Source organism: Phoxinus phoxinus (genome assembly GCF_949152265.1).
Source record: "Phoxinus phoxinus genome assembly, chromosome: 4".
Lineage (NCBI taxonomy): Eukaryota > Metazoa > Chordata > Actinopteri > Cypriniformes > Leuciscidae > Phoxinus > Phoxinus phoxinus.
The window spans coordinates 1,556,604-1,844,961 of record NC_136879.1 but is presented as its reverse complement, the minus strand read 5'-3'; the positions used below and the strand labels follow the sequence as shown (position 1 = coordinate 1,844,961).

At 41.2% G+C, this 288,358-nt stretch overlaps 10 protein-coding genes and 4 long non-coding RNA genes across 16 annotated transcripts; 7 read left to right on the top strand and 7 right to left on the bottom strand.

Moving 5' to 3' along the window:
- Positions 1–13,444: 13,444 nt before the first annotated feature.
- LOC306997650 (uncharacterized protein) lies at positions 13,445–17,503 on the bottom strand. Of its 2 annotated transcripts, XM_079611011.1 has the most exons (7): positions 16,542–17,503; positions 16,145–16,343; positions 15,127–15,299; positions 14,733–15,028; positions 14,450–14,622; positions 14,146–14,347; positions 13,445–14,040 (listed from the first exon to the last, which is right to left on the bottom strand). In XM_079611011.1, exons 3-6 carry the CDS (start codon positions 15,219–15,221, stop codon positions 14,189–14,191), a joined length of 723 nt encoding a protein of 240 aa, XP_079467137.1. In that variant the 5' UTR covers positions 15,222–15,299; positions 16,145–16,343; positions 16,542–17,503; the 3' UTR covers positions 13,445–14,040; positions 14,146–14,188. The 2 variants fall into 2 exon arrangements, with proteins under 2 accessions (XP_079467137.1, XP_079467136.1); XM_079611010.1 differs by having other exon boundaries at positions 16,145–17,503.
- A 4,981-nt stretch (positions 17,504–22,484) lies between these two features.
- Positions 22,485–23,275, bottom strand: LOC306996630. The gene is made up of 3 exons (XR_013797134.1): positions 23,106–23,275; positions 22,698–22,952; positions 22,485–22,599 (listed from the first exon to the last, which is right to left on the bottom strand). It is a non-coding gene; the product is annotated as an uncharacterized lncRNA (long non-coding RNA).
- Positions 23,276–30,809: 7,534 nt separating this feature from the next.
- On the top strand, positions 30,810–38,885 carry LOC306996629 (uncharacterized protein). 2 transcript variants are annotated; one of them, XR_013797133.1, is made up of 9 exons: positions 30,810–30,945; positions 31,335–31,450; positions 34,644–34,702; positions 35,101–35,779; positions 35,936–36,043; positions 36,119–36,539; positions 36,626–36,831; positions 36,938–37,156; positions 37,317–38,885. XR_013797133.1 is itself a non-coding variant. In XM_079609351.1 (4 exons), the coding sequence occupies exons 3-4, from the start codon at positions 34,653–34,655 to the stop codon at positions 35,441–35,443; spliced, it is 393 nt and encodes a 130-aa protein (XP_079465477.1). In that variant the 5' UTR covers positions 30,810–30,945; positions 31,335–31,450; positions 34,644–34,652; the 3' UTR covers positions 35,444–35,859. The 2 variants fall into 2 exon arrangements, 1 of the variants encoding a protein (XP_079465477.1); XM_079609351.1 differs by lacking the exons at positions 35,936–36,043; positions 36,119–36,539; positions 36,626–36,831; positions 36,938–37,156; positions 37,317–38,885 and having other exon boundaries at positions 35,101–35,859.
- A 55,188-nt stretch (positions 38,886–94,073) lies between these two features.
- On the bottom strand, positions 94,074–100,417 carry LOC306996540. The gene is made up of 3 exons (XR_013797114.1): positions 100,215–100,417; positions 98,842–98,885; positions 94,074–94,662 (listed from the first exon to the last, which is right to left on the bottom strand). It is a non-coding gene; the product is annotated as an uncharacterized lncRNA (long non-coding RNA).
- Positions 100,418–102,755: 2,338 nt separating this feature from the next.
- On the bottom strand, positions 102,756–105,448 carry LOC306996539 (uncharacterized protein). Its single transcript, XM_079609132.1, has 4 exons — positions 105,377–105,448; positions 104,304–104,498; positions 104,071–104,147; positions 102,756–103,975 (listed from the first exon to the last, which is right to left on the bottom strand). Exons 1-4 carry the CDS (start codon positions 105,407–105,409, stop codon positions 102,982–102,984), a joined length of 1,299 nt encoding a protein of 432 aa, XP_079465258.1. The 5' UTR covers positions 105,410–105,448; the 3' UTR covers positions 102,756–102,981.
- Positions 105,449–118,792: 13,344 nt separating this feature from the next.
- LOC306996787 (uncharacterized protein) lies at positions 118,793–253,937 on the bottom strand. Its single transcript, XM_079609682.1, has 2 exons — positions 253,882–253,937; positions 118,793–119,671 (listed from the first exon to the last, which is right to left on the bottom strand). The coding sequence occupies exons 1-2, from the start codon at positions 253,886–253,888 to the stop codon at positions 118,797–118,799; spliced, it is 882 nt and encodes a 293-aa protein (XP_079465808.1). The 5' UTR covers positions 253,889–253,937; the 3' UTR covers positions 118,793–118,796.
- On the bottom strand, positions 141,617–146,012 carry LOC306997652 (uncharacterized protein). Its single transcript, XM_079611013.1, has 11 exons — positions 145,959–146,012; positions 145,709–145,802; positions 145,077–145,202; positions 144,821–144,934; positions 144,419–144,481; positions 144,035–144,089; positions 143,682–143,773; positions 143,102–143,203; positions 142,838–143,007; positions 142,160–142,336; positions 141,617–141,953 (listed from the first exon to the last, which is right to left on the bottom strand). Exons 4-9 carry the CDS (start codon positions 144,846–144,848, stop codon positions 142,877–142,879), a joined length of 471 nt encoding a protein of 156 aa, XP_079467139.1. The 5' UTR covers positions 144,849–144,934; positions 145,077–145,202; positions 145,709–145,802; positions 145,959–146,012; the 3' UTR covers positions 141,617–141,953; positions 142,160–142,336; positions 142,838–142,876.
- LOC306996815 (uncharacterized protein) lies at positions 154,943–161,062 on the top strand (the record flags this gene model as incomplete). The annotated part of the gene is made up of 4 exons (XM_079609717.1): positions 154,943–155,734; positions 160,665–160,833; positions 160,921–160,998; positions 161,034–161,062. The coding sequence occupies 4 exons, from the start codon at positions 154,943–154,945 to the stop codon at positions 161,060–161,062; spliced, it is 1,068 nt and encodes a 355-aa protein (XP_079465843.1).
- LOC306997653 lies at positions 156,893–159,799 on the top strand. Its single transcript, XR_013797420.1, has 4 exons — positions 156,893–156,997; positions 157,575–157,752; positions 158,194–158,354; positions 159,665–159,799. It is a non-coding gene; the product is annotated as an uncharacterized lncRNA (long non-coding RNA).
- On the top strand, positions 161,085–161,869 carry LOC306997273. The gene is made up of 3 exons (XR_013797340.1): positions 161,085–161,149; positions 161,241–161,485; positions 161,579–161,869. It is a non-coding gene; the product is annotated as an uncharacterized lncRNA (long non-coding RNA).
- LOC306996814 (uncharacterized protein) lies at positions 166,783–168,698 on the top strand (the record flags this gene model as incomplete). Its single annotated transcript, XM_079609716.1, has 4 exons — positions 166,783–167,064; positions 167,264–167,465; positions 168,107–168,281; positions 168,380–168,698. 4 exons carry the CDS (start codon positions 166,783–166,785, stop codon positions 168,696–168,698), a joined length of 978 nt encoding a protein of 325 aa, XP_079465842.1.
- LOC306997290 (uncharacterized protein) lies at positions 168,837–170,102 on the top strand. Its single transcript, XM_079610526.1, has 4 exons — positions 168,837–168,958; positions 169,060–169,314; positions 169,423–169,719; positions 169,813–170,102. Exons 1-4 carry the CDS (start codon positions 168,842–168,844, stop codon positions 170,077–170,079), a joined length of 936 nt encoding a protein of 311 aa, XP_079466652.1. The 5' UTR covers positions 168,837–168,841; the 3' UTR covers positions 170,080–170,102.
- LOC306996813 (uncharacterized protein) lies at positions 171,298–173,483 on the bottom strand (the record flags this gene model as incomplete). The annotated part of the gene is made up of 8 exons (XM_079609715.1): positions 171,298–171,707; positions 171,844–172,062; positions 172,171–172,382; positions 172,503–172,676; positions 172,776–172,909; positions 172,991–173,098; positions 173,188–173,351; positions 173,438–173,483. The coding sequence occupies 8 exons, from the start codon at positions 173,481–173,483 to the stop codon at positions 171,298–171,300; spliced, it is 1,467 nt and encodes a 488-aa protein (XP_079465841.1).
- On the top strand, positions 212,948–262,464 carry LOC306996786 (uncharacterized protein). The gene is made up of 2 exons (XM_079609681.1): positions 212,948–214,220; positions 262,081–262,464. The coding sequence occupies exon 1, from the start codon at positions 213,303–213,305 to the stop codon at positions 214,215–214,217; it is 915 nt and encodes a 304-aa protein (XP_079465807.1). The 5' UTR covers positions 212,948–213,302; the 3' UTR covers positions 214,218–214,220; positions 262,081–262,464.
- Positions 262,465–288,358: the final 25,894 nt, after the last annotated feature.

Here is a 288,358-nt window from a genome sequence, read left to right as displayed (position 1 = left end):
CTGCCTTGCCTGTCCTATTGCAGCGCCTCTGGCTATAGGTGCAATCCTGCAGGCATTAAAATAATGTGGCAGCAGCTGAAAATGAAATATAAAAACATAATTCAATCAGGTAAGGCTTGAGCATATCATGGGTGTAGGCTACCTGACTTTACAAACATTTGACATGTTATTTTTTATATAGGGTATTTTTGATATTTTCATTTATTTTACTTTGGGTTGGGTTTTTCGTCTGTCCCAACAGATTCTGATAATAATATCGAATATTTGTCTTTTGGAGCCTCCAACAGAACCCCAGGCAGTTGTAAGTAGCCTACTCAACACACCAGAAATTATGACAAATAGTAGGCCTATTATAAAGTGTTCTCAACCAAATGCTCATCTTCACATGATGATGGGGATGAAGAAACAGTTTCTGCTGCCACAGAAAGGCCAGAGGTAATGTTAAATATTAATACAATTGTATTAATATATTGTTTATTAATATAACATTATTAATAATACCATTATTAATAATAACATTATTAATATAATATATTTATAATATATAATATATACCCCCCAGGGTCCATCAACTTATGGTGCACAGATGAACACACTGCAGTGATTTTCAGTAAATTCCACAGTTTAATTCTGTAGAATTTGTTTAAAACTACATGATGTGACTCTAATCTACTGTATTTTCAGTTGCCAGGTAAGGAGTTATATTCATCTTATAAAAAATTTGTGAAAAAACAACAGTAAAAACAGCAATGAATAAATGTACAGAAAGAATGAATGAGGTGTTTAAACACCGCTTCCTCTTTAAAAAAGGGGAGGAGACCGCAAGAAACTCTGGGTTTACCGAAGAAAACCTGCTCCCGACCAGGTTAGGTTCACAGAGTTGCCATGGTAACTGACTCTGAGTATAAGTTACCTCTCTTTCAGAAACGGGCTTGACTTACTCTGCTTTCTCGGGTTTGATATACCTCCCATTCTGAAACGGAAAACCCAGAGTTTCCCTCATTTCAGGGTTAACATACTCAGAGTTTTCACTTAACCTACTTTCTGAAACAGGCCCCTGATCTCTTATTTGTTCTATTAATGTGATACAATTCATATCCATCAATATTTTTGCATCCATGTTTCTGTTAAAGCTATCACCATATATCATCCCTTGAGAGTATGCAAATAATCATTTATCTTATCAAAGTTTTTATAGAGGCTCCTGCAGTGAATTGTTCCAAATCCTCCACTCTTCTTTCTAATTCATTGATTCTATTGTCTTTTGCTTTAATCATTTCTTCCAGAGTGTTATTTTTCGCCTTGATTTCCTCCTTCAACTCGTTGATCTCGCTGGTCAGGTTCATTAGTGTTTCTTTCAGCGTAGCCTTGATTTCCTCCAACTCTCTTTTTACTTTCTCCAAATTTTCTAGTTACCGCTTTTTCTCTCTCTCCTTTAAGTCAAGTCAAGAATATTTATATAGCGCTTTTCACAATACAGATTGTATCAAAGCAGCTTCACAGTATTAAATTAAAATAATAATAAAACGTCCATGTTTGGTAATGCTAATCAATAGTATTATTCATTGATTAATTTAATTGAATATCCCTTTACTTAAAAAATAAACAAATAACATTTCCTATAAATTCTGTTGATTTATCACCAGACATTTTTTGGAGCTCTTCCACAAGGTTGGCTGTTACTCCCATAGACATGTATAGAAAGGCTAGATGGCTTACCGGCGCTGAGAGCCAATGGGACCCGACGACGTCACACGGCGGCCATCTTAGGACAGGACCGCTCGTCCAGTTATAACATTAAAGTCTATTGTGCATGTAGTGCTGAAATAACTATATTTTGCTCAATTTTCAACCGATTTTCAAACGGCTTGGTGTGTCATAAACGTCAGGGATGCGGCTATTTAACTGCATACTTGTGAAAAATTATAGCCACGGAGTTTATTAAACATCGGCATCAGCACAAATCATATCCACGTTAATAAGGTTTGTAATAAACCAAACCGTTTGTAAATCCGTCAAGAATTCAGCAAGTTACGAGCATTTTAGTTGGCGTATGTCACTCACCTTCCGTCCACAGCAGCAGGGAGCAGCAGCGCAGTCTCCTGACCTAAGATGGCCGCCAAGTGACGACACAGCTGACTCCGCCTTGAGCCATCTAGCCTTTCTATACATGTCTATGGTTACTCCTGCCGACCGCCATCTTTAGGGTCCATGAAGAAGAACCATAACCATGTGACATTCCAGGACGTCACTGACATAAACAAAGCTTTCAGAGATCGCTGTAACATGCAGATAAAGATGTGTTGAAGACAACAAACATGATTGCAATGATATTTGATTTACCTGTGTTCTTCGAGCCATGTCAGGTATTTTCATAATAATAGATTATATTTATAATGTAATGCTAATCGATATAGACTTTATCATCGTCCAGAATACTATAAAATAAAATTTTCTGTCTGATTTTTTTATCTGAAGCCAAATCAGATCACAGAAGATTATTTAAAACACTCGACTTGCGCTATAAAGTAAGTTTGGAGCGCAAACATGGTTTTAATCTCATAAATTGTCATGTATTGATGGTGTGTTAAGCTAACATCCTAGCTAGCTCTCTATGTACACCTGCTACCTAGCTGTTATTTTTTTTATGAATTTTTCTAAATGGGAATGCTTACTGAAATGTTTCTTTATTTAAGAAAGGCATTTGATACAGTTTCAAATGTGAAGTGAGAACTTTGATGAAAGAAATTAGGGGTTGAAACAGCGTGAATAGCCAGTCGTTAGTAATTATAATGCAGACAAAAGAAAAGCATATTTAGAGCCATAACCAGGCTGGAGAGGTGTGCATGTGTGCAGGGGAGACTGACACTGAATGGGACTCGTTTGCAGCACAAAACAATAGAGACAAAAGACTGAATAGATGATTAGAAGATCACAATAAACACATTTCCATTTTAGAGTCTAATCCAAATAAAGTCATATGACATGATCTTGAAAAACATTTAACTAAATACACTGTTCTCACTGTTTTGGAGCGCCATATGTGGCTGACGCTCACAGAGATGAAGGACGCGGATAGAGCTTCCTTCCTGGACTCGCCCATCTCACCATCTGGTTTGTTCGGCCAGTCCGTCAAGGGCTTGGCGGAGCGATTCACCGAAGCTCAGAAAGCGTCACAGGCCTTGCGACACTTTCTGCCACGACGCTTGAGTGCTGCATCAGGCTGCTCGAAGAAACAGCCGCCTGCTCAGACTTCAAGGGCGCCGCCGCCACCGCTGCCAGCTTTCCAACGCCGCCAGTCCGCCGATGCTCACCAGCGCTCGCGCTCGTAGAGCCGTCGAAGACCGCCTCCCCCTAGGGGGCCGAGACCAAGGATTGCGGTGAACCCCGAGCCTCCAAAAGCCCTCCTGACCACGGGGGGAAAACGGCGACGGTTAAGTCTCGCTGCGGCCGGACCACCGTCGAAAAGCTTGCTCACTTTTTCCCCAGTTCCCGCTTCAAAGGTGACTGTTCATATCGCAGCAAACGAGCCCGTTGCACAACATGCTCGCCTGCACACAAACAGCGTTTTCACGGCGACCCAAATAAATCTGAAAAAGAGCTAAATGTCTGTTTTTTATCCGGTTTATGCGAGATGTGTTCTAAATGTAGGAATTGTGCCCACTATTCAGTACTCACCCCTACTCATAAACACTGCCCGTTCAGTGTCCCACACACACTTAGAGCTCCCTCCAATAAAACATTTTCCTGCTCTCATGGCATGTGTATCATATGTAGAGCAGATGCCCATAACTCTATGCGCGCCGCCTCATATAAGCGCTGTAAATACAGTGTCACAAGCACAAACAGTTCAGGTCGCCGGATCCCTTTCACACAGCCATCCGAGCCTAGACATCATTCTACCCCTAGCCATACGTGCAAAAGCATGGGAAATCATCCCGGGTGTATCAGAATGGGTGCTACAGATAATAAAGCGAGGTTACTCGCTGCACCCCCGCGCTTTCGAGCCGTTGTCGAAACGACGGTGAAAAACAAAGTAGCACATCTGCTTCGCGCCGAAATAGCGAAACTGCTGAGAAAAGGGGCTATAGAAACCATCCCTCTGACACAGAGCGAGGCGGGTTTTTACAGTCGTTATTTTCTCGTCCCGAAAAAAGACGGCGGTCTCCGTCCCATCCTAGATCTCAGACATTTGAAAAAGGCGCTCATGAGGCGATCGTTCAAAATGCTGACGACCAAACAGATCCTCGCGCAAATTCACCCGAGGGACTGGTTTATGTCAGTGGATCTAAAGGATGCGTATTTTCAAATACAAATAGCACCCCGTCACAGGCCATTCTTGAGATTCGCCTTCGAGGGTCGAGCTTATCAGTACACTGTCCTACCATTCGGCCTGTCTTTAGCACCACGTACGTTCACGAAGTGCATGGACGCGGCTCTCGCTCCCCTGAGACAACAGGCCGTGCAAGTTCTGAACTATTTAGACGACTGGCTAATTCTAGCTCAGTCGGAGGCAGAACTGATATCTCACAAAGTTTTGTTACTCAGTCATTTGGAAAATATGGGTCTCAAAATCAATTGGAACAAGAGTTTGTTGTCGCCCAGTCAGAAAATCTCTTTTCTGGGGATAGAAATAGACTCTGTCTCGATGAAAGCGTGGCTTATGTCACAGCGCGCGCTCTCTATCCAGCGCCTGGCAGCATCATTCAGAGCCGGCAACGTCACTCCTCTCAAAAAAATTCAGAGGATTATGGGCCGTATGGCCTCGGCATCAGCAGTGCTCCAGCTGGGGCTGTTACACATGCGTCCCCTCCAGCTATGGTTGAAATCCCGAGTCCCGCCTCGCGCTTGGACGACGGGTCGCCTTCGTCTCAGGGTTACCCAGTGCTGTGTCGAAGCACTGGAACCTTGGAAGGCAGCCGACTGGTACCAGTCAGGCGTCAACATGGGAACTGTTTTGAAGCTAAAAGTAGTCTCGACAGATGCATCCAACCTCGGTTGGGGGGAACTGCACGAGGGCAGGCCGATCTCCGGTCTATGGTCAGACCTAGACACATAAACTGTCTAGAGATGAAAGCAGTCGAGCTTTTCTCCCACGATTGAGGATTGAGGGGTCACCACATCTTAGTCCGGTCGGACAACATGTCTGTGGTATCCTATATAAACCGCCAGGGCGGCATCAGATCCCGGAGCCTGTTTACCATGGCCAAACGCCTTCTCGTATGGGCTCAGCACAACCTGCACTCGCTGAGAGCGGCGCATGTGCCAGGCATCCTGAACTTGGGGCAGGATATGTTATCCAGAGGCAACGTTCCCCCAGGGGAATGGTCTCTTCACCCCCAGGTGGTTCAGTTATTATGGAGCATCTTCGGCAGGGCAGAGGTCAACCTCTTCGCCTCAGAAGACAACGCTCATTGCTCAGCATACTTTACAAAGAACAGGGACGCGTTGGCCCACGACTGGCCCAACCGCCCGCTCTATGCTTTCCCAGCGATTGCGCTGTTGCCACAGGTCATCGCACGGATCAGGGAGAAAGGTGCGCGGTGCTCCTAGTCGCCCCGCTCTGGAGGAACCGAACATCGTTCCCGGAGCTGATGCAGCTAAGAGGGACAGCCCCTTGGCCGGTCCCAGTGAGGAAAGATCTCCTCTCTCAGGCCAAAGGGACGCTCTGGCATCCCCACCCCGAACTGTGGGTCTTGCATGCATGGGCTCTCAACGGGTACCCGTTAACCTCCCGGAGGGAGTGTTAAACACCATCACAGAGGCTAAAGCACCGTCTACTAGGCGTCTTTATGATTTAAAATGGTCAGTGTTCTCGAGCTGGTGCTCAGCACGAAACATGGATCCGAAAAACTGTGGAGTAACGGAGTTACTCCCCTTCCTCCAAGAGCTGTTGGACGCGGGCAGGTCCCCCTCCACGCTCAAAGTATAGGTGTCTGCCATTGCGGCTTTCCTAATGGCAGCGTCTGGTCAGTCACTGGGGAAAATGACCTAGTCGTCCGTTTTCTTAAAGGAGCCAGGAGGCTAAACCCTCCTCGACCTCTCAGTGAGCGCTACCTGTCTTGAATTTGGGCCCAATGACTGCAAAGTCATTCTCAAACCGAGACACGGGTACGTTCCTAAAGTACTTGCCACTCCATTCAGGGCGCAAGTCATTTCACTGTCGGCTCTCCCTGCATCCGACTGTGAGAGGGATGTGAATTTTCTCTGCCCTGTCAGGGCTCTGATCATTTATGTGGAGCGCTCTGCTGTGTTCAGACAAATGGAGCAGCTCTTTGTCTCCTTTGGTGGCCACACTAAAGGGTTGGCTACCACTAAACAGAGCCTTTCACGTTGGATAGTCGATGCTATTTCATTGGCTTATGGTTCCAAAGGCCTCTGCTGCCCTCTGGGCGTTAGAGCTCACTCTACTAGAGGCATGGCCTCATCGTGGGCTTGGTCCAGTGGGATTTCACTACAGAATATCTGTACGGCGGCAGGCTGGGCCTCTCCGTCTACATTTATCAGGTTTTATAACCTAGAAGTTCCCGCGCTACAAGCTAGACTGTTATCAGTTTAGCCGCGCTATAGCAGTTATGCTGCCCGACTTAGGTTCGGCATACTGTGATATAATAAGTGTCAAGCATTCTTTATTCATGTAGCACTTAGGGTCCATTCACATTCGGCCCCATCCCTACATATTCCCGGTTCAGCCCCCCGTTGGCCTGAACTTAAGTTATTCGTCTATGAGCCCCGGGCACTTGCCCTGGGACGGGGATGAAGGGAATTTTTTGTGAGCACACACAGCGTTTTACATGGGGTTCCCGTAGCGTAAGCAAGCTTACACAACACGAGAGTACTCTCGAAAGGGAGTAACCTTGCGTAACATTGCCGTGTGGTGCTCCGTCTGTATCGCTTCAGTCGATGAAAAAAAGGCATCTATGGGCGACGTGGCATTTTATAGTATGAAGCCACGCGCATTTCGGCGGGCTCATAGCCCTATTGGCTCTCATGTCAGTCGCGTCTCTCCATAGGTTGCAGCAATTGCTGCAGAGCAGCCAATAAGCGCGCGAGCCGTCTCGCTTGGGTCTGCTTGCTGCAGCAAGTGCGTTTTAAATTAAAGCTAATTATAAGGATCATTTTAGGCTTCATATCTTCTCGAGAAAGGGGCTTTCCCGTAGCGTAAGCAAGCTTACGCAACACTCGTTCCCCCATCTCAGGGAACCGAGGTTACGTTAGTAACCGAGACGTTATCTCTGTAAAGCAGCTTTGAAACAATCAACATTGTTAAAAGCGCTATATAAATGAAGATGAATTGAATTGAATTAATAAAAACATATCAAGTATACAAGTCATTGTACCATGTAAACATTGTGTTGTCACTAAACTTAATAAAATTCTGTTTAGTCACCAAATGTTTTGACAATCACAATACACGTATAATTGTGATGCAAGTTTTTTATTATTATGCATGATAAATATAAGCATCGGCACAATGGTTCATATGATCATTGTCTCCAAATTATGACCAGAAATGGATAAATATTAAGTCTGCTGTTTAAAACAAATAAAGAACCAATGTAGGAGAATGGTTATTATGCGCAGACAGCAGGGGCCTGTTTCAATAAGGAGGTTCAACCAACTCTGAGTTAAAACTTGAACTCTGAGTTGACTTACCCTGAGATGGGAAACTCTGAGTTTTCAGTTACAGATCAGCTGAAATTAGTTAGTTCAATCAACTCTAAGTTGACTGACTCAAGTTAAGCGCGTGCACCACAACTATAGAAAGCCATTATCAATGGAGCGCAGATACTATGAGTCACCATGGCAACAGCACCAGACACAAAGAGGAATTACTGTTATACAGTGTTGGGTGTAATTAATTACCAAGTAATCTAAATATTGTAATTTAATTAAAGGGATTACTCTTAATTCTACTGCCATTTAAAATAAAATCTGATGTAATTACATTAAATAGGCTACTGCATAGACTATAGAACAATTCTGTATAAAACAATAGTGGATTTAACATACATTTTTAAAAGGTATATTTTGAATGTAACCTTCTCCCTCTACACACTTTGGTCAATTCAAGAATAATTCATGCAATTGAATTGTGTTAATTTGAAAGCATTACAAGTGCAATTTCTTGTCTCTCCTTGTGTTTTTCAAGTGGTTGAGGTTGATATGGGATTTAGTAATTAATAATAAGTAGATCAATACTTTCTAAAGATAGAAATTATTACATGAATCTAATTACACTGTTGAAGATGTCTTTTGCAGCTAGTAATTAATTACTATTTTAGAGTAACTGTTATAATATCTGAGGTGAAACTGGAAGAACAGTTATTCAACCTAATTTAAATTTTCATATAGACTATGTGCAATCCTGCAGGCATTAAAAGAATGTGGCAGCAGTTGAAAATAAAAAATATAAAAACATAATTCAATCAGTTAAGGCTTGAGCATATCATGGGTGTAGGCTATCTGACTTTACAAACATTTGACATATTAAATAACTAAATAGCATCCAGTGTCTAGCAGTGTTGCAGCATTTTTGGCTGAGGGAATTCCTTCATCAGAGTCAGTCACTCCCGGAGATCCAAGGGCCTTCATAAAATGTAAGAGGTCTACATATGTGTTATTTTTTATATAGGGCATTTTAAATATTTCCATTTATTTGACTTTGGGTTGGGTTTTTCGCTGGTCCCAAAAGATTCTGATGGTAATATCTGTCTTTTGGAGCCTCCTGTCCCAACACAACCCCAGGCAGTTGTAAGTAGCCGACTCAATACACCAGAAATTATGACAAATAGTAGGCCTATTATAAAGTGTACTCGACCAAATGCTCATCTTCACCGGACGATGGGGATGAAACCGTTTCTGCTGCCGTAGAGAGGCCTACAGAGGTAATGTTAATATTATGTGTCTACAGATCAGACAATCTACACATTCACATTTGTATGTGGAGTATAGAATCTAAGTTTATATCGAAGTATAAACAGACATTCTTATATTTCCCCCAAGTGTGTGGAAGAACAGCAGGAGGACGGTCCATCAACTTCTGGTGCACAGATGAACACACTTCAGTGATTTTCAGTAAATGCCACGGTTTAATTCTGTAGAATTTGTTTAGAACTACATGATGTGACTAATCGGCTGTATTTTCAGTTGCCAGTTATATAGACTTCATCTTATTAATAAATAAATAAAAACAGCGGTAAAAACAGCAATAAATAAATGTACAGAAAGAATGAATTAAGTGTTTAAACACCGCTTCCTCTTTAAAAAAGGGGAGGAGGCCGCAAGAAACTCTGGGTTTACCGAAGAAAACCTGCTCCCGACCAGGTTAGGTTCACAGAGTAAGTTACCATGGTAACTGACTCTGAGTATAAGTTACCTCTCTTTCAGAAACGGGCTTGACTTACTCTGCTTTCTCGGGTTTAATTTACCTCCCATTCTGAAACGGAAAACCCAGAGTTTCCCTCATTTCAGGGTTAACATACTCAGAGTTTTCACTTAACCTCCTTTCTGAAACAGGCCCCAGTAAACTCTGTATATTTGTGCAGTGAGCGTATGTCAAACATATATTCCGATTTGAAGCTTGTGACGCGCATAAACCCGATCACTTGTTAGCATTTTTGTAAACACTACATTCAGATCCATCATGAATGAATTCAGTCCGATTGAAACAAGTTGTGCATGTTAACATAGTCAGTACAATGACAAGCCCGAGTCCAGCAAGTGAGAACAGTCGTGCTACAAACTGCTCATCTTTAGTTCCTGAGCACAACCACAATCAAATACCTAACAGACACAGGCTACGTTTACACGTGGCCGGTTATTTTCATAAACGGACATTTCACCCTCTCCGTTTTCAGAAAAGTGTTCGTTTACACGAACCCGTGTATATGCCGTCAAGAGCATGCCAAACCTATAGGTGGCAGTGTAACGAGAAGCTCAACCAATTGAGAAGTTAGCCAATCAAAATCCCGAAAATATAGGTCACAGTTTTGACGCAGTGCAAGTTCTGTCGCATACTGTGACGTCGACTGCCTAAAACTCCAAAATCTCCACTCTTGCCGGAGTTATAAGAAAAAATCGGTTTCAGAGGAGAATTCTCCGTTTGCGTGTAAACGAGGGGCACAACCGAAGGGAAATGTCTCCGTTTTTCAAAATAACCATGTACGTGTAAACGGGGCCACAAACACACATGAATGAGGGCTCAGAACATGAAAAATCCACGCGACATGAATAGTGATCAATAAGAGGTAGACGCAGCTGGGAATGGGTAAGGGATACGAGCAACAGGTGGAGGAGATCAGCTCGTGATTGTGCACAGTGCTACAAGGCTAATTGCTCAAATCACGGGCTGCAGAAAATGACAGGACCATAACAACAGAGGCTGCTTTTACACTTGGCATTAACATACGATCACCATGATCTGTTCAAGCATATCGGATCATTAGTTAATCAGGACACGGTGCGTTTACATTTGTTTATATTAAGTAGCCTCTGTATCTGGATAATCGATCAGATTTCTGTTTCCTGCATAATATTTAAATTAGATGATACTAATTAAGCAATGTCCCAATTGCTTTCACTCACTCACTTTACTTTCCTGTGCAATCTCCAGTCTTTGATCAAATTAAGGTTTTTGAATTAATTGAATATTTCCAGAGTTGATCAAACAAAAATAACTGGGTTGATCATGTTAAACAAGTCACATCATCGATCATCGGGGTGTAAGGTTATAGCGTGGAATGACTATATTAACAGAAATGGGAGATTAATTAACATGCGTAAACAATAAAACATTTAAAAACATTAAAAAATGAAAAGTTTATTCCTATTATTCCTCTGGCAAAGCAGCGCACGCTCTTCATTAAGATCTCATTACTCACAGCTGAGATTGTACAGCCGATCGCCTTGTTCAGATAATGTTGCACAATTAAATTGAAAAATGACACACACAGTATCATGTAAGTCTAAATAAACTGTTTTAAATATTGACGTTTATTGTAAGGTTCAAATAAGTTTAATTTCTTGTCTAAACTGCATCTAACCATTATTTTCTGAATGCACGTGGGGACTGGGGGATTTATATAGCCTGGGAAAACCCAGACCACTTCCGGCAAATTTAGATTTGCTCTGCATGTGGGTCTGGCAAAGAGCCCATTGAAACCCATTTCCAATCCGTCGAAATCGCGGCACCAATCAGAAACTTTGGGGCGGGCTTTACACGATGACGACAGAGCAGAGACGGTGACTGACGCAGATTTTGCACATTACAAAGATGGATGCCGCCGTGGAACATCACAACATCACTCGTTCGAATCAGCTATCGCGTCTGTTTCAAGCGATTTAAAATTGTCATTTTCGTTAACACAAACAGAGAATTGCTGAGAGTCTCGAGATGTTTCTCCGTCGCTCTGCATACGTCATGTCATTCATCGCTCTGATTGGTTTTAGATCTATCCGACGTCCGTTGGTGACGCCCCTGTGGAAATGAATTGTCTATGGAGCTTTGCCAGACCCTTACTCAGTTACAACTGAGAGTGGTCTGGGTTTTCCCAGGCTAGGATTTATATGATGTCCACCTGTGAATGCAGACACACACACACACACACGATGGCTGATTGCGTTTACATTACACTGAGATCCGATCACAATGCGTCCTCGACTACCTCCGAAACTGGACACGGGTAACATTCCCATCAGAAGCGCGTTTACACTCGTCTTTTCAATGTGTATGTGGACAACATCCGGATACAGGTCGCATGTTAATGCCAAGTGTAAACGCAGCCAAAGAAGAACCGATGACACACCCTAAACCGTGACACATACAAGCTCTAGTATATAAGAATGAGCCTATGATTGAATCTGGAAATAAAGCTAAATAACTGAGAAAAATGAGAAATAGTCCTCAGATATCACGCTGTAATTTATTTGAAAACATTTAGCATTAATTTTATCTCAAACTTCTTTCATTAAAATAAGTTACTGCACCACCTCCATGACATCATTTATTAATTTAGCAACATCATTAACCAACGAGGTTGAACGACCACTTTGTGACAATATGGTTTCGGGAAACGGTAGCAACTAGCAAGTTAATTCTTCAACGATGCATGTACTATGGTAGTTAAACAGCGAGGTACATAATTGCTAACCAGGGCCGTTTGAAGGAATTTGGGGGACCCAAGCAAAATGGACATCGATATACTATATATTCACTATATTTACATTTTTAATAACTTTGTCATATATTTTTTCTTGCACATTTTGCATTCACTACATTTTGTTCACTATATTTGCACCGTTTACAAATTTAAGGTCTAAACCACAACACAGTCCCCACTGACCACTACCCCACAGAATGAGTGGTAGTGGTCAGCCTATGGGATCACCCTGATTTGAGTACATCAAAAGGTCATATTTCATAATTACAGTGGGTACCCAAGGGTAAAGGACAGCAAAGTTTGGAGCCCACCTGTAACTTATTTGACAGAGCCCCTATAGGCTTCCCCCGGACAGTACATTAATGGGTCATATTTCATAATTAGTTATTTTATGAGGCAAAACCTACTGTACACCACTCAGGGGACACGGCCCCACACATTGATGTACATTACAGCCATAAATTATGCATAATTTGCATAAAATTCAACCGTCCACAGACAGCCTATAGGGGACCTGTCAAATAGGTTACAGGTGGGATGCTGTTTTTGACTTAGAAATTTTCAGCGGGTGAATCCCTGTAAAGAATTGGGGATTTCATCACATGTGGTGAAGTCCAGTGAGTAGCTTATTAAGTTACAGGTGGGATGCCAATACATCAAAAGGTCATATTTCATAACTACAGTGGTTTTATGTGGTGAAACCTACTGTACACCACATAGGGGACACAGCTCCACACAATGATGTACATTACAGCCATTAATTATGCATAATTTGCATAAAATTCAACCGTCCAGGGGGAAGCCTATAGGGGCCCTTTAAAATAAGTTGCTGGTTGGATGCTGTTTTTCTGACTTAGAAATTTATTAGAAAGCTTGTTTAGTGTGTTTTAAGAGAGTGAATTTTACATAAGTTAACATGCAAAAAGTGCTCCAAGTTGGAGAATCACCCATTAATGTATATTATTGATTTATGAATGGTTGTTTAACTGTTTAGTAATGCCTAACTAATGATGAATAATGTAAAGTTATTATAAAGTGTTACTAAAATAGTGTAAGTGTAAAACTTACAGTACATCATACAGTTTTGTCAGAAAAGCTTACCTGGGTTACCTCACCACATAAGTTACCTGGGATTTATGTCAAAGACCTAGATAAGTGACTATGATGCATTTAACCAACAATAATTAAAGGAAAAAAATGACAGACAAAATTTTCACACAGCAAACAAGTTTTATTATGAAGCCAAATATATAAATAAAATAAAAAAGATAAAAAAATGGGGAAAAAAATTAAACACTGGTCCATCAGGGTCAGGGAAAGGAAAGGGGGAGCAAAAATCCTTTATTTTTTCGCCCGTCTCTTTTTTAATGCTCTCTTCACCGTCTCTGTGGCTTTCTTCTGCTTGGCCATTTTTTTTAATCTGTTCGGTCTTTATTGGGGAAATGCGACGTGGTCTTAATTTCCGTCTTACTGACGGTAAAGGTGTGATCAAAACAATGGGCATTTTCTTTGGAGAGGGGACTGGTCTTCCTCCGCTGAGCCTTCTCTACTCTCTCCTGCTTCACCCTTCCAAAGAAAATACATGGTGAAGGATTGATCATCATTGAGCCAATATGGCTGATGTGTCCCCCGAGGCTTCTTCTGATGCCTTCTTCACCCTCTTCCTGGGTTTGTCCGTTACACCACGGCGTGCTCTCTTCACCCCCACAGCACTGTTGTCCTCGCCTTCCAAAGCTGCCTCAAACAGTCTTCTGTGTTCAACTGCCTGCTTGGCGGACAGGTTTGTTACATAAAACCTGTCCGCCGTTTGAACATCATGGCACATAAACGTTGAGTTTTAAATCTTGAGTCTGTCTGACTCAGAATGAGTGAATTTGGCCTAGAAATAGAGAGAAAGGAGAAAACAAAAACAGTTTGAGGATAAAACAACTAACTGGATGTCTCTGAAATGTGCCCCCCCCCCCTCACGAGAGAAAAAACTTACATGACTGGCGATTGATGTTCGCAGGTCTGTAAAGTTTGGGCTGTCAGGTAGGCCCATCGCCTTCCATGAGCTGCGGAAATACACTGCTGCCACCTGGAAGCCTTCTCCTTATTTTTAAAAACCGCTGCATCCATCCATACTCCTCAGACGTTACAGCAATCTGTGCAGGTCCGAACATCTGGTTTGTTTTGTGAAACAGTATCTGTTGACACCAAAAAAAAATAAAAAAAATAACAGAGCAAATCAGAACAGAGATCAAACAAATTAAGGTCACCGATGCATAAAAAGGAAGTAATACACTCACGTTGATGCAGAAGACATTGTCCGATGGGGATTCCTCGGCCTCTTCGACCTCCTTGATCGTCATATTCTGAAGTACACCGCATCGGTGACCGTAGAGGGCCGCCAGGTACGCCGACATGTGGCCGTAAAATTCCCACTGAAGGGCTGTGGTGGCCACATCACTTTCCAGGAGGGCTATAAACAACACAGCACAATCTCAGTTAAGATGTCAGTTCATGTCACACATATCTTCTGCATTTTAAAATATGTCAGTACAATGAGTTAAATTGGGGGGAAAAACTTACTCAGGATATTGGGTATGGCCTGCTTGGCCTGGCTCAGGCACTTCCGGATAGTGTCTTTGCTCAATACCCTATTTTGCTTTTCGGTCTTCACCGATGTCCTGTGCATTGCCACTCTCCTCTTCATAGACTTCTTGACCGTCTGCATCTCCCGCTGAAGCCCAATCAGGACAGTTTTGGATAGCCGACAGGAAGGTGGAGGAGTTTGTGAGATGAATGTACTAAAATGGGTAACATTCTGAACATAATAATCCACGGTTGTTTCCTTCATGTGTGCATGACGCAAGGATTTGACCCACCTGCACACAAACAAACAAATTATAAAAAACAAACAAACTAAATTATTATTTTTTTAAACATTATTACAAGAGGCACATATAATAAGAGAATTACTTACGCATGAATCTTGCTTGTTTCGTTTAAAAACAGCAGGGTGCTCAGCTTAGTTTTTCCCTTAGCCATGTAGCTGAGAAACTTTCTGATCCTGAACATTTTCGCATTTACGTTGTCTGTGTTTTGAAGATGGGTCAGGACCTAGCTGGTTCATTTTGTACTCCTCCATGATGTTTTCTGTGCACAAAGAATAATGAGGAGTCAATTGTCAGTCAACACACTATACACAGTCACTGTGCATGCATTACATAGTGACTTAGTATAAATTCACATCTCAGTATATTTTGAAGTCTGTTATTACATGTAAAATTACTATTTAATAATAAATAATATTGGTAACACTTTGTAATAACTGCACGCTATTAATCATTAGTCAAGCATCAGTAAACAGTTAATTCGTCATTCAAGAATAAAGCATTAATAGCTGTATTTATAAACTGCTTATTAATGTCTATTAATGCTTTATAAATGATGAATTAACGGTTTAGCTATGCTTAACTAATGATTAATAGCATGCAGTTATTATAAAGTGTTACCATAATATTTATTAATAATAAATTAATAATAAATTATAATGTACCATTATTATTAAAATTACTTCAAAATGTACTAGCAGAGGTGTGCTGATAATTTAAAGTAAGTTAATGCAACTACATGTGTATTACTTCAAAATTTACTAGTGAAGGTCTGCAGGTACAATTTCAAGTAATGCATGCACAATGAGTGTGTACAGAGTTTTGACTGACAATTGGCTCTCACTTGCAAATTTTTGAAGTAATATATATGTAGTTGCATTGATTTTAAATTATCAGCACACCTCTGCTAGTAATTTTTTAAAGTAATTTTACATGCAATAACAGTGCTTTATAAATGATGAATTAACTGTTTAGTGATGCTTAGCATTACATAGTGACTTTAAATTATACATTTGCGTATCTAGTATATTTTAAAGTCACTGCTTAATGCACACCGACAATGACATTTCAGAAAACATCAAGTTAAAACAGTGCAAGTGTACTCACTCAATGTCGACCCATGATCACTTTCATCAGGCTCCTCAAAGCTGGGTGGCTGCTGGCTTGTGGAGGGCTCCAAATCACTGGACGGCTGCACGGTGGAAGTATCTGCAGAGGGGTCACCTCCAGCTCCAGACCCGAGTGAAGATATCAGTCTCCTGGTTGATTTGCTCAAACGGCCCGCACCCCTGGATTCTGAGCTCCTCTGTAAACGGCAGTACTTTTGGGTCACGTTGTGCAGGGCATTGGTCAGCGTGTCATTGCTTCTATTAAGATTGCTGATTTCCATCTTCAGCTTTTCAATGACAATTTTACAGCCAGGGTTGCTGCATTCTTCCTCCCTCTCCTCTTCAAAAACAAAATCAGCTTCCTCCAATTCCGGTTCTAAATCCAGAGTACTCACCAGTGGAGGCTCAGGGTTAGTTGCCCTAAGTGCTGCAATCTGCCCAATCACAGTCTTCCTCTTGCACGTCCAGAGTGCGGTCTCTTTTACAGTACTGGACAGCTCCGTATGCAACTTCAAGTGCCGATCTATCCGAGTTGTTGCCTTCCCACATCCAACAACTGGGCAAACGCAACTCTGGATTTTAACCCTACCAGACTCCAGTGACAGAAGGAGCTTTCTCTCCTCCTTGTTCTGTACTTTGTGGAAAACCACCAGATGCTGGCTCATCCGAGCATACATTCTAGTACACAGTGGGCAAGATGACACAGGCATTTTTTAAAACGGAACAAAATATTGAAGAGACTTGAAGAAATCTTCTGATTACAGCAAAATCACAGGAACGTCTGCTTCAACCGATGCTGAACTCAGTAGTGAGTGCATGAAGGAGGTGCTTGCAGAAGTTGTCAATTGGAATGTAACTTGAAACCACTATACAGTTACTTCAAAATTACATTCACGCCCCTAGTATATGTTGAAGTAAGACGCTGTTTAATGCAGTGATTTTCCAAGTGACTTACTTCAAAATTACATTCAGGTCTCTGGTATAATTTGAAGTATGCATTACATAGCGACTTACTTCAAAATTACATTCATGCACTCTAGTATATTTTGAAGTAAGACGCTGTTTAATCATTACATTATATGCTTTTATTGGGTAAGACCTAATCCAAACCACACAGTAATTGCAATATAAACACACTATAGACTAAACAAACTAAACACAGTATGCGGATTACTTGAAATGGTACCTTCACAACCCTAGTCAATTTTGAAGTAAGGTGCATGTAGTTGCATGCAAAATTACTTAAAGTTTACACACACTGATGTACATTACAGACATTAATTATGCATAATTTGCATAAAATTCAACCGTCCAGGGGGAAGCCTATAGGGGTCCTGTCAAATAAGTTACAGGTGGGATGCTGTTTTTGACCGGGTGTATCTCCGAAACCAAGCCGACTTTGGGCTCCATACTCTGGGACCATGGGGGGCCCATGTGTGCCTACCCAATCCCGGAGTATGGACCTCCAAGTCGGCTTGGTTTCCGAGATACACCCGGTCAAAGCTGGACAGGAAGTGGCTGTATCTCAGAACCGGAAGGACCCAGGAGCTGGAGACGTTGGGACCAGAAGGGGCCCTAAGGGCCCTGCTCATGCCCGGAGTTTGGAGCTCCAACTCGGCTTAACTACCAAGATACACCCGGTTATACATAGGGGACTTTTGGACAAAATGGTCGATATCTCGGAAAGTACAAGTCCCAGCAGGTCGTCCTTCTGCGTGGTGAGGGTCCCCCAGGGGCCCTCTAAGACCCCAGAGTCCTGAGCCTCTGGGACCCTTCCTTCTTAATTGCACCCTTTCCTGTTGGCCCCCGCGCTAGAAGCACGGGCCTGGGCCCATTGGAGAGGGCCCCTCGGGACCTTACTTTGACCCGAGTTTGGTGTCCCTAGGTGGCCGGGCCCCCGAGTTATAGCCGTTCATCTGCCTTTTCTGTCAAAGATATTAGAAAAAGCAGTATCCTCACAATTGTGTTCCTTTCTTTAAAAAAATAAATATCTGCGAGGATTTTCAGTCCGGATTTAGACCGTACCATAGTACCGAGACAGCTCTCGTTAAAGTCACAAATGATTTGCTCTTATCATCCGATCGTGGTTGTATCTCTCTATTAGTGTTACTTGATCTTAGTGCTGCATTTGACACCATTGACCACAACATCCTTTTAAATAGACTCAAACATTGTTGCCATTAGTGGAATTGCACTAGCATGGTTTAAATCATACTTATCTGACTGTTGTCAGTTTGTAGCAGTAAATGAAGAGATGTCTTATCAATCACAAGTTCAGTATGGCGTACCACAAGGCTCAGTACTAGGACCGCTGCTGTTCACTCTGTACATGCTACCATTAGGAGATATCATTAGGAAACATGGAATTAGCTTTCACTGTTATGCCGACGATACTCAGCTGTATATTTCTTCAAAACCTAACGAAACCTACCAATTCACAAAATTAACGGAATGCATAGCTGATATAAAAAATTGGATGACTAGTAATTTCCTCCTACTAAATCTGAAAAAACAGAGATTTTAATTATTGGACAAAAAACTTCCACACGTAATAACCTAGAGTACTGTCTAACACTTGATGGCTGCTCTGTTAAGTCTTCGTCGTCGGTTAGGAACCTGGGTGTGCTCTTTGATACCAATCTTTCATTTGAAAGTCACGTGTCTAGTATCTGTAAAACCGCTTTCTTCCATCTTAAAAATATATCTAAATTACGCCATATGCTCTCATTTAAAAAATGCGTAACAATTAGTTCATGCGTTCATGACCTCAAGGCTAGATTATTGTAATGCTCTACTGGGTGGTTGCCCTGCACGCTTAACAAACAAACTACAGCTAGTTCAAAACGCAGCAGCTCGAGTTCTTACCAGAACCAGGAAGTATGACCATATTAGCCCCGTTCTGTCAACACTGCATTGGCTCCCTATTAAACATCGTATAAATTTTTAAATATTGCTGATTACTTACAAAGCACTAAATGGTTTTTAAAAATTTAGCTCCGCAGTACTTGAGCGAGCTCTTAACGCATTATAGTCCTTCACGTCTACTGCGATCTCAAAACTCCGGCCAGTTAATAATACCTAGAATGTCAAAATCGACTGCTGGCGGTAGATCCTTTTTCCTATTTAGCACCAAAACTCTGGAACAGTCTTCCTACCATTGTCCGGGAAGCAGACACACTCTGTCAGTTCAAAGCTAGATTAAAGACGCATCTCTTTGACCTAGCATTCACATAACACATTATAGACTTCTATAACTCAATGTTAGGCTGCATAGATTAGGTCAGCCGGGACCGGGAACACTTCCCTTAAATCCTGATGTACTCGTTACATCATAAGAAGAATGGCATCTACGCTAATTTTAGTGTCTTTGTTTATCCCGAGGTTTCGCCTGGACCCGATGACAACGCAGTGCTGAAGTGTCCACTAGCCTCTCCCTATGGAGGATCCCTTTATCATTCTACAGATAAAGCATTGTTGAAAATTTGCGTATCTACCCCGTAGTGATAAAATAAAATTCTGTATCAAATTTATAGGCAGGACAAGTAGTTTAAGGCTTGGTTTGTAGAGAATTACAAACATGCGCACATATATTCAAACACACATAACTATAGAATTAATTCTTGATGCGCACGTGAGCGACATCAGCGTTTCTCACTAGTGGTGTCAACAATAATCGATTCGGCGATGCATCGCAATGCGGGATATGCACGATTTAGCATCGATGCGGCAAAGTGCCATAATTCTTCACGTGAGCGCCATCAGTGTTTCTCACAGGTTGGCGTGTAAAGTCTGTGTAGAGAGAACGGTGTCGCCTTAGCGGCCCCTAATTTAATAACAAATTATCCTTTCGACGGAAGTGAATCAATCAAAACTTTAACTTTAGCTGGAAAGTAACATTATTCAAGAACCGCTATAAAGCCAAAACCATCTGGGTAACACTTTATTTTACGGTGCCCGTGATACAGAGTAATTACATAATTAAGTACTTAGTAGTATATGTTGTAATAACATGTAACTACATGTACTTAACATGTAATTAAGTTATGGAACAGCCTGTACTTACACATTGTAATTACACACATGTAATAGGCAGCTACAAGCCGGGTCAGTTACATATGTGTTACCGACTTGGTACAATGTAATTATATAAGAAAGTACTTAGTACTACACAATGTAACAAAAAGTATTTAAATATGTTACTAAGGTGTGAAAAAGCCTGCAGGGGGTAACATTGGCTGTTACGCCTATGTAATGGTCAAAGTCTGTTACACAGCTGTTAGTGTAACCGAGAGATCCAGATCTGTACTTTAGTTCGAATTAACTCACTAGTTCACAGCATAAATACATGTAGTAGCTTCCTAATTACATTGCAATTACATAATATTACACACTTTTGTGGCGGAAGGCCTCCGCAGACTGAAGTAACCTGAAAGACAGAATGACAAGACTTTACTCATGCAAGTCATTTGTCACAGTGAATCAATGTCGAATTAATGGGTGCCAATGCTGTATTGATAGATTTGGAGACTTACCGACAAGATAGTCTGTCCTTTTAGCATATTGGGAAACCCACCACTTATCGTATAGCGCTCTGTCTCCAGGAAAGCCAGAGTCACTGCGCTGCCTCTTATATGGAGGCTGGCCCTGCAGTGAGACAGGGAACACCTCCAAAAACTGGCAGAAAGACCGCCGCGATCTGGTTTCAGCAACTGCTGCTGTCCCCTCGTCCGAACAAGTCCTGTATAAGTGAGGAATACAATATTTATATTAATATAATGCACAAATAGTTTGTGTTATGTCCTTGATAAATTAAGAGACATACCCAGCCATAGAGGATAGGAGCTCGGCTGCCTCCACCAAGTCCTCATCCAGAACCGCACCGGCGCTACGGCCCAAATATAAATTGATTGCCTCCTGTCTATGGATGGGAACCGAGAACCGATTCTTCTTCAGAACCGGTGCCCAGTGAATCAATTCCTTGGAACCGTTAGCATGCCTGCGTATCGGTTCCGCTCGTTGCAAATGTGTCATGACGTCACACACGCGCTGCGTTGTTTTGATTCAGAACGCGGCAAACATGGCAGAGGCAGAAGTTCGACGCAGAAGTATAATGAGGCCTTTAACGGGCCGCCACGTTGCTTTCCGACCAGCCATCGCGTGCTGTCTCACACACATTCACTCGCACACATACATACGCACTCACTCACTCTCATGCGCGCGCGCGCGCGCACACACACACACACACACACACACTCACACACACACACACACACACACACACACACACACTTGCGCACACACACTCTCTCGCACTCACTCACACAAACGCACACATGCTCACTCACACACACACTCACTCACTAGCGCTCACTCACTAGCGCACACACACACTCTCTCGCGCTCACTCACTCACACACACAAACGCACATGCTCACTCACACACACACGCGCGCGCACATACACACACACTCACTCACTAGCGCTCACGCACACACTCTCGCTCACTCACTAGCGCACACACACACTCTCTCGCGCTCACTCACTCGCACACATGCTCACACACACACACTCACTTTGAGAAGTAGCTCACCTATACTTTTAGGTTTGTTCTGAGGTTGCTACACATAATTTGTGTATATGTGCTCTGTGCTGTGTCTTCTGATCAGATATTAAAGCGAGTTAATACAAACAAACAAACAAATTTGTACTTATTCCCTCAACCAATGAGAATCGATAAGAGAATCGATAAGGAATCGGATCAATAAGCAATATCGATAATGGAATCGGAATCGTTAAATCCTTATCAATTCCCATCCCTAGCAGTGACTCTGGCTTTTCTGGAGACAGAGCGCTATACGATAAGTGGCGGGCTTCCCAATATGCTCCAAGGGCAGACTATCTTGTCAGTAAGTCTCCAAATCTATCAATACAGCAATGTCACCCATTAATTCGACATTGATTCACTGTGACAAATGACTCGCATGAGTAAAGTCTTGTCTTTCTGTCTTTCAGGTTACTTCAGTCTGCGGAGGCCTTCGGCCGCAAAAGTGGCAAGGCTAATTGGTCAGGAGGGGTGGACGACCAATTGCCCAAAAGCAGAGGAGGTCGTGAGCATGTGGAAGCCGGCCTCCAAGCAGAAGGTCGAAACCGACCCATATGTGCATCACTGTGTAGCTGAACAGGCTGGACAGGTCTTGCCATCAAAGATTTTGGTCCTCCCAAAGGTTTCAGTTATTTTCAAGACAAGCAAATACAAAAATGTAAATTGTACCTTTTAACAGCCATTAACTGCACCAAGAACTATAATTAAATCCTGAAACATTGGTCTACATGCAAAGTATATTCAGTAATTCAAAATGTAATGTTAGAATAGAACTTGTCAGCCGTGCGCACGTCATGGCACATGAACTTGGCCAACTTTTCTCGGTCTTCAGACGCGTGCGTGAACTTGGCCTACAAACACAGAGGAAAAGAAGGGAAAACAAAGGAAAATTGATAAGATAAAGATGAGTGATAACCAAAAATATGTGCTCATGTGAGAAGACACTTACGTGGCTGGCGATTTGCGTTCTTATGTCAGTGAAGGTCGGGCATCCAGGGAGGGCCATCTCCTTCCACGCCTCTTGGAAATACCCATTCAAATTTTTACACGGGTTGGGCTGGGACGTAAAAAAAAATAATTTGGCTTCCTCCCCGCCCGGTAGTCTGTCCTTCATGGCCAGAAACCGATTTGCCCAGGCATATTCATGGTCGTGAAGTGCAATCTGTGCTGGCCCAAATGCTCGATTTGTCTTGTGGCTGCATACCTGATCACACACACACACACACACACACACACACACACACACACACACACACACACACACACACACACACACACACACAAAAAGACAGTTAAGAACAGAACAGATAAATACAAGTCCCCAAAACATTTCTGCATATAAATGACAAACACTCACGTTTATGACATGCGCCTTGTCGTTGTGGGAATACCGTGCCCCCTGCACCTCCTGGATAGTCATGTTTGTCAGGACACCTCCCCTGTGGCCGTAGAGGGACGCCAGGAAGGCCGAAAAGTGCCCATAGAAGCGCCACAGGTTTTTGTAAGAGGGGTCCCTCTCCAAACTCTCTAAAAACAACAACAACAACAACAACGAGTAAAATCTCAGCAATTAAATGACAAATAAATGTTTACAGTTAACTCCTTGAGAGTACAAGTTGAAATGTTTGAATAAAAAAAACTTACCCAGAAGTTCAGGGATGGCTTTTGATGCCAGCTCCTGGCACTTCAGGAGGGTCGCCTTGGACAAAACTCTGTCCCCCTTCCAAACCTTCACCGCCACCTGATGGATGGCCACGCCCCTGCCCATTCTCTTCAGGACCCAGCGCATCTCCCGGCGCAGCCCGATGAGGACAGTCCTACACAGGCGGCAGGAGGTTGGAGGCGTTTCAGCAATGTAGTCCATAAACTGGGCCACATTCTGGGCATAGTGCTTCAGTTGTCTCCTTCATGTGCGACTGCCTAAGAGAAGAGATCCATCTGCACACAGACCAAAAAAAACAACAACAACAACATCAGAAATCAGGAAACACTCAATTCAAAGTACCATCACATACGCAAACTGTCTTGAAGTGCACAGATCGGCTGATCATGTACAGAATTAGGTTTGCAGCAAAAACACAAAATTCAAAAAAGAATCCCATAAGAAATATATTTGACAGCATCACATCACAGCTGTTAACCCTTTGAGGTACGCACCATGAAAAAAGCCAAGGAAAAATGATTTCTTTGCATTTTTTATTCAATTATGATAACAATAACAACAATCAAAAATAATTTTTTTATTGGACCCTACAGTATTTTAGATACAGTCCTCTACCAAACGGTTGAGACGTCTGTTCATAATAAAAGAACAACATTCAGAACAAGTAATTTTAAGTGCAATTTCTTGACCAATAAAAAATCTGATGGCTGCTATTGATGGCTCCAAACACATCAAGTGTGTGTGTGTGTGTGTGTGTGTGTGTGTGTGTGTTTTGATTAGAATTTTTTCGGGAGAAAAAGAAAACCTCCACTTAGCTTTACAGACCTGTTGTGCAACTGCACTAATGATTTTGGTCAGGGGTGCAACAGCAGCGGTGCAACAGCAGCTGTGCAACAGCAGCGGTGCAACAGCACTTATTTTGCCTTTGACCATTCATTTCTGATGGTATGCTGCAAAGCATTCCTGTTTTGCATTCATACACAGGAATACATGACATTTCTGGCATTTCCATCTCGACACTCCCTTTGGACAGAGGTTGCATCGCCCACGCTTGTTAGAGTGTAGTGGCAAATGTCCGCAGTTGTCATATTGTACATCTGGTTGTGGGTGGGAGGGTCTTGGGGTATTGGACTTTTTGTTTGACGACATCTGTGGTGGAGAGGATGATGAAGGTCGGCCAACTTTGGATGCTGGCTTGTTCACTTGAGCCAAAGTGTGTGCGACTGCCAGACGGACCTTTTTGAGAGGTAGCATTGCTTCTTTCAGGAGTCTGCAGTCCCGCTTGTAGACAAGCCAGGCATTTGAGATGCAGAGGTCTAGGATATATCCAAACAGGGGAAGGTACCATCGCCTGGATTTTTGCCGGGGTCTTATACATGTGTACCAGCATGTCAGACAGATCAATGCCTCCCATATGCTGATTGTAGGCAGGGATGAGTGATGGGCACGGGACAGCGACCTTTGCTTTGGCCTCTTTGCTCCACCGTTTGACAGAGGAAAGAGGTGTGATCCCACAGGCACTGCTAAGAAGGCTCACACATTTATTATCGAACTATTTTACTGCGAGCAGCCCTTCAGCAGACATGAAGTCAAAAGCTCCACGTCCTTCCTTCATCAGCTCTTTGTCCGTCTTTAAGGTTGCTCCACCCATGCGGTTTGGTCGGACAGTGCCAATGCACCTGATGCCCAGGTTCTCTTTCAGGTTCTGGACCAAGTCGAAACTGGTGAAGAAGTTGTCACAGAAGACGACTGAAAGTCTTGGCAGTGTGATGGTTTTGCAGAGTGTTGTCACAAGTTTGGCCCCTAGAAGCAGTGCCTCCTCCTGCTCAGTTAGGGCAACGTTGAAGAATGTGGACGCCCCCTGATAGAGCAGAAAGTCATGAATGATGCCAGATGAGCTGGCCCGGCAGAACAATTTAAAGCCCCACTTGTCTGGCTTGTTGGCAATATACTGGCGGAGAGAGCCAGCCCTTGTGCCTTTATACGCCACCATGACCTCATCCACACTGTGCTGGTAAGTGGATGAGATAAGAAGACACTGCTGACGAAGCATGTCAAAAAGGGGCCGGATTTTGTAGAACCTGTCTGGACTGCCATTGCACTGCTGATGATCATTAAAATGAAGGTACCGGCGTAACAGCTTGAATCTTCTCCTTGGCATAATATCGGCTATCACACTGAATCGTGACTCAATGCACCAGTAGTCATCGATGGCTGGGAAACTGAAAACACCCATGAAGAGAAGCATTGCCAGGAATTTTTCAATCTCTTCAGAACTGGTGCTGATTGGATCTCCCAGCTCCTGGGCAGTGTAGAGATTGGTTTGCTCAGAGATATGTGTAATCATCTCATCTGTGAACAGCATTTTAAAATACTGAAAGGGTGTCTTTACAGCATCAGGGAGGTTAAAACTTGAATCTGGAACCTGGAATGTCTCAATGTCTTCATGCCTCCACAATCTTCTTCTGGCTTCTTTTCCATCTGGGGGTGATGGTTCAGGTGTGTCCTGTAGCTCTGCCAAAGAAACAGTTTTCAGGGAGTTTTTCCCCATTCTCCTCTTCTTTTTGGACGGTGGTTTAGAGGATGAACTTGTTGAGGCAACCTCCTCCTCATCCATTGAATCAAAAGAAGTGTCCCCACTCTCTTCTGCTGGTGTGGGCAGATAATCTGGATCATCTACGGGGTCATCATCACTAAGATCCGCATCTGAGTCCTCAGGATTTTCTGGCACAAGGGCCAGAAAAGTGCGTGGTCTTGAACCGTAAAATGATTTGGCGTCCATCTATCACGTCTAAAACAATTTGTATTACAAACCATGTACTCTTACAATGCTAGTCATATAGTAATACACACACATAGTCAATTTTAAATTATGAATTTAATAGTAACACCATAATTGGTATTAATTCTTCAAATTTATTCTTGATATTTACCATATACAGTAGGGCTGCACGATATTGGGAAAAAATTTAATTAGAGTAAATTATTTTTGTTTGTAACTTTAGGCTATGGTTTGAATTGTTAACATTAGTTAATGTATCTAATAACTAACATGAACTTACCATGAGCAATACTTTTGTTACTGTATTTATTAATCTTTGTTTATCTTAGTTTATAAAAATACAGCTGTTCATTGTTTGGTAATGTTACTTCACAGTGCATTAACTATGTTAACAAATACTGTACAACTTTTGATTTCAATAGGCAATAACCTAAATGTTGGAATTAACAATGTTGTAGAAGTGCAGTTTACTAATAGTAAATGTTAACTAATGTAGTTAAATAATTGAATAAATAGAACAGTATTGTAAAGTGTTACAAATTTTTTGTATACACCAATTCAGACGTCTCGTGAGTTCAGTGTTGGACAGATCAGTTGTTTAAACCATTCATTCAATTGAATCGGTTCAAATGAATCATTAGTTCGCGAATCGGACGTGTAGTCTGGTCTACGGCACGCGTTATAATTATCTCAGCAGTTTAGGATATCGCACAAGATTTGTCAACACAGAAAACATTTCATCACTGGATAGTTTTTTGAAATGGTGAAAAAATGATATTGATCAAATATTTTTCATCAAATATGCAATTTAATAATATTAAATTAATAATTTTAACAACACTAACCCTTTTTTTCATTGTAAATAGCTAATTGTACCAACATTAGCTAATTTTACCAACATTAGCTAATTTTACCAACATTAGCTAGCTTATCTACCATAAAATGACAACTCAACCGTTTGGTAGAGCATATTTTGAAAAAATTATTTGACCCTTATAAGACTTAATTTTGTTTAATTAAGTTACATAATTCTGTTTAACAACTCCTCTGAAACTATAATATGTCAACAAAATAGTATTACCTTTAAAAGTCCCGCCGATATGCGTCATCAAAGGATGAGTAAATTAGCGCTGTGTCATGTGCTGTTTGAAGGAACACTGAAAAGGCACGCTGCTCACAGACACAGTGCCATCTAGTGGATTTTTTTAGCATTGCACAACTACACCAAATGATAGAGATGGCTCATTCAGGTTGAGTTAAGCTTGATGCATTTTTCATTTAAATATAGTGACTTAAAGTGTGGTCTACCAAATGGTTGAGTAGTACCTTAAAGGGTTAAAAGCGCAACATTATCCTTACAGCTTCAGGACCACGGACAGCGCAGTTCAGAGTCCAAAGCAAAAACACCAAATTCAAAACATAATTTGACTATAACTTAAAGGAAGTTACAGTGCAATTACTTCAAAATTTACTAGGGTTGAGAAGGTACAATTTCAAGTAATCCACTGTTATTACATGCAAAATTACTTTAAATTATCAGCACGCACCTGCTAGTATAACTTTAAGTAAATCAATGCAACTACATGCACCTTACTTCAAAATTTATTAGGGTTGTGAAGGTACAATTTTAAGTAATCCACTGTTATTACATGCAAAATGACTCAAAGTTATACTAGCGGGTGCGTGCTGATAATTTAAAGTAAATCAATGCAACTACATGCACCTTACTTCAAAATTGACTAGGGTTGTGAAGGTACAATTTCAAGTAATCCACAACAATTACATATTCTCTTACTCTAAATGATATGTTCACGCCCGAACTGAAAATCCACTGTTATTACATGCAAAATTTCAAAACACCAAAAACACCAAATTCAAAACTGCATCACATCACAGCTGTTAAAAGCGCAACATTAGCCTTACACCTTCGGGACCACAGACAGCTCTATTTTACTATTTGAACAAGCTTCAGAACACAAGAAGAACAAGACTTACTTATGTATCCTTGACGTCTCGTTCAAAAAGCACAGGCTGGCGAGGTTTTTCTTCCCTTCTGACATATAGCCAAGAAATTTCTTGATTCTATACATCTTCCCGCTCACATTTTCCCTCATCTTGTAAGAAGGATCCGGGCCTTCTTGGTGGCTCCTATATTCTTCCAGCAGCGAATCTGTACACAAAGAATGAGGAAAATAAAGAGACTGTCAGCACAGTCACAGCCTTTCATAAAACATTTAACACACACACACATATTTAATCGAGATTAATCGCATCCAAAATAAAAGTTTGTGTTTACATAATATATGTGTGTGTACTGTGTATAATTATTTTGTATATATAAATACACACACATGCATGTATATATTTAAGATTTATACATCATTTATATTATTAATATTATTATTTTTTTTTTGCTTTTCCTTTTTTACAAAACATTTATTAAAACAAATTTTTACAACCGTGCAAATGTTATACTCACTCAGGACCACCACGTGATCGGGGTAGTGAGGTGGACTTGAGGTTTGAGGCATCTCGCTGCTGGATGTCTGGGGGACGGAGGATGGCCGGGTGTCAGAGGGCGGCTGGGTGTCGGAGGGCGGCTGGGTGTCGGAGGGCGGCTGGGTGTCAGAGGGCGGCTGGGTGTCGGAGGGCGGCCGGGTGTCGGAGGGCTCCTCGCGGCTGGAGGGTGCAGTGGGCTCGTCAGGGTCCCCACTCTCTTCATCTGGCCCAAGGGAGGAGAAGAGTTTTTTTGTCACCTGCTGGACTCTGGCTGAACCCCTTGCTGAAGACCTCCTTTTTAGCACCCGGTACCGCCGGGTAACAGTTTTGAGGGCACCTGACAGGGTGTCGATTTGCTGATTTAAATCGCTGATCTGTGCCCTCATCTTTGCTACTCGGCGGTTACAAGAAGCATTATCGCAGTCCTTGTCCTCCTCATCCTCCTCAAACTGGCACAACGTCTTCCTCCATCAAGGGGTATTCAGCAGATAGCAGGTCGAGGGTGGAGACCATTGGCACCTCTGGCTGAGACGCCCTCAGCGCACTCAAGATCTCCAGCACTCTTACCCGCTTGCTGGACTTCACGTATTCGTCCTTGGCTGCCTCGGATATTTCACAGTGCAGCTTCATGTGACGGTCCAGGCGAGAAGTGTCCTTTCCACAGCCAGGAACCGGACAGCGTCCTTGGCGGATGTTGACCCTTCCGGACTCCAAAGAGAGGAGCAATTTCCTCTCTTCTACATTTCTTACATTATGGAACATTTTTAAGTGTTGGCCTAGTCGTCCAAACAAACGGCAACACAACGGACACAATTCTACAGGCATGGCTGATAAAATCAGAATAAGAAGATTGCTGGATTCAGGATACCCGTACTGCTGATGCTGAAGGTTCAGGGATCTATAGAGTTGTGTCATGTAAAAACTCTGAACAGAGGACTTGTCTCATGAGTTCCCTCCCACTGAAGGCATAATTTGAATATAACTTAAAGGAAGTTACAGTGCAATTACTTCAAAATTGACTAGGGTTGGGAAGGTAAAATTTCAAGTAATCCACTGTTATTACATGCAAAATTACTTAAAGTTATACTAGCAGGTGCGTGCTGATAATTTAAAGTAAATCAATGCAACTACATGCACCTTACTCCAAAACTGACTAGGGTTGTGCTTTGGAGCTTAGGCTATGTTGCCCTAGTCAACAACATAGGAGACAAATTTTATAATCAAAGCCATTTATTAAAATTGAAAGAAACATTTGGTGCAAAAGTTTACAAAAATAGAATTAAAAAATTAAATGCAAAGTGCTAATAAACAAAAAAAACACACACACACATTTAAATATATAAATATATAAGAAAAATATATAAAACTTATAAGACATATGTTTAAAATAGTTATAATTATTATATTTATAATAGTATATATATATGTATATATAATAATTATTATATATATTAGCCATTTATTATAATTCTAGTAAACTCTCAAAGTCCAAAGTGGCCAAATCTTCAGGATATGAGTCTACCGGATCTGTGTCTGTAAAAACAAACCATCATCTGTTAACATTCCATTCAGATAATACAATAGAGACTAAATACTAATGTTATGACAAATGAACACCTACCCTGCAGCAGAAAAGACCCATCCTGCAAGTTGGCTGGACAGCCATCTCCTTCTGGGACAAAGTTGTCAGGCAGGGCTGGCAATTCACCTGTTAAATTATTATTTTTTAAAGTCTCATTCTGTACAATAAAGTCATTTTCAAATAAGATTGCAGATTGGTCACTTACTTAGCAATTGAAAAAAATTTGCTGAGCTGACGTCACCGGCGCCTCTGCTCGCGGCCGCCATTATGGAATGCGCACGTTGGTTTTCTGCTGATTTCTCTGCCAAAACTCAGCCAAAAATTCTGAAACTTATATCGTTATTTTCCAACAAGCCCTGTGGCATTCGAATTCGTTGAGGTTTTTTGTCGAGATAGGTTTTTCACTCTTCAAAGATAGCCCAGGCTATAGCTAGATATAGCCTAGGTCTATATTATTTTTCCAAAAACAAATAATAGTTTTCAAAAGGGTCCCGCACACATGAAAACTCCCCCAGATTACTGCCACAAAGAAGACATGATAGTTACCTTGACTGGTCCCAGGCATTCTGATAGTGAGCGCTCGTGGATGAAGAGCTCCACCCCCTCTATCGTGACTGACGGAAGCGACGTTCTGCAAGAGCCGCACAGCATCTGAACTACGTTTTACAAGGGTAAGCAAATATACTTGTGTTTGAATAAGTACTAAAAACTATGTCTATAAAGGATCATATTTTATTTATTCGATGTCTGACTGAGATATGTGGGGCGCACATTTGCTGAGATAGAGACGTCACCGGCGCCTCTGCTCGCGGCCGCCATTATGGAACGCGCAAGTTGGTTTTCTGCTGATTTCTCTGCCAAAACTCAGCCAAAAATTCTGAAACTTATATCGTTATTTTCACCTGTTAAATTATTATTTTTTAAAGTCTCATGCTGTACAATAAAGTCATTTTCAAATAAGATTGCAGATTGGTCACTTACTTAGCAATCGAAAAAAATCATCATCCAGCTGGGAAGATGGCACTTCTGCTGCAGCATTTAACCCTCCCATGATGTCTAGGGTGCTGGCCATGGGGATTTCGGGGTCGGTTTCCCTCAGCCTGTTCAGCTGCTCCAGAGTCACCTTCCACTTCAGCTCTTTTATAATTTCAGCAGCCATAGGAGCCTAAAAAAACAGTTAAGTGTAAAAAAACAACAACCACGCTGTAACAACACAGTGAAGAAATGTTTAAAGAGGTTTACATTACACAACTTTTTGAATATCTTTCTTAAAACAATAAACAAGCTTATTTGGATAGAGGAACAGTTGAGAGGCTAATTACCGTTAGATGTTGGTGTCCCTTGCTTATATGCAGTTGAATGAATGCATAGTTTTTTGAGCAAACAGGACAGCTCAAATTTCTTAATTTGACCCGTCCTCTGGCCTATCGTATTAAAATCTGACGCTCCTCCAGATTAATAATCTTGTGTGCAGACCTCAAATGATGCCTTAAATGAGCAACATTTGAGGGGCACAGGGGGCATTCCATCACCATCTATGAATGTGTAAATTTAAGTTATTTCATTTAAAAAGAATCATGATGGCAGCTGTACTCAATTTTACAGTATTGTCATTCAGACAAACTCACAGACACTCAACAACTCATATGGCTCTTCAACATCATCCCACCACAATGATGGAGGCCGTCTATACCAACTCTACGCCTGTATGGGCTACGAGAAAATTTGCCAAAGCTATTCAACATCACCCAGAGACAAAATGATGTCAGCTGTACTCATTTTTACAGTATTGTGTCAATGAGGCAAACTCTCGTGACGCGTTTCGAACTTTCCCAAGGTTCAAATAAAGATTATTCAACTTATCACTGACTGGTTTTTTTTTATGTTATTTTTTTTTATAAATTAACATTTCTAACAATTATTTTATATATCATTTTGGTCTTTTTAATTTTTTAAAATATATATTTCTAACACAACCAGTAGATTTATCATCACTGTTCATTATAGCATATCTGCGAAAACATGTCTGAGCCATAGGCTGCCTGGGGAACATGAACAGATTTATATTGTCAAATTTATTTTTCTAGGTTTTAGGAGCGATTTAAAGCTAGAGTAGGTAATGTTGGAGAGCTAGCCAGATTTGAAAGTGGCACCTCTTCTAAGCTCCGCCCCCTCCTGTCAGTGCTCCGTCCAAAGCTACGCCCCCCCCCACAAACATGAACGCGCATCCACATTTGGAGTCAGCTGCATGTACCTACCAGTGATGCGCGAGTTGATCCAAAATGAGCGGGTGCCTGCGGTTACCCGCGATTACGAGTCCAAAAATATTTTTAATGATATTCGGGTCGCGGTCGGTCGGGTCGTTTACCTTTGTAATTTATAAAGTACTAGACACAATGTTCTATGAAATACATAGGTCTACACTTTATTGGCTGAATGCGCGAGGATGACGCACGAGCAGTCTGCAGATGAAAGTGGGAAATCCTTATTTACCTTTTGAATGTTGAGCGCGTTATTAATTTTTGAATAAAAGCTGACGCGGGACAAAATGCCCGATTTCCTAACGCGTTGAACTGAGCAATGCCATTGTGCCATTTTAATAGGCTACTTCTAAACGCATATAGCTCAGTAATGTCAGTTTTATGTAGCCTATTTGCTGAGAGGGGGCGGGGTTTTTGTTGGGAAAGTCCGGGGAGAGACGCACACGTCGATTAGACTGGATAAACACATGCAGCATCTTAATTGTTAAGAAAATTAAACGAAATAAATGAATAAATCAAGCCTTTATTACAAAACACTAGGCTATATCATACAGCATTCAGAAAAATGCGCACCCCTAGTTCCTCCGTCTAAGCGGGCGGGTTAGTTAAAACGTCGGTCGGGTGCGGGTTGTTTATACATTGACCCGCGCATCACTGCTGTGCACGCAGTGGTGCTCGGGCACGAGACATGAAGGCATCTGATTGGTTCTTTACATTCGCACCGAATGGCAGTGATTGGTCAGAGTTTTTACTGTCCTACAGCTGCTACAGAGGTCAGATTTGTTTCATTCCTTTTTCTGAACACATAATGTATTGACTACTATCAGAATGGAAGGACCATTTCACCCAGTATAAAAAAAAATGTTTCTGAACAGGATTACCAACCCTACCTTTAATTCTGAGACAGTAACGTCACCGGCGCCTCTGCTCGCGGCCGCCTTTACCCAGATAGCAGACCGATGTCGATTCAACGTTGATTTTTAGTTGTAAAGGTTAGTATCAATCATCAATCAAATTTCAACGTTGAATCAACAGTTACGTTCAATCAGAACGTTATTACACCGAAAATAAAACATCGATTCAACATTGAAATGCGGTTGAATGGTGTGTCTGACGTTGATTCAACGTTAATTCGATGAGCAAAACGATGTTGTTTCAATGTCACGAGAAACGTTGTTTCCACATTGATTCGATGTCAGTTTGCTATCTGGGTATGGAACGCGCAAGTTGTTTTTCTGCTGATTTCTCTGCCAAAACTCAGCCAAAAATTCTGAAACTTATATAGTTATTTTCAGTTGGAATAGACGCTTCCAACAAGCCCTGTGGCATTAGAATCCGTTGAGTTTTCGTTGATATAGGTTTTTCACAAATTTGCTGAGATGACGTCACCGGCGCCTCTGCTCGCGGCCGCCATTATGGAACGCGCACGTTGGTTTTCTGCTGATTTCTCTGCCAAAACTTCTGAAACTTATATAGTTATTTTCAGTTGGAATAGACGCTTCCAACAAGCCCTGTGGCATTAGAATCCGTTGAGTTTTCGTCGAGATAGGTTTTTCACAAATTTGCTGAGCTGACGTCACCGGCGCCTCTGCTCGCGGCCGCCATTATGGAACGCGCAGTTTTCGTTGAGATGCGTTTTTCACTCTTCAAATCTTAAGGCTATTTTCATTTGTTTGTTCAAAACCAAATAGCCTAATAGTTTTTTCTTAGACAAATTCGTCTAATTTCAGGGTATCCAAATAAAAAGAACTGAGGATGAAGATGACTGAATATCTTTTTTTCCATAAATGAACATTTATAATAAATATTTGATATATCATTGTGGCCTTTTTCAAATAACTTATTTCCAACACGTAAAACAAGTGGATGTTTTACTTGTTTGTTTAGCCCATTAGGACTAAAGCAGCACCGAAACCCTGCTGTATATATATATATATATTATTATTATGGTTGTTATTAATAGTGAATTAATCTAAAGCTTTTGAGACTAGGCTACTATTTTGTGTTTTGAATTTTTCATGAAGATGTGAACATTTCTTCCTTTGATGTTGGCTTACTTAATAATCTTATAATATATGTATTTTAATGGTGGTGGTTCCCTTTTTCAGTTTCAACACATGCCCCTCAAAAGGTCTGTGACCGTGCAGAAAAGTGCTATAATGGACAGGTAAGTGTTTATATTTTTTCATTTTGGATTTGTAAAGTGTATTCTGTCTACTATAATATCGTGCAAAGTTTTTTTCTTTCAGTAAATCAATTTAAAAGATTTAACTTCTATATTACATAACGTCATTACATGCGAGATATTTCAATGCTTTATTTGTTTTGATTATTATAGCTCATTGATTATGAAAAATGCAAATATGTTGTTCACATAATAATATATTAATATGTTTGAATTTACTGAAATAAATTAACTTTTGCACGATATTGTTTATATATATCCATCTATCTATCTATCTATTTAATTTAATCTATTTAATTTGTGTATCGTTCTTTCAGATGATTGTTTAATTTTTTTTATATATTATATCATGTGTTTTTGTTTTCCATTTCTTTTGAAAGCATCAAAATCCATTGCCTGCAGTGCCACGAGCCGCAGGAGGACACCGCCTTACATCTGGCCACTGTATGCCTCCGTGACAGCACAGATGCTGAAAGGGCAGCCGAGGTCCAGAGAGCAGAGGCTTCTGCCAGAGACTGGATCCGCAATGCAAGGGTTTGGGACTTCCGGGATGTCTGCACGCTGTTGCCTGACAGAGGTAGTCAGATGGCGATGGTGAAGGAGCTTATTCGTCTGGGTTTTTTGGTCAGTAACCAGCCTCACATGGACCCCGGCAGAGAAGCTCCTTCTTCATCGCCCACATCCTCCTCTGCTGACATCATCCCATCTCATGGCAAAAAGTAAGTGCATTATAGTTTGCAGGCATTGTTTTCAGTGCGACTTTGTCATCTCAGAATAAAGGTTTTAATAACACTGTTATTATTCACATAATCTTAATGGTGGTGTCTTAAGTATCTTGTCTGTTTTGTCCCGTTTAATCCAAACAGACGGTCTATTGGGTCTGCTTCTAAACATCAGACAGTCATGTTTAAAGCAAAGGCAGACGTGGAACGGATACAACGGGACATCCAGGTGGGCCGTAAAATCACCAATGCTGACATGACCTTATACAGGTACTATTGTGAGGCGGTCCTTGTCTACAGGCACATGCAGCTACCCGGAGCTGTGGAATACTTTACTGTAAGTTCATCAAATGTAATGAGTTTATACTTGTGACATCTAATATTTTCTCACGTATGCATTAGTACATTCACTCACTCGCACTCACTCACACATACTCACTCACTCACGCACTCACTCACTCATTTATAATCACAGCTTTTCAATGTTTTGAAGGATGCGGAGTGGGTCGGCCGTGTCATCCATGGCAGTAGGGTGATACTGCGGACAACGAGGAAAACCTTGGTTGGTATGAGGGTTGCCCTGAGCCAGGCTGAGGAAGCTGTAAGTTTCATTGCGACACAAAGAGTAGTTTGCTCACCACTAATGTTTTAAATGTAATTACTTTTTTTTCCATAGATATTACACCAGTACTACCAGACCATCAGGCCTCACATTTTCAATCAAGAGAAAGGCTGCAACCGTTTCTTTCTGACCTGTTCTGGTGATGCGGTCCACAGTGTCTCCAAGGACATGAACATCCTCCACTCAATGTACACACCTACACAGATACATGTGCACATGTCTGAATGTATGCACTCAGTTACATCTTGTCAGTCACAGTCATTTCACGATTAACATTTCCTTTACATTTTTATTTCAACAGGTATAAACTGGCCACATCAAAAAGCCAGGACGTGCGGAGGGCGGTTGTGGTGGACGCCAAACTGTTGTCGGCATACCAACAGGAGGAAATCCATTTATATTTGGGCCATAGCACCCGTGCGGTCCTTGATGAGGACTTGGTGGAGGCAGCCGAGCTCATATCCTCTATGGCTGGGTATGTCTCTTAATTTATCAAGGATATAACACAAACACTATTTGTACATTATATTACTCTAAATATTGTATTCCCCACTTATGCAGGACTTGTTCGGACGAGGGGACAGCAGCAGTTGCTGAAACCAGCACGCGCCGTTCCTTTAACTAGTTTTTGGAGGTGTTCCCTGTCTCACTGCAGGGCCAGCCTCCATCTAAGAGGAAGCGCAGTGACTCTGGCTTTTCTGGAGACAGGGCCTTTTATGATAAGTGGCGGGCTTCCCAATATGCTCTAAGGGCAGACTATCTTGTCAGTAAGTCTCCAAATCTATCAATACAGCAATGTCACCCATTAATTTGACATTGATTCACTGTGACAAATGACTCGCATGAGTAAAGTCTTGTCATTCTGTCTTTCAGGTTACTTCAGTCTGCGGAGGCCTTCGGCCACAAAAGTGGCAAGGCTAATTGGTCAGGAGGGGTGGACGACCAATTGCCCAAAAGCAGAGGAGGTCGTGAGCATGTGGAAGCCGGCCTCCAAGCAGAAAGTCGAAACCGACCCATATGTGCATCACTGTGTAGCTGAACAGGCTTGGACAGGTCTTGCCATCAAAGATTTTGGTCCTCCCAAAGGTTTCGGTAAGAAAACCTTTCAGTTATTTTCAAGACAAGCAAATACAAAAATGTAAATTGTACCTTTTAACAGCCATTAACTGCACCAAGAACTAGAATTATGAAACGTTGGTCTACATGCAAAGTATATTCAGTAATTCAAAATGTAATGTTTTCCTAATTACAGGAGTGGTTGCCACCAGAAACTTTGCCAGTGGTGACATTGTCTGTGATTACCACGGCAATGTCATCACAGCATCTGAGGGGAGATCGATGATGGAGGATCTAAATGGAGAGGCAGGGTACCTTTTTTTTTTTTTTATCTGGGGAGAAAGGCTTGTGTGTGGATGCCCAGACCTTTCCCTGCAGCTGTCACCAGGGCCGGATTAACCATTAGGGCAACTGGGCAATTGCCCAGGGGCCCAGGACATCTAAGGGGCCCTGGGCACCGTCAAATATTATGTCAAATATTATGATTAAAATGTCTCCACGATCTGCTTTTGAAGAAATATCGTAGGATCGCGCATTCTATCAGTTTGCAGTTCTGGCGCCTCCGTCTCAACATACTGTACATCGCGACGTATATTCACCTGAAATGCAGAGGAACGGGACACTGTAGTTCATAAAAATGAATTATTTGCATGTGCTTTAAAGCCTTGCCGGTTAAACATGTCATTCGCTGCTGATGTGCTGTTCTAACGGGCGCTTTTCTGAGCGCAATAACGTTACACCCGCCGGCGCGCACATGCACTAAAAGCCTGTCTAACAGCGCCCGTTACTGAACTAAGTTATCTTTCGATTCTTATTGCTCTAATACTGTCAAATACACACAAGGCTTATGTAGCAGGCATAGCTGCCTAGTTAGTGCTGAATGGCAATCACCTAATTAGATCCAGGTGCGCTATAGGTGCGTGTTTGTATAAGGGATCTTCATGCGTTTGTTAGAGCGTGTTGACTACTGCAAACTTGGACGCTGACTCTCTGAGCTCGTCCCGCGTTGGGACCTTTGAGCTGAGCCGTACAGCAGCGGGGTATGTTACTATGGACAAATAAATATTTAATTTGGGGTGAGCTGTTGGCTATACGCGCTCTGTTTGTTATTTAGTATGCATCCCAGGCTGTGTTTATCCGCCGTGGTGTGATGTTGGAAGGGCTGATTTGCCGATGATCAGCTGAAAAGACCAAGAGCTGGTAATATGTCTGCGTGATACGGACAGCTGACTGGGACCGTGACCTGGCTTCCCCTTCCTTTTTGGTTTTTCCTTTTCGGAATAGGCCTACTCTCCGTGTTGCTCATTGCCGCAACGTCCCGTCTCGCCTCATTTGCGCCAGCGGACAAATCCCCACGTTCAGTGAACTTGACGTCGGGAGATTGTGAGACCCGAGTATTCGTCCGTGTGGCCGTTTCGCCACTCCCGCACTGTTTCAACTGGAAGACCGTGCGTTCGTATGGTACCTTGATTGTTGTGTGAATGAACTCATAAGTTGATGCGAGTTAGTTGAGTGTTTGTTTATCGTTGGAAGTGACTGTGTGTGTGTTAGTTGTGTATTGAGTATGTTTATCGGTGGAAGTGACTGTGTTTGTGTGTGTGCGCGTGAGAAAGAAGAGTTAGTGTTTGTGTGATGTTAATGGATCATGAGCTTAGATGTTGGTGAATGTGTAATGTGATTGCATCTGTTATTTTGTTTCTTTTGCAGTTTTTTGGAGATCAACTTTATATTTTTCTCTTTTGATTTGTATTTTTGTTTATTGATTTGAGACGATTTGATGACTTATAGAAGAAGAATACTTTAAGTAACTTACTTAGAAGAAAAGGTTCTATAGGCGCTTCGTATTTGGAACCCCTAAAAGGTTCTACACTCTTAGAAAAAAAGGGTTCATTGGGGTTCTATATATAACCATAGGGTTCTTTACTCAACTCCAAAGAACCTTTTATGCTAAAAAGGTTCTATAATGACAAGAAATAACCATTTCTTGGGTTCTGTATAGAACCTTTTAGGGGTTCCAAATACGAAGCGCCTATAGAACCTTAAAATAACCTTTTCTTCTAAGAGTATGTTAACTTGGACTGGCTATGAGGGAGCGCTGACCACTCTAAGTCCAAGTTAATGGTTACCCCTGTTCACTGAGTGATTTGATTCTACATTTTCTGTCACCTGAATGCACGTGTGTGTGGTGAAGTGAGTACATTAGTGTACGTTTGAAGTGTGTAGTGAAGTGGAATTGAGTAGGTTTTGTTATCTCTCCCTGCCATCTGACCTGTTATCTTGATTGTCTTAACCAATTGTCTTATTGGTTTGTTTATTAGGGCCAAAGCCTTGAAAAGGCGAAGGCCCTATTGTTTTCCTCCGGATTATTCTTCTCTATTATTATTATATTACTACCTTTTGGGCACTTTTGGGGGCCTTAACGTGCTCAAAAACTCTTGAAACTTTGCACAAATGTCAGAACCCGCGGCCATTAGAGCCGGACTGAAGCTGGTACCCGGGCGTGGCAGGGGGGCTCGACAGCGCCCCCTGGAACGCGGTCCGAAAACTTGGTCCATAAATCAAACACGCTTGCGTGGAATAATATGAAACTTGGTACACTTATAGATCTCATCGGTTCATATATCCTTCGTGCTCTGACTTTTTACCCCAGCCCAACAGGAAGTCGGCTATTTGGCGTAGTTTAAAAAACACATGCAATGGAATTTAAAATACTCCTCCTAGAGAATTCAACCAATCACCACGAAACTCGGTCAGCATGAAGTCAAGACATGGAGGATGATAAATTGCGAGGGGATTTTTGATATCTCGAACGGTTTGGCCGTGGCGAGGAAACGAATTTATGGCGAATATTGGAAACAGGAAGTGTGTTATAACATCCTCATACATTAACTGATCTTGATGAAACTTCAGCAGTGTGTTCACTGTAAGAGGCCGATCACATGGATGTGACTATTGTGAGTCAAAGTTATAGCGCCACCAACTGGCAGCAGGAAGTGTGTCACTTTCAAAATGCTTTGAATTCACCCTCTTATTTTTACCCAATTTGCTTCAAACTTCATCTGTATAATGTAAACACACGGCAGATGTAGACCTGTGAAAGGATTATTGATATCTTAAATACTGTTGCCATGGCAACGCATCAAACTTTAATATTCTTTTTTAAAGTTTTTGAGACTCTTAGCATACTTGAAATTGCATGAAACTCGACAGACACTTTACATTTATTGCCTAGTACACTTGTGCAAAGTTTCAGAAACGGGCGTGGTAAGGGGCTCAGTAGCGCCACCTTTAGTCAAAAATGGGGTATTAGTTTTACCTACAGTAACAAAAATCGGTATCTATATTTATCTCCCCGAGCCGGACAACTTTCTAATTGACAGTCATTAGCTCCGACCAACAGGAAGTCAGATATTTTGGTTTGAATGTGATTTGATGGGAATTTTGCCAGTCTCTCTCAGTGTCTGTGTGTGTGTGTGAGGAGGGGGGCTTTATTTTAACCCTTTCTCTGCTGTGTGGGACTTCTCTGGCACTTTTGAGGGCCTTAACATGCTCGAAAACTCTTGAAATTTTGCACACAGGTCAGAACCCGCGGCCATCAGGGCCAGACTGAAGCTGGTACCCGGGCGTGGCATGGGGGCTCGACAGCGCCCCCTGGAATGGGATTCGAACACTTGTCCATATATCAAACACGCTTGCATGAATAAGTATGAAACTCGGTACACATTTAGATATCATCGGGCCGAAAAACTTTCGTGCTCTAAGTTTTACGCCAGTCCAACAGGAAGTCGGCTATTATGGGCTGTATGAAAATGCATGCCCCTGGAATTTGATATACTCCTCCAAGAAAAATTATCCTATCGCCACCAAACTCAGTCAGCATGAAGTAAAGACATTGAGGACGCTAAATTGCGGACGGATTTTTGATATCTTGAACGGTTTGGCCGTGGCGAGGAAACGAAGTTATGGCGAGAAAAGAAAAACACAATGTTTTATAACGTCTTCATACATTTATTGAGCTTGATGAAACTTCAGCAGTGTGTTTGTTGTAAGAGGGCGATCACATGGATGTGACTATTGTGAGTCAAAGTTATAGCGCCACCAACTGGCAGCAGGAAGTGTGTTACTTTCAAGATACTTTTGACTAAAGTGGGGGGGGGGGGGGGGTATTTTTACCTACAGTCACAAAACTCGATCTGTATATTGTGCTTATCGATCCGGACAACTTTCTCATTTACAGTCATTAGCTCCGACCAACAGGAAGTCAGATATTTTGGTTTGAATGTGGTTTTGTCTCTCTCTGTGTGTGTCTCTGTGTTTGTCTCTCTCTGTGTGTGGGGAGGGAGGGAGGGCACACACACAGACAGCCCCCCCTTTTCTGTGTGTGTTTGGAGGGGAGCAGAAAGACTCACACTGATACAAGCTCTAAAGCAGACTTCTTCTCGACAGTCAAAGCAGGGTTACGTTATTGCCCGTCGTGCACAGGAACCCGAAAGGCAACGGGATGGCGGCTTTTTATATATATATATATATATATATATATATATATATATATATATATATTTAGGGCCCAAGCCTTGAAAAGGCGAAGGCCCTATTGTTTTCCATGGGATTATTAGGGCCCAAGCCTTGAAAAGGCGAAGGCCCTATTGTTTTCCTTCGGATTATTATTATTATTATTATTATTATTATTATTATTATTATTATTATTTTTCTTACGACTATTCGGGCACTTTTGGGTCTCTTAACGTGCTCAAAAACTCTTGAAACTTTGCACACTGGTCAGAACCCGCGGCCATTAGAGCCGGACTGAAGCTGGTACCCGGGCGTGGCAGGGGGGCTCGACAGCGCCCCCTGGAACGCGGTCCGAAAACTTGGTCCATAAATCAAACACGCTTGCGTGTAATAATATGAAACTCGGTACACTTACAGATCTCATCGGGTCATATATCCTTCATGCTCTGACTTTTTACCCCAGCCCAACAGGAAGTCGGCTATTTGGCGTAGTTTAAAAAACACATGCAATGGAATTTAAAATACTCCTCCTAGACGATTCAAACAATCACCACGAAACTTGGTGTGCATGAAGTCAAGACATGGAGGATGAAAAATTGCCAGGGGATTTTTGATATCTCGAACGGTTTGGCCGTGGCGAGGAAACGAATTTATGGCGAATATTGGAAACAGGAAGTGTGTTATAACATCCTCATACATTAATTGATCTGGATGAAACTTCAGCAGTGTGTTCGCTGTAAGAGGCCGATCACATGGATGTGACTATTGTGAGTCAAAGTTATAGCGCCACCAACTGGCAGCAGGAAGTGTGTCACTTTCAAAATGCTTTAAAATCACCCTCTTATTTTTACCCGATTTGCTTCAAACTTTATGTGTATAATGTAAACACACGGCAGATGTAGACCTGTGAAAGGATTATTGATATCTTAAATACTGTTGCCATGGCAACGCTTTAAACTTTAATATTCTTTTTTAAAGTTTTTGAGACTCTTAGCATGCTTGAAATTGCATGAAACTCGACAGACACTTTACATTTATTGCCAGTACACTTGTGCAAAGTTTCAGAAACGGGCGTGGTAAGGGGCTCAGTAGCGCCACCTTTAGTCAAAAATGGGGTATTAGTTTTACCTACAGTAACAAAAATCGGTATTTATATTTATCTCCCCGAGCCGGACAACTTTCTAATTTACAGTCATTAGCTCCGACCAACAGGAAGTCAGATATTTTGGTTTGAATGTGATTTGATGGGAATTTTGCCAGTCTCTCTCAGTGTCTGTGTGTGTGAGAGAGGAGGGGGGGCTTTATTTTAACCCTTTCTCTGCTGTGTGGGACTTCTCGGGCACTTTTGGGGCCCTTAACGTGCTCGAAAACTCTTGAAACTTTGCACACAGGTCAGAACCTGCGGCCATCAGGGCCGGGCTGAAGCTGGTACCCGGGCGTGGCAGGGGGGCTCAACAGCGCCCCCTTTAACGGGGTCCGAAAACTTGGTCCATATATCAAACTGAATATTGCATGAATTAGTATGAAACTCGGTACACATATAGATCTCATCGGGCCGAACAACTTTCGTGCTCTAAGTTTTACGCCAGCCCAACAGGAAGTCGGCTATTATGGGTTGTATGAAAACGCACGCCCCTGGAATTTTATATACTCCTCCAAGAAATTTAATTTGATCTTCACCAAACTCGGTCAGCATGAAGTCAAGACATTGAGGACGCTAAATTGCGGACGGATTTTTGATATCTCGAATGGTTTGGCCGTGGCGAGGAAACGAAGTTATGGCGAGAAAAGAAAAACACAATGTGTTATAACGTCTTCATACATTTATTGATCTTGATGAAACTTCAGTAGCGTGTTTGTTGTAAGAGGGCGATCACATGGATGTGACTATTGTGAGTCAAAGTTATAGCGCCACCAACTGGCAGCAGGAAGTGTGTTACTTTCAAGATACTTTTGACTAAAGTGGTGGGGTTATTTTTACCTACAGTCACAAAACTCGGTCTGTATATTGTGCTTATCGATCCGGACAACTTTCTCATTTACAGTCATTAGCTCCGACCAACAGGAAGTCAGATATTTTGGTTTGAATGTGGTTTTGTCTCTCTCTGACAGAGTTCCCCCTGCCATTCTCTCTGTGTGTGTGTGTGTGTGTGTGTGTGTGTGTGTGTATGTGGGGAGGGAGGGCACACACACAGACAGCCCCCCCTTTTCTGTGTGTGTTTGGAGGGGAGCAGAAAGACTCACACTGATACAAGCTCTAAAGCAGACTTCTTCTCGACAGTCAAAGCGGGGTTACGTTATTGCCCGTCGTGCACAGGAACCCGAAAGGCAACGGGGTGGCGGCTTTTTATATATATATATATATATATATAAATAAATATAGCTGCAAGCAGCGATGGAGGGCCCAAGCCGGTGGTAGCACCAGCCCGGTGCCTTTAGTGTAACTAAAGGCACCGGGGTGGCGGTGCCACCGGCTTGGGCCCGTAATCGCTGCTTGCAGCTATATTTATTTATTATTATTATTATTATTATTATTATTTTACTACCTTTTGGGCACTTTTGGGGGCCTTAACGTGCTCAAAAACTCTTGAAACTTTGCACAAATGTCAGAACCTGCGGCCATCAGGGCCCGACTGAAGCTGGGACCCGGGCGTGGCAGGGGGGCTCGCCAGCGCCCCCTGGAATGGGATTCAAAAACATGTCCATATCTCAAACACGCTTGCATGTAATAATATGAAACTCGGTACACATATAGATCTCATCGGGCCGAACAACTTTCGTGCTCTAAGTTTTACGCCAGTCCAACAGGAAGTCGGTTATTATGGGCTGGATGGAAACGCATGTTCTGTTATTTGAAACACTTGTCCTAGAGAATTCATCGGATGACCACGAAACTCGGTGTGCATGAAGTCAAGACATGGAGGATGCTAAATTGCGAGGGGATTTTTGATATCTCGAACAGTTTGGCCGTGGCGAGGAAACGAATTTATGGCGAATATTGGAAACAGGAAGTGTGTTATAACATCCTCATACATTAACTGATCTTGATGAAACTTCAGCAGTGTGTTTGTTGTAAGAGGCCGATCACATGGATGTGACTATTGTGAGTCAAAGTTATAGCGCCACCAACTGGCAGCAGGAAGTGTGTCACTTTCAAAATGCTTTGAAATCACCCTCTTATTTTTACCCGATTTGCTTCAAACTTCATCTGTATAATGTAAACACACGGCAGATGTAGACCTGTGAAAGGATTATTGATATCTTAAATACTGTTGCCATGGCAACGCATCAAACTTTAATATTCTTTTTGGGTGCATTTGAGGCTCTTAACATGCTTCAAATTGCATGAAACTCAACATGCATATCAGATTTATTAGGTACTAGGCATGTGTGAAGTTTCAGAAACGGGCGCAGTGGAGGGGCTCAGTAGCGCCACCTTTAGTCAAAAATGGGGTATTAGTTTTACCTACAGTAACAAAAATCGGTATTTATATTTATCTCCCCGAGCCGGACAACTTTCTAATTTACAGTCATTAGCTCCGACCAACAGGAAGTCAGATATTTTGGTTTGAATGTGATTTGATGGGAATTTTGCCAGTCTCTCTCAGTGTCTGTGTACGTGTGAGAGAGGAGGGGGGCTTTATTTTTAACCCTTTCTCTGCTGTGTGGGACTTCTCGGGCACTTTTGGGGCCCTTAACGTGCTCGAAAACTCTTGAAACTTTGCACACAGGTCAGAACCTGCGGCCATTAGAGCCGGACTGAAGCTGGTACCCGGGCGTGGCAGGGGAGCTCAACAGCGCCCCCTTGAACGTGGTCCGAAAAACTTGGTCCATATATCAAACACGTTTGCATGTAATAATATGAAACTCGGTACACATTTAGATATCATCGGGCCGAACAACTTTCGTGCTCTAAGTTTTACGCCAGTCCAACAGGAAGTCGGCTATTATGGGTTGTATGAAAACTCTTGCCCCTGGAATTTGATATACTTCTCCACGAAAAATTATCCTATCGCCACCAAACTCAGTCAGCATGAAGTAAAGACATTGAGGACGCTAAATTGCGGACGGATTTTTGATATCTCGAACGGTTTGGCCGTGGCGAGGAAACAAAGTTATGGTGAGAAAAGAAAAACACAATGTGTTATAACGTCTTCATACATTTATTGATCTTGATGAAACTTCAGCAGTGTGTTTGTTGTAAGAGGGCGATCACATGGATGTGGCTATTGTGAGTCAAAGTTATAGCGCCACCAACTGGCAGCAGGAAGTGTGTTACTTTCAAGATACTTTTGACTAAAGTGGGGGGGTTATTTTTACCTACAGTCACAAAACTCGGTCTGTATATTGTGCTTATCGATCCGGACATCTTTCTCATTTACAGTCATTAGCTCCGACCAACAGGAAGTCAGATATTTTGGTTTGAATGTGGTTTTGTCTCTCTCTGACAGAGTTCCCCCTGCCATTCTCTCTCTGTGTGTGTGTGTGTGTGTGTTAGTCCAGTGATATACTGGAGGAGGAGGGGGGGGGGGGAGGAGGGAGGGCACACACACAGACAGCCCCCCCCCCCCTTTTCTGTGTGTGTTTGTAGGGGAGCAGAAAGACTCACACTGATACAAGCTCTAAAGCAGACTTCTTCTCGACAGTCAAAGCGGGGTTACGTTATTGCCCGTCGTGCACAGGAACCCGAAAGGCAACGGGGTGGCGGCTTTTTATATATATATATATATATATATATATATATATATATATATATATATAAATAAATATAGCTGCAAGCAGCGATGGAGGGCCCAAGCCGGTGGCAGCGCCAGCCCGGTGCCTTTAGTGTAACTAAAGGCACCAGGGTGGCGGTGCCACCGGCTTGGGCCCGTAATCGCTGCTTGCAGCTATATTTATTTATATATATATATATATTTATTTATTCTTCTTCTTTATTATTGTTATATTACTACCTTTTGGGCACTTTTGGGGGCCTTAACGTGCTCAAAAACTCTTGAAACTTTGCACAAATGTCAGAACCTGCGGCCATTAGGGCCCGACTGAAGCTGGGACCCGGGCGTGGCAGGGGGGCTCGCCAGCGCCCCCTGGAATGGGATTCAAAAACATGTCCATATCTCAAACACGCTTGCATGTAATAATATGAAACTCGGTACACGTATAGATCTCATCGGGCCGAACAACTTTCGTGCTCTAAGTTTTACGCCAGTCCAACAGGAAGTCGGTTATTATGGGCTGTATGGAAACGCATGTTCTGGCATTTGAAACACTTGTCCTAGAGAATTCATCGGATGACCACGAAACTCGGTGTGCATGAAGTCAAGACATGGAGGATGATAAATTGCGAGGGGATTTTTGATATCTCGAACGGTTTGGCCGTGGCGAGGAAACGAATTTATGGCGAATATTGGAAACAGGAAGTGTGTTATAACATCCTCATACATTAATTGATCTTGATGAAACTTCAGCAGTGTGTTCGTTGTAAGAGGCCGATCACATGGATGTGACTATTGTGAGTCAAAGTTATAGCGCCACCAACTGGCAGCAGGAAGTGTGTCACTTTCAAAATGCTTTGAAATCACCCTCTTATTTTTACCCGATTTGCTTCAAACTTCATCTGTATAATGTAAACACACGGCAGATGTAGACCTGTGAAAGAATTATTGATATCTTAAATACTGTTGCCATGGCAACGCTTTAAACTTTTATATTCTTTTTGGGTGCATTTGAGGCTCTTAACATGCTTCAAATTGCATGAAACTCAACATGCATATCAGATTTATTAGGTACTAGGCATGTGTGAAGTTTCAGAAACGGGCGCGGTGGAGGGGCTCAGTAGCGCCACCTTTAGTCAAAAATGGGGTATTAGTTTTACCTACAGTAACAAAAATCGGTATTTATATTTATCTCCCCGAGCCGGACAACTTTCTAATTTACAGTCATTAGCTCCGACCAACAGGAAGTCAGATATTTTGGTTTGAATGTGATTTGATGGGAATTTTGCCAGTCTCTCTCAGTGTCTGTGTGTGTGAGAGAGGAGGGGGGCTTTATTTTAACCCTTTCTCTGCTGTGTGGGACTTCTCGGGCACTTTTGGGGCCCTTAACGTGCTTGAAAACTCTTGAAACTTTGCACACAGGTCAGAACCTGCGGCCATCAGGGCCGGCCTGAAGCTGGTACCCGGGCGTGGCAGGGGAGCTCAACAGCGCCCCCTTGAACGTGGTCCGAAAAACTTGGTCCATATATCAAACACGTTTGCATGTAATAATATGAAACTCGGTACACATATAGATTTAATCGGGCCGAACAACTTTCGTGCTCTAAGTTTTACGCCAGTCCAACAGGAAGTCGGCTATTATGGGCTGTATGAAAATGCATGCCCCTGGAATTTGATATACTCCTCCAAGAAAAATTATCCTATCGCCACCAAACTCGGTCAGCATGAAGTCAAGACATTGAGGACGCTAAATTGCGGACAGATTTTTGATATCTCGAACGGTTTGGCCGTGGCGAGGAAACGAAGTTATGGCGAGAAAAGAAAAACACAATGTGTTATAACGTCTTCATACATTTATTGATCTTGATGAAACTTCAGCAGTGTGTTTGTTGTAAGAGGGCGATCACATGGATGTGACTATTGTGAGTCAAAGTTATAGCGCCACCAACTGGCAGCAGGAAGTGTGTTACTTTCAAGATACTTTTGACTAAAGTGGGTGGGTTATACACACACACAGACAGCCCCCCCCCTTTTCTGTGTGTGTTTGGAGGGAAGCAGAAAGACTCACACTGATGCAAGCTCTAAAGCAGACTTCTTCTCGACAGTCAAAGCGGTGTTACGTTATTGCCCGTCGTGCACAGGAACCCGAAAGGCAACGGGGTGGCGGCTTTATATATATATATATATATATATATATATATATATATATATATATAAATATAAATAAATATAGCTGCAAGCAGCGATGGAGGGCCCAAGCCGGTGGCAGCGCCAGCCCGGTGCCTTTAGTGTAACTAAAGGCACCAGGGTGGCGGTGCCACCGGCTTGGGCCCGTAATCGCTGCTTGCAGCTATATTTATTTATATTTATATATATATATATTTTTCCTTGATTTTTGTCTTGATTTTTGAGCCATATCCATTTGTCCATTGAACTGTGTGTGGAACACTTGTTATGCTATTTATAAATAAAGTATCATTGTTATATTATTTTTCTATATTCACGTCTCTGCCGTATCTTTGTGGGAACGAACTTGTGTCCTTATTGGACCATTATTTCCCTGGGTGAAATTCCCAGGGTGGCGTAGTCGGTGTTAATTGTCCAAAATAACGAAAACCACCCCTTGGTTGTAAAAATAAGAAAAAAATCTGCTTGTCAAATGTGTGTATATTAGACTCGTCGCGGGCAGATCTTAAAGTGACAGTAGCCCTAATAGTAAACATGCTGCCGCTTGTCCTTAAAAGGATAGTTACCCAAAAATAAAAATGTCATTATTTACTCACTCACTCTAATGTTGTTCCATAGATGTATTAATTTCTTTATTGTGCTGAACACAAAAGAAGATATTTTGAGGAGTGTGGCTAACCGGGCGGTTGCTGGTCCTCATTGACTGCCATAGGAAAAAAAACTATTATGGAAGTCACTGGGGTACATCAACTGTTTGGTTACCCACATTCTTCCAAATAACTTATTTTCAACAGAAGAGGGAGACTGACTTATTTGGGTTTGAAACGGCTTGAGAGAGTATGATGACAATTAAAAATTTCCCTGTTAATAAAACAACAAAATACAAAGAGCAAATCCCTCACTCTTGACTGAGAACTTTAATAGTAGCTTTAATAAGAATCAATGTACAATTTATACAGTGAAGTCTATGTTGTTTTATTTTCATATTTCATATCATTTAATGACTTTCTTCAATGCTGTTAAATATACTGAAAAAAATAAATGTTTATTTCATTTGTATATTAAGTTAAGAAGGGGGGGTCCTACAAGTCATTGTGCCCAGGGGCCTCTGAACTCTTAATCCGGCCCTGGCTGTCACCCACTAATAGACACTTTTGGCCGCCGCATCAACCATTCATCCAAGTCGGCCAATGTAAAGCCATTCAGCTGCAAAATGACTTTTAACGGAGAAGAAAAGGACATTGTTTTATTCAAGGCCCTGAAGAACATCACTGTGGACGAGGAGCTAAAATTTGACTATGGGGTCAGCTGAAAATCCTTCCGAGGGGAGGGGTTAGACCTTGAGTGGTTGGATGATTAAGCCCCAGTCCATTTTTTTTGTAGTAAACACATATTTTATATATATATATATAAATATTTATTTATATATATATATATTGTATGTGTATTTATGTTTGATTTTTCATAAATATTTAACTTTTAAAGTTACATTTTTATTTATCTATATTTAATTTACTAACAAACTTTTAGTTTTTATATGTTAGTGACATAAAAAAAATAAAAAAATAAAAAAACTTTAACCCAGCCTCTGACATTACACAAAGTAGTGCAGTGTCAGTGCCGGTCCCAAGCCCGGATAAATGGTGAGGGTTTTTACTCACTTATTATGTACTTTGTCACAGTCACCAGATAGTCACCAACTCCTCACTACATTTCCCATAATCCTCAATACATGCACTTACCTGACTCCTTACCTGCACGATACCTACCTGAACAACTTGTCTTTAGTCATCTGCTTACTTCATCTTCAATCATTGCCTTGATCTGCATATTAGAACAGACATCTATCCTGAACAATGTATAAATATGTTGCTCATCTGCTTCCATGTTGCGATCACATACTTCTGCAAATAAGCCTATAACTTTTTTGACAGAGTCCCTGTAGGCTGTCTGTTGACACTACATTAATGGCTCATTTTTCATAATTAAAGTTTTTTTTTTAGGTAAATGCTAATGTACACCACACAGGGGACACAATACAACACATGACAACACAAGTCCCACATGTAACTTATTTGAGGGTCCGTATCTGCTTTACTTTTCGAAATGGAGGGAGAACCTGAATTTGTAAAGTTAGGACGGTTGTTTTATTCTCAACGATATGAAGTGTTGCCACTCCCATTTATTGCACATTTTCCACGAAATCATATTGCGCGATCCGTAAATATGCAGGCAAACGCGGTTGCCAACTATATCAGTTGAGCCAATAGCGCGGCAAGATACTGACATGTGATTATTATTAACCAATCAGATGTAGCTTATTCAGAACAGCTGTTACATGGCTGATTTAGCTATCAGACACGAGGAGCAGCAGCAGCGCATTGATTATCGTCAAGGACATTCTTTGTGTGATTTTAAGTATTAATTTGATTAGAATATGATATCTATATAAAATGTTTGTTTTGTACACTGTGTTGTTCAAACGTGTGTAAGCGTCTCGTTAGTGTCGTTTTAAGCAGGGTAACGTTAGTTTCAGCTGGCGAACTAGCAGTAGCCAGAGCCGTTGTATGTTGGTGGATAATTAACGTACCTCAGACCGTTTTGCAAACGTTAGCCAAAAACTCAAGGCAAACATGAACATGAACCTGTTGATGTTTAAGACATATATTTAATTATCAATTACATCTGACATAACGTTTAAGGGTCAGCATTCTAATATTCTAACCAATATTCAAACCGGAGAGCTAAGAGCTCTAACGTTAGTTAGAATTGTATGTAATATAAATAAGATTATAACTATCAAAGAACATAAACTGCATGTAAAAGAAACAAGATTATAAGTATAACTATTATTATACTATTATACTGAATATTGTAAAACCCCTAACTTATATTTGTAATGCGTCATTCCTGACTGGGTGCTTTCCAAGTAAAATGAAAATCGCTAAAGTAATTCCATTCTTCAAAAAAGATAACAAACATGCTTTTACTAATTACAGACCAATCTCTCTTTTGCCTCAGTTCTCAAAAATTTTAGAGAAACTCTTCAATTCTCGACTTGAAAAGTTTCTCGAGAGACATCATGTAATTAATGATGGTCAGTATGGGTTTAGGTCCAAAAGAACAACCTTAATGGCAATAACTGAAGCTATTGAAGAAATTACTAATGCACTGGAGCAAAAAAAGTATGCAGTTGGTATCTTTATTGATTTAAAAAAAGCCTTTGATACTATTAATCATTCAATCCTATTAAATAAGCTGGAAAGATATGGAATTAGGGGGCTGGCTGGAGATTGGTTAAAAAGTTATTTAACAGGGAGGTTACAGTTTGTAAAAATCGGTCATTATTTATCAGATACTCTTGGCATTGTTTGTGGTGTCCCACAGGGGTCAGTATTGGGGCCAAAACTGTTTAATGTGTATATAAATGATATTTTTAATACATCCAAAGTACTAAAACTCATACTATATGCAGATGACACTTAATATATTCTACAGTAGTGACGATTACAATGAGCTCGTAAATACGGTAAAAAGGGAACTAAAAATAATAAAAAAGTGGATGGACACAAATAAACTATCCTTGAATATAGATAAAACTAAGATAATGATGTTTGGTAATCGCAACAAAATGTATGAACAGAGAATAAGTATCGATGGTACCCAAATTGAAATTGTGAGTGAGAATGCATTTTTGGGAGTAATAATTGATAGTAAATTGTTATGGAAACCCCATGTCAGACACATAAAAACAAAAATCTCCAAAGCCTCTCAATTATAAATAAAGTAAAACTATACCTTGATAAAAATTCACTCCGTTCTTATCAATTCCCATCCCTACTCCTGTTGGTGTGCTGAGAACAGTTTGGCGTCCACCACAACCGCCCTACGCACGTCCTGGCTGGTTGACATGGCCAGTTTATACCTGTTGAAATAAAAATTTAAGGAAATGTTAATCGTGAAATGACTGTGACTGACAAGATGTAACTGAGTGCATACATTGAGACATGTGCACATGTATCTGTGTAGGTGTGTACATTGAGTGGAGGATGTTCATGTCCTTGGACACACTGTGGACCGCATCACCAGAACAGGTCAGAAAGAAACGGTTGCAGCCTTTCTCTTCCTTAAAAATTATGGGCCTGATTGTCAGGTAGTACTGGTGCAATATCTATGAAAAAAAGTCCAACAAGTTATTACATAAACATTGGTGGTAAGCAAACTACTCTGTGTCGCAATGAAACTTACATCTTCCTCAGCCTGGCTCAGGGCAACCCTCATACCAACCGATGTTTTTCTCCTTGTCCGCAGTATCACCCTACTGCCATGGATGACACGGCCGACCCACTCCGCATCCTTCAAAACATTGAAAAGCTGTGATTATAAATGAGTGAGTGAGTGTGTGTAAGTGAGTGAGTGAGTGAATTTACTAATGCATACGTGAGAAAATATTAGATGTCACAAGTGTAAACTCATTACATTTGATAAACTTACAGTAAAGTATTCCACAGCTCCGGGTAGCTGCATATGCCTGTAAATAAGGACCGCCTCACAATAGTATCGGTATAGGGTCATGTCAGCATTGGTGATTTTATCAGAAACATTTATCACAAACGTCTGATGTTTAGAAGCAGACCCAATAGACCGTCTGTTTGGATTAAATGGGACAAAACAGACAAGATACTTAAGGACACCACCCTTAAGATTATGTGAATAATAACTGTGTTATTAAAACCTTTATTCTGAGATGACAAAGTCGCACTGAAAACAATGCCTGCAAACTATAATGCACTTACTTTTTGCCATGAGATGGGATGATGTCAGCAGAGGAGGATGTGGGCGATGAAGAAGGAGCTTCTCTGCCGGGGTCCATGTCAGGCTGGTTACTGACCAAAAAACCCCGACGAATAAGCTCCTTCACCATCGCCATCTGACTACCTCTGTCAGGCAACAGCGTGCAGACATCCCGGAAGTCCCAAACCCTTGCATTGCGGATCCAGTCTCTGGCAGAAGCCTCTGCTCTCTGGACCTCGGCTGCCCTTTCAGCATCTGTGCTGTCACGGAGGCATACACTGGCCAGATGTAAGGCGGTGTCCTCCTGCGGCTCGTAGCACTGCAGGCAATGGATTTTGATGCTTTCAAAAGAAATGGAAAACAAAAACACATGATACAATATATTTAAAAAAATTAAACAATCATCTGAAAGATCGATACACAAATTAAATAGATTAAATTAAATAGATAGATAGATAGATAGATGGATAGATGTATATATACTTAAAAAAATTACCTTTGCACGATATTATAATTTTTTTAATTGCACATGTAGATGGATAGATCGATAGATAGAGAGACAGACTACACTTTACAAATCCAAAATGAAAAAAAATAGTACTTGCATGTCCATTATAACTCTTTTCAGCGGGGAACTCTTTTCTATACGTGCACAGACCTTTTGAGGGGCATGTGTTGAAACTGAAAAAGGGCACCCCCCACCATTTAAAAATAAATATATTAAGATTATTAAGTAAGGCTAAATCAAAGGAAGGTCACATCTTAATGAAAAATTCAAAACACAAAATAATAGTCTCAAAAGGTTTGATTTATTCACTATTAATAACAACCATAATAATAATATAGATGTATACAGCAGGGTTTCAGGGCTTCTTTAGCCCTAAAGGGATAAATCCCTAAAAAAAACATGTTTTACGTTTTGGAAATATATATTTGAACAAATAAGAAGGCCAAAATAATATATAAAATATTTATTATAAATGTTCATTTATGAAAAAAAGCTAATCAGTCATCTTCCTCCTAAGTTATTTTTATTTGTATACCCTTACATTAGACTAATTCGTTTACGAAAAAAACTATTATTTGGTTTTGAACAAAACAAATGAAAATATCTTTGAAGAGTGAAAAACGCATCTCGGCGAAAACTCAACGGATTTGGCTACAATTGGGCTTGTTGGAATCGCCTAGTTGAACTGAAAATAACGATATAAGTTTCTGTAAATTTTCAATAAACTTTTGGTGATGTTTTCGCGGAGATATAAGACGAAAACCAACGTGCACGTTTCATAATGGCGGCCGCGAGCAGAGGCGCAGGTGATGTCATGGCCTAATAAGTACATCGCTCCGAAAAACCAAGAACAATAAATTTGACAATAAAGGTAAAAAAATTTGTTACTGCATTTGAGTTTGACTTTTACTTTTGTAAAATGTTAACAATGTATTGATAAGTAGGCCTAATACAACAACATATGTTTTTACCATCTGAAAATGCTAGCTCTCTCTCTCAGGTCCCACATATCTCAGTCAGACATCAAATAATTTAAATATGATCCTTTATAGACAGTGTACTTATTCACATAGTGTACTTATTCAAACAACAATATATTTGCTTACCCTTGTAAAACGTTGTTCAGCTGATTTCTGCTTTGCGGCTCTTGCAGAACTTCACTTCAGTCAGTCACGATAGAGGGGGCGGAGTTCGGGCGTGAACATATCATTTAGAGTAAGAGACTATGTAATTGTTGTGGATTACTTGAAATTGTATCTTCACAACCCTAGTCAATTTTGGAGTAAGGTGCATGTAGTTGCATTGATTTACTTTAAATTATCAGCACACACCTGCTGCTAGTATAACTTTAATTAATTTGGCTTGTAATAACAGTGGATTACTTGAAATTGTACCTTCCCAACCCTAGTCAAATTTTAAAGTAATTGCACTGTAACTTCCTTTAAGTTATATTCAAATTATGCCTTCAGTGGGAGGGAACTCATGAGACAAGTCCTCTGTTCAGAGTTTTTACATGACACAACTCTCTAGATCCCTGAACCTTCAGCATCAGCAGTATGTGTATCCTGAATCCAGCAATCTTCTTATTCTGATTTGATCAGCCATGCCTGTCGAATCGTGTCCGTTGTGTTGCCGTTTGTTTGGATGACTAGGCCAACACTTAAAAATGTTCCATAATGTTAAAAATGTAGAAGAGAGGAAATTGCTCCTCTCTTTGGAGTCCGGAAGGGTCAACATCCGCCAAGGACGCTGTCCGGTGCCTGGCTGTGGAAAGGACACTTCTCGCCTGGACCGTCGCATGAAGCTGCACTGTGAAATATCCGAGGCAGCCAAGGACGAATACGTGAAGTCCAGCAAGCGGGTAAGAGTGCTGGAGAGCTTGAGTGCGCTGAGGGGCGTCTCAGCCAGAGGTGCCAATGGTCTCCACCTGCTATCTGTTGAATACCCCTTGGTGGAGGAAGACGTTGTGCCAGTTTTTGAGGAGGATGAGGAGGACAAGGACTGCGGTAATTCTTCTTGTAACCGCCGAGTAGCAAAGATGAGGGCACAGATCAGCGATTTAAATCAGCAAATCGACACCCTGTCAGGTGCCCTCAAAACTGTTACCCGGCGGTACTAAAAAGGAGGACTTCAGCAAAGGGTTCAGCCAGAGTCCAGCAGGTGACAAGAAAACTCCTCTCATCCCTTGGGCCAGATGAAGAGAGTGGGGTCCCTGACGAGCCCACTCCACCCTTCACCCACGAGGAGCCCTCCGACACCCAGCCGCCCTCCGACACCCAGCCGCCCTCCGACACCCAGACATCCAGCAGCGAGGTGCCTCAAACCTCAAGTCCACCTCACTACCCCGATCACGTGGTGGTCCTGAGTGAGTATAACATTTGCACGGTTTTAAACATTTGTTTTGATAAATGTTTTGTAAAAAAAGAAAAGCAAAAAAAAAAAAATAATATAATAATAATAATTATAATTATATATATATATGTCTGGGCAACGATTAATCTTTGAAATAATCCACTGTTAAAAGCGCTATATAAATGAAGATGACTTGACTTGATTAATCGCATCCAAAATAAGTTTGTGTTTACATAATATATGTTTGTGTACTGTGTATAATTATTTTGTATATATAAATACACACACATGCATGTATATATTTAAGATTTTTTTTATTAATATTTAAAATATGTATATTTATATATAATATAAATGATGTATAAATATTAAATATATACATGCATGTGTGTGTATTTATATATACAAAATAATTATACACAGTACACAAACATATATTATGTAAACACAAACTTTCATTTTGGATGCGATTAATCTCGATTAAATATGTGTGTGTGTGTGTTAAATGTTTTATGAAAGGCTGTGACTGTGCTGACAGTCTCTTTATTTTCCTCATTCTTTGTGTACAGATTCGCTGCTGGAAGAATATAGGAGCCACCAAGAAGGCCCGGATCCTTCTTACAAGATGAGGGAAAATGTGAGCGGGAAGATTTATAGAATAAAGAAATTTCTTGGCTATATGTCAGAAGGCAAGACAAACCTCGCCAGCCTGTGCTTTTTAAATGAGACATCAAGGATACATAAGTAAGTCTTGTTCTTCTTGTGTTCTGAAGTTTAAATAGTAAAATAGAGCTGTCTGTGGTCCTGAAGTTGTAAGGCTAATGATGTTGCGCTTTTAACAGCTGTGATGTGATGCTGTCAAATATATTTCTTATGGGATTCTTTTTTGAATTTTGTGTTTTTGCTACAAACCTAATTCTGTACATGATCAGCCGATCTGTGCACTTCAAGACAGTTTGCGTATGTGATGGTACTTTGAATTGAGTGTTTCCTGATTTCTGATGTTGTTGTTTTTTTTTGGTCTGTGTGCAGATGGATCTCTTCTCTTAGGCAGTCGCACATGAAGGAGACAACTGTGAAGCACTATGCCCAGAATGTGGCCCAGTTCATTGACTACATTTCTGAAAAGCCTCCAACCTCCTGCCGCCTAAGTAGGACTGTCCTCATCGGGCTGCGCCGGGTCCTGAAGAGCATGGGCAGGGGCGTGGCCATCCATCAGGTGGCGGTGAAGGTTTGGAAGGAGGACAGAGTTTTGTCAAAGGCGACCCTCCTGAAGTGCCAGGAGCTGGCATCAAAAGCCATCCCTGAACTTCTGGGTAAGTTTTTTTTATTCAAACATTTCAACTTGTACTCTCAAGGAGTTAACTGTAAACATTTATTTGCCATTTAATTGCTGAGATTTTGCTCCTCGTTGTTGTTGTTTTTAGAGAGTTTGGAGAGGGACCCCTCTTTCAAAAACCTGTGGCGCTTCTATGGTTCACTTTTCAGCCTTCCTGGCGTCCCTCTACGGCCACAGGGGAGGTGTCCTGACAAACATGACAATCCAGGAGGTGCAGGAGGCACGGTATTCCCACAACGACAAGGCGCATGTCATAAACGTGAGTGTTTGTCATTTATATACAGAAATGTTTTGGGGACTTGTATTTATCTGTTCTGTTCTTAACTGTCTTTTTGTGTGTGTGTGTGATCAGGTATGCAGCCACAAGACCAATAGAGCGTTTGGGCCAGCACAGATTGCCCTTCTCGACCATGAATACGCCTGGGCGAATCGGTTTCTGGCCTTAAAGGACAAACTACCGGGCGGGGAGGATGCCAAATTCTTTTTTTTTACCTCGCAGCCCAACCCATGTAAAAATTTTAATCACTATTTCCAGGAGGCGTGGAAGGAGATGGCCCTCCCTGGATGCCCGACCTTCACTGACGTAAGAACGTCAATTGCCAGCCACGTAAGTGTCTTCTCACATGAGCACATATTTTTGGTTATCACTGCGTAATGTTTTATCTTACCAATTTTCCTTTGTTTTCCCTTCTTTTCCTCTGTGTTTGTAGGCCAAGTTCACGCACGCGTCTGAAGACGGAGAAAAGCTGGCCAAGTTCATGTGCCATGAAGTGCGCACGGCTGACAAGTTTTATGTGACAAACTTGTCGGTGAAGCAGGCCGTCGAGCACCGGTTGCTTTTCCAGACGGCGCTCCAGGGACAGGAGCGTTCACCGCCCGAGACAGCCCCATCACCGCAGAAGAGAGAGCGGCCCCGGAAAAGTGCACCTCAGCCCCGCAAGCGGTCAAAGATGGATTCTGACGTGACGTCGAGCAGCACCAGCCCAGATGATGCTGTACCAGAGCCAGTGGTGTCCACTCCAGGGTCCAATAAGGTAAACTGATATCATGTACTGAGACTACATCCATAGATGTTGTCTTGATTTGCAGACTAATGATAAATTGTTCTCCATGCATTTGACAGGATGAGAGTTCACAACAAGGCTCTGGAGAAATGGCGGCTGAGGTGGAGCTCAAGAAGCTGAGGGTGGTCCTGACTCCTCTGGGCCTCATGGCGAGCTTAAGACTACAGCGTCCAGTTGAAAATTAAGAAAATCGTTTCTCTGTCAAAGTCAAAAGAGGCGGCGAAGAAGGTCAAGAAATCCCTTGAAAAGCGCCACAGAAAAAGATGACTTGATCTTTTTCTTCTCTTTTTAATTCAGTGTGGTTTTTAGTGTGTTCTTTATTGTTGAAATATTATTAATCTATTGTTTTTCTATATTATTATTCTGTTATTATATTGTTATTATATCTTTGTGTGCTTTTTTTTCTAATAAATATATTTACACTTTTTGTCTGTCATCATTTTTTCCTAAATGGTTATTGTATTTACTGTGGTAAAGTTTAATATAATCCAGCAAAAAAAAATTTTTTAAAGATCCAGCTGCTCAAAATTTCTAATATTTAAATTTCAAGGCTAATTATTCATAAGTAATAGCTATAATGTACATCAGTTATATCAGAACACATATTGTTTATAAACCTCTGATTATTCACAATGAACTATGTAAATAGAAAATCTTAAAAATGTACAAGTCATTAATGTGTAGTCTGTGGACAATACATTAATGACTTGTTAAATTTGTGTGTGTGTGTGTTTAATAGCACAAATGTTTACATTCTAAGATTATTTATTTACATAGGGTAAGTTTTACTTAGCTTTTTTCTGCTTAATTTATTAAAAGGCATTAAATACATTCTCTCAATGTAACGCCACGCCAACAGAGGGAGCCCTCTCCTGAATTCTGACTGGGTGCAACTCACTGTTCTCACTCTATGGTTACTTCCTGTTTGGCGGCCATTAAAGCATGGCATGACCAAACAAGCCTTGCGAAGTATTGCCAGTCCTACTGCCTTACCAAGCATTCTCTATTCATTGTCTGATTACTTTGTGTATGACCTTTGCCTGCCTTCACTGATATCTGTCTCTAGGATTACCCCTTTGGATTGTTGACTGCCTGTTGGATTGTTTCTGGAGTCTGACCCTCTCGCCTGCCTTCTCATCTTCTACCTTTGGATCCCTCTTGGTTCTGTTGCCCTTGGACCTTTACCTGTGTTTTTGCACATTGCTTATTCCCACTAAGTCTGCTGCCTACACTTAATAAACTTCAGCACATGGATTCTAATACTGCCTATGGCTCCTCCTTACACTCAATCATTTAAGATGTTATGTGTGTTTACAACATAGATGAAGTCTATAAGCAAACTATTGGATAGGGACTGATATGCTGTACATTAAAGGTCCCATGACATGGGGTTATTATATTATTTTATAATGTTTCCTGGGTTGCCCTTATAATGTTAGTATGTTTTTTAGATAAAAAATAGTCATAATTTAGAAACAAAAGGCATTTTTCCTAGCCCAGTTTTAGCCTCTGATTTGAACGCTCTGTTTGAAGGGGCGTGTCTGTGTGAGACTTCAGTGTAACCGGCCAATGATGTGATTGGCTGACATGCTTGCATATGAAATAGCTACTTATTACATGTGAAACTCTCTCGAATACTTTTACTACAGTTATTATACGTTTTTACTATTACAGCTATCGAGATTAACAAATCGTCAGAAGTTTTTTAAGTATTTAGATATATTCCCATCACATAAAATGTTGCCGTGATGAGCATTGCGCAAGCAGATGAGTCTGTTGTTGATCGCGAGAATGAAGATCTTATCATTGCAACGCAGTTTCTGCACTCTCTCTGCTTTCACCAATGCAAACACGATGATGTAAATACAGTAAGAGCTTCATGTGCAGTGTAACGTGCGTCATTGATTTCATAACGAGTTTGGCAAGTGTCCAGATAAACTCGATCACGCTGTGTCCATGAGAAAATGAGCTAGGAAGTAGGAACGCGCGCGCGATTCCTACAAAGATTGTTCTTTGATCGCTTTCTGTATATAATTCATTCACAATTTAAATACGATTATTTTCATCCTACTAAAAGAAACGATGTGAAGTTGATATTTTAGTCACTTCTTGACTTACTGAGGCATAAACAGCAGTATTGAACGATTTGAGAGAAAGATTACCTGTCTGAACTTGAACAATTACACATCAGAAAGTGTTGCTTGGTAGCTCGATCGATTTATTTTCAGACGTTCGTCGAGGCCAGCTCTGTATTGACCCAAGCTGAGGAAACAGTCGTCGGTGAAATGTTTGCCGCAGACATGCAAAACTTTGAGGAGTTGTGTCGGCGCATTTCCAGAGGAAATTAAATGAATCCACTGGTTCTTCTGGGGCTTGGATGAAGGAACTAAAAAAAGGCTTCGGTGTTCATTTGTACATCCAATTATTGAGCAATTATTATGCTTCGCTTGCTCAAAAGCCATGATACCTCCCGTGGACAAACTAAAATCGCGCGCACGCGTTCCTACTTCCTAGCTCATTTTCTCATGGACTGGAACTATTCTCTGGGCGGGCAAAGCAGAGAAAGGGGAGGTAACATTTCCTCCGTATGACGTCATACGGAGGAGATTCAAGATCAGCCCGATTGAGCTTCCACTTTCTCAAAGGCAGAGAAAGATAGCAAAAGCTCGATTTACACTGATTGACATTTCTAGAAACTTGGGGACCATATACAGGCTAGGGGAACTCATATTAATGTTAAAAAACCTCAAAAAGTGAAAATTTCATGTCATGGGACCTTTAAATATGACCTATAAATATAGGATATATAGATAGATAAGATAGACGAAAGCCATTAAGTTAAATAATATGTGCAGCCTATCTGTCCAGGTCAAAACAGTTTTCAGATGTTAATTGATTGATTATAAATACTGGTGTAGAACATTTAATAGAAACTGTGTCTATTCCTCGCTTAGTGAGATCAAATAATACATCTACTGCAGGATCTAGGAAAAATCTAATTGTTATTAAAAGAGAAAATCTCGCTATTAGTGAACAAAAACCATTTCTAAAGCTAGGTCTTCTGAACATTAGATCACTCACACCTAAAGCAGCTATTGTAAATGAAATAGTCACAGATAATAGCATCGATGTACTCTGCCTTACTGAAACCTGGCTTAAATCGAATGACTATTTCGGTCTTAATGAGTCTACTCCACCAGGATACTGTTATAAGCATGAGCCCCGTCTGATTGGTCGTGGCGGCGGTGTTGCAACAATCTACAGAGATATTCTTAATGTTACTCAGGTGACAAATTTAATTCGTTTGAAGTACTTGTATTAAATGTTACGCTCTTAGATGTAAGAAAAAAATCCCTATTATCTCTAGCCCTGGCTACCGTATATAGCCCGCCAGGGCCCTACGCTGATTTCCTAAAAGAGTTTGCAGATTTTCTCTCAGATCTATTGGTCAACGTCGATAAAGCATTAATTGTTGGAGATTTTAACATACTATATGATAATTCAAATGATGCGTTAGGGGCTGCGTTTACAGATTTATTAAACTCCTTTGGGGTCAAGCAAAACGTCACCGGACCAACTCATCGTCTTAATCATACACTCGATTTAATTATATCATATGGAACCGATCCAACCGATATAGATATCATTCCACAAAGTGATGGTGTCAGTGACCACTTCCTGGTAACTTGTATATTACGGACTACAGTACTATGTCACGCTGCGCCGCGTTACCGACCAGGCAGAACAATCCTTCCATCCACCATAGATAATTTCTCAAATTGCTTATCTGATTTGTCTCAGTTACTGCCTGAACCCAAACAAACAGACGAATTAGAGGAAGTAACTAGCACTATAAGCACCATTCTCTCTAGAACATTGGATATTGTTGCACCCATTAGATTAAAAAAGGTCAGAGAGAAAACTAAAGCACCATGGTACAACAATACTACGCATGTTCTAAAGAGAAAACCCCGTAAATTAGAGCGTAAATGGAAACAAACTAATTTAGAGGTCTTTAGAATCGCGTGCAAAGACAGTATGTCACGTTATAAAAAGGCCCTAAAAGCAGCCAGGGCTGAGCATCTCCGCAAACTAATAGAAAATAACCAAAATAATCCAAGGTTTTTATTTAACACCCCGTGGCTAGACTAATAAATAAACAGACGTCACCTGAACAAAATATCCCATTACAGTTTAACAGTAATGATTTCATGAACTTCTTCACTGAGAAAATAGAAAGCATCAGAACCACAATTGTAAACGTTCAATCTTCAATCACGCCTTATAAATCAGCCTAAATTATCACCCCGCAAGAACAACTACAGTGCTTTACAACTATAGGACAAAAAGAGTTAAATACACTTATCACTTCATCTAAAACAAGAACGTGCTTATTAGATCCTATACCAACTAAACTACTGAAAGAAGTGTTACCTATAGTGGAAGAGCCTCTCCTCAATATCATTAACTCGTCTTTATCTTTAGGTCATGTTCCAAAAACATTTAAACTGGCAGTTATAAAACCTCTTAAGAAACCACAATTAGATAAGCAGGCTAGCTGCGGTCAATCCAAAACTCGTAGCATTTCACTGTATAATTCATAAATCGGTGTTATGCGCCAAATTGTCTGGAAAAATGAAAGAGAAAATGGATACTGTGATGAGGATGGTAAACTTTATTCGCGCAAGTTCTGGTCTGCAACATCGCCTTTTCCGAGCCTTGCTGGAGGAAATGTCTGCAGAACGGCACGATCTCTTGCTGCACAATGATGTCCGATGGCTGAGCAAGGGCCGTGTGTCCTGGAAAGAGTGTGTGAACTTCAAAATGAAATTTGTTCATTTTAAGCAGCCTTCAAAGCCAAAAGGCAGAGACATTTCTGAGGTTTTTGACCGACAACACAGAGATGGCATTTCTGAATTTTTTGTGCGATATCATGTCTCACCTAAATCAGCTTAATTTGCAATTGCAAGGCAAAAACCACACTATTGCTGACATGCACGAAGCAGTTTAAGCTTTTCGTTTAAAGCTGACCCTTTTTGAGCGGGATCTTCAAGGGAGAACGCTGCACTTTCAGTATTTACAACAGCATTGCGAGAAACACCAGGTGCAAGAGGACCCGTTAATGCGCGACTTCGTGATGAGACTGGCAGAGAATTTCAAAGAGCGATTTCAGAGCTTTAACCTGTCAAGTGAACTCCTTCTCTTCCTAAGACAGCCATTTTCAGTCCCAGAAGATGGACAATGGACTGCTGAGGCCAAACGCCTGGGTTCATCCTTAGATGAAGCATCTTTGCTGCTGGAGATTTTGGAAATGTCAAAGTCTGATTTGATCAGAGAGCAACACAAGGAGGCTAGTGTGAGTGACTTTTGGACAAAAGTGGTTTCTCAAGCTAAATTCAAGAACAGCAGAATTATTGCAATGTTTCTTCTTTCAATGTTCCCATCCACTTACATATGTGAGTCCTCGTTTTCTATAATGAACAACATCAAGAACCAGGATAGAAACAGACTGTCCAGTGTGCATCTTGATCAGTGTCTCAGAATTGCTACAACAGAATATAGCCCTAACATCAGAGCTATTGCTTCAGCCACATTTGTGAGTATTGTCCACAGATAGACAATGCTTTAAATACATTGTCTCTATCTATGTTGTAAGCACACAGAACATCTTGAATGATTAAGTACATCATCCATAAGCAATCCAAAACCTAAGTCCAAAACGTTGCGGTGTTTGCATAACGTGGTCCCGGCTGGGTTAGAACTCATACCCTCACGAGCTAAGGGCCCAAACCAAAAATAAATTCAATTCAATTCAATTCAAGTTTATTTGTATAGCGCTTTTCACAATACATATTGTTTCAAAGCAGCTTTACAGAAAATGCATTTCAAAAATATACATACAAAAATACAGTTAGTTAATCATAAAATTTAGGGCATAACATATCGCCGGCGTTGGGTCGTCTCTTCAAAGGCGTCGAGTCGTCTCATCACAGGCGTTGGGGCATCAGAAGTCTCCATGAGAGGCTGGATACATAACTGGAGCTGACGAACTCTATTTGAGTTATAGGGACAGGCGTCCCGAGATAACAACAAAAAAGGCAGATGGGAAATAATTAGCGTAGCTGCTGTTCATAATATGAATGCATTTGATCTGATTTAACTGTAGTATAAAAGGTATGAGATGCATCATGTGAATGCTTGGCTAAAGAGATGCGTCTTTAATCTAGTTTTAAACTGGGAGAGCGAGTCTGAGCCTCAGACAATATCAGGAAGGCTATTCCAGAGTTTAGGAGCTAGATGTGAAAACGCCCTCCCTCCTTTAGTGGACTTAGTTATCCTAGGTACGGTAATCTAGTCTCGAGGTCATGAATGCATGAACTAACTTTTCTGCATCAGAAACTGATAGCAGATTACGTAGCTTAGCAGTGTTTCTAAGGTGGAAAAAGGCTGTTCTTGTGACATTTGAAATATGATTTTCAAAAGACAAGTTGCGGTCTAGTATAACACCCAGATCTTTTACTGTAGAGGATAAAGTAACAGGACATCCATCTAGATTAGGGTTGTATTGTAAGAGGTTTTGTGGTCAGTTTTTTGGACCAATCAGTAATACCTCCGTTTTGTCTGAATTTAATAGAAGAAAATTTTACACGTCATCCAATATTTTATATCTTTAACACACTCTGTCATTTTAGATAATTTAGTGTTATCATCTGGTCTTGATTAAATATATAATTGAGTGTCATCAGCATAACAGTGGAAACTTATTCCATGTTTTCTTATAATATTACCAAGTGGCAGCATATAAATTGAGAATAGCAGAGGGCCTAATACAGATCCTTGCGGCACTCCATAATTTACTGACGTTATCTTTGATTTTTCCCCATTTAAATGGACAAAATGGTAACGGTCTGATAGGTACGATCTAAACCAGCTTAATGCCTGTCCCTGAACACCAGTGTAATTTTGAAGTCGATCTAAGAGTATTGTGTGATCTATAGTGTCGAACGCAGCACTAAGATCGAGTAAAACTAGTATTGAGATACAGCCTTGGTCAGAAGCTAAAAGTAAATCATTTGTAATTTTAACGAGTGCAGTTTCTGTGCTATGATGTGGCCTGAATCCAGACTGAAACTTTTCATAGATATCGTTTTCTTGCAAGAAAGAGCACAGTTGAGCGGACACAACTTTTTCTAGTATTTTAGACATAAATGGAAGATTTGAAATGGGTCTGTAATTTGCTAGGTTATTTGGATCTAATTGTGGTTTCTTAATGAGTGGTTTTATAACTGCCAGCTTGAATGTTTTTGGAACATGTCCTAAAGATAGAGACGAGTTAATAATATTGAGGAGAGGCTCTTCCACTACAGGTAACACTTCTTTCAGTAGTTTACTGGGTATTGGATCTAATAAACATTGTAACAGTATAAAACGTTACCTGTGTTTTTTATTGTTTTCCTCTGGCTGTTGAATAAAAATGAGTAGCTGGGTTTAACGTAATACAACTACAAGCCGCTAGAGGGCACTAGTGAAAAAGGGCTACCAGATATAAACCTGGAAAACCCATGAACAAGTCAGTTCAGTTTGGTAGAAGGAAACCTCATGGTTGACTTTGATGCTACCTGCTAGCTGTTGGAAGTCCATTGCTGAGAACTCATAGAGTTTATGCTCAGATGTGAGTATTGTTTAAACTGTATATTGTTTTGATATGAATAATGTCTGATGTTATATTTTGTTTTTTGGTAGAAAGGACTTTTTCATTACCGGTTATTATCATTGTTGGACCAACACAACTCTTGTGGTGATCTATTGCACTATGTTTGGAGGATCCGCAATACATCTCTGGGAAAAGAGAGTTAGGGATCTGGAGGTTACCATATTGTAGCCATTGGCTAACTTCACCTCACTTTCATTTTGGATTATTGGAGTATATCATTGCGTCGTTCTCAAATAACCTTGTGGATTTAAACACAACTCATCTCATCATCATCTCTGCTCATCTAAAGACTGGTCATTGACGTTAAGTTTCATTTATTATTTTGGCACAGCAACTCAAAGATACTGTTTGTTTCATTTTATTTGTTTATGGTTGGAGGAATTATCTAGTATTCAATTATGGAATAAAAGAAAAAGAAAAAGGAATATTTGTTGAGTGAAGTGGTTTTATTTTTCAGTACTAGTCGAATTTCTGTTGAACCTCCTCAGTGTAACACCTGAAAAGAAAAGGGGTTGTTACAACATGTTGTTGGTTTAGATGCAGTGATAAGTTTATTTAGCTCTTCCTGTCCTATAGTTGTAAAGCGCTGTAGTTGTTCTTGAGGGGCGATAATTGAGGCTGAATCATAAGACGCTGTCAAAGATTGTACATTTACAATTGTGTTTCTGATGCTTTCTATTTTCTCAGTGAAGAAATTCATGAAATCATTACTATTAAAATGTAACGGAATATTTTGTTCAGGTGATGTCTGTTTATTTGTTAATCTAGCCACAGTGTTAAATAAAAACCTTGGATTGTTTTGGTTATTTTCTATTAGTTTGCGGAGATGCTCAGCCCTGGCTGCTTTTAGAGCCTTTTTATAACGTGACATACTGTCTTTCCACGCGATTCTAAAGACCTCTAAATTAGTTTGTTTCCATTTGCGCTCTAAGTTACGAGTTTCTCTCTTGATAACATGCGTAGCACTGTTGTACCATGGTGCTTTAGTTTTCTCTCTAACCTTTTTTAATCTAATTGGTGCAACAGTTTCTAATGTACTAGAGAGAATGGTGCTCATACTGCTAGTCATTTCCTCTAGTTCATCTGTTTGTTTGGGTTCACTGAGAAGCTGAGATAGATCAGGTAAGCTATTCAAGAATCTATCTACAGTGGTTGGAAGGATTGTTCTACCTGGTCGATAACGCGGCGCAACATGACACATTTCAGCCGTACGTAGTATGCAAGTTACCATGTAATGATCAGTGACATCATCACTTTGCGGTATAATATCTATATCGGTTGGATCGGTTCCATATGATATAATTAAATCTAAAGTATGATTAAGACGGAGTGGGACCACTAACGTTTTGCTTGACCCCAAAGGAGTTTAATAAATCTGTGAACGCAGCCCCTAACGCATCATTTGTGTTATCAACGTGTATGTTGAAATCTCCAACAATTATATTGCCTTATCGACATTGACCAATAGATCTGAGAGAAAATCTGCAAACTCTTTTAGGAAATCAGCGTAAGGGCCTGGCGGTCTATATACAGTAGCCAAGGCTAGAGATAATAGGGATTTCTTTCTTACATCTAGGAGCGTAACATTTAGCACAAGTACTTCAAACGAATTAAACCTGTGACCTGTTTTCTGAGTAACATTAAGAATATCTCTGTAGATTGTTGCAACACCGCCGCCACGACCAATCAGACGGGGCTCATGCTTATAACCGTATCCTGGTGGAGTGGACTCATTAAGACCGAAATAGTCATTCGATTTAAGCCAGGTTTCAGTAAGGCAGAGTACATCGAAGCTATTATCAGTGACCATTTCATTTACGATAACCGCCTTAGGTGTAAGCGATCTAATGTTTAGAAGACCTAGCTTCAGAAATTGTTTTTGTTCACTAATAGCGAGATTTTCTGGTTTAATCACAATTAGATTTTTCTTAGATCCTACAGTAGATTTATTGTTTGGCCTCACTAAACGAGGAATAGACACAGTTTCTATAAAGTGTTCTACACTGGTACTTATATCAATTAATTTGGGACAGCAAAGAATGTGATTTGGACTTTGACTTACTAGTCATATGGTGTGTAACGTCTTGGAGATGTTGTCCGACAGAACAGCCGCTCCGATTCTGCTGGGGTGCAGGCCATCAGCACGGTAGAGCCTAGGTCGCTCCCAAAACAGATTCCAATTATTTACAAAGAGCAGTCTCTGTTCATTACACCATGACATCAACCACTCATTTAGTGCAAACAATCTACTGAACCTTTCTTGTCCTTGTCGGTACGTGGGAAGCGGTCCAGACACGACGATCTTTGCTTCAGGCGATGTTCTGCGTACCGTCTCGATCAGGCTCCTGTAGTCCCTCTTCAGAACCTCCGTCACGAGCACCAGGAAAGCAGTGAGTGCGCACCATACCTTTACCTGAGGTAGCGCGGACATGCCGGACCATGGAACTGCCGATGATCACAGCGTCGTCGCGTTCCGTCTCGCGAAGAGGGGAGAAGCGGTTCCGGGTGGAGATCTCGAAGACCGGGAGGGGTGGAGAGGTCCTTGCTCTGGTCCTGGCTCGTGTCTTCCGCTGTGGCATCATCCAGGGTCCATGGTGCTGTGTCGGTGTCGGGGTAAACGAGACCAGGGGTGCTCGGGTCCTGTGCAGAGAAATACATGGAGTAGAGGAGGCCGGAGTCGAAAAGTTACTAACCACTGACTTGTGGTGATCGGCGCGTGATGCTTCAAGCGCTGATCGTCGGTCTCGCAGCTCGGCCTGCCTCCCCAGCAGATCACGGATCTGCTTCTCCACGGACTCCAGCTCCAACCGCACCGAATGCAGCTCAAACGTGTCCTCACCTGCACTCAGAGGTAGACACACATCCGATGTATTCGCCATTATGACAGATGAACAATAAATTAGCAGTGATGCTACCAATATCACTACTAATTTAGGACTGGAATCATGGATAGAACCCGTATCCTTCCAGTGATTCGAGTGTAAATAAGACGGTCGTTAGGCGAGATCACGCGTGCAAATGCTAGCGGGCTAACGTTAGAGATAGTAACGGAAGTTCGGAAAGTTGGATATAACCAGCGATATCAAAGCAATCCGATTGTTTTTTTTTGTTTGTTTTTTTATAGAGAGTAGTATCGGAGATATGTTCACACGCTGGAAAAAATAGAAAATGCTCGTTTATAAATGAGTGTAACGAAGAAAAAAAATCAAGGATTTATGAATCAATTCGACGGAGCTCCAAACACAAACAAAGCGATTCGAAACACAAAAAATAAATAAATAAATAAATAAATAAAGTCCACACTGACCACTATCCCACAGAACATGCGAGTTCTGGTTACACACAGAGTCGGCTTGGCTTTGGAGATACATCCGGTCAAAAACAGCATCCCACCTGTAACCTATTTGACAGGTCCCCTATAGGCTAGAGAGAGATTAGAGGATGACATTCTATCAAAATAGTGACAGTTTTATTGCCCTTAAGCCACGCCCCTTTTCCCCACGCATGCCCCTCCCACCGTGGGAATATTCCCACACTCGGCCCTCCCCTTATGGGCATGAACTGAAGCGTGGGAGAGAATCCCAGCTAAGAAGTGAGCATCTGAGAAGTTTTCTGTACGGTATGGATCCTTGGGTTTTTGAGGTGTAAATGTTGGAAAAGGACGAAAAAACATTCCAAAACGACATATATATTGACACTTATAATGTATAATAAAAGAAGAGGTCAGAGATGGAGGGTTGTGTTTTATTTTTATTAAAGAAATGTACTTTCATACATACATACGTTTATTTAAACAGCGTTTTATAAAATCAAAACATTAAACAAAAACAAAAAAAGTCTTATGTTTTAAGCATAGACTGTAAAATGGTCGTAGTGTCCGTGACGTCACCCGTAGGTTTCTGAAGAGCATTTTCTAAGCCTAAAGTGGGCGGAGCCGGCCGTCGCCATCTTGGCCTCGCGTCACCGCTCGTCACTCCCGGATAACAGAATATGGGCAAAGAGGCGGAGCTGAGGAGCCGGGCTATCTGAAACCACGCCCACCTAGCGCGACGTTATGGAGTTAGCTCCATGGTTAGCGCAGGCTTGGGAGCTAATGCTATGTGGTACTCACAGTACCAAGTCTGCGACTGCACAGCGGCTCGCGCTAAAGTGACACTGACAGTTGATGATTAAAATCAGAATGCCAATTAAAAAGGTCCTGTTTTTCCCCTTCGAAATATTATAATAATTAAAAGACATAGCTACAACAAGTGAGACTGTGTATCGTAATTCTGTACAGCTATTCTGCTACTTGACAATGTATTATGCAGTAACTTTACAATATTACTCCGAGAGTGTGTGTGTGTGACCGTGATTATGTGCATACATGTCAGTCACTCTTTTATTACAGTCTAAGTTATGGTCCGTCAGCGCGGCATCGCTCGTCAAGTTCGTAGAGCTTTATTATTCAGTCCATTTTAAATTCTGATTTTGGCCGCATCTCAATTCTCAAATGGGTCAAAACAGATATATATTACCTATGAAATGCGCTAGAAATCCACGCTCATTCAATGATGTGCATTTATTGCATGGACGGAGAAACACAGACACCTGCAGGATTTCATCTGACGGTACATAAGCATGTTATAATCTGTCCAGAGCAACGGCACCGCAGAACGAGTGTAGCCTTTATATCTATAGACGATTTTAAATCTGAAAACTCCTAAAAGCAACGAAATTGTCAGACATCCATCAGTGCATGTTCACAGATGAAAACAACTGGAATACGCTGGCTGTTCTCTCGAACGATACTCGACGACAACGGCGGAATCCAAAGCCGTGGGCGAAGTAATGGGTGTATTAAATTATATGAAATAATCCCGAAAAAAGCACAAACACGGCAGAGATGGCAAGTTCAGCGGCTGGAATTTGCTGAGGTGAAGTGACGGCTAACCGGCTTTGCATTTACATCAGCGGGAATCCACCTGTCACTCAAAAGTGGACACACCCTTAATTTTGCAGAACTTTAAATATTAACTAAACGGGTGAGTTATAAAAAAAAAATCACCCCCCTCACAGTTGTTATGAAGGGCAAAATTAGCTGTATAGACCAAAGCCACAGAGAGAACCAGGCTGTAAACATGTGTTTTTCTGCTGTAAAGTTGGGCATTTTAACATGCGGGAGATACAGTTTTGACTCCCTTCTGCAGCCAGCCTCAAGCGGCCAGTCGATGAATTACCGTTTAATTCACTTCCGTGTTGGTTTTAAGAGAGAGACGGGGAGGTTGCCGCTTGGTTTTAAGTCTTAAAAGTTTATCACAAAACACATGGTGTTAGTCTTAAATTCATACCTTATTTGTAAATGTTACAACATAAAACATTTCAACTATGATGTTAAAAACACACAAGTAATTTTTTTAAATACCTTATGCTTTTACAAACCATTTGTTGAAAGAAGTACAAAACACGTCTGGTCGTATCAAAGATTTTGACCATAATGACGGACTGAAAGGTGTGCGGAGATCCAGACACCGACTCCTCCCATGTCCCTAGACCCATGGGAAAACAAACACACACGATCTCCAACCAGCACCATCCCACACACGCACACACGCTCACGCGCACACACACGGCACCCGAATGTCTGTTACGGGGTTTGAATTCATGCTGTTTTTGTCCTGCAGGTGTCGCTTCATATGGAGGCGAGAATTATTTTATTGTGAAGATTTGTTTGCTCTGTCGGTCGCAAAATCAGATATCAAACATCAAAAGGTTTCTTTGAAAAGAATACGTGGGTGGGGGAAAACGCGCTTGAAGATGCTCAGAATTGTGCTTATAACTTCGTCGTCTCTTGGTTGCGAAACATCTCGAGACGGAACAACCGATCACATTTCTCTGCAAAACATGGCTTATAATCATAACGGTAAGAGTCTATTTCTTTCTTTCTTTCTTTAAAAAAAAGAAGATATTATACTGAGATTGTTAAAAATACAGTATTTATTTTTATCGATATGAAACAGATGAGGCTATACGGGACTTGGAACTCGATCCTGAAATCGTTAAAATGTTGGATGATTATTGCGAGTATTTTCAACAAACTTTTTTCTTATTATTTTAAATGTAATGACGTGTTTTTTGATACTAACAATAATAGTAGTAGTAGTAGTAGTAGCCTTTATTGTCGCTAGTCACAAGTACCAGTGAAATTAGCCATCAACCTGTCCATACACAAACATACATACAATATGACAATGGGGTAGACAAGACAGGAAGACAGAGCATTGAGGAAAATAATACAGCGTAACATAAGGATAGGTGAGGGAAAAAAAAAGGCAACTCCCAGACTATGCTCCTGTGAGGAGTACAGTCTGGGAACAGGAAAAAAACACCTCAGCAACATTAGCACATAATCAGTACATGAACCCACAAGACTTGCAACAGGGGAAGGGAGTGGGGGATGGAGGTGACCCAGCACAGGCAAGCAGCCATCCGGTCCTGCAGCCTTTCGGCGCTGGTCACAGACCCGCCTGCCAGGCCGGGGGGTATAAAGCGGTGAAGGCGAGGGATTCGGGGTGGGGGGGGTGATTGCATATCTGTATATATATGTAAGAGTTTGTGTATGTGTAGGCCTGGAGATTCGCTCCGCCTGGCATCCAAATCTCGGTGCCTCAGTCCGCAGGGTGTCATAGCGTTAGCACAGCAAGTTGCCATGGAGACAACCTTGATTAGGTCCCAAACAGAGCCAACAATCAGCAGGTGTCTGTGAGAAATGGGGGAAGGAACGCAAGAGCGGCTCCCTGCAGTGCTCTTCCGGGGGAGTTGTTGTTCCAACAGCGGCCTTGGCCGAGGCCAGTGCTGGTTGAGGGGGGCCGAAAGCAGATAAGATTGGGATTATTTGGTCTTGGGGCGAGTAGCCGCATTCCTTTGCACGACTACTCTCTTAGTCCATTCTGGTCCATCAGCTTTTGCAAAGCCGTGAGCTTCTCCATGATGTTATCCAGATTTCGGGTCACCTCCCTGTTGTTATCCATAATGCGGTTAATAGTCCCCGCCTGAGTGCTGACCGCTCTGCCCACTGCTTCAATCATGCCGGGCAGCATTGTGGGGCTTTGGACAGCTGTCACCGTCTTCTTAATTTCTTGATAAGCCAGGGCAATGCCTAATCCAGTCAGCAAAAGACCTGTTATCATGGTTCCGAATAGGTAGATATCTTCAATGTCCTCCACGGAAAGAGCCGCCAGACACACGACCCGCCACCTCTCCCACGCGTCCATCGTGTAGCCAGCTGCGAACGTTCCGGCAGGGCAGTCAGGTTCCCCCGAACCCAAGCTTCTCGTCGAGAAGATGGTTTCAATTGCGTTGAGAGACCAGTTGATCAAATCCATGATTTTTAGTTTGGAGAACAGTGCGGAGAGAGTCTCTCAAAGTTAAGACATGAGACTAGACGAGAGGAGCGAAGCAGGGAAGGTCAGGGGGAGGAGAGGGAGAGAAAATGCGACCGCCTTCGTTGAGAGCCAGAAGAAGAAGTCTGTTTGGTTCCCCCTAGATGATCACACATTTCCAAACGGCGAATTACCAGGCAAGGCAAGGCAAGGCAAGTTTATTTATATAGCACATTTTATACACAGTGGTAATTCAAAGTGCTTTACATAGAAGAAATTAAAATAATAAAATAAATAAGAATAATTAAAACAGTTTAGAAAATAAAGAACAGTGGCACAGTGCTCATTCAGTAAATGCAGAGCTAAGCAGTGGTAATTCAAAGTGCGTTACATAGAAGAAATTAAAATAATCAAAAGAAATAAGAATAATTAAAACCCTATCTGAGATGGAAGTGATTGAGCAGGTTTGCGGTGCCACTGGACCTACAATCCAGGGACGTCCTCTGCTGGGGTCGTGTCCCCCACAGAGCACGTTTCACTTTTGCTGTTTTAAACAAACAGCGAACCTCTATACTCTCCGTAGTATAGCTAATCTTCACTCGCCTCGTCGGAGTGAAGCTCTCCCGTTCCCCTTCAAAATCTCTTCCAATCAGACAGCCCTAAAAATGAATAAAATCTTCCTGAATCACAGTTTGGAAAATAAAATAATAAAAAATACAGTGCAAACAGTCGGACGAACAGTGGCACAGTGCTCATTCAGTAAATGCAAAGCTAAACAGATGTGTTTTGGGTCTGGATTTGAATGTGGCTACTGTAGGAGCACACCTGATCTCTTCTGGAAGCTGGTTCTGGCTCCAGCATAATAGCTAAAAGCGGACTCTCCTTGCTTTGAGTGAACCCTTGGTATTTCTAGTTGATGTGATCCTAATGATCTGAGTGATCTGTTGGGTTTATATTCAGTGAGCATATCTGCAATGTATTGAGGTCCTAGGCCATTACATGATTTATATACCAGTAATAATACTTTAAAATCAATCCTAAATGTGACTGGGAGCCAGTGTAAAGACCTGAGGACTGGTGTGATGTGTTCATGTGTTCTGGTTCTGCTCAGCGTTCTGTACGAGCTGCAACTGTCTTATGGTCTTTTTGGGAAGGCCAGTATGGAGTCCATTACAATAATCCACCCTGCTGGTGATGAAAGCATGCACAAGTCCTGACTGGAAACAAAGCATCTAATTCTTGCACTATTTTTCAGATGATAGTATGCTGATTTAGTTATTGCTTTGACATGACTACTGAAGCTAAGGTCTGACTCTAGAGACACACCAATATTCCTGACTTGATTTTTAGTTGTTTAACCTCTAGAGTGAAGGTATGCGTTCACCTTGAGAACTTCATCTTTGTTTCCAAACGCAATGATTTCAGTTTTGTCTTTGTTTAACTGAAGAAAGTTTTGGCACATCCAACTGTTTACAAAGCATCATTGGTATAAAGTAGCTGCACTCCAAACAAGGTCAAAAGGACCTGTGTAAAAATTTAGTTGAACTTTATAAAAACAGTAAAAGATTTATAAATAAAATCAGACTTGAAAATGGCAACCAGTACTGTTTAGGGGTTTTGTTTGCACTTTATAAACTTCAACTCCTCATAGAAAAATATTCATGACTACAGTATTTATTCACAAACACTAATTACAATTACAAAAGTGTGAAACCTTACCTTTAATAGCTATTCAAATCTGTATGTGTAATCTTGAGCATTTAATGAGCCCAAACATTCAAGGTTTTTAAACGGGGCCATTTGAGTGTTATCAGTTATAGTGATTTTAAAATGAGCCAAACAACTGTGATAATTCCTCCATGTGGCCTCTATCCATAAATAAAAGGTCTGATTTCCAGATAAATGCCAATATTTAACCATTTATGCTGGTGCATCCAAAACTGTACAAAAAACACACAATTACATAAACAGTGCAGGTTGGGGACAAAATAAAAGTGTTTGAACAAAATGAATGGAGTTGTTGAGAGGTTTAAGATAAATGAAAAAGGTTAGGATTGGAAAAGAATGAGGTGGGAGCTTGTGAATAGATTAATGTGTTAACTAAAGACAAGATTAGGAAAAGGTTTAGTTTAGAGATAGGGGGGGGGGGGGGTTATAGGTTAGGAAAAAATGGTTTTGTGGGAGTTGTTTTATAATAGAACAAGTTGATTGGAGGGTGTTATTTTTAGAATGGAAGGTACCGGTAAAAGGTTGATAAATGTATGTTCTAGGTGTTATGTTGGTAAATTAAGACGCACCCCCACACTTTATTGTAGCTGATACATTGATTGGTTACACAGGTAGTTAATTAGTACTTCCCTCTCTTGATAATATTTTCTCTTGTAGTGACAGTTCTCAGGAATGGTGCCCTGGCAAACGTTACTGAGGCTGAGGTCGAAGCAGCCATTCAAAACTGGCTCAGGCTGAGCCAAGATAGACTTGGGCTGCATTCCAAACCGCATACTTCCCTACTATTTAGTATGGGAAAAAGAGTAGGTGAGCGAAAAAGTATGTATGAATCCAAAAGAGTAGGTGAGAATTACCTGGGTGACGTACTAATTATCGCGAGATTCGGACTTAAGTGAGTTTGAATATGCCTACTTTCCTACTATATAGTAGGCGAAAACAGTACGTGAAGGAAGCAGTACGTTCGAAATATCAGTATTCATAAAAGAGTAGGCGAGAAGTTCCCGGATGGCTTACTGCTTCCGGACAGATTTTTGAGTGCAGTCCGATGGATACTCTTCTATCCCAGGAGGCCACGCGAGAGGATACGTCATTATCAAACATCACGGAGATCAGCGACGCAGGGGGTTTCAAATGTGAGTAAACACGGTTACTTGTGTTAAAATTTGCATGTGTTAAACTACTATAGAGTAAACGTTTTAACTGTTAAAGGTGTAAAGGAGTTAGACAGTATAGTATAGTTGTGATTTTGCTGTAAAAACACGTTTTATTATGTATAACGTTAGCTCTAGCTGACGGGAGCTCCAGTAAGGACACGTAAGTTACGTCTCTAACGTGGATTTACATAAACCATAAACATCTTAAAGACGCTCATTTTAAACGTCTATTTACATCTGACAAGAACATATTTTATAAGTATTGCAGAAGAGCACATCACAACATGAAATATACATCTGAGTGGTATGTGTGCTATTATGTTGTCATCAAAGGCGTTGAGTGAGTATACTACAGAAATTAATAATAATTTAAATATTAAGTTGTAGTTTATTTTAATTATTGTAATGTCAAACAGAGCTATTACAGCACCTTTCTGATTCTTGATTTCTGTGCATTTGCTGCACAGCTGTTGTGGTGGAGCAGGACCTGCAAGGAAAGATGATGGCGGCATTTGTGGAAAAAAGCGTTCTTGTCTGCTAAATAATACAGAAATCAAATGACATTGTGCTGTTAAAATGACTGCTTTTGTGTTATGTTTGAGGATGCACTGAGTAAACTGGGTCCACTGAGGATGAGGAGCACAGAGCTGAATCCTGGAGATGGTGCCATGTACGAGACCCTCCATCACTCCACCGGCCCTTATTGCCTCAGATTGTGAAGCACAACACATCACGCAAAAACCTCCGGCACGGCTCACCTCTGGCGGTCCGCTGGTTCATCAGAATAAAGCCGCAGAATGGGAACCGCTGTGTTGAGATGGCAGTAGATGTGGTTCAGCGCCTGTAGTCTACATACATGATTGTAGTTTGAATAAAGTTTTGTTTCATGTGTTGACTTGTACCGGTATATGCATTTGTTTATTGTGTGACGGTGACTTTCTTTCATTCATTTATTAATATTTATCATTGTTGTCAGTAAATAAAATATAATTATTTAATTAATGCTTTAATTAATTGTTTGAATGAAAATGTAGATATGTTCACAATATACACATCTAGAGTGTATTCATGTATAGCTATGTCATATGACATACATTACATTTTGTTTGTTTTATTGAGTTTTTTCAGTAAAAAGTAATATAATTAAGTATTGGTCAGTATTTCTCGTTGTTATTATTGTATGGTTTGGGGTGGGATAGCAATGCAATTCATTCTGGGGTAATATATGATTTTTAATATTAATGATACGTATAAAATCAACAGTTTTCTCCAAAGGCTAATCTTCACACAGCTGCCCAACGTCTCCTTTGCAACCCGTTACAGACGCTGAGGAAAACGTACTCGGTTACTAACGTAACCTCGGTTCTCTCTAGAGAGAGGAACTAGTACTGCGTTGTCGTAGCAACGCATTGGGGAAAATCCTTTTCCACGAGAATACTGAAGCAAAAAATTATCCTTAATTTTGTATCAATGTAAAACGCATTGCCACAGCATACAGACCTAGGCGAGGCGGCTCGCGCGCCTATTGGCTGCTATGCGGCAAATGCTTAAGCCAATGGAGCGAGCCCATGAGTGACGTCACACCCAATGAGGGCACTTTGCGCCCTCCTGCGTCACGTCCCGCCGAAACGGGCGTGGCTTAGGGCTATATATTTCGCTCACAGGCTTATGAACTCTGATTTTTAAAGCGAAAGCAACCAGAGCGCATACACGGCAAGAAACGCAGTACTCGTTCCTCTCCTCTGACTGCGCTTAGCAGATCAGTACAGAAAAAACTGCGCTCAGCAGCTTCAGCATAATTATGCCATAATATACGACTGAAAAGTCAGTCTAACAAATACGGCTATTTAAACCGAAAATATCTTGGCCTGTAAGGCGGGTACCTCAAGGTTATAAAACCTGATAAATGTAGACGGTGAGGCCCAGCCTGCCGCCATACAAATATCCTGTAAGGCAATCCCACTCGACCAAGCTCACGAAGAAGCCATACTTCTCGTGGAGTGCGCCCTAACACCCAAAGGGCACTGAATGCCTTTGGATGCGTACGCTAGAGCTATAGCGTCCACTATCCATCTGGATAAGCTCTGTTTCGAAGTGGCCAGTCCCTTGAGACGCCCACTGAATGAAACGAAGAGCTGCTCTGTCTGTCTGAAAGCAGACGAGTGTGACACATAAGCTCTCAACGCCCTAACCGGGCAGATGAGATTTTCGTCCATACTATCCCCGGTGACCGGAAGGGCAGACAGGGAAATAACCTGCGCCCTAAACGGTGTGTTTAGGGATTTCGGAACGTAACCATGCTTAGGTTTGAGCACGACTCTGGAGTCATTAAGCCCAAATTCCATGCACGACGCGCTCACCGAGAGCGCGTGTAAGTCCCCAACGCGCTTCACTGAAGCGAGAGCCAGGAGAAACACCGTCTTGAGCGACAGGTGTTTCAAATCAATCTCCTGAAGAGGCTCGAAAGGAGGACCCTTCATGGCGTCCAGCACCGTGGAAAGGTCCCAAATGGGAACTGTGGGAGGTCTGGGTGGATTAAGTCTCCTAGCTCCTTTAAGGAACCGAATGACTAAATCGTTCCTTCCTATGGACTGGCCGTGCGCGGTTTCAGAGAAAGCCGCTATAGCCGCCACGTATACTTTTGAGTGTGGAAGGGGATCTCCCGCTATCCAACATCTCTTGTAAGAAGGATAAAACCTCTGTCACTCCGCAGTCTGGGGGTGACACGCCGCGAGACGTGCACCAGCCAGAGAAAACTGACCATTTCGACGCATAGAGCCGTCGCGTAGACGGAGCTCTAGCTTGTGTGATCGTGTTTAACACTCCCTGAGGGAGGTCAGCGGATACCCGTTGATGGCCCACACATGAAGGGACCATAGCTCCGGGTGAGGATGCCAAATCGAGCCGTTTGCTTGAGAGAGGAGATCCCTCCTCAGAGGCACTGGCCACGGGGCGGTGCTGGCTAACTGCATCACAGCTGGGAACCAGGGTTGATTCAACCAGAGCGGCGCTACTAGCAGCACTGAGCATCCTTCTTCTCTGATCCTCTCCACCACCTGAGTCAGGAGGGAGACAGGGGGAAAAGCATACAGGGGACGGCGCGGCCACTGATGAGCCAGCGCGTCCTTGCTTTTTGAGAAAAATTCTAGACAGTGAGCGTTCTCTGGGGACGCAAAGAGGTCCACTTCCGCTCTGCCGAATTTCCTCCACAACAGTTGTACTGTGTGTGGGTGTAATGACCATTCTCCTGCCGGAACGCGGTTCCTGGACAGTACATCTGGTCCAACATTCAGGTGCCCTGGCACGTGCGCAGCTCTTAGTGAAAGGAGGTCGCAGCGCGCCCATATCAGAAGGCGTCTGGTCAGCCTGTATAACGACAGGGACCTGAGGCCGACCCTGGCGATTTATGTATGACACCACAGACATGCTGTCTGAACGTATCAGTACATGGCAGCCCATAATCAGGGGACGAAAGCGAGTGAGCGCTTTGCACACTGCTAACATCTCGAGGCAGTTTATATGGAAGAGCTTCTCCCGCTCTGACCAAAGGCCAAACAGCGGTCTGCCCTCGAGCAGCGCTCCCCATCTTGCGTTGGATGCGTCCGTAGACACCACCCTCAGACTCGAGGAAGTCCCTAGGCTTACACCTGACAGGTACCAGTCTTTTGGCTTCCATGGTTTCAAAGCTGCAACGCTTGATTGACCTTGAGGCGAAGCCGACCGGTGGCCCATGCTTTGCATGGCACCCTCCCCTTGAGCCATATCTGCAGCGGGCGCATGCGTAGCAGGCCCAGCTGCAGTACTGCAGATGCTGAGGCCATCAGACCTAGCATTATCTGAAAGCCCTTTAGAGGGAGAACAGCGCCGCAGCGAAATGAGCTGACTGTGCGCTGAATGCGCAGCGCGCGCTGTTGTGACAGCCGCGCTGTCATCGACAGCGAGTTCAGTTCTAGTCCCAGGAAAGAAATATTCTGACTGGGAGATAGCGAACTCTTTTCCCAGTTTACTGTGAGACCGAGATTCTCGAGGTGACTCAGCAGCAGTGCTCTGTGCGCCACTATCTCTGAATGAGATTGGGCTAGAATGAGCCAGTCGTCCAAATAGTTCAGCACTCGAACGCCCTGCAGTTTGAGGGGAGCGAGTGCTGCGTCCATGCACTTCGTAAATGTACGGGGTGCTAGAGACAAGCCGAACGGCAGGACTTTGTACTGGTATGCCTGGCCCTCGAAGGCGAATCTCAAAAATCGCCTGTGACGTGACGCAATTTGTATTTGAAAATACGCGTCTTTTAGATCTACTGACACGAACCAGTCTCCTTGGCGAACATGCGCGAGGATTTTTCTGGTCGTTAGCATTCTGAACTGGCGTTTCACAAGCGCTTTGTTCAGCTGCCTCAGATCTAGTATGGGTCTGAGACCCCCGTCTTTCTTGGGTACCAGGAAGTATCTGCTGTAAAGCCCCCCTTCGCTCTGAGCCTGAGATAAAGGTTCGATAGCCCTTTTTCTCAGAAGTTTCTGAATTTCGGCTCGAAGTAGATGTGCTACATTCGAATCTACCGAAGTCTCGACGCGCGCCGCGTGGCGGCGAGGGCGTCTGCGAAACTGTAGCGAATAGCCTTCTTTTATGATGTTTATCACCCATTTTGAAACCCCGGGAAGCTTTTCCCATGCATCTGCACGTGTAGCTAGGGGTTGAGTGAAAAGCGCGCTCTGATCGACTCGCGATACAGCGGCTTTCGCGAGCTGCGACATAAGTGTCTTGCTCGTAACATCTGAGGCCGGGGCCGCGCTTATGAGAGCGGGCAGAATGTCCGCGCTCGACCCCTCGACAGCCTTTAGGCGGGAGAGGGAGGGCTGGACGGGTTCCATGGGAACCGTAGTGCTTGTGTGGGAACGCGGGCACTGGGGACCGGGCACGTTTACCACCTTTATAGCATCGCTCGCCGGAGCGGAGCGCCTGCACGCAGGTTTCGTTTTTACAGAAACCGTGCGATGAGCAGGAGGTAGCATTAGTGGGCACTGGGTAGTGGGCACGTGTGCTACTTTTAACGCGCAATCGAACTGTGTCGATTTTATGTGCGCGGGCCCTGCATGTGGAGCCGTGTTTGTGTGTAGGGATGTGCACATTACAGCGGGCAGATTTACTACACAAGAAACACCATCGGCCGTGGCCGGGACACCAGAAAATGCACTCTTTAATGGATTTATCTGGGTAGCCGTGAAAACGGCTGTTGTGTGCAGGCAAGCGGCCATTGAGACGCGCCTGTTGACTGCAATAATCGCAGGTACAATCACTTCTCTTGGGACTGCACGAGCGGTGAGCTTCGGTGAGGGTCCGGCCGCAGCGGGACTTGAACACCGGCGCTTCCCTAGCAATGCTAGGATGTCTTCGGGGGCTCTGGCTTCAACGCTACCTTCTGTCGCGGGCCACGCGGCGCGGGGCGGCGACCGGAAGAGCGAGAGCGCGGTCTCGAGCTCTGGGTCTGGCGGCGCTGAGATGAGGAGCTGGGCGGCGGTCTCGGCTGTGAGCTCTTAGCGGGCGGTTTCGCACGGCCTGCTGCAGAGCTGGAGCGCTTCAGCAGGAAGTGCTTCATAGCCTGGGTCGCCTTCTGCACCTCCGCAAGTCCCAAAGAGGCCATCAGGGGAGAGCGGGGCGTCGAGGAACGCGGTCCGTTCTGCTTCTGGCATGTCTGAGAGCGTTAACCAGAGGTGCCTCTCAGACACGGTGATCGCCGCCATGCTGCGTCCGATGGCTTGGGCCGCAGACTTCGAAGCGCGAAGAGCCAGGTCTGTAGCGCTTCTCAGATCCGCCACGCAGATCGCATCGGGTCCGTTCTCGTCCAGCTTGCGGAGGAGATCGGCCTGGAATATCTGCAGCGTCGCCATGGAGTGCAGCGCTGACGCGGCCTGTCCGTTGGCGGCATAAGCGCGACGGAGCAGGGATGACGTCGTGCGGCAAGCCTTTGAAGGCAGCGCCATCTTAGCCCGCCGTCCAGCGGAGGGTGGGCATAAGTGGGCCGCGATAGGCTCTTCGACTGGCGGGAGGGAAAGGTAGCCTCTGTTTTTAGCGTCGTCGACCTCGGAGAACGCTAGGGAAACAGATGACCTCGTCCTCGTAGAAAACGGGGAAGTCCAAGCTCTCGCGACCTCCTCGTGAAGCTCAGGAAGGAAGGGGGCGGGCTTTGAGACAGGTGTCGACTTCTCCCCGGGCAGAAAATAGCCATCCAGTCGGTTTTTAGCGGGCTGCTCGGGCGAAACCCACTCAAGGCCAAGGCTCGCCGTGGCTTGAGTGAGAACGCGCATGAGCTCCGCCTCGATGCTCGCTCTTTTTCCTTTCGGCGTGGGGGCAGGGGGCGCGAGGTCCGCAGAGCTCGCCCAATCCTCGCTGCCGGAAGCCAAAACCGAGCACGAGTCCTCGTCCCTCAGCAGGTCGTCGATAGCGATGTCATCGATGTCGTCGACGGAAGCGGCGGCAATCTGCGGTCGCTGTCCGTCGGGTATTGACGCTGAGGAAGCCGGAGACACAGTTCGCGGGCGCGCCGGCGAACTTTGACGGCTTGACGGAGGTTCAGGGTTCCGCTGTGCACGGCGCTTTTTACGGCGCGGCACAACAGCGGAGAACACGGGCTCCTGGAACGACGCCAGGCGAGTCCGCAGAGTCGCCAGAGGCAGTAGTTCGCAGTGATGGCAGCCGCCATCCGCGAGGGCGATAGCCGCGTGTTCCTCGCCCAGGGCCGTGGGAAGAGGTTTTAAGTTGGGGGTGCTGTAGTGGGAGGTGCATTTTTTCCGCGTCAGGTGGACACCTCTTAATAATGTCTAATGTCTAAGTGTTAATAATTAACAAAGTAAACACACACTAATAAGAATGAACCATATTTATACCAATCTTGTAACCAGACTCCGTTGAACACAGCAGACACGTACAAATAGCCAAGATAGTTAAACAGCTCCAAAAGGTTGTCGCGCACAGCGGACAAGAACATCCACAAAAGCAAATATTTTTAACAGCACATATAAGCCTACGTTATTTAAACTTATGGCTCTGTCAGGGCGCAGACAAACACTCACAGAACACAGCTAATAAGAACATAAAAATAGCCTACGAATAATTAAAACGGTCCACAGGCTGACAGCGCAAACGAACATATCCAAATATAGGCACATTTTCGCCGTTTCAAAAGCCCAATTTGCACAGCACACAATAATATAACCAAATACATTTCTGCAGCAAATTTATCAGTGTGAAATTAATGCGTATGTTATGTTAAACTGCTCAACTGCAGCTCATAATAAACCAAACGTTTTACCTGGAGCAGGGTGCTCCTGTTAAATTACTCCAAATGTGGCTTGGCGCTCAGGAGCTGAGTAGATAAAGTCTCTCATGAGGGAATGGATGTCCAAAGCATTCAAAATGTCTGTGTGGACATTCATCAGGGACAAGTGTGTGAGTCTCTTCTGTGTCATGGTGGACCGTAACCATGTTTTTAATCGGCGCAAGTTGGAGAATGAACGCTCGGATGAGGCCACTGATATAGGTAAACACAGACACAATTGTATGAGTTTTTCAGCCTCAGTAAACAGAGCTCTCGTTTGAGGATGGAGCTTAGATAGGCATGATGCTACATCTCTCACTGTGCTACATTGAGATTCTCTGGTGACATCGCAAAGCATTTTGAGCTGGAGATTAAGGCGGTCTATGTCCAGCTCCTTGGGAAGCTGAAGGGGCTCCAAATCAACAGTTCCTCCTCCTGCTGCCACTTTTACTGCCCTCTCTCGGCTCGCTGCTATAGTCATACTCTCTTGGTCAAACCGTCTCTTCAGCTCCGCTGACACCAAGTCAACAGCCTGGTAAAACTGATGTCGCCAAATCACTGTTGCTGCGTTGTGCGCCACTGCCTCTGGTTCCGTGGTTTGGCGAAAGCGGCCCGGGGTTCTGCTCACTCTTGCGGTGGTGTCTGGCATTTTCAGGTCCATCGTTGAGGCACATGCTTCAACCTTGAGGACCATCTCCTCCACAATGTCATCATCACGAAGTGCCGCTATGCGATCTTTGAGCACATTTGCGCATTCAAGTGCACCAAGGGCACTTGCTTTGGAGCTCTGCAGGCCCCGGGCCACTGCCTCGCAGGGTTCGAACAGTGCTTGGCAACAGAGAAGACCGAAAAATGTTCTCCCTTTTCGGGCTTGGTTCCACAGTCCCCCAATCTTTGATCTGCTGTCCCCTCTGAGCAGCTTCTTGTCCTCTTTCAGCAAATTGAGTGTAGCCAGAAGAGTACTGTAAGAGAAACAGACGCGTTTGATGGCTGTGGCGCGGACGCACCATCTCGTCGGGCAAAGGCCTAGGATGTTAACCGCAACCTCATCGCAACCGAAAAGCGACTCAAAAAGCTGTTTGCGCTTTGACGATTCTCCAATTACAGTAGCAACACCCCGTACAAAATTCAAAGTGTCGGCCACAAGGCTCACTTCACAAGCAACTTCTTGGAGCACCAAGTCCAGCGCGTGGTTGTTACAGTGTACATACATTGACTGAGGGCACAATTCTTTGAGGCGAGCCTGCACTCCTGAAAAGCACCCGGACATATTACTGGCTCCATCAAAGCAGTATGCTACAAGGCGTTCGATTGGAATGTTCAGTCTCAAAAACACATCCTTGATGCAGGAGAAAAGAGTTTTTCCAGTGCTGTCCTGTGCATTATAAAATCCCAAAAATAAACAGTGAGACTCCAGGCTGCCGTCAACAAATTGCAAATTACACGAGAACTGCTCTGTTGTGCTCACGTCAGTAGTCCCATCAGCTGTTAATCCATAAAATCTGGATTCCGATGAACGGGCGACAATATCCCTCTGAATAGCATGGGCAAACTGTTGGATAATTTCACTTTGTATGGTGTTGGACATCCAGTTGTCTCTTCTCATCACCCATTCTCGTTCTTTAGGGAGATCATAGGTGCGTTCCAACATCAGTTCGTAAAGGATTCCATCACGTGTGGTGTCACCCCTGAACGGCATCCCCTTGCTGCCCAGGAATCTGATGGATCTAAACAGTAGTTCCAAAACATGTCGAGCGGTCCCCTGCTGTTCGGCAAGAGCATTAGACAGGAGGGCATTGATAGGCACATTACCCAAAGCAGCGTGTCTTTGAACTGAATCCATGTGTAACTTTGATCGTTCATGTTCCTTGAATTTTGCAGTGGCTTTACGCCAGTTTCCAAAGCCGCCTGACACGAATGGGTTGTCTACCCTAAAACTGTCTGCATTGATAAGTTTTTTTTCTATTGCTTTCAGACAAGCAAAACACAAAACTCGATTGGTCTCAGTCACGTAATTCAGCCACTTCCATTTGTTAAACCAAGCTGGTGTGAATGCACGATTGAAAGTTTCTGTTCCAAAATGTCTACTAGGAAAAACAAAGTTAGATGGCTGGAAAGGCTCCTCAAATGCAGCTAGCGTGCTAAATCCACCACCAGTGCTAGCAGCATTGCATGGAGGAGCGGCAGGCTCGTGAGGGTTGTTACCGCAGGTCTTGGCGGTCTCTGAGGCAAAACTAGCAGGCCTACTAGGCTCTGGCGAAGAGCTGGTCGGTGTCGGGATGCTTTCCTGTATTCTCTGGACTTCCGTCGTGCTCTTTTTAGAAGCTGGTGTACCAAAAAAATCCAAAATTCTTTTCTGTGCCATTTTGATATCTAGATACCTTCATGTTTTTTTAATTATTATTTTTATACCTTCACTGTTGCAACGTCTTCGCCTTGACGTTCAACGTGAGGTCAGTTGACAATGATGCATTCTGGCTGACCCCCCAGGGCGAGTTTTTCAAGGAAACCGTTATTTAGAATGTGTCACTTTATGGTTTCCATGGTGACGCGTCATTGCTTGTCACGTGACACCGCAACAACAACCGAGCTGAATGAATGATGATATGCTTTTATGTCATTTTTCCTTTTTATTCAAAATATTCACAAATTTGTTAGATATGGCATTAAATATCTGATATTCCGATTGTCAAATATATGCAAGTGGAAGTGTTTTGTTGTTTAAACACCTTTATAACGATCGCGTTAGTTGAGCTGTATGCGCGATGGGCGACGGCATCTTAGTTTGTGCCGCAGACGCAGTTCAGAGAATCGGATCTGTTGGATTTACCACATGTGAATTCATCCACTTCTCCCGAAATACATAAAACTAAGTGGCTGGTGAACTGGGAGAAGAATAGAGTAAACTTTAAAGTTACTTTCACAATGTGTATCTGATATGAATAAAACAACGTGTCTAATTATAATGGAAAGGATTATTATTGCCTCTTCCTTTGACATCAGTGTGTATTTTACAAACTCTAAATGTATTGTGTTTTTTTTTAGTACTTATATGTCTGAAACCTAAAATAAACATTATGTGGTTGAAAACACTGAAAAGTTGTGATATATGACAGCTCTGAACGCGCCTGTCTCTGGCTCAGCGCCAGCCAACAAGCGAAAGCACATTTGAATTTAGCAGTTGATCACGTCATGCACTGGGACCAGCCTAGACTGATAACACCGGTGTGATCGTACGTACGTGCGAAAGGGTCAATAATTATTTAGTTGTACTCAAAACCTCCTCGTGCATAAACTTCTTAGGTTAATAACAAACAGGAAAAAAAAAAAAAATGTTTTAATACGTTTATTTATTTGCATCTGTCAGAGAGTGCTGTAATGTCTGCATTTTCCAACGGGGGTGCTGCAGCACATGCAGCACCCCTACTTCCCACGGCCATGGGGATGCCCCAAATTTAGTGAATCAGGCAGACTCCTGGCCTTCTTTCTTTTATTTTCTATGCAAAGCACTTTGAAATGCAATAGAGTGAATATTAAACTCCTTTATATGTAAAGCATTTTGAATAACTTAATTTTTTTTGCTTTCATTTTGTGATTTTGTGCCACTGTAATAAACCCATTTTATGGAATTGTCTGTTGTGTGAACTTAATATGCTACAGCAGGAAATGTTCAGTTTGCAGTAACAGTGACTTGATACAGACTTTTTTCACAGCTACACTGCATGATAAAGCTGTTGTTATCTTGTAATTATATGGCACTTCTACTCCACTACATCTCAAAGGAAAATATTGTACTTTTTACTTACACTACAAGTAAACCACCAGTGTGCTGGATACACTACATTTATCTGACAGCTTTAGTTACTTTACAAAGGTGGAGTTTTGCACACAAACAATATGAAGAGTATAAAGTACTCAACAGTTTATACAAGAACAGTTAGTACATTAGTTGATCGACAGAACTTTAGATGTCAGCTATTTAGATCATTTTTTAAGTCAGTAAAAACATTTCATGGTTCCAGCTTCACAAATGTGAAGATTTTCATGTAGATTATAGATATTTTAAAACATTTTTAGGTTTAGACTGACAAAACAAGCAGTGTGAAAGTGTTACTTTTGGGCTATGGGCTCTCGATTAATAAAAATAAAAAGATCAGCAAATCCATCCATAATGAAATAATCATCTCATGCAGTCAGAGACAAAACTGTTCACCCACAACCAACTACAACAGTAAAATTCAGACACACTACATTTACGAAAAAATGTACATTTAGGAAAAAATGGCGGCAGGCAGAACAGGTAGAACAGGCACGTCAGGTATGCTGGTTGCGTTTTTAGTTTATAGTTTTATTTTAACGTTTTTAGACACAGGTCCGCCTCTTCAGATAAATTATATCTGTGACAAGCGCGATTTTTCTACATCTATCGTTCGAAACTACAATCAAGGTATTCGGCTTTACGGGAAAAATGCTGTGATTAATGCATTCATCTACTTAGATCAACATAAGACTCAAAAACCTTACCAAGCCAAATACCACACAAGAAACCATTTTATCATTACACTATGTCTGCTCCTCTCTGGCGATGTTCATCAGTGCCCCGGTCCAATTTCAAGCGTTGTGGACGGAGTGTTGTGGCCTAGTGTAAATCAGCCTGGGCTAGCAACTGCATTTGATGTCGCTGGGTGGCCAGTGGATCGGAAGCATAGCGTCCCTTCCCTCGATTGCTGTCTACACGCTGGGAAGTCGACGCCCAGCCCGGTGGATGTTTCATGCGATGCTGTGCGGCTTGCGGCGGGTGGTGGGGGTCGGGAGCGCGCCGCGGCTGCGGCGGAGGGAGAGAGTCGGGAACACACGGCAACTGTTACAGCACCAGGCGCACATTGGTCAGTGGCGTCCCGTCCAAGTAGGCCTACTAGATCTTTGCTTCCAAGAGTGTTGAATTCGGCAAAATGTAAGTACTCTAACATACAAATTGAAAGAAATGACTGTTCATTAAACTCTAAACGGAGAACATGCAGCCGTGGAGAACAAAGCCATCAAGGAAACAAACATACCGGTAGTAACTATAAAGACTTTCATGGACCTACTTCTGTAAATCCTGTTTTTAAAAAACATCGCAGTTTTAAACTTTTTAAAACAGTTAATCATTCTAGAGTCATCTGGGATCCCCAAAAGAAACCCAGGGGAATATTAGGAGGGCATCTAAATATCCGTAGCGTAATGTCTAAAATTGATCAAGTTAAACATTTATTATGTGACTCCAATCTAGACTTTCTCTGTCTTTCAGAAACATGGTTAAATAAGAACTCACCATCGGCAGCTTTGAATATACCCGGGTATAATTTATTTAGACGAGATAGAGTTAAGGGAAGAGGTGGTGGAGTCATGGTTTATCTAAAGAATAATATTCACTGCACCCAGATTCAACTGTCTGATGTAAATCTGGAATATATTGGATTAACTATTACTCTCTCTTCTCAAATGTCTTTTGATATGTTTTTAGTCTATCGTCCACCTTCTTCTACCAATACTTTCTATGATGAATTTAAAAGGTTACTCAAAGAATGTAATTCAAAACAAGAAGTTTTACTCTTAGGCGATTTTAACATAAATTGGGTTGACAAGAGAAACAGGAATTCTTTAAAAAGAATTACAGATAGTATGGATTTTACACAACTAATTGAAGGTCCTACTAGAATAACTGCATCCTCACAGACGCAAATTGATTTACTTTTCACCAACAGGCCAGAAAGAGTTGAGAAAACATATAACTTCATTACTGGATTAACTGACCATAATTTAATTTTATTTTCAAGAAAGCTTACAAATAATAGATTTCGGACAAATAAATATAATTTTCAGCATTCTAGAATTCCTAAAAGCGAATTTGAGAATTTCCAAATGACTATAAATAAAACAAACTGGAATGAAATTATAGTTGGGAGGAATGTAGAGGAAGATAGTGAGAGATTTATAAACACAATTCAGAGTATAGCACAAAAATTCACAAAAACATCCCAAGGTATGAAAAAGAGTAAAAAGAACTGTCTACCATGGTTGAGTACAGACTTACTGAAATTGATGAAGGACCGAGATCGTGTACTAAAAGATTTTCTGAAGTTTAAATTGCCAATTGATAGACAAAAGTTTATAATGTTACGTAATAGGGTTACTCGAGAATTAAGAAAGGCTAAAGCTAATTTTTTTATTAGTATTATCCATGAGTCAAGAGGTAACACTACACAAATCTGGGAGCATATTAAGAAATTAATTGGTGTAAATAATAATGGATCATCAAAGCAACTACAGATAAAGTTACATGGTAAAATATCTGAAGATCCCTTTGAAATTGCTGAAGCTTTTAAAAGATACTTCGTAGACTCTGTAGGTGAGATTACTCAAAATTTCACTGAAACAAAGGATAATATTTTAGTGGACCGTCAGTTCCAAACTTTTAAACCCCAGTTCTGTTTAAGTAACATCTCCGAGCAGGAGGTATTAAGGATAATAAATACACTTAAGACTACCAAAGCTAAGGATTACTACAGAATGGACTCTATAATGCTCAAGTCGTTAAAGGACTGCTTAGCTCCATCTATTACAAATATCATAAACCTTTCAATATCTCAAGGGATTTTTCCAAATACATGGAAAACTGCTATTGTGTCACCAATTTTCAAAGCAGGAGATCCCCAGAGTATTAGTAACTATAGACCTATCAGTATTTTGCCTGTTGTATCTAAGGTGATGGAAAAGTGGGTTTCAGAGAAAATAGTTTTTTATTTGAACAACAGTGACTTTAGCCTGCATCCTATGCAATTTGGTTTTAGAGCTCACCATTCAACAGAGACTGCTACCCTTTTCCTTTTGGAAAATATTAAATCCATGATGGATACGGGTGGTATTGTGGGAGCAATTTTCTTGGACCTTAAAAAGGCCTTCGACACTGTACATCATGGAATACTTGTTAACAAGTTAGCTTCTTTTAATTTTTCTAATGATACCATTAAGTGGATTGATTCATATCTAAAGGGACGAACAAATTATGTAAAGGTCCAAAATCATAAATCCACTTGTTATATAAATAATACTGGTGTTCCGCAAGGATCTATACTTGGGCCACTGTTGTTCAGTCTCTATGTTAATGATTTGCCTTTGGTTTGTCCCGATGTAGAAATTTTATTATATGCTGATGATGCTGTTATTTATGTACATAGCAGCACAAAACAGCAAGCTGCTTTAAAATTAACCAGGGCAATGAATTATATCACAGCATGGCTTGACAGATCACGTCTAACGTTAAATGTTGGTAAAACGGTTAGCATGTTCTTTTCAAAGCGACCATGTAGTGTTCCAGACCCTGACATAATGATATCAGGTCAAAATTTGCAAGTTGTGACTGAATACAAATATCTGGGTGTTTGGATTGATTCGAATCTCTGTTTTAGAACTCATGTCAAAAGTATGTGCAAACGAGTTAGATTTAATTTAAGTAATTTTAGATTTGTTAGGGATTCATTCACCTTTGAAACTGCTATGATATATATGAATGCCATGATTATCCCGCATTTTACATATTGTTTGACAAGCTGTGCACAAACGAGTTAGATTTAATTTAAGTAATTTTAGATTTGTTAGGGATTCATTCACCTTTGAAACTGTTATGATATATATGAATGCCATGATTATCCCGCATTTTACATATTGTTTGACAAGCTGTGCACAAGCTAACAAGTCTACAATGAGGTCACTTGAAAGTCTTTATAAACGTACTCTTAAAGTTTTAGTTCAGAAACCTAATAATTTTCACACATGTCAAATCTTAAATACCCATAGACTTTTGAGTTGGGAAAACTTGATCACTTACAGTAATCTTTGTCTAGTTTATAAGATATTGCATAGTACGGCCCCACCGCCACTGAAGAGATTTGTTATACAGAGAGCAGGCACTCATGTTACCAGAGGAATCACAAGAGGGGACTGTATCATTCCCACTCGAAAAAGTGCCTTTAGTCAGTCAGCGTTCTCTGTAACCGCAACTAAACAGTGGAATCTATTGCCAAGGATGATAAGAGAAAAAGACACTTATCGGTCTTTCACTGGTCAGCTTAAGAACTGGCTAATTGATAATCAGATATGTGCACATTAGACTACTGACTGTCTACTGAGAATTGTTGCTTGTTAGCAGATTGTTTTGTGTCAGACTTTGAAATCTCGCATTATGTTTTAGGCTATATTGTGTGCTGACGTTGCTTGTTACTTATTGTGGTGTGTTGTATTTGCTTTATTATTACTTTTCTATGATGCTTGTGGACTGTAAAAGTCATTTGATGTTTTTTATATTCTGATTTTAGGTTGCCTTTTAATAACTGGCCAGGGACAACAGATGAAAATTAGCCTGTTGAGCTAACTCTGGCTCATTTACAGTTATTTTACTGTTAATCAATGAGCACTGTCCCTGTAAAATAAACTAATAAATGAAATGAAATAAAATCCTGCTTTTACATTAACACATGAGGAATAATAATATCATGATAATAATATTACAATGTTTTTCTTTCTGCTTAGAATACTTTTACTTTCAATACTTTACATTTTCCTGATTATACTTTCATAATTTTACTTAAGTAACATTATCAGTGGTTATTTTGACTTTGACTTTTACGTGTAACAGAGTATTTGTCCAGCAAATTATTAGTATTTTTACGTAAGTAAATGATCTGAAAACATCATCCACCAATGACATTTAAAAAAAGTACTATTTGGACACCTAATATGCCCTATGCACAGCTGCACTACTTCCTGAACTTCAGCAGGCTCCTTTGTTTCCTGTCTGACATTATTGGACAAATTGATTAATCCAGGTGTGTCTGATTATTGTTGCCGGTCAGACACACCTGGATTAATCAGTTTGTCCAATAATGTCAGACAGGAAACAAAGGAGCCTGCTGAAGTTCAGGAAGTAGTGCAGCTGTGCATAGGGCATATTGCATCTTTTAGATTAATGCTGATGCTCATAAGTTTATGACTCTAGCCAAAACACTCAAATAGTCTGTTTTTTGCTTGGCTGCGGTACATACATATGTGCAGTATTGTTATAATACTAAATTTCTAACAAATATATAAAAGTTGAGGTCGGGGCCTCAAAGTCCTCACTGAAACTATGCCCGAGCCAAGGCTGTCCATGAAAAGTTAAAATTTAAACTTTGTTGTAGGACTAAACCAAATATATGGTTGGAAAGTGCTCGACCTGGAGAGTAACATATGTCAGTCTGAAGGTTGTAAATGGCTATTGCTTTGAAATATTGACCTCTGAACCTAGACCTTGGTGCATGTTTGAAAGCTTGTCATTCGGGAACAGAAAGGGCTACAGACATGAAACCAACTGTTATAAATAGCTGTTGACTTCAGCTATATGACTATACCCATATGGGTAGAGTCACCAAGAGGTTTTGCTGTCAAAAATGGTCAAACTTGATTTTCACCTATTTAACAGTAAGGTATTTAAAATTGTATTACACAAATGTGAAATACCATCCCCTTTAACCCATCAGTGCATTCTTGCATCATTATTTACAAAACCCAATTTCAATATATTGAGACATATATTTTTAAACTACAATTCCCTCTAGCCGCGCCATGCCACTTCATACTAATTAGTATCATATTTGTAGTTTTTTCTGTTTGCGAAAGTTAGGCTGTGAATAGGGTTGTAAAAAGATGTATGCACTGAATATATTAAATATCTAGTACAGCCGAAATAGTACTTACACTGTATTTAGGTGTTGTGTGATATGCAAAAGTAAAGATTTTGGTTTATTTTGGATATTTTCAGAGCTAGAAAACAACAAATCAGCATCACGGTAGTTCTTCCGGTTTGCAAAATAGGGTTTTCATAGAAACACATATCATGAGAATATCTTATTGTTTAACTGCCGCCGAAGCATATATTACACTGAATTTATGTTTTTTTCTTTAAAAAAGCAAACAGGTGATTAAGGCGATTTTAGTAAGTAGGCCCATATACACGCGTTTCGGGATTATGTTCACACTCGGCTGGAGTTACATAACGTACCTCCGTAATTACACATTGGAAGTGTAATTTAGGAGCTTTAGGCATTTGTATATTGTTTAATTAGAATAGTAGTTAATTAGACAAATCTGAAAATGTCACATACACTTCATTTATTTTGTTAGGTATAGTTCATGACAGTGAAGTGAATAACAGAAATGGCAAATGAACAACAAATGTAGTGCCAAAAACAACAATTTTATTTAAGATGATCTCAATTCCCTTATTTGAAGTGTGTGTGTGTGTGTGTGTGTGTGTGTGTGTGTGTGTGTGTGTGTGTGTGAATGCACATTTTCATTCCCATCAAAAAATTAAATAGTTATTTTACATTGTCAACACACAATCTGCTTCAAGATGAGTAACAAAGTAATGCAAATAAGGACATTTAACTTTTCCATGGTCTGTTGGCAACAAAACAATCCATATAGGGGGCCTTCAAGTTTAAGAAATGTTAAGTCTGTTGACTGTTGAACTTTATTGAATCCAAACAGATAGTTATGCAACAAGCTTGAATAAAAACCATGAAGAATATTAAAGTTCAAATTACATTGCAAACTGTTTAGCTGATGCAACATGACAATGTTATGGAACAATACAAGTGGACAAAAAAAAAAAAACACTTAACAAGAACAAGGAAAAAATGTATGTTTGCAATATATGTTGCATATTTGCAGGCTAGCTGCATGGGAATCAGGCTGGCTGCCAGGATGGAGGCCAGGTCTTTCCACTGAGAAAAACAAATAAATAAAGTAGGGCTGACTTCTAATAGTCGAGGATTCGACGATTCGATTCGGAGAGGTCTGATTCGACTATGAACCTCATAGTCGAATAGTAGGGAAGTGTTATTTAACCAATGAGCAGCAGCACAATACAAACCTCTAACGTTCAGACCGCATTTGTAATAATTTACGGATTTATAAGCTCACAATGGCTTCGAAAAAAACATCAAAAGTGTGGGAGTATTTTGAGAAGGTTACAGATGACCCAAAAAAAGTTAAGTGCAAGTTGTGTCAGCAGCTTCTTTCATATCACACGACGACAACCAACATGGCGTATCATTTGAAACGGGTAAGGCTTGTTAACTTTACAAACAAAAAACAAACAAACAGTTCTACCACTCTTTTGTCAATACAGACATAAACCCTATATTATTATAATTATTATTATTATTATTTAATCATATTATTATTATAATTTTTCCGACAGTTACACCCGCATTGTCATGACGACAGATCAAGCAGCGCGTCTGCATCAGCGGCGGCACCGAGATTAACGCAAAAAAAAATTGATTTGAGACCACCACTTTCAGAGAAGAGAAAAAAGGAAATTACTGAAAAGATTGCGGAGTTTGTGGCACTTGATATGAGGCCTGTGCGCATTGTGGAGGGTGCGGGATTTAAAGAACTCGTGCGCACACTTGAGCCAGGCTACACCGTCCCTACAAGAGCTACAGTGATGGATGTCGTGCACACAAAATATATATCGATACGGACAGACATTTACATGGCTATACAGGACTGTGAAGCTGTCAGTTTCACAACTGATATCTGGACCTCACTTCAGATGGAGGCTTATCTCACAGTCACGGCACATTTCATCACCGGAGACTGGCGACTGGAGAGTTTCGTTTTAGAAACAAAAAAAATGGAGGACAGTCACACAGCTGATCACATTGCACGAGAACTGACGGAGATCATTTGTGAGTGGGACATTCCAAGTAGCAAGATCGTTTCTGTGGTTCATGATAACGCAGCAAACATGGTTGCGTGCACCAACCAGTTGGCCCAGCAGCCCCCCTGGGGAAAGATGAAAGGAGTGCGCTGCGCGGGCCACACATTACAACTCTGCATAAACAGCGCTCTGAAGCAGGACCCCATTTGCCGCACCGTTGCTGCAGCAAGGCGCTTGGTTTCTCATTTTAAAAAAAGCGCAAAGGCCACCTCAGCACTACAAGATCAACAGAAACAACAGAATGTGCCCCAGCATAAACTGGTGCAGGATGTTGTTACCCGTTGGAACTCTGTTTATTTGATGCTCGATCGCTTGATAGAACAGAAGGGGTCAGTTTCAGCCGTGCTCACAGATGAGAGTGTGAGCAAACGGTCCGATCGTGACCTGGAGCTCCACATCACAGTGGCGCACGGCAGAGGACATTGTCGCTGTTCTTAAACCGATGATCACTCTGACAGAGCTTTTGTCCCAAGAAAATAATGCATCCCTGTCTGCCACTGTCCCCATGCTTATGAATATATAAAAAAAGACATTTGGTGGTGCATGAGGACGACAGTCGAACCACAAAGATCATCAAGACTACGCTGTCCGAGGAGATGGACAGGCGATGGGAGCTTAGAGGGCCAGGACTGGAAATAAGTGTTTACATCAGTGCGGCGGTGCTTGACCCGCGCTTCAAGAAGCTCGCCTTTCTCTCCGATGACCAAAGAGATGAGGCATATTCAGTGGTGGCAGAATTAGCTGAAAGTCTAACTGACAGATCTTGCCAGGAGGAAAGTGACACGGTGGATCCTGGGCCTACTGCCCCAAAACAGGACGCTGTAATGGCTATGCTGCTGGCCAGTGATGAAGATGAGGAGGAACAGGATGAGACAAGCGAGATGAAGGTCTATTTGAAGGACTTCACTAAATGCAACGGAGGCCCCCTGGAATGGTGGAAGAAAAACGAGGATAGATATCCAAAGTTGTCAAGAGTTGCTAAGAGATTTCACAGCATCCCCTCCACTTCCACGCCATCAGAGAGGATTTTTTCGAAGGCGGGTTTCATTGCCAATAAATCAAGGAGCGCCCTTTTCCCGACCAACGTGAACAAGCTGGTTTTCCTTGCACTCAACTTCAGAAGAATCAGACAACCACAGGTGCAGTAGAACACTTTTAATATGTGAAGAAGTGAAGAAGTGAATTTTTTTCTTTTTCTTTTCGGACAATGTGAACTTAAGCTGAAGGCTGCGCGCGAAGCGTCTTTCCTTTTTTTTTTTTTTTTTTTTGTTGCTGCATTTGCACTTTCTGAAGCCCATTCGATTATAAACTAATATTAGGCGGCCTTTGTTTATTTTCGTTGTTGTGTAATTGTTTTTATTTATTCAGGCAGGCTTATTGTATTTTGAAAAATGTTTATTACATTTTGGGCTAGTGCCAGGCTGTTGCGCTAAGTTTAATTTTATTGATTTATTTCTTTTCTTTATTTAGATAAAGGCATGTTTTGGCACGTTGTTGTTTTTGAAGCCAATTTGTTCATATTTTATGTTAACTTTTCTGATGTTTAATATAGCATAAGTGTGATATGTTTCGTTCATCTGGCTTTAAATGAATAAAAGGTATTTGTTACACACCACGTTTTTATTGTAGTTTTTTTTTAGCTCTTTTGTTTGAAATGGAAAAAAATCTAGCTGCTATCTAAAAAAAAAAAAAAAAAAAAAAAAGTTCGACTATCAGTCGACTACGGCAAAATCTAACGAATCAGATTCGACTATGAAAATCCTTAGTCGAAAACAGCCCTAAAATAAAGAGAGGGAAGTTGAAGGAGAATTGCAGCCGCTAGAGTTCTTACTAGGTCAAGAAAATATGATCATATAACACCAATTTTATCATCTCTACACTGGTTACCTATTAAGTTCCGTATCAACTACAAAGTATTGTTACTGACCTATAAAGCCCTAAATGGTTTAGCTCCTGTGTATTTAAGAGATCTTCTATCGCCATATAATCCATCGCGCTCTTTAAGATCGCTAAATTCGAGGCTTCTGGTCGTACCTAGGATATCTAAGTCCACTAAAGGAGGGAGGGCGTTTTCACATCTAGCTCCTAAACTCTGGAATAGCCTTCCTGATATTGTCTGAGGCTCAGACTCGCTCTCCCAGTTTAAAACTAGATTAAAGACGCATCTCTTTAGCCAAGCATTCACATGATGCATCTCATACCTTTTATACTACAGTTAAATCAGATCAAATGCATTCATATTATGAACAGCAGCTACGCTAATTATTTCCCATCTGCCTTTTTTGTTGTTATCTCGGGACGCCTGTCCCGAGATAACTCAAATAGAGTTCGTCAGCTCCAGTTATGTATCCAGCCTCTCATGGAGACTTCAGATGCCCCAACGCCTGTGATGAGACGACTCGACGCTTGTGAAGAGACGACCCAACGCCGGCAATATGTTATGCCCTAAATTTTATGATTAACTAACTGTATTTTGTGTGTATATTTTTGAAATGCATTTTCTGTAAAGCTGCTTTGAAACAATATGTATTGTGAAAAGCGCTATACAAATAAACTTGAATTGAATTGAATTGAATTAGTTAGTATAATACACATTGAATTGATTGTCATGAATGTAACATTTACTGTTTTGCAATACTTTGTATTGCAGAGCATCAATAATCTGTTGTTCCTGAGTGGGGACGAGGTGAGCAGCTTAAAAGGTCAAAATGTTGTAGAAAAATAAAATAAATCCTCTGACTCACAAATAAATGTATCCATTCGCAGTGTACTAATCATCAAACCCTGAAACCCTGATGTTTCCTCTGACTATACCATCAACATCTCCAATCACTGCATTCCTCTTCTAGAGACTTGCAGCAGAAACTCAAAAGTGAATAATAAATACTCAAGCATGCACATCATAATCTAAGTTGTCATTAAAAGTACTTTATAAAAAAAAAATCCTTGGGAAAATTCAGATGGGTAATGTTGTGTAGCCTGACCTAAGCCAAAAGACAACAGCCCATGTACGTTGACCTGAAAAATGTCAAATGTCGCACACCTCTGGAGCAACTAGGGGTTATGTGTCTTGCTCAGGGATGTACAGAGTACACTCTCTGCCAGTACAGAGAGATCCAAGAGCCCAATAATAAAATGCATGTAATCGTACATAACCAAAAGTTATTTAACATACCACATTGTGCAGGGCTGCCAGTCATAAAGATGTTCTTTCCTCCCCTGTGGCAGGAAGACAAAGACATTGTATTACTGTATGTTATTTAAATATTGTACTTTAACAAGGAGTGAAAATATATTATTTGTTGACATAGTTTATATACTGCATATTTATAATAAGAGTCATAAAATAAGATCCATGACTGACACTTCAAGCTAAAGGTATTTACAGGATGCCTACATATACAGCTCAATGTTGTGACTTAGACAACAGCATTTTGTCAAGGTAACATTAAAGCTGCAGTCCGTCGTTTTTCCTCTTTGTCGCCATCTCTGTTAGAAATCTGCAATTGCAGTTATTCGCGTAATTATTAACTGTGCGTGGGTAGTAAATCGGCATGAAACAGCGCGGATGAACACAATGTATGGCTGCCGCGTCGCTGTGGATACTGTAACGTTACTGTCATCAGCAATCTCAGAGTATACTTTTTGAAAGTGTCAACATTAGAATTTTCATCGGAAAATGTCATCTGAACAAGTAAGTAACATTCACTTTTGTTCTGACCAAATTCGGGGGGTGGGGGGAAGCATTGCAGTAGCTATATCATGCTGATTAAATCTAACGATTGCTTATATCACGTCAAAACGTGAAAAATATATATATTTTTAAGTCTTTGGGTTTTACAACTGGTGAATCTCCAGTTGTCACTGGTGATTGTCGCTTTAAACTTTCGGGATCCGCCATACCAAGTGCTAAGCTAAATCTCCACCTCCATCATCCACACACGCTAGCCGGGGACTCCTTCTCTCTGTGTACAGAAGTGACGTAATGACCCAAAGACATGCTCGAAATTCCCGCGGAAATCCACCAGTACCACTGGAATTAAAATCATTATTACAAGCTTACCGTTTTGAATCGAGGCAAGGCAAGCAGATCATTTTGAACACTGGCTGGTTACGTTTTTTTTCAAAAATGTCTTTTTTTATATTTTTAAACCCAAAAAAGTGCCGGACTGCAGCTTTAAGTAACTGCAAAACAAGTTATCCAACAGTTTTAGAAATGTCATCCAGTGTTTTTTTTGTATTTTGTATTTTAGGGTGGAGGGGGGTGGGTCATGTTATCACTGTGAAGCTGCTTTCATACAATCTGTATTGTAAAAAGCGCTATATAAAAAGGTGACTTGTCTTGACGTGGGTGTCTTTAGGGGTAATAATTGTTTTTTTGGGGGGATTAATAATAAAAGCGATAAAACCATTGTTTTTATAATCACACATTTGTTGCTGCATTTTAAGTGAAATTTAACTTGGTTAAGGTTTTGAAATGACAATAGCCAATAGCATTATTTAACTAATTGAGAGGAAACACTGTTATCCAGTTAGTCATTGTCCTACCTTTCTGTTCCTTGTCTTTATTATTTCACGGACTGGGAACATTTCAAGCCGATTGTGGGGGCAATCTGTAATTGTAAGGAATATATTATTTGCACCAATGTCCACAATATGTGTGGTATTTTTTGAGCAGGAATCAATTCACAATGCACACATTTATGCTTTTTTTCACTGTTTGTCTTTAGCACAATGGGCTCCTTGCACATAGCAACCTGACGTCATATCCGCAATGGGTAAATACGGCCCGCTCTCTTCCTGTTTGGCGAAATATGGCGGCGGCGTAAACAGCGGAAAATGAGCCTTAAAAAAGATAAGGCTCATTTTTTTCCAAAGGCAACAAAGAAAATATCATGAACATTGTTGTGTTCCCACATGCACGTCATCATCTAAATTCAACGGCGTTTTAAGTTACCACGGATTTCCCAGCGATGTTGAACTCAGAAAGCGGTGGCTGGTGAATATTCGTCGTGATGAGTTCATTGTCACAGGGCACAGCAAAGTCTGTAGTTTGCACTTCACACCGGAGGAGATAATTCAGCCGAAAACACCGGAGGGGAAAAGGCAACTAAAGAAAGGAGCTGTCCCGGTATTGTTCCAGTGGAATGATTACTCCATCCCATCACCAAGACTGAGCGTTTGGGACAGAGTAAACAAACTTCAGCCTGAGCTGGCATCAGTAGAAGATGGGCAACATATGGACTGCACTCCTGCTGCTGATCATGACTATTCATCTGTCCCAGAACCCGCTTTCATGGACTCGGCAGTCGACGAAAACACGAAATTAAAAGAAGAAAATTACTCATTAAAGAAAGAGATACAGGAGCTGAAAATTAGCTGTAAATTTGGATTACAAAGATTCGCCCACTCTGACGACGACATTCGATTCTATACACGGTAAGATGCGAACAAGATACCCCTGACCGTAGTAACTTGGACCATACGTGACCATATTGTAACGTTGTGTACTCTTTCTGTTCCCATAGATTTCCCAGTTATCATAACCTTATGCTGTTTTGGAGATTGGTTGAACCATCGGTGCATAAAATGGTTCGTGCGTCGAGGGCCAAAGCTGCAGAAAAATTGAATGAAGCAGTAACATCTGTCCGTCCCACACACACGGTTGGTTTTTGCAGTTGTCATTGATAATAATATTGTCATTAATGTTGTTGAAGTTGTCATTAATGATAATCATTAATAATTCATAATATGTTTCTGCAAATATAAATATTCTTTAGTTTATTTTATTTATTATGGTGTTTTTTCAAAGCAAACCTTCACATTAATGTGAGAGATGAAAATGACATCTGACTGCATTTACCTCAACATTCTGATATTAGATTTAGTATTTAGGGAGGGGGGAGGGGGGTCGTTAGTCATGCCCATGCTGGGGAGGGTGTCCTCTCATGTGGATTCTCAGAATATGGTCACCCTAGGTATAAATCAATAAATAAGGTGCCTGAGTAGCCTATTGCAGTCACAGTCCCACATTTTAAATTTCCAGTAACATGTAGAGTATTATTGCTATTGTATTTTAAATTATAGACCAACAGCAGTAATGATAATTGCACATCCTTTTATCTATTAGACTAGAGAGGTTACATTAGGTTTAATGATGTTTGTGTGTGTGTGTGTGTTTTCTCCCCAGAGACAATCATTGCAACCCATCGATGAGCTACTCCTTTTCCTAATGTACTTGTCCGTTGGTTTAAAGGAGCAGGACTTGGCAAACCGTTTCAGCATTCACATCTCTACTGTAAGCCGCATTATCTGTACGTGGACCAACTACCTGTACACACTCTTGGGCTCGGTGGCTATCTGGATTGAGCCTGAAGACGTTAAAGCTCACCTTCCTGATGATTTCAAAGACTTCTCCGATACTCAGATAATAGTTGACTGTACAGAGCTCAAGTGCCAGACGCCATCCTCGCCTCTCCTCCAAAGTGAGATGTTTTCTAAGTACAAATCTCACTGTACAATGAAAGGACTTATCGGGATCGCCCCTCATGGTCCAGTGACCTTCATCTCTTCACTCTATGAGGGGTCAATAAGTGATAAAGAACTCTTTAGGCGGTCAGGGTTGGCTGACCTTTTAACTGATGACATGGCCGTGATGGTTGATAAAGGTTTCCTGATCACTGACTGTGTGAAGTGTAAAGTGTACTGTCCACCTTTTCTCAACAAAAAAAGCCAGATGCCAGCATCCAGTGTCCTCCAAACACAGAAAATTGCTCGTGTAAGAGTGCACGTTGAGCGAGTCATCCGAAGGGTAAAAGAGAATAAACTTTTTGATTCGGTTATTCCTTTGTCAATTGCTGGAAGCATTAATGAAATTTTTGCCGTTGCTTGCCTGCTTAGCAATTATCAAAATAAACATCTTGTCACAGCATGGGCCAAGTAGTGCTGACAAGTTTACATTACAGAAACCTACAACTTTTAAATGTATTAATCATTATTTATCTCTGAATAAATTCTCATACAGTGACAACAGATGTGATCTCACACAACATTATAAACAATGATTTTTATTGTAAAATGATGCCATATTGTATAAAGTCCATGAATAAATCTGACATTACTTATTCAACTGTTTTTTTGTTGTTGTTTTTTAAAGCAACAAGCTTGAAGACACATTTTATCCCAGATCACATCATTTATCAATCAGTTCCAGGCGAAATATATACAATGTAGGTACGAGTGGAAAATGTAACGTAAATGAGAAGTCAAATTCATAGTCCTAATAAAATACATAATGAATCAGATTATGATTTCTTTACCAGCCAATCAGTTGTGAGCGTCTTATTGAGAGATACTTTGGCATGTAAATGCTGAAGTAGAAATTATCACACTTCTGCCTGATTGTTTCTTGAACTTCTTTGTCTGAGTGCAGTCGCTGCACAAAGAAATCTTCGTCTGCCCAGACAAAAAGGTCACACCACTGAAGTCCAGTAATTAAAAGCTGGCCTTGTATTTGCCAAAAATAGGCATGGCTTTTCTTTAGTTTAAAAGCACCATTTGACATGTGCAAGTACTTGCAGTCAATGTAACTTTTAGCATTTGGACATTTAATTTCAACCAAACCGTAAGCAGGTGTTGCATTGGGATCATAAACAAGGCCATCCGGTGAGGCCCCTAGCCATGGAGCCTGTGGGTGAACCACAAGTCCACAAGGGGAGTAATTGACATTGTTGTACTGGGCATATTCTTTTGCTGCCTGAAACTCCATTTCTGAACCTCTCCTCATTTCCGCAGTTTGTCTGGTGCCCCTGATAATTCGCTCTGCAAGATGCTCAGCACTACTGTAACCTCTAACATGGGAAACTTCCCTAAACCTTGAGGAGGTTATCCTCATTCGCCGTAGCACATGCCACTCTGGATCTTTGCTCTGACCCCGTGTCGACAATTCAATTTTGTGAGCCATCTCAATAGATAGCTGCAAACTTTGTATATGTAAATGTTCTTCCTCTGTGCATACCCACACACATTCTGTTGGTGACAGCTGATGAGTAATAAGGGGAAGACATGGAGGACCCGGGGCATTCTTATGTAGCTCTGTGCATTGTGTCAGAAGTTTCGGCTGTTGATAGGAGATCACACTACCCCTCTGTACCAGTCCAAATTCAGAATCCACAAGGGGCTTGTCAATGCTCATCCCCATTGTTGTCACCAGGGGCATATCCAGTGGATCTAGGCCGCTGTACACCTCTGCCACATGAAGTACCGACAGGTCAGGAAGAGGGCCAGTCATTCCTCTGTAGAGGGTGCTCCTTTTAATAAAAAATATCATAAAGAGGTACTTAATTTGACATAACAATGGGGGAAACAACTCATGAAAATAATTGTTAAGTTAATATTTATTTACCGTAATCCTCCTTTACCCATCCGACCCTGCACAGGCTTAACAACCACCATCTTCCCAACTGGACCTGGTTTTACACCCTGTGAAATTGTGATAAAATACATGTTAAAATACACTCATAATTTTGAGAATTTATTAAACAGAGGTTCTATTTTGCAGCTACTGGTACATACTATTGCATGACATACATCTATGCAAACTATCCCATATGAACCATGCTTTGATATGAAACTTACTGCTGTTCGGGGTTTGTGCCATTGTTGCTCAGATTCTGTACAGCTGTGTACAGGAGGAACCACTGGCACACCCAGCTGGGAGAAGTGCGCTGTCTGGAATAATAGGGCAACTGTGTGGTTGCATAGAGCTGTCCCCGCCACACATGAGCATCTGCACCGCACCATAATTACAGGATCTGTGTCCCTGAGGACCATCTGTTGATAGATTAGTCGTAATTACTCTATATGGTCATGTTGGACTTGTGAACTGTTGGCATGAATGTATCCTTCTTAAAAGGTTGTATCACCGATTTCTGGCCCAAAAATAAATCATCACATTCATCAATTGCTACGTCACTCTGTTGATGTTCAAATAAAACAGAGAGCTAGCTCGCTACTCCCACCCCCTCCCTTCCGTGCAATTGAAACTCTCCTAAATGTGCATCTCGTTGGTTATTGGTTGGAACACTTTGTTTTGCTTTTGAGTGGGTGGTGAAGTTGAACACTTGTTGATAAGTGTTTTTGTGTACAGATCTCGGAGCCTAGGCTGCTAGCGGATCGTTTGGAAAGATTAGATGAATTTGATAATTTATGTTTTCTATATATATATATATATATAAAATATAATATTATATATTTACATAATATAGATTTTTTTTAGAAAATCCCTTCTTTTGGGCCAGAAAAAAGGGATTTTGATGCAACCTTTAACACAGAAATAGATGTCTTTAAATGGAATTATGAGAAGTGGTGTGCAGCAAGTAGGCTATGGCATTATATTAAGTCATAAATAATTATATTTTGGCATCCAAAGCTGCACACTGTAAACACAATCCCATTCAAACACCACAATAAAACGCACAGAAAGCAGTAACAGAGACTTGAACAACTTGAGTAGCTTTTGGAAAAGTTAAGCACATGCAAGGCAGCAACAGTGAACAGCTTGAGCAGTTTTTGGAAGTTGAGCACATACAAAGCGATAACGAAGGTCAAAATGTAACATGACCATGTTAAGCACAACACACAACTTGAACTCGAACCTTTTGGAACTGCTGAACTCGGAACTCTGACACAAATTACAAGTGCAGCCCTACATTTACACAATGAGGTTTTTCGTGCTTCTTCATGGATCTGAAGCAGAAAGCCTTTACAGCGACTTCACTTGTGGCCCTGTCTTTGTTTGACACTAATGCCAATCACATATTAACACAATAAGAAGTTAGATACATGCATGAAGGCGTACAGACACAACGTAGACATTTTCCGCCTAATACTAGAAAACAGTACAACATTATAACACGCATATTCTGTCAGACCGGGATTGTTTATTAGCCTAATGTAAGCTAGCAAACTAACGTAAGCCATAAAGTTTGAGATATATAGACTTACCTTCATATCCGTGGATATATGAAGAGGCATACATTTTAAAGCCCTTCTCTAATTTGCTGGTAGGTGATTTGGAGGAGAACTTACAAAGGCGATGTACGTCCGTTATTGTAAGTTTCGGCAACTCTTGTAAACATCTAGTGTAGAACAGCGTCATGTTTACACCGGAAAAGACGAGGCCGCATTTCCGGTAAGGAAGTAGTTACGTGCAAGGAGCCTATTAACTCCTCCTAGTGAGATTTGAGAACCACAGGAGTATCAAAGGCTGCATGGTTCTATTCAAAATCTTTGTTTCTTTGCCATCCCTTCTTTATGTTGTGTCTCCTAATGGACTGTTTACATTTTACATCGCTTGCCACATGGCAGACATATTTTACACTGGTATTCTTTACACTCGGACTTTAACTTTGCAGCTCTCTAATTATAGGGATGTGTAGACAACCATCAATTCAATTACTATTTATAGAAAAAATTATAAAATAATATAGCACCTAGGCATACAGTATAATTGCAATCCTGAATCAGATCCATAATAAATCAATAATGTTTAGAGGGTTTACAAAAATCACATTCACTTAATGACAATTATGCGGGGGTAAAATGTCTGTACAATACATGCCGTGCATAGACTAAAACACACCTTTAATTTTTTGTGGTCTTTTACGTTGCCGTGGACCCAGCAGTGGTGGCTGCACAGCTGGGACCAGGTGTGATGGTGTGTGGCTGGAAAGAGCCAGGTGTGCTGGTTCCTGGATGGATGGAGCCAGGTGTGCTGGTTCCTGGATGGATGGAGCCAGGTGTGCTGGTTCCTGGATGGATGGAGCCATGTGTGCTGGTTCCTGGATGGATGGAGCCATGTGTGCTGGTTCCTGGATGGATGGAGCCAGGTGTGCTGGTTCCTGGATGGATGAAGCCAGGTGTGCTGGTTCCTGGATGGATGGAGCCAGGTGTGCTGGTTCCTGGATGGATGGAGGTAGGTGTGCTGGTTCCTGGATGGATGGAGGTAGGTGTGCTGGTTCCTGGATGGATGCAGCCATGTGTGCTGGTTCCTGGATGGATGGAGCCAGGTGTGCTGGTTCCTGGATGGATGGAGCCAGGTGTGCTGGTTCCTGGATGTATGGAGCCAGGTGTGCTGGTTCCTGGATGGATGGAGCCAGGTGTGCTGGTTCCTGGATGGATGGAGCCAGGTGTGCTGGTTCCTGGATGTATGGAGCCAGGTGTGCTGGTTCCTGGATGGATGGAGCCAGGTGTGCTGGTTCCTGGATGGATGGAGCCATGTGTGCTGGTTCCTGGATGGATGGAGCCAGGTGTGCTGGTTCCTGGATGGATGGAGCCAGGTGTGCTGGTTCCTGGAATGATGGAGGCAGGTGTGCTGGTTCCTGGATGGATGCAGCCATGTGTGCTGGTTCCTGGATGGATGCAGCCATGTGTGCTGGTTCCTGGATGGATGCAGCCATGTGTGCTGGTTCCTGGATGGATGGAGCCATGTTTTGTGATGCTGTGGCTGGTGTTTCCTGTTGTGGTGACTGGATATGGGTGGTAGGGGTTAAGTCACACGTCACCAAATGGAGGATGAAGTTCTCCTCTTCTTGAGGTAGTTGGTCTGGGTTGAGTCTTGTCCAACCTATAAATGGACATGGAGAACACACAAATATAATATATAATATGCAAACGCTGGTGCTGACCGGTAGGATGCTACTGCCAGTGATGCATGCACTCGTCGGGAAAGTGGCAATAAGCAAAGTTGAATCTTCTGTAAAAACACTGAATACTGCTCTTATTAATACATGTGCAGAAAAAACATTAGTTCAAAAATCGGGGTTGACTTGCTTTATTTTTTATTTCAGCCAGTGATGTTGGGAAACATTATATGTTTTATTTAAAAAAAACATACTCCATCCTGCTCTTATCAATATGCTATTAGTTAAATAGCATTAGACAGCTGTTACCGATGTTGGGAGAAACTGTTTATTATTTTTTAAATATGCACATTGCTTCTCTGTATGGCATCACCTGGTCGGAGAGGCAGCAATGTGTAATGTTTGGCTGATTGTTGACTCCTAATGTTATTTATTGTTGTTCAAGTAAAGTGGATTCATTTCTAAAATAAGCGGACTAAACAGGTTATCTGTCACTTTTTAGAAAGGGGAGGGCGCGGGACAGTAAAAGTAATATAGTAACATGACGAGTAATGTAACTAGTAACTTTTAATTCCCTGTAATAAGTAAAGTAATATTATAACTTTTACAGGAGTAACAATTCCCTGAGTAACTTGCCCAACACCGGTTGTGGTCTCAGTGACTTTCATGCCGTTAGGTACTTTTTTGCACATCCAATCTCTATTTGCAGTGGCACAAGTAGTAGATTTACTTACTAAAAAAAAATATTAACATTAACACGCAAAATTAGTAGGATTGTCTCTTGCTGTTTGTAAACACATGATTCAAAGTTGGCCCATGCAGAGAGAGCGGCGATTGAGTGAGCTCCAAAAGAGAGTGAGCAGTGTTAGCAAGAACAAAGCAGTGAATCAGAGAAATAAAAGGTCTTCTGATTGTTTCATTTCGGTTACATTCTAAAGCACAAATAAACATGAACCCACCTCCACAGAACCCTGTTGGAAAGAGGATTTTGTGTGAATACAGCCGAAGCCACCATCAGCCTTTAATATATGTCTGCTATAAGTGTGTGTGTAGCTCAGACACACAGACCTGCATGACAGAGAGAGAACAGAGAGGAAAAAGATGGAGACAGCAATGTAACCTGATTGCTACATTACTATAGAGTCAGAGTCCTGGGCCCGTATTCATAAAGATTCTAAGAATCCTCTCAGAAAACTCCTAATTTAGCTTAAAGGACAAGTTCGGTATTTTACACTTAAAGCCCTGTTTACAGATCGTATCTGATGAAATAGAACGGTTAAGATTAAAATTTGGACACATGCTCCTGTCCCGAGAATTTTAGGTTTATTTCGTTTGTTACATTCTTTCCTAAAACACATTAAACTTTCGTTTACAAAGACGTGAAACTCACCGAGTGGTCAGGGGTGTTCACTGATATGCGCACTCAAAAATCACTGAAAAAGATGCATTCCAACAGGTGTTTTACCATTAGTTGTAAAACCGTGGATCCAATACAACTCAATGGAGTTGGACAAAAACTACGATAAAACCTGTTGGAAAGCATCTTTTTCAGCGATTTTTGAGTGAACATATCAGTGAACACCCCTGACCACTCGGTGAGTTTCACGTCTTTGTAAACAAAAGTTTAATGTGTTTTTAGGAAGGAATCTTCCAATGTGTCCAAATTTTAATCTTAACCGTTCTATTTCATCAGATACGATCTGTAAACAGGGCTTTAAAATACCGAACTTGTCCTTTAAAAACTTTTACATAGGAGTCTTAGGTTAAGAGTGATTCTGAGAGCAACTCTTGAGCAAGGAAAAAAAAAAACTTTTATCTTAGTGAGGAGGGGGGCTGACCCCGTTGCTATGTGTGACACACTCTTTTGAAAACTGTGATTGGTTGGTTGTCCAAGAAGGAAAACATCTTTATGTAAAGGGTCTATTCTAAGCCTTCACATTGAAATTACATGCGTAATCTGGCGCTATAGCATTTCTGCGCTGTGACGGAGATGTTAGCGTGTCTTTAATAAGATCAGTCACTAAACATGATCTCTGCATTATCTAATCTATAGCGTCTTATAGGCTAACTCACTATCCATTGTCTGCAACACATTTCTTCTCCCTCTTCGTCTTTCTGCCACTTTCGTCTGTAAACGCCCACATTTCTAAGAATTTTCTTAGAATTTTGTCACTAGGAGCTACTCTTTGCATTAAGATGTTTTATGAATACGGGCTTTTATTTTATGAGGAACCACAGGAAGTCCTGTTTGCCATTTGCGCTAGCTTCCCAGCTGATTGTTTAGGCCCAGTCAAAACAATGCATTTTGCAACAATCATTTATTGATTGGATTTAGCTGGAGGTCACTAATTTAGATTTAGCACACTTCCAGTGTCCTGCTTTGCTTGTCATCTGGATGAAAAGCAAACTGTGATTACATAAGTCTGCTGGTGGTCTTGTGCTGAAGGATCCAGCATATTTGATTTGACAATGAGTGTGACTCATTAAAACGTTCCGCCTCAACAGCGCTCCCACTTTAGCTGCGGATTTCAAAAGTTCCAATAACTTAAAACTACCAAAGAGATAGAAGTGAGGTATTTTAAAGCACCGGTGACCTCTGCCATCATCCCAAAGCAATTTTTGTTCTTATTTTCCGCAATACCAGCTCTTTAAAATGACTCTAGGTAGCAGCTAGGCTACAGCCAGATCAGAATTTGTAGTCTTTGCTGTTTGGAAATGTACAGGACAACACCAACAATTGTACAACGGATAGTGAATACATGCATGCGTATGCATTTCAAGGTTAAATAAATGCAATCTCACCTTCAACCATCAATTTATAGATGGCATCCACATTATCAAGACATTTCTTTGCAGGTGTGTTAAGGTGGGCATGCATTGGTAGCATTAGTTTTGTTTTTGTATGGGACGTCCCTGCCACCACCTTAGGAGGATGGGCAATTAGCAGCAGGGGCTTCATGCCAAGGGCATACAACTTCTCAAGCTGGAACAGAGAGGTAGAGAAATCAATTAGATACACAAAACTGTAGTTTACAGCTGAATTTTACAGTTTACACTGGGGCAGCAGTGGCTCATGTAGGTTGTCTACAAATCGGAAGGTTGGTGGTTTAATCCCCGGTTCCACTGAACCAAGTGTCCATGAGCAAGACACCTAACCCCAGCTGCTCCCCGCCTTGCATGGCTGACACCGGTGCATGAATGTGTGAAGTTACATCAAAGCTAGAAAACATCTACAAACAATGATTTTGACATAATTTTTGGATAGATAAATGTGAGGATTTGTATGAGTTTCAACTCCCTAGATATAATAGTAGGAAAAAACAGTAAACATGAATTATATTCTTATTAATAGTGTGGATGTGAGGCAATTTATTAAACTAGTCAATTTATTTTCTTATGTCAAAATAATAAAACACTTTTGGTGAATGAGATGATCGGAAAACTACATACCAGATCGGCCGCATCATCAAGAACGTGGGACTTATTTTTTATTTTTTTCATAGATTCCAACCACTGTTTCTGCTGACTTTTAAATTTTTCCAGCTTTTTATGGACTCTTACATTTTGGGGTTGTGGATGGTTGCAAAAAGAACAAATTTTAAGTCCACAATATATTTTCCCCCCGCAGTTTGGGCAGGTCTTTTTTTGTGACCCTCCAGCCATTTCTGAACAGAAATAGATGGAAGTGAGAGAGATAGATAGAAAGAGTGATTAAATAAGAGACAATAACAGAAAGAGAGAGATTGAAAGAGACAAGTGAGAAAGAGAGAGAGTGGCTCTTAAAAGTGCCGTTGTTTTGGTGTGTGTGCATTTGTGTATATGTGTGTGTTGGTGGAATCAAAGTGTTGCAATATAGCTGTAAAAGAAGAAAAAAGCAAAATATTATTAGAATAGCATTTGTAGTAAATGAGCATTTCTTAATTGTTAGGACAGAGTAATTGTACTTATTAATTAAATATGTATCAATCACAACCACTACGTACATTACAAATCAATCCTTACTGTACAAATATCAGATTTGTACCACATTCACTTGACACAAGCAAGTGCCAACACAAATCTATTTTTATTTAGGCCTACAAATAATGGAAAAGGTGCTCTTCTTCTGTCCTGTTGCATTAAACACTTCTCATAATATCTACTGCTCTCTCTTCTCAATGTCACAAATAACTAAAGTAACAATTATGATGATTTCAGTGTCTTCTAAAATGGCAAAGTCTTACAAAAGTATGGCACCATAGTGTTGTAGGATAATTATGTTAATTACAATTATGCATTAATTATATCAGGTATGAACGGTAATTCACATTGAGTCGCACTGAGCAGTCAAATCCTCTGGAAAGAATCCCGGTCCACTTTTTTATTCAAGTCCATCCCCGATTGCGGTAATTCTCCTTAGTTACACTTCTGACATTTACTTTGCACTTTGAATAAAACTTTAACCACTGCAAAAACACGTTGTTAATTGTTGTCTTCACAACACATGGACAAATACATGAGTTTAAACTGATTTTTGTTGTGGAAGTGCCACATTTTTCCTACTGCGCCGGGGCTGGGACAGATGTCATTTGGCTGGCTACAGGTAGCTAGCTAACTTAACTACTTCGGCGGGTAGCCGTGTAAATGATAATGCAACACTAACGTCTCAGGTTACAACTGTAACCTATGTTCCCTGAGAACAGGGAACGAGACAATACGTCATCGACGCTATGGGGAACGCCTCAGGCGTGACAGGTGTCTGAAATCACAATCAAATCACGGCAATCACATTGACCGGCGACAGCCCGTGAATCATTACGTGAATGATTAACGTGCGACCTGGAAGTATATAAGGGCGCCTTGCAAACATGACAAATCATCCTTCGTCTGAAGGGACTGTTTGGTAGGCAGGCCCCGAGGCATGGCAGGGAGACGTATTGTCTCGTTCCCTGTTCTCAGGGAACATAGGTTACAGTTGTAACCTGAGACGTTCCCTTTCGAAGGGAACTCAACAATACGTCATCGACGCTATGGGGAACGATATACCCACGCCGCCATGCTAAGGGGAGTGCATGCCAGGAGGCAGTGACAACTGTCAGAACCAGCAAATTCAAAAGAAATGCAAGAACCACTCACCCTCAGGTCACACTGGGCTGTCAGTGACAGCATTCCCTACGGTCATAGCCCAAGCTATAAGCCTAACAGGAGGAACTCCAAATATGTAATCCGAAGGCCTACCTGGGCCTGCTCAAAGGCCTAGGACCACAACTTCAATTCAGAAGGGGTCCCTTCTAGGGAATGTGGCTAGGGAACCTGAGGGAACCCCAGCCAGTCACTATACGGGGGAATATACCACCCGAAATGCCACCAGGACGGCCTGACCTGGTGTCACTACGTTGGACACTTCAGTCTGGCCAAATTCCTGTCTGTCTGGAGACAGAGCCTCTGGACATTTGCCTTAGGTAAGGCATCCAACCCGAGGGACTGCGAAGCTGGCAGTGAAACCTCAGCCCGGATCTCAGAGACGGGATATCCCGGAGAGTATGACTCAGCATAGTGCTTTAAACCCTTGCTAGAGAGGGGAGTTTCTCTACTCGATCCACGGATCTACCCAGTGTTTGTGTTTGAAACACTGAGGAGGCCTGTGAAGGCCTAGGGGCTGATCTAACTGGGAGGCCTCACGAGAGGCCTACGACCGTCTGACCAGACTCAGGAGTCCAAACACTCAAAGAGACCCTCAGTGAGGGGAGCAATGGACTGACTGGTAGGAAACCAGGCTGTAGGCAGAGAAGTTCCGGGAGGGAACCAGTAGCAGAGGACGAACACTTTAGTTGAGCCAGGGCGCGAGCTCGCTTTTAGCAGCGGCCAAATAAGGCCAGCTGAACTGATAGCAAGCGGCCACTAGCTTCCAGAACCCAGCATCGTTGGGGAACCACTCACAGGGAGGCCTGGCAAGGCCTACTACCTGATAACCACAGTAAGTGGGAACTCATAACCAGGAAGGCCTGGTGAGGCCTGTAACCTGATAACCCCAGTATGTGGGAGCTCATATTCAGGAAGGCCTGGTGAGGCCTGTAACCTGATAACCACAGTATGTGGGATCTCATATTCAGGAAGGCCTGGTGAGGCCTGTAACCTGATAACCACAGTATGTGGGATCTCATATTCAGGAAGGCCTGGTGAGGCCTGTAACCTGATAACCACAGTATGTGGGATCTCATATTCAGGAAGGCCTGGTGAGGCCTGTAACCTGATAACCACAGTATGTGGGATCTCATATTCAGGAAGGCCTGGTGAGGCCTGTAACCTGATAACCACAGTATGTGGGAGCTCATAACCAGGAAGGCCTAGTGAGGCCAGTAACCTGATAACCACAGTATGTGGGAGCTCATAACCAGGAAGGCCTGGTGAGGCCTGTAACCTGATAACCCCAGTATGTGGGAGCTCTCATGACCAGGAAGGCCTGGTGAGGCCTGTAACCTGATAACCACAGTATGTGGGAGCTCTCATGACCAGGAAGGCCTGGTGAGGCCTGTAACCTAGCGACCACAGTGTGTGGGAGCTCAAAACCAGGAAGGCCGGATGAGGCCTGTAACCTGATAACCACAATATGTGGGAGCCCACATTCAGGAAGGCCGGGTGAGGCCTGTAACCTGACATGTGGAAACTCATAACCAGGAAGGCCTGGTGAGGCCTGTAACCTGATAACCACAGTATGTGGGAACTCACCTTCAGGGAGGCCTGGTGAGGCCTATTACCTGATAACCCCAGCATGTGGGAGCTCATGACCAGGAAGGCCTGGTGAGGCCTGTAACCTGATAACCACAGTATGTGGGAACTACCTTCAGGGAGGCCTGGTGAGGCCTACTACCTGACAGCCACGATACTTGGGAGCTTACATATAGGGAGGCCCGGAGCGGCCTACCACCTGATAATCACATTATGTGAGAACATGCCTTCAGGGAGGCCCGGTGAGGCCTACTACCTGATAGTAGGTCAGGCTAGCTGTCCAGTTGCCTGTCCTTTGGGCTTGCCTACAGGGAGGCCTGGTAAGGCCTACTACCTGATAGCCACCGTAAGTGGGAATTCACCTTCAGGGAGGCCTGAGGAGGCCTACTACCTGATAGTAATCTTAAACAACTGGTAGCTATGAGCCCTGAATCTGGGTGACAGTTCGAAGGCGGCCTGTTAAGGCCAGCCCACTGGGGACTCGCCTATCAGGGAGGCCTGGTTGGGCCTACTAGCTGACAGCAAGTCAATCTGCTCCAAAGGTACACTGTTGGGAATCATACCACACCAACAAGTATGTCCCACAATGTTGGGACTCACTTCCGAGGAGGCCTGTTTAGGGCCTACTACCCATCAGTGAGTCAACTGCCCGAACCACCAAGGCCAGCCACATGAGGTGAGCTGGCCTACAGCGCCCTCATGGGAGCTGCCCATTCAGGAGGCCTGCTGAGGCCTACTACCTAATGGCGCAGCCTTCGTTGGCAGATAAGCTGTTTAGACAGCGCCTACAGCATTCTGGTACCTAATCACATTGCCCATGGCAGTGTACTCAGCAAGAGCGCTAGCACCCTTTGAGCAAGGGGAGTACAACATACGCCACTCTGCCTCAAAGTCAGGGGCCTACCAACTGTAAGCATGGGCGTCAGCTCATGGCAATGCTCTGGCTTCAGGGGAGCGTACTTCGACCAAAAAAGAAGTGAAGGCTAAAAATTTCCGCTCAACCCGAGCCACAGTGGTGCGAGGTAGGATAATACAGAACTGAAAGTGAAGGACTCAGACCTGCCCTGTATCACAGGGGAGTACTCCGTATGCTAGTTCTGCACGGCAGGGTCGGGCAGACAGACCCAGCCTCCTCGTGAGGCGAAAGGCGGCCTCACCCTGCTCAATAAAGACACATTGTACCGGGGAGGCCTATTTTAGGCCTAACCCAGGATCTTTATAAACCATACCTCTGCACCACGCTGCATTACTCTAGTCGCCCCAGAATGCAGAGAAGGGGGCGGGCCTTGGCCTAACGACACCATTGGAGGAGGCTGTCATACAGGGATGCTAGGAACCTAAATTCACACAGTTCAATTCAATTCAAGTTTATTTGTATAGCGCTTTTCACAATACATATTGTTTCAAAGCAGCTTTACAGAAAATGCATTTCAAAAATATACACACAAAATACAGTTAGTTAATCATAAAATTTAGGGCATAACATATTGCCGGCGTTGGGTTGTCTCTTCACAGGCGTCGAGTCGTCTCATCACAGGCGTTGGGGCATCTGAAGTCTCCATGAGAGGCTGGATACATAACTGGAGCTGACGAACTCTATTTGAGTTATCTCGGGACAGGCGTCCCGAGATAACAACAAAAAAGGCAGATGGGAAATAATTAGCGTAGCTGCTGTTCATAATATGAATGCATTTGATCTGATTTAACTGTAGTATAAAAGGTATGAGATGCATCATGTGAATGCTTGGCTAAAGAGATGCGTCTTTAATCTAGTTTTAAACTGGGAGAGCGAGTCTGAACCTCGGACAATATCAGGAAGGCTATTCCAGAGTTTAGGAGCTAGATGTGAAAACGCCCTCCCTCCTTTAGTGGACTTAGATATCCTAGGTACGACCAGAAGCCTCGAATTTAGCGATCTTAAAGAGCGCGATGGATTATATGGCGATAGAAGATCTCTTAAATACACAGGAGCTAAACCATTTAGGGCTTTATAGGTCAGTAACAATACTTTGTAGTTGATACGGAACTTAATAGGTAACCAGTGTAGAGATGATAAAATTGGTGTTATATGATCATATTTTCTTGACCTAGTAAGAACTCTAGCAGCTGCATTTTGGACTAACTGTAGCTTGTTTACGGAGGATGCAGGACAACCAGCTAATAAAGCATTACAGTAATCTAGTCTCGAGGTCATGAATGCATGAACTAACTTTTCTGCATCAGAAACTGATAGCATATTACGTAGCTTAGCAATGTTTCTAAGGTGGAAAAAGGCTGTTCTTGTGACATTTGAAATATGATTTTCAAAAGACAAGTTGCGGTCTAGTATAACACCCAGATCTTTTACTGTAGAGGATAAAGTAACAGGACGTCCATCTAGATTAAGGTTGTATTGTAAGAGGTTTTGTGGGCAGTTTTTTGGACCAATCAGTAATACCTCCGTTTTATCTGAATTTAATAGAAGAAAATTACACGTCATCCAATATTTTATATCTTTAACACACTCTGTCATTTCAGATAATTTAGTGTTATCATCTGGTCGTGATGAAATATATAATTGAGTGTCATCAGCATAACAGTGGAAACTTATTCCATGTTTTCTTATAATATTACCAAGTGGCAGCATATAAATTGAGAATAGCAGAGGGCCTAACACAGATCCTTGCGGCACTCCATAATTTACTGACGTTATCTTTGATTTTTCCCCATTTAAATGGACAAAATGGTAACGGTCTGATAGGTACGATCTAAACCAGCTTAATGCCTGTCCCTGAACACCAGTGTAATTTTGAAGTCGATCTAAGAGTATTTTATGATCTATAGTGTCAAACGCAGCACTAAGATCGAGTAAAACTAGTATTGAGATACAGCCTTGGTCAGAAGCTAAAAGTAAATCATTTGTAATTTTAACCAGCGCAGTTTCTGTGCTATGATGTGGCCTGAATCCTGACTGAAATTTTTCATAGATATCGTTTTCTTGCAAGAAAGAGCACAGTTGAGCGGACACAACTTTTTCTAGTATTTTAGACATAAATGGAAGATTTGAAATGGGTCTGTAATTTGCTAGGTTATTTGGATCTAATTGTGGTTTCTTAATAAGAGGTTTTATAACTGCCAGCTTGAACGTTTTTGGAACATGTCCTAAAGATAGAGACGAGTTAATAATATTGAGAAGAGGCTCTTCCACTACAGGTAACACTTCTTTCAGTAGTTTACTGGGTATTGGATCTAATAAACATGTTGTTGGTTTAGATGCAGTAATAAGTTTATTTAGCTCTTCCTGTCCTATAGTTGTAAAGCACTGTAGTTGTTCTTGAGGGGCGATAATTGAGGCTGAATCATAAGACGCTGTCAAAGATTGTACATTTACAATTGTGTTTCTGATGCTTTCTATTTTCTCAGTGAAGAAATTCATGAAATCATTACTATTAAGATGTAACGGAATATTTTGTTCAGGTGATGTCTGTTTATTTGTTAATCTAGCCACAGTGTTAAATAAAAACCTTGGATTGTTTTGGTTATTTTCTATTAGTTTGCGGAGATGCTCAGCCCTGGCTGCTTTTAGAGCCTTTTTATAACGTGACATACTGTCTTTCCACGCGATTCTAAAGACCTCTAAATTAGTTTGTTTCCATTTGCGCTCTAAGTTACGAGTTTCTCTCTTGATAACATGCGTAGCACTGTTGTACCATGGTGCTTTAGTTTTCTCTCTAACCTTTTTTAATCTAATTGGTGCAACAGTTTCTAATGTACTAGAGAAAATGGTGCTCATACTGCTAGTCATTTCCTCTAGCTCATCTGTTAGTTTGGGTTCACTGAGGAGCGGAGATAGATCAGGTAAGCTATTCAAGAATCTATCTATAGTAGTTGGAAGGATTGTTCTGCCTGGTCGATAACGCGGCGCAACATGGCACATTTCAGCCGTACGTAGTATGCAAGTTACCATGTAATGATCAGTGACATCATCACTTTGCGGTATAATATCTATATCGGTTGGATCGGTTCCATATGATATAATTAAATCTAGAGTATGATTAAGACGATGAGTGGGACCACTAACGTTTTGCTTGACCCCAAAGGAGTTTAATAAATCTGTGAACGCAGCCCCTAACGCATCATTTGTGTTATCAACGTGTATGTTGAAATCTCCAACAATTATTGCCTTATCGACATTGACTAATAGATCTGAGAGAAAATCTGCAAACTCTTTTAAGAAATCAGCGTAAGGCCCTGGTGGTCTATATACGGTAGCCAAGGCTAGAGATAATAAGGATTTCTTTCTTACATCTGGGAGCGTAACATTTAGCACAAGTACTTCAAACGAATTAAACCTGTGGCCTGTTTTCTGAGTAACATTAAGAATATCTCTATAGATTGTTGCAACACCGCCGCCACGACCAATCAGACGGGGCTCATGCTTATAACCGTATCCTGGTGGAGTGGACTCATTAAGACCGAAATAATCATTTGGTTTAAGCCAGGTTTCAGTAAGGCAGAGTACATCGAAGCTATTATCAGTGACCATTTCATTTACAATAACCGCTTTAGGTGTAAACGATCTAATGTTTAGAAGACCTAGCTTTAGAAATTGTTTTTGTTCACTAATATTGAGATTTTCTGGTTTAATCACAATTAGATTTTTCTTAGATCCTGCAGTAGATTTATTGTTTGGCCTCACTAAACGAGGAATAGACACAGTTTCTATATAGTGTTCTACACTGGTTTTTATATCAATTAATTTGGGACAGCAAAGAATGTGATTAGGACTTTGACTTACTAGTCATATGGTGTGTAACGTCTTTGAGATGTTGTCCGACAGAACAGCCGCTCCGATTCTGCTGGGGTGCAGGCCATCAGCACGGTAGAGCCTAGGTCGCTCCCAAAACAGATTCCAATTATTTACAAAGAGCAGTCTCTGTTCATTACACCATGACATCAACCACTCATTTAGTGCAAACAATCTACTGAACCTTTCTTGTCCTTGTCGGTACGTGGGAAGCGGTCCAGACACGACGATCTTTGCTTCAGGCGATGTTCTGCGTACCGTCTCGATCAGGCTCCTGTAGTCCCTCTTCAGAACCTCCGTCTGCCGCAGCCTGATGTCGTTCACCCCCGCGTGCAGCACGACAGCTCCGACGCGCTCGTCACCGTTCAGGATCTCGGGGACCTGCGCAGCGACATCGAGAACACGAGCACCAGGAAAGCAGTGAGTGCGCACCATACCTTTACCTGAGGTAGCGCGGACATGCCGGACCATGGAACTGCCGATGATCACAGCGTCGTCGCGTTCCGTCTCGCGAAGAGGGGAGAAGCGGTTCCGGGTGGAGATCTCGAAGACCGGGAGGGGCGGAGAGGTCCTTGCTCTGGTCCTGGCTCGTGTCTTCCGCTGTGGCATCATCCAGGGTCCATGGTGCTGTGTCGGTGTCGGGGTAAACGAAACCAGGGGTGCTCGGGTCCTGTGCAGAGAAATACACGGAGTAGAGGAGGACGGAGTCGAAAAGTTACTAACCACTGACTTGTGAGCATCGGCGCGTGATGCTTCAAGCGCTGATCGTCGGTCTCGCAGCTCGGCCTGCCTCCCCAGCAGATCACGGATCTGCTTCTCCACGGACTCCAGCTCCAACCGCACCGAATGCAGCTCAAACGTGTCCTCACCTGCACTCAGAGGTAGACACACATCCGATGTATTCGCCATTATGACAGATGAACAATAAATTAGCAGTGATGCTACCAATATCACTACTAATTTAGGACTGAAATCATGGATAGAACCCGTATCCTTCCAGTGATTCGAGTGTAAATAAGACGGTCGATAGGCGAGACCACGCGTGCAAATGCTAGCGGGCTAAGTTAACGTTAGAGATAGTAACGGAAGTTCGGAAAGTTGGATATAACCAGCGATATCAAAGCAATCCGATTGTTTTTTATAGAGAGTAGTATCGGAGATATGTTCACACGCTGGAAAAGTAGAGAAACACAACACAACAAGCGATTCGAAACACAGCACAAACTAACAGTTAAGCGATTCGAAGCACAAACACAAACAAGCGATTCGAAACACAAACTCCAAACACAACCAAAGCGGTTCGAGACACAGACACAAACTTCAAACACAAACAAGCGATCCGAAACACAAACTAACAGTTAAGCGATTCGAAACACAACACAACAAGCGATTCGAAACACAGCACAAACTAACAGTTAAGCGATTCGAAGCACAACACAAACAAGCGATTCGAAACACAAACTCCAAACACAACCAAAGCGGTTCGAGACACAGACACAAACTTCAAACACAAACAAGCGATTCGAAACACAAACTCCAAACACAACCAAAGCGGTTCGAGACACAGACACAAACTTCAAACACAAACAAGCGATTCGAAACACAAACTTCAAACACAAACAAGCGATTCGAAGCACAAGCACAAACACAAACTCCAACACAAACAGAGCGATTTCAGTGATTCGAGTGTAAATAAGACGGTCGATAGGCGAGGCCACGCGTGCAATGCTAGCGGGCTATCGTTAGAGATAATAAAGTTGGATATAACTAGCGATATCAAAGCAATCCGATTGTTTTTTATAGAGAGTAGTATCGGAGATATGTTCAGACGCTGGAAAAATAGAATGGTGCTAGGTGAAGGTTCAGAGGCAGAAATGCTAAAGCAGAGCGCCTCTACTATCCCTGGCACAGCCTAGGCCAGCTACAGAGGCGGCCCTGGTGAGGGCCAACCTGCAAGCATAGATCTACCTGAGGGCTCGGAGGAGCCACAGCCTAACAGAAAAATAGTTATTATTATTTCACACAACAGGCTGCAGAATCGCTCAGCCCAATGAAAACCCAGACAGAGCTCAAGGGGGCGATGTACTCAGGGAGGAAGTCAAACGGCCCGTGGGCCGGACATATAGATCTATCTGAAGCTCAAGCGTCAGTCAAACTCAGATCAAAAAATCCTAATTGAGAGAGACCAACTACTCTACCCTAAGGTGGCTAAGAGCCCGAGGGCCAGCACATTTCACAAAAGAAGCCCCAACAGATGGTGCTTCTTCCTATCGTTAAAGCCACCTACAGGGGAACTTCAGGGCCCCAATAATCCAGATTTTTCCTCCTTACCTTATTCTTTCTGCATTGACATGCCCATGACTCTATACAGGGAACGAGGTCTGTAGAGAGATACATATTAGTATACATTCTTCAGAAATTACTCTTAAGAAGACCAGACAGCTCACCTGCGGCGTGCGGAGTGAAGACTCGCCAGGTAGTTTCTTATGAACCTGGGGTCCATCACTTTACATGCCTGAAAGAGGCGCTCTCACAGGCCAAGCCTAGGCGGGCCATCAGAACATCGTTCTCATCATAGGCCCCGCCCCAGGCCTGATGTGATGAACGCCTGGGGAGTCGGAAGCAGGAGAGGGCAGATTTGATGACCCTCGGAAGGAGTTATCCTTCAGCGGCGCTGACGCTTCTGCTGGATAACATCCCTCAAATCCCTCCTGTTGCGGGAGTCACACCTTTTCTGTGCCCTGCTCCTACCTGGAGGGGGCGCACGAGAGGTGACACTGGCTCGCTGGCCCCGCCTCTGGTCCTCAGACCGGGATGGGCCAGGTCCTCCCGCCTGCCTGGGCGCGGACCCGGATCTCAGCGGTATGCATGTTTTAAATGCTGCTGAGCGCGCCTTTGCCTCCCTGAACTTCCCCACCACCGCCTCTACGGAGGTGCCGAAGAGTTCAGAGGGCGAAACCGGCGAATCAAGGAGAAAGGACTTCTCTTTCTCCCCGATGTCGGCAAGATTTAACCACAGATGTCTCTCCGTGGCCACCATTGCTGCCATCGACCGGCCGATCGAAGCAGCGGTTTGTTTGGTGGCCCGGAGAGCAAGATCTGTGGTGCGGCGCAGCTCAGCCACCGCCTCAGGGGACAACCCTGCCCCCTGGTCGAGATCCCTCTATAGGTCGGCCTGGTACGCCTGCAGGACCGCCATGGTGTGCAGGGCAGCACCAGCCTGACCTGCTGCCGAGTATGCTCTACCATTCAAACGAGCCGTAGTTTTCAGCGGTTTGGATGGTAGGGTTGGAGCTCTCAGTGTCGACGCCTGTCCAGAGACGAGATAGTTCGCAAACGTCTCGTCAATGGGCGGCATCGACACATATCCATACTCTCCGATCCCCTCGACATCAGCGAAACTAGCCCGCTGATGCCGGTGAATACGGGCAGAGTATGGATTCTTCCATGCCTTCTCGACCTCAGTGTGGAGGTCGGGGAGAAATGGAAGGCTCACCTGGGCTGGTGGTCTATGGCCGGGGAGAAACCGATCATCGAGCCTGCCACGAGCGGTTTCTCCTCTAGCGCGCTGCCATGGCAGCTGCAGCTTGCCGGCGGCGCGCTCCATCACATCCACCAGCTCTGCATACACGGGGCAGGATGGCTGAGGAGGTTCAGGATCCACCTGACTCTCAACCTCCTCAGCCATCTCCTGCGCGTCCTGAAGAGCACTAGCTGCAGGAATAGTCGGTGAAAGGCTATCATCATCCACCTGCAGCTCACCCTCGTCAGTTGTCGAGTCATCTGAGAGGTTTACAGCCCTCTCAAGGTGATCGACAAGCTCCATCTGGGAGCCCCATGACGCAAGTCGCCGCTCTGCCTCGGCACGAGCGGGACCTGAACCACGGGGTTTCCCAGATGCTGACCCCCCTTCACTCGAGAAGAGGGACAGACGAGAGCGGAGCGTTTTCAAGGAAAAACGCTCACAGTTTGCACAGGAAGCTCCCTCGAGAACCTCCCGTGCGTGCTCTTCACCCAAGCAGAAAACGCACAGCTGGTGTGTGTCCTCCGGCGTCAAATATCGAGGACACGGGTCGGCACACTTCTGAAAGCAACTAGCTTTTGCTGCATGCTTCATTTCTCCGTATTTTTAATTTGCGTTTCAAACATACAGTCCCTGAAGACGAAAAGATGATTTGTCATGTTTGCAAGGCGCCCTTATATACTTCCAGGTCGCACGTTAATCATTCACGTAATGATTCACGGGCTGTCGCCGGTCAATGTGATTGCCGTGATTTGATTGTGATTTCAGACACCTGTCACGCCTGAGGCGTTCCCCATAGCGTCGATGACGTATTGTTGAGTTCCCTTCGAAAGGGAACAATAAATTCTACTTAAACTCCAGGGATGATTAAATCCAGCTACAACTAAAGAAATAACAGCAAAGGTTTTGCATGCTTTTTAACTAACAAACACCCCTTGGGTTGAGATACTTACTGTAGTCATGTGGCGGGAGAAATGAGTGGTAAAAGCGCAGTGATTATGGGTAAGAAGCGTGCGTAACGTGACGTATCGTTGCCGTGGTAACGACTGAAAGTCTTCTGATTCATAATAATAATAATTATTAATAATATTCTCTGCTATGACAGACAATACATTTGAAAAGAATAAAATATCGTAAATGGTTTAATAAAGTAAAGGGAACAATCTATTTAACAGAGCCTCGGGCCATTTTTTAAAACTACATCTATAAATGGATTATATCACAAACAATTTATTGTTATTTAGACAACAAAAATTAACTAATACACTACAATAACGTATAAAAGGAGCACGTTTCGTAAACTAAAAAACAACATTTACCGCTGCCCATTGTGACGTTGTTGAACCAGGGAATTTGTGTGTCCACCACGACAAATAAGCCTCATTGACTTTGTATGGGTGTTGTTTTCGTGGTGTCGACACGTAATTGTAACACATTACGTGCCACCACCACGCAAATCGGGGTTAAGGGGTCGTGTTCATTTCACATAATTCTGTGAGATCAGGTTGTCCTGGCAGATCGCAGGTCAAGTCCTCACAGACGTGTAAAATTAAATTGTGATTTACACTTAAAGCTGCAGTCCGTCGTTTTTCCTCTTTGTCGCCATCTCTGTTAGAAATCTGCAATTGCAGTTATTCGCGGATTTATTAACTGTGCGTGGGTAGTAAATCGGCATGAAACAGCGCGGATGAACACAATGTATGGCTGCCGCGTCGCTATGGATACTGTAACGTTACTGTCATCAGCAATCTCAGAGTATACTTTTTGAAAGTGTCAACATTAGAATTTTCATCGGAAAATGTCATCTGAACAAGTAAGTAACATTCACTTTTGTTCTGACCAAATTCGGGGGGTGGGGGGAAGCATTGCAGTGGGCTATATCATGCTGATTAAATCTAACGATTGCTTATATCACGTCAAAACGTGACAAATATATTTTTTCTGTAGCCAATCTGAAGTCCGAAGTCTTTGGGTTTTACAACTGGTGAATCTCCAGTTGTCCCTGGTGATTGTCGCTTTAAACTTTCGGGATCCGCCATACCAAGTGCTAAGCTAAATCTCCACCATCATCCACACACGCTAGCCGGGGACTCCTTCTCTATGTGTACAGAAGTGACGTAATGACGCAAAGACATGCTCGAAATTCCCGCGGAAATCCACCAGTACCACTGGAATTAAAATAATTATTACAAGCTTACCGTTTTGAATCGAGGTAAGGCAAGCAGATCGTTTTGAACACTGGCTGGTTACGTTTTTTTTCAAAAATGTCTTTTTTGATATTTTTAAACCCAAAAAAGTGCCGGACTGCAGCTTTAAATAAGCGTGAAAAAATCGATAAGAGGAATCGAATTTTTTATTTTATAACAATAATCCGAATCCTAACCTTAGGTATCCGATTTCAGGATACATTGATCGATTTTAGACTCCCAACCCATATAGCAAAATGAACGCGCAGGCGCTTCCACCGACTTAAAATAGTAAATAATAAAATGATTATCATTCTGACCTTATAAGTGTCTACATATGCAATTTATGTTTATAAAATCACATTTACTAATCAAGTAACTTAACGTTAGGCTAGCTATCAACATGAAGGAATCCGCTTCTGATTACAGACGTTATTTATAACATAATTAAGCCGCGGGCAGGTATTCTAAACTAACGTTAACCTGTTACTGATATTTGGTTTGCATAAAAAATATAAAGATTCATTACTAACCAGATATATGGCGAAACGTTGCCGACAGACACGACGCGATGCAACGGCCTGCGCTCTCAAAGTTGCTCAGGGAACTGAAGAGTTCTTCACAAAATGGCAGCTTGTGGTTATTTTTCGCGGTCATTTCGTACTACTGTATTTAAATTTACAATAACATGTCCCAAACTACATTGAAACCTATAGTATCATATATTGTACAGCTTAAAGTAAAATGTTGAGAATAAATTAAATTGAATATCGAAATCGTGGTCAGCTAAAATAACTTTAAAGTTAGCTAGAATCCATGTTATGCATACAAATAATAAGATGTATTACTTACCAGTAGAATAAGTTCCAGGTCGACAGAAAAGAGAGACGATGCACACTGACATGACAGTCACAGAAAAACTCGTTCAAATGCGCTCTCTTGCACCCCCCACTGACAGAAATTAAAATTGTCAATGGTCCCCCAGTCCAGAAAATGTTTTATGGAAGAATAACTTTAGTAGGCTAGCAAATTTACCTGCGGAATTGTGTGTGGTGGTTTTTCGCGGTCAATTTGCACTGCTGTATTTAGATTTACAGTAACTGATAATTTCCCAGAATGCACTGAAAATCTACAGTAACATACTGTCAACTCTGTGCACAGTACATAACTGTTGAAAATACAAAATAATACTGTGAAAACAACTAAATCTACTGTAACTTACTGTACATAGGTTATACAGTAAGAAACTGTTGAGAAAAACAGTATAATGCTGTGAAAACAACATAAATCATTTACAGTGCATCTATGAATGGGTAAATTAAGTTATTACATTTAAAATGTCTTAAAGGATCATGCACAACTGTGAAATAAAGATTAAATACTAATTATATAAAGATGAAATAACTTGCATTTAAAAAGGTAACAAACACAATGTAGAGATGCCTGGAGCTGTTGCTTCTGTGAGATATCTCCTGTCCTGCAATGACCTTACCTGTGCCTTCGGATGGCCTATATTATCCTCGGTCATTAACATATGTATAGGTGATCAAAGATGGAGGTTCGGCCAACTTGTCACATGCAATCTTAATATGTCATTTATTGCAAAGTGGGAAAAAATGGAACACTGCATTTATAAGTTCACAAAGAGCATACAAATTTGTACAAATAATCCATAAGGGTCAAATAATATGTGCAAATAATATAATATCCCATAAGGTGGTCAGGAGCTGGGCCATGTCTCCACAAGCAAAGGGGCCCCAAACACAATACAGTCCACACTGAACACTGTAACCTCAAAAATTGGTTTTCACTTAATGGATTCTTAATCTTATCTATCTAATATCCTCAATATACACAATGAACTCCACAGGAACATGGTTGTGTCTTCATAAACTCGACTAATCTAAGCCAGTGTACCTTAATGGGCCATTAACACCTAGCCTAGCCAGGATCTGATTCAGAAACCTGTTTGGCAAGTTGACTTGGGGGCTTGCTCCAGGAGGCCCTCTCCCTCCAGGATTTATCCCCAGCCAAAGTGCAGCCTTTTATTAAATTCAAAACATAAACATTTAGTGCAAAGGTTACAAAAACGTTCTTTAATGAATAAATAATCTTAAAATGTAGACTCGTGATATTAAACACACACACACACACACATACAAATTTGAGGTAAAAGTTTTTTTTTTTTTTTTTTTTTTAAATATATTAAGATAGAGATATATAGAACACACACACACAAATTTAACAAGTTAATGACTTGGACAGTGTGTGTGTGTTAAATAGCACAAGTGATAACATTGTAAGATTTTCTATTTACATAGTTCATTGTGAATAATCAGAAGTTTATAAACAATATGTGTTCTGATATAACTGATGTACATTATAGCTATTACTTATGAATAATTAGCCTTGAAATTAGATATTTTGAGCAGCTGGATCTTTAAAATAATTTTTTTTGCTGGATTATATTAAACTTTACCACAGTAAATACAATAACCATTTAGGAAAAAATGATGACAGACAAAAAGTGTAAATATATTTATTAGAAAAAAAGCACACAAAGATATAATAACAATATAATAACAGAATAATAATATAGAAAAACAATAGATTAATAATATTTCAACAATAAAGAACGCACTAAAAACCACACTGAATTAAAGAGAAGAAAAAGGTCAAATGTAAAAATGTAAGGGGAAAAGTCATCTTTTTCTGCGGCGCTTTTCAAGGGATTTCTTGACCTTCTTCGCCGCCTCTTTTGTCTTTGACAGAGAAACTATTTTCTTAATTTTTACCGGCGAGATCCGCCGTGGTCTTAGCCTCGCCTTGAGGCCCAGAGGAGTCAGGACCACCCTCAGCTTCTTGAGCTCCACCTGAGCCGCCATTTCTCCAGAGCCTTGTTGTGAACTCTCATCCTGTCAAATACATGGAGAACAATTTATCAGTCTGCAAATCAAGACAACATCTATGGATGTAGTCTCAGTACATGATATCAGTTTACCTTATTGGACCCTGGAGTGGACACCACTGGCTCTGGTACAGCATCATCTGGGCTGGTGCTGCTCGACGTCACGTCAGAATCCATCTTTGACCGCTTGCGGAGCTGAGGTGCACTTTTCCGGGGCCGCTCTCTCTTCTGCGGTGATGGGGCTGTCTCGGGCGGTGAACGCTCCTGTCCCTGGAGCGCCGTCTGGAAAAGCAACCGGTGCTCGACGGCCTGCTTCACCGACAAGTTTGTCACATAAAACTTGTCAGCCGTGCGCACTTCATGGCACATGAACTTGGCCAGCTTTTCTCTGTCTTCAGACGCGTGCGTGAACTTGGCCTACAAACACAGAGGAAAAGAAGGGAAAACAAAGGAAAATTGGTAAGATAAAACATTACGCAGTGATAACCAAAAATATGTGCTCATGTGAGAAGACACTTACGTGGCTGGCGATTGACGTTCTTGCGTCAGTGAAGGTCGGGCATCCAGGGAGGGCCATCTCCTTCCACGCCTCCTGGAAATAGTGATTAAAATTTTTACACGGGTTGGGCTGCGAGGTAAAAAAAAAGAATTTGGCATCCTCCCCGCCCGGTAGTTTGTCCTTTAAGGCCAGAAACTGATTGGCCCAGGCGTATTCATGGTCGAGAAGGGCAATCTGTGCTGGCCCAAATGCTCTATTGGTCTTGTGGCTGCATACCTGATCTCACACACACACACACACAAAAAAAAATAGACAGTTAAGAACAGAACAGATAAATACAAGTCCCCAAAACATTTATGTATATAAATGACAAACACTCACGTTTATGACATGCGCCTTCTCATTGTGTGAATATCGTGCCCCCTGCACCTCCTGGATAGTCATGTTGGTCAGGACTAGGGTTGGGAACCGAGAACCGGTTCTTATCCAGAACCGGTACTGTTTTTGAAGAAATACTGGAACCGTGTGAAATTCATAGGTTTCGGTTACGAAAACGGTTCTGGTGGAGGAAGGGCTGGAAGCTAATCCGCTTAGCGACGTCTCACCTCATATTAAAATAGTAATGAATGCACTGAAAAGCCCTCGCGCTACTCAAATACGTTTTGCATCAAATATCAACGCAGAGAGAGAGAGAGAGAGAGAGAGAGAGAGAGAGAGAGAGAGAGAATTAAAGACAGTCAGAGCTGCACGATTAATCTTTAAAAGATATCGATTCAAACACCCACGCGATCTTATTCCTAAATAACAAAAACCTCACCCCTGAACATTCAAACCTGTTTGCGCTGTTGTTGACCCAGAGAGAGCAGTTGTCAATATGAAACGGCTTTACTATCAGTATCGATATTTATGTTACAAATAGTCAAATGATCACAGAAGTACTGAGATAAAAGTTTATAATTCGAGTATAAACAATATCGAGTGTATTGATTACATCTGATGCTTCAAAACATTCATAAAGACGCAGTCCGTAACTTCTTTGTGTTCAGAATTTACAAAATGTATAGAATGAGCGAGTGCATCATGAATGCCTTTTTTTCAAACCGTGTTTTTGTCTTATCCTGAATTACTACGTTAAGCCTGCAATAAGCGTTTATACTTGGACTATACTTTAGACTGGTGAATCGCAGCCGCTGCGGAGTAACGTTAGCCCAGTGCCTGCGTGACTCGTCATAGACATAAATAGAGAGAAGTAGCTCCGGCTACAATTTTCTTCCGCAAGACGCGAGCAGTTCTGTTTATTAACTGCTAGAGCGCTGATTTATCCAGTAATGAAACAAGTAAAGTCTTTATGAATCAATCATTCAAAACTATTTAAAAAATAATCTGTTCTACACACATCTTACATTCAAGCATATTCTACCCCTTCTGAGAGGTATTCTCCACTGCTGGAAATAGAGTAAGCTAGGAGAGGTCCCAAATTATTCTAGAGAATGCAGACATTTTTATTTTCCTTCAGAAAAAATATAATTTTTTTGCAAAAATTGCTTAATAATATGTTGAATTTGTTGACATTACCAGTCTGTTAAACTCATTTGACAAGTATAAGAAATAAACACAAAAGGATTGTGGATTTTTCACTTACTACTATTTTTTTATTAGTTGTTTTAATATTTTTTTATTGAATGGGAACCGGAACCGGAACCGGAACCGGAAAATTTCTTACGATTCCCAACCCTAGTCAGGACACCTCCCCTGTGGCCGTAGAGGGACACCAGGAAGGCCGAAAAGTGAACCATAGAAGCGCCACAGGTTTTTGTACGAGGGGTCCCTCTCCAAACTCTCTAAAAACAATAACAACGAGGAGCAAAATCTCAGCAATTAAATGGCAAATAAATGTTTACAGTTAACTCCTTGAGAGTACAAGTTGAAATGTTTCAATAAAAAACTTACCCAGAAGTTCAGGGATGGCTTTTGATGCCAGCTCCTGGCACTTCAGGAGGGTCGCCTTTGACAAAACTCTGTCCTCCTTCCAAACCTTCACCGCCACCTGATGGATGGCCACGCCCCTGCCCATGCTCTTCAGGACCCGGCGCATCTCCCGGCGCAGCCCGATGAGGACAGTCCTACTTAGGCGGCAGGAGGTTGGAGGCGTTTCAGAAATGTAGTCAATGAACTGGGCCACATTCTGGGCATAGTGCTTCACAGTTGTCTCCTTCATGTGCGACTGCCTAAGGCCCCGTTTACACGATGGGAAAACGCAGATATTTCTCTGCGTTTTGGCCTGTCATTTACACGAAAACGCCGTTTTTATCCCAGAAAACGATCATTTCTAAAAACTCCGGCCAAAGTGGAGATTTCTGAAAACGCCGGTTATGTGTTGCCGTGTCAACTGGGAGAAACGGAGTTTTAGGTTCTCTCTTGTCGATTCTGAGGATTCTGATTGGCTTGCATGGCTTTATCCTTCTCCCTACACTGCCGCCCATAGGTTTAGCATAGTTATAAAGGCGCTCGACGGCGTATTTATGCGGGTTGTGTGCACGATGTTATTATTGAAAACGGAGGGGGAGAAATATTCGTTTCTCTAAATACCCGGCTATGTGTAAATGTGGCATAAGAGAAGAGATCCATCTGCACACAGACCAAAAAAAACAACAACATCAGATATCAGGAAACACTCAATTCAAAGTACCATCACATACGCAAACTGTCTTGAAGTGCACAGATCGGCTGATCATGTACAGAATTAGGTTTGCAGCAAAAACACAAAATTCAAAAAAGAATCCCATAAGAAATCTATTTGACAGCATCACATCACAGCTGTTAAAAGTGCAACATCATTAGCCTTACAACTTCAGGACCACAGACAGCTCTATTTTACTATTTAAACTTCAGAACACAAGAAGAACAAGACTTACTTATGTATCCTTGATGTCTCATTTAAAAAGCACAGGCTGGCGAGGTTTGTCTTGCCTTCTGACATATAGCCAAGAAATTTCTTTATTCTATAAATCTTCCCGCTCACATTTTCCCTCATCTTGTAAGAAGGATCCAGGCCTTCTTGGTGGCTCCTATATTCTTCCAGCAGCGAATCTGTACACAAAGAATGAGGAAAATAAAGAGACTGTCAGCACAGTCACAGCCTTTCATAAAACATTTAACACACACACACACATATTTAATCGAGATTAATCGCATCCAAAATGAAAGTTTGTGTTTACATAATATAACCTCCTTTTTAGCACCCGGTACCGCCGGGTAACAGTTTTGAGGGCACCTGACAGGGTGTCGATTTGCTGATTTAAATCGCTGATCTGTGCCCTCATCTTTGCTACTCGGCGGTTACAAGAAGAATTACCGCAGTCCTTGTCCTCCTCATCCTCCTCAAAAACTGGCACAACATCTTCCTCCACCAAGGGGTATTCAACAGATAGCAGGTCGAGACCATTGGCACCTCTGGCTGAGACGCCCTCAGCACACTCAAGATCTCCAGCACTCTTACCCGCTTGCTGGAATTCACGTATTCGTCCTTGGGTGCCTCGGATATTTCACAATGCAACTTCATGCGACGGTCCAGGCGAGAAGTGTCCTTTCCACAGCCAGGCACCGGACAGCGTCCTTGGCGGATGTTGACCCTTCCGGACTCCAAAGAGAGGAGCAATTTCCTCTCTTCTACATTTCTTACATTATGAAATATTTTTAAGTGTTGGCCTAGTCGTCCAAACAAACGGCAACACAACGGACACGATTCTACAGGCATGGCTGATACAATCAGAATAAGAAGATTGCTGAGTTCAGGATACACATGATGTTTTATTAACAAGGTTCGGGAGGAACACGTTCTAATGATCAAGCAATCAAGTAACTCCAACCAGCTGTCATCAATCAGTAATCAACAGATCCACTCAATCAGCATGAGTAAAGCCTATAAATATTCACAGTCAACTCACCCTTATTCCTCGACAGTTTTCAGCATCCCTCCACCACCCCATCTCCTCACACTTGCATGGCTATCTTAGACGGGGGGAGTACTCTGGGTTCGGGCCCAAATTCCGAGCTCGGAGCCCTCCCCCTGGACAGCACGCCAAATACGCATAAACCTTTACTCTCTGATCATTCGTAAGTGTGAACTCGTGAAGTACTGCTGATGCTGAAGGTTCAGGGATCTAGAGAGTTGTGTCATGTAAAAACTCTGAACAGAGGACTTGTCTCATGAGTTCCCTCCCACTGAAGGCATAATTTCAATATAACTTAAAGGAAGTTACAGTGCAATTACTTTAAATTTGACTAGGGTTGGGAAGGTACAATTTCAAGTAATCCACTGTTATTACATGCAAAATTACTTAAAGTTATACTAGCAGGTGCGTGCTGATAATTTCAAGTAAATCAATGCAACTACATGCACCTTACTTCAAAACTGACTAGGGTTGTGCTTACAACATAGAAGGAGACAAATTTTATAATCAAAGCCATTTATTAAAATTGAAAGAAACATTTGGTGCAAAAGTAAAAAAAAAATAGAATCATTTTTTTTTTAAATGCAAAGTGCTAATAAACAAAACACACACACACACATTTAAATATATAAGAAAAATATATAAAACTTATAAGACAGATGTTTAAAATAGTTATAATTATTATATTTATAATGGTATATATATATATATATATGTATATAATATAATTATTATATATTAGCCATTTATTCTAATTCCAGTAAACTCTCAAAGTCCAAAGTGGCCAAATCTTCAGGTGAGTGTAAAGGATCTGTCCCTGTAAAAACAAACCATCATCTGTTAACATTCCATTCAGATAATACAATAGAGACTAATTACTAATGTTATGACAAATGAACACCTACCCTGCAGCAGAAAAGACCCATCCTGCAAGTTGGCTGGACAGTCATCTCCTTCTGGGACAAAGTTGTCAGGCAGGGGTGGCAATTCACCTGTTAAATTATTATTTTTTAAAGTCTCATTCTGTACAATAAAGTAATTTTAGATTGCAGATTGGTCACTTACTTAGTAATTAAAAAAAATCATCGTCCAGCTGGGAAGATGGCACTTCTGCTGCTGCATTTAACCCTCCCATGATGTCTAGGGTGCTGGCCATGGGGATTTCGGGGTCGGTTTCCCTCAGCCTGTTCAGCTGCTCCAGGGTCACCTTCCACTTCATCTCTTTTACCATTTCGGCAGCCATAGGAGACTAAAAAAACAGTTAAGTGTAAAAAAAAAAAAAACCACGATGTAACAACACAGTGAAGAAATGTTTAAAGAAAGGTTTACATTACACAACTTTTTGAATATCTTTCTTAAAACAATAAACAAGCTTCTTTGGATAGAGGAACAGTTGAGAGGCTAATTACCGTTAGATTTTGGTGTCCCTTGGTTAAATGCAGTTGGATGAATGCATATTTATTTGAGCAAACAGGACAGCTCAAATTCCTCAATTTGACCCGTCCTCTGGCCCATCTGATTAATATCTGACGCTCCTCCAGATTAATAATGTTGTGTGCAGACCTCAAATGATGCCTTAAATGAGCAACATTTGAGGGGCACAGGGGACATTCCATCACCATCTATGAATGTGTAAATTAAGTTATTTCATTTAAAAAGAATCATGATGGCAGCTGTACTCAATTTTACAGTATTGTGTCATTCAGGCAAACTCACAGACACTCAACAACTCATATGGCTCTTCAACATCATCCCACCACAATGATGGAGGCCGTCTATACCAACTCTACGCCTGTATGTGTCAGGGATCAATCAGGTTCATTCACACCCACTGCACAAAGATCACAATCACCTGAGTATTAACCACCTGCACCTGTCGTCTAATCCAGCACCACTGAGCACTACAAAAGAGCACACTTCTCATCCAGTCTCTGTCGAACCAGGAACCGACCTGCTAACATTCTCTCTGTGATTCCCAGATCCTTCTATTCATCTGTTCCAGTGTGACTCCACAGAATTCCGGCACAAGGACTTACCGACTGCTTCTCTCCCAAGACCCTGCGTTTCCTCCTGGATACTCCCCGATTCTCCTGTGATCCTTCCCTGTGTTTCCCGGTTTGCACATCCTTTCTACATCCAAGCATATCTCTGCAAGATATCATCACACTATCATTCCACTGCATATTATATCCTGCATCTGCCCGTTTCATCTGACGCTCACCTGCCATTCTCCTATTAAAGCTTTCTGAATCCAACTTACCTTGTTGTCCTAGTGTATATCCTGACAGTATGGGCTACGAGAAAATTTTCCAAAGCTATTCAACATCACCCAGAGACAAAATGATGTCAGCTGTACTCATTTTTACAGTATTGTGTCAATGAGGCAAACTCTCGCGACGCGTTTTGAACTTTCCCAAGGTTCAAATAAAGACTATTCAACTTACACAGATGACTGATTATCTTTTTTTTTTTTTTTTTTTTTCATAAATGAACATTTCTACCCAGATAGCACACCTTCGTCGGGCCGACGTACGAAGTTCCATTGACGCGATGTCGCTCAGAGAGCGTTTGCTAATCGGCAATATGTCGCCGCAACATCAGCATCTGATCGCAAATGATCTCCGGCCGATGTTTGAACGATGCAAAAGCTGTAAATCCCGGCCGCTCTGCATGGGCTTATAGGACTTTTATTTATAGGTCGAACCTTTCGGGCTACTCCTTTACAAGACACCATGCTGCTTTCATTGACGCGCACACACACACAATTTTTTATTCTCAGAGAGCGGAGATCACGCAGCACAACATTCAGGAGCACAGAAACTAGTCAACGCTGCCCGCTACTTTCATTCATAAAATAGCTTCAATACTGAACACGTCAACTTTCATCCCTCAAAATAGCCATACATCCTTTGAAAAAAATTATTTGGGCATTTCCAATTTGGCCAATTTTCTAATAGTTTACTTATTATCATTGTTATTATTATTTACGTATAAGACTTGTCCCCCTCAATGTAGCCTATATACAGCCCTGGGGCTACTTGACTATCCAACATGAAAAACAATATGAAAAAAAGTAGGTTAAGCTATATGTCATCGAAAAAAATTATCTTCTTATTTTTGTGTGTGTAACTGTCTCTAGTATAATAAACAGACAGACACAATTCAAAGTTAAGACGCTTTAATAAAACAAAAAATAACTCCAGGAGAAGGGATTAAAAAGGAACAGGATCAATGTAGCCCCTCGATAGGTTCTTCCTGGCAGCCTGGCACAGAGTGAAAACAATATAGGTAAAATTAGTTTAGACCTTTTTTTAAATAAATAAAAAATAGCCTACTACATCAACAAATACGTTTTGTAATCTCTATAGCCATCGATATCATTCAGCACCATCGCCACGGAGGCACGGACAGGTTACGTCGTAAAAAATTGTATTTAAGTTTCCTTTTCATATTTATTTAATATGTTGAATTAAAATTCTCATAGAGAAAGGGGATTTTTTTTTTATTATAACAAAAAAGATATGGATAAGATTCACGTTTTTATGTTAAATCTTATCTTATTACTTGGTAAGTTTTACATAAATGTAAATGGTCTAAAATGGTATGTTGGGTTCCTCTGTCCATAGAACGTTTGAAAAGTACCTGACACAACTGGCACTTCAAACGGGACGGGTTCTATGGTCAGATGAAACAAAAAAATAGCTTTTTTGGCAGCAAACACTTAAGATGGGTTTGGTGCACACAGGGATAAAAAAGTACCCCATGTGTAAAATTAATTACTCTGCTGTATATTTAATGCTGTGGGCCTAATTTTCTGCCAGAGGTCCTGGACATCTTGTTCAGATACATGGCATCATGGATTGGATCAAATACCAACAGATAAAAAATCGAAACCTAACAGCCGGGGCTAGAAATCTTATAACGGGCCATGTTTGGATCTTCCAACAGGAAAGTGATCCAAAAACAAATATCAAAATCAAAACAAAAGTGGGTCACTGAGCACAAAACCAAGATCTGCAATGGCCATCCCAGTCCCTGGCCTGAACCCTGTAGAAAATGAGTGGAGTGAACTGAAGAGAAGAAGCACCAACATGGATCTGGAAATCTGCAGGATCTGGAGAGATTCTGTGTGGAGGAATGGTCTCTGATCTCTTGTCAGGTGTTCTCCAAACTCATCAGGCATTATAGGAGAAAACTCAGAGCTGATATCTTGGCCAAAGGAGGTTGCAAAAAGTATTTAATAAAAGGGTGCCAATAATTGTGGCCAACGTGTTTTGGAGAAAAACATTTATTTCATAATGTGATTTAGCCCCACTTTCAATTCTCTTGCTTCAATGAAAGGTTAGAATTTTGGCAATTTTTTGAATGAAAGATCAAAAGGATAAACAATGCAGATTTATTTTTTACAGCCAGTTTTGATCATATTTACCAGGGGTGCCAACAATTTTGGCCATGACTGTATATATATACACCTCATAACATCAGTAACTCGACAGCCCTACAGAACGGTTCTCTTACGAGAGATACTCTCGTACTGCGTTGTCGTAGCAACGCATTGGGGAAAATCCTTTTCCACGAGAATACTGAAGCAAAAAATTATCCTTAATTTTGTATCAATGTAAAACGCATTGCCACAGCATACAGACCTAGGCGAGATGGCTCGCGCGCCTATTGGCTGCTGTGCGGCAAATGCTTAAGCCAATGGAGCGAGCCCATGAGTGACGTCACACCCAATGAGGGCACTTCGCGCCCTCCTGCATCACGTGCAGGAACGCCGAAACGGGCGTGCCTTAGGGCTATATATTTCGCTCACAGGCTTATGAACTCTGATTTTTAATCCTTCAGCGAAGAGCACCTCATCGCTGATCCGAGCAGAGAAGCGGCGCCGTCGAGAGAGCACATCAGCGGGAGAAGTCACGACAAGCTGCTGGCACCGCCGCCTTCGTCGCCTTCCAGCTGTGCGTTCCGGCACTAATATCCTTTCACTGTATTTGAGTGTGTGTGAGGTCGCCGGCGCGACTCACACTTTTTCTCTCTTTTGTATCTAGAGCGGCGTCTTCTTCGAGATGCCTCTCTGCGGTTCGTGCAAACGAACCACGCTCAGCGACGGGGACCGCCACGTGATTTGCGCTTCCTGCCTGGGCGAGGACATGGCCGTGGGAAGTAGGGGTGCTGCATGTGCTGCAGCACCCCCGTTGGAAAATGCAGACATTACAGCACTCTCTGACAGATGCAAATAAATAAACGTATTAAAACATTTTTTTTTTTTCCTGTTTGTTATTAACCTAAGAAGTTTATGCACGAGGAGGTTTTGAGTACAACTAAATAATTATTGACCCTTTCGCACGTACGTACAATCACACCGGTGTTATCAGTCTAGGCTGGTCCCAGTGCATGACGTGATCAACTGCTAAATTCAAATGTGCTTTCGCTTGTTGGCTGGCGCTGAGCCAGAGACAGGCGCGTTCAGAGCTGTCATATATCACAACTTTTCAGTGTTTTCAACCACATAATGTTTATTTTAGGTTTCAGACATATAAGTACTAAAAAAAAACACAATACATTTAGAGTTTGTAAAATACACACTGATGTCAAAGGAAGAGGCAATAATAATCCTTTCCATTATAATTAGACACGTTGTTTTATTCATATCAGATACACATTGTGAAAGTAACTTTAAAGTTTTACTCTATTCTTCTCCCAGTTCACCAGCCACTTAGTTTTATGTATTTCGGGAGAAGTGGATGAATTCACATGTGGTAAATCCAACAGATCCGATTCTCTGAACTGCGTCTGCGGCACAAACTAAGATGCCGTCGCCCATCGCGCATACAGCTCAACTAACGCGATCGTTATAAAGGTGTTTAAACAACAAAACACTTCCACTTGCATATATTTGACAATCGGAATATCAGATATTTAATGCCATATCTAACAAATTTGTGAATATTTTGAATAAAAAGGAAAAATGACATAAAAGCATATCATCATTCATTCAGCTCGGTTGTTGTTGCGGTGTCACGTGACAAGCAATGACGCGTCACCATGGAAACCATAAAGTGACACATTCTAAATAACGGTTTCCTTGAAAAACTCGCCCTGGGGGGTCAGCCAGAATGCATCATTGTCAACTGACCTCACGTTGAACGTCAAGGCGAAGACGTTGCAACAGTGAAGGTATAAAAATAATAATTAAAAAAACATGAAGGTATCTAGATATCAAAATGGCACAGAAAAGAATTTTGGATTTTTTTGGTACACCAGCTTCTAAAAAGAGCACGACGGAAGTCCAGAGAATACAGGAAAGCATCCCGACACCGACCAGCTCTTCGCCAGAGCCTAGTAGGCCTGCTAGTTTTGCCTCAGAGACCGCCAAGACCTGCGGTAACAACCCTCACGAGCCTGCCGCTCCTCCATGCAATGCTGCTAGCACTGGTGGTGGATTTAGCACGCTAGCTGCATTTGAGGAGCCTTTCCAGCCATCTAACTTTGTTTTTCCTAGTAGACATTTTGGAACAGAAACTTTCAATCGTGCATTCACACCAGCTTGGTTTAACAAATGGAAGTGGCTGAATTACGTGACTGAGACCAATCGAGTTTTGTGTTTTGCTTGTCTGAAAGCAATAGAAAAAAAACTTATCAATGCAGACAGTTTTAGGGTAGACAACCCATTCGTGTCAGGCGGCTTTGGAAACTGGCGTAAAGCCACTGCAAAATTCAAGGAACATGAACGATCAAAGTTACACATGGATTCAGTTCAAAGACACGCTGCTTTGGGTAATGTGCCTATCAATGCCCTCCTGTCTAATGCTCTTGCCGAACAGCAGGGGACCGCTCGACATGTTTTGGAACTACTGTTTAGATCCATCAGATTCCTGGGCAGCAAGGGGATGCCGTTCAGGGGTGACACCACACGTGATGGAATCCTTTACGAACTGATGTTGGAACGCACCTATGATCTCCCTAAAGAACGAGAATGGGTGATGAGAAGAGACAACTGGATGTCCAACACCATACAAAGTGAAATTATCCAACAGTTTGCCCATGCTATTCAGAGGGATATTGTCGCCCGTTCATCGGAATCCAGATTTTATGGATTAACAGCTGATGGGACTACTGACGTGAGCACAACAGAGCAGTTCTCGTGTAATTTGCAATTTGTTGACGGCAGCCTGGAGTCTCACAGTTTATTTTTGGGATTTTATAATGCACAGGACAGCACTGGAAAAACTCTTTTCTCCTGCATCAAGGATGTGTTTTTGAGACTGAACATTCCAATCGAACGCCTTGTAGCATACTGCTTTGATGGAGCCAGTAATATGTCCGGGTGCTTTTCAGGAGTGCAGGCTCGCCTCAAAGAATTGTGCCCTCAGTCAATGTATGTACACTGTAACAACCACGCGCTGGACTTGGTGCTCCAAGAAGTTGCTTGTGAAGTGAGCCTTGTGGCCGACACTTTGAATTTTGTACGGGGTGTTGCTACTGTAATTGGAGAATCGTCAAAGCGCAAACAGCTTTTTGAGTCGCTTTTCGGTTGCGATGAGGTTGCGGTTAACATCCTAGGCCTTTGCCCGACGAGATGGTGCGTCCGCGCCACAGCCATCAAACGCGTCTGTTTCTCTTACAGTACTCTTCTGGCTACACTCAATTTGCTGAAAGAGGACAAGAAGCTGCTCAGAGGGGACAGCAGATCAAAGATTGGGGGACTGTGGAACCAAGCCCGAAAAGGGAGAACATTTTTCGGTCTTCTCTGTTGCCAAGCACTGTTCGAACCCTGCGAGGCAGTGGCCCGGGGCCTGCAGAGCTCCAAAGCAAGTGCCCTTGGTGCACTTGAATGCGCAAATGTGCTCAAAGATCGCATAGCGGCACTTCGTGATGATGACATTGTGGAGGAGATGGTCCTCAAGGTTGAAGCATGTGCCTCAACGATGGACCTGAAAATGCCAGACACCACCGCAAGAGTGAGCAGAACCCCGGGCCGCTTTCGCCAAACCACGGAACCAGAGGCAGTGGCGCACAACGCAGCAACAGTGATTTGGCGACATCAGTTTTACCAGGCTGTTGACTTGGTGTCAGCGGAGCTGAAGAGACGGTTTGACCAAGAGAGTATGACTATAGCAGCGAGCCGAGAGAGGGCAGTAAAAGTGGCAGCAGGAGGAGGAACTGTTGATTTGGAGCCCCTTCAGCTTCCCAAGGAGCTGGACATAGACCGCCTTAATCTCCAGCTCAAAATGCTTTGCGATGTCACCAGAGAATCTCAATGTAGCACAGTGAGAGATGTAGCATCATGCCTATCTAAGCTCCATCCTCAAACGAGAGCTCTGTTTACTGAGGCTGAAAAACTCATACAATTGTGTCTGTGTTTACCTATATCAGTGGCCTCATCCGAGCGTTCATTCTCCAACTTGCGCCGATTAAAAACATGGTTACGGTCCACCATGACACAGAAGAGACTCACACACTTGTCCCTGATGAATGTCCACACAGACATTTTGAATGCTTTGGACATCCATTCCCTCATGAGAGACTTTATCTACTCAGCTCCTGAGCGCCAAGCCACATTTGGAGTAATTTAACAGGAGCACCCTGCTCCAGGTAAAACGTTTGGTTTATTATGAGCTGCAGTTGAGCAGTTTAACATAACATACGCATTAATTTCACACTGATAAATTTGCTGCAGAAATGTATTTGGTTATATTATTGTGTGCTGTGCAAATTGGGCTTTTGAAACGGCGAAAATGTGCCTATATTTGGATATGTTCGTTTGCGCTGTCAGCCTGTGGACCGTTTTAATTATTCGTAGGCTATTTTTATGTTCTTATTAGCTGTGTTCTGTGAGTGTTTGTCTGCGCCCTGACAGAGCCATAAGTTTAAATAACGTAGGCTTATATGTGCTGTTAAAAATATTTGCTTTTGTGGATGTTCTTGTCCGCTGTGCGCGACAACCTTTTGGAGCTGTTTAACTATCTTGGCTATTTGTACGTGTCTGCTGTGTTCAACGGAGTCTGGTTACAAGATTGGTATAAATATGGTTCATTCTTATTAGTGTGTGTTTACTTTGTTAATTATTAACACTTAGACATTAGACATTATTAAGAGGTGTCCACCTGACGCGCAAAAAATGCACCTCCCACTACAGCACCCCCAACTTAAAACCTCTTCCCACGGCCCTGGGCATCCCTATCTGAGATGGAAGAGATGGAGTAAGTTTGCGGCGCCACTGGACCTTCAATCCAGGGACATATTCTGCTGGGGTGGTGCTACACCAGTAATGCCCAGCGGGGCCCCCACAGAGCACACTTTGCACACATATGTATGCATCACAAGTTACAAAGACATTTCTTTATACAGTTTTACAGGATGTAAGTGAAAATTCTTTGGATTTGTCTGTCTGTCTATCTGTATGTACATTTAGATGATGTCATATGGAACACACGAAAGAATAACATTTATCGTTTCAATGCTATTTGACTGTATTCAGTATGCTATAACTACAAAATAATATGGGTAGTATAAGCATATTGCATACAAATATAAATCCACATATATTATGGAAATACCAAAGTACATTAGAATTATACTTGTTAAAATGACACAGACTGCCATTGAATCTTAATTCAATTTTTCCATGCAAAGATGATGACAATTAATTATTTAAAGCAGCAATAAGCAGTTTTGGTCTGAAATCAACAAGCTCAAATGTTAGAAGAGATAAATAAATCAATGTTTTTCAATTTTTTAAAAATAAAAATACATACAGAATCTACAACATTTTTCCTGTAGATACTTTGGTACAGCTATCTAAAACAAATGCAAGGCAATATTTTTTGTACAAATCTCCAGTTCCTCTGTGTTGTTTGGCAGTGGTCTTTAGTTGTCTTCTTCCTCAGACTCGGGGCTGGTGAAGCCATTGTCATCCCACTCCTCAATGTCCTCCTGTATGAAAAGGAAATCACATTCCATAGTGGCTATACTGCTGTATGCATTAACAGCCTGTTTGTGTTGACTTCTAAGTGAGTGACCCCTCTGATTGAGGACACTGTTGAGCCCATGTGTAGCGTCCTCTGTCAGGTCACCGAAACCTGTAGAGGAATTGTGGGAAAAAATAGAAAGAGAAAGATGACACATCAAACAAAACATGACATTTTAACTATTTTTGCATTTTACAATGCTGAATTTGCAACTTCAACATTACCTTTTAGTCATTATATTTACTGTATTACACAGTAATTCTGATCTATATTATAAATAAATAAATTATACTAAAATCTAAAGATCTTGTACATACTGCTGGTTTTGATACGCTCCAAAGTCTGTCCTCTGAGTGACTCCACTTCTTGCACTTGCTTCAGAAGGTACTTGATGTGTTGAGACATCTCCTTTACCAGGATGCTCTGCTCCTCCTCCAAGCGTTTCAGCAGCATTACCTGGTCGAAGATAGATCTCTTCAACCTGAAGGTGTTGCCTTTGGTTGGGGAAAGGAATGAAATAGTGGACAAGGAATTATATAAGTATAACAGAATTATGTTATTTCTGAGACATCTTTTTAGCGACAGCATTGGTTCTGTAGAATATAAACAATTTCAAAATATGAATAAAAGTCACAATAATATAATTTGAATGATATAATTCTCCATTCAAATTCAGAGCTTGTGAAATTGTGATGGTCAAGCATTTTATTTGTGATTACTACAGCAGAATAACATGGTGTTGATCTCACCATTCAATGTTTATGCTCCGTGATTAATATTTCCATATTTTGGTATTCATGATATTTTTTATTTCAATGTATCATCCCATTCCTGTGTTGTTGCATGACAAGTAACAAAAAGGACAATGGTAAATATGGAAATGTGGAAAATGGAATAAAATTGGTAAAGCCAATGTAGAGTGATGCCATAGGCTTATACTATGGAAATCAACTAAAAGAACAACAAGCTAAACTAGCAATTCATACATATCATACCATCTTCATGTCTCTCCCATGGTAGGATGTATCCCTCTGTCAGACTGCAAGCCAACTCCTCGTCAATCGGATCTCCTCCACTACGGTGTTGTATTGCAAGACCTTTTCGCGAAGCTTCATCTTCAACTCTATCATTTTCTTTCTCTTTCTTTGTCTTGCCTGGTTGCTATCTGCAAATCGAAATGAAAAGAAAACTGTCATAATCCCAGATTATTATTGTTTTTTTTGTGTTATTCATTTAAATAACTTGATTTGACAACAAACCATGCTGACGATACAGATCTTGCTTCTTGCGCAAAAGGGTTACAGTGATGTTCTCAATGTCAGCCCTTAGCTCTTCAGTACAACCTGGAGTGTAGACTCTCTCTAAATAGGTGAAACAAAACAATTGACAAGAGACAATTAGTGGCATTTAAAAAATATAGCCACCTTTTATTATTTGTATAAAGGTACAGTCATTAACAGATGTGTGTGTGTGTATATATATATATATATACACACATACATAGTGTACTTTACATGTTTTACCTGCGACCGCCCATTGTCTAACATCACACACCCACTGCTGTATTGTCTCCTGATCAAGGTTGTGCTCCTTCTTGATGTTGCTAAGGCTGGCAGCTTCCACCTTTGCCCTCTCTGTGATATTTTAAATAGACAAAATAACAAAATGTCCGAACAAAAGCTTTATGCACCACCACAATGCAAAACCCACAAATTTTACTTGAGCTTTCGGTACAAGACATTTAAACAATTATTCAACAAATAGTTTCCGATCTAGCTGTAGTTGGTGCATTGAGGGAAAGGGGCAGTGCTTAGGATCTCAATTATAATTTACCCTTACTTTGACATATCTGTGGGCTAACACCTGATGAAGGTTGTCCCTCTTTCTTCTGTTCCAACCCATGGCCTGTCACGTTAGCATGTTCACTCTTCCTGATGAAAACAATAAGGCACCCACAAGCCCAAAAGTAAGATTTCACATTCAAAAGGCAATAAGAGAAACCCAACAGACATGCCTAAACCCTATCACTAAAAGTTAGTTGAATTGGTAATTACCTTGAAGTAATACAATGATAACTTTCGTAAGAAAAGAACAGAGAAACTTTGTTTTTTAATTCCCTGTAAAAACACTATTAAGTATTTATTATTATTTATTTAGGCTACCAGAGCGTGTAATGTAAGTGTAACACTAACCAGCCTTTGTCATGTATTTTGTGACAAGTGCTGCCCTGGAGAGAAAGCTGTTCACCTATAAAGAAAATGATAGAATTAAATTTTGGTCTCCATTACATACAAATATTACCTACACACCATAGATCTTAAACTTGTGGTTTAACAGAAAACATTTGTACTGTATTATCCTAGGAATTTGGGACCCCCTTATGCATGCATGCATGCATTTTGAATAGCTAAAAACAACTGAACTGCCCGTTCTTTATTTTAACTCATACATAAAGGATGTACTTCATCCCTCACACCAGGCGTTTTACTTAGATGACAAATAAGTGCCTTTTGGTGTTATGGTTTCTATTAAGACTCTTTGTAGCCATAGTTAAAATACTGACAATAATACCATACCTGCTCCACTTCCTCTCCCACTGTGTTTCCTGCTCCATCCTGGCTTCTGCCACCCCATCTCACCTGCAACACAGAGTGAGAAGTGTTATGTAGCAGTACTTCAGAAGTTTTGATATAACATCATCCAATCAGGCATAACATGCACAAATGTAAAAACTAATAATTTGCATTGAAGATTGCTTGAATGTTATATATATATACATTAATGCATACATTTATCTCTAAAACATCTCATGACACAAGCTTTTTATTTGGTGGGGAAAAACCGAAATCCCTGTCCTACAAATTTGAAAAAGCAGCTGAAAAGCAGTTAGTGAAAGAAAACACACAGCACGTTCTATTTTCCGACCCATTATTTCCCTATAGCTACAGCCATACCAGACTTAAAGTTATTGAATGTACCTCGCTTTTGCTGTATGGGCTTTGGCATGCATGACACTCAGGAATGGCCTCATTTCTGTCAATGGCAGAAGCTCTGGTAAACCCTCTGATACTTTGTTAAGGTAGGGCCAGTACCTAAAAAGCAGGAGCAGCATCATGTGAGTGTAACAAAGATCCATTTTTAATTGAAATCTAAAATGACTTACATCACTGTAAAGCTGAGAAACAAGACATTTTAATCATGGAGTTGGATTTGCAACATGACAATGAGGATTACCTGCATGTAACATCCATACAAAAGAAGGTAACATTTGCCTTCTTTGACATCTCTCTTTGAAGAAACATCGGGTAAGCAAATATTTCTCCACGGTAATGGTTCAGTCCTCGTAAAAGAAACCCATGTCTGATAAATCAGAAGAAAATCTAGTTAAGAAACAATTGACCCAGTAAGGCATGGCTTAAGCACACATCTCTGTTAACTAAGTGCCTATAACAAAATATATGATAAATATAATACTTGGCTACTACAAAGAATAGATAAATACCAGTCTGCAAGCAAGCAAACGTGTGAAAGACTTGGATTGCCATTAAAACTCAAATATCAGACTCCAGGATCACTCACTCACTCACTCACTCACTCACTCACTCACTCACTCACTCACTCACTCACTCACTCACTCACTCACTCACTCGCAAACTGCAACTTGAATGCCCTCCTCATCTATCTGAGCACCAGACTTTTTGGACATCTCTCTGCCAGCTGTGAACTTGGCAGTACCGCAGACAGCACTGTCATTTGTCTATAAAGTCAGTTTATAACACATTTTAAGATACATAAAAACACAAAACTAAAATATCTGTATAAACAACTATTATAAAAAATAAAAAAAAATAAAAAAATGTTCATACACTTCTCATGTTGCCTCTGACAAGGTCAACAAAGGTAGCAACTTCCTCGTCCTTAGCCAGAAACAAGCCCTCATATATGGGTGGCTCCTCAGTCCTGTCCATGATAAGATAACAAGTCAGTAATAAAAACCACAAGTACTACATTTACTATTTGTTAAAATGTAAGTTATGATCACTCAAAGACAACCCGAAGGGCTACTATTTGTGTTAGACAAGTCTAAATAAACCTCTGAAAAATACCTATACCTACCCTTTTGACTTGCTGAAGCGGTAATGCTTTCGGTTCCCATCAGAGCAGACAGCCAACATGTCTGGAGAACATGCTGGACACTCAAAATGATGAACCTGGCACATATCCTCTTCTTTGTATTCACAGAAGGTAAACTCAAAAAAGCTCAGCTGAAATGTATCAGCACAGACACTACCTGTCTGCATATTAAGAAATGATTGGTTAGAATTTTTTGAAGCAATGCCCACAATTAAATATTAGGTATACAGTAATATAATTTTGTTTGTTATATGTTTCAATGATATTCAGGCAGATTTACCCTTCCAGCTTGAACAGATCTGTGCTCCAACATTTTCAGGAAGGCCTGCCTGGACATGGCTGGTGCAGTCACCTTCATATGCTCAAACGAGGTGAAGACATCAAACTTGTATAGAGTCTGGCAGCTGGTGCTAGCTGGCCAGTACCGATACACAAGCAGGTCCTTCACCTCGGGAGTCCATTCTGCAGAGCATGATGGACAGGATTTCCGAGGCAAGCAGACATTGTATCGTCCTGTGAACAAGTGAATGTACTGTAGTCAAGACTACAATAATTTCAGTAATCAAATTGCAACAGATTGCCTTCTATATGGAGATATGGCATTTGGGCATTGCCTGAAAATGACATGGTGATAAAAAGCTTTGCGTTGCACACAGTGGTAAAGTTTAGTACAATAATACTTGCACAAAAAGGAGGGCTTTCAGAACAACATACCATTGATGGTGACCACAGAAATATGCTTCCCTGGAGTGATTGTGAGGTCATGAGTGCATTCACAAATTGACCTTGGTGCAGGAACAGGCAGTTGACATACTGCAAAACAGAAAGAAGTAATAAAGGGTGTATTTATAGCTTCTCCTCAGTCCCTTAGATGCATTTCCCAAAACGCTAACCTCATTTTCAAAATAGTGCTTTAAAACCCAACAATTAATCCAAACTGTCCACACCACTATTCCACCTGTAATTGTCACTATGTTGAAACAACATGTAAATGCTTAAGCACATTTTGAAAAATATTAAGACGCAATTGACTTAGCTGGTCAAAGATATGCTGGACAGAACTATCAAAACCAATCATACTTTTGTTAATCAGCTATTAAATTTCACACTTGTACTTTAGAGTTTTTAGAATAAGTTTAGAATGAGATTAGCATTTTAGAAACACTGTTAAATATAAACATGTGCACTATCTACAACAACATTTGGGCAATTACACTATAAGTATGAGACAATTTGATATAATGCTAATTTTATCATACTTTGTTCACAAAACTGAGGCTGGCCATTTTCATTCACCAACACAGCAGTTGTAGGGGGAATGGGCTCAAGAAATCCATGGAACACAGCCTCTCTGTCATGGAAGACATTTCTCTTGTGGGCCTCCATGTCACAGTTAGCACAGAGGAACTCCATGTCCAGTGGTACACTGTCCAGGCACCTAATCACAGCTTCTACAGCACAGCATCTGTGACAATTTTGGATGAATACTCTCTGGACTGCAGTTATGGTGTCCCTTAACTCTTGGAGTCTTGTTTCTAAAAAACAAAAATATACATTCACTTGTCCTATGATCACAGTATATATCAGTTATACTGTGAGTCTGTAGTGGAAGCATAGACAAAATATCATGCTTAATTATGATTATGGAAAAACTGTAGTGTAGTTACACTACTGTACTACTGTAACACTCAGTATTCTCACCAAGACTTGCCAACTCTTGATATTCTATCTGAAAGCCTTCCTCATGCACAGGATCCCTTCTTCTGGATTGAGAAGCAGCTGCAGAGACAGTCATTTTGCTTAACCCTTTGATCAATATAACATGAAACCAATTCATTTCCAAATGAAAATATTCCTTAAGGACTGGAGGGAGGAAAACTATATAAATTATTAATACACAACACAAGTAAGGATTATCAGTCGCATGCTTCTTATATATTAGTGAGAACATTTTTCACAAACATTGCAACACCATTTTGTCAAAGTGGTATCTGACTCTCATTTTATAATACGTGTAACCACCAAAACACTATTTAATGAATTATCTTTATTCTTAGATACAGTAATCATGTTTTAGTAAAAAAACAAACCTGATTCAGGGCAGTGTGTTTCCCGACGTTTCTCACGCCTGCCTGTGACCAGTGGATTAGTGAGGGATCTCTTCCTGCTTTTCCTCGTTTTTTTTTTTTAGGAAAGGCAGTTTCCATGGCCATAGCAGCCTATATATTTGCAGAGCACTTATATCAGCAGCACTTATAATTGAGCATTATTCAGTAGTTGCATAAAAGGGTCTTACTAACCATTTACATCACATCTATAAAAAGCTATAGCAATTAGTATTTTCAGACTTATCATGACAAGCCTTACCCTGGCATCATGGAGATAAGCATCACTAATTAATGCTGCCATGTGGATCCTGGCATCATTGGGATCATCAAAGACCCTCACGTCAGAATAGAGGGACATCACATACAAATACAAACAATACAGACACAATATAAAAACAATTCACAAAATGAAGAAAGAGAGAAAGAGAGTTATGGACTGATAGTTATGGAGAGATAGATAGAAAGAGTGATTAAAAGAGAGACAATAACAGAAAGAGAGAGATTGAAAGAGACAAGTGAGAAAGAGAGAGAGTGGCTCTTAAAAGTGCCGTTGTTTTGGTGTGTGTGCGTTTGTGTATATGTGTGTGTTGGTGGAATCAAAGTGTTGCAATATAGCTGTAAAAGAAGAAAAAAGCAAAATATTATTAGAATAGCATTTGTAGTAAATGAGCATTTCTTAATTGTTAGGACAGAGTAATTGTACTTATTAATTAAATATGTATCAATCACAACCACTACGTACATTACAAATCAATCCTTACTGTACAAATATCAGATTTGTACCACATTCACTTGACACAAGCAAGTGCCAACACAAATCTATTTTTATTTAGGCCTACAAATAATGGAAAAGGTGCTCTTCTTCTGTCCTGTTGCATTAAACACTTCTCATAATATCTACTGCTCTCTCTTCTCAATGTCACAAATAACTAAAGTAACAATTATGATGATTTCAGTGTCTTCTAAAATGGCAAAGTCTTACAAAAGTATGGCACCATAGTGTTGTAGGATAATTATGTTAATTACAATTATGCATTAATTATATCAGGTATGAACGGTAATTCACATTGAGTCGCACTGAGCAGTCAAATCCTCTGGAAAGAATCCCGGTCCACTTTTTTATTCAAGTCCATCCCCGATTGCGGTAATTCTCCTTAGTTACACTTCTGACATTTACTTTGCACTTTGAATAAAACTTTAACCACTGCAAAAACACGTTGTTAATTGTTGTCTTCACAACACATGGACAAATACATGAGTTTAAACTGATTTTTGTTGTGGAAGTGCCACATTTTTCCTACTGCGCCGGGGCTGGGACAGATGTCATTTGGCTGGCTACAGGTAGCTAGCTAACTTAACTACTTCGGCGGGTAGCCGTGTAAATGATAATGCAACACTAACAATAAATTCCACTTAAACTCCAGGGATGATTAAATCCAGCTACAACTAAAGAAATAACAACAAAGGTTTTGTGTGCTTTTTAACTAACAAACACCCCTTGGGTTGAGATACTTACTGTAGTCATGTGGCGGGAGAAATGAGTGGTAAAAGCGCAGTGATTATGGGTAAGAATCGTAACGTGACGTATCGTTGCCGTGGTAACGACTGAAAGTCTTCTGATTCATAATAATAATAATTATTAATAATATTCGCTGCTATGACAGACAATACATTTGAAAAGAATAAAATATCGTAAATGGTTTAATAAAGTAAAGGGAACAATCTATTTAACACAGCCTCGGGCCATTTTTTTAAACTACATCTATAAATGGATTATATCACAAACAATTTACTGTTATTTAGACAACAAAAATTAACTAATACACTACAATAACGTATAAAAGGAGCACGTTTCGTAAACTAAAAAACAACATTTACCGCTGCCCATTGTGACGTTGTTGAACCAGGGAATTCGTGTGTCCACCACGACAAATAAGCCTCATTGACTTTGTATGGGTGTTATTTACAGTATTGTCTGCTATAATATTGTAATTGTTGTTTTAACTATGTGCAAACTCATTTGAAGAAGAAAAATACGCCTTGAGAGTCAAGCTTAAAGGGATAACGTTAGCCTAGTTCACTTCAAAATGAGAATTCTGTCATCATTTACTCACCCTCACGTTGTTTCAAACCTGTACGAATTTATTTTTTGCTGAACACAAAGGAATATATTTTCAGTAACCAACCAGTTAACTGAACCCATTGACTTCCATAGTAGGAAAAAAAAATACTTTGGAAGTCAATGTGCCCAGTTAACTGTTTGGTTACTGACATACTTCAAAATATCTTCCTTTGTGTTCAGCAGAATAAAGAAATACTTGCTGATGAAGCATATTAGAATGCAGCTAGAATGACTATAATTAAAGAAATGGAGGCAACAATGCTCCGTAAGAGTTTTTTTTTTTTTTTTTTACAATTATGTCATTAGATGTAACGTTAGTTAAGTATCACACAAGCAAGAGTGAAGTTTTCCCCAATAGTGTTAATTGATTTTAAACAACAGTCCAACAAACCAGATTATATTTATTTACCCATGCAGATTGCAGACCCAAACCAGCCAAGGTACTAACACAGCACAGCAAAATAGCCTTTAAAAAATAAAATAAAATAAAAACTCCGCTTTCATTAACCAACTTTGATCTAACACAATTAAAACATTGACATTTCAATATCAGCCAAAATTATGCTGATTTATTGTATTCGGCTGCAATTAATGGCACAAAATAAGCATGTTTGATTTATAAAATGTTGTTGTTTTGTTTACCACAAATGATACCCAATCCTATAAATAATTATAAAGATGTATTTCTTAAAAAGATGACAATTGCTTAAAATATACTGTCATTGAAGGTCATTCAAAAAAGGTAGGATCATTCAAAAGTGTCAAGGGTCTACTTTTCTTTGGAGCTTAGAGTTAGGATTTGGATGTTGTAAGCATTATTTGTTAGTAGGCTGCGTTTTTGACTGTCTTGTCTCTTCTCTTTGTCCACAGGTGTGAGCTGTGCAATTTTAGAGGACCCCTATCCATCTTGAAGATTGATGAATTGTAAATCTAATCTATTTATCTAACTACTATACCTTGGTCCAATACTGGCCCACTGAGAACATTTTAAACAGATTATTATCCATCTGCAAGTTGTTGAGAATTGTACATAGCATTTTAGATGGCATTTAAATTTAGGTAATAGATCAATTGAACTCGAAAATCTCCATCTTTAGAAATGGGTTTCTCTTGCAAACTGTGTTGTTTCTCTACTGAGACTATTACCGTATTCATCAGGCATGTCAAAGAACACAGGAATCTTGCCAACTTCAGATTTTCTTGTGGGCTTGTCACATGCCCTTGTAGCTTTAGGACTGCCACTGCCCTTCAGGTTCACATGTATCGCAACCACTCCAAGCGTAAACCAGATGTCAACAGATCTCACAGATGTATTGATATGACCTGCCATGTTGAGGGATGCGATTTCACTTCCACAAACTTGTCGAATTTATATGAACATTTAAAATGGCACATTAGAGATAGCAAGAAAAGTCAATGTCCTTTTGAAAATTGCAAAAAGAATTTCAGAGTGAGGTCTTCTTTCCTCTCGCATGTGAGCAGAAAACATTCAGTTGCACCGGTTGTCTCTGCAGGTAGTGTCACTAATGATGATACCGGTACTCCTGATACTGTTGATGAGAATGATGGTGGCACACAGAGTTCAGAGATTGCTGAGGTTGGGGAGAGCTCCTCAAACAAAGTAGACGGAGATGTATTCATGACAAACTTAGCCCTCTTCTATCTTAGAATGCAAGCTAAGATGCTTTTGCCAGCCACCACAATCTCAGCTTTAATTGAAGAGTTCCAAGAACTACACACAAATGGGATGGCACATGTACTGACTATAGTCAGTCAAGAACTGGAAAAACTTAAAATACCGAGAGATAGAATACAGGAAATTGTGGATGGGCTATCAAAAGAAAATTTACTAAAGATGTACAATGAGAGTGTGTTTCGATCAGATCAAACTAGAAAAACCTTTTTCAAGAACAATTTCTGTTATGTTGAGCCAACTCAGGTTTATCTTGGTGTTGATCCTAATGGTAAGGAACGTTTCTGCCAGTATGTGCCAGTTAAAGACACTCTTAAAGCACTGCTGAGCCATCCATCAGTTCGAGAACAGTACAACGCTACAAAGATGCACCTTCTGGGAAATCCGCATGTGTTTGTGGATGTGCATGATGGTAGAAACTGTAGAGAGAACACCCTCTTGCAGAATATTCCTTCCTCTGTCACGATCATCCTTTATCAGGATGCTTTTGAGGTGGTAAACCCCCTTGGATCAGGCAAGAAGAAGCACAAGCTTCTGGCTGTATACATGACATTGGGTGAGATACTGCCACATAATAGATCTGCTATAGACCCCATGCAGTTGGTAATGCTTTGCAGGGATGTGGATAGCCACCATTTTGGCCATGACAAAATATTTTCTCCCCTAGTAAATGATCTAAGGGAGATTGAGGAATCTGGCTTTGTGTTAGACAATGGTGAAACGTTGCAGGGGACAGTGATAGCAATTGCAGGCGATAACCTAGGGTCACATTCTCTTGGGGGGTTCACTGAAAACTTCAGCAGAAGCAAACACTTTTGTTGATACTGTCTTATAGATCGAGAAAGTTTCGAAAGGGAGCCCACAAAGCTTGGTCCATTAAGGACAAAAGAAACCTATGCAAACTGTCTTGAGGAGTTGTCCAAGGGTCAGGAAGACATCATAGCGGGCCTGAAGTTTGACTCAATTTTCAACCGACTGAAACATTTTCATGTCTGTCAAACAGGACTTCCACCTTGCCTGGGGCATGATCTGTTTGAGGGGATTGTGTCAGCTGATCTTGCATTGTATATCAAGAACCTGGTGTCTGTTGGGAAACATTTTTCATATGTTCAGTTGAATAGGAGCATATCTCAGCTGAAATTCCACGGCAGTGATGCTAGTAGCCGGCCATGTGAAGTGAAGTCAAATGGATTAAACTTGGGAGGTAGTGCTGCCCAGAACTGGTGCTTATTGCGGCTTCTCCCTATTCTAGTTGGTAATCGGATCAAGAACCCATTGGAAGACAAAGCCTGGCAGTTGTGCCTTAAACTCAGAGAAATAGTAGAGCTGATTTGTGCGCCTAAGATCCATGTCAACCAGGTGGCATATCTCAAGATTATTATCAGGGAATATCTCCAGTCTAGAGTAGCTCTTTTTCCAGACACACGTGCCAAGCCAAAACACCACTTCTTACTCCACTATCCTGACCTCATACTTAAATTTGGTCCTCTTATTCGCCTCTGGACATTGCGCTTCGAGAGTAAACACACATATTTTAAACAGTGTGCTCGAAAGCTCCATAATTTCTTATGTTACTTTATAGTTACTTTAGCAGAAAGGCACCAACTGTTGCAGGCCTATCTTCACAGTGGGACTATTTTTCCTCCAATACTCCAAGTTGGTCAGGCAAATGAATTTGATGCCCAAATGTATAATGCAGCAATTCAGGAAGCTGTAAGGTCCAGGGGCTTGACTAAAGACAACAACAATAGAAACATCTACTGTGACATACAAAGGCACAATATACAAAAAGGGCATGAGTGTTGTTCTTGATGTCAATGATAGTGGCTATGTGCTAGGTAAGATTGTTCTAATATTAGTCAAACAGGAAAAGGTTAATTTTGTGTCTGAGAAACATCAATCAGTGCCAGTGTTGGACCTTGGTGTGCATTGCCTGCAATATGACCTTGAGACTCAATATGATTGTGTATGTGCCGACGGTCTTGCTGACTATTACCCATTGCCTGTGTATAGAAAGTTTGATCTCGATCTAGCTGTGCTCCATCATTCTGTCTGTCTAGGTGGAAAGTGATGGAGGACATCATAAGAGGCACCCTTCCTCATCTGGATAGTAAGACTTTGGAGACTATAATTGAAGATTTGTCCTCAATGGGAGTAAGGGAGATTGATGACTTAATGTACATAAAAGAGGATGACATCAGACATCTCTTGTCCATAGTTGATTGCAGAAAACTACTACAAAGATTCAACAACAGAGGTAAATATTTTGTTAATGTAAATAGTGTAAATAAATAGTCTACATTTAACATGTTGTTGCGCAATGTAGAGATCCTATGTAGGACTTAAAAGTAAACAAAATTTGGATTTTAGTATAGGGTAAATAGTTTAGTCTGGTATATATGATATCCCATAGCACTATTGATACATGACTAATGTACATTTTTTGTTCATATTTTTCAGCTATAGACTATAGCTTACTTTGTGATTTATAATATTGGCCAAATACCATAAGAATAAGTTATTAATTATCAAATCATAAAAATAAAGATGGGGGAAAGAAAAACAGTAGCAGTAAACAGTTAAAAAAATAGTAACAGAATAAGTTAAATTAACCCTGTTGAATTTGTCTACATGTTTCTATAACATTTTAACCAAAAAAATGTACAAAGATGTGTTCTAATGTTATTAACAACATGGTTAATTTCAGTTATGAAATTGACAGATATAGTTACTCAACCTTTTTGCCTTGGTTTTCTGTGGCAGGGCTACACTTAATTTTTGTTTTTCTTTAGATATTAGAGGCCAACAGAACAATCTGTTAAGGGACTCTGCGGCATCTGACATGATAACACTCACTCTCACACCAGTGTCTTCGTTAGAAGCCTCTTCAAGCACGCAGGTCACTCTACCACCTCAGCACTCTACCCCTGTGCAGCACAGTACCTGGCCTTCAACATTCCAAGTACCTTGGGACAAGACCAGACCAAGTCTAAGAACATTTCTTGAACTCAGGAAGAGACCAGAAGAGACAGACAGGCGGCACATGGTCAGAGTGACTGTTGATGCCATGAGGGAAATTTGTTTAAATCCTACTTTGAGTCAGTGTGCTGTAGTTGCAATGAGCATCATTGAACAATATCCAGACTGTTTCGAAGACAGAACTGATGAGGGAGATCGAATGGGCAGTGGACACTTCACTTTGTGTTCACAATTTAAGACAAGATTAGACAACCTGAACAGGAACAACACCCTTGCACGCCTGAGAAAACCAAAACGACCCGCTGTGACAGTGGAGAATAGCCTGCCAGTACCATCTAGAAAATGTGCAAAAACCGACAGCTATGGCTGTATAAACTGGCAGCCGAGCGAGCTACCAGAGGGAGAAACAAGACACTCTCTAAGTGATAAGAAGGAGGAGCTGAAAAGCACTTTCACTCAAGAAGGCCAAAATGGAGCAGATAAGGCAAGAGTTAATGAGCTGATGATGATCACATATGAGGCCCAGCGACGTGCCATCAATACATCACCTGCACCTAGCATTGACCAACTAAAGACTGATTGGCCTTTCCTGTTCATGAAGAGGTTTCTGATCCAGCATTTCAGTACTCTTACTGGCATTGAACTAGAATCAAGACTCAGGGAATCCATCTCTGGAAAAGGAACAAGTGTGCTCCATTTCTTCAAGTCTCAGTTAATGCGCTGGAGAAAAGAGGTGAGGACAGTCCTCGCAGACACAGAAAGAGCATCTGAAGATGTGGATCCTGGCCTTGCTGCCATATTGGTGATGATGGCATTCTTCAAAGAAAAAGAAGATTCACTTTTCCTTCTGGCTGATGTAAGTACAGTAATTGTTGTATTATACTCTCATACCATAAATGTTGTTTAGATGTTTGATTAGATTTTCCTTTGTAAATCATTGTTGGGAAATTGAAACACTCTAATCTGTTTAGATGTGTCTACTAATGTGTTTAGATTACTTTAAAAAAAATTAAAGGACAAGTTCGGTATTTTACACTTAAAGCCCTGTTTTCAGATAGTTTCTGATTAAATAGAACGGTTAAGATTAAAATGTGGACACATGCTGCTGTCCCGAGAATTGTCGTTTTCTTTCGCTTTCCCCCCCACCTCCACAATGGCTGCATAGGTGCACTGGAGTAATCCTTCCTAAAACGCATTAAACTTTTGTTTACAAAGACGTGAAACTCACCGAGTGGTCACACAAAAATCGCTGCAAAAGATGCTTTCCAACAGTTTTTTTCTTAGTTTTTGTCCAACTCCACCTCACAGCTCATCCAATACAAGTCAATGGAGTTGGACAAAAACTAAGAAAAAACCTTTTGGAAAGCATCTTTTGCAGCGATTTTTGTGTGAGCATATCAGTGAACACCTCTGACCACTCGGTGAGTTTCACGTCTTTGTAAACAAAAGTTTAATGCGTTTTAGGAAGGATTACTTCAGTGCACCTATGCAGCCATTGTGGAGGTGGGGGGGAAAGCGAAAGAAAACGACAATTCTCAGGACAGCAGCATGTGTCCACATTTTAATCTTAACCGTTCTATTTAATCAGAAACGATCTGAAAACAGGGCTTTAAAGGGATAGTTCACCCAAAAATGAAAATTCTGTCATCATTTACTTACCCTCAAGTTGTTCCAAACCTGTATGAATTTCTTTCTTCTGATGAACACAAAAGAAGATATTTTGAATAATGTTGGTGACCAGACAGTTGCTGGACCCCATTGGCTTCCATAGTATCTTTTTTTCCTACTATGGAAGTCAATGGGGTCCAGCAACTGTCTGGTCACCAACATTCTTAAAAATATCTTCTTTTGTGTTCAGCAGAAGAAATAAATTCATACAGGTTTGGAACAACTTGAGGGTGAGTAAATGATGACAGAATTTTCATTTTTGGGTGAACTATCCCTTTAAATGTGCAGTAGTATAAATGTTATTTTATTTGCCTTTCCAGTATGTGTGATCTCAGATCGTAGCTCTGATTCTTTCTGCTTTTTGTTGACTTTTTCATACAGGTAACTACCACACAGGCAGATGCAGAGACCCAGCTTTCCCTGCCCAGCACACCAAGGATAATTCTGCTGGGTAAGATTCCTATACTTGACTTGCACTATCACTAGGGTTTACAGAACTCGTCTTGCAGATGTACTAGACTAGCGAGTGACTTCTTTCACTACTAAAGGAAGATTTATAAAGACATCAAAGAATAAATCCATATGAATTGAGCAGTGTGAACAAAGTCTCCTGAAGAGACACAATAACTTTATATGATGAACAGATTTAATTTAGGCTTTTATTGACATATAAACATTCATCAGCAAACATAAACAAAAGCTTAACCAAACCTTCTTGACACGCAAGACCAAACTTTGTTGGTTCAACAACAGCATTTGATAGATTACACATCAAGCAAATACTAATAGTTGTACGGACAACAGGTAGTAATGGCTGGTAGACAGCTGAGAATCTGTCCATGTTTTGATATAGAGCCTGTAGCAGTAGATACCAAGGAGGCGAGTAGTGAGAGTTAAGCTAAACACATAAATACATTTTTGTTTACTCTTGATGACTCCATATCGATATGCATGCATGGTTTATATTTATATAAAATATAAGTACTATTTGTGAACAATTAAGTGTGATACAGAAATATGTTTTTCAGGAGATTCCATCCTGGTTCCAAAAAAATGGATGCTGGCTTTGGAGGGGAAGGTGGTCCTAGAGTCAAGTCACCTCCAGCTTGACTTCACCTCTGCCCTGGCTGTCCTCTTTGGTTCATTTTATGTATTCAATATAGAGTACCAAGAGGAGGCAGCTTCAACCCTGGAGTTCATCCAGAGGCAAATACTCCTTACGTTGCTTAACAGCTATTTCTTTACATGGCCTTCACATGGTGTGTTCTCACAAAGTGGCGCCTCCAGTTTTAAGAATTCACATATGTTTTTTCCTGTTTCTGTCTTAAACACCATTCGGGGTCAATGTTATTAGGTTCATGAAACAGAAAAAAAATTAGTCTACTTTGCTCCAACAAATTTCACTTCATTCATACACTTGTTACAAATTGATTTCTATTAGTAACACCAATGGGCTTTTGCATAAGTGCTTATCCCCTATTGTGATGTGACTTATTACAGATGATGCTACATATTGTGATCACTCTTGCTTCAGCTGACCAGGTCTCACTGGAAGAAGAGATAGAAATATCTCAATGTGATCTCCTGGCTAAATAAAGGAAATAATAGTTGGAAAATATTTGTAATTTTTTTTAAATATATTTACAGGTTTCTTGTCAGGATAAATCCACAAAATTCAAAATGCACATCTCAGTTCCAGGTGAGCAAAAAGAGTGGGAAGGTTGTTCAGAGGAAGACCATGGCCTTGAATCCACATGTCGCATCGTTCATCAGGGACTTTGCCGAATATGATTGGCAAAATCATTAAGGTAAGAGTAATAGAAAAATCCAAAAAGGGTGGAAATGACTTAAACCATACATTTTTCAAAAAATAAATAAATAAGAAGTCTGTTTTAAAATGTAATTATGTTCCCCCTTACAGTTTCCATTTAACAAATATGCCTTGTATATTTAAGGCTCGACCAGTCGAACCACGAACACCGTGCTAAGTGAGCTGGTCGATAGGTTTAGGTCACAGTTCATCTCACGTTGCACGGCGTTCGTGGCTCGACTGGTCGAGACTGTTTTCCAAAGATGGCTCCTGCCTGTTTACGCGATGTGTACTGTCTTTATAAAGTATCTTCTTATTAAACTGTCTGTACACTGACACAGTTCTCAATGCTTTGGTTTGCATGTAGGGACCCTCATTATGCTACCGTGTTAGTGTGAGGCTATTTTGAGCCGTGTTAGTGGTATTAACTAGCGATTTCTTTTTACTTATATTCGATGCCTCATATACTAGCGTTATAAGCTAATCAGTTTTTAGAGTTAAAACTCTTTACATTTCATTATCATGAAAACACATCCCAGAGAACGGTCGACTCGGTACCCATGTGTTATTAACCCCTAGGTTAATTTTGCGCTGGAATTGTCCTTTAAGATATTGATATGAACTTCTGTAGTCAAGTATAAGCTTCATTCATAATGCTTCCTCGGTTTCAAGCTTGTGCACTCTCTAAACTGTCCTTCTTTGAAACGACATCACATTATAAAACATTTAGATAGATTTTTGAAATGTGTGAATCGATTTGAATCCACAGAAGATGGAATCGTAATTCATATGTGAATCGATTTTTCCCCCACCCCTAATATAGTCGATATGTATATCCATTTATGCCACACAACATGCATTCAGTATATCCACCTTATTTTTCAACTTCTAAGCGAAGTAAGCTTTTTATATGAATGTGCGAGACTTTTGGTTCATGAACCGCTATAAGGAAATAGGAGATGAATAACAAGTGCTGTAAATGATAAAAAATATTTGTACCACAAACTAGTGTTTACAATTATGAGAAATCAATACATAAAAATAATAGGGTAAGAAATACCAGTTTGCAATATCAAGAAGCATAACAAGCTTTTTTGTACAGCTAGAAATAACTGTAAGCGGATGACATTGGAAGCCAGACACATTTCATTTACAAATGGCTGTGCCCACTCTTCTGTGAAAAATAAGGTGGATACCATTGGCAAAAAAAATTCCCCTTAAAAGGTGTTGATAATGTGAGTTAGGTTTTTTTTTATTATTAGTTGCATGTTTTGCCTCTGATTGATTTGTGCTTATCATTTATTGCAGGATTATCAGAAGTGCTGTTGCTGCTCTTCCACTTTTTTTGCTCACCTGGCCTACATCCTCACCTGTTCTGCTTTTAAGTATCTATTTTACCTGTGTTCAGGATCAATTTTGGATTAAATGAGATGTGAATGGTTCACTGATTTTAATTATTAATGATAAATTGTTAATTAGTCTTTTTTTTTTAAACAGATTTTATTGTTGTATTAAATTAATTTATTATTACTAATTTATTGTTATATTTATTGAATACATAAAATACACAATAAACCTTGTTGTGCAGTTAAAGCTTCAATTGTTCTTTTTTCTATTTTCCATTAACAGTTAAAATTATATTTCTATGGATTTTCTACATATTCTACAAGTTACACAGCACTATAAAAGAAATAAAAATAACATTTCATAACTGTATAATACTATACAGTATTATAAAAAATTAACGGTGTAATACTGTACTTCAACATGAAAAAAAATACAGTAAAATAATGTATTTAATTTTACAGTATGCTTAACACTACTGTAGTTAGTGTTACGGTAATTTTACTGTTGAATGAAATACAGCAACTACTGGATAATTGTTGCCAGTAAGTTACTGTTAATTTGACAATACATTTTTTACAGTGTGGTTTTGTTGGAATGCCTCATGTGCACCTCAAATGTGACTCACCTGAGGTATCATTTGAGGTCTGCATACAACGTTCTGAACCTGGAGGAGCGTCAGACACTTCTCAGGTTGGCTAGAGGAAGGGTAAAATTGCGGAATCTGAGATGCCCAGTGTGTTCCATCGAGTTGACTTTCGTTGAGAGGCCCCTGATCAGACAACACTCTGATCTAACAGTAAGTAATCTCACATCTGTCCCCCTAGCCTAACTCAAAAGCTTGTTGTTGGTTTAAGAAAGATTTTCTAATAGTTGTGCAATGTAAACATTCATTGTATCACATTGTTAATGTGTTGTTACAACTTTATTACACTAATTTTACACTAAACTGTTGTTTGTTTAGGATCCTGTGGTTAGACAGCTAATCAAAGACTTAAAGTGGAAGGTGTCAATGGAGGTGCTTGCTCGCCTGAGAGCAACAAACCCAGAGACTCCAATGGCCAGCATTTTTTATGTTGTTTCGAGCCTGAACCCGGCTCACCAATCGGAGGATTCTTTTTTTGAATCGTTAGGTAAGTAAACCAACCTGCAATCTTATTTGAACATGAATATTTTTTACAGAATTTAATTTTTTTTTATTTTTCTCTTTTTTTTTGCAGCTCAAATCATTGATCTGCCAGATAATGAAGGTGATCACCGGGCAGACGACTCACAGGCTGAGTCTCTCAGGATACAGGGTAAGTGTTCATTTGGTCAGGACATTCGAAATCAGGCTCTATTGTATTATCTATGGACTGGTAAAACTGAAATGTTTGTTTTTACAGAGACATATCCTGAGTTTTCCACCCTCAACATGGAGGACCTCCTGGATTTGGATTAGATTGCAGGGTAAGTTTTATTTGGTCAACACATTTGTAATCAGGCTCTATTGTATAATTCTATAAATGGACCAATAAAAGTGAATGGTTTGTTTTTACAGATCCTGCTCAGGACTGGGAGACTTGGACCTCCTGTCTAGTCAAGTTAAGTCAAGAATATTTGTATAGCGCTTTTCACAATACAGATTGTATCAAAGCAGCTTCACAGTATTAAATTAAAATAATAATAAAACGTCCATGTTTGGTAATGCTAATCAATAGTAATATTGATTGATTCATTAAATTGAACATCCCCAACTGAGCAAGCCAAAGGCAACAGTGGCAAGGAAACGAAAAACTCCATCAGGTGACCCAATGGTGACCTAAAACTCCATCAGGTGACCTAATGGTGACCTAAAACTCCATCAGGTGACCCAATGGTGACCTAAAACTCCATCAGGTGACCTAATGGTGACCTAAAACTCCATCAGGTGACCTAATGGAGAAAAAAAAAACCTTGGGAGAACCCAGGCTCAGTCGGGGGCCAGTTCTCCTCTGGCAGTTATGAACTAGAGGCCGGATTTAACTGTAAGATTAAAACATTTATATGAATGCCTGGCTGAAGAGATGCGTCTTTAATCTAGTTTTGAACTGGGAGAGCGAGTCTGAGCAACGAACAGTATCAGGAAGGCTATTCCAGAGTTTTGGAGCTAAATGTGAGAATGCTCTCCCTCCTTTGGTGGACTTAGATATCCTATCTAGATGTCTAACACTTTTTAATTTGTTTTATTTTATTGCACTTTTTATATATCATTTTTATTATGTTTATTTTATTTTTTTATATTTTAATTGCAAATCTTACATTTTTAAGAAATCTATATATCTGTATCTCTATATGTGTGTGTTTAATATCACGAGTCTATACATTTATGATTATTTATTCATTAAAGAAAGAAGAAAGTTTTGTAAGCTTTGCACTAAATGTTTATGTTTTGAATTTAATAAAAGGCTTTAAATTCATTTTCTCATCTATGTTGTAAGCACACAGAACATCTTGAATGATTGAGTACATAAGCAGCCTATTGGACTGGGAAAGATATGCTGTACATGTACAGTATATATGTCCCAGTCCAAAACTACAAACATTGTTCCAGCCGTGAACTTATTTGAAAGGGCCCCTTATTGTCAAAATCACTATTGGAGAGGGCCTCCAGGAGCAATCCAAGCCCAGCCAGGGTGCACTTTGGCTGGGGAGAAATCCTGGAGGGAGAGGGCCTCCATAAGCAATCCAAAACCTAGGTCCAAAATGTTCCGGTGTTTGCATAACGTGGTCCCGGCTCGGTTAGAACCCATACCCTCACGAGCTTTGTTCGAGATTTGTTTGCTCTGTCGGTCGCAAAATCAGATATCAAACATCAAAAGGTTTCTTTGAAAAGAATACGTGGGTGGGGGAAACACGCGCTTGAAGATGCTCAGAATTGTGCTTATAACTTCGTCGTCTCATTGTTGCGAAACATCTCGAGACGGAACAACTGATCGCATTTCTCTGCAAAACATGGCTTATAATCATAACAGTAAGAGTCTATTTCTTTCTTTCTTTCTTTAAAAAAAAGAAGAATAAGATATTATACTGAGATTGTTAAAAATACAGTATTTATTTTTATCGATATGAAACATACCGGACTTGGAACTCGATCCTGAAATCGTTAAAATGTTGGATGATTATTGTGAGTATTTTCAACAAACTTTTTTCTTATTATTTTAAATGTAATGACGTGTTTTTTGATACTAACAATAATTATCTGTTTGGTTCCCCCTAGACGATCACACATTTCCAAACGGCTAATTACCAGATAAGGCAAGGCAAGGCAAGGCAAGTTTATTTATATAGCACATTTCATACACAGTGGTAATTCAAAGTGCTTTACATAGAAGAAATTAAAATAATTACATAAATAATAAAAGAAATAAGAATAATTAAAACAGTTTAGAAAATAAAATACAGTGCAAACAGTCGGACGAACAGTGGCACAGTGCTCATTCAGTAAATGCAAAGCTAAACAGTGGTAATTCAAAGTGCTTTACATAGAAGAAATTAAAATAATCAAAAGAAATAAGAATAATTAAAACCCTATCTGAGATGGAAGTGATTGAGCAGGTTTGCGGTGCCACTGGACCTACAATCCAGGGACGTCCTCTGCTGGGGTGGTGTCTTACACCAGTATTGCCCAATGGGCCCCCACAGAGCACGTTTCACTTTTGCTGTTTTAAACAAACAGCGAACCTCTATACTCTCCGTAGTATAGATAATCTTCACTCGCCTCGTTGGAGTGAAGCTCTCCCGTTCCCCTTCAAAATCTCTTCCAATCAGACAGCCCTAAAAATTAATAAAATCTTCCTGAATCACAGTTTGGAAAATAAAATAATAAAATACAGTGCAAACAGTCGGACGAACAGTGGCACAGTGCTCATTCAGTAAATGCAAAGCTAAACAGATGTGTTTTGAGTCTGGATTTGAATGTGGCTACTGTAGGAGCACACCTGATCTCTTCTGGAAGCTGGTTCTGGCTCCAGCATAATAGCTAAAAGCGGACTCTTCTTGCTTTGAGTGAACCCTTGGTATTTCTAGCTGATGTGATCCTAAAGATCTGAGTGATCTGTTGGGTTTATATTCAGTGAGCATATCTGCAATGTATTGAGGTCCTAAGCCATTACATGATTTATATACCAGTAATAATACTTTAAAATCAATCCTAAATGTGACTGGGAGCCAGTGTAAAGACCTGAGGACTGGTGTGATATGTTCATATTTTCTGGTTCTGTTCAGGATCCTGGCGGCAGCGTTCTGTACGAGCTCCAACTGTCTTATGGTCTTTTTGGGAAGGCCAGTAAGGAGTCCATTACAATAATCCACCCTGCTGGTGATGAAAGCATGCACAAGTTTCTCTAAGTCCTGACTGGTAACAAAGCATCTAATTCTTGCACTATTTGTCAGATGATAGTATGCTGATTTAGTTATTGCTTTGACATGACTACTGAAGCTAAGGTCTGACTCTAGAGACACACCAATATTCCTGACTTGATTTTTAGTTGTTTGACCTCTAGAGTGAAGAAGGTATACATTCACCTTGAGAACTTCATCTTTGTTTCCATACGCAATGACTTCAGTTTTGTCTTTGTTTAACTGAAGAAAGTTTTGGCACATCCAACTGTTTACTTCATCAATGCATTGGAACAGGGAGTCAATGGGGCTGTAATCGTTAGGCGATAGGGCTAAGTAGATCTGTGTGTCGTCTGCATAGCTGTGGTAAGAGATTTGGTTCTTTCTCATTATTTGGCTCATTGGAAGCATGTACAGGTTGAATAGGAGTGGCGCAAGAATTGAGCCTTGAGGAACTCCACATGTCATGGATGTCCACTCAGACTTATGGTCTCCTATACTCACATAATAACCCTCTCGCTTTTAAGTATGACCTGAACCATTTTAGGACTATCCCAGAAAGCCCCACCCAGTTTTCCAGCCTGTCAAGAAGTATGTTGTGATCGACAGTGTCAAATGCAGCACTGAGGTCGAGTAGTACCAGCACTGATAATTTGCCTGTATCAGTATTTAAGCGAATATCGTTAATTATCTTTATGAGCGCTGTCTCTGTGCTGTGATGCGATCGGAAACCAGATTGAAAATTGTCAAAGTAGTGAAGTGAATGGAGAATACGATTCAGAAAGTCAAGTCAAGTCATCTTTATTTATATAGCACTTTTTACAATACAGATTGTATCAAAGCAGCTTCACAGTGATAACATGAAAATACAAAAAAATAATTTCATCATCGTCCACCTTTATCTATAATATTGTTGAATATTAAATGTCCCCAACTAAGCAAGCCAGAAGGTAAGGCAACAGCGGCAAGGAACCAAAACTCCATCAGGTGACAGAATGGAGAAAAAAACCTTGGGAGAACCCAGGCTCAGTCGGGGGCCAGTTCTCCTCTGGCCAATGAGTGAACAGTGTATGAAGTTCAGAATGAATCAGAGTATTTGTCCAGTTCCGGTTGGTTGAAGTCGGAGTGGAGAGGAGGAGAGACTGGTTGACACTTCAGGTCAGCGGCGTCGTTGTCGTGTCCTGGCGCTGGTCCTTCATCAGATCTGTATACGGCCTGGTTCCGGTGGACAGCAGTAAACCTCGGGATAGACAGAGAGACTAATATTAGCGTAGACGCCATCCTTCTTATGATGTACCAAGTACATCAGGATTACGGGAAGTGTTCCCGGTCCCGGCTGTTCTAAACTATGCAGCCTAATTATAAGTCTATAATGTGTTATGTGTATGCTAGGCCGAAGAGATGTGTTTTTAGTCTAGATTTGAACTGACAGAGTGTGTCTGCTTCCCGGACAATGTTAGGAAGACTGTTCCAAAGTTTTGGTGCTAAGTAGGAAAAGGATCTACCGCCAGCAGTCGATTTTGATATTCTAGGTATTATTAACTGGCCGGAATTTTGAGATCGCAGTAGACGTGAAGGACTATAATGCGTTAAGAGCTCGCTCAAGTACTGCGGAGCTAAACCATTTAGTGCTTTGTAAGTGATCAGCAATATTTTAAAATGTATACGATGTTTAATAGGCAGCCAATGCAGTGTTGACAGAACAGGGCTAATATGGTCATACTTCCTGGTTCTGGTAAGAACTCGAGCTGCTGCGTTTTGAACTAGCTGTAGTTTGTTTATTAAGCGTGCAGGGCAACCACCCAGTAGAGCATTACAATAATCTAGCCTTGAAGTCATAAACGCATGAACTAATTGTTCTGCATTATTCATTGAGAGCATATGACGTAATTTAGATATATTTTTAAGATGGAAGAAAGCGGTTTTACAGATACTAGACACATGACTTTCAAATGAAAGATTGGTATCAAAGAGCACACCCAGGTTCCTAACCGATGACGAAGACTTAACAGAGCAGCCATCAAGTGTTAGACAGTACTCTAGGTTATTACGTGTGGAAGTTTTTTGTCCAATAATTAGAATCTCTGTTTTTTCTGAATTTAGTAGTAGGAAATTACTAGTCATCCAATTTTTTATATCAGCTATGCATTCCGTTAATTTTGTGAATTGGTAGGTTTCGTTAGGTTTTGAAGAAATATACAGCTGAGTATCGTCGGCATAACAGTGAAAGCTAATTCCATGTTTCCTAATAATATCTCCTAATGGTAGCATATACAGAGTGAACAGCAGCGGTCCTACTACTGAGCCTTGTGGTACGCCATACTGAACTTGTGATTGATAAGACATCTCTTCATTTACTGCTACAAACTGATAACTGTAATTTTGAAGTAAGTCGCTATGTAATGCATGTACTTACTTCAAAATATACCAGAGAACTGAATGTAATTTTGAAGTAAGTCGCTATGTAATTCATGTACTTACTTCAAAATATACTAGGGGCGTGAATGTAATTTTGAAGTAACTGTATAGTGGTTTCAAGTTACATTCCAATTTGATAACTTCTGCAAGCACCTCTTTCATGCACTCACTACTGAGTTCAGCATCGGTTGAAGCAGACGTCATTGTGATTTTGCTCTAATCAGAAAAAATATTTCTTCAAGTCTCTTCAAGATTTTGTTCTGTTTTAGAAAATGCCTGTGTCATCTTGCCCACTGTGTTCCAGAATGTATGCTCGGATGAGCCAGCATCTGGTGGTTTTCCACAAAGTAGCGAACAAGGAGGAGAGAAAGCTTCTTCTGTCACTGGAGTCCGGGAGGGTTTGCATCCAGAGTTGCGTTTGCCCAGTTGCTGGCTGTGGGAAGGCAACAACCCGGATAGACCGGCACTTGAAGATGCATATGGAGCTGTCCAGTGCTGTAAAAGAGACCGCACTCTGGACGTGCAAGAGGAAGAAGGTGATTGGACAGCTTGCAGCACTTAGGGCAACTAACCCGGAGCTGCCACTGGTGAGTACCCTGGATTTAGAACCGGAATTGGAGGAAGCTGATTTTGTTTTTTGAAGAGGAGAGGGAGGAAGAATGCAGCAACCCAGGCTGTAAACTTGTAATGGAAAAGATGAAGATGGAAATCAGCAATCTTAATCGAACCAATGACACGCTGACCGATGCCCTGCACAACATGACCAAAAAGTACCGCCGTTTACAGAGGAGCTCAGAATCCAGGGGTGCGGGCCGTTTGAGCACATCAACCAGGAGACTGATATCTTCACTTGGGTCTGGAGCTGGAGGTGATACCCCCTCTGCAGATACTTCCACCATAAAGCCGTCTAGTGATTTGGAGCCCTCCACAAGCCAGCAGCCACCCAGCTTTTTGGAGCCTGATGAAAGTGATCATGGGTCGACACTGAGTGAGTACACTTGCATTGTTTTAACTTGATGTTTTTGAAGTAATATTGAATTAATATTTTTGAAGTAGTTGCATTAACTTACTTTAAATTATCAGCACACCTCTGCTAGTAAATTTTTAAGTAATATACATGTAGTTGCATTAACTTTAAATTATCAGCATACCTCTGCTAGTAAATTTTGAAGTAATATACATGTAGTTGCATTAACTTACTTTAAATTATCAGCACACCTCTGCTAGTAAATTTTGAAGTAATATACATATAGTTGCATTAGCATTATGAATCACTGACAACTCCTAAATAACCGGTTTGTAAATAATTCAATAATTCATTTAGAAATGATAAATTGATCATTAATAAAGCATTTATAACTGTATTTATAAACTGCTTATTAATGTATATTAATGCTTTATAAATGAAAAATTAACTGTTTACTGATGCTTGACTAATGATTAATAGTTTGCAGTTATTACAAAGTGTTACCAATATTATGTATTATTAAATAGTAATTTTACATGTAATAACAGACTTCAAAATATACTGGGATGTGAATTTATACTAAGTCACTATGTAATGCATGCACAGTGACTGTGTATAGTGTGTTGACTGACAATTGACTCCTCATTATTCTTTGTGCACAGAAAACATCATGGAGGAGTACAAAATGAACCAGCTAGGTCCTGACCCATCTTCAAAACACCAAGACAATGTCAATGCGAAAATGTTCAGGATCAGAAAGTTTCTCACCTACATGGCTAAGGGAAAAACTCAACTGAGCACCCTGCTGTTTTTAAACGAAACAAGCAAGATTCATGCGTAAGTAATTTTCTTATTATATGTGACTCTTGTAATAATGTTTAAAAAAATAATAATTTAGTTTGTTTGTTTTTTATAATTTGTTTGTTTGTGTGCAGGTGGGTCAAATCCTTGCGTCATGAACACATGAAGGAAACGACCATTGATTACTATGTTCAGAATGTAACCCATTTTATAACATTCATATCACAAACTCCTCCACCTTCCTGTCGGCTATCCAAAACTGTCCTGATTGGGCTTCAGCGGGAGATGCAGACGGTCAAAAAGTCCATGAAGAGGAGAGTGGCAATGCACAGGACATCGGTGAAGGCTGAAAAACAAACTAGGGTATTGAGCAAAGGCACTATCCTGAAGTGCCTGAGCCAGGCCAAGCAGGCCATACCCAATATCCTGAGTAAGTTTTTCCCCCCAATTTAACTCATTGTACTGACATATTTTAAAATGCAGAAGATATGTGTGACATGAACTGACATCTTAACTGAGATTGTGCTGTGTTGTTTATAGCCCTTCTGGAAAGTGATGTGGCCACCACAGCCCTTCAGTGGGAATTTTACAGCCACATGTCGGCGTACCTGGCAGGCCTCTACGGTCACCGATGCGGTGTACTTCAGAATATGACGATCAAGGTGGTCGAAGAGGCCGAGGAATCCCCATCGGACAATGTCTTCTGCATCAACGTGAGTGTATTACTTCCTTTTTATGCATCAGGTGACCTTAATTTGTTTGATCTCTGTTCTGATTTGCGCTGTAATTTTGTTTTGTTTTTTTGTGTCAACAGATACTTTTTCACAAAACTAACCAGATGTTCGGACCTGCACAGATTGCTGTAACGTCCGAGGAATATGGATGGATGCAGCGGTTTTTAAAAATAAGGAGAAGGCTTCCGGGTGGCAGCAGTGCAAAGTTTTTCTTTTTCACATCAACTTCAAATATTTGTAAGAAGCTGGTCACGTATTTCCGCAGCTCATGGAAGGTGATGGGCCTACCTGGCAGCCCAAACTTTACAGACCTGCGAACATCAATCGCCAGTCATGTAAGTTTTTTCTCTCGTGAGGGGGGGGGGGCACATTTCAGAGACATCCAGTTAGTTGTTTTATCCTCAAACTGTTTTTGTTTTCTCCTTCTTTCTCTCTATTTCTAGGCCAAATTCACTCATTCTGAGTCAGACAGGCTCAAGATGTCAACATTTATGTGCCATGATGTTCAAACGGCGGACAGGTTTTATGTAACAAACCTGTCCGCCAAGCAGGCAGTTGAACATCGAAGACTTTTTGAGGCAGCTTTGGAAGGCGAGGACAACAGTGCTGCTGGGGTGAAGAGAGCACGCCGTGGTGTAACGGACAAACCCAGGAAGAGGGTGAAGAAGGCATCAGAAGAAGCTTCAGAAGAAGCCTCGGGGGACACATCAGCCACTCCTGAGAGTCCCGAGACCAGCCAGGTAAATATATATCCTGTAAACATACTGAGTCTATAATACAGTATTTATTGGCACAATGATGATCAATCCTTCACCATGTATTTTCTTTGGAAGGGTGCAGAGGACATATCAAAAGGTGACGCACCAGGAGAGAGTAGAGAAGGCTCAGCGGAGGAAGACCAGTCCCCTTTTCAAAGACCAGTCCCCTCTCCAAAAAAAATACCAATCGTTTTAATCACACCTTTACCGTCAGTGAGAAGAAAATTAAGACCGCGTCGCATTTCCCCAATACAGACCGAACAGATTAAAAAAATGGCCAAGCAGAAGAAAGCTGCAGAGACGGTGAGGAATGCCTTAAAAAAGAGACGGGCGAAAAAATAAAGATTTTTTGCTCCAACTTTCCCTTCCCTGACCCTGATTGACCAGTGTTGAATTTTTTTTCCATTTTTTTTTATTTTATTTATATACTTTCCATATCATATTTTTATTAGTTTGTTTAATAATCTTATTTAGAAAGTAATAATATTAAGTTCTTAATAAATAGATACATTTAATTATTGTGTGTGTGATTTGGCTTTATAATAAAACTTGTTTGCTGTGTGAAGATTTTGTCTGTCATTTTTTTCCTTCAATTATTGTTGGTTAAATGCATCATAGTCACTTATCTAGGTCTTTGACATAAATCCCAGGTAATTTATGTGGTGAGGTAACCCAGGTAAGCTTATCTGACAAAACTGTATGATGTACTGTAAGTTTTACACTTACACTATTTTAGTAACACTTTATAATAACTTTACATTATTCATCATTAGTTAGGCATTACTAAACACTGTTAAACAACCATTCATAAATCAATAATATACATTAATGGGTGATTCTCCAACTTGGAGCACTTTTTGCATGTTAACTTATGAAAAATTCACTCTCTAAAAACACACTAAACAAGCTTTCTAATAAATTTCTAAGTCAGAAAAACAGCATCCAACCAGCAACTTATTTGACAGGTCCCCTATAGGCTTCCCCCTGGACGGTTGAATTTTGTTCAAATTATGCATAATTAATGTCTGTAATGTACATCAGTGTGTGGGGCTGTGTCCCCTGAGTGGTGTACAGTAGGTTTTACCTCATAAAAGCACTGTAATTATGAAATATGACCTTTTGATGTATTGGCATCCCACCTGTAACTTAATAAGCTACTCACTGGACTTCACCACAATTCTTTACAGGGATTCACCCGCTGAATATTTCTAAGTCAAAACAGCATCCCACCTGTAACCTATTTGACGGTACAATTTAAAGTAATCCGTATACTGTGTTTAGTTTGTTTAGTCTGTATAGTGTGTTTATATTGCAATTACTGTGTGGTTTGGATTAGGTCTTACCCAATAAAAGCATATAATGTAAAGATTAAACTTGCCAACTTTTGCAACTTTTTTTCATGACAGCAAATTTTATTATGAATTAGAAGAAAATACAACTGTACAAAATAATTTACAATCAACATAAAGATTAAAAAAAAACTAAAACAAGTAAAGAACAAATTATTAAATGAGTAATAAAAAAAACTGTGTGGTAAAAAAAAAAATGGCAAAAAAAACACTATTCGTCTAGCCGTTTAAGGGCCATGGCCTCTGCTTTGAAGGAATGTCTCCTGACTCCATAATCATATTTTAGTTGAGACCCCACACTAATGTCCCTGTTAGCCTTGAACAGGATGACATGCTGGTCCTGCCCATGTACGTTAATCTTGCAGTGGAATGGCTTGAGGTTAGGGTTCTTCCTAGAATGGTTGATCAGTCTTCCAAAGGTTTTTGTGTGAGGGTGGCACGAGCAGGTGGAGGTCTGTGCATCTATGCAAAGTTCTTTTCCATCTGCTTTAAAAAAATACACATATCCGGGCTCATTGTGCTGGCTCTCCACATTGGCCCTCCCTTCCACAGCTGTGACTACCTTGCCATGGTAGTCACACAGGATATCATCTTTGGCAAAATGTCTGGTTGCGACGACCCCTATAATAAAGAGAACATCACATTTTTTATTTAGTGAAAAAACATTACATGTAGTTCATTGTTGTTGAAATGTACATTTTAAATTATTGTTTTTCTTTCTTTCTGCCCTGACAAGATAAATTAAATGTTTTCTTACCTAGACCTTCCGGTGCGCCAAAATCCTTTATGGCCAGCCCCGTCCAGGTCTGCTCGGACACAGACAGAATGACAAAATCGTCAATTTCCAGAACTTTATTTGGGGCTGGTTTCCATAGGCGCACGATGTCCTCTGGCCTCGGACAGTTCACCGTCCAACCCTCCTGGGCAATTAATCGTGCCACCTTTGCTGCGGACGGCTTGCGGAGTTCGTAGTATGCTGAAATACAGAATGAAATAAATGTACTCATGTGATTCACTTGTCACTGTAAATAAATGGCCTAGTTTGTGTTGAGTCAATGCTGTATTGATGGATTCAGAGACTTACACAGCAGATGTTTCTCGCGCTGGGCGTACTGGGTGGCCCTCCACTTGTCGTAGAAGATCCGGTCTTCTGGGAAACCGGACTCCATCCTTTTCTTTTTGGATGGCGGCACACCCTCCAGCGTCACCGGAAATCTGTCCACGAACGCCAGAAAGTCTCTCCGCGGTCCTCCAGCTGCGCCACGCGTATCCAATGATGTCTCGTCCGCAGACCTGCTTTGTAAGTGAGGAATACAAGGTTTATAATATGCACAAAATATGAATGAAAACTTGCTAATCTGCTCTGAAAAATATGTGCTGTGATGAGTTATGTCTTGTTTGGATGAAGAGACATACCTGGCCAATGATTCCAGAAGCAGAGCTGCGTCCGAGACATCCTGGAGCTGGAAAACACCAGCACTGAGACCCATGTAGTGAAGAAGGGCCCCCTTTTGTTCAGCTGGGAGTTTCTTGGCAGCTGTTTCCACAGCCCTCCTCACACACTGGCTGGTAATGGGGGCCATCTTATACCTGCAGAAAGAAAATGAAAAAGGAAATGTTAATTGTGGTGTGACTGACAAAATGTGGATCCATTAACACACATGCACATGAATCTGTGTATGTACTTACAATTCATGGAGGCGGTTCATGTCCCGTGATACACAGTGAACTGTGTTGCCATCAGAGGAAACAAAAAAACTGTTCGTTGCTTTCTGAGGATGCAGGTTCTCAGGCCTGATCTTTACAAAGTAAAGCTCCAAGAACTACAAAAAAGGACAAACAAGTTATTAATCGTAAAAGGATGGTGGTAAGAAATCTACTGTTTGCATCAAATTAAAACTTACAGCTTCCTCCTCTTTGGTCAGAGCTATTCTCACACTTGAGGCTCTATCCCCCCGTACACCCACCACGACCCTGTCTCCCAGCTCTTTTCTGTTTATCCACTCTTGGTCCTGAAAACATTGAAAATGTTGTAGTTACTAATATGTGCAAATATTACAGTATATCACAACTATATACTCATTAAAATATATGAACTTACTGTCAATGCTTCCACAGCTTGTGGACACTGTATGTGCTTGAAGACCAAGAGGGCTTCACAAAAATACCGGTACAGGGTCTTGTCCGTCCGTGGGCTCTCCTTGTCCGTGTCCAGGTCCCTCTGGATCCTGAGGATGTCAGACTTTGCCAGCGTTAAATATTGTTCTACATTCTTCAATGTAGAACAATAAATTATATCCTTTATTATAATGTAATAAACATGTAATTAGTACACATATTACTGCACTTACTCTGGAGGATCAGCAGCAGCAGCAGAGGCAGGGCGAGCTTCTTCATCTTCAACTTCCTGGGGCTGGTTTTCAACAAAGAAGCCACGCCGAAGAAGCTCCTTTAGCATGGCCATGCGAGAGCGTTGGTCAGGCAAGATCACACAGAGCTGGTTGTAGTCCCAGCGTCTGTTGTGGCGGACCCACTCCCTGTGTGAAACTTTCGCTTTTTTGAGCTCGGCTTCTCTTTGTTCGGGCGTGCTATTTTTCATGCACACCCGGTTCAGGTGAGCAGAAAGGTTGTCCTGCGGCTTGTGGCACAGCAGACAGTACAGCACATGGCGATCAGCAGACCTTTAATGGAAAATGAAACGATATAAAATAAATTATACAAACAAAGATCTGAAAGAATGAGAATTTTTTTTTTTATTATTATTTAAAATAACCTAACTATGTCAACATGTGTTTGTTGTTTTGCTATATATATCATTTAGAGTAAGAGACTATGTAATTAAGTCTTAAAACACAATCAAAAGTGAGACAAAAACACCCATTCTTATGCAATCACCATTACCTCTGACCTTAAAACTTATTATTTTTGTATAAAATACTTCTCTAAATGAAGGAAACATCTTCTTAAAGGGCACCTATTATGACATTTAAAATGTTCCTAATGTTGTTTAGGGAGTCCCCAACAACAGTTTTACATGCATGCAATGACAAAAAACACTTTTGTTTTCGTGTAATATGCATTTATTTTTACCTGATTTGTTCACCGACTCCCAAATGATTCGTTCAACGACTCCTTTTTCCAAACCCCTCCTTTGCGCGACGCTAATCGTTGATTGGTCAGATGACCCAGCAGTGTTTACAGAGATAATACTTATTGTTTAACACGGAGTACAATGATGCTTTTATCAATTAAATTGTGTTATAATAATGATTATAGTCCACTGCTTTGTAGTTTGTAGTAAAAAACTAAAAATAAGATAAAGAATTTAATGTTATGTTAGCGAGCATAGCCCAGAGTTCATATTGTAAAAGCACAATCAGTCTTTGTTTGCATTAGCCCGATGCATAAACATAACGTTTAAAAAAAAAAAAAATGCAGTTATGTTACTACGAGGTATTAATTTATTCTATAAGACAACTCCGAAAACAACGACAAACACTTCACATATCTCAATACAATTGCCATTGAAGACCTAGAAGCTAAACGGTGCTTATGTAGCCGGTTCGGGCTCGCACGTCTCTGCTACTACGACTCGGCTATCTCTCTGCGTTGTGTTGTGTTGTGAATAAAAACTGGAGTCCAATTGCTGGTTCAGAGGTTCTTTATCTGCATGAGTTGAAAAATGCAGTAATTATTTGTTGCATTCAATGTAGTGCATGTTTAATCAGCCTTCTCCTCGCTCCGCTCAGACCTCCCGCGGACTGAAGCGAGCTCACAATGCACAATTTACAGTAATAAAGAATATAAAGAAAATAGTAATAATTCATATCACATTAGATGTATCAACGGTCAGTGAAATAATACAATATATCTCTAAATATACATGGACACTAACCAAACTGTAAAATATACATCTTTAAATCACCCACATTCCAGCATTTTATAGAACCAATTTGGTTGAACACATGTAACAAATAAATCATAAAAACAATTTATAACCATACCTGCATGAGTTGAAAAATGCAGTAATTATTTGTTGCATTCAATGTAGTGCATGTTTAATCAGCCTTCTCCTGTCAAACATTTGAACATAGAAAAGATATCAGCAGACGCGCTTCACAGGCCAACTTTCACACTAGCATACAACACAACGTGATACTGCATTCACTCGGTTAAACTTTCACTTATGCAGGAAAAACAGCTTTAAGAGGGATGATCACATACTTGTGCATACTCATTTACATTTTAACGAAACCGATCACTTAATTAGTGATTATTTTTCACTTATGACACTCTTTTGAACAGGAGTGCACAGAATACATACCTCGCTCCGCTCAGACCTCCCGGGGACTGAAGCGAGAGCGCGCAACGCGCCAATGACGTCACAACTGCGACGAACGCAAAACTCATAAAGACATAACAAATAAATGATTTTATACATACATATGTAGCGAACAAACTTGGATTTTGTGTGAATTTAAAATAAAACACAAGTTATAATTAATACCTGTTACACTTACACAACAAACAAAATAATTATTAAGCATGCTACATAAAACATAAAAGCAACAATTATTAATAACACTTACAGGTTGTGATACGGAGGAGGAAGCTGATGCAAATATACACTTGGAACTGAACCTTCCTTCAATATCATCCGGCTCGCGAATCCAAGTTTGATTGCATTTAAAAAGCAATCGTCTTCAAAATGGCGCGAACAAAGCTCAAGGCACGGACTATACTTCTGTGGTATAGATATATGAAGTGTAGCCACTTAGTCTTCAAATGCTCCTCCTTGGGCAGATGAAAAAAGTTTGCTTTTGAGTCGCACTTCAGAACACAGCGTCTCGTCGCCATGATATTTTCCCTGGCCTTGGAGCGCAATAAGTGGGCGTATCGTATTCAAATAACTTGACAAGTTGACGTCATCTAGTCAGAGAAAAAGCTTCGGTCTTCTAACGATTCATAAAAATGACTCAGAGTCGACTCTTACTTTTGAAAGACAATAACTTTATATACGGTGCACTTTCATATTTCAAACTTTGCAGGATGTTTTTGTTCACTTAGATATATGTTAACACAACTTGAAAGGTACATTTCAAAATTCCATAATAGGTGCCCTTTAAGGAAACACAAAGTAACACAAAGCAACAAAGAAAACACAATCCTTACCTTTTCTGAGCTTGTTCAGCCATTTCAATGTTCTCTTCCGATGTTGTCTGTGTAAGAAACTGTTGAAAGTGTCCTGAGCAGACAAATGAATAAAGCAATGAAATTAGTAATTTACTAGCACCCCCACAAGCCCCCAAGTCAACTTGACAACCAAGTTTCTGAATCAGATCCTGGCTAGGCTAGGTGTTAATGGCCCATAAAGGTACACTGGCTTAGATTAGTCGAGTTTATGAAGACACAACCATGTTCCTGTGGAGTTCATTGTGTGTATTGAGGATATTAAGATAGATAAGATTAAGAATCCATTAAGTGAAAACCAATTTTTGAGGCTACAGTGTTCAGTGTGGACTGTATTGTGTTTGGGGCCCCTTTGATGAAGATGACCCAGCCGGCACATGACCAACCTTAAACGTTGAAATATGGTTGAAATTATGTCAGTTGTTGTTTCAACGTTGAAACAACGTTGATATAACGTTTAATGCTAAATGATTGAAAACCAAATGGTACATGACCAATCTTCAACGTTGAAATAAGTTTGAAATAATGACAGTTGTTGTTTCAACGTTGAAATAAGTTTGAAATAATGACAGTTGTTGTTTCAACATTGAAACAACGTTGATATAACGTTTAATGCTAAATGGTTGAAAAAGGGAAGTAAAAACACTTATAAATCAACTTTTTTAAACTGATTTTTTTTTTACAAGATCTATATACATGTATATGTTAAATCAATTAATGTATGTACGGAATAAATAATTTCTGCCTTTTAAATTATTATTAAGATCATTATTATTATTTTTACATTTTTATCATGAACCTTAAATATTATCAACAGCATTGCACTACTTTACCACACTGAAACTATTCTTATTGGTTATTTAACCTTATTTGCTTTGTTCATGATTGGTTAATCTGTCTGTCATTCATGAAACTGGCCAATGAAACTGCGCGCGCCATTTTAAGTTTGAAAATATGACCGTTACCCTAACCGTCTTTCTGATCGATGTCATTTGAAGCGAGACTGGCCAACGGAAGAGCGGGATCAAAAAGGTAAGTCTGATTTCACAAATATACGCAAGGTCATGAGTTAAACGCATTATGTCAGTGCTTGGAGAATTGTAAATGCAGTATTTTGAATGAATTTACTATCTCGATATTCAGGGAAGGCTTTTCCACATTTGTGTCGCGGAGGCCTAACGTACTGTAGTGGCGATTTTATGATATTCATTGATCTTTAGTAAAATATAGATGATTCAAAGAATGTCACATGTGTGACTCTCACTTGTTAGTGTGAGAAGATTCTGTTTATGTACCTGGGAAGGCAGAAGGGAGAGACACTCCAGAGAACAGACGAACGAGGACCTCTGACCTAGAATGTCAGAAGGCCGTTTGGTGAAGGAGGGCTTATGGGCCAACTAGTGACGAATCTAAACTAGTGTTATGGCTTCCTTGTCTATGGAAAACCACTGGATGGAAAACTACTATGGGAGGAGGGCTCTGAAGAAGAAGGCCTTGAATCTTAGATAAAAGGTGGTTCAGTCTGTCTGGGGGTGTGTCACTCTTCTGCACAGGGTAACAGCTGTGTATTAGACTGCTCCTATTCTTGCAAGAATAAATACTTCTAATTTTTATAATTTGACTCTGAGTCTCCCTTACGCAGTGATGTTTGTTTGATGAATTTTTGCCACAACAATTTGGTGTCAGAATAGTGGGATTCCTTGGACGATGCCTCCTGGACCTGAGATCGGACGGTGTTTGGCCACCTGGACTGAGTAAGTTCCAGCTCTACCTCGTAAATTTGAGAGAGAGAGGCCGGCCGATGTCAGAGCCCCGGGGGGATCGGACACTGGAATCAAAAGAACTCAGGTGGCTCCGAACAACATATCTCTGGGTAACGTATAATTAAATTAAGTTTAATTGGGGGAAGAGTGAAATTGAACCATATTGGCTGAGAACTGTTTTCTGTGGTACGTAATCTGAAATTAATTGAGATCTACGTACAGATCAAGATATTTCAAACAGATACGAGGAAAATAATCTGAAATTAATTGAGGTCTGTGACAGATCAAGATATTTCAAGCAGATAAATAATCTGGAATTAATTGAGAACTGTGACAGACCAAGACATTTCATACAGATAGGTACCTGGAAATTAATTGTTCCACCACGGAGCAAGTTATTTTTGGGTGCTGAAGCTAATTAGGGGGAACCAGGAAAGTCGTAACAGATTTTTTTGGTAAACCGTAATTAGGAGGACACTAAGTGTAACCCGTCCGGCTGGGTTAAAAGAAAGATCGGGTTTGTCGGGGACGCCTGACAAATAAAGAGAACGCGCGTAAAAGAGAAATCCACAGAGAACAGATAAGCGGCCAATATGGGGAAGTCTCAAAAGCAAGGCTTGTGAAATTTGGTACACCGGTGTTTTGTCAAATGAGATAAAAATGAAGGGCAGAAATGTATGATATTGAGCGGCACAAGATTAGAGATGGTGCGGGAATCAGTTGAACAGGGCAGTGAGAAACAAAGTTTGTTGTGTCTGCGTTCAACGTGTGTAAAAGTGTGAAAAAGTTGTTGGCTTGAAGCAGATAAAAGAGAACGGAATCGATGTAGAATGTATTGCCATATAGTAAGATTGAATATAACTGATAAAAGGGTTTTTATTTTTCATCCATTAGATGGATGCATTACATTAGATGTCAGAAGATTTGTTTGTAACAAAAGTTGAAGTAGTAAGCAGCAATAAGGCTGTCTTTGTGAAGGATTGAGATTTGAGTAATATGATATTTTGGTTTCTGTAAAAACAGTAGAGATAAGTGGGACAGAGACAGTAATGATAATAGTTGTTGAATCGGCAGACTAACCATTTTGAGAAGAAAACAACTGTAGAAAATGTATGTTATGAAAATAACATTTCTGATAAAATTTATGGAACTATATATGAACGGCTGTTAAGTCAGATTAAGAAATGGTATGAAAAGTGAGGTTAAGATAAAAAATAATAAGAATAAGGCATTGAGTATGATTAACAGGGATTAACATGATATAAAGATAATTAATGTTTCATTAAGTAAAATGCTGAATAATTATATTTTAGTGGTAAAATAAAGAGTGAAATTATGTTTATTTTTAGTTTGACAACCATTGTCTTTTGAACCTAAAGACTCCAGCTATGCTGAGAGTACAGCAACAGCGCATGCTTATTCAGCCCGGCTTCCGGATGTTAAATGTGTATTTGCTATTGTAATCAGTGTTGTTGATGATAATACCGAATTAGAGAGATGTAAAGACATATTTTGGAATTCAATAATATAAAATGTCAGATATTTTGTTGATATTAAGTCATTGAGGAAAACAAAAAACAAAGACATAGTCTGTTTTATAAAGGAAATTATGGGTCGGGGATAATTTCCCTGGACAAGTGTTAAAGTTTAAACAGAAACTTTGTGAAGCCTGCTTAGAAAACAATTTATGCATTTCCGTGCAGAAAATTAATGTTCTGCCAAAAATAATGATAAAAATAATGATTTGGCTAGTGTGATAGAATCCGCCACTGGTGGACTGTAAAAGAATAGAGAGAACTGCTTATCAGCTGTGTTTACATTCCTGATTGGAACACAAGGGTGTGCAGTAAGTTGGAGCTGCTAGAAGGGGACAGAGAGATTGAACTAGAGAGTGTTTTAATTGTGGTCAGCTGCGTTTAGCAGTAACTGTAAATGACCACTCAGAAAGGTGTAAAAGAAAGTTGATGGAATGTGAAAGTGACGTGGATTAATGTGGGTTTGAAAGTAGAACAGTATTTGAATGACGATATTAAAGTTTTCGTCTGAGAAAGAACCAAGAATGTGAATGCAGGGCTAAGGGAAGTGAAAAGAATGTGAAGAGAAAGGAAAGTTGATAGATGGAAGTCGTAAGTAGATTGAAAGAGAAAAGAAAGTTGAAAGATTTAAGTCGTAAGGAAATCCTTTTAAAAGGAACTAAATTACCAGTAGATGTAAAATTACAGTAAATGAAAAGTATTTGTAAAATACTGGTAACTAAAAAGATGATTGTCTTTTAATGAAACGCTTAAAAATAAAAAAAAAATAAAATTTGCAGATTGTAATTGAGAATCTGACAAAAAAAATTGAGATTTTATAATGAAACGTTATTGAGAAATAGAATAACTATTTGTATTTAAGATCAAATAAGCAGAAGCAGTAGCACTGGGTTTTAGAGTTACTAAATGTAAAAATGTGTAGAAAGGGATCTGTTTAAACAAACAGCTTGGTAGTGGTGACCATGAAGGAGCTAGAAGATGATGTTTTGGTTTCAAAAGATAAGCTTTGGGACTTGACTGAAACTGCCAGTGTGACAGTCTCAATATGAGTGGAATTTGTAATGTCTAAATTCCCTGTATGAGTAAAAGACAACTATAAAATTATTTTATATTGAACCTTAAACTGGGCTAGAATTAAAAGATAAAGTAGCTAAAGTAGAGAATGTTTAGGGATGAGAAACAGTGTACCAAGTCCTGAAGTCTCTCTCTCATTCAATGTCAGAAGGCTGTTATCTTAGCCTGTCATGACGATAAGCTATTTATAGTAAAGCACAGTGTTTCAGTTGAAAATTATAGCATAATGAGATGTTAAAAGAAAACATGTTAAAGGAAATCATTGCCATTCAGAGGGCAATTAGTACTTAAATATTTTAGATTGTAAAACGGAATGACTTTAAAGAAGTCTTTAAAATAATAATGTAGACCTGAATGACAGAAGTGACATTTTTGTACTTGTTATTTTAGGACCAGTAACGTCTTTGTCTGATCTTAGCCTTCACCATGACACAGGACCTATGACCATGGCTATAGATGTACATTGAATAGACGGATGTGAATAAAGTTCACTGAGATTTTGTTGATTCGGACAGGTCTAACAGATTTGAGTGATTAAATACTGTTGTTATTAACCTGTCTCCCTTAACACTATTAGGCAGTCGGGATGGAGATGACTCTTGAATGTGCCTTTCCTAAGCTCCAGAAAAACAGCTGAGTTCTGTGGAAGAAACTGATTGTGTGATGCGAGCGGGTCACCAGTGGGTACGTGACTACTCAAAGACGGGATGATTTTCCTGGCCAGGAGACAGCCTAACGCAGGGGGTCCCGGACACTGCATCTCCGGATGGAGGTGTTAATATGTGAGAAAGGTATGAGAGTTGAGCGCTGACTACTAGAGGCCAACTGGGGTCAGCAGAGCATTGTTTGACCGAGAAAATGTGAGTTCCTCTATACCACTCACCAGAGAAAACCCCCCCTCGCAATTCACTGTATGGCTTGTTTTCAATTGTGACAAGTCTGATGGAAATTATAGATAAAGAGCTGATGGGAAATGTGCTTTCAAGAGTCAGCTGAGACCATCGAGCTGATTGTCCTTATTTGTTGGGGAGACAGTAACATAACTTATTAATTTATATCAGGAACATGATGGTTGCCTTATTGGGCAAGGAAAATTAAAGAAGTTGATTTTGAACTAATATGTCTATAAGATGGTTTTAACTCCTGAAGGTTAGACATGGTGCTGACTAAAGAATAAGACAGTTTTTGTAGAGTTTGGATAATAAAGGTGAATTGATAACCTTAGAAAATGATAGCAGAATGTATTTTAGATTGTTGTAATGGTTCTAATTTGAGTTAAACATTTGTATATTAACATTTGTGAACTATTAAGGGTTCTAGACTATGATTAATTAAGTTTCAGTCTTAGGAGGCTGTTAAAAAAGATTATTTGTGTATAGTGAAAGAGAGACTGCTGAGTGGAGGAAGGGATTTGGTACTCTGTCTGTCTTTCTGTTATCAGGCCTGGTAAGGCAAGCTTAAACAAAATAATGATAATGAACCAAAACAACCCAGCTGACTTTTCTAAATAAAAATGAATAATGAACAGATAGAACATTTGAAACGGTTTGAAGAGGCCATGTAAAATTAAATAAAAGCTACAGAAAAATGTGGAGTTTAAATCTTATTTAAACCTTAAATATTATACTTTTAGAGTTAATATAAAAAATAAAAAAATAAAAAAAGCGAACATTGTAAATGAGCAGTTAACATGCTATATGTGTGTCTAGCATGAGTGTGTGTGATGGTGACAGCACTTTATGTCTTGTAGGTGTTAAGTGTAGGGCAGCTATTCCACCTGAATAGTGGGTATATTGTGTCTTTAACTTCTGGATCAGCTTAGGTATTTATGTAAATTGGAATTGTGGAGTTGTACAGTATATCATCGTCCATCGGGGGTGGGAATAAAAGAAGATGTTATAGATTTGACGGCAACAACAAAGTGACATATTGGCTAAGTCAATATCAAATTATGCAGAGAGCCATTTATGATTATTGTAAACAGGAGGAGAATGTTTTTTGACTGACATTGACCAAGTCTGTACAGCACGACCTGACGAGATGAAACTACTGATGACTTTTAAAAATGGTTGCGAGACAAAACAACAGGCCTGAAAAGCAGGATACGCAGTGAGAATGAGGGCCGTTGCCCTTCAAATACTTCGATAAGAAAATTAAATTGTGGCTTTAAGTGAAGAATGTAATATTTTTGTTTCAGAGGCAGAGAAAGATGTCTGGAGGAAATTTGTCTGAAGACACTATGTTAAATGTTATGTTAAATTGATGATCGAGTTGTGTCGACCATCAAAAGGGGGATGGTATAACAATTGCCAAATATGGGTTATTAAGGGGTAATCGGGTAAAGCCCTGAAAGAAGCCTTTCTTCTGCCTAACAAAGTTGCTGTCTGGATTGTTTCAACAGGAAACGCCAGGACATCGAAGGCCGTGGAAACTACGTACTTTACTATCTGACAATAACCTCGAAATTTGTTTTTTCTTTACAGAGAGCATTCAATTCAATTCAATTCAAGTTTATTTGTATAGCGCTTTTCACAATACACATTGTTTCAAAGCAGCTTTACAGAAAATGCATTTCAAAAATATACATACAAAAATACAGTTAGTTAATCATGAAATTTAGGGCATAACATATCGCCGGCGTTGGGTCGTCTCTTCACAGGCGTCGAGTCGTCTCATCACAGGCGTTGGGGCATCTGAAGTCTCCATGAGAGGCTGGATACTAACTGGAGCTGACAAACTCTATTTGAGTTATCTCGGGACAGGCGTCCTGAGATAACAACAAAAAAGGCAGATGGGAAATAATTAGCGTAGCTGCTGTTCTTAATATGAATGCATTTGATCTGATTTAACTGTAGTATAAAAGGTATGAGATGCATCATGTGAATGCTTGGCTAAAGAGATGCGTCTTTAATCTAGTTTTAAACTGGGAGAGCGAGTCTGAACCTCGGACAATATCAGGAAGGCTATTCCAGAGTTTAGGAGCTAGATGTGAAAACGCCCTCCCTCCTTTAGTGGACTTAGTTATCCTAGGTACGACCAGAAGCCTCGAATTTAGCGATCTTAAAGAGCGCGATGGAATATATGGCGATAGAAGATCTCTTAAATACACAGGAGCTAAACCATTTAGGGCTTTATAGGTCAGTAACAATACTTTGTAGTTGATACGGAACTTAATAGGTAACCAGTGTAGAGATGATAAAATTGGTGTTATATGATCATATTTTCTTGACCTAGTAAGAACTCTAGCAGCTGCATTTTGGACTAACTGTAGCTTGTTTACGGAGGATGCAGGACAACCAGCTAATAAAGCATTACAGTAATCTAGTCTTGAGGTCATGAATGCATGAACTAACTTTTCTGCATCAGAAACTGATAGCATATTACGTAGCTTAGCAATGTTTCTAAGGTGGAAAAAGGCTGTTCTTGTGACATTTGAAATATGATTTTCAAAAGACAAGTTGCGGTCTAGTATAACACCCAGGTATTTTACTGTAGAGGACAAAGTAACAGGACGTCCATCTAGATTAAGGTTGTATTGTAAGAGGTTTTGTGGGCAGTTTTTTGGACCAATCAGTAATACCTCCGTTTTATCTGAATTTAATAGAAGAAAATTACACGTCATCCAATATTTTATATCTTTAACACACTCTGTCATTTTAGATAATTTAGTGTTATCATCTGGTCTAGATGAAATATATAATTGAGTGTCATCAGCATAACAGTGGAAACTTATTCCATGTTTTCTTATAATATTACCAAGTGGCAGCATATAAATTGAGAATAGCAGGGGGCCTAATACAGATCCCTGCGGCACTCCATAATTTACTGACGTTATCTTTGATTTTTCCCCATTTAAATGGACAAAATGGTAACGGTCTGATAGGTACGATCTAAACCAGCTTAATGCCTGTCCCTGAACACCAGTGTAATTTTGAAGTCGATCTAAGAGTATTTTATGATCTATAGTGTCAAACGCAGCACTAAGATCGAGTAAAACTAGTATTGAGATACAGCCTTGGTCAGAAGCTAAAAGTAAATCATTTGTAATTTTAACGAGTGCAGTTTCTGTGCTATGATGTGGCCTGAATCCTGACTGAAACTTTTCATAGATATCGTTTTCTTGCAAGAAAGAGCACAATTGAGCGGACACAACTTTTTCTAGTATTTTAGACATAAATGGAAGATTTGAAATGGGTCTGTAATTTGCTAGGTTATTTGGATCTAATTGTGGTTTCTTAATAAGAGGTTTTATAACTGCCAGCTTGAATGTTTTTGGAACATGTCCTAAAGATAGAGACGAGTTAATAATATTGAGAAGAGGCTCTTCCACTACAGGTAACACTTCTTTCAGTAGTTTAGTGGGTATTGGATCTAATAAACATGTTGTTGGTTTAGATGCAGTGATAAGTTTATTTAGCTCTTCCTGTCCTATAGTTGTAAAGCGCTGTAGTTGTTCTTGAGGGGCGATAATTGAGGCTGAATCATAAGACGCTGTCAAAGATTGTACATTTACAATTGTGTTTCTGATGCTTTCTATTTTCTCAGTGAAGAAATTCATGAAATCATTACTATTAAAATGTAACGGAATATTTTGTTCAGGTGATGTCTGTTTATTTGTTAATCTAGCCACGGTGTTAAATAAAAACCTTGGATTGTTTTGGTTATTTTCTATTAGTTTGCGGAGATGCTCAGCCCTGGCTGCTTTTAGAGCCTTTTTATAACGTGACATACTGTCTTTCCACGCGATTCTAAAGACCTCTAAATTAGTTTGTTTCCATTTGCGCTCTAAGTTACGAGTTTCTCTCTTGATAACATGCGTAGCACTGTTGTACCATGGTGCTTTAGTTTTCTCTCTAACCTTTTTTAATCTAATTGGTGCAACAGTTTCTAATGTACTAGAGAAAATGGTGCTCATACTGCTAGTCATTTCCTCTAGTTCCTCTGTTTGTTTGGGTTCACTGAGGAGCGGAGATAGATCAGGTAAGCTATTCAAGAATCTATCTATAGTGGTTGGAAGGATTGTTCTGCCTGGTCGATAACGTGGCGCAACATGACACATTTCAGCCGTACGTAGTATGCAAGTTACCATGTAATGATCAGTGACATCACTTTGCGGTATAATATCTATATCGGTTGGATCGGTTCCATATGATATAATTAAATCTAGAGTATGATTAAAGGGGTCATGACATGGTTTTTTTTATTTTATTATTATGTTCCCTTAGGTGCAATTATAGTATTACTATAGTTTTTTTTACAATTTTTTTTTAAAATGTAGTGATTTATGACCTTTTCCCACCCTGTTTCTCATCCTCTTATTCAAACAGTCTGTTTTGGGGGTGTTTCCCCTTTAAGAGTTCAGTGTTAACGCCCACTGTTATGATTGGCTAACGTCAGTGCCTATGCATCTGACGTTAACGCCCCCAGCCAGAAGGTTTGCGGATTCGGCGTAACTGTTTAATAGCGGGTGATGCATGCGAAGCGATGGCTCTTGCAATGATAAAACCATCACCACAACAACGAAGACTGGATCAGCCCGTGTCCACATGGAAAGTGAAACTATTTTGAATTAATAAAAAAAAATTAACCCGAGACACTTGAAAACGGATTATTGTTGCCTAATTATCCTATAGCTTCATTTGCTAACAGTTTAACATTATTTAACTAATTCCAATGAAATGATAGGGTGTACCACGGACAAAAATGCATGCACAGACAGGCCATCTTTGAAGATGCAGCATTGATAAAGGCAACATTTTTAATTTTCTATCACATGTAACTTAACGTTAGGCCTACTAGAAAGGCGACATATTTTCAAGATTCTCTTATACAAATGTGTTTATATTAGCCATGGTAAAAAGTAAGTTTGCGTCGTCGTTATTGAGCCCAGAAGAGTCGGCACGGACTTTATCTTTGAGCAACAGTTTTCTGGCAAAGCCAAGCATCATATTGGGATTTTTTTCTCAAAACAGTCATCCTTATAATGTATAGAACACTGCCGTGACTGAGACGTCCGCAAAAAATAAAGTGCATCCATTTTTCCCTGACGACTGGATCTTTCAGCGTATTTAAAAATGAGTTTAAAGTTTTAAATACATTACTTACAGTTTGCGTCGTCGTTGTTGAGCCCAGAATAGACGGCACGGACTTATCTTTGAGCAACAGTTTTCTGGCAAAGCTCAAAACAGTCATCCTTAAAATGTAAGTTATAGAACAAACGCTTAAACTAACACAGCCGTGACTGAGATGTCCACAAAAAATAAAGTGCATCCATTTTTCCCTGACGACTGGATCTTTCGCAGCGTATTCAAAGATGTAGTTTGTCCACAGCCAGGAACAGCACATCTGCGGCGTCGTAATCTCCCTGTACACAAACCCACTCGCTGTCCGTCGACTGAACACTTGTGAGGCGAGCGGCGCGCGGGCGCGACAACGATACGAAATGAGCGTAGTTGTCTTGCGCTTAAAGCGTAGTTGTCTTGTGCCTGGAGGCAGTCATATGCAAACGCTGGTACGTCACTTCGTACCGTGACGTCACTTCTTACCATGAATCCAGAACGAGCTGTATTTAGAGCTTGATTAAATAAATGATTTTTTTATAATGGGGAGGACGTCTTAAGCTATGAAACTTGCTGGACGTTTTAATGGTACAAAGACCTCTTATATACCAAAAGATCAAGGCAAATTTGGTTTCTCATGTCATGACCCCTTTAAGACGATGAGTGGGACCACTAACGTTTTGCTTGACCCCAAAGGAGTTTAATAAATCTGTAAACGCAGCTCCTAACGCATCATTTGTGTTATCAACGTGTATGTTGAAATCTCCAACAATTATTGCCTTATCGGCATTGACCAATAGATCTGAGAGAAAATCTGCAAACTCTTTTAGGAAATCAGCGTAAGGCCCTGGCGGTCTATATACGGTAGCCAAGGCTAGAGATAATAGGGATTTCTTTCTTACATCTAGGAGCGTAACATTTAGAACAAGTACTTCAAACGAATTAAACCTGTGGCCTGTTTTCTGAGTAACATTAAGAATATCTCTATAGATTGTTGCAACACCGCCGCCACGACCAATCAGACGGGGCTCATGCTTATAACCGTATCCTGGTGGAGTGGACTCATTAAGACCGAAATAATCATTTGCATGCAGGATTGGGAGACAGGGCAAAATGTGCCCAATGAAATAATGGCAGAGCATAACTTTAAAATTTTCCTTTTGCAGAATGTCAGGATGGATTGCATCAAGCTGAACTGATTCTGTTTTCCAAATGTATGAATATTGACTTGTGAACGATATGTGTTTTTCAGGGGAAAAGGACTCTGACTCTAAAAGGAAGAAATGTCTAATGATAATTGAAAATGAAATGAAAGATAATGATTTTGAAAATTCCACAGGTCACACCAAAAGGGACGAGGGAAAGACAAGCGGTCACTAACAAAATACTTAAGGTCTTCATTCACAGGTGACAGTAAGCAGGAAATGGTTCATTCCAGTGGGGGTGCGGTGGTGATCTCAGGAGATCAGTGTGACACCTGGGTCCAAGCCTCTCACCAACAGGCCGCAACCATCTCAGGAGTCCATGGGGCGAACGAGATGATCAACACGCCTGGAGGAGGATGTGGACCAACTAATGGTTTAAGAATGTGTTTTTGTGATGATTTTGAGGATTTTATCTGATTATATTGAAATAGAGCTTAGTATTGATATTGGTATATGACAAATGATTTGATTGGTTACTGATTCATTAGAAAATATTTAAGGCAAAGGTTTTCAGGAAGAGAAGATCTATTAATTAATTTAAATTATAGGGATTATTATTGAAGCTTATCAAGTAGAACCACTGCCTGATTGATTTAAAAGTAAAAGAACAAAATGTGGTTAGGGAAATGGATATGGGGAAGATGTTGAATGTGTAGGAGTTATGATTGTATGTGTTATTCTGATAATTTTGTTATTCAGGGATGAATATGAGAAAACTGGAATGTCTGTTCAATCGAAAATGACAGTCTATCTGAATGATGATGATGAACAAAATTATGCAGATGATTCAAGTAGAGATTACAGTTAAATGTGTTGATGTTTTCTTTTCTTTCTGAGAACGATTGATATGTAAAGAGGGTCAAAAGCAGCAGTCATCCGTGTTACGAGATGGCGTACAAGGACAGGGTTTTGAAACTGAGGGATTTTTATTACACTTTTATGATTTGAATCTTATATGTTTGTTTTTCCTACTGTTTATAACTATTTTTTTCCTTACTAGTGTGACTGCGGTTGAGCCCGGCATTAGTAAACATGTTTACTTGCTTGCTAAATAAGTATGGGTCTTACCCCAACAAAAACAGCCTTATGCTTTCTTCATCCTAAACTCTTTTTCTTCACAGGTTCAAGGAGACTGATTTTTATGATGTGTGATGTAATGGCTTGAACTTGCATTTATTATTATTGTTATTATTATTATTATGTTTGATTAATAATGATAAAAAGTGAGGAGTTGTAGTGGCGATTTTATGATATTCATTGATCTTTAGTAAAATATAGATGATTCAAAGAATGTCACATGTGTGACTCTCACTTGTTAGTGTGAGAAGATTCTGTTTATGTACCTGGGAAGGCAGAAGGGAGAGACACTCCAGAGAACAGACGAACGAGGACCTCTGACCTAGAATGTCAGAAGGCCGTTTGGTGAAGGAGGGCTTATGGGCCAACTAGTGACGAATCTAAACTAGTGTTATGGCTTCCTTGTCTATGGAAAACCACTGGATGGAAAACTACTGTGGGAGGAGGGCTCTGAAGAAGAAGGCCTTGAATCTTAGATAAAAGGTGGTTCAGTCTGTCTGGGGGTGTGTCACTCTTCTGCACAGGGTAACAGCTGTGTATTAGACTGCTCCTATTCTTGCAAGAATAAATACTTCTCATTTTTATAATTTGACTCTGAGTCTCCCTTACGCAGTGATGTTTGTTTGATGAATTTTTGCCACAACAGTACGTTTACAGATGTCGATTGAGGCCTAACGTTACTCGTGCCGCTTCAGTGTCGTTTTGTGCTTTTGCGGTTGCTACGTCGATTTTGAGAGAGAAGACATTATACGTGTGCACACAGATGAAAAAAATTCAGGAAACAAAGTGTAACTTTAAGTTACATAAGCTAATTTTTCCGTTTAACAGTCGTCGTCATTACTGTCCATTCACGGTAATATCGCGAGATTGGAAGCGAGACTGGCCAAGGGAAAGAGCATGAAAGAGATGGGCGATATGGAAAACAATATCCAATCGAGTTTTTTATTTTATTTTTTAAATATGATTTACAATATTATCACGATTCTTTTCATGTTAGTTTTACTGTTTTGCAAGTTGTCTGAGCAAATAATAGTTTAATTAGACTAATGTTGGGCGATATGCTTTCATAACATCCTATCGTCAGAATTATATCGTCTTTAACAACTATAGAGACATCAGAGGCCGTGGTAATTTCCAGAAAATAACCTATTCATTGCAAATAACTGAACCTACACTGATAAAAATACTAATTTTACAAGAAAATTACAATTGGCATTTAGAGGCTTCTGCATCTGACCTCTTCATATATATATATATATATATATATATATATATATATATATATATATATATATATATGTGTGTGTGTGTGTGTTTCCCACAGGATTTTGTGATACTTGTGGTGGCATGTGACGTCACAGAACCATTTACATATTTATGATGACTTTTTTTCTGTTGTGATACATAAAACAAGTATAAATAGTAAACACGACCCATTAATATAGGCTACATTGTGTTAACCAGGAATCACTCTTAATATACTCAAATCCTGATTTATAGGCTATAATCGTGGCATTGTCTGATAAAATAAATATACATCTAACTCACACTAAAAAGCAACTGTGTGGTGGTTTTGGCTAGTACCGTTTGATCTCATTCAGCACACTTTTTGCATCATTCTGAGTAACAAACTATGAGCATATTAACAGACGAGTTATGTTCATATTTAAAAGTCTGCATTACATCTAACTGAATACGTATATCCACATGAAATGCAGAGGAACGGTGTAGTGATATATGATGGGTGGGATCGCTACTGAGTGAGCCACGCCCTAAGCGGGGTTTTTGTACTCTGCGAGTGTTGAATAAAGTTCAGTTATGTACCTGCTAAGCTGTGTGATCGATGTCTCGGCTCATTCGCGAACACAACATGGTGTCAGAAGCGGCTAGAACAGTCTCCAACGAATGATAAACTGTTGAATAAGCCCATAAGCACTGTTGGAGGAGAAACGCTACAGTAGGACCGTAGTGTATGCCGTTTCCAACGAAAAAAGTAAATAAGGAAGGACTGCAAGCGGATCAGCACACGCGCATCCACCGCATCGTAAGTTAAGAGCGGGGGAGGGGTACGGTTACCAGGCAACCTGGGTGCAGGCAAAGAGGCCCACAGAATCGTAACTTATGATTCATAAAAGTTGATTAAAGTGCTCAAGTTTGAAAAGAGCTTTAAGAAGAGTTTTTTTAAATAAAAACTATTACAAACCTACAAAGCAAATGGAGGAATCACCAGCACCCACAACTTCATATCAAATCCAACCTCCTGATCCATACGATTTTACAAAGCCAAACGACTTTGAAAGATGGCTCAGACGATTTGAAAGGTTCAGAGTTGCAAGTAACCTTGCACAAGCATCAGATTTGCACCAAGTTAATACACTAATTTATTGCATGGGAGACAAAGCTGATGACATTTTGTGCGGATTAGCCATGACTACAGAAGAGCGTGGAAATTATGAAACTGTGCAGAATAAATTCAAGGAATACTTCACTGGCAAAATAAATGTGATCTATGAGAGAGCAAAGTTTAACTCCAGGAAACAAGAGCCAGATGAACCAGTTAATGATTTTATCACTGCATTGTATTCATTGTCGGAACGCTGTGCATTTGGACCTCTGAGAGATGAACTTATTAGAGACAGAATTGTCGTCGGATTAAAAGACCTAAAACTGTCAGAGCGCCTTCAATTACATTCAAACCTAACTTTGGAGAAAGCCATAACTATGGCCAGGCAAAGCGAAGCAGTGAGAAAACAGCAGGCAGAACTTAGGCAGGAAGAAGACGAAGACCTAAAGTTAGACGCTGTACACAAAGAGATGTACAGGCAGGATTCAACTAAAAAGCCAAAGTCAGGAAAAGGTGGGAATTGGAAAAATTTCCAGAAAAACCATAAAGAGAAACCAAAGAAATCAGGCTGCATGAGATGTGGAAAATCACCATACCATGTAAAGGATCTCTGCCCAGCCAAAGAAGCTGTCTGTCATCAGTGCAATAGGACAGGGCACTATATGAGCCAATGCCATTCAAAGACTGTACTGCATGAGGTTAAAGAGGATTGTGATTCAGATGAAGGGCAAGCATTCCTCGGAGCCGTTGATTCAAATACTCAAGGCTGGTGCACAACCGTTCAGATCTTGGAGCGACCGGTCAAAATGAAAATGGACACTGGAGCAGACGTCACAGCAATACCTGAATCCACCTTTGTGCTGCTGGCCTCAAATGAAAACACAGGCCTTAAGAAAACGCGCAAAGTACTGATGGGACCAGGAAAGAATGTCTTGGATGTGAAAGGAGTATTTTCTACCATAATCTCGAAAAATGAGAAAAATATAGAGGAAGACATCTATGTGGTCAAAAATCTCTTCACACCACTTCTGGGCAGACATGCCATTGAAAAGCTGAACCTTATCACAAGACTGGATAACGTCACAGAATGCCAGTGGCAAGAGAAATATCCAGAGCTTTTCATAGGCTTAGGTGAGCTGAAAGAGGAATACTGTATTAAGTTACAGCCCAACGCAACACCTTATTCTGTAAATGTAGCCAGAAGGATCCCAGTGCCCTTAATGGAGAAAGTCAAAGAGGAGTTATCTAGGATGGTGAAGCAGGACATCATAAAGAAAGTCGAAGGACCTAGTGACTGGTGTTCTGGTATGGTTCCGGTTCTTAAGCCTGATGACACAGTGAGAATTTGTGTTGACCTGACTAAATTAAACAGTGCTGTTAGACGAGAGAAGTTTATTTTGCCCTCAGTAGACCACACACTAGGCCAGTTAGGGGGAGCAAAAATCTTCACCAAAATAGATGCCAATTCTGGATTTTGGCAGATCCGTTTGGCTGAAGAGTCTCAACAATTGACTACCTTCATTACGCCATTTGGGCGCTATTCTTTTAAGAGACTTCCATTTGGGATTTCCAGTGCTCCTGAGCTGTTTCAGATGAGAATGTGTCAGATTTTGGAGGGGCTGGATGGAGTCACATGCCACATGGATGACATCCTCATATATGGAAGGTCTCCAGAGGAACATGACATCAGACTCGACGCAGCATTAAAGAGGGTGCAGAGAGCTGGCCTGACGCTTAACAGAAAGAAGTGTGAATTTGCAAAGACCGAAGTCAAGTTCCTAGGCCACAAGCTGTCCTCAGCTGGATTACAGCCCGACCCAGACAAACTGGCTGCAGTTCAAAATATGCGTGAGCCTAACAATGTGTCTGAGGTACGCAGCTTTCTTGGAATGATGAACCAATTGGGGAAGTTCATTCCAGACCTGGCCGAGAAAACAAAGCCATTGCGAGACCTCCTCTCACAAAGAAATCTGTGGTCCTGGGACGCACCACAGCAGGAGTCATTTGCATTGCTAAAAAAAGAGCTGATAACAATGCCAACTTTAGCACTCTTTGATCCAAACAAGGAAACTAAAGTCGCAGCAGATGCATCGTCCTTTGGTCTGGAAGGAGTGATTTTTCAAAAGTTCAGTGATGTATGGAAACCCATTGCATATGCGTCAAGAGCATTAACTCCAACTGAGCAGAGATATGCTCAGATAGAGAAGGAGACTCTAGCCCTTGTTTGGGCATGCGAGCGTTTCAGCTGCTATCTCATTGGTAAGCATTTCTTTCTCGAGACAGACCATAAGCCACTTCTGAGCTTACTGAGCACAAAACATCTGGATGACTTACCACCAAGGCTGCAAAGGTTCAGAATGAGACTTATGAGATACTCCTACGATATCAGCCATGTCCCAGGGAAACAGTTCACAACTCCAGACACACTGTCAAGAATGCCCAGTATGAGTGATATAACGGTTGATGACTCAACTCTCATGGAAGACACAAACATTTACCTCGCCCAGATAGGGAGAAGCTTCCCTGCCTCAAAGAGCCGCCTAGACAACATTCGACAGGAGTTAAAGAAAGACCCTGTGTGCAGCCAAGTAATGAGGTTCCATGAGCATGGATGGCCGAGAACTGTGCAGGCCAGTGACAAACTCAGACCTTACTGGCTGGAAAGAGACATGATTTCCATCCTCGACGGACTGCTTCTACATGGGACAAGGTTGATAATCCCTGCCTCACTCCAAAGTTCAGTTCTCATCCACATTCATCAGGCACACCAAGGAATAGAAAAATGTCGCCAAAGGGCACGACAGTCTGTGTGGTGGCCCGGTCTGAGTTCACAATTGCGAACTATGGTGCAACAATGTGATGAGTGTAGAAAGGCTTCCATGACAGTTGTAGAGCCGCTACAACCTACAGACTTTCCACCATATCCATGGCAGAGAGCAGCTACAGACCTGTTTGAACTAAAGGGTCAAAAGTACCTTTTAACTGTCGACTACTATTCAAGAGATGTCGATGTTGTCAAATTGGCATCAACTTCTTCTGCAACCATAATAGAACATCTTAAAGCAGTGTTTGCAAGAAATGGGGTGCCTGAGATACTCATATCTGACAATGGGCCACAGTATAGCAGCGCTGACTTCCGAAAGTTTTCGAGGGAATATGACTTTAAGCACATAACAAGCAGCCCACGGTATCCACAAGGGAATGGTGAAGCCGAAAGAGCGGTGCAAACTGTCAAAAAACTCCTGGGGAAAACATTGGATCCGTTCAAAGCCTTGCTTGCATACCGCTCTACACCACTAGCAAACGGCTATAGTCCAGCGGAAATGTCAATGGGCAGAAGACTGAGAACAGGCTTACCAACACTGCCGTCTCTTCTCACACCTAAACTCCCAGATGCAGACAAACTGAAACAGTTTGAATCCAACTTACGTGCTCGAACAAGAAATTCATTCAATAAGAGACATAGAGCAAGATCTTTGTCACCACTGAAGCCTGGACAGACTGTTTGGATTAAGGACCAAGCCATCACTGCGAAAGTGATCCGACAGCAGGCCCCGAGGTCATTTGTTTTGAAAACATCACATGGAAATATTCGACGCAACAGACGGGTGTTGGTGCGACTCCACCACCCTGAAAAAGAAAAAGAACAAACAGTTGATTTGCCAGACTTATGTGAGGATGATCATGTACCTGACTGTCAAGCAGCAACAGTTCCTCAACCAGCTCCAAGTCCGCAATCTGCCATACCTACCCGACAGGGAACTTACACGAGGTCGGGACGTTTGTCTGTTCCACCAAGACGAATGAACCTTTAATTCATGGCGGGTGACCACAGAGGCAGAATAATCCTCTCACTGTGCCAGGAGTGCTCAGGTAGTCCACCCTGACCTCCTTAGAAAAAAAAAGGGGTGAGCACAATGTTATTGTGAAAAAGATAAATTGTAATAAAACTGAGTAAAAGTATGGTAAAGGGAAAGAAAGCAAGACAAAATGTTATTATAAAGGATGTTTATTAAAGCAATAATTTTATTTTATGTTATTTTATGTTATAAGTATGGCATAGTATTGGTTAAAATGGTTAGTTTATTATGCCAGAACAGTAACATTATTGGATTCACTAAGTTCATTGTTTGGGGAAGGGGAGATGTAGTGATATATGATGGGTGGGATCGCTACTGAGTGAGCCACGCCCTAAGCGGGGTTTTTGTACTCTGCGAGTGTTGAATAAAGTTCAGTTATGTACCTGCTAAGCTGTGTGATCGATGTCTCGGCTCATTCGCGAACACAACAAACGGGACACTAGTTCATAAAAATTATTTATTTGCATGTGCTTTAAAGCCTTGCCGGTTAAACATGTCGTTCGCTGCTGATGCGCTGTTCTGAGCGCAATAACGTTACATCCAGACGCGCACATGCACTAAAGCCTGTCTAACAGCGCCTGGTTACTGGATTAAGTTATCTTTCGAGTCTTATTGCGCTAATACTGTCAAATACACACAAGGTTTACATAAACAAAGTTAGTTATGTCTAAAGTGAAAGAACAATAGAAAAAATGAAGAAAAAATCTGCTTGTCAAATGTGTGTATATTAGACTCGTTGCGCGCAGATCTTAAAGTGACAGTAGCCCTAATAGTAAACATGCTGCCGCTTGTCCTTAAAGAGACAGTTACCCAAAAATTAAAATTCTGTCATTATTTATTCACTCTCTAATGTTGTTCCAAACCTGTATTCATTTATTTCTTGTGCTAAACTATGGGTGGGCGATATGGCAAAAATATCATATCGCAATTTTTTTTCAGGAAAATCACGATTCACGATTTTATCACGATTCCTTTTCATGTTGGTTTTACTATTTTGCAAGTGACTGAGCATCACAGCCAAACTAATGTCCCTATTTTAAAAACAAAGCCTTGGGTAACAAAATATAAAATAAAAAAGAATGGCAGACATTTAGGCCAAAGTGGCGAAGATAAAAAATATTTGTCATTGTCTTTGTTATTAAAAATTAAGAACAAAGATACACATACACAACTTAATAGGCCTATACAAATAAAATAAAAAACAGTGCTTTATTTTTTCAGCTACAGGTGTATTTAACAGCATTGAAGAAAGTAATTAAATGAACAAATATGAAAATAAAACACAACATCGACTTCACTGTATACATTTTACATTGATTCTTATTAAAGCTACTATTAAAGTTCTCAGTCAAGAGTGAGTGAGATGCTCTTTGTATTTTGTTGTTTTATTAACAGGGATAGTTCTCCCAAAAATTTAAATTCTCTCAAGCCGCTTTAAACCCGAATAAGTCTCCCTACACATTGCTTTCCGACCAGTCATCGCATGCCGTCACACACACACATTCACTCGCACGCACAGACACACACACACACACACACTCACTGTCCCTCGCTCACTCACTCGCTCACTCTCACGCGCACACACACACACACACACGCTCACAACATTAAGTGATGTACTGCATAAAACAGTATAGTCAGGTTTATTGCTCTATTTTGCAACAGAATCTGTGGCCTTGAACGAATCGTGAGATTCAATGAATGAATGACTCGATGACTCACTCATAAAGACAGTGCGTTACCGCCACCTACTGGCTATTTAAATATAATATTTGTATTAATATTAAACGTTTTTTTAAATTGCATATTTATTGAACATTGTTTTATTTAAAGCATTATTCATTTTTAAAAGGTATTATCAAGGTTAAAAATGAAATGGAAAATTTTATTTAAGGGGGCAAATATTGTCCCTTAATGGAAAAGGTGTGACTGCAGTCTAAGTGGAAGAGAGGGAGTACCAGGGGGTACGGCACTCAAAAAAATTGGAGAACCACGGAACTTATGAAAAGGGATGTAGAATTGCACAAGTGCTACTGCTAAAGAGTGCAATGTCAATGATTTCTCATAAGCTTATTTGAATGGCCTAGAGAGAATAATTATGACATTTTCTGTCTAAAGACTACATATAAAATAGCTACCAAAAGTAAAGTAACTGCAGTTTGACTAAAAGTAATTTTAGGCCATAAAAAGTAATAAAAATGTCCGGATTTTCCATACAAGGTCATAAATTACATTTAGCCACGTCTTAAATTCATATGCTCGTTCATTCATTGGTTCTACCATTGCATTTTTCAGTATCAAATGATGTACAAATTCAGCACTGAACTGGGTCTTGTTGATAAAATGTTCGTCAAAAAAACACACTGGCAAAACTCCGTAGCACCCTCTTTAAGCACACTTTCTAGACCCCTTCAAAAAGACAGCAGCTTTGTCATAGCACTACCGACTGAATTAGCCTGTGGTTTAAAATATGCAAGTGGAACTGTGGTAGTGGTATTGTTTCAGCTGCAGCAATAGCGTTTTGAAGGGGGAGGGATGTTTCAGATACCAGAGAGCATTTGATTGGTCAGAAGATTTAATATGTTGAAGTATGGGGTGACTTATAATTATAAGAAATATTAAATTAATTTTGGCAGAAGTGACAAACTGCAAGTTTTGAATGCTTATATCTTCTAAATGCGAATTTTCTCACTGGCTTATAGATAACCCTAAGAATAACATATTGATACTAACACCCAAAAAACTTGATTTCACAGGGACTATTTGCAAAAATTTAATTGGTTATATAATCAAATTTATTTAATCATATTTTAGTGATTCTTTTTACTGTCTTGATGTTTCATTAAATGGTTTTATTTTTGTTTTGCAGAACTCTCTCAAATGGAGTCATGTCTCTAATGAATTTGAAGGGAAAATGTGGGAAGCTCCCATTTTCTCAGACCCAGCTCTTCCAGATCATATGTGGCAAGTAAAAAATGCATGTGTGGTGTTTTGGAAAAACTCATCACATGGTGAAATTTTACCAATTTCACATCTGTTTTTCTTTCATAGCTTATCTGTAAAAAAAGATAGGATTATCTGAAATCGATTGATCACTAATATTTTCATTAATGGAATTAGGGATGTTAACCGATGACCGTTTGAACTATGATTGACCGTATCAATGTTAACCGATCAAAGTTGACGGTAAAAAAAAGAAAAAAAAGTGATCTCTAAATTAGGCTATTATAGACAGTGGACTAAACGCTAGGCTACTACAGTTAGCCATCTCATTCCAAGATCTTTTTGTGTGAAGTGAACACATCCTTCACACTCAATTTTTCATAACTTGCCTGTTTGAAACATTTTTTTTTTGTTAAAAACATTTGGCACGAGGTCACAGCTAGAGTTCTCAACGGGCCTGAAAATTACAACCCGACCCGATCCGGCCTGTGGCTTTTAAAGCCCGTACCCGAACTAACCCGACACATCAACATGAATTATCTGCCCGAACCCGGCTAGCAGCTGTATAATCAAATGCGAGTCCCCTTTTCTATTTTATAAAGCATATTGATCAGGTATTAATACTGTACATATGTACATGGTCACAGAATCTGACGGGTCAAATCGACCTAGCCTTTTGGAGCAGGTCAAGGGCCGGTGACGTCATCGTCTATAATTCAGTGTCTAATATTTTAAACAACGAAGCAGTGCGAAACTTTAACCGGCACATTGGGTGAATGTGGAGCAGGTATGGGGGCTGAGTGACCTCAGAATGACCAATAAATATCATTTTAATATTTAAGAAACAACCGAAGCAGGTCGGGTGGCTGGTGATGTCATCGTCTATAATTCGGTCAAAGTAGAAAGTCGTTCCTATGTAGCAGCTCTAAAAGTTAGTGGGTTAAATTATTATTATTTTTGACAGAGCCTATCAGTAATGACTCTAATCAGGTTACATAAAGTAATTTTCACAGCATTTTTTTTTTTTTTTTACACTGACCATTATTTTATTTTATTAATTTAGCAGACATTTATCCAAAGCGACTTACAAATGAGAACAATAGAAGCAGTTAAACTAACAGTAGGACAACAATTTTATGTAAAATTTTTTTTAATAGAACAGAATAGAATGGAAGAGAAAATTGGTATTACTGGATCAAGGTGTTTGAATTGAAGCAGACATGTATGATGTATAATGTGCGAGAATGACTGAGCTGGCTTATCGAAAACAGGGAAGATACTGTGCAAAAGGTTAATTGTGATCCTAATAACTTTGACATCCTTAAAAGCTTTTCCATAAATTTATAGCAATTTTGTTGATCTGGACTGTTTTGATTTTTCCCTTTAGATGCAGTCATCAATGCACACAACACAACCAGTACAAAGGTAATGGAGACCATGTCCAAATATTTAAAATATGCACCAGAGAGGATGGGTGGTGGTGGCCGTAAGAAGACTCTTCCTTGAAGACACCTTTTTTTCTTCTTCTTTTTTTTTTATGACTGTTGCTAGTAAAATGTTAAGTTCTACAAACTTTCCTTACTTTTACTTGATTCTTTTTCACTTAATTGTTGATATTTTAGAATGTTACGAAATGAGTACATGTTTGTCACGAAATGAGTACATATGTTTTTTTTACGAAATGAGTACATATGTTTTTTACGAAATGAGTACATATGTTTTTTACGAAATGAGTACATATGTTTGTTACGAAATGAGTACATATGTTTGTTACGAAATGAGTACATATGTTTGTTACGAAATGAGTACATATGTGTTACGAAATGAGAACATATGTTTGTTACGAAATGAGTACATATGTTTTTTACGAAATGAGTACATATGTTTGTTACGAAATGAGTACATATGTGTTACGAAATGAGTACATATGGTTGGTCATGAGTTTGGAAATGGTAAGATTTTAGCAAAGCAAGCTTCCAAACCATATTTTTATTTATTTATATATAGGCTATTGTGTGAATATTTGCAGTGTGTATGAAATTAGAATTTAAAACTTTTCCCCCTCTGCATTCTGATATCATTAAACCCTTAAGAAAGTGCTTTGTTGTTGAATTAGAATTTTTTCAATAAATTGTGTGAATGTGTAAATGTACAATATAGATGTATATTTATATTCTAAGAAAATTATTTTTCCATTTGGTGTAATTATTCAAAACTTTTTCTTTAGAAAATGAAGCATCTCATTCTCCTGCAGATCTAAATGTTAGAATGTTTTTTTTTATACCGTCCAATTGCAAATCATGTACAGCAAGTTTTATTAGTTGCTTGAAAACACTAAATATGTACCGATATACTGAATACGCCGGTGAAACAGGGTTACAATATCAACGTTGATTCAATGTGCAAAATCAAAAGGTGATTCAACGTCGACAGAAGACCATAACCCGAAAGGTAATAGTGAAACGGCGTCGTGATTTCAACGGTGAATCAACGTTGCTTCTTCCGCGGTAAAACAACGTCATAATATCAACGTTGATCCGTTTTGCAAAATCGAAAGGTAATTCACCGTTGATTCAACCATGGTACCTGACGTTGTTTCAACGGTGAATCAACGTTGAAATGCCGGCTGGGAAGCTTTTGAGACTAGGCTACTATTTTGTGTTTTGAATTTTTCATGAAGATGTGAACATTTCTTCCTTTGATGTTGGCTTACTTAATCATCTTATAATATATGTATTTTAATGGTGGTGGTTCCATTTTTCAGTTTCAACACATGCCCCTCAAAAGGTCTGTGACCGTGCAGAAAAGAGCTATAATGGACAGGTAAGTGTTTATATTTTTTCATTTTGGATTTGTAAAGTGTAGTCTGTCTACTATAATATCGTGCAAAGTTTTTTTCTTTCAGTAAATCAATTTAAAAGATTTAACTTCTATATTACATAACGTCATTACATGCGAGATATTTCAATGCTTTATTTGTTTTGATTATTATGGCTCATTGATTATGAAAAATGCAAATATGTTGTTCACATAATAATATATTAATATGTTTGAATTACTGAAATAAATGAACTTTTGCACGATATTATTTATGTATATCTATCTATCTATCTATCTATTTAATTTAATTAAATTTAATCTATTTAATTTGTGTATCGTTCTTTCAGATGATTGTTTAATTTTTTTATATATTATATCATGTGTTTTTGTTTTTCATTTCTTTTGAAAGCATCAAAATCCATTGCCTGCAGTGCTACGAGCCGCAGGAGGACATCGCCTTACATCTGGCCACTGTATGCCTCCGTGACAGCACAGATGCTGAAAGGGCAGCCGAGGTCCAGAGAGCAGAGGCTTCTGCCAGAGACTGGATCCGCAATGCAAGGGTTTGGGACTTCCGGGATGTCTGCATGCTGTTGCCTGACAGAGGTAGTCAGATGGCGATGGTGAAGGAGCTTATTCATCTGGGTTTTTTGGTCAGTAACCAGCCTGACATGGACCCCGGTGGAGAAGCTCCTTCTTCATCGCCCACATCCTCCTCTGCTGACATCATCCCATCTCATGGCAAAAAGTAAGTGCATTATAGTTTGCAGGCATTGTTTTCAGTGCGACTTTGTCATCTCAGAATAACGGTTTTAATAACACGGTTATTATTCACATAATCTTAAGGGTGGTGTCCTTAAGTATCTTGTCTGCTTTGTCCCATTTAATCCAAACAGACGGTCTATCGGGTCTGCTTCTAAACATCAAACAGTCCTGTTTCAAGCAAAGGCAGACGTGGAACGGATACAAGGGGACATCCAGGTGGGCCGTACAATCACCAGTGCCGACATGACCCTTTACCGCTACTATTGTGAGGCGGTCCTTGTCTACAGGCACATGCAGCTACCCGGAGCTGTGGAATACTTTACTGTAAGTTCATCAAATGTAATGAGTTTATACTTGTGACATCTAATATTTTCTCACGTATGCATTAGTAAATTCACTCACTCACTCACTCACTCACTCACTCACTCACTCACTCACTCACTCACTCACTCATTTATAATCACAGCTTTTCAATGTTTTGAAGGATGCGGAGTGGGTCGGCCGTGTCATCCATGGCAGTAGGGTGATACTGCGGACCACGAGGAAAACCTTGGTTGGTATGAGGGTTGCCCTGAGCCAGGCTGAGGAAGCTGTAAGTTTCATTGCGACACAAAGAGTAGTTTGCTCACCACTAATGTTTTAAATGTAATAACTTTTTGGACTTTTTTTTCCATAGATATTGCACCAGTACTACCAGACCATCAGGCCTCACATTTTCAATCAAGAGAAAGGCTGCAACCGATTTTTTCTGACCTGTTCTGGTCATGCGGTCCACAGTGTCTCCAAGGACATGAACATCCTCCACTCAATGTACACACCTACACAGATACATGTGCACATGTCTGAATGTATGCACTCAGTTACATCTTGTCAGTCACAGTCATTTCACGATTAACATTTCCTTTAAATTTTTATTTCAACAAGTATAAACTGACCATGTCAAAAAGCCAGGACGTGCGGAGGGCGGTTGTGGTGGACGCCAAACTGTTGTCGGCACACCAACAGGAGGCAATCAATTTATATTTGGGCCATAGCACCTGTGCGGTCCTTGATGAGGACTTGGTGGAGGCAGCCGAGCTCATATCCTCTATGGCTGGGTATGTCTCTTAATTTATCAAGGATATAACACAAACACTATTTGTACATTATATTACTCTAAATATTGTATTCCCCACTTATGCAGGACTTGTTCGGACGAGGGGACAGCAGCAGTTGCTGAAACCAGCACGCGCCGTTCCTTCAACAAGTTTTTGGAGGTGTTCCCTGTCTCACTGCAGGGCCAGCCTCCATCTAAGAGGCAGCGCAGTGACTCTGGCTTTTCTGGAGACAGGGCCTTTTATGATAAGTAGCGGGCTTCCCAATATGCTCTAAGGGCAGACTATCTTGTCAGTAAGTTTCCAAATCTATCAATACAGCAATGTCACCCATTAATTCGACATTGATTCACTGTGACAAATGACTTGCATGAGTAAAGTCTTGTCATTCTGTCTTTCAGGTTACTTCAGTCTGCGGAGGCCTTCGGCCGCAAAAGTGGCAAGGCTAATTGGTCAGGAGGGGTGGACGACCAATTCCCCGAAAGCAGAGGAGGTCGTGAGCATGTGGAAGCCGGCCTCCAAGCAGAAGGTCGAAACCGACCCATATGTGCAGCACTGTGTGGCTGAGCAGGCTTGGACAGGTCTTGCCATCAAAGATTTTGGTCCTCCCAAAGGTTTCGGTAAGAAAACCTTTCAGTTATTTTCAAGACAAGCAAATACAAAAATGTAAATTGTACCTTTTAACAGCCATTAACTGCACCAAGAACTAGAATTAAATCCTGAAACGTTGGTCTACATGCAAAGTATATTCAGTAATTCAAAATGTAATGTTTTCCTAATTACAGGAGTGGTTGCCACCAGAAACTTTGCCAGTGGTGACATTGTCTGTGATTACCACGGCAATGTCATCACAGCATCTGAGGGGAGATCGATGATGGAGGATCTAAATGGAGAGGCAGGGTACCTTTTCTTTTTTAAATCCGGAGAGAACGGTCTGTGTGTGGATGCCCAGACCTTTCCCTGCAGCTGTCACCCAGTAATAGACACTTTTGGCCGCCGCATCAATCATTCATCCAAGTCGGCCAATGTAAAGCCATTCAGCTGCAAAATGACTTTTAACGGGGAAGAAAAGGTCATTGTTTTATTCAAGGCCCTGAAGAACATCACTGTGGACGAGGAGCTTAAATTTGATTATGGGGTCAGCCGAAAATCCTTCCGAGGGGAGGGGTTAGACCTCGAGTGGCTGGACGATTAAGCCCCAGTCACACATATTTTATATATATATAAATATTTATATTTTGTTTGTTTGTTTGTTTTGTTTTTAGTATTAGTATGTGTATTTATGTTTGATTTTCAAAAATTTTAACTTTTAAAGTTACATTTTTATTTATCTATATTTAATTTTCTAACAAACTTTTAGTTTTTATATGTTAGTGTCATAAAAAAAAAAAAAAAAAAAAAAAAAAACCTTTTTTAACCCAGCCTCTGACATTACACAAAGTAGTGCAGTGTCAGTGCCGGTCCCAAGCCCGGATAAATGGTGAGGGTTTTTACTCACTTATTGTGTACTTTGTCACATGCAGTCACCAGAAAGTCACCAACTCCTCACTACATTTCCCATAATTCCCATAATGCCCTCACCTACATGCACTTACCGGACTCCTTACCTGCACGATACCTACCTGAACAACTTGTCTTTAGTCATCTGCTTACTTCATCTTCAATCATTGCCTTGATCTGCATGTCAGAACAGACATCTATCCTGAACAATGTATAAATATGTTGCTCATCTGCTTCCATGTTGCGATCACATACTTCTGCAAATAAACCTATTTTTCATAATTAAAGTGTTTTTTTTAGGTAAATGCTAATGTACACCACACAGGGGACACAACACAACACACTGGTGTACATTACAGATATTAATTATGCACAATTTGCATAAAATCATACTGTCCACGAACTACTCACAGGGGCACCGTCAAATAAGTTACAGGTGGGATGCTGTTTTTGACTTAGAAATTTTCAGCGGGTGAATCCTCAGGAACCTTGGGTTGGAGAAAGTGGATCCTCAGGAACCTTGGGTCTGATTTTCTGAAAATGTTAATTTATAAGGTGAAACCTACTGTACACCACTCAGGGGACACAGCTCCACACACTGATGTACATTACAGCCATTAATTATGCATAATTTGCATAAAATCATACTGTCCACGAACTGCTCACAGGGGCACCGTCAAATAAGTTACAGGTGGGATGCTGTTTTTGACTTAGACATTTTCAGCGGGTGGATCCTCAGGAACCTTGGGTCTGATTTTCTGAAAATAGTAATTTATGAGGTGAAACCTACTGTACACACACACTGATGTACATTACAACATCTCAAAGACGTTACACACCATATGACTAGTAAGTCAAAGTCCTAATCACATTCTTTGCTGTCCCAAATGAATTGATATAAGTACCAGTGTAGAACACTATATAGAAACTGTGTCTATTCCTCGTTTAGTGAGGCCAAACAATAAATCTACTGCAGGATCTAAGAAAAATCTAATTGTGATTAAACCAGAAAATCTCAATATTAGTGAACAAAAACAATTTCTAAAGCTAGGTCTTCTAAACATTAGATCGCTTACACCTAAGGCGGTTATTGTAAATTAAATGGTCACTGATAATAGCTTCGATGTACTCTGCCTTACTGAAACCTGGCTTAAACCAAATGATTATTTCGGTCTTAATGAGTCCACTCCGCCAGGATACGGTTATAAGCATGAGCCCCGTCTGATTGGTCGTGGCGGCGGTGTTGCAACAATCTATAGAGATATTCTTAATGTTACTCAGAAAACAGGCCACAGGTTTAATTCGTTTGAAGTACTTGTGCTAAATGTTACGCTCCCAGATGTAAGAAAGAAATCCCTATTATCTCTAGCCTTGGCTACTGTATAAAGACCGCCAGGGCCTTACGCTGATTTCCTAAAAGAGTTTGCAGATTTTCTCTCAGATCTATTGGTCAATGTCGATAAGGCAATAATTGTTGGAGATTTCAACATACACGTTGATAACACAAATGATGCGTTAGGGGCTGCGTTCACAGATTTATTAAACTCCTTTGGGGTCAAGCAAAACGTTAGTGGTCCCACTCATCGTCTTAATCATACTCTAGATTTAATTATATCATATGGAACCGATCCAACCGATATAGATATTATACCGCAAAGTGATGATGTCACTGATCATTACATGGTAACTTGCATACTACGTACGGCTGAAATGTGCCATGTTGCGCCGCGTTATCGACCAGGCAGAACAATCCTTCCAACTACTATAGATAGATTCTTGAATAGCTTACCTGATCTATCTCCGCTCCTCAGTGAACCCAAACTAACAGATGAGCTAGAGGAAATGACTAGCAGTATGAGCACCATTTTCTCTAGTACATTAGAAACTGTTGCACCAATTAGATTAAAAAAGGTTAGAGAGAAAACTAAAGCACCATGGTACAACAGTGCTACGCATGTTATCAAGAGAGAAACTCGTAACTTAGAGCGCAAATGGAAACAAACTAATCTAGAGGTCTTTAGAATCGCGTGGAAAGACAGTATGTCACGTTATAAAAAGGCTCTAAAAGCAGCCAGGGCTGAGCATCTCCGCAAACTAATAGAAAATAACCAAAACAATCCAAGGTTTTTATTTAACACTGTGGATAGATTAACAAATAAACAGACATCACCTGAACAAAATATTCCGTTACATCTTAATAGTAATGATTTCATGAATTTCTTCACTGAGAAAATAGAAAGCATCAGAAACACAATTGTAAATGTACAATCTTTGACAGCGTCTTATGATTCAGCCTCAATTATCGCCCCTCAAGAACAACTACAGTGCTTTACAACTATAGGACAGGAAGAGCTAAATAAACTTATCACTGCATCTAAACCAACAACATGTTTATTAGATCCAATACCCAGTAAACTACTGAAAGAAGTGTTACCTGTAGTGGAAGAGCCTCTTCTCAATATTATTAACTCGTCTCTATCTTTAGGACATGTTCCAAAAACGTTCAAGCTGGCAGTTATAAAACCTCTTATTAAGAAACCACAATTAGATCCAAATAACCTAGCAAACTACAGACCCATCTCAAATCTTCCATTTATGTCTAAAATACTAGAAAAAGTTATGTCCGCTCAACTGTGCTCTTTCTTGCAAGAAAACGATATCTATGAAAAATTTCAGTCAGGATTCAGGCCACATCATAGCACAGAAACTGCGCTGGTTAAAATTACAAATGATTTACTTTTAGCTTCTGACCAAGGCTGTATCTCAATACTAGTTTTACTCGATCTTAGACAGGCATTAAGCTGGTTTAGATCGTACCTATCAGACCGTTACCATTTTGTCCATTTAAATGGGGAAAAATCAAAGATAACGTCAGTAAATTATGGAGTGCCGCAGGGATCTGTATTAGGCCCTCTGCTATTCTCAATTTATATGCTGCCACTTGGTAATATTATAAGAAAACATGGAATAAGTTTCCACTGTTATGCTGATGACACTCAATTATATATTTCATCACGACCAGATGATAACACTAAATTATCTGAAATGACAGAGTGTGTTAAAGATATAAAATATTGGATGACGTGTAATTTTCTTCTATTAAATTCAGATAAAACGGAGGTATTACTTATTGGTCCAAAAAAACTGCCCACAAAACCTCTTACAATACAACCTTAATCTAGATGGACGTCCTGTTACTTTATCCTCTACAGTAAAAGATCTGGGTGTTATACTAGACCGCAACTTGTCTTTTGAAAATCATATTTCAAATGTCACAAGAACAGCCTTTTTCCACCTTAGAAACATTGCTAAGCTACGTAATATGCTATCAGTTTCTGATGCAGAAAAGTTAGTTCATGCATTCATGACCTCGAGACTAGATTACTGTAATGCTTTATTAGCTGGTTGTCCTGCATCCTCCGTAAACAAGCTACAGTTAGTCCAAAATACAGCCGCTAGAGTTCTTACTAGGTCAAGAAAATATGATCATATAACACCAATTTTATCATCTCTACACTGGTTACCTATTAGGTTCCGTATCAACTACAAAGTATTGTTACTGACCTATAAAGCCCTAAATGGTTTAGCTCCTGTGTATTTAAGAGATCTTCTATCGCCATATAATCCATCGCGCTCTTTAAGATCGCTAAATTCGAGGCTTCTGGTCGTACCTAGGATATCTAAGTCCACTAAAGGAGGGAGGGCGTTTTCACATCTAGCTCCTAAACTCTGGAATAGCCTTCCTGATATTGTCCGAGGTTCAGACTCGCTCTCCCAGTTTAAAACTAGATTAAAGACGCATCTCTTTAGCCAAGCATTCACATGATGCATCTCATACCTTTTATACTACAGTTAAATCAGATCAAATTCATTCATATTATGAACAGCAGCTACGCTAATTATTTCCCATCTGCCTTTTTTGTTGTTATCTCGGGACGCCTGTCCCGAGATAACTCAAATAGAGTTCGTCAGCTCCAGTTATGTATCCAGCCTCTCATGGAGACTTTAGATGCCCCAACGCCTGTGATGAGACGACTCGACGCCTGTGAAGAGACGACCCAATGCCGGCAATATGTTATGCCCTAAATTTTATGATTAACTAACTGTATTTTGTGTGTATATTTTTGAAATGCATTTTCTGTAAAGCTGCTTTGAAACAATATGTATTGTGAAAAGCGCTATACAAATAAACTTGAATTGAATTGAATTGAATTACACCCATTAATTATGCATAATTTGCATAAAATCATACTGTCCACCAACTGCTCACAGGGGCACCGTCAAATAAGTTACAGGTGGGATGCTGTTTTTGACTTAGAAATTTTCAGCGGGTGGATCCTCAGGAACCTTGGGTTGGAGAAAGTGGATCCTCAGGAACCTTGGGTCTGATTTTCTGAAAATTGTAATTTATGAGGTGAAACCTACTGTACACCACTCAAGGGACACAGCTCCACACACTGATGTACATTACAGCCATTAATTATGCATAATTTGCATAAAATCATACTGTCCACCAACTGCTCACAGGGGCACCGTCAAATAAGTTACAGGTGGGATGCTGTTTTTGACTTAGAAATTTTCAGCGGGTGAATCCCTGTAAAGAATGGGGGATTTCATCACATGTGGTGAAGTCCAGTGAGTAGCTTATTAAGTTACAGGTGGGATGCTGTTTTTGACCGGGCATTACTCAGGAACAAAGCCGACTTTGGGCTCCATACTCTGGGGTCATGGGGGGCCCATGGGTGCCTACCCAACCCCCGGAGTATGGACCTCCAAGTCGGCTTGGTTTTCGAGATACACCCAGTCAAAGTCCCATCTTTGACCGGGCATTACTCAGGAACCAAGCCGACTTTGGGCTCCATACTCTGGGGTCATAGGGGGCCCATGGGTACCCCCCCCAACCCCGGAGTATGGACCTCCAAGTCGGCTTGGTTTCCGAGATACAACCGGTCAAATTCCCATCTTTGACCGGGCATTACTCAGGAACCAAGCCGACTTTGGGCTCCATACTCTGGGGTCATGGGGGGCCTATGGGTACCCCCCCAACCCCGGAGTATGGACCTCCAAGTCGGCTTGGTTTCCGAGATAAACCCGGTCAAAGCTGGACAGGAAGTGGCCGTATCTTGGAACCGGAAAGGCTCAGGAGTTGGGGACGGTGGCGTATGAAGGGACCCTAAGGGCCCTCCTTATGCCCGGATTTTGGAGCTCTAACTTGGCTTAACTCCCAAGATACACCCGGTTATACATAGGGGACTTTTGGACAAAACGGTCAATATCTCGGAAAGGACGAGTCCCAGCGGGTCGTCCTTCGGGGTGGTGAGGGTCCCCCAGGGACCCTCTCAGACCCCAGAGTCCCGAGCCTCTGGGACCCTTCCTTCCGAAGTGCACCCTTTCCTGTTGGCCCCCGTATATCGGCCTGTGGGGGCGCTAGAAGCACGGGATAGGGCACGTTGGAGAGGGCCCCTCGGGACCTTACTTTGACCCGAGTTTGGTGTCGCTAGGTGGCCGGGCCCCCGAGTTATAGCCGTTCAAAGTTTGCATAAAAGATAGGCTGTAAGGGGGACGGATAGGCTGTCCGTGGACATTTTAGGCTGTTAGGGGGATGTTTAGGCTCCCTGTGGACATTTAGGCTGTTAGGGGGATGTTTAGGCTGTCCGTGGACATTTTAGGCTGTTAGGGGGATGTTTAGGCTGTCCGTGGACAGGGGGCGTGTCCGAGATCGATACCCGCCCCCTGGCTTCATTTAGGCTGTTAGGGGGACGTTTAGGCTCCCCGTGGACATTTTAGGCTGTTAGGGGGACGTTTAGGCTGTCCGTGGACACTTTAGGCTGTTAGGGGGACGTTTAGGCTGTCCGTGGACATTTTAGGCTATTAGGGGGATGTTTAGGCTGTCCGTGGACAGGGGGCGTGTCCGTGATCGATCCCCGCCCCCTGGCTTCATTTAGGCTGTTAGGGGGACGTTTAGGCTGTCCGTGGACACTTTAGGCGGTTAGGGGGACGTTTAGGCTCCTCGTGGACATTTTAGGCTGTTAGGGGGACGTTTAGGCTGTCCGTGGACACTTTAGGCTGTTAGGGGGACATTTAGGCTCCTCGAGGACATTTTAGGCTGTTAGGGGGATGTTTAGGCTGTCCGTGGACAGGGGGCGTGTCCGGGATCGATCCCCGCCCCCCTGGCTTCATTTAGGCTGTAAGGGGGATGTTTAGGCTGTCCGTGGACATTTTAGGCTGTTAGGGGACAGATAGGCACTTGGTGGACAAGAGGAAGACTATGGTAGGTATTAAGCAGTCAGGGGACACCTAACGCACTTCGTGGACGAAAGGATGAAGAATAAGCTGTTAGGGGGATGGTAACGCACTCCGTGGACGAAAGGATGAAGAATAGGCTGTTAGGGGGATGGTATGTGCAGTTCTTGGACACTGGGGCCCCGTGGACTTCGTAGGCCGTCCGTGGACACCCCCGATGGAGCGTGGTCGTCCCCTAGAGGTGTCCATACAGGGCCCTATGGGCAATGCAGTGCATTGCTACGCCTTACCCCTCGAAAACGCAAAGTGTCCATTTCACCATTGACTTAAGCGGCAAATGGGCGTCCATTTGGTGCAGCGATCCCTCCGAGTGCTTAAGCGTCCAATGGCAGCTTAAATGAATGGGCAAATGTCCACGAACAGCCCCGGTTCCCTTACGTCGCTTCGGCTACCAATTTATGCAATGGAGTGGCCAGCTTCGCGAACCCTTCCACGAAGCGCCTATAATAGCTCACGAAGCCCAAAAAGGTCCGTAGCTCTGACACAGTGGACGGACGAGGCCATTGAGCTACAGCCTCAATCTTACCCGGGTCCGTCGCTACCCCCTGGGCAGAAATGACATGCCCCAAATATTTCACTTCTTCACGAAAGAACGCACACTTGTCCAATTTGGCCTTCAGATTCTCAGCCTGCAGGCGACTCAGCACTACTCTCAATCGCTGCAGATGTTGCTGCACTGAGGAAGAAAATACAATTATATCATCGAGGTACAATAAGACTGTTTGATGTCTCTGATCCCCAAAAAGTCGCTCCATCAAGCGCTGAAATGTACTCGGGGCGTTGCAAAGGCCAAAGGGCATGCGATTCCACTCAAAAAGCCCCAATGGAGTACAAAAAGCGGTCTTTGGTCGGTCGGGTTCAAAGACAGGGACCTGATTGTACCCGCTGGCTAGGTCCAACGTGGAGAACCAGCGAGCCCCTGTCAACGAATCCAACGTCTCCTCGATCCTTGGTAGGGGGAAAGCATCCCTACGCGTCTTAGAATTAAGTTGTCGATAGTCGACACACATGCGGAGGCTGCCATCCTTCTTTTTAACTAACACGATGGGTGACGCGTAAGGGCTACAACTCTCTCGGATGATCTGGGAGTCCAGCAACTGGTTAATATGAGTTTTTACCAACTCGTACTCCGAAGGTGGAATTCGCCTATAGCGCTGTCGGACAGGAACGTCATCAGTTAGCGGGATCTCATGGGACAACAATCTAGTACAACCCAGATCTCCCTCATGCATCGAAAACACATTCTGGTATTCTAGAAGTAGAGCCTTAACTTGTGACTGTTCCTCAACCAATAACCCACCCAAATCAACAGATTCAATTTGATCAAGTTCGGGAGTACCTGAAACACCACCAGCCGCAACCTGTGCGATCACTGAGGGAACCTCAGCCACTCCAACAGGCAAGTTGGTCAAATATACTTCCCTCAACTCACCTATGACTGTGGTGGGGTAAAGCACCACATCCGCCGTGCCTACATTGACCAAAGGCACATAAAGGCGTGTTTGTGTTTGAAGCTCCGTCGACTTGATTCATAAATCGTTGATTTTGTTCTTTACACTAATTTAGAAACGAGCATTTTCTATTTTTCCAGCGTGTGAACATATCTCCGATACTACTCTCTATAAAAAACAATCGGATTGCTTTGATATCGCTAGTTATATCCAACTTTCCGAACTTCCGTTACTATCTCTAACGATAGCCCGCTAGCATTGCTCGCGTGGCCTCGCCTATCGACCGTCTTATTTACACTCGAATCACTGAAATCGCTCTGTTTGTGTTGGAGTTTGTGTTTGTGCTTCTAATCGCTTGTTGTGTTTGAAGTTTGTGTTTGTGCTTCTAATCGCTTGTTGTGTTTGAAGTTTGTGTTTGTGCTTGTGCTTCGAATCGCTTGTTGTGTTTGAAGCTTGTGCTTCTAATCGCTTGTTGTGTTTGAAGTTTGTGTTTGTGCTTGTGCTTCGAATCGCTTGTTGTGTTTGAAGTTTGTGTCTGTGGTCGAACCGCTTTGGTTGTGTTTGGAGTTTGTGTTCGAATCGCTTAACTGTTAACGTTAGTTTGTGAGCGTGTGAACATATCTCCGATACTACTCTCTATAAAAAACAATCGGATTGCTTTGATATCGCTAGTTATATCCAACTTTCCGAACTTCCGTTACTATCTCTAACGATAGCCCGCTAGCATTGCACGCGTGGCCTCGCCTATCGACCGTATTATTTACACTTATTTACACTCGAATCACTGAAATCGCTCTGTTTGTGTTTGAAGTTTGTGCTTGTGCTTCGAATCACTTGTTTGTTTTTGAAGTTTGTGTTTGTGCTTCGAATCACTTGTTTGTTTTTGAAGTTTGTGTCTGTGTTCGAACCGCTTTGGTTGTGTTTGGAGTTTGTGTTTCGAATTGCTTAACTGTTAGTTTGTGAGCATGTGAACATATCTCCGATACTAACGTTACTCTCTATAAAAAACAATCGGATTGCTTTGATATCGCTGGTTATATCCAATATTCCGAACTTCCGTTACTATCTCTAACGTTAAGTTAGCCCGCTAGCATTTGCACGCGTGGTCTCGCCTATCGACCGTCTTATTTACACTCGAATCACTGGAAGGATACGGGTTCTATCCATGATTTCAGTCCTAAATTAGTAGTGATATTGGTAGCATCACTGCTAATTTATTGTTCATCTGTCATAATGGCGAATACATCGGATATGTGTCTACCTCTGAGTGCAGGTGAGGACACGTTTGAGCTGCATTCGGTGCGGTTGGAGCTGGAGTCCGTGGAGAAGCAGATCCGTGATCTGCTGGGGAGGCAGGCCGAGCTGCGAGACCGACGATCAGCGCTTGAAGCATCACGCGCCGATGCTCACAAGTCAGTGGTTAGTAACTTTTCGACTCCGGCCTCCTCTACTCCGTGTATTTCTCTGCACAGGACCCGAGCACCCCTGGTTTCGTTTACCCCGACACCGACACAGCACCATGGACCCTGGATGATGCCACAGCGGAAGACACGAGCCAGGACCAGAGCAAGGACCTCTCCGCCCCTCCCGGTCTTCGAGATCTCCACCCGGAACCGCTTCTCCCCTCTTCGCGAGACGGAACGCGACGACGCTGTGATCATCGGCAGTTCCATGGTCCGGCATGTCCGCGCTACCTCAGGTAAAGGTATGGTGCGCACTCACTGCTTTCCTGGTGCTCGTGTTCTCGATGTCGCTGCGCAGGTCCCCGAGATCCTGAACGGTGACGAGCGCGTCGGAGCTGTCGTGCTGCACGCGGGGGTGAACGACATCAGGCTGCGGCAGACGGAGGTTCTGAAGAGGGACTACAGGAGCCTGATCGAGACGGTACGCAGAACATCGCCTGAAGCAAAGATCGTCGTGTCTGGACCGCTTCCCACGTACCGACAAGGACAAGAAAGGTTCAGTAGATTGTTTGCACTAAATGAATGGTTGATGTCATGGTGTAATGAACAGAGACTGCTCTTTGTAAATAATTGGAATCTGTTTTGGGAGCGACCTAGGCTCTACCGTGCTGATGGCCTGCACCCCAGCAGAATCGGAGCGGCTGTTCTGTCGGACAACATCTCCAAGACGTTACACACCATATGACTAGTAAGTCAAAGTCCAAATCACATTCTTTGCTGTCCCAAATTAATTGATATAAGTACCAGTGTAGAACACTATATAGAAACTGTGTCTATTCCTCGTTTAGTGAGGCCAAACAATAAATCTACTGCAGGATCTAAGAAAAATCTAATTGTGATTAAACCAGAAAATCTCAATATTAGTGAACAAAAACAATTTCTAAAGCTAGGTCTTCTAAACATTAGATCGCTTACACCTAAGGCGGTTATTGTAAATGAAATGGTCACTGATAATAGCTTTGATGTACTCTGCCTTACTGAAACCTGGCTTAAACCAAATGATTATTTCGGTCTTAATGAGTCCACTCCACCAGGATACGGTTATAAGCATGAGCCCCGTCTGATTGGTCGTGGCGGCGGTGTTGCAACAATCTATAGAGATATTCTTAATGTTACTCAGAAAACAGGCCACAGGTTTAATTCGTTTGAAGTACTTGTTCTAAATGTTACGCTCCTAGATGTAAGAAAGAAATCCCTATTATCTCTAGCCTTGGCTACCGTATATAGACCGCCAGGACCTTACGCTGATTTCCTAAAAGAGTTTGCAGATTTTCTCTCAGATCTATTGGTCAATGCCGATAAGGCAATAATTGTTGGAGATTTCAACATACACGTTGATAACACAAATGATGCGTTAGGAGCTGCGTTTACAGATTTATTAAACTCCTTTGGGGTCAAGCAAAACGTTAGTGGTCCCACTCATCGTCTTAATCATACTCTAGATTTAATTATATCATATGGAACCGATCCAACCGATATAGATATTATACCGCAAAGTGATGATATCACTGATCATTACATGGTAACTTGCATACTACGTACGGCTGAAATGTGTCATGTTGCTCCACGTTATCGACCAGGCAGAACAATCCTTCCAACTACTATAGATAGATTCTTGAATAGCTTACCTGATCTATCTCCGCTCCTCAGTGAACCCAAACAAACAGAGGAACTAGAGGAAATGACTAGCAGTATGAGCACCATTTTCTCTAGTACATTAGAAACTGTTGCACCAATTAGATTAAAAAAGGTTAGAGAGAAAACTAAAGCACCATGGTACAACAGTGCTACGCATGTTATCAAGAGAGAAACTCGTAACTTAGAGCGCAAATGGAAACAAACTAATTTAGAGGTCTTTAGAATCGCGTGGAAAGACAGTATGTCACGTTATAAAAAGGCTCTAAAAGCAGCCAGGTCTGAGCATCTACGCAAACTAATAGAAAATAACCAAAACAATCCAAGGTTTTTATTTAACACCGTGGCTAGATTAACAAATAAACAGACATCACCTGAACAAAATATTCCGTTACATTTTAATAGTAATGATTTCATGAATTTCTTCACTGAGAAAATAGAAAGCATCAGAAACACAATTGTAAATGTACAATCTTTGACAGCGTCTTATGATTCAGCCTCAATTATCGCCCCTCAAGAACAACTACAGCGCTTTACAACTATAGGACAGGAAGAGCTAAATAAACTTATAACTGCATCTAAACCAACAACATGTTTATTAGATCCAATACCCACTAAACTACTGAAAGAAGTGTTACCTGTAGTGGAAGAGCCTCTTCTCAATATTATTAACTCGTCTCTATCTTTAGGACATGTTCCAAAAACATTCAAGCTGGCAGTTATAAAACCTCTTATTAAGAAACCACAATTAGATCCAAATAACCTAGCAAATTACAGACCCATTTCAAATCTTCCATTTATGTCTAAAATACTAGAAAAAGTTGTGTCCGCTCAATTGTGCTCTTTCTTGCAAGAAAACGATATCTATGAAAAGTTTCAGTCAGGATTCAGGCCACATCATAGCACAGAAACTGCGCTGGTTAAAATTACAAATGATTTACTTTTAGCTTCTGACCAAGGCTGTATCTCAATACTAGTTTTACTCGATCTTAGTGCTGCGTTTGACACTATAGATCATAAAATACTCTTAGATCGACTTCAAAATTACACTGGTGTTCAGGGACAGGCATTAAGCTGGTTTAGATTGTACCTATCAGACCGTTACCATTTTGTCCATTTAAATGGGGAAAAATCAAAGATAACATCAGTAAATTATGGAGTGCCACAGGGATCTGTATTAGGCCCCCTGCTATTCTCAATTTATATGCTGCCACTTGGTAATATTATAAGAAAACATGGAATAAGTTTCCACTGTTATGCTGATGACACTCAATTATATATTTCATCTAGACCAGATTGTAGCGTGGCCACATAAAGGGAAGATATAAATAAGGGTAGTGCCATATAACTAAATATGTTGTGGCACTTTAAGTATTACCTTGTTGCCTTTCCTCTGTATGCTGTATGCCTTTTCTTTTGTGTGTTGGGAACCGCATTATTGTTCACGCGAGATCTGTGCGTGACGCTTCGTCACGTCTCGGCCTGTCACGTAAACAGGAAATGACTAAGAGTTTGGCCTTATAAGGAACCGGGATGCCGGTCATCGGGAGAAGCGTTTTCTCATTCACAAACCTGACGGTGTGTGTGTGGATTATCTGGTGGTTGACTGTCCTGGAAGCGCCGAGTCGCCGATCCTCCCGGGAGTATTTCAGTGGGCTCGCTGCCAGGATTACTTTGTTTGGAGGACTTAGGACAGTTTTCGACTTCATTGATCACGCTCGCGGACTTGACATTGATACCGGTGAGGCTGATCCTAACATTGTAAATACACGCTGGACGATATGACTTTCCGCACGCATCTACACGCACACACATTCTCAACTGGTTGTATGGTGGTGTATAAGTTATGATTGTATGGGGGGTTATTTATTCTGTGAAGTTGTAAATACACGGAGGAGGTTGGCAAAACATATCTCGTGGTGTTAATTGCGATCTCTTGCAAATTAGTTATCCATATAGGGAACAGGCGATCCTAATGTTTTGTAAACTCGGCTGGTTAGTTAAGTCAGAGTGTTACATAGTGGTGGCCCGTACGGGGACCGTTCTGTTTCTATGTGATATATTGTTGTTCCTCGTGTGTCCATAATAATGGAGGGAGATACAAATGTGGATGATAAGGGAATGGTGCAGAATGTAAATGATGATGACACCCATCCTCTGTTTGTAAATACTGATAACCCTGATTATGATGTAACGGGAGTGAGAAGGGGTTCGGGTGAGACCCCAGTTGCAGATTTCACTGCAGGTCCATTCGTAACTAGACGTAATCCTACCGGGGAATTAACATCTATGCTTAGTTCAATGTATCTTTCCGATGATGAGGGAAAAGCTGACGATGATGATGATGATGATGATGATGAAAGCTGTGGGTTGAAGGGAAATGTTGTTCAAATAATGCAAACTGAGATTGACAAACTCAAAGTGGATTTATTGGCCCTTAGTGCTACGGTACAGACAAATGAACTTGATTTTAAACAGACAGTTGAAAGTACACTTAATCGTGAGACAAGTTTCCGGGAGGCAGTGGACGTTGGTTTGGCAGATTTAGAGGCTAAGTTCCACCGTTCCATAGAAGAGTTGGAGAGGGCGATTTTTGATTGTTTCCTGAGAAGAGATGCAAGATGGGAGACTCAAATGAAAAAACTGAGATTCACCAGTAGTCCTTCTCTTTCTAGATTACAGCCCTATACTCCCGCTACCTCCGTAACATCGGATCTTGATTATAGAACTTCCATGTCAGCCTCTAGAGTCAAATTTTCTCCTTCTAAGACTGGCAATGCTACGTATGATATAACTCCTGGAAGGTCTGGTTCAGCTATGGTGCCTACTCCTCCAGTGGTTCCCAATATCTCATCCTTCTGTGGTCGGCCACCGATTCGGTTGGAGTTTCCTTCTTTTGGTGAGGCCTGTGAGACTTCAGATGTGCTCAACTTTATTGAACAGTGCGAGAACTATCTCGACATCAGGCCCCTTCCCAGTGTGGAGCTGGTTGGCACCCTGAGCACGGTTCTGAAAGGACCCGCGCTGAGCTGGTGGAAAGCAGAGAGGAGTAAGGTGACAGATTGGCAATCCTTCAAAGAGGCACTTATGGATGCCTTTTTACCAGACGATTATCTTGCCGAAGTGGAAGATAAGTTAAGGTCTCTGGTTCAGCAGCCACGTCAGCGCCTAAGAGATTTTGCATATGATTACCGAGCCCTCTGTCTTAAGTGGAAGCCGGATATGTCTGAGGAAGAGATGGTGAGCCGCATTCTCAACAATACCAACCCCAGGGTTGCAGGCTGTTTAAGGGGAACAGTGAAAACTGTGGACCAACTGGTTAAAGTGGGTTCGATGGTGGAAAAAGACTGCATGGGAGCTAAGGATTACTGGCAGAAGGTAGACAGTCAGAATGGGAGAGAAAAGACCCATAAGAGACCAAACGAACGTAATACCTCAAAAAACCTGGCTGGCTTATCGATCGCACAACCGCATCCTATAAGTTCCCTTCTGGTAGTGCCGGTAACGATAAGGGGCCAAGACGTAAAGGCTGTACTGGATACAGGGAGCACGTACACCCTGATGCAAGAGAATCTGTGGATGCAGTTAGGGGGTGAAGTGAATGCTGCTCATCCAGTCCCCCTTCAACGGTTCATTATGGCTGACGGGAAGGTCCATCAAGCTTTCAATAAGCAAACCGTCTGTTACAACTGGCATGAGAAAGTATGTAAAGTAGATACGTATATCATGAAGGATGCTCACCTGGCATTTCCTTTGATTGCTGGCTTGGATTTTCTCAGAGCCACTGAAGCTATCGTGGATGTGGGCCAAGGTAGATATGGGCTGAAAGTGGGCAAAGGTTATATGTATCACTCTTTTATAACGGCTACCATAAATCCTGGAGTGGCTACGATTCCGGTAGGGGAAAGAGGACACACTTCTGCTACAGTGAGTCTTTATTACGCCTTACCTTCAACATGGCAGCCATCTCTCGCTTCGCCAGTTGCTGAAGTTACTCCCAACTGGGACTCTGACAACCAGGAAGAGTTGCGGAAGCTGATCGAGACCTGGCCTCATACCACTTCCAAGCTGCTCGGGAGAACATCTGTAGAACAACACAAGATCTTCTTATGTGATGAAATGCCTGTGAAATCTAGGGCTTACAGAGTTTCTCCATTCAAGAAAAAAATTATAGACGAGCAAGTCGAACATATGCTACGTGACAACATCATTGAACCCTCTTTCTCTCCATGGGCATCACCCGTAGTCCTGGTACCCAAAGCGGATGGGACTTACAGGTTCTGTGTTGACTATAGGAGGCTGAATAGTAAAACCTTACCTGACGCATATCCAATGCCACTCATCCATGACATACTGGAATCCATGGAAGGCGCCTCCTGGTTCAGTACATTGGACTTGCGGTCAGGATATTGGCAAGTGGAAATGGAGGAGGCTAGTAAGAGTAAAACTGCCTTTATCACTACCCAGGGGCTCTACCAATTCCGCTCTATGCCGTATGGTCTCAGGAATGCCGCAGCCACGTTCCAGAGGCTGATGGAGAAGATCCTAGCGGAATTGAGGGGGAAGATTTGCTTTGTATACATTGACGACATTATAATTTATTCCCGGACCATGAAAGAACATGTACAACACCTGAACACCATTATACACCGACTAAACCAGGCTTCACTTACTCTTAACATGAAGAAGTGTCACTTCTTTAAACGTCACCTAAAATTCCTGGGACACATGGTGTCGGAGAGAGGAGTAGAAGTGGATCCGGAAAAGACCCAGGCGGTGGCTGAATATCCTCCTCCTAAAGACCTTAAAGCACTCCAACGCTTCTTGGGATTGGCGGGTTGGTACCACAAGTTTATTCCTCGCTTTGCTGACATCACTGCTCCTTTAAACCATCTAAAGAAGAAAGGGGTAAAATGGGAATGGACTCCTGAGTGCCAACTCAGTCTGGAGACTATCAAGCAGAGATTGCAAGATCCACCCGTCTTAATGCAACCGGACCTCAGTCAACCTTTTCAGGTTCACACTGATGCCAGTGATGTTGGATTAGGGGCTATTATCTCCCAGCTTACACCAGAGGGGGAAAGGGTAATAGCCTATGCGTCCAGAACCTTGAGAGGACCAGAATTAAACTATTCTACGTCTGAAAAAGAGTGTCTCGCAGTGGTCTGGGCAGTGGAAAAATGGAGACATTATCTGGAAGGAAGGCCTTTTGACATTTATAGTGATCATGCTGCGTTAACGTGGGCTTTTAATTGCCCCAAAACCTCTTCACGGTTAACCCGGTGGACACTGAGACTGCAACAGTTCACCTTCCAGGTGCATCATCGTAGAGGATGTCTCAATCTGGGGCCAGATGCCTTGTCTAGAGCTTACGAGCCAGTGGAGAGAGACAGTGTGCCCTGTATGACCATAACTACACACAAATGTGCTTCAGACATCCCTCACACTCTAGGAGAAATCTCGCAGGCCCAAAGTAGAGACAAGGCCATTGCTCTCCTGCGGGGATCCCACCAAACCCGTAAGGCTCAAGATCAGCGGATCACCTTCGAAGAACATCAGGGGGTGGTATATCGGCGGATACCGGTCAAGAATACTGGAGAGAGATTCCAGTTGGTAGTGCCTCAGGAGATGATACCAGGTTTTTTGCATTACTTCCATGATAACCCGTTAGGCGGACATCTGGGCCGTCTTAAGACCTTGTTGCGGCTATTGGAAGTAGCATGGTGGTCATCTGTCCGTAAAGACGTATGGCAATACGTCAAGGGTTGTGAGGTATGTCAAAAATACAAGCATGACAACACCAAACCTAGCGGATTCCTACAGCATACCCAGGTACATGAACCGGGACACACATTGGGGATGGATTTCATGGGTCCGTTTCCTCTGAGTAAAAAACAAAACACCTACCTTCTAGTGATTGTCGACTATTTCACAAAGTGGGTAGAGCTGTTCCCCTTGCGAGATAGTAAGACACAGAAAATAGTTAAAATTCTTAGAGAGGAAATCTTCACCAGATGGGGAGTGCCTAAATACCTGGTGTCGGACCGGGGAGCACAATTCACCTCCAATGTGCTATCTGAACTATGCCGGTCGTGGGGAAGTATCCAGAAACTTACCACCAGCTATCATCCGCAAACCAACCTGACTGAAAGGGTTAACAGGACTGTAAAAACCATGATTGCGTCCTATGTAGGACAATATCATCAGACGTGGGATCAGTGGTTGCCGGAGCTAAGGTTCGCCATCAATACAGCTCACCAAGAGACCACTGGTAGAGCTCCGGCTGAGTTAATGTTGGGGCGTCAGCTTCATGGACCTCTGGAGAGGTTGATCCTTAGGCCTCCCACCCCTGACCAAATGTCATATACTCTAGTCGAACGTCAAAAGAACATGGCAGAGGAGGTAAAATTCAGAGTAGGGGTACAACAATCCAGACAAGCTAGATATTATAATGCCCGACGGAAGGATGCGCAATTCAAGCCGGGTGATCTAGTCTGGATTAAGACTCACCCTCTCTCATCGGCCTCCAGTAGATTTTCTGCCAAGCTAGCGCCCAAGTGGGAGGGTCCAGCTGAAGTAATAAAAAGAATGGGGCCAATAAATTACACTGTGAGTTGGGGCATTCCACTTAAAACAGATAATGTAAATGTGGTGAACTTAAAACGCTGGTACGGACGTTCTCCTCCTATGCCGAAGGCTGGGGGGGGGGGATCTATGTAGCGTGGCCACATAAAGGGAAGATATAAATAAGGGTAGTGCCATATAACTAAATATGTTGTGGCACTTTAAGTATTACCTTGTTGCCTTTCCTCTGTATGCTGTATGCCTTTTCTTTTGTGTGTTGGGAACCGCATTATTGTTCACGCGAGATCTGTGCGTGACGCTTCGTCACGTCTCGGCCTGTCACGTAAACAGGAAATGACTAAGAGTTTGGCCTTATAAGGAACCGGGATGCCGGTCATCGGGAGAAGCGTTTTCTCATTCACAAACCTGACGGTGTGTGTGTGGATTATCTGGTGGTTGACTGTCCTGGAAGCGCCGAGTCGCCGATCCTCCCGGGAGTATTTCAGTGGGCTCGCTGCCAGGATTACTTTGTTTGGAGGACTTAGGACAGTTTTCGACTTCATTGATCACGCTCGCGGACTTGACATTGATACCGGTGAGGCTGATCCTAACATTGTAAATACACGCTGGACGATATGACTTTCCGCACGCATCTACACGCACACACATTCTCAACTGGTTGTATGGTGGTGTATAAGTTATGATTGTATGGGGGGTTATTTATTCTGTGAAGTTGTAAATACACGGAGGAGGTTGGCAAAACATATCTCGTGGTGTTAATTGCGATCTCTTGCAAATTAGTTATCCATATAGGGAACAGGCGATCCTAATGTTTTGTAAACTCGGCTGGTTAGTTAAGTCAGAGTGTTACAAGATGATAACACTAAATTATCTAAAATGACAGAGTGTGTTAAAGATATAAAATATTGGATGACGTGTAATTTTCTTCTATTAAATTCAGATAAAACGGAGGTATTACTGATTGGTCCAAAAAACTGCCCACAAAACCTCTTACAATACAACCTTAATCTAGATGGACGTCCTGTTACTTTATCCCAGAAGTTACTTATGGCAACTCCACCACCACTTAGAAAAAAAGGCTTCCTGTAAAGCAACGTACGACTCAGAACACCCGTACACTTCACGCAATGCCGAAATAATTTTACTAGGATCGTTTCTTTCAATTTCTGGCCGATACTTTATCTCTTCACGAGCTTCACCTTCAAGATGGTCAAACAGAAAGAACGCTTGATCTGCAAGAGAAAGATTACGTACGCGCATACATGCTTGGGCTTCTTCTACCCATTCGTTAATACGGACACCAACGGTACCACTGAATTTAGGACAACGTCGATCTCGTGGAATAAACACTAGTCTCTCCGTCACCCCAGCACCGACTAACTGTGGTATAACTGGTGGTGCTACGCTAGAAGAGGCTGCTCCAGGATCAGGTAACCCAACTGGTCGCCGCTCCTGCAACAGTCTCTCATTATCGGCCCTCAGTTGGGCTATTAAATCCCTCATTACTTGTAACTCGTCCTCCATAATTAAGCAGAGGATTTACTTACCATGAAGGCCCAAGAAAATACTCACGAACCAGTCACCACTGTTCTGAAAAAGAAACAAAACAACTTCACACCCCTGTCTCTACCTTTGACCACCCAACCGAACCCTGCCACGACTACGCCAGATTGTGGCGATCGGGCTCCGAAACAGCGACACCTAAATAAATAAACCAACTACGCCACACCCTGGGGGCTTACTACCAGGGAATCGCCCTAGACACGCTAGGAGCACACAAGGCTCACAGACTCGTCTCGGTTGGAGTCAGGGAAGAGACATGGGTGAGATAGGCAAACAATAAAATCACTTTTATTAAATAAAATGATTCAAACACTCGCAAAAGACAAAAAAAAAAACACAATCAACAACAATAATCAAAATTAAACAGCCCTGACGACAGAAATCGGGGTCGGCAGCCAAAGTCACTCAACCCAGATGGGCCTCTTGATTCTCCTAAAAAAAAGAAACAAAGAAAAAAACACACACACACACACACGTGCACTCACACTGCACTCGGTCGAACCCCTCCGTGTGGCACAGCAAACACTCCAAAATCCCACCACCAAAATGAGGAGGGCTGCCGCCCTTATTTTCCTTGCCGCAGAGGCCTACAACAAAGAACACACACACATAAAACTCAAGCAACACAATCAGAGACTTAAACAATACGGTAAACAAAGCATAAACCCTAAAAAAAAGAAAAGAAAGAAAAAGAAAAAGAAACTACACAAACACAATGGTTAGGCCCAAATACACAGTTATCTCAGACTAGGACGATAACAAACATTCTCAGCACATGTAGAAGGATACATTCCAAGTGATCACCTCACAGCATTGTTCTACACTACACCTGCCCCGCTTACAGTGTTGTGGGTAACGCGTTATAAAGTAACGCGTTAGAGTACTCTAATTACCTTTTTCGTGAAATGTGTAATTTAACGCGTTAGTTTTGTGCGTTAAGTAATCAGTAACTTCGTTATTTTTTTTAAAAAGTAATCCGTTATTTTAAGGAAAGGAAAATCCCGAATAAAAAAAATTCTTCAGGATCAAGACAGTGTTTCTGCGCTTCAATACCCCACCACCCTCCAGCTTCATTAAGGCACACGCGCGCAGTCTCTTGCTCTCTCTCCCCCGCTCTGCCATGCACGCGCTGCGCGGTTTGGAGCACAGTCTCTGTCTCGCGGGCGCGCTCGCTCTAGATTCCGGGAGATTTTAACTAATTCGCGGGCATCAGTGAGCCGCTATCAATATGCGGGAGACTCCCGGAACTTCCGATAGACTTGGGATGTCTTCATTTCTATACTGAAATAATATCGCCATTATAATTATTGATTTTTTTATTGAAATAATAGCCCATCCGCGCATCTCTACTACCCGGGCTGTGAAGGTGTGAATTTTGATTAATATGTTCTGTGATAATAAATAAATAAAACGCTATGTGGAATAGCCTATGACTGTCTTTCCTGTTATTGTTATCCTGCAGTGTTAATTTAGTCGGATGACTGACGTTATTCATTGCCAGGAGTCACGACTTCTAGGTGCATTTAAAGGGGGCCGTGTCTGTCAATCAAGCTGCAGCATGTGTGAGGCGCTGCAAACGGCTTTTAATTTTTGGTAACGCATGAGTACTCTAACGCGTTACTTTTATGAATAGATAACGCAGTAACGTAACTGATTACTTTTAATTGATGGTAACGTTGTAACCTAATTAACTACTTTCCAAAGTAACTATACCCAACTCTGCCCGCTTATAATCAGGGTACTCTTAAAGAAAACAGTAGGATAAATATCCTGGACAGAAGTAGAAAATACAGACCAGGTGTTTGTGTCTATCGTACAAGGGCCACGAAGATCGCGCTTCAGTCCAAAAAGAAAAAAAAAAAGAAATTAACAAAACAAAATTCACCTGACAAGGACATCAACAAAAAAAATAAACAAGGAATGAGAGCTTGAATCAAAGCTAAAATGAACAGTGATGACAGGGTAATGAGTATCAGAAAGCCACACTAACTATAGCCCTTTACATTCAGATCGGCCAATATCAAATCCTGGGTCATGAAAGCATCCCCACCAGTTTAATGTTAGTGGTGTCGTAGAGAACGGATGACGTCGTGGGGCCGTTACCCATTTAGGGCAAAATTACATAGCCCAGCAGCACAAAACTATGCAGTCGCAGTTTATCCATACGCTAGTCTAGTAGCGGTCACGTGACGGGGTGATGGTCAAACAGCAGCTTATGTTGAACTGGGTCTCTGATTCGAGCATCCAGTTAGTAACAGTAACGAACAACCCACCATAACTTTAACCAGGCATATGGAAGACACCTGGATTAAAACAAGACAAAGAAGAAACTCACCAGGCGGACTTGAGGTCGGAAAGATGCATTAAATATAACAAAATGGCAACCATACCTGGAACACGATATTAACGCACCGCAAAACTCGTCCGCTTTACCGGAAGCTTGCACAACAATGAGCGCGGCCGAGTGAATGTCGATTAGTTCCCGTCCACTAAAACAAAGAAGTCCAGATCACTCAGTGCCACAGGGATCACTTGCAAAAGAGTCGCTAGCCTGCAGCTCTTACCTCTCTAGCTCCTAAACACCGCGCCGGAATGACAACAAGGACGTGACGTCACGTGTGATGCCCTCCCAGGTAACGCGCACTCACCACATTTATACTCCTCATAATTAGAGCTAAATCACCATCCAGTTAGTGTTAATAATCGGAGCGAATGCATACTGCTACATAAGCACAACCCTAGTCAGTTTTGAAGTAAGGTGCATGTAGTTGCATTGATTTACTTTAAATTATCAGCACGCACCTGCTAGTATAACTTTAAGTAATTTTGCATGTAATAACCGTGGATTACTTGAAATTGTACCTTCCCAACCCTAGTCAAATTTAAAGTAATTGCACTGTAACTTCCTTTAAGTTATATTCAAATTATGCCTTCAGTGGGAGGGAACTCATGAGACAAGTCCTCTGTTCAGAGTTTTTACATGACACAACTCTCTAGATCCCTGAACCTTCAGCATCAGCAGTACTGGTATCCTGAACTCAGCAATCTTCTTATTCTGATTTTATCAGCCATGCCTGTAGAATTGTGTCCGTTGTGTTGCCGTTTGTTTGGACGACTAGGCCAACACTTAAAAATGTTTCATAATGTAAGAAATGTAGAAGAGAGGAAATTGCTCCTCTCTTTGGAGTCCGGAAGGGTCAACATCCGCCAAGGACGCTGTCCGGTGCCTGGCTGTGGAAAGGACACTTCTCGCCTGGACCGTCGCATGAAGTTGCATTGTGAAATATCCGAGGCAGCCAAGGACGAATACGTGAAGTCCAGCAAGCGGGTAAGAGTGCTGGAGATCTTGAGTGCGTTGAGGGCGTCTCAGCCAGAGGTGCCAATGGTCTCGACCTGCTATCTGTTGAATACCCCTTGGTGGAGGAAGACGTTGTGCCAGTTTTTGAGGAGGATGAGGAGGACAAGGACTGCGGTAATACTTCTTGTAACCGCCGAGTAGCAAAGATGAGGGCACAGATCAGCGATTTAAATCAGCAAATCGACACCCTGTCAGGTGCCCTCAAAACTGTTACCCGGCGGTACCGGGTGCTAAAAAGGAGGTTATATTATGTAAACACAAACTTTCATTTTGGATGCGATTAATCTCGATTAAATATGTGTGTGTGTGTTAAATGTTTTATGAAAGGCTTTGACTGTGCTGACAGTCTCTTTATTTTCCTCATTCTTTGTGTACAGATTCGCTGCTGGAAGAATATAGGAGCCACCAAGAAGGCCCGGATCCTTCTTACAAGATGAGGGAAAATGTGAGCGGGAAGATTGATAGAATAAAGAAATTTCTTGGCTATATGTCAGAAGGCAAGACAAACCTCGCCAGCCTGTGCTTTTTAAATGAGACATCAAGGATACATAAGTAAGTCTTGTTTTTCTTGTGTTCTGAAGTTTAAATAGTAAAATAGAGCTGTCTGTGGTCCTGAAGTTGTAAGGCTAATGATGTTGCGCTTTTAACAGCTGTGATGTGATGCTGTCAAATATATTTCTAATGGGATTCTTTTTTGAATTTTGTGTTTTTGCTGCAAACCTAATTCTGTACAGGATCAGCCGATCTGTGCACTTCAAGACAGTTTGCGTATGTGATGGTACTTTGAATTGAGTGTTTCCTGATTTCTGATGTTGTTGTTTTTTTTGGTCTGTGTGCAGATGGATCTCTTCTCTTAGGCAGTCTTACATGAAAGAGACAACTGTGAAGCACTATGCCCAGAATGTGGCCCAGTTCATTGACTACATTTCTGAAACGCCTCCAACCTCCTGCCGCCTAAGTAGGACTGTCCTCATCGGGCTGCGCCGGGAGATGCGCCTGGTCCTGAAGAGCATGGGCAGTGGGCGTGGCCATCCATCAGGTGGCGGTGAAGGTTTGGAAGGAGGACAGAGTTTTGTCAAAGGCGACCCTCCTGAAGTGCCAGGAGCTGGCATCAAAAGCCATCCCTGAACTTCTGGGTAAGTTTTTTTTATTGAAACATTTCAACTTGTACTCTCAAGGAGTTAACTGTAAACATTTAGCTCCTCGTTGTTATTGTTTTTAGAGAGTTTGGAGAGGGACCCCTCGTACAAAAACCTGTGGCGCTTCTATGGTTCACTTTTCGGCCTTCCTGGCGTCCCTCTACGGCCACAGGGGAGGTGTCCTGACTAGGGTTGGGAATCGTAAGAAATCGTTTCTGGTTCCGATTCCGGTTACGCCAAACGATTCCGGTTCCGGTTCCCATTCAATAAAAAAATATTAAAACAACTAATAAAAAAATAGTAGTAAGTGAAAAATCCACAATCCTTTTGTGTTTATTTCTTATACTTGTCAAATGAGTTTAACAGACTGGTAATGTCAACAAATTCAACATATTATTAAGCAATTTTTGCAAAAAAAATATATTTTTTCTGAAGGAAAATAAAAATGTCTGCATTCTCTAGAATAATTTGGGACCTCTCCTAGCTTACTCTATTTCCAGCAGTGGAGAATACCTCTCAGAAGGGGTAGAATATGCTTGAATGTGTAGAACAGATTATTTTTTAAATAGTTTTGAATGATTGATTCATAAAGACTTTACTTGTTTCATTACTGGATAAATCAGCGCTCTAGCAGTTAATAAACAGAACTGCTCGCGTCTTGCGGAAGAACATTGTAGCCGGAGCTACTTCTCTCTATTTATGTCTATGACGAGTCACGCAGGCACTGGGCTAACGTTACTCCGCAGCGGCTGCGATCCACCAGTCTAAAGTATAGTCAAAGTATAAACGCTTATTGCAGGCTTAACGTAGTAATTCAGGATAAGACAAAAACACGGTTTGAAAAAAAGGCATTCATGATGCACTCGCTCATTCTATACATTTTGTAAATTCTGAACACAAAGAAGTTACGGACTGCGTCTTTATGAATGTTTTGAAGCATCAGATGTAATCGATACACTCGTTATCTGAAGGCAGCGAAGGTGATTTACAATATTTTGGTTGCTACCATAGACATCAGTGTTTATACTCGAATTATAAACTTTTATCTCAGTACTTCTGTGATCATTTGACTATTTGTAACATAAATATCGATACTGATAGTAAAGCCATTTCATATTGACAACTGCTCTCTCTGGGTCAACAACAGCGCAAACAGATTTGAATGTTCAGGGGTGAGGTTTTTGTTATTTAGGAATAAGATCGCGTGGGTGTTTGAATCGATATCTTTTAAAGATTAATCGTGCAGCTCTGACTGTCTTTAATTCTCTCTATCTCTCTCTCTCTCTCTCTCTCTCTCTCTCTCTCTCTCTCTGCGTTGATATTTGATGCAAAACGTATTTGAGTAGCGCGAGGGCTTTTCAGTGAATTCATTACTATTTTAATATGAGGTGAGACGTCGCTAAGCGGATAAGCTTCCAGCCCTTCCCCCACCAGAACCGTTTTCGTAACCGAAACCTATGAATTTCACACGGTTCCAGTATTTCTTCAAAAACAGTACCGGTTCTGGATAAGAACCGGTTCTCGGTTCCCAACCCTAGTCCTGACCAACATGACTATCCAGGAGGTGCAGGGGGCACGATATTCACACAATGAGAAGGCGCATGTCATAAACGTGAGTGTTTGTCATTTATATACATAAATGTTTTGGGGACTTGTATTTATCTGTTCTGTTCTTAACTGTCTTTTTTTGTGTGTGTGTGTGTGTGTGATCAGGTATGCAGCCACAAGACCAATAGAGCGTTTGGGCCAGCACAGATTGCCCTTCTCGACCATGAATACGCCTGGGCGAATCAGTTTCTGGCCTTAAAGGACAAACTACCGGGCGGGGAGGATGCCAAATTCTTTTTTTTTACCTCGCAGCCCAACCCGTGTAAAAATTTTAATCACTATTTCCAGGAGGCGTGGAAGGAGATGGCCCTCCCTGGATGCCCGACCTTCACTGACGTAAGAACGTCAATTGCCAGCCACGTAAGTGTCTTCTCACATGAGCACATATTTTTGGTTATCACTGCGTAATGTTTTATCTTACCAATTTTCCTTTGTTTTCCCTTCTTTTCCTCTGTGTTTGTAGGCCAAGTTCACGCACGCATCTGAAGACAGAGAAAAGCTGGCCAAGTTCATGTGCCATGACGTGCGCACGGCTGACAAGTTTTATGTGACAAACTTGTCGGTGAAGCAGGCCGTCGAGCACCGGTTGCTTTTCCAGACGGCGCTCCAGGGACAGGAGCGTTCACCGCCCGAGACAGCCCCATCACCGCAGAAGAGAGAGCGGCCCCGGAAAAGTGCACCTCAGCCCCGCAAGCGGTCAAAGATGGATTCTGACGTGACGTCGAGCAGCACCAGCCCAGATGATGCTGTACCAGAGCCAGTGGTGTCCACTCCAGGGTCCAATAAGGTAAACTGATATCATGTACTGAGACTACATCCATAGATGTTGTCTTGATTTGCAGACTAATGATATATTGTTCTCCATATATTTGACAGGATGAGAGTTCACAACAAGGCTTTGGAGAAATGGCGGCTGAGGTGGAGCTCAAGAAGCTGAGGGTGGTCCTGACTCCTCTGGGCCTCATGGCGAGCTTAAGACTACGGCGAAGAAGGTCAAGAAATCACTTGAAAAGCGCCGCAGAAAAAGATGACTTTATCTTTTCCCCTTACCTTTTTACATTTGACCTTTTTCTTCTCTTTTTAATTCAGTGTGTTTTTTAGTGTGTTCTTTATTGTTGAAATAATATTAATCTATTGTTTTTCTATATTATTATTCTGTTATTATATCTTTGTGTGTTTTTTTCTAATAAATATATTTACACTTTTTGTCTGTCATAATTTTTTCCTAAATGGTTATTGTATTTACTGTGGTAAAGTTTAATATAATCCAGCAAAAAAATTAATTTTAAAGATCCAGCTGCTCAAAATATCTAATATCTAATTTCAAGGCTAATTATTCATAAGTAATAGCTATAATGTACATCAGTTATATCAGAACCCATATTGTTTATAAACTTCTGATTATTCACAATGAACTATGTAAATAGAAAATCTTACAATGTTATCACTTGTGCTATTTAACACACACACACACTGTACAAGTCATTAACTTGTTAAATTTGTGTGTGTGTGTGTTTTAGGGCTGTTTTCGACTAAGGATTTTCATAGTCGAATCTGATTCGTTAGATTTTGCCGTAGTCGACTGAGAGTCAAACTTTTTTTTTTTTTTTTTTTCAAAAACAACAACGTGCCAAAACATGCCTTTATCTCTCACTTAGGCACCTATTTCTTGGCTTTTAATTCACAGTTCACACTCGGGAATCCGAATCGGGATAAAATAAATAAATAAAATTAAACTTAGCGCAACAGCCTGGCACTAGTCCAAAATGTCATAAACATTTTTCAAAATACAATAAGCCTGCCTGAATAAATAAAAACAATTACACAACAACGAAAATAAACATAGGCCTAATATAAGTCATAATCGAATGGGCTTCAGAAAGAGCACATGCAGCAAAAAAAAAAGAAAAAAGGAAAGGATCTTCGTTGCTGAGACGCTTTGCACGCAGCCTTCAGCTAGCACTTAACTTTATTTGGGTCATCTTTAACCTTCTCGAAATACTCCCAACACTTTTGATGATTTTTTAGAAGCCATTGTGAGCCAATACATCCGTAAATGCTAACAAATGCGGTCCGGACGTTAGGCATGTAGTGTGCTGCTGCTGCTCATTGGTTACATAACACTCAGCGCCGCAGCTCCCACCACGCGCATCACGCGCTGAGCCCAAGAGCTGAGGGGGCACCAAAAAAAATAGCCTAATGAAAAATCAATAATTATAATACTGATATTATTTTAGTATAGAAATACAGACATCCCAAAGGAAGTTCTGGGAGTCTCCCGCATATTGATAGCGGCTCACTGATGCCCGCGAATTAGTTAAAATCTCCGGAATCTAGAGAGAGCGCGCCCGTGAGACAGAGACTGTGCTCCAAACCGCGTAGCGTGTGCACGGCAGAGAGGGAGAGAGAGCAAGTCCGCGCGCGTGTTCCTCATGAAGACGAAGTTTCTCGGGGTAGGGGGCATCATAAATAAATTATGCAATTATGCTTAGGGCACCAAAATGGCTAGCAGCGGCTCTGATAACACTTCCCTACTATTCGACCATGAGGTTCATAGTCGAATCAGACCTCTCCGAATCGAATCGTCGAATCCTCGACTATTAGAAGTCAGCCCTAATCTATATATCTCTATCTTAATATATAAAAAAAAATAAAAAAAAATAACTTTTACCTCAAATTTGTATGTGTGTGTGTGTGTGTTTTTAATATCACAAGTCTACATTTTAAGATTATTTATTCATTAAAGAACGTTTTTGTAACCTTTGCACTAAATGTTTATGTTTTGAATTTAATAAAAGGCTGCACTTTGGCTGGGGATAAATCCTGGAGGGAGAGGGCCTCCTGGAGCAAGCCCCCAAGTCAACTTGACAAACAGGTTTCTGAATCAGATCCTGGCTAGGCTAGGTGTTAATGGCCCATTAAGGTACACTGGCTTAGATTAGTCGAGTTTATGAAGACACAACCATGTTCCTGTGGAGTTCATTGTGTATATTGAGGATATTAGTTAGATAAGATTAAGAATCCATTAAGTGAAAACCAATTTTTGAGGTTACAGTGTTCAGTGTGGACTGTATTGTGTTTGGGGCCCCTTTGCTTGTGGAGACATGGCCCAGCTCCTGACCACCTTATGGGATATTATATTATTTGCACATATTATTTGACCCTTATGGATTATTTGTACAAATTTGTATGCTCTTTGTGAACTTATAAATGCAGTGTTCCATTTTTTCCCACTTTGCAATAAATGACATATTAAGATTGCATGTGACAAGTTGGCCGAACCTCCAGCTTTGATCACCTATACATATGTTAATGACCGAGGTTAATATAGGCCATCCGAAGGCACAGGTAAGGTCATTGCAGGACAGGAGATATCTCACAGAAGCAACAGCTCCAGGCATCTCTACATTGTGTTTGTTACCTTTTTAAATGCTAGTTATTTCATCTTTATATTATTAATATTTAATCTTTAGTTCACAGTTGTGCATTATTTTTTAAAACATTTTAAATGTAATAACTGTTCTGAATAAATGTAAAAAAGTTCTGAACCTGGAGGAGCGTCAGACACTTCTCAGGTTGGCTAGAGGAAGGGTAAAATTGCGGAATCTGAGATGCCCAGTGTGTTCCATCGAGTTGACTTTCGTTGAGAGGCCCCTGATCAGACAACACTGATCTAACAGTAAGTAATCTCACATCTGTCCCCCTAGCCTAACTCAAAAGCTTGTTGTTGGTTTAAGAAAGATTTTCTAATAGTTGTGCAATGTAAACATTCATTGTATCATTGTTAATGTGTTGTTACAACTTTATTACACTAATTTTACACTAAACTGTTGTTTGTTTAGGATCCTGTGGTTAGACAGCTAATCAAAGACTTAAAGTGGAAGGTGTCAATGGAGGTGCTTGCTCGCCTGAGAGCAACAAACCCAGAGACTCCAATGGCCAGCATTTTTGATGTTGTTTCGAGCCTGAACCCGGCTCACCAATCGGAGGATTCTTTTTTTGAATCGTTAGGTAAGTAAACCAACCTGCAATCTTATTTGAACATGAATATTTTTTACAGAATTTAACATTTTTTTATTTTTCTCTTTTTTTTTACAGCTCAAATCATTGATCTGCCAGATAATGAAGGTGATCACCGGGCAGACGACTCACAGGCTGAGTCTCTCAGGATGCAGGGTAAGTGTTCATTTGGTCAGGACATTCGAAATCAGGCTCTATTGTATTATCTATGGACTGGTAAAACTGAAATGTTTGTTTTTACAGAGACATATCCTGAGTTTTCCACCCTCAACATGGAGGACCTCCTGGATTTGGATTAGATTGCAGGGTAAGTTTTATTTGGTCAACACATTTGTAATCAGGCTCTATTGTATAATTCTATAAATGGACCAATAAAATTGAATGGTTTGTTTTTACAGATCCTGCTCAGGTCTGGGAGACTTGGACCTCCTGTCTAGATGTCTAACACTTTTTATTATTATAAATTTTTTTTTTTTTATTGCAAATCTTACATTTTTAAGAAATCTATATATCTGTATCTCTATATGTGTGTGTGTGTGTGTGTGTGTGTGTTTAATATCACGAGTCTATACATTTATGATTATTTATTCATTAAAGAAAGTTTTTGTAAGCTTTGCACTAAATGTTTATGTTTTGAATTTAATAAAAGGCTTTAAATTCATTGTCTCATCTATGTTGTAAGCACACAGAACATCTTGAATGATTGAGTACATAAGCAACCTATTGGACTGGGAAAGATATGCTGTACATGTACAGTATATATGTCCCAGTCCAAAACTACAAACATTGTTCTAGCCGTTAACTTATTTGAAAGGGCCCCTTATTGTCAAAATCACTATTGGAGAGGGCCTCCAGGAGCAATTCAAGCCCAGCCAGGGTGCACTTTGGCTGGGGAGAAATCCTGGAGGGAGAGGGCCTCCAGGAGCAATCCAAGCCCAGCCAGGGCGCACTCTGGCTGGGGAGAAATCCTGGAGGGAGAGGGCCTCCAGGAGCAATCCAAGCCCAGCCAGGGTGCACTTTGGCTGGGGAGAAATCCTGGAGGGAGAGGGCCTCCAGGAGCAATCCAAGCCCTGCCAGGGTGCACTCTGGCTGGGGATAAATCCTGGAGGGAGAGGGCCTCCAGGAGCAATCCAAAACCTAGGTCCAAAATGTTCCGGTGTTTGCATAACGTGGTCCCGGCTCGGTTAGAACCCATACCCTCACGAGCTTTGTTCGAGATTTGTTTGCTCTGTCGGTCGCAAAATCAGATATCAAACATCAAAAGGTTTCTTTGAAAAGAATACGTGGGTGGGGGAAACACGCGCTTGAAGATGCTCAGAATTGTGCTTATAACTTCGTCGTCTCATTGTTGCGAAACATCTCGAGACGGAACAACTGATCGCATTTCTCTGCAAAACATGGCTTATAATCATAACGGTAAGAGTCTATTTCTTTCTTTCTTTCTTTAAAAAAAAGAAGAATAAGATATTATACTGAGATTGTTAAAAATACAGTATTTATTTTTATCGATATGAAACAGATGAGGCTATACCGGACTTGGAACTCGATCCTGAAATCGTTAAAATGTTGGATGATTATTGTGAGTATATTCAACAAACTTTTTTCTTATTATTTTAAATGTAATGACGTGTTTTTTGATACTAACAATAATTATCTGTTTGGTTCCCCCTAGACAATCACACATTTCCAAATGGTGAATTACCAGATAAGGCAAGGCAAGGCAAGTTTATTTATATAGCACATTTCATACACAGTGGTAATTCAAAGTGCTTTACACAGAAGAAATTAAAATAATTACATAAATAATAAAAGAAGTAAGAATAATTAAAACCGTTTAGAAAAAAAAAATACAGTGCAAACAGTCGGACGAACAGTGGCACAGTGCTCATTCAGTAAATGCAAAGCTAAACAGTGGTAATTCAAAGTGCTTTACATAGAAGAAATTAAAATAATCAAAAGAAATAAGAATAATTAAAACCCTATCTGAGATGGAAGTGATTGAGCAGGTTTGCGGTGCCACTGGACCTACAATCCAGGGACGTCCTCTGCTGGGGTGGTGTCTTACACCAGTATTGCCCAATGGGCCCCCCACAGAGCACGTTTCACTTTTGCTGTTTTAAACAAACAGCGAACCTCTATACTCTCCGTAGTATAGATAATCTTCACTCGCCTCGTTGGAGTGAAGCTCTCCCGTTCCCCTTCAAAATATCTTCCAATCAGACAGCCCTATAAATTAATAAAATCTTCCTGAATCACAGTTTGGAAAATAAAATAATAAAATACAGTGCAAACAGTCGGACGAACAGTGGCACAGTGCTCATTCAGTAAATGCAAAGCTAAACAGATGTGTTTTATTTGAATGTGGCTACTGTAGGAGCGCACCTGATCTCTTCTGGAAGCTGGTTCTGGCTCCAGCATAATAGCTAAAAGCGGACTCTTCTTGCTTTGAGTGAACCCTTGGTATTTCTAGCTGATGTGATCCTAAAGATCTGAGTGATCTGTTGGGTTTATATTCAGTGAGCATATCTGCAATGTATTGAGGTCCTAGGCCATTACATGATTTATATACCAGTAATAGTACTTTAAAATCAATCCTAAATGTGACTGGGAGCCAGTGTAAAGACCTGAGGACTGGTGTGATGTGTTCATATTTTCTGGTTCTGTTCAGAATCCTGGCGGCAGCGTTCTGTACGAGCTCCAACTGTCTTATGGTCTTTTTGGGAAGGCCAGTAAGGAGTCCATTACAATAATCCACCCTGCTGGTGATGAAAGCATGCACAAGTTTCTCTAAGTCCTGACTGGAAACAAAGCATCTAATTCTTGCACTATTTGTCAGATGATAGTATGCTGATTTAGTTATTGCTTTGACATGACTACTGAAGCTAAGGTCTGACTCTAGAGACACACCAATATTCCTGACTTGATTTTTAGTTGTTTGACCTCTAGAGTGAAGGTATGCATTCACCTTGAGAACTTCATCTTTGTTTCCATACGCAATGACTTCAGTTTTGTCTTTGTTTAACTGAAGAAAGTTGGCACATCCAACTGTTTACTTCATCAATGCATTGGAACAGGGAGTCAATGGGGCTGTAATCGTTAGGCGATAGGGCTAAGTAGATTTGTGTGTCGTCTGCATAGCTGTGGTAAGAGATTTGGTTCTTTCTCATTATGTGACTCATTGGAAGCATGTACAGGTTGAATAGGAGTGGCGCAAGAATTGAGCCTTGAGGAACTCCACATGTCATGGATGTCCACTCAGACTTATGGTCTCCTATACTCACATAATAACCTCTCGCTTCTAAGTATGACCTGAACCATTTTAGGACTATCCCAGAAAGCCCCACCCAGTTTTCCAGCCTGTCAAGAAGTATGTTGTGATCGACAGTGTCAAATGCAGCACTGAGGTCGAGTAGTACCAGCACTGATAATTTGCCTGTATCAGTATTTAAGCGAATATCGTTAATTATCTTTATGAGCGCTGTCTCTGTGCTGTGATGCGATCGGAAACCAGATTGAAAATTGTCAAAGTATCCATTCGAGCTTAAGAATTTGTTCAGCTGATTGAAAACAACTTTTTCAATGATCTTGCCAATGAAAGGAAGATTTGAGATCGGTCTATAATTGCTTAATATAGTCTTATCCAGATTGCTTTTTTTCCAGGAGAGGTTTGACAACTGCAGTTTTCAGGGAGTTTGGAAAACTTCCAGAGAGAAGTGAGACATTTACCACTTCTAGGAGATCTGCTTCTAAGCCGTTTAACACACTTTTGAAGAAAGATGTGGGAAGAGCGTCAAGGGCGCAGGTTGATGTTTTAAGGTGCTGTACGGTTTCTTCTAAAATGTTGCCATCAATTTCTTTGAAATCAGACATAGTAACTACTTTCTCAGGTTGTGGTCTGATCTGTCTGACCCCAGTGCAACTCAAGGATATGCTGATCACCTTTCTGATATTATTGATTTTCTCAGAGAAGAAATAAAAGCAAACTCACTGCACTTGCTGTCTGAGAGCATTTCACTGGGAATCTTTTCACCTGGTGTTTTCTTTTTTTTCTTTTTTCCCAAGATAAATATATTTTCCTACATAATTTAGCTTTTTTTAAAAAAAAGAAAAATGTTTTTAAACCCCTATTTTTCAACAGAGAGCGACATTACAGAAAATCCTCTACCGCACGAGGAAACCCCACAGCCCCCAGGTGTCACTACGGAGAACAGAACCCCCGCATACCCATTGGCTGCTCATTATGATGACGCATCTCCATGGTCTACCCCAGAACGGGCGGGGGGTGCTTGCAGTCTAATGGGGAATGGCCAAACAGTTGAAGACCAAGACGAACCTACACACTCTGGAAGTGTCAGAGGATTAAAAAGGCTTTGTGAAGTGTATGGAGAATACGATTCAGAAAGTCAAGTCATCTTTATTTATATAGCGCTTTTTACAATACAGATTGTATCAAAGCAGCTTCACAGTGATAACATGAAAATACAAAAAAAAAATTTCATCATCGTCCACCTTTAAGGCAGATCTATAATATTGTTGAATATTAAATGTCCCCAACTAAGCAAGCCAGAAGGCAAGGCAACAGCGGCAAGGAACCAAAACTCCATCAGGTGACAGAATGGAGAAAAAAACCTTGGGAGAACCCAGGCTCAGTCGGGGGCCAGTTCTCCTCTGGCCAATGAGTGAACAGTGTATGAAGTTCAGAATGAATCAGAGTATTTGTCCAGTTCCGGTTGGTTGAAGTCGGAGTGGAGAGGAGGAGAGACTGGTTGACACTTCAGGTCAGCGGCGTCGTCGTCGTGTCCTGGCGCTGGTCCTTCATCAGATCTGGATACGGCCTGGTTCCGGTGGACAGCAGTAAACCTCGGGATAGACAGAGAGACTAATATTAGCGTAGACACCATCCTTCTTATGATGTACCAAGTACATCAGGATTACGGGAAGTGTTCCCGGTCCCGGCTGTTCTAAACTATGCAGCCTAATTATAAGTCTATAATGTGTTATGTGTATGCTAGGCCGAAGAGATGTGTTTTTAGTCTAGATTTGAACTGACAGAGTGTGTCTGCTTCCCGGACAATGTTAGGAAGACTGTTCCAAAGTTTTGGTGCTAAGTAGGAAAAGGATCTACCGCCAGCAGTCGATTTTGATATTCTAGGTATTATTAACTGGCCGGAATTTTGAGATCGCAGTAGACGTGAAGGACTATAATGCGTTAAGAGCTCGCTCAAGTACTGCAGAGCTAAACCATTTAGTGCTTTGTAAGTGATCAGCAATATTTTAAAATTTATACGATGTTTAATAGGCAGCCAATGCAGTGTTGACAGAACAGGGCTAATATGGTCATACTTCCTGGTTCTAGTAAGAACTCGAGCTGCTGCGTTTTGAACTAGCTGTAGTTTGTTTATTAAGCGTGCAGGGCAACCACCCAGTAGAGCATTACAATAATCTAGCCTTGAGGTCATTTAACGCATAGACTAATTGTTCTGCATTATTCATTGAGAGCATATGACGTAATTTAGATATATTTTTAAGATGGAAGAAAGCGGTTTTACAGATACTAGACACATGACTTTCAAATGAAAGATTGGTATCAAAGAGCACACCCAGGTTCCTAACCGACGACGAAGACTTAACAGAGCAGCCATCAAGTGTTAGACAGTACTCTAGGTTATTACGTGTGGAAGTTTTTTGTCCAATAATTAGAATCTCTGTTTTTTCTGAATTTAGTAAATTAATTTAATTTAAATAATTTAGGAAATTACTAGTCATCCAATTTTTTATATCAGCTATGCATTCCGTTAATTTTGTGAATTGGTAGGTTTCGTTAGGTTTTGAAGAAATATACAGCTGAGTATCGTCGGCATAACAGTGAAAGCTAATTCCATGTTTCCTAATGATATCTCCTAATGGTAGCATATACAGAGTGAACAGCAGCGGTCCTAGTACTGAGCCTTGTGGTACGCCATACTGAACTTGTGATTGATAAGACATCTCTTCATTTACTGCTACAAACTGATAACTGTAATTTTGAAGTAAGTCGCTATGTAATGCATGTACTTACTTCAAAATATACTAGGGGCGTGAATGTAATTTTGAAGTAAGTCGCTATGTAATGCATGTACTTCAAAATATACCAGAGACCTGCATGTAATTTTGAAGTAAGTCGCTATGTAATTCATGTACTTACTTCAAAATATACTAGGGGCGTGAATGTAATTTTGAAGTAACTGTATAGTGGTTTCAAGTTACATTCCAATTTGATAACTTCTGCAAGCACCTCTTTCATGCACTCACTACTGAGTTCAGCATCGGTGGAAGCAGACGTCATTGTGATTTTGCTCTAATCAGAAAAAATATTTCTTCAAGTCTCTTCAAGATTTTGTTCTGTTTTAGAAAATGCCTGTGTCATCTTGCCCACTGTGTTCCAGAATGTATGCTCGGATGAGCCAGCATCTGGTGGTTTTCCACAAAGTAGCGAACAAGGAGGAGAGAAAGCTTCTTCTGTCACTGGAGTCCGGGAGGGTTTGCATCCAGAGTTGCGTTTGCCCAGTTGCTGGCTGTGGGAAGGCAACAACCCGGATAGACCGGCACTTGAAGATGCATACGGAGCTGTCCAGTGCTGTAAAAGAGACCGCACTCTGGACGTGCAAGAGGAAGAAGGTGATTGGACAGCTTGCAGCACTTAGGGCAACTAAAGCCTGTTTTATGCTTCTGCGTCAACTCCACGGCGTAGCTACGCCGTCACTCCTACGGCGTCGTGGCCGTTTTATGGTTCTGCGTCGGGTTGTGTTGCATCGCGGTGCATTTCACCGCGAGAACGCTAGGGGGCGGTATCACAGCCCGTATGGTCTGCGTCGCCTCGACGCGTAGTTACAATTTTTTGGAGGTGCACGTCGAGCTACGGCGGAGGGGGCGGAGAGGGGTTCACGGCGGAGGGGGCGGAGAGGGGTTCGCGTCGACGCAGAAGGGTCTGCGGGGGTACGCCGTCGATTCAACGCAGAAGCATAAAAAGGCCTTAACCCGGAGCTGCCACTGGTGAGTACCCTGGATTTAGAACCGGAATTGGAGGAAGCTGATTTTGTTTTTGAAGAGGAGAGGGAGGAAGAATGCAGCAACCCAGGCTGTAAACTTGTAATGGAAAAGATGAAGATGGAAATCAGCAATCTTAATCGAACCAATGACACGCTGACCGATGCCCTGCACAACGTGACCAAAAAGTACCGCCGTTTACAGAGGAGCTCAGAATCCAGGGGTGCGGGCCGTTTGAGCACATCAACCAGGAGACTGATATCTTCACTCGGGTCTGGAGCTGGAGGTGATACCCCCTCTGCAGATACTTCCACCATAAAGCCGTCTAGTGATTTGGAGCCCTCCACAAGCCAGCAGCCACCCAGCTTTTTGGAGCCTGATGAAAGTGATCATGGGTCGACACTGAGTGAGTACACTTGCATTGTTTTAACTTGATGTTTTTGAAGTAATATTGAATTAATATTTTTGAAGTAGTTGCATTAACTTACTTTAAATTATCAGCACACCTCTGCTAGTAAATTTTTAAGTAATATACATGTAGTTGCATTAACTTACTTCAAAATTTACTAGCAGAGGTATGCTGATAATTTAAAGTAAGTTAATGCAACTACATGTATATTACTTCAAAATTTACTAGCAGAGGTATGCTGATAATTTAAAGTAATATACATGTAGTTGCATTAACTTACTTTAAATTATCAGCACACCTCTGCTAGTAAATTTTGAAGTAATATACATGTAGTTGCATTAGCATTATGAATCACTGACAACTCCTAAATAACCGGTTTGTAAATAATTCAATAATTCATTTAGAAATTATAAATTGATCATTAATAAAGCATTTATAACTGTATTTATAAACTGCTTATTAATGTATATTAATGCTTTATAAATGAAAAATTAACTGTTTACTGATGCTTGACTAATGATTAATAGTTTGCAGTTATTATAAAGTGTTACCAATATTATGTATTATTAAATAGTAATTTTACATGTAATAACAGACTTCAAAATATACTGGGATGTGAATTTATACTAAGTCACTATGTAATGCATGCACAGTGACTGTATATAGTGTGTTGACTGACAATTGACTCCTCATTATTCTTTGTGCACAGAAAACATCATGGAGGACTACAAAATGAACCAGCTAGGTCCTGACCCATCTTCAAAACACCAAGACAATGTCAATGCGAAAATGTTCAGGTTAAGAAAGTTTCTCACCTACATGGCTAAGGGAAAAACTCAACTGAGCACCCTGCTGTTTTTAAACGAAACAAGCAAGATTCATGCGTAAGCAATTTTCTTATTATATGTGACTCTTGTAATAATGTTTAAAAAAATAATAATTTAGTTTGTTTGTTTTTTATAATTTGTTTGTTTGTGTGCAGGTGGGTCAAATCCTTGCGTCATGAACACATGAAGGAAACGACCATTGATTACTATGTTCAGAATGTAACCCATTTTATAACATTAATATCACAAACTCCTCCACCTTCCTGTCGGCTATCCAAAACTGTCCTGATTGGGCTTCAGCGGGAGATGCAGACGGTCAAAAAGTCCATGAAGAGGAGAGTGGCAATGCACAGGACATCGGTGAAGGCTGAAAAACAAACTAGGGTATTGAGCAAAGGCACTATCCTGAAGTGCCTGAGCCAGGCCAAGCAGGCCATACCCAATATCCTGAGTAAGTTTTTCCCCCCAATTTAACTCATTGTACTGACATATTTTAAAATGCAGAAGATATGTGTGACATGAACTGACATCTTAACTGAGATTGTGCTATGTGTTGTTTATAGCCCTTCTGGAAAGTGATGTGGCCACCACAGCCCTTCAGTGGGAATTTTACGGCCACATGTCGGCGTACCTGGCAGCCCTCTACGGTCACCGATGCGGTGTTCTTCAGAACATGACGATAAAGGAGGTCGAAGAGGCCGAGGAATCCCCATCGGACAATGTCTTCTGCATCAACGTGAGTGTATTACTTCCTTTTTATGCATCAGGTGACCTTAATTTGTTTGATCTCTGTTCTGATTTGCCCTGTAATTTTGTTTTGTTTTTTTGTGTCAACAGATACTTTTTCACAAAACTAACCAGATGTTCGGACCTGCACAGATTGCTGTAACGTCCGAGGAATATGGATGGATGCAGCGGTTTTTAAAAATAAGGAGAAGGCTTCCGGGTGGCAGCAGTGCAAAGTTTTTCTTTTTCACATCAACTTCAAATATTTGTAAGAAGCTGGTCACGTATTTCCGCAGCTCATGGAAGGTGATGGGCCTACCTGGCAGCCCAAACTTTACAGACCTGCGAACATCAATCGCCAATCATGTAAGTGTTTTCTCTCGTGAGGGGGGGGGGGCACATTTCAGAGACATCCAGTTAGTTGTTTTATCCTCAAACTGTTTTTGTTTTCTCCTTCTTTCTCTCTATTTATAGGCCAAATTCACTCATTCTGAGTCAGACAGGCTCAAGATGTCAACATTTATGTGCCATGATGTTCAAACGGCGGACAGGTTTTATGTAACAAACCTGTCCGCCAAGCAGGCAGTTGAACATCGAAGACTTTTTGAGGCAGCTTTGGAAGGCGAGGACAACAGTGCTGCTGGGGTGAAGAGAGCACGCCGTGGTGTAACGGACAAACCCAGGAAGAGGGTGAAGAAGGCATCAGAAGAAGCCTCAGAAGAAGCCTCGGGGGACACATCAGCCACTCCTGAGAGTCCCGAGACCAGCCAGGTAAATATATATCCTGTAAACATACTGAGTCTATAATACAGTATTTATTGGCACAATGATGATCAATCCTTCACCATGTATTTTCTTTGGAAGGGTGAAGAGGACATATCAAAAGGTGACGCACCAGGAGAGAGTAGAGAAGGCTCAGCGGAGGAAGACCAGTCCCCTCTTCAAAGAAAATACCAATTGTTTTAATCACACCTTTACCGTCAGTGAGAAGAAAATTAAGGCCGCGTCGCATTTCCCCAATACAGACCGAACAGATAAAAAAAATGGCCAAGCAGAAGAAAGCTGCAGAGACAGTGAGGAATGCCTTAAAAAAGAGACGGGCGAAAAAATAAATAATTTTTTGCTCCAACTTTCCCTTCCCTGACCCTGATTGACCAGTGTTGAATTTTTTTTCCATTTTTTTTATTTTATTTATATACTTTCCATATCATATTTTTATTAGTTTGTTTAATAATCTTATTTAGAAAGTAATAATATTAAGTTCTTAATAAATAGATACATTTAATTATTGTGTGTGTGATTTGGCTTTATAATAAAACTTGTTTGATGTGTGAAGATTTTGTCTGTCATTTTTTTCCTTCAATTATTGTTGGTTAAATGCATCATAGTCACTTATCTAGGTCTTTGACATAAATCCCAGGTAATTTATGTGGTGAGGTAACCCAGGTAAGCTTATCTGACAAAACTGTATGATGTACTGTAAGTTTTACACTTACACTATTTTAGTAACACTTTATAATAACTTTACATTATTCATCATTAGTTAGGCATTACTAAACACTGTTAAACAACCATTCATAAATCAATAATATACATTAATGGGTGATTCTCCAACTTGGAGCACTTTTTGCATGTTAACTTATGAAAAATTCACTCTCTAAAAACACACTAAACAAGCTTTCTAATAAATTTCTAAGTCAGAAAAACAGCATCCAACCAGCAACTTATTTGACAGGTCCCCTATAGGCTTCCCCCTGGACGGTTGAATTTTGTTCAAATTATGCATAATTAATGTCTGTAATGTACATCAGTGTGTGGGGCTGTGTCCCCTGAGTGGTGTACAGTAGGTTTTACCTCATAAAAGCACTGTAATTATGAAATATGACCTTTTGATGTATTGGCATCCCACCTGTAACTTAATAAGCTACTCACTGGACTTCACCACATGTGATGAAATCCCCAATTCTTTACAGGGATTCACCCGCTGAAAATTTCTAAGTCAAAAACAGCATCCAACCTGTAACCTATTTGACGGTGCCCCTGTGAGCAGTTGGTGGACAGTATGATTTTATGCAAATTATGCATAATTAATGTCTGTAATGTACATCAGTCTGTGGGGCTGTGTCCCCTGTGAGGTGTACAGTAGGTTAAACCACTTAAAAGCACTGTAATTATGAAATATGACCTTTTGATGTACTGGCATCCCACCTGTAACTTAATAAGCTACTCACTGGACTTCACCACATGTGATGAAATCCCCAATTCTTTACAGGGATTCACCCGCTGAATATTTCTAAGTCAAAACAGCATCCCACCTGTAACCTATTTGACGGTACAATTTAAAGTAATCCGTATACTGTGTTTAGTTTGTTTAGTCTGTATAGTGTGTTTATATTGCAATTACTTTGTGGTTTGGATTAGGTCTTACCCAATAAAAGCATATAATGTAAAGATTAAACTTGCCAACTTTTGCAACTTTTTTTCATGACAGCAAATTTTATTATGAATTAGAAGAAAATACAACTGTACAAAATAATTTACAATCAACATAAAGATAAAAAAAACTAAAACAAGTAAAGAACAAATTATTAAATGAGTAATAAAAAAAACTGTGGTAAAAAAAAAAATGGCAAAAAAAACACTATTCGTCTAGCCATTTAAGGGCCATGGCCTCTGCTTTGAAGGAATGTCTCCTGACTCCATAATCATATTTTAGTTGAGACCCCACACTAATGTCCCTGTTAGCCTTGAACAGGATGACATGCTGGTCCTGCCCATGTACGTTAATCTTGGAGTGGAATGGCTTGAGGTTAGGGTTCTTCCTAGAATGGTTGATCAGTCTTCCAAAGGTTTTTGTGTGAGGGTGGCACGAGCAGGTGGAGGTCTGTGCATCTATGCAAAGTTCTTTTCCATCTGCTTTAAAAAAATACACATATCCGGGCTCATTGTGCTGGCTCTCCACATTGGCCCTCCCTTCCACAGCTGTGACTACCTTGCCATGGTAGTCACACAGGATATCATCTTTGGCAAAATGTCTGGTTGCGACGACCCCTATAATAAAGAGAACATCACATTTTTTATTTAGTGAAAAAACATTACATGTAGTTCATTGTTGTTGAAATGTACATTTTAAATTATTGTTTTTTTTTCTTTCTGCCCTGACAAGATAAATTAAATGTTTTCTTACCTAGACCTTCCGGTGCGCCAAAATCCTTTATGGCCAGCAATATTTTAAAATTTATACGATGTTTAATAGGGAGCCAATGCAGTGTTGACAGAACGGGGCTAATATGGTCATACTTCCTGGTTCTGGTAAGAACTCGAGCTGCTGCGTTTTGAACTAGCTGTAGTTTGTTTATTAAGCGTGCAGGGCAACCACCCAGTAGAGCATTACAATAATCTAGCCTTGAGGTCATGAACGCATTAACTTATTGTTCCGCATTTGTCAATGAGAGCATTTAGTAGAATTTAGTAGTAGGAAATTACTAGTCATCCAATTTTTTATATCAGCTTTGCATTCCGTTAATTTTGTGAATTGGTAGGTTTCGTTAGGTTTTGAAGAAATATACAGCTGAGTATCGTCGGCATAACAGTGAAAGCTAATTCCATGTTTCCTAATGATATCTCCTAATGGTAGCTTATACAGAGTGAATAGCAGCGGTCCTAGTACTGAGCCTTGTGGTACGCCATACTGAACTTGTGATTGATAAGACATCTCTTCATTTACTGCTACAAACTGATAACGGTCAGATAAGTATGATTTAAACCATGCTAGTGCAATTCCACTAATGCCAACATAATGTTTGAGTCTATTTAAAAGGATGTTGTGGTCAATGGTGTCAAATGCAGCACTAAGATCAAGTAATACTAATAGAGAGATACAACCACGATCGGATGATAAGAGCAAATAATTTGTGACTCTAACGAGAGCTGTCTCTGTACTATGGTACGGTCTAAATCCGGACTGAAAATCCTCGCAGATATCATTTCTTTCAAGAAAGGAACACAGTTGTGAGGATACTGCTTTTTCTAATATCTTTGACAGAAATGGCAGATTAGAGATCGGCCTGTAATTGACTAGTTTTGTAGGATCAAGTTGCTGTTTTTTAACAAGCGGTTTAATCATAGCTAGCTTAAAGGTTTTTGGTACGTATCCTAGAGACAAAGATGAATTAATGATATTAAGAAGAGGATCTATGACATCTGGAAGCATCTCTTTCAGCAGCTTAGTCGGTATAGGGTCTAACATACACGTTGTCGATTTAGATTATTTGACGAGTTTGCAAAATTCTTCCTCTCCTATAGCAATGAATGAATCAAAATTTCCCTCAGGGAGACTACAATGCACTTCCTGATGCGATACTGTATTAGACGGTTGCATAGTTATAATTTTGTCCCTGATATTATCGATCTTATAAGTGAAGAAGTTCATAAAGTCATTACTGCTGTGTTGCTTGGAAACTTCTGGGCTTGAAGCTTTCTTTTTCGTTAGTTTAGCCACTGTTTCAAATAAATACCTAGGATTATGTTTATTTTCTTCTAATAGGGTTGAAAAATAAGCAGATCTAGCAGCTTTTAAAGCCTCTCTGTAAGCAATCGAGCTCTCCTTCCATGAAATCCGAAACACCTCTAGTTTTGTTTTCTTCCAGTTGCGCTCCATTTTTCTGGCTGCTCTCTTAAGGGCCTGAGTGTGTGTGTGTGAGTGTGTGTGTGTGAGTGTGTGTGTGTGCTCGTTGTGCCACGGCGTTGGACTATGTTCTTTAATCTTCTTTAAGCGCAGCGGAGCAACTGTGTCTAAAGTGCTGGAAAAGAGAGAGTTAAAAGTTTCTGTTGCAATATCAAGTTCTTCTAAGCTATCCGGGATGCTGAGATGATGAAACTGATTAGGAAGATTATTGATAAAGCAATCTTTAGTGGCAGAAGTGATCGGTCTAACATATTTATAACACGGAGTCGGCTTTGCAGCCTTGGCTAAATGTAATTTACACGAGACTAGATAATGATCTGAGATGTCATCGCTCTGCTGCAGTATTTCAACGGCATCAACATCTATTCCATGTGATAGTATTAGATCTAGAGTATGATTACGACAATGAGTCGGTCCTGACACATGTTGTCTAACTCCAATTGAGTTTATAATGTCTTTAAATGCCAATCCCAATGCATCTTTTTCATTATCTATGTGTATATTAAAGTCACCAACAATTAGTACTTTATCTGCAGCCAATACTAATTCTGATAGAAAGTCCGCAAATTCTTTGATAAAGTCTGTATGGTGCCCTGGTGGCCTGTATACAGTAGCCAGCAGAATTTTCAAACGTGATTTATCGTTTACACTATATATTTTTACATCAAGCACCAACACTTCAAAATAATTATATTTACAACTAGATTTCTTAGTGGTTTTGAAAATATTACTATAAATTACAGCAACACCTCCTCCTTTGCGTTTCAGACGAGGTTCATGTTTATAACCGTAATCTTGTGGGGTTGACTCATTTAAAGCAATGTAATCGTTTGGTTTTAGCCAGGTTTCTGTTAAACACAGCACATCTAGGTTATAATCTGTAATCATATCATTAACTATTAGCGCTTTTGAAGTAAGAGATCGAATATTCAGCAACCCAAGCTTTATCATTTGCTCATCCGTATTATATCTGTTTTTTATTTGTTGAAGATCAATTAAATTTTTAACCTTAGATGGGTTTGAACGTATTTTGGATTTCCAAGATGATATCTAGGTGAAAGAGTCTCTATGTGATGGGATTTATCTGACCTTGGTGTAGTGAAGCCGCTAGCAGACGGTCGGTTAAGCCAGTCTGTCTGCTTCCTGACCTGAGGCCCAGATTGTCATGTTTTATCTCTAAGACTATGAGCCAAATTACTAGAGAGAAGAGCAGCACCATCCCAGGAGGGATGAATACCATCTCTTTTCAACAGGTCAGGTTTGCCCCAAAAACTTTTCCAATTGTCTATGAATTCTATATTATTTCGTGGACACCACCCAGACAGCCAGCCATTGAGTGAACACAATCTACTAACTATCTCATCACTCCAACGAACAGGAAGGGGGCTAGAGCAAATTACAGTGCTTGACATCGTACTTGCAAGTTCACACACCTCTTTAATATTAATTTTGGTGATCTCCGACTGGCGGAGTCGAACATCATTAGTGCCGACGTGAATAATAATCTTAGAGAATTTACGTTTAGCATTAGCCAGCACTTTCAAATTTGCTTTGATGTCAGGCACTCTGGCTCCCGGCAAACATGTGACTATGGTGGCTGGTGTCTCTATTTTCACGTTCCGTGTAATAGAATCGCCAATAACTAGGGCACAATCAGAATAATTCTCAGTGGGTGTTTCACTGAGCGGGGCAAATCGATTTGTTATCGGAACGGAAAGTGTTTTTTTGATCCGCGAATAGAGCGATCTCTCACTGTCACCCATCTGCCCTGCTGCACGGGCTCTACTTCAGCCGGAACCGACTCATGTAAAGAATTAACTAGGCTAGGCGCATCCAAAATAGTATCTAAAGCTCTAGCACTCTTCTTACTATTCTCGATTAAAGTTTGGATGCGTGTCTCTAGTTCTGAAATCTTCTCCGTCAGCCTGACTGTCTCCTTGCATTTATCACATATAAATCCTATATTGCCGACAGAGAAGGCTATGGTAAATATGTGACATGAAGTGCAGGTGACAATAACAGGAGAAGACATTACTCACCGTGTTTGTTGACTGATTCTTACTCACCTGGGCTTTTATGAACTCAAAGGCGCGGGCGCGCGAGAGAAAAATAAATAACTGAGCGCACGGGTGGTGCGTTAAAAGGCTAGAGAGTTAGCGTGTTGTGCTGACAATAACGGAAGCTAGCAATGTCAGGTTAATCTGAGATGTTAAGTAAGCTGTATTTAGTAGTATAAACAACTAGAATTTATAATAAATGATGGTTCAAAACAGAAAGAAATACGAAGCTAATACGAGGCTTAGACGCAGCAAACAAACTCACAGCAGCAGCAGTCACAGCGAGGCAGACAGGAGCAATCGATCTCAGAGACCGATCAAAGCTGTGAGCAACAGAACAAGAGCCTGTTAGCTTAGCTTGAGAGCCTGTTAGCTTAGCTTCAAGTGGGATACAACTAACCTATCCTAACATAAGTAGGTCTGATGACTAGCGTTTTTTATATTTATTTATTTTTATTTTTTGTTGATGAATATTTAAATAAAAAATATTTTTTTCAGAACAAAATTCTCCAGACGAATGCACGTCAACGACGGCTAATAACGCATCAACTAGCGAGTCGTGCAAGAAACGACCCAGACTCGACTCGGATTTGCACACTAGAGACCAAGAGTGTTCCGAGCAGAGCGAAGTTGAGGGAAATAGCGGTAAGATAGACTACATATTTGTTTAATCATATATTTTTGAATAAATAATTAATATATTGCTTATTATCGTATTTCCTACTACAGTGCAAGATTACGCTGAAGGGGGTTTGGAAATTTTTCTTGAATCGCAAGCCGCGGTGCTCGATGGTGTCATATCTGAACAAGACTCACCAGCCAGCAGTAGCAGCTGCTCTACAGGCCCCAACGGGTACTACAGGCCAATATACCGGGACGGGGATGTTCACAGAGTGAGTCTAGATACTCCGAGCAACCAACAGACATTTTTTTAAGGATTCTGGATGTTGTTTCACAACCTTTGACGTTTCAAGAGTCAGAAGACCTGGTCTACGGTTCGCAGCGAGAAGTAATTGGACTACTACTGTTGAAGATTTTATTATTTAGAAAATTAGTAATTTAGTTACATATTAAGACACTATTATTAATTTCCTTTGTGAGTGTGTGACTTTGGATGTACTTTTAGGGGCTTGAAGAAAGGTCAAGCTGCTGATGCAGCAGATAATTCTATTTGTGTGTGTCACGTGTGTGAGTCTTCAGCCCAAAAATATCTATAGGAGGTATTACCATTTTTGGAAGTGATGTGGGTATATATGTGAAGCTGACCACATGTCTGGAGCGACTTTTTCTGCAGAAGGGCGCTCGGCTTTGTTTGTGAATAAAGTCTAACTTTTCTGGCATCAAAGATCTCTGAGAAGTCATTTCCCAAGGAAGATTGAAACCACAACATTTGGCGCCCAACGTGGGGCTCCGTTAGAAGCTGGTGGCAAAGCCGCGACGGGCTCGACTGGACGAGCGACACAAACTAAAAGTGGCCACAGGTAAGCAGTTTTTGCTTATAAGTTTGTGTGGTTCGCCCAGATATTTGCTCGTTACGGTGAGACACTTTAAAAAAGCTTCTTCAAATTCAAAGAACTAAGAAAATGTTTTGAAAAAAAAAAAGGTCTTTGATTCCAGAAATGATTGCATGCATTGTGATTTCTAATATCAAGGGCTTGAGGATCTCAAGAAATTTGAAATAGCGCGGGGGAGCTCCTGGTAATACTTGCCAGTTCTTATGCAATCCTATTTGGATTATATGGGCACTGGTACTATTAGTTTTGCGCTAAGGTTTTATCGTACGTACGAAAGGATTTGTATTTACTGATAAGGATATCAGTGGGTGATCTGTTTTTTATTTATCAAAAGGGCCATGATAGATATATAGCATGCACACAGATTAAGATTAGCCTATGGTTACCGCCTTGTTAGGTTAAACAAGGGACTGCTCAGGTAGGCTAGATCTTGTAGAATAGGATAGTTTTAGCCTATGGTTACCGCCTTGTTAGGATTAACAAGGGACTGCTCAGGTAGGCTAGAATAGGATAGTTAAAAGTGTCACTGTGGGAAGCGTAGGGAATTTTTTTTAATTTTTTTATATTGCTTATAAAATAAGTGAGTAAAACTGACAGGGAGTTGAGTAAAATATAGAGAGCGTGTGTGTGTGTAGATGTGTGGGCTTAGGGTGACTGCGGTTAAAAATAAGCTCTGTTTCTTGTGGATTGTGACCCCTTGCTGACCTACACAGACTGTGGTCTGGTGGTGGGGGGTTAACTGTCCACTCGAGGAGAGATAACGGCATGAGAGTATGAGTCCGGGGATAAGCAGCAATAAGCCCCAGGAACAAGAGTGAAAGAATAAAAATTGTCCCAATTCAATAAAAGGACTTTTGTGAGTGATGTGAATGGGAAAATACTGTGAATGTGAGAGAAACTAATTTAGAAAACTAGATTTGCTAAATAGATTCATACAATAAAGTATTTGAGACATCCTGATGAGTGGTGCTAAATAATTGTTTAATCTGTTTATGCAAAGTATAATAGATAATTACTATATAATTACTATCATTTAAATAAAAAAGTGGCTGTTATTAATGATTAACAGTAGTTGAGTAAGGAGCAATTTAAAAAGAAATAGAGAAAAGTTGAATCTGAGGAAACATTCAAATGAAAGTGTTAGGAAAACATAAAGTAAGTTAAATAATCCAAAAGTAATTGCTTCCTAAGAATATACTTAATATTAGACTTAAAATTAGAGGAGAATTATGGCTACTCCAGTGGAAATGCTAGGGTTAAAATACCCATTGTGTAAGCAATTAATTGATAAAATGTCGAGTAAATGGCAAAAAAGAACTCAAAATATGATGACAAAATGGCCAAAGGAAGGGACATTTGATGTAACAGTGTGCGAAGAAATGGAAACTTTGGTAAAAAATTATAAGTTAGAGAATAAGAGCCTAAAGAGAAAGACTAGAGAAGCTAAACGAGAAAAAAAGCGTGAAGTGCTGGCATTGTTTAAACAAGAGGGTGAATAAATGTTGAAAAGTATAAAGCAGGCAAGGAAAATAATAAAAGAGATAGACAAAGAAACAAAAAGAAAAGAGGACATCTTTGCCAAACCACCTTCAAAAATACTAGAAGGTCAGTTTCCAATGTTGAAGGAACTAGTAGAAGTTATAGGAGAAATGAAAATGGAGGGACATGTGGAATTAGAAAAACAAAAACAAACAGGACCAGATGTAAGACAAAGAATGACTCAAAATAAAACGACCAAAAAGAGCTTGCCCTTAGATTGCTATAAACAAGCACGAGCAGCATTAGAAAAAATAAAAACACAATATGAGGGACACCAAGTAGAAAAAGAAGAAGAGGAAATTGAAATAGAGACACAAATAATTGATGAAGAAATAGATAAGAAAATTAAAGAAACGGAGCAATTAATAAAAGATACAGACAAATTAGTCAGAAATAGGAGTAGACTAGTGGACAGGTTAGATATAGAAAGTGAACAGGAGTTATCATTTGACGAGGAAAGGTGGTCACAAGGAAGAGATAAAGGAAGGCTTAGATCTCTGCCGAAACAACTCCCAATTCTAATTAAGGGTACAGAGGGTCAATATGTACCCTGGGCCTCACAGGACCTTGAAGGGTTAGTCACTCGCCTCCCAAACATTCATGAGGGAGCTGGAAAGTGGATTAGGGTGTTTGAAGAAGAAACAATGGGCAAATTGTTATCTGTGGGTGACATTAAAGCACTTCTGGCAAAAATCATAGGTGGATCAAAAATGGAAGAAATCCTCCAAGAATCTGACTTAGACAGAGCTGTTGACTCGTATTACATGGATGGGACTGTTTTTGATGCATTCCGTCCAGCAGTATGGCAGGCACTGCGTGAGGAGTATCCAACCATAATAGACCCTAGAGCATTAAAAGGGGAACAACTGGGAGATACAGAAAGCCCAATCGGATATATACAGAGACAATTAAAAAGATGGAAGCAAGAGACTGAAGGGAATCCAGAAGGAGACCCATTAACCCCCTGGGGTCTGAGGTGTTTTCTGGGTCCTGGAGGTGTTCTGACATGCTCTAACATTTGTGCTTATTTCTGTTACTTGTGACATTTTCATGACTAAAGTATTATTACACTGCATTCATCACAAACTCTGCTACAATAATATGTCAGCAGCATGTATGTAAAAGTTTGTAGTTTTGAGATAATAACATTTATGCGTGGTTTGTGAAAATGACCAAAAAAAAAGTCACTGAAATAATGTCATGAAACACAAACTAATTATTTCTTTGCAAGGCTTTTGAAAATTGTATCACGTAGCCTAGAATATTTGCTCCAAAACTATGTGAAAATCATCCTGAATACTCATTCAGATAAGACAATATATTGATTTAAAATTTGTATGACATGTTTTGTGTAAGAAAGCTTTATGCGAGGAGGCGTAAACCACCATGAATATTGAGTGTTTCACACCTGAGAAAAGACAAAGGCCCTCCCATAATGGCCCTATTAGGAGCTCTCAGGCACTATCATTACATTACCTTGCACAAAGAATGAGGAGATTTAAAAAAGAATGGCTTTTTGATTGTTTGAATTTATTTACAACACATCATCCAAAGATACACAACAAATGGCAAAAAAGCACATTATTTAACACACTGAACTAAAGACAGAGACTTAACCAGTCACACACCTTTCCTTTCCTGAAACATAGTGCATACCTGTCATTTCCAAGGTGTTTGATTTTTCACCTCCTCATGCTCATGTTGAAGTCAGCAGGACGGGTAGCTACCTAAAAAAAAAAATATATATATATAAAAGCTGTGAACATGCTGATATCAAGAAGAAACCAGGGCTGCATGATTGTGGGAATACATTTTAGATTTCTGGTGAAAATTCCTTTTTAAAATTTACAAAATACACACACACAAACACACATATATATATATATATATATATATATATATATATTTGTTGTGCCTTGTAGGCATATACCTGCAGGGCTGAATCAAATAATAAGAACAATAGTATAGCAGGCATAGTTAAAAGGGAACACTTCAGTAACACTACTACACTAGAGAAAAACATATTGATTATCATATTACTTCAAATGTTTACAATCGATATGACGTTATGAAATGAGATTGGAGTAAAATCATGGTGCGTTTTGCTTTTCAAACGCACGTCGCGCGAATGACTCAAACTCTCACAGCGCGTGCAGGGAACATTCACTGAAGCATCGAGCAACAGTTCAATGGCAATATGAAGTTTATGCAACAATAACACTAACTAATATAATTCAGAATTATTTCTTACCTTAAAATCGTTCTTGTCTTCAAATCGCGATCTTCTTCTTCAGATGTAAACCCAATAATCTCACAGCGTGTCTTTCAAACTCGACGACTGAAGAGGACTGATAAAGTTTGCCGCTTTGTTGTTGAGGTAATGGGGGCGTTCGCGCGACACATGGACGATTTGCATGTCTATATGTTTTGCGCGTGTGGGTGTGGTCACATTAAAACTAATGAGGAAGGGTTAGAGAAACGGAATATCTTGTTGGTTTTATACAAATTACTTAGAGAATATTTGTTTTCGTTTTGAATCAGATCATTTAAAACTACACACTTAAATGATTATAAATATATAGAGCTCACAAATGTGTGACAAGTATTCGCTGAGTTTTTTTTTATGTTTAGGGACATGCTCAAGAAAAAAAAGTTCGCGACACGGAGAGGCAGAAAGCACACCCTGTTTAATTTCTTTATTTTACAAAAGCACAACGTTTTGTTTTGATTGTAAGTGGACACATACAAAAGTAGACATCTCACAGATTCTTTTTTCATTTTTATTAAGTCTGTATGACCACAAATGACGGAGTATTTTAAGTTTATTCAGCTGCTATGTGAAAAAAAACACGCAAATCACGCCGGCGTGATTGCCGACCCCAGGGGGTTAATGGCTACATTGTTCCGAAATGCTGTGGTAGATGCTATGCCACAAACAGTAAAGAGCAAGCTGGAAGATGTGGTCGGTTTAAACTCCAAAACACACAGAGTTTTGTGATCATGTGACGCATGCTGTAGAACAATACAGAAAAAATGAACAGAAATTAAAAATTCAAGAAAAAGATCTACAGAGAAAACTAACTCAGTTACAGCTTGAACAGCTGACAAACAATCATAAGAAAAAGATTCAAGCTGTTGTAAAAGGTGAAGAATCAGAACAAATGACAGTAATGGCTCCTATGAATGCACCACAGTCAGCAATGCAGCTACCCCCACCTGTAGCAATACCTCCAAATGCACACCAGATCCCTGCACCCACTGTCAATGTCTATGCTCCACAGCAGCAGCCAATGGGATGGACAAAATATCCACCACAAGGGAGACAAAGAGGAAAAGGCAGGCCTAATAATAACCCTGCAGGAGTGTGCTGGAGGTGTGGACAGCCCGGACATAATAAAGTCAACTGCCCCATTAGTCCATGGCAACAGTCACCAAGGGATGGGAGGGGGGGGAGCTGGCAACGCCCTTTTCGGGGTCCATGTCAGGGCCCAGTAAACCCTTGGGGAGGTCCAAATCAGGGATATTAGGGATGCCCAGAGAATCCTATGGGAGATAATCAGCTACCAATTTTGACAAATAATGCTGATCAAGAACCAATGTTATAGATTAAAATAGAAGGTAAAACTACACCCATGTTAGTAGATACCGGAGTGGTTTATACATGTGTAAATTCAAATTATGCCTCACATCTCCCTTTGTCTGGAAAATTTGCAAAGACAATAGGATTCTCGGGACAAATGCAACTAATTCCTATGACTACTCCAGTTTGCCTACAAACTAAAAATAAAAGTGTGACACTACCTGTCCTCGTATCCAATCAGACTCCTGTTAATTTGTTAGGAAGAGATGCATTATGTAAATTAGGGCTTCAAATTTGGTGTTCTCCAGAAGGAGTGTGTCACATTGTTAATGTGTTTTCTGTTGTTTCTATGGACTTTTAGGTTGTTTTTTCTCATTCAGTGTTTTTCGTCATCTCTGTCGTCATTTTCATTAGTTCATTTTCATCACCTGTCTAGTTAATCAGTTAATCACCCTTCATTGTCTTCACCTGTTGTACCCTCGTCATCCTCTGTATTTAAGTTCCTGTCTTTCTCCCTTCAGTTGTCGGTCAATGTTTGTATATGTCATTGTGTATGGAGAGTGTTACCCTTGCCTGCACCAGTTTTGTTTAAGTTTTATTATAGTAAAAGTTTGAATTGGAACTTTGGGCCTCAGCCTGTCTTCATCCGCACCATACCTGTGACAGATTGACCGACCAAAAAGTTATGGAGGAGGACACCATGGAGGCATTTCTGTTTAACCAGAATGGGTGTTCCATGGAGGAATTCGTGGAGTTGTACCTCCACCTCCACCAAGATGTGTACTGGAGTGAGAACGATTTGAAGCAGCGCTTCTGGTGCGGACTGGACGATCCCCGGGACCAGTTACTACTGTTGGGAGACTTAAATCTACCTTTTTGTGACTTTTTAGATAAAGCCCTTTTGGTGTCTGGGTCTTCCCTCGCGGTCTCACCTGTCGCTCCGGAACTTCAGGAGCCGGTGCCTGAGCTTTTTGGCTTCCAGATTTCGCTGTTGCAGTGGGAGGAACTAGAGCCCGCTGATCCTGCGCCAGAGCCCGCTGATCCTGCGCCAGAGCCCTCATCACTGCCCAGCACAGAGCCCTCATCGCTGCCCAGCACAGAGCCCTCATCGCTGCCCAGCACAGAGCCCTCATCGCTGCCCAGCACAGAGCTCTCATCGCTGCCCAGCACAGAGCCCTCATCGCTGCCCAGCACAGAGCCCTCATCGCTGCCCAGCACAGAGCCCTCATCGCTGCCCAGCACAGAGCCCTTATCGCTGCCCAGCACAGAGCTTCCTGCACCGCTGGTCCCGTCCAGCCCAGAGCTTCCTGCACCGCTGGTCCCGTCCAGCCCAGAGCTTCCTGCACCGCTGGTTCCGTCCAGTCCAGAGCTTCCTGCACCGCTGGTCCCGTCCAGCCCAGAGCTTCCTGCACCGCTGGTTCCGTCCAGTCCAGAGCTTCCTGTACCGCTGGTCCCGTCCAGCCCAGAGCTTCCTGCACCGCTGGTCCCGTCCAGCCCAGAGCTTCCTGCACCGCTGGTCCCGTCCAGCCCAGAGCTTCCTGCACCGCTGGTCCCGTCCAGCCCAGAGCTTCCTGCACCGCTGGTCCCGTCCAGCCCAGAGCTTCCTGCACCGCTGGTCCCGTCCAGCCCTGAGCTTCCTGCACCGCTGGTCCCGTCCAGCCCAGAGCTTCCTGCACCGCTGGTCCCGTCCAGCCCAGAGCTTCCTGCACCACTGGTCCCGTCCAGCCCAGAGCTTCCTGCACCGCTGGTCCCGTCCAGCCCAGAGCTTCCTGCACCGCTGGTCCCGTCCAGCCCAGGGCCTTCGCCACTGGTCCCGTTCAGCCCAGAGCCTTCGCCGCTGGTCCCGTCCAGCCCAGGACCGCCTTCGCCGCTGGCCCCGGTCAGCTCAGAGTCCTCTTCGCCGCGGGTCCAGTCCAGTGCTGACCTCCCCAAGAAAATTTTGGGGGGGGGCAATAAGTCCTCTGAGGGGATCGTGGAGGCCCTGCCGACACGGTCGCCATGGCCGCCCGAAGGGTCCTCACCGCCATGGCCGCCCGAAGGGTCCTCACCGCCATGGCCGCCCGAAGGGTCCTCACCGCCATGGCCGCCCGAAGGGTCCTCACGGCCATGGCCGCCCGAAGGGTCCTCACGGCCATGGCCGCCCGAAGGGTCCTCACCGCCATGGCCGCCCGAAGGGTCCTCACCGCCATGGCCGCCCGAAGGGTCCTCACCACCATGGACGCCTGAGGGTCCGTCTGCTCCGCCATGGCCACGCCCTCATCCTGCTCTGCCCTGGCCACCGGCACGTCCTGCTCCGCCCTGGAGGCTTCCTGCTCCAGATCGGCCACCTGTTCATCAGCCTCCAGGGCGCCCACCCTCCCACCCCTTTGGATGTTTTACGGCGCGAGGACGCGCCTGGGGGGAGGGGGGGGTTCTGTCACATTGTTAATGTGTTTTCTGTTGTTTCTATGGACTTTTAGGTTGTTTTTTCTCATTCAGTGTTTTTCGTCATCTCTGTCGTCATTTTCATTAGTTCATTTTCATCACCTGTCTAGTTAATCAGTTAATCACCCTTCATTGTCTTCACCTGTTGTACCCTCGTCATCCTCTGTATTTAAGTTCCTGTCTTTCTCCCTTCAGTTGTCGGTCAATGTTTGTATATGTCATTGTGTATGGAGAGTGTTACCCTTGCCTGTACCAGTTTTGTTTAAGTTTTATTATAGTAAAAGTTTGAATTGGAACTTTGGGCCTCAGCCTGTCTTCATCCGCACCATACCTGTGACAGAGTGTATATAGACCAACAAGGAATAAAAACTCAAATGATGATCTCTGAACCAAAAGCAAATGTATACTGGATAGGACAAATTGAAAATGAGGTAAGACAAATAATTGATACATGGGGAAAGTTCATTGAAGCACAGATTTTTGAGGCACAGTTACCAAAATCTGAATTTCATTGTACTATGATATATGACCCTGAGAGAGATGAGAAAATAGAAAAACTATGGCAAGAAGAAACAGAAAACCAAAAAGTTGAACTAGATGTGAAAGACATCATAATAAGTAAACAGGGAGCAGCAATGGCTATAATAGAAAATGAATTCATAAAAAATTGGTTTAATGTACCAGACTCCATGCCACATGTGTCCTTATATACAGGAAAAAATTGTGAGACAAAAGATTTAGGGCCAATGATGAAAAAAGCAGAACAATGCCAGTGGGAGCCAACAATAAATCCGTTAATTTTTCATTCAGTTGACAAGAATTTTATTAAAATTTTGTATCCAACGAAATTAATGGGGTTGCCTCAGGAAGTAGTCATTAATCAAAAAATGCAAAAACAAATGATAACAACCAACAAATCAATAGAGACTATTGATGATGAACTATTTAAGGAAGTTGAGCAACAAGTACCAACTGAGTTATGGTCTCAACATGACACCGATGTGGGATTGGTTAAATCAGCTAGTCCAATAACAATACAACTCAAGCCAGGTGTACGCCTACCTCGTAAATCGCAGTACCCTTTAAAGCCTGAAGCAGAAGCAGGCATAAAGGATACAATTGAAGGTCTGGTAACAGCAGGAGTGTTAATAGAAACAAAAAGTTACTGTAACACTCCAATTTTACCTGTAATTAAAGCAAATAAATCTAAATGGCGCCTGGTACATGACTTACGAGCAATTAATGAGATAGCAGAAGATTGGCCAGCTGATGTTCCAAACCCACATACGCTGTTAACAAATGTACCACCTGATGCTAAATATTTCACAGTAATTGATTTATGTAATGCCTTCTTCAGCATACCTGTGGAAGAAAAAAGTAGATATTTATTTGCATTCTCATATGCTGATAAACAATATACTTACACTCGAATGCCACAGGGATTTAAACATTCTCCACACATATTCAATCAAGTTCTTAAAGCTGATTTGGAAGACCTTATGATAGACAGCACTTTATTACAATATGTAGATGATTTGATGATTTGTTCAACAACAAGAGAACAGTGTCACAAAGACTCTATAAAAGTACTTGCAAAATTAGCAGAAGGAGGTCACAAGGCATCAAAAAATAAAATACAGTATTGCCAGCCACAGGTTGAATATTTAGGAAGAATGGTTTCATATGGTACGAAGGCCATAGCTCCAAATCATTTAGAAGGCATAAGTAAAGCACCATTGCCGCAAACAGTAAAACAAATGATGACTTTTCTAGGAATGACTGGCTTCAGTGCAGATTGGATAGAAGAGTATGCAATAAAAACAGCTCCACTGAGAGAAATCATGAAACAGGCAGGACTACAAAATTTAGGTAATTCATTGAAATGGAATACAAATGCAATGATAGCATTTGAATCCATGAAAAAAAGAGTTACAGAGGGCACCTGTCCTCGGAAATCCGGATTATACTAAACAATTTTATTTATATGTTGCAAATAGAACTGATGGATATGCATCAGCTATTCTGATGCAAGAGACTTGTAGTGGCAGGAAGAAACAGCCCATAGCTTATTATAGCACCAAGCTGGACAATGTAGCTCAAGGCTACCCACCATGCTACCAACAAGGCCTTGCAGCAGTATACTATGCATATGAAAAAGCATCTACAATAACTATGGGATACCCAGTAACTATTTATACACACCATAAGACTGTGGAATTAATAGAACAAGGTAAATTTGTGTTAACTCAAGCTCGATTCTGGCATATTCATCATTGCTTACATACCCAGATGTTACCATTAAACGATGTGATACGGTAAATCCAGCAGAGTTAATTCCTTTGGATTACGAAGGTGAGCAACATGATTGTGTGGCCAATTCACTGGCCTTTACCAGACTAAGGCCAGATCTTGAATCTACACCAATACCAGAAGTAGATGTAATTTACTTTGTAGATGGTTCAAGTTTTAAAGATTATCTGGGAAATCATACAGGATATTCAGTGGTAAGAAAAGACAAGGATGAGTTTGTACCAGTAATATCCCAACATTGTGTACAGCCTTGTTCTGCTCAATTAGCAGAATTAAAAGCGCTGACAACTGCGTGTCAATTAGCAAAGGGACTAACAGCAAATATTTTTACAGATTCAGCATATGCTCATGGTGTGTGTCATCTGTTTGGAGCAGTATGGAAACAGAGAGGTTTCAAAAAGAGTGATGGAACTCCCATCCACCATACTGAACAAATAGGTCAATTAATGTCTGCTATGATGCTACCAAAACGATTGGCAGTCATCAAATGCCAGGCTCATAAAAAAGGAAATGACTTTGTCATTAAAGGTAACAACGTAGCAGACTTGGAAGCTAAAAAAGCATCAGGATGTCAAGTAGCAATATTAACTCCAGTAGTTCTTATAGAACCACAACCTCAATTGGAAGATATTGTTAGAATTCAAAAAGAAGCAGGCCCTTATGAACACTCTATGTGGTATCAGAGAGGGGCCAAAAAGGATGCACAAGATATTTGGCGTTCACATGAAGGACAGATTGTTGCACCAACAGCATTTTTAAATATTCTAATTGCAGATGCTCATGGTTTTGACCATTGCGCGAGAGGGGAAGTAATTAGGAAGATTAAACAGCAGGGATATTGGTCTCCATATTTGTATGCAATGGTAGACAATTTTCTGTCCACATGTGAAATTTGTGCCAAAAACAATGTTAGGAAAGGTACAGCAACACCTATAGGCCACATACCAGTACCAGAAGGGCCATTTAAACACTTAGTAATGGACTATGTGGACATGATAAAGCGAGTACAAGGCAAACGATACATGCTTGTGGTAATAGATCGATTTAGCAGATGGGTAGAGGCAATACCATCAGCAGATGAAGGGTCAGGAACAGTGATCAAATTCTTGACAAGAGAAGTAATGCCTAGATTTGGAATACCATCAGAAATAAGTTCTGATAATGGGTCAGCATTCATACAGAAGACTGTAAAACAAGTTTTACAGCAATTAAGAATAAAACAAAGACTAGGATGTGTTTATCGGCCGCAATCACAAGGCATAGTTGAGAAGATTAATTTGACCCTCAAGGCCAAAATTAACAAAATATGTGTAAGTACTAAACTCAATTGGATTGATGCTTTACCAATTGCACTAATGAGCTATCGCATGCAAACTAATAGAATTACACATCTAACACCGCATGAGATGCTTACGGGTCGACCCATGCCTGTGCCGTATTGCAGAGGTCCCTATAAAGGACCTCCATTGGAACAATTGCAAATGGAATTAAGATCTTATATGAAGAAACTAACTGCAATACATAAAGCTATATATTTACAGGAATCGAGAAAGCAGCCCAGTGAGGAGACAGAGACACCTTGTCCAGTGGTTCCAGGTGATCAAGTCTATCTGAGGGTGTTCAGGAGAAAGTGGAATGAGCCTAGGAGAGAGGGTCCCTACAAAGTAGTGACAGCTACTCCAACAGCAGTCCAGGTGGAAGGAAAGACTGCCTGGTTTCATCTGAACCACTGCACACGAGTTCCAAGGCAAAGACAAGAAAGAGAAGAAATAACACGTGAAACGGAGGATCAGGACGAAAGGGTGCAGAACATTGAAAGCTCAGGACAACAAGTTGTTGAGCAAAGCAGAGAAAATCAACAAACTGAAAGGAATGAGTCTGATGATGGGCCTGATAATGACCCTCACATACTTACTGTGTCTGATGCTGCAAGCTCAAGCTATAAGCATCAGCAGCCCAACTTCCTTTCAAGTTCAAACTACAGACATGACCACCCTGACTTCCCTACAATTGATTTCTCAGCCCTCAAATAGACCTAGTGACAACTCAACAATAACCCCAACAGAACAAGAATTGATTGAAGAGAAAAAGGTATCAAAACAACGTAGAAATGTGGACAAAGAAAAGATTGAGGGAGATAGAGAAGAATATATTTTATGGGAAACAGCGCAAAATAATGATTGGTATAAATGGGCAACATATACAGCAAGAGAAATAGGTGCGGGCAACTGCTTAGTGTGTTCCAAATCTCCCTTGAATAAGGTAATAGTAGTTCCAAACCCACATGATTACGTACAATGTGCTGTGTTTAATAGTTACTTTTGTCATACAAATGACTATTTTAGACCTTACTGCTCAGCTGAGTGCTTAGCTCTTTCAGGGAATTCTGAATTTCATGAACAATTTAATAGAGCACATTGGGGAACCTGGTGTCAATATTGGGATGTAAATGCAAATATTAAAATAGAAAAAGGAAAAGTAGAAATACCAAAATGGTACAGTATAGACTACAGCCAAGGATATGAGTGCTTTAATAAGTCTACAGGAACTCATGATTTAGGAGAATTTGAAGGAAAGTGCGATACTATATGGAACCTAGATAAAACTAATGCTTGGAATTCAAATATACCGGTAAGAATTCCAGAACTTCAAGCGCTAGGAACAAGAAAAGGAAAAAAGATAAAGCCAAATGAAGAATGTAAAAATCAGACTATAGCATTACCATCAATAGAGCTGTATGAAGATCAAACTATGGTTGTAGCAGATTTCTTTTGGGCTTGCGGGAAAAAACAGCTCCTAGCCTCTTTGCCATTAAAATGGAAAGGAATATGCGCTAGAGTAAGACTAATTCAAGAAATTACTATTGCACACATGGAACCAGAACACGTAATAAAAGGAGACAAAAACAGAAGTAAGAGAGCCTATCAACCCGATCCTAATGTAGACTTAGATTCAATAGGTCAACCTAGAGGAATACCTAATGAGTTTAAAGCTAGAGATGAAATTAAATCAGGGTTTGAATCCATATTCATATGGATCACGCAAAACAAAAATGTCGAATGGATCAATTATATCTACTATAATCAGCAGAGATTTATTAATTACACTGATGATGCATTAGGAGAACAATTACATGAAACAAGTAAAATGACATGGCAAAATAGACAAGCGCTTAATTCAGAGCCGGCGGCAGAAACAAATCAATGGACGGGCATTTCATATTCTTGGGGGGGCCTAATTATGACATCCAATACATTTTTCTATAGGACAACAACCAACTATTGCTACAACAGTTTCACGGCGATTTCAATATCGTAACTACAATTAGCCTATTGCCCACTCATATTTCGGCTACTGATAATGTTACAGTTATAGCCTTGGTCTGCATTGTTCCGTGAACACAGGCAACAGCCAGTCACACATCTCAAGTTAAGTATTAAATCAAGACTTTTTATTAAACATTTAAAATATTCACAAATTAATATGAAAAACATGTAGATTTTACTGGTTTTCTAAGGCCAAGTTAGAACCTGGAATTGATGTTTTTCCCACAGTGCTGAATGAAAAGAACCGTTATGTTAATATTATTAATAAACTATTGTTTTAAGTGTCGGCTAAAAACATCTCCATCTCCGCTGTTAAGCAGATGCGCTTTTAGAGAGAAATGCACCTTTCATACGCATTCCATTATCAGAAGGAATTAGTTTTCGATTCGAATTTGTTCTTTTTAAAGTGGACATTTCAAGCTTTAGCTATATTGTTTCAGTTCTCGCGCTCCAGTTCACGGAGATCATGCGCATCTGATTGTTTTATTTTATTTTATTAAAAGCACAACGTTTTCTTGTTAGTGTGAGTTTATACAAATAAAAGTAGTTGAGAATAATGTATTATTATTTTCTGTATGACCAGAAATTATTATTTGAGTATTGAGTAGGCTATTTTAAGTTGTTTCCACTGTTGATAGGAAAGTGTTCGCGCCCGTGCCTCCGTGCCATGCAGTGCGCGCTTTTTTGCATAAAAGCGTCTTCTAAATATAGCCTATTAAATGTTATAATAAAATAATATAAAATAATTATTATATGCGTAGCTATACATTAACCTCAAACACGCGCGCGTCAGGTGAATGTTATGCGCAAAAACTGTTTCCATTGCAGTTTTGCGAAATATTCCTTTTTCAAATGGCCTGAAAAACCTCCTCATGCGAGCGGGAAAAAACTTTTTGCGATAAATTGGAGTTTTTGCGAAATTGACGTGTTTCCATTGTGCATATTTTCAATTTACACCACGGCTGGTGCAACTTAAGAAGAATAAAAACAACTGGCCTACTCACAGCTGAAGTCGACGTTTTTGGGAGTGGAATCTCCTCATGAGTTTCTCTTTCCATTCGTTTCTGAATATCCTGGTACGGTCCTTCTTCTTTGAAAAACTTTTTTTCAATTTCCACTTTCACGATTAATTTAACCTAGCTAGGCAAAACCGAGCGCATGTCGCTTCGCTGCTATAACTTTACCGAGATGCTGCTGCTGTTAGAGCGGGACAGCGGAAAACCCCTTTTTTTGTAAACAATCAGTCAAACTTCGTGTTTTTTTATTAGATTATGAGTCAAATATTACACTTAAATACACACATCAATAAATATATAAATACTACACGTAAATTATTATTATTTTTAAAATAATGTATTAAATGCAAATTGGATGGAGGGGGGGCACAGGAGCTCTGTAGGCGGGCCCGGCCCCCTAAGGCCCGCCCATAGCGCCGGGTATGGCTTAATTGGCTATTGGCAGACAAAGGAGGTGTATGTGTTATGTTTGGAGATCAGTGCTGTACTTTTATACCAAATAATACCGCTCCAGAAGGAAAATTTACTGAAGCTATGCTTAAGATAAAAGGCTTAAGAGCAGAAGTTAAAGCAAATGCCGGAAGAGATGGAGGAATGTGGGACTGGTTTGATTTAAACTTTGGAGCATTGGGGGCATGGTTTGCAAAATTAGGAATGTTTTTAGGAGTTGCAATATTAATAGGAGGATTATTATTCTGTTGCGTACTTCCCATATTAAGGCCCCGTTTACACGATGGGAAAACGCAGTTATTTCTCTGCGTTTTGGCCTGTCATTTACACGAAAACGCAGTTTTTTATCCCAGAAAACGATTATTTCTAAAAACTCCGGCCAAAGTGGAGATTTCTGAAAACGCCGGTTATATGTTGTCGTGTCAACTGGGAGAAACGGGGTTTTAGGTTCTCTCTTGTCGATTCTGAGGATTCTGATTGGCTTGCATGGCTTTATCCTTCTCCCTACACTGCCGCCCATAGGTTTAGCATAGTTATAAAGGCGCTCAACGGCGTATTTATGCGGGTTGTGTGCACGATGTTATTATTGAAAACGGAGGGGGAGAAATATTAGTTTCTCTAAATACCCGGCTATGTGTAAATGTGGCCTAAGATCACTAGTTGTCAACCACGGTTAAGCAAATGGAGGTGCTAAAATATCAAGAGAATGGAAAGATAAACTTAGAGGGCAACCAAAGTACATATTATCAGGATTACCCAGGCCAAACAAATTGGATTTTACAAGCATTGGACAATGATTCAAGTGAGGAAGGAGAGGATGATTGACGAGCCAGACCCTGGGTGTATGTGCTAGCCTAACCTCTCCCCGAAGGGTGACCCTCTACGATGCGTAAAGTGTCTGGGTCGAAGAGAAAGTCTACACTACAAGAAAAACTTTTAATAGTATAATGCATGGTTTGATGTTTGATGTATTCTACATAACTGTGACAACCACAGGCAAGGCAGAACAAACTACACGCTCACGCTTATAACATTTTACATTTAACATTTACATAACAAAGTGTTACTTTTTTTTGTTTTGTTAGGGAGAATTCGAAGTCTTTTACTTTCTCCATTGAAAGAAAGAAAATACAACTGAAAGAAAGAAAATGTGTGGAGAAAGATGTTTGGCTCGAATACACCGCCAGAGTGTGGTAGCACAACCTAGTCATTGGAAAGGTGACTGAGTGACTTAATTGAGTCACTAGGTAGCATAACTGAGAGGGCTGGATTGTGAAACTACACTCTGGGAAAGGGATAGTAAAATGGGGCTTAAGTAAGCCCCAGAGAGGGGAATGTTGAAGATTTTATTATTTAGAAAATTAGTAATTTAGTTACATATTAAGACACTATTATTTATTTCCTTTGTGAGTGTGTGACTTTGGATGTACTTTTAGGGGCTTGAAGAAAGGTCAAGCTGCTGATGCAGCAGATAATTCTATTTGTGTGTGTCACGTGTGTGAGTCTTCAGCCCAAAAATATCTATAGGAGGTATTACCATTTTTGGAAGTGATGTGGGTATATATGTGAAGCTGACCACATGTCTGGAGCGACTTTTTCTGCAGAAGGGCGCTCGGCTTTGTTTGTGAATAAAGTCTAACTTTTCTGGCATCAAAGATCTCTGAGAAGTCATTTCCCAAGGAAGATTGAAACCACAACACTACGTACATTGATCGAACGTCATCACCAACTGACTTCAGATGTGAGAAGTGTGGTGTTTTTTTTTTAGCAGCATCATGAACAAATACTGGCTGAAAATGTTAAACTTCGTAACAATCTGTTGATGGTTCAGCAAGAGCTCGAACAGGTAAGAGCTGATCAGCAGTTAGGCACTGTTGCCCTGAGTTTATTTTCAGAAGGGCTCAGCATCATTCAAAGGCAACTGAGGGAAATATATGATGTATTTATGAGAAGATGAAATGAGTGTTTTTTTTTTTTTTTTTAACTTGTGTGTTTTGTTTTTTTCATATGTTGTTACAAATATGTGGTTGTATTAATGGGGCATCATTGTTGAGAGTTGTATTGTAATGCACGTTTTGCTATCTGTAAATTTTTTAATTTGTCAATATTGTTTTGTGAAATCTGGTAGTAGGCCCACGTCCGATTGTTTTGCATGATTTTTAAATAAAAAAACATCTCAAAATGTTATCCAAAAGAGCGAGAGTCGATTCTGACGATGCCAGATTAAGACAGACCTCTAATAAAGTCCAATTACGTCGCTTAATAAATGACCAGCTGCGGATGTTAAACACAAGTGAACTATCAACAACCGAAAGATTACAAAATATTATAGCCGAACAACGAGCATGGTTAGAAACGCCTGAACGCAATGATAATGATGGAAACACACAGGACGGTAACGGTGCTTCGTCTTCGTTAAATTATGACCCTCTATTACCAGATATGGGGCTTAGTCAGAGCGATATTCATAGTTTGACACACGAAGGTGGATATGCCGGAGAATTCACTATAATTCCGAGACGACTGTTTAATGGTGTAGAGATAATTAGAGCTCAGGACCTCAGTCGGGTAGATACAAATGATTTAGCCGAATATAATATTCACCTGAGCAATATTTTAAATGAAATTGTAGATTTTTCACAATTATTGGCTGGGGAAACAGGCTATGTAAATATTGCTTTATCAGGGGATTCTCTCCCGACAGCCATAAATACTGTATTGACCCCGGAAAACAACCACGACACGTCACTTTTCATAGATCAGATTGAACTAGCCACACAGAGCAATAGAGATGCATGCACAGTCTCGTCTCTAACGCTGCAGGTATCCGTTGCTATGGACACGCCCTCTGGTGGTCGTAGACGGGTTGGTCACATAGCCATAAGAGTTACTATAAAAATAAATAAAATGGTTTTATTCAGCCCGATTAATTTCAGCGACAACATTTGTTTTAGTTACTGTCTAGCGTATTTTCTCAATCCCAAGTATAACGATTATCAGCTACAAAAAACAGCAAAAGACATACACACAGCTTGCGGTTTTACGCAGTATGATAAAATAGGATTTCACGATGTGTTTTCGAAAATTATCTAGATCTAAAAATTATCGTTTTTCACAGGGACAGCACAGGTGCGGTACAGGCGTACAAAAACACAGATGAAATTCATCATTTAAATAAAACATTTAATAAAAAATTTGAAGGGGTTTTTAGGTACAGGCTATTTCTGCCAATTCTGCCTCAGAGGGCATAACAATAACAGAACACATAAATGCAAGTATGTGTGTAACATATGTACTACATCCGAATGTCGTACACACTCGATCTGTAAGCACTGCTCTGATTGTCTCAGATACTGCAGAAACACATTTTGCTACGACGCCCATAAACAAGAGCGTACATCTACTGAAAAATCGCAATGTGACACGATCAGATACTGCGTTAAATGTCACCGAACGTATAGAGTCACGAAAAGTGGTGATAAGATAAAACAACACAGGTGCGCTGCAGAGTGTTGTGTACATTGTCGACAGAGCCTGACAGACGGTGCTAGCCACGAATGCTACATCCAACCCCTAATGCCTGAGGTGCATGACGAAAAATACATTTATTATGATTTTGAGACAATGTCTGAAGAAGGTCGGCATATAGCTAATTACGTATGCGCTATGATGCACGACAGTGAGGCGTTTATAGCTGGAGGAACATATTGCGTAGCGCGTCTGATTAAACACTACAGACGTCCAAAATACAGCGATTACACGTTCACTGCGCAAAACGCTTCAGCTTTTGATTCCTACTTTGTGTTAAATTATCTCACCAGCGAAGGTATATCCCCAAAAATCATTATGCAAGGATGTCGTATCTTGTATATGTACGATCCTTTGTTTAGACAACGATTTATAGACAGCTTCCAGTTTCTGCCTCTAGCGCTTGGAAAAATACCCGCTGCGTTGAACTTAGGTGCGAGTGAAAAGGGTTTCTTCCCCCACAAATTTAACAAGCTGGAGAATGTAAATTACGCAGGTTCTTACCCTACGAAAGAGTTTTACGGCTATGAGACAATGAGTGTAACTGAACGTACCAGATTCGACACATGGTACGCAGGTGTATTGGGTAGTGTGTTTGACAAAAAGGAGCTAGCTTTTTACTGTCGGAACAACGTGATTATTTTGTGTCAGGCGTGTATCAAATATCGCGAAGAATTCATCGATTGTACAAACATTGATCCGTTTAAATCTGTGACATTGGCAGGGACATGCATGAAAGTATTCAAAACAAATTTTTTGAGTCGAGATACTGTAGCCCTTACACACAGTCACGCGTACATAAATCAACACAAGACGTTTTCAAATGTGTCCATTCAATGGCTCGAATATATTAAAAATAGCCAAAACATTGATGTACAACACGCGCTAAACTACGGCGAGCAAGCCTTCGGTCCTTTCCATCTTGATGGATTTTAGGAGTCTGGTGACGGGGTAAAAACTGCATATGAATTCCTGGGCTGTTTCTATCATGGTCACGACTGCAGATTTAAGGCAGAAGAAATTCAGCCTTTATCAAAAGTTTCTTTTGGGTCACTCAGAAGGCAGTCGGACGATAAATTAGAAACGCTTCGTAAAGTCTATTCCTTACGTGTAATTTCTATCTGGGAGTGTGAGTGGGATCTAGCCAAACAAACAGATCCTGATGTCATTCAATACATGTCATCTTTTGAAGCACCGTCGAGGCTAAGGCCTCGTGAGGCACTTTACAGTGGCCGTACAAACGCGTTTAAGTTGTATCACAAAACAGCAGACGATGAGCGTGTAAATTATTATGATTTCACATCGCTATACCCGTTCGTTCAGGCTAGCAAAACGTATCCCATCGGCCATCCGAAAATAATTTAAGGATTTTGAGCCGGTGGAGAACTATTTTGGTCTAATCAGAGCTACCGTCCTCCCACCGCGCAAACTCTTTCATCCGGTTCTGCCTTACAGATGTAGGGTGAGCTTATGTTCCCTCTGTGCCACTTTTGTGCAGAGAATCAGATTCAGGATCCACAATGCTGCCACACTGAGGTTGAAAGAAGTATTACAGGCACATGGGTTAGTATTGAACTAAATAGAGCTATTCAACATGGATATCGTGTAGTGAAAATCCACGAGGTGTGGCATTTTGAGCAAAACTCTGACTGTCTGTTCACAGATTATGTTAAAACGTTTCTCAAATCCAAACAGGAAGCCTCTGGCTTTCCCGCACACGTAGTGACGGACGAAGACAAGCAGTCTTATATCAACGATTATCTTGACAAGCAAGGCGTTCAGCTAGACATCACTAAAATAGGACATAATTCGGCAAAAAGATCCATAAGCAAGCTAATTTTGAATACCTTGTGGGGTCACTTCTGCCAGCACTCTCATCTGTGTACCACAGAGCTTTTGACAGATCCGGGAGAGTTTACACGCTGTCTCTTCACCAGCTCGCACGTGATAATTTTTTTTCCCTTTGTATCTGAATCCGTGGCTCTGGTTCAATGGGGTTATGCTGCACAAGACCCCTCCCTCACACAGAATGTCAACATTTTTATAGGGGCTTTCACTACCGCATACGCACGACTTGAACTCTATGATCTTTTGGACAAATTAGGCAGACGCGTGATTTATTGCGACACAGACAGTGTCGTGTTCGTATCGAAAGTCGGGGAATGGTTGCCTGAAACAGGCTCTTATCTCGGGCAGCTCACGAGCGAATTAGCTCCAGACGATTCGATTCATGAATTTTGCTCGTCGGGTCCGAAATCTTACGGTTTTAAAACCCTAAAAGGGCATACGTGTCTTTAAGCGAAAGGGATTACACTCGACTGAGAATGCACAAATAGTCACGCTGCATAGTCTGATAGCTCTAGTGCGCGCATACGCCGAGACGGGTGACAGCCTACGGCTACAGGTGCGAGCGGGGACCATCACACGCAATAAGCGGTGTCTCACGCTACATAATAAAACAGTTGTGAAAAACTTTAGAATAGTATATGATAAGCGTGTCCTACCTATTACACTACGCTGCCTTATGGGTTTTAACAATATTTTGAAAACATTGTAAATATGGGTGAAACAGAACCTTTTGACTGGCGACTGCAACACCCGTTTGGTGCTATTGTGAGCGGTCCTAGTAATTGTGGGAAGACTTTTTTTGTGAAAACTCTACTGTATAATTCAGACAAAATGTGTTCTGTGAAGTTTGATCATTTTGTGTACATGTATACATCATGGCAATCTACGTATGATGAGTTGTTACGTGTTTTTTATATTAAATTCATCGAAGGCATACCAAAGAATTTGAATGATGATTCATTATTTCCACCTGGCAAAAGATCTCTTGTAATTCTTGATGACCTCATGGCTCAGGCATCTTCTAATTTGGAAGCTGAGAAGATTTTTACGCAATACATTCATCACAGGAGCCTGAGTTGTTTGCTGCTGATACAGAATCTATTTTTCCAGGGTAAATCTACCAGAACAATAGCTCTTAACGCAAATTATTTAATAATATTTAAAACCCCCCGAGATAAGCAACAGATAGGTGTTTTGGGACGTCAGATGTTTCCTGGCAATACAAAGTTCTTCATTGAGGCTTATCAGGACGCTACGAACGCTCCTTATAACTACCTGTTAATCGACTATAAAGCACAGACGCCTGAAAAAATTCGTCTCAGAACAGATTTACTGTCAGACTATCCTGTGGTCTACGTTCAGAAAGGAGTTTAACATGAGTTCGAGACTTTCCAGAAATCTGTACCTTTTAAAGTTATTATACAAGAGCTCACCCAAACAACGACGTGTTATTCTCCATTTGGCCCCTGACGAGCTCATACTGGCTTTGTGAAGTGGCTCTCAATATTCTACACGGTAAGATCCCTCTAACAGCGAAACAGCACGTATCTTTAAAAAGGAGAAAGACCAAGATAAAATACGTTGCTAATAAAAAGATCAATATCGTAAGAAAAAGACGTATGATTAACCAAAAAGGTGGTTTTCTTCTACCTCTCCTAAGTGTAGCACTACCTTTCATAACTAGTCTGATAACTAGAAACTGAATCTGAAGAGAAAATGCAACATACTGAAAAATGTTATCTTGTACCAAAACAACAATTGGATAGACTAAGGACTGCGCCACCTCGTGAAAATATCCACACATCCGTGGAGGAAAACCTGGATAAGGCTATAAGGGAAATATTGCACAGACATGATTTGGACGCACACGAAAAAGCAAAACTATACACTAACACGTTACAGAGGTATCTATCGGTGTCAAAGCATAACGATGTGGAGAGCAACACTTTAACGAGTCGCGAGAGTGTGACTGAAGAGGCACCTGCCACCTCTCATAGTACAAATGACAGGTCTGATGACAGGTCTGATGACGTAATCGTATCAGAGGTGCTGATTAATGTGTCTCGGAGAAGCTTGAAAAATGTCAAATACATTTTGGATAAAATGTCTAAGGACAGACAACGGGGAATTTGTTTATAAAGGGAAAATCATTGCAGGATCTCACATGCTTGATCTTTTGAAAAGTGTAACAATGCCTCATACTGTGCGTGATGATCGCAGGCCTGCTGGATGGTCTGAATTACTGGACGCGTTTTCCTCTTTAAACATACCTTACTCGACCATAAGTAATCAGCATGTTAAACGCATGATTGATTCGCTTCAAAGAAAAACAGGGCTAGATGACTTTAACACTACATCGACGAAAACTTTGAAAAAACCCCGGAAGCGCAAATATCACAGCATTAATATTCAATATTGTCCTCGTTACACATGAATTAATACGACTGAAATGTTTTACCAGTCTGTACACACTGAATGCATTTAAATGTTTTACTGTTACAGACACTAGGGTTAAATTTTTTCACAAAGAGAGAGACCATGATGTCATTTTTTAATAAATCATTATGATACATATTTATAACATTCTCGTATTCATAACCTTGATATATGATACAGAAAAAACACACAATGCTGTCCACAGGTATCTGAAGTATAATCCTGGACTTGTTTGCCTGATTACTGTATGACTGTAGAATTGTTTTTTAGAAAGTTATTAAAGGCCTTTGGAAAACGAGGTGTATTAGGAGCGTTGCCGAAACTGTCAAAAAAACAGCCTATGCCATCACAACGTATGTATACAGCGATCCAGTGTTCCCCCGGCTCTTCTGAAGACTGTGTATTCGAAATTAGCATACACGGTACATCCTTTAAAGGCTCTTTGGGCAGGTAATCACACGGTAGCACCCCTAAAAAATTTGTGTTACAGGAAATTTTATCCATTACCCCCGTCAGCTGAACTGTGTTCATTTCAAAGGTTTTCAGTAATACTCCGCTCTACATAAATTAAAATATTTACAGGCTGCGCTAGGGGCGTTCTGAACCGGGCTTCTAATCTAATATTTCCCCATCTAATTAGTGAAACGTGCTGACCGCACTCCTCGTCGGGTGTCAGGTTAAATGCATAGAGAGTGTATCCGTGTGTGGCGCTACTTCCATATAATTGCTTTTTTCAATGGCAGTTTGGGTCGGTGGTAGGGTGAACAGATCCAGTTCTGATTTGATGCACTCATCTGACATGTGATGTAACCGAGCCATTAGAAAATAGTAATACTCCTTTTTAAATTTGTAGATCTTTTCACATGTTTCGTGCGAGTTCTTCGTTTGCTTTTTGTAACTAAAGGTTTCTTGTGAGCGCGTATAGTCTTCTTTACAGCTAGGACACGCACTCTTCTCATACGGGTACCGGGCGGTTTACGTGACCCTCTTGACCATTTTCGTCATGAGACCTTGTCAAAGCATTGGTGAAACCATCACTCAATATGTTTTTAGCTGCCGACTTTAAAATGTGGTTTTGCTATATTGAGCCCCCTTCTAAAAAAAGGTAGTGCCATACGGAAAAGACCTTTAAAAAGACCCCCGATTCCTGAAGCAAAACCGGAACCGTACATCACGGGCGAACCCGGAAGTCCGCTCCCGGCCTGATTCCGGTAGTATGAGATGGACCGCTCAGGATCCGTTTTGTACGGGGTGAGATACGCCGTTTTACCGGCCTAAAATGTAGAATGGTGATGACCTTTCCGTAGGTGAAACGCACGTCCTGATTTAGATCGTCTTTTACTTTAACTGAGATTTCTGTGATGCAGCTCTTATTAACCCGTACGTAACGAGCTTTGTCATATCTCACACTGACTGTTTTGTTAGTTTCACTAACTATATATACAGTCGCTAATAAAGGTACATAGACGTCACCCACTGATTGGTAGTCGATTATATCCGTGTACACATATAGTGTGTAGAAACCGGCTCTTATATCAGATTGAAAAGGTGCATACGCAGTAGCTGTGGACCACATGTCTTGATCTTCTTGGGATTTGTTTACAATTTCTATAGAAACACCTGGTTTTAAACCCAGAATAATTGCCAACTTACCAAAAACCGTTAGTGATACTATCTGAGGTGCTTTTAGAAATACCTTATTCTTTATAGAATCATAACCTAGCTGCACTCGTGGAGGAAGTGCCGCATTTATCTGTAGCAAACTATGATCACAGTCGATGATAAATTCCACGTCCTTCTCGTTTACTGTGAGCCACGTTAGAGGGTATTCAATTTCTATTAAACCAACTTCCCATAACCCTTTAAAATTTATAGGTCTAGCAAGCCTGGTTCTATAATTAGATATACTGTTATCAGGATAGACATTCAGCGATGCGTTACATGGTAGTGTGACGTAGAATCCCTCCTCAGCCATGGTAATGATTTAATGACACCTACAGGGTATTCTCTACGGCTTTTAATGGCATCTGCAGGTGTACCACCTGCTTTTCCGACACCCAGAATTTCGATGGCCACCCCCAGCACTTGACTAGAACGCACATGACTTTACCGCGTTTTTTCTTATCCTGAATTTTCTCAATCTTTCACAAGTTCACACTTACAAATAAGTTAGATAGAATAAACGTTGGTCTTCTTCTTCCTTGGGTTTTTACGGCAGTTGGTAGCCAAAAAGTTACATTACTGCCATCTGCTGTCCATTATCACGTCACATACGGTTTATATCCTTCTTTCCAGTCCAGTCCTCTTTAAAAAATAAAAAAGATTTCTTTCCTTGTTCACTCTTTCCACATTCTAATATACTTTTTACATTGTACTGTCCAATACCAATTTCTTGTAAGCTATTTTTCAACTCTTGTCTTTCTTTTGAAAATTTCCTGCATGATATAAAAATGTGACTAACTGTTTCCTCCTCTTGACATTCATCGCATTGGCCTGTTGGATGTTTACCTAACATGCGAAGTGTTCCATTTAACTTACAATGTCCAATCCTAAGTCTTGTTATTACCACTTGCTCTTTCCTTCTATTTGTCATCTATTTATACTGTCTACTTTACTTTGAATCATGTATAGTTGCCTTCGTTTACTTTCATGATCCCATTGATATTGCCATATTTCCATTATCTTTTTCCACACTAGACTCTTCCCTTCTGATTTTGACAATTTAATTTTAATGTCATAAACGTTGGTGAGTCAAATGAGTATGTATATAGGTCTCCACTCATGCTGATTGGATAGAAATGTTGATTACTGATTGTTGACAGCTGGTTGGAATGATGTGATAATTGGATCAATTATTTGAACGTGCTCCTCCCGAACTTTGTTAATAAAACAATTAAATGCTTTATCGTCGCTGACAATAATTTTTTGAAGTTCTTGTTCGTAAAAGCATCCGTCTATATTTTCACCGTCAAAATCCTGCAATCGGTATACAGGCGGGTTACGTGGAATGCACGCTGTTATGGTGAAGTATTCCTCCGTATAATTCTGCTCATAGCCCTTAGTAAATATACCTCGGACTTTAGAGACTCTCACAACATCGCCCACCGCGTATTTGAATACGGGTGTCTCTTTACGCATTTTTCCGTATAAATTATTAAACACTACCGTCTCATTTTCTTTATGAACATCCAGTGGGCTCATTTTTATGGATTTATGGAAACTGGAGTTATACCCCTCGGTTAGGTCTTGCAGTATATCACAGTAGCGCTTTGAATTTACAGATGTTAAATATTTCCACCTTCGTCCTTTTAGTGTTCTATTAAACTTCTCGACTACACACGCTTTTAAATCGGTTGCCGTGGCAAAATTATGTATGCCATATTTTTTCATCAGCAGTTAAAAAAATGTTTATTGAAAAACTCTGTCCCCTTGTCTGTTTGTAACTTTACCGGTACTCGACCTTCTTGCAAGATAGATTTGAAAGCTTTATAAGTCTTATTTTTCAATTCCCTCGTCCAAGAATACTTGGAGAACAGATCTATAACTGTCATAACAAATTTAATATTGTCGTTCTCTTTTGAGTATGCAGACATATCGACCAAATCTGCCTGGAATTGCTGATCCTTGCCGTATACGATTACATGATTTCGCTTATATTTTACCGGTGCAGTCTTGTGTAAGGTGTATACATCCTTTTTGGCCAACCAGTCACTCACATCCCTATCTAATTTTACATTGTATTCCTTTAACACAGCCTGTTTTAACCTGTCTTTACCACCGGAAGCTCCGGGGTTTGACGGATTATAAGATATTTTTTTCATTAACTCAGACATACTACCCTCTATGTCTGCACCTTATACAATAATGAACGAAAGTGACAAGAATTTGTCCGTTTTATTTACAAAACACAGTCACACATGACACGTACCATCAAAAACAATAATTTAAATTTTTTCAGATATGTACATGTTTACAGATATGTACATCCAAACAAATTTCACACGTTTCAATATTTTTCTTAACCACGTATTCGACAGCAATATCAATAATTTTGCAAATATCTGGTTGTTTGTTCCTTTCCAATTTACAAACATCAGTTACATATGTGCAAATACATAAAATGTTTCCTATCCTAAGAGATTCCTTACATTCAGGCAACAGTTCAAGAATGTTTTTTATAGACATACAAGCAATGTTCCCTCTAATTTTTTTCACCACTGAGCAAATTATATATTTTTTGGAGCGCACATTTCAGTACTCTGAGCAATTCGCAACCACACTACCTGCCGAAAATGACCACGAGCCTGCGTTAGCCATAGGGGATTCAAAGAGATGACCGCAAATGCATCAATATGTCTACAAGGTTGATATTTATTCAATATCCTTTAATAATGGTTGGAATTTGGGAACATTTTAATGATGGTGTTTTACCAGTCAGTTTAGCTGAACTTAAAGGATCTTTGTTGATAACGTTTCAATAAGGTTTAGAGAGGTTATTATGACTTATAATGATATAAAAATGACATTTGTCTATATATATATATATATATATAAAAAAAAAAAAGTATGCAAGATTTTTAGTCATTTCTCAGCAGGTACAACATTTAAGTGGAACTTCATTGAAAGAAAAGTGCTAATGCAGTGCTTAACAATAATTAGGCCTATTAAATTGACATGGTGTAATTTTTCCTAAAGGTAGCCTATATAAACAATTTAATAACTGTGCAACAAACTAGGTTACAAAACATGTAATTTGAATTTCTTTGAGGATGATAGGCCTATCTGGCTATGTGGCTCATCTTGTCTGCAGGCCTATGGAAGACACATCTCTCCAAAGAACAGCATCTGAAAAACAGGTTAACCAAAAGAGAAACATAATTTCTCTTCAAAACACAAAAGCATTATTACATTAAACAACTGCAAATATATTAAAACATAATTAACCTACATGATTCAATGACTAAACAACATATGTCAAAATGTTGTTGCAGTAATCAAGATCACTTTGATCTATATTAGGCCTAATATGTCTAATTGAAAATATTGGAATAAATTTTTAGCTCAAATCTTATCTCGCCTGTCTTTGTCTCCTTGTCAAGGTCTATAGGACCCTCTTTTTGCCTTGATTTAATTCTCATCAGTTGGTCTAAATGGAAAACTTCAAGGCGGTTGCGCGATTTTGTCTTAATGGCATTCATTAGACTGAAACCGCATTCACAGTCGGCGCTGGATGCTTGGAATGTGCCTCAAATGTCAAGAAGTTGTACGAGATCTGGAAAATGCTCACTTTTCAGCGACCAGGTTACAATCTCAGAAAACGATCTGAGCAGTCCGATTTTCCTTTTTTCATTAACCATGAACTTGAATTCGTTGTATTGTTGACAAATGCGCCCCGGGACCGCATCGTCTGCTTCCTCCAGAAGCGCTTCGAACTTCTTCGCCAGACTGGTCACGTCATTCAGCCCATGATCAAATTCACCAACTGCATTATCCAACGGGTCCGGCTCAAAGGCAGCCAACTCTTTGAGCTCATTTTCAGGGAAGCGGGCATCCAAATGCTCACAAACTTTATGGACAAACAGAATAATGTCCCTTGTGTTCACTGCACTCTCACTTTCCAAAACTGTGAGCGCTCGTTTGCCCCAGTGAACGCGCTCTCCTAAATATTGCGCACATAGTTTCTGTATTTTTGCTCTGGCAATACAGTGCCCATCCATGACCGTAAGGTTACTGCGTTGTAAGCAGGTGCACAGCTGAACGAGTTCCACAAGCACTTCTGCTAGCACAGTGATTGCAAATTGTACTTGGTGTCGGTCAGTTTTCTATGACAGTATTTCGCAATGGGGTCAGAGTCAGCTTCTTTGGCGCAGTATTCGGTCAACGCGCTGAAATTTAGCAAAAAAGCGTGCACAGCTTGGTAGCGTGACAGCCAACGCACTTCATTCAAAGGTCTAAAAGACAGCGAATCCACTTCCAAAACCTCTGCCATCTCTGTGAATTTGGCTTTCTTCACAGATGATCTGCAAAACATGGAGTATACTGTCCGGAGTAGCGTTTCTACCTCTTTCATTATAGGGACATCTTTCCATGCGTCGTCAATTCCTAAGTCCTCTCTATGGGCCACGCAGTGTTGCTCAGTCAGGTGCGGTACCTGACGCTTCAGTAAAGCAGCCACTCCTTTATGTCTGCCTAACATGACAGAAGCACCATCTGAAGTAAACATCACCATTTTGTTCATGTCTAGCGCATGGTCTGCGTAGAACTTGGTAATGGCATCAAGGATGTTTTCTGCTGTGCATCCTGAAAGCTGAATGATTCCAGCAAAAACTGTCTTGTAACTGAAAAAGCACAAGCATCTTATGCACTGAGATATCGGTACTTTCATCACAATTAGTGTGTGGACACGAGCATTCCTTATGCTGCTTATCATCTCAGTCTGCACAACTGAGTTGATACATTCCACAAATTCAAAAGCATAATTTTTGCTTCTCCAACTCTGAGGTAGGTCGACGTATTTTGCCATATGATCGTGTATATCCTGAACTGATAACATGGACATGTTGGTGTTAATTGCTAGCATCACCTTGTCGATCAATATTTTTATTTGTTCAGGGTCGGATCGTCCTCTCTGAATTCGTCTCTCTCGGGATTCATTAGTTTCGGTGAGAATTTTATCGATAGAGTTCCCATGTCTAAGTCTTAATGTTTTCAATGCGTCTACATGGACTTTCTGTGTCAGATGACGCTTTAGGTAATCAAGCTTCCACTCGGACCAATGTTTCCCCCGAGCGAACTCTCCTTTTGCTTTTGCCTCCGAGCAGAATTTGCAGATCAGGCTACTCCTTTCTTCATATGTAAATATGTCTGAAAGTTTTATCCTACCTGGACCATCTTTTGTCAGTTTGGACAATTTCATCTAGCCACTCATGTTTAAACGTTAGGCAGACCTTTTTCTGGGGCACCTGCTCTGCCTTTCTCTTCGCCATGGTACTAGCCTACTGTATAACTGCTGGGGCACGCCAAGAGTAGCCTAAAAGGATTACTTTGTATGTAAACATTCTAACGTACACCAGGCTTGGTTGTCAGTCACATCACATGTCAGTATTTTAAATGTGTATTACCTAGTTTGCATCACCATTGATGCTCAGATGTTTAACCCCTGAAAAAAAAAAAAAAAAACGTTTGTGCGGTTTAAAAAATGTGCGCGGCCTGAAAAATCTATTGCGCGGCCACTTCAGCTTAGAGGGAACATTGCATACAAGGCGTGTGGGTGACGGATATGTTTACCATGTTATTCGATTCGTTCGATATTTCCCTCACATTGCTCATTTGACTCAATAATTTCGGCAGGTGTATATCATTTGTTGCATCTTTGTCATCGATAATCTTGTAGATCAGGTTAGATATTTCACATTTGACACGTGATTTAAAGAAATGTTTGACAATCCAGGCGGCGCAGGTGTTTCCCATCTTCACGCGGTGGTAGATTCGGGGTTTTCGGCCTCCGCGAGCTTCCAGATGTCAACAGCTTTGAAAATGATCTCCTCACAACTCTCGTCAATTAGCTTCTGCCTGATAGAGGACAGCTCAGCCACAATGAACATTTCATCTCGGAGTTCATACAAAATCGTCTCGATAGATCCCTGGATTCTTTACAGATGCGGTGTTACTCCACACAGATTTAAAGCCTGCGCTAGAATGGTTTTCAGCTCAGGACGTTGCAGTTTCAGACTGATCTCGTCAAAGCACGAATAAAAGAAATATGCCGACGGTTCATACAGACATGAATGTCTGGTCTGAGATGGGTGATCCACTTCACAGCCACTGCAGTCGTGTTTCATCCGTTTGTCGATCAGATACTCCAATATAACAGCAACAACAGCCTTGATAATCCTGTGGCCCGTGTCAGTGTTACAGCCATCCGGCTCGTCAGAGGACGTGACGTCAGGGATTCCCTCAGTTGCTGTGGCCGCTGCTGTAACAGCTCCGTTAGTCCTTGTGAGAAAAGTCAGACAGTGGTAGCCCAGATCCATACAGAATTTATCCAGCCAATCGATATTTTTCATCGGTGTTGGTGATCCATTCGGTTATCCGTTTGATAATCCGTTTGATAATCCGTTTGTTAATCCATCTGTTAATCCATTTGATAATCCGTTTGATGTTAGTCCGTTTGCCGCGTATCCACCAATAGATCCTGGTGGGGTAAACTCCAGGAAAAAGTTTTCTTGAGTCATGGTAAGCGAATGAGCAACGTGAGAGAGGTCTGGTATTTATTGCTTGTAGTATGTAGGAGGAGCTATATGAACACCACGCTTACTGGGAGTACACCATTCCGGGTGGAATAACATCACCTTAATATTTTTATATCGTTCGTAGGCCTCAGTCCACTTAAACCTTTTTTCCATTTTTAAGAAAACATCTTCCAGTATGTGAAGATCTGCCCATTTAAACATAAAAATCAGCCGATAATGTTTTAAATGGTCGCTTTCGGAAATTGGCCATACACGTTCAGGCACATCTTTCCCAAAATCGCTCAATAGGATGTAGATATAGTCTTGTGTGCCTGTTAACGTGGTCTGCAAGCAGTCTGAATCTTGTTCCGTATGATCCGTTCCATTCTGCAATATAAAGAGGCTCGCTCCCTCCGTCTTTCAAGTCTCTCCAGATTCGCGTGTAAAATAAAGTCCATTCCTTCTCTGTGAAGACTAAATCAGGATCGTCAGACGTATTCTTTGTAAATCTCTCGTTGTTATCAATGTTACTCAGCTTAACCTCGCGGTTATCTTTGTCAAAGTTGTACATTACTGATCTTCCACCAGAGAGACGAAAAACGTATTTTACGTTCGTCTCTGGCTCGTGAAGAAAAGTTGTTAAACAACGTCTGTGTTTCTTTCGCGGAGCTAGAGTCAAATCCCCCATTGCAACATCGATGTTTTTTTCAGGTGTTTTGGGTAATGCTGTAGCCATTGTAGCCATTGTTTTCTGCTTGAATAAAATCACAAGCGTGTTTTACTTAGTCGACTCGTGTATTTAACTTTATATACCGTCTATTAAGCCAGTACAGATCTGTTACGTTCTTTGGGGAACCCCTAGAGTGACGTCATTTTACCACATCACTAGCCATATCCAATGAGGGCTAAGGGTGTGTAACTATTTGTCCGTTAGGAGGCGTGGTCTGCGAGCCTCGTTGCACACCTTTCAGTCCGTCATTATGGTCAAAATCTTTGATACGACCAGACGTGTTTTGTACTTCTATCAACAAACAGTTTGTAAAAGCGTAAGGTATTTAAAAAAATTACTTGTGTGTTTTTTTTTTACGTCGTAGTTGTAATTTTTTTTACATGTTTTATGTTGTAACATTTACAAATAAGGTATGAATTTAAAAGACTAACACCATGTGTTTTGTGATAAACTTTTTAAGACTTAAAACATAAAACATAATACTTTTTTGTTTTGTTTAATGTTTTAATTTTAGAAAACGCAATTTAAAAAACTTTTTAACATTTTAACAAATGTATGAAAACACTACTTTTCAAATGTATGTAGGCTATGAAAGTACATTTCTTTAATAAAAATAAAACACAACCCTCCATCTCTGACCTCTTCTTTTATTATACATTATAAGTGTCAATATGTACACCATAACAAGGGCCGTGACGTTGCCCAGTATGGCGCAGCCGGGGCCCTACCCTGGAGCCAGTATGCGAGCGCCTGGTGGCCGGGCCTCCCCCCACGGGGTCCGGCCGGGCTCAGCCCGAAGGAGCAACGTGGGGCCGCCTTCCCTTGGGCTCACCACCTGCAGGAGGGACCGTAAGGGGCCGGTGCTTAGAGGATCGGGCGGCAGTCGAAAGGCGGGAGCCTCGACAACCTGATCCCTGGACACGGAAACTAGCTCTGGGGACGTGGAACGTCACCTCGCTGACAGGAAAGGAGCCTGAGATTGTGCGAGAGGTTGAGAGGTTCCGACTAGAGATAGTCGGGATCACCTCTACGCACAGCTTGGGCTCTGGAACCACCCTCCTTGAGAGAGGATGGACTCTTCACCACTCTGGAGTTGCCCATGGTGATGCCCATAGGCGGTGGGCTGGTGTGGGTTTGCTTATTTGCTTATGTGTTGGAGTTTACCCCGGTGAATGAGAAGGTCGTTTCCCTGCCCCTACGGGTCGTGTGTGCCTACGGGCCAAACGGCAGTGTAGAGTACCCGGACTTCTTGGGGTCTCTGGGAGGGGTGCTGGAAAGTGCTCCGCCTGGGGACTCTGTCGTTCTACTGGGGGACTTCAACATCCACGTGGGCAGTGACAGTGACACCTGGAGGGGCGTGATTGGGAGGAATGGCCCCCCTGATCTGAACCCGAGCGGTGTTCAGTTATTGGACTTCTGTGCAAGTTACAGTTTGTCCATAACGAACACCATGTTCAAGCATAAGGGTGTCCATCAGTACACGTGGCATCAGGACACCCTAGGCCGTAGGTCGATGATCGACTTTGTGGTCGTTTCATTTGACCTCCGGCCGTATGTCTTGGACACTCGGGTGAAGAGAGGGGCGGAGCTGTCAACTGATCACCACCTGGTGGTGAGTTGGATCCGATGGCGGGGGAGGAAGCTGGATAGACTCGGCAGACCCAAGCGTACTGTAAGGGTCTGCTGGGAACGTTTGGCCAAGTCTCCTGTCAGAGAGATCTTCAACTCCCACCTCCGGCAGAGCTTCGACCAGATCCCGAGGGAGGCTGGAGATATTGAGTCCGAGTGGACCATGTTCTCCACCTCCATTGTCGACGCAGCCTCTCGATGCTGTGGCCGTAAGGTCTCCGGTGCCTGTCGAGGCGGCAATCCCCGAACCCGGTGGTGGACACCAGAAGTAAGGGATGCCATCAAGCTGAAGAAGGAGTCCTATCGGGCCTGGTTGGCTTGTGGGACTCCTGAGGCAGCTGATGGGTACCGGCAGGCCAAGCGGAGTGCAGCCCGGCTGGTTGTGGAGGCAAAAACTCGGGCCTGGGAGGAGTTCGGTGAGGCCATGGAGAAGGACTACCGGCTGGTCTCGAAGAGATTCTGGCAAACCGTCCGGCGCCTCAGGAGAGGGAAGCAGTGCCCCACCAACGCTGTTTACAGTGGAGGTGGGCAGCTGTTGACCTCAACTGGGGATGTCGTCGGACGGTGGAAGGAATACTTAGAGGATCTCCTCAATCTCGCCGTCACGTCTTCCATTGAGGAAGCAGAGGCTGAGGGCTCGGAGGTGGACTCGTCCATCACCCAAGCTGAAGTCACCGAGGTAGTCAAAAAACTCCTCAGTGGCAAGGCACCGGGGGTGGACGAGATCCGCCCTGAGTACCTCAAGTCTCTGGATGCTGTGGGGCTGTCTTGGCTGACACGTCTCTGCAGCATCGCGTGGCGGTCGGGCACAGTACCTCTGCGATGGCAGACTGGGGTGGTGGTCCCTCTTTTTAAGAAGGGGGACCGGAGGATGTGTTCCAACTACAGGGGGATCACACTTCTCAGCCTCCCCGGGAAAGTCTATGCCAGGGTACTGGAGAGGAGAATACGGCCGATAGTAGAACCTCAGATTCAGGAAGAACAGTGTGGTTTTCGTCCCGGCCGTGGAACACTGGACCAGCTCTATACCCTCTATTGGGTGCTGGAGGGTTCATGGGAGTTTGCCCAACCAATCCACATGTGCTTTGTGGATTTGGAGAAGGCATTCGACTGTGTCCCTCGAGGCGTCCTGTGGAGGGTGCTCCGGGAGTATGGGGTCCAGGGTCCTTTGCTAAGGGCTGTCCGGTCCCTATACGACCGGAGCAGGAGCTTGGTTCGTATTGCCAGCAGTAAGTCAGACTTTTTCCCGGTGCATGTTGGACTTCGGCAGGGCTGCCCTTTGTCGCCGGTTCTGTTCATAATTTTTATGGATAGAATTTCTAGGCGCAGCCACGGGCCGGAGGGTGTCGGGTTCGGGGACCATACGATTTCGTCTCTGCTCTTTGCGGATGATGTTGTCGTGTTGGCCCCTTCAGACCAGGACCTTCAGCATGCACTGGGATGGTTTTCAGCCGAGTGTGAAGCAGCTGGGATGAGAATCAGCACCTCCAAATCCGAGGCCATGGTCCTCAGTCGGATAAGGCTGGCTTGCTCTCTTCAGGTTGGTGTTCCTGCCTCAAGTGGAGGAGTTCAAGTATCTTGCGGTCTCGTTCACGAGTGAGGGAAGGATGGAACGGGAGATTGACAGACGGATCGGTGCAGCTTCCGCAGTAATGCGGTCGATGTACCGGTCTGTCGTGGTGAAGAAAGAGCTAAGCCGCAAGGCGAAGCTCTCGATTTACCGGTCAATCTACGTTCCTACTCTCACCTATGGTCATGAGCTTTGGGTCATGACCGAAAGGACAAGATCCCGGATACAGGCAGCCGAAATGAGCTTTCTCCGCAGGGTGGCTAGGCGATCCCTTAGAGATAGGGTGAGGAGCTCAGAGTAGAGCCGCTGCTACTCCACGTCGAGAGGGGTCAGCTGAGGTGGCTCGGGCATCTGTTCCGGATGCCTCCTGAACGCCTTCCTGGGAAGGTGTTGAAGGGCACGTCCCACCGGGAGGAGACCCCGGGGAAGACCTAGGACACGCTGGAGGGACTATGTCTTTCGGCTGGCCTGGGAACGCCTCGGTGTCCCGCCGGATGAGCTGGAGGAAGTGTCTAGGGAGAGGGAAGTTTGGGCATCTCTGCTTAGACTGCTGCGACCCGGCCCCGGATAAGCGGAAGAAGATGGAAGTGTCAATATATATGTCGTTTTGGAATGTTTTTTCGTAATTTTCCAACATTTACACCTCAAAAAAACACATACACAGCTAAGGATCCATACCGTACAGAAAACTTCTCAGATGCTCACTTCTTAGCTGGGATTCTCTCCCACGCTTCAGTTCACGCCCATAAGGGGAGGGCCAAGCGTGGGAATATTCCCACGGTGGGAGGGGTATGTGTGGGGGAAAGGGGCGGGGCTTAATGGCAATAAAACTCACTTTTTTGATGGAATGTCATCCTCTAATCTCTCTCTTAGGCTGTCTGTGGACGGTTGAATTTAATGCAAATTATGCATAATTTATGGCTGTAATGTACATCAGTGTGTGGAGCTGTGTCCCCTGTGTGGTGTACAGTAGGTTTCACCACATAAAATCACTGTAGTTAGTTACAGGTGGACACTTACCAGAAAAATCACCGTATCCTCCCTAAAAATCACCTGCTGAAAATGTCTAAGTCAAAAACAGCATCCCACCTGTAACTTATTTGACAGGTCCCCTATAGGCTTCCCCCTGGACGGTTGAATTTTATGCAAATTATGCATAATTAATGGCTGTAATCAGTGGTGGGCCGTCAGGGCCAGCAAGGCCTTCTCTGCTGGCCTAAACATTATCAGAATCACTGACTTGCACTTTAATATCTTTTTTTTATGAATGAGTATTAAATTATTCCCAATAGTCAATTCTCGTAATTTCATAGCTTTTCTCTTGGTTGCGCTGCTTCCAGTAGTATATATCCAATATCCTTTTATCCAATCATATCTCAGCCATCATGTGTTGCCAGGGTCAAATATATCTGCCTCGAGGCCTTCAGAATCGATAGTGCGGGCGTCTGTAGCTTAAAATGAATGGCGATGAAACTGTTGCTTTAACCAATGAGATAATCAGTCAGATTTCGAGTTGACTGCACCGGGGCCATCTAGCAGGCGGACAATAACGTAAGCATTTTCACGCCCTTTGATTGGATGGTCAGAGCGTGTACTATTATTACTGGTAGTCAGAGATAGTAACGCATCTGTAGCGAACTGTGTAAACTAAAATATATTCCTGTAGATTTAATAGTTTTTCAACCCACAAATTAATGTTTCTTTCCGTCCTCGACCACCAGCAGGTTCAAACCTACCGGAAAAAAATCCCTTATCCAGCTTACGCAGAGTCACAGAACTCTATTGATCTGTCCCGGGTAAAAACAGAACTGACTGGAATGTATGCCATGATTTTGAAGGCAAAAGTCCCGCTGATCTCATTGATATCGTTCAAAAATCGGTGTGAGAGCTCGTGTCAGCTGTAACGTTACACATCATTGTCATGTTTTGCGGTGTTTTCCTGGTTTACTGCTTCTGTCGAGCAATTAAATAAATAACATTTTTGTCCGTGCATAATATTTTCTTCCTAATTTTTCTTGTAAATTCATGATCGAAACAACTTATTTTTTCAAACATTAATACTATTGTAACCATTGAAGGACAAGACAAGGGAGGATCCGTTTCTGAACTTATAATCGGAACGCAAGAACCACTGTACACTAACACAAGCTGAACTCACTCGCTCGTTTCTCTCTACCCGGCCTTTTCCGAACTCACCGCATTAACCCTATAACTGCCGGTGCAAAATAAAAAAAGGAATTTCACAACAATTATAGAGAGTATGTGCGTGCGCTGCTACACTATTAAAAGTTATTAATTCATGTTGGACATCATTGAAGGCCTAGGTGTGAAATACACGGCCCGCCACTGGCTGTAATGTACATCAGTGTGTGAGGCTGTGTTCCCTGAGTGGTGTACAGTAGGTTTTAACCCATAAAACCACTGTTATGAAATATGACCCATTAATTTACTGTCCGGGGGGAAGCCTATAGGGTCTCTGTCAAATAAGTTACAGGTGGGCTCCAAATTTTGAACGGCTATAACTCGGGGGCCCGGCCACCTAGCAACACCAAACTCGGATCAAAGTAAGGTCCCGAGGGGCCCTCTCCAACGGGCCCTAGCCCGAGCTTCTAGCGCCCCCACAGGCTGAGATACGGGGGCCAACAGGAAAGGGTGCAATTCAGAAGGAAGGGTCCCAGAGGCTCAGGACTCTGGGGTCTGAGAGGGCCCCTGGGGGACCCTCACCACCCCGAAGGACGACCAGCTGGGACTTGTCCTTTCCGAGATATAGACCGTTTTGTCCGAAAGTCCCTTTACCGGGTGTATCTCGGAAACCAAGCCGCGTTGGAGCTCCAAACACCGGGCATGAGAATGGCCCTTAGGGCCCCTTCTGGTCCCATCGTCCCCAGCTCCTGGGCCCTTCCGGTTCCGAGATACGGCCACTTCCTGTCCAGCTTTGACCGGGTGTATCTCGGAAACCAAGCCGACTTGGACGTCCACCCCAGAGTATGGAGCCCCAAGTCGGCTTGGTTTCGGAGATACACCCGGTCAAAAACAGCATCCCACCTGTAACCTA

Excerpts from the sequence above, each read along its gene's own strand:
- LOC306997650 (XM_079611010.1), bottom strand. The coding sequence starts at position 15,221 with ATGTTCAGGATCAGAAAGTTTCTCAGCTACATGGCTAAGGGAAAAACT. Across the intron at positions 14,623-14,732 it reads GGCCATACCCAATATCCTGA|CCCTCCTGGAAAGTGATGTG; the intron begins GTAAGTTTTTCC and ends TGTTGTTTATAG. Across the intron at positions 14,348-14,449 it reads ACAATGTCTTCTGCATCAAC|ATACTGTTTCACAAAACAAA; the intron begins GTGAGTGTATTA and ends TGGTGTCAACAG.
- LOC306996629 (XM_079609351.1), top strand. The coding sequence starts at position 34,653 with ATGCCCCTCAAAAGGTCTGTGACCGTGCAGAAAAGTGCTATAATGGAC. Across the intron at positions 34,703-35,100 it reads AAAAGTGCTATAATGGACAG|CATCAAAATCCATTGCCTGC; the intron begins GTAAGTGTTTAT and ends TTCTTTTGAAAG.
- LOC306996539 (XM_079609132.1), bottom strand. The coding sequence starts at position 105,409 with ATGAAGAAGCACGAAAAACCTCATTGTGTAAAT. Across the intron at positions 104,499-105,376 it reads AAAAACCTCATTGTGTAAAT|ATGGTCCTCAGGGACACAGA; the intron begins GTAGGGCTGCAC and ends ATCTATCAACAG. Across the intron at positions 104,148-104,303 it reads GGCACAAACCCCGAACAGCA|GGTGTAAAACCAGGTCCAGT; the intron begins GTAAGTTTCATA and ends ACAATTTCACAG.
- LOC306997652 (XM_079611013.1), bottom strand. The coding sequence starts at position 144,848 with ATGCCAAAGCCCATACAGCAAAAGCGAG. Across the intron at positions 144,090-144,418 it reads TGGGAGAGGAAGTGGAGCAG|GTGAACAGCTTTCTCTCCAG; the intron begins GTATGGTATTAT and ends TTTTCTTTATAG. Across the intron at positions 143,204-143,681 it reads TAGCCCACAGATATGTCAAA|AGAGAGTCTACACTCCAGGT; the intron begins GTAAGGGTAAAT and ends TCACCTATTTAG.
- LOC306997290 (XM_079610526.1), top strand. The coding sequence starts at position 168,842 with ATGTCGGCGTACCTGGCAGGCCTCTACGGTCACCGATGCGGTGTACTT. Across the intron at positions 168,959-169,059 it reads ACAATGTCTTCTGCATCAAC|ATACTTTTTCACAAAACTAA; the intron begins GTGAGTGTATTA and ends TTGTGTCAACAG. Across the intron at positions 169,720-169,812 it reads AGAGTCCCGAGACCAGCCAG|GGTGCAGAGGACATATCAAA; the intron begins GTAAATATATAT and ends TTTCTTTGGAAG.
- LOC306996786 (XM_079609681.1), top strand. The coding sequence starts at position 213,303 with ATGGCGAATACATCGGATATGTGTCTACCTCTGAGTGCAGGTGAGGAC.